The sequence below is a fragment of the Callospermophilus lateralis genome, chromosome 3 (genome assembly GCF_048772815.1).
Source record: "Callospermophilus lateralis isolate mCalLat2 chromosome 3, mCalLat2.hap1, whole genome shotgun sequence".
NCBI lineage: Eukaryota > Metazoa > Chordata > Mammalia > Rodentia > Sciuridae > Callospermophilus > Callospermophilus lateralis.
In genome coordinates, this window is record NC_135307.1 from 109,955,444 (window position 1) to 110,241,235 (window position 285,792).

Sequence of the window (285,792 nt, forward strand, 5' to 3'; positions counted from 1 at the left end):
CTCTGGCCTGTGGACTAAACACTCTGTTAGATTCTGATTTGTGCAATTTCATCTCAGATCTCACACCACTGTGTATTTTGACAGAGGTACGCTGAAGGGCCATGGCTTCATTTTTAATATTTAATTTTGAAGTACTGGAGATTGCTCCAGGGCCTTGTGCTTGCTGGACAAGTGTTACACCACTGAGCTACTTCCCCTCCTTTTTTTTTTTTTTTTTTTTAACCTGGGGCAGGGGAGTATTGGGGATTGAACTCAGGGGCACTCAACCGCAGAGCCATATCCCCAGCCCTATTTTGTGTTTTATTTGGAGACAAGGTCTCACTGAGTTGCTTAGCGCCTTGCCATTGCTGAGGCTGGATTTGAACTAGCAATCCCTCTGCCTCAGCCTCCTGAGCCTCTGGGATTACAGGCATGTGATGGACGGCACTTCCCCTGCTTTTAAATTTTTTTTTTTTTTATAATTTTAAGACAATGTCTGAGTTGCAGAGGCTGGCCTTGAACTTGTGATCCTTCTGCCTCAGCCTCCCTACTAACTGGGATTATATATAGGGTGACTCACTGTGGCCATGGTTATTTTTATGTATTCCCTTAGAATAAATGGAGAGATCCAATAGGGCACCCTCAATTCTGCTTACTTAAGCAGAATAGGAGGCTGTGATGTTTCCAGCCAGAAGGTTGAGCTGTCTTAGCTAGAGCTTGCTAAATATATACACTATAAATTCCTTAGATGCAGGAACTGTGCTTTATTCATCTCTGAATAGTAGGTTAAGAATCTGCTTTGGACTCATTATATTCTGGCTTGAATGCGGATTCTACCACTTAATAACTGAGCCTGCCTCAATTATAAATTGTGGATGTGAATGCCCACTGCTTTGATTTGTGGAAGTTAAACTGGTAATGTACAGCACCTGCTCCACCTCAAGTCTGTCAAGAAAGTTCTGCGGGGCGTGATGGTGCACGCCTGTAATCCCAGTGGTTCGGTAGGCTGAGGCAGGAGGATCGCGAGTTCCAAACCAGTCTCAGCAACTTAGTGAGGCCCTAAGCAACTCAGCGAGACTTTGTGTCATAATAAAATATAAGGGCTGGGGTTTTAGATCAGCGGCAGAGCACTCGCCTCACACATTCCAGGGGCTGGGTTCGATCCTCAGCACCACGTAAAAATTGTGCCCAACTACAACTAAAAAATATATATTAAAAAAATACACACACACGGAAAATGGGCTGGGATGTGGCTCAGTGGTTGAGCGCCCCTGAGTTCAATCCCCAGTACAAAACAAACAACAATAAAAAGGAGTTCTAGCCAGTCAAGGGTATGTGATCTCAGAAGACACAGTGAACCTTTTTGTTAGAAGCTACATTACAGTACCATTGTGATTGTCAATGGCAGTTTTAAAAATTCCTTTGCCAGAGAATGCCAGTGCTATAAAGTTGAGGTTGAACAGTTTTTACCCCAAGGGATGGGACTGGTTTTCATTTTATCTGAGAATGTTTACATGTATTAAAATTCAAAATAAGTACACTTTTTAAAATATTTATTTTTTAGTTGCAGTTGGACACAATAACTTTTATTTTCATGTGGTGCTGAGGATTGAACCCAGGCCCTCAAACGTGCTAGGCGAGAGCCTTACTGCTGAGCCACAGCCCCAGAAAGGAATAAAGACTGGGCTAGCCGGGCTGTTTAGTTTCTGAATTTTTTTTTCTTTTTTCTTTTTTTCTTTCTTTCTTTCTTTCTTTTTTTTTTTTTTTTTTTAGCGAGGACAGATAAATAACTGAAAACTCTAGTAATTGCCCAGTATTTATATGGCAGCCGGAGTCCCATATGGATCTAGATAGAAACAAAGTATTAGTAATCGTTTGTAGTTCAACCAAACCTTTTTTCAGAGTACTTTTAAACCAGCTTCCAGTGGCACACGCCTGGAATCCCAGAGGCTTGGTAGGCTCAGGCAAGAGGATCACGAGTTCAAATCCCGTTTTAAGCAACTCCGTGAGATCCTGTCTCTAAACAAAATTCAAAAAGGCCTGGGGATATGGTTCAGTGGTTAATAGTCCCTGAGTTCAATCACCCAAAACAAAACAAAAGCTGTCTTACATATAGTGTCCTAGTCACCCCTAAGTATTTGGGGTGCACTTTAATCACCTCTCTCCCATATATATTCCTTATATTTTATTACCACGCCCAGGCAATTGCCGGTTAGAAAGAAATTTAGGGGCAGGAGGGAAGGTTAGAGGCCGGGGCCGGGGCTGGAGAATCCGCCCCGCGGGCCGCGGGCCTCAAGCCCTCAACACGGCCGTCCGTTAGGGCGGTTCGATGCCCGCAGCGCTCACACCCCAGCCGGGTGGGCCGGGTGGGCCGGGCCGGCCGGGGACCGAAGGGCGGGCCCCAAGCCGCGGCCTCGCCTCCGGCGCTTCCCGGCAGCTCTGGGCGGCCTCCCGGGGCCCAGAGCTCCGCGGGGCCCAGCGCTGCCACCATGCTGCAGAAGCGGGAGAAGGTCCTGCTGCTGAGGACCTTCCAGGGCCGGACGCTGCGGATCGTGCGTGAGCACTACCTGCGGCCCTGCGTGCCGTGCAACAGCCCGCTCTGCCCGCAGCCCGCCGCCTGCCGCAACGGTGAGGGCCGCGCCGGGGCCTGGGGAAGCCTGCGGAGCCGGGGCCTGGCGGGAACCCGGGCGGCCGGGCGCGAGCGAGGGCTGCCGGGGCGGAGCGTCGGGGGGCGCAGCGCGAGGCGGCGAGGGCGCGGAGTCCGAGGCCCGCGGCCTCCGCCCGCCTCAGGATCACCTGCAGCCTGACTGGGGCTGGGAGCGGGCGGCCCGGGTCCGCGGCTGCAGGGACGCTCGCTGCGGGACGCTCCGGCGGCTTCTCCTGATCAAATGGAAGAGCCCAGAGGCCGGTGGTTCGGGTGTTCAGAGGGGCCCTGAGGCGCAGGCACCCGCCTCTTCAGGCTCGCAGCCTGGGGTCGGCTCCTGACCGCTCGGGCTCTGCGGTGAGAGGCTGCCGGCGCCGCTGCCGCCCACTTGACATGGCCTCCTCCGCTCCTGCGATTTTCAGGGCTGCCAACCCGAGGCCGTGAAGGTTTGTGCAGTGGAGAGCAGGACTTGTGAGTTATCTAGGCCTTCGTCGTGGGGAAGGTCTGTGGAAGCTGGATTGGAGGCTGCTGCGGACCCGACCTGCCCGCTTGGTTTCCAAGTTGCAGGAGTGGCCCATTTAACAATGAGGGCTACTGTTCCTTCCCCCTCGTGGGAGACGAGCACGGTGGCCCTTTTCAGGGAATGCTTGGAATTCTGTTTATGGCTGGGGTTCAGCTCGGTTACAGTTTCAGTTACAGCTTGGTGAAACAGCTCTCAGCTGGGTGGAAAGCCTACCACTTCCAGTTGTTTGCAGTAAGCATCTTTTCTAGTCAATTCCGTATTTCTAGGACTTGAGACTTCTGAGCATGTTTAGAAGCTTGAAATATGACCTACTAGAAATTGCTGGGTACATACAAGTGGTTAACATATACATACAGTGCTTCATTTGAATGTGATTGCATGTCAATGAGGAGGTAACAGAAATATCCAGCTTGTGCTGAAATGTCCTGGTTTGCTTTTAAAATATCAGTTGTCCTCTCCTGCACCACTAGCAACACCATAAACCACTTTGAGCATGAATTTATCACAGCTTCAAAAACAAAAAAAGAAGGCGCAGAGTTTCCCTGAACTTTGAGCTTCTACCAAAGTAGATTTGTCTTATCTTTTAAAGAACTTTATGTTGGAATTAAGATGGGAAGTTATTTTGCACACTGGGGCACCATGACATTGAGATAGTAATAAAACAGGTTTGAAAACCGTTATCTAATATCTTACATTTTGAATTATGTTTCAGAGGGGAAGCTCTTGTCTAGTGATGTGACTCATTATGTGATCCCAGACTGGAAAGTTGTTCAAGATTACCTTGAGATCCTTGAATTTCCAGAGTTGAAGGGAATTATTTTCATGCAAACGGCTTGTCAAGCTGTGCAGCATCAAAGAGGCCGGAGGTATCTGTTTTGCATTATTTATTTATTTATAGTGTGGATTTTTTCTCTCCCTTTAGAAAAGGTCTCTTGTTGGAGTGGGAGGGGAAGAATTCATTATTTTGTCAGAAAGGACTTTTGAAACTAATTTGGTATTCTCTTTGCTAGTGAAGAATGCAGTAACATTATTTTAAATTTCTGCTTCAACACCTGGCCCAAAACTGACTGTAGATCAATAAACTGCAGTGTCCCCAGTATATAGATATTTAAGATTCTAGTGTGAACTGAGTTTTGGTTTGCATTTTTATGGTAGCAGTGTTAGTGCATTTTTTTTTCTGTTAATGTATATTATTTAAGCTTCTTTTTTATAGATACATTGTTTCAGTAACCTACATTCTTTTCTTTAGAAAAGGACTACTTTTAAAGCCTCTAAATAAAATATTTAAAAAAGGACTGGGTAGTGCTGGGGTTGTGGCTCAGTGATAGAGCTCTCACCTTTATTGTGAATTGCAAATTGTACTTATAATGATTTATCCAATAAAACCATAAATAACTAGTTTTATTTTTAGATTACTAGTGTAAATATCAGACACAGTAATTGTATTTGCTGAACAAAAATTTCTAGTTAAACTAGTCTAAAATACTTGCCTTGTACTTAAATGAAGAATAATTGTCCACCTTTTAAACAAGTGCCCTAAAAATGGTTTTGCTTCATTGAATACTGAGAAAGATTTTATGATTTGAACTTCAGACTGTATGGAAATAGCATATTAGAATTATATATCCAAACGCTTAACATCCCAAGGTATTTAATAAGCAGAAACTACGTGTTTATTCTTTTTTTTCAATGTTGTAGTTTCTTCAGAACTTGATACTAAAAGATGAAGTTGTTTTTATTTGTATATGAAAATGATAAATTGTCCTTATGATACGCTCAGTTAAAAACGTACATTAACTAGACTGTGTATAGGCTTTTTTCAGATAGAATATTTTAAAATGACTTGAAGTTGATTTTATTCAGACACAAAGATGTAGATGTTTACACATATCCAGGTTTCAATGCTGCTTCAGGTGTCGTATTTCAATTTCTACTACTAAAATCAATGTGTTATTATCGTTCAAATTGCTAACACACTGCAAGCCTTTTCAACTTCTGTTTTCTGATATATTTTTAACATTAAGGATTGTTTTAAAAACCAATTCCTGAGACATTCAAAAGCAAAGAGTCAGAATTTAAATGTCTTTTCTCCTGAACATTTCAAAAGTAGTTAACTTGATGAAAAACTATTGGTTTTCCAGTACTTTACCGTGTCTCTCAATATACTAAATGCAAAAATAAAAGATAAGGTTTTATGAAATAGGTTTTTATGATAACATTCTGCTTTTTTTCATTGGATAAACCCTTTTCTTTTTTCCAGTACTGGGGATCAAACCCAGGGGCACTGTACCACTGAGCTACTCCCCCATACTTTTTTTTTTTTTTTAGACAAAGTCTTGCTAAATTGCTCAGGCTGGCCTGGAGGCCTGGAACTTTAGATCCTCCTGCCTCAGTCTCCTGAGTGGCTGAGATTATAGGCATGTTCCACCAGCCATGCCTCCCCCCCCCCCCCCCCCCCGCACCTTAATAAATACTTTTTGAGTTCCTAGTTCTAGGCCTTGAGGAATACAAAAAGAAGTCTTAGTTCCTCTCATAATAAACCTGTTGTTTCATTGGGGTCAACTGCAAGGAACAAGAAAGTAATTATGAAGGATCATAGCCACAGAAGGATAGTTAATGTGAACTACCCAAAGTACAAACGTATAAGTGGGTGTGAGGTTAGGTCAAACAACCTCCAGGAGAAATAGGTTTGAAACTGGTCTTAAAAAGTCTATTATGGGGGCTGGGGATGTGGCTCAAGCGGTAGCGCGCTCGCCTGGCATGCGTGCGGCCTGGGTTCGATCCTCAGCACCACATACAAAACAAAGATGTTGTGTCTGCCGATAACTAAAAAAATAAATAAATAAATATTAAAATTCTCTCTCTCTCTCCCTCTCTCTTTAAAAAAAAAAAAAAAAGTCTATTATGAGGGCTGGGGTTGTGGCTCAGGGGTAGAGCACTCGCCTAGTATGCATGAGGCACTGGGTTTGATCCTCAGCACCACATAAAAAAATAAAATAAATAAAGGTATTATGTCCATCTACAACTAAAAAATATTTTTAAAAAATATATTATGAGCTGGGTGCGGGGGCCCATGCCTGTAATCCTAGCACCTTTGGAGGTTGAGGCAAGAAGATCACAAGTTCAAAGCCAGCCTTAGCAACTTAGAGAGGCCCTAAGCAACTCAGTGAGACCCAGTCTTTCAATAAAATATTTTAAAAAAAGGGCTGGGGGTGCTGGAATTGTGGCTCAGTGGTAGAGTGCTTGCCTAGCATGTGTGAGGCCCTGGGTTCAATCCTCAGCACCACATAAAAATAAATGAATAAAATACAGGTATTGTGTCCAACTACAATTAAAAAATAAGTATATATATATATATATATATATATATATATATATATATATTTTTTTTTTTTTTTTTTTTTTTAAGGGCTGGAGGTGTGGCTCAATGGTTAATCACTCGTGGGTTCAACCCCTGTACCCCCCCCCAAAAAAAAAGACGTTTCTTATAAGCTGAGTGCAATGGTGCACACTTGTAATCTCAGCGACTCAGAAGGAGGCTGAGGCAAGACTACAAAGTTGAGGCCAGCCTGGGTAACTTAGCAAGACCCTGTCTCAAAAAGTAAAGTAAAAAGGATGGGGTTTAGCTTAGTGTTAGAATGCTTGGCTAGCATGAGGGAAACACTGGGTTTAACCTTCAGTACTGCCATTGAATATATAAGATCTAAGAGAATCTCTTTATTAATTTGACCTTCATTAATGTTAAGTGCAATATAAATACTATGTAAGTGCAAGTCATTTGATTTTTTTTAAAGTTCATCAATAAATGATGTAAACATGATGTTTAACATGTTTTGAAATATGTTTAGAAGGCTAAATCAAGCTGATTAATTTGTCCATTTCCTTATCTTTTTTTTTTTTTTTTTTTTTTTTTTGTGGTGAAAATCAACTTTCTACATTTAAACAAACTTGGCCTAGTAAGAGGCTCTCTGGTGTTTTGTTTCATTTACTGTCGGGCAATGTTTTGTTTTTCAATTCTTCCTTGGATATTTTTGAGATGTCAGTATATAATTCCTTCTATACAATATGCTTCTAGGAACCTGATTGCTTGGGAAAGCTTTGTTGGTTAATGATGCCTGGTGTGATCTGGTGTCCACTGTGAGGACGCCTTGCCTTCTCCTTTTGACTCCCTCCTGAATTCCTTCCATAGAGCTTCAGAGAGTATCAGCATTCTGAGCTATAACATCTTTAGTTTTTTCTCTGGCATGAAGGGAACCCATCAAAAATCCGGAAGAAGTACCAACTGTAACATGCAAATATTTTAATTTTCCAAATTCTGGCAAGTGTGTGATGTCCATCTGCCAAATATGGTTAGGTATCAGTCCTCTAGGATTGACTCCAAGATTAACTTGTGGTAAAAAGGTCACACAATTTTGACATTGTTTTATTATATGTCTGGCTTGTTCCTTAGTTATTTTAAAATGCTTTTGTAAAGTATTAGCATTAACATGGAACCTTTTATGAAAATTTGTAGCTTCTTCTAGTGTAGAGAAAATATGTATGTCATGTGTAGTTTTATCTGCTAAATCATTGCCCAAACTAAGGGCTTCAGGCAATCCTGTAGGTGCCCTGATATGTCCTATAAAGAATGGATCTTTTCTGTCCCAGATTAGACTTTGTATAGTGGAAAACAAAGAGAAAACAGTAGAAGAAGGGGAAATCCTACCAGCATCTTCAAGGGATACTATAGCATTAACTATATACTGACTAACAGAAAATAAATTAAATACAGAATCTTTAAACATCACAAAAGCTTATAATACTGCATTAAGCTCTACCTTTTGAGCTGATTGTTTGGGTACTAAAAATGTAAAAGTTTGATCAGGGGTAACTACTGCTGCTGTACCATTATTTGACCCATCAGTGAATATATTTGGAGCATTCATGATAGGGGTTTTTCTTGTCATTTTTGGAAAAACTACAGGATGCTTAGACCAAAAAGACAACAAAGGATTAGATGGTAAGTGATTATCAAATGAAACATTAGATTTACACATGATTATTGCCCAAGTATTTAACTCATTAGCTAACTCATCAATTTGATCTATAATATATGGAGTAATAATTTTATTGGGAGAAATTCCAAACACTCTCTTCGCTGCTTTTATTCCTTTGAGTATTAATTGTCCTACAGCCTCAGGATACCTAGTAAGAATAGTGTTAGGAGAATAAGATAAATGTATCCACAATAATGGACCTTCTTGCCAAAATACTCCTGTAGGAATATTTTTTGTTAGTACAATAAATAATAAAGGCAAACTTATATCAATTCTATCCAAATGCATATTTTTCATATATGTTTCAATAATTTTTAATGCCTTTCTTGCTTTAGGAGTTAATATGTGGGGTGAATTTGGATCTGATGGACCTTTTAGGATATCAAATAAAGGTCCCAACTCTCCTGTTGGTATGCCTTGATAAGGCCTTATCCAATTTATGTCTCCCAATAACTTTTGAAAGTCGTTAAGTGATTTGAGTTAATCTACTCGTATTTGAATTTTTGGTGGACGGACCATGGTTGAGGATAATAGAACTCCTAAATAATTAATTGGAAAATTTAATTGTACTTTATCTATTGCTATCTCTAGATTATAATTTTTAATAAGTTTGTAAGTGTGGCATAACATTCTAGCAATGTGTTTTTATCTTTATGTGCTAATAATACATCATTCATATAGTGAAATATTTGTAGTTCAGGATTTTGATTTCTAAGTGGCTGGATTGCTTTTTTAACATAAATTTAACACGTAGTTGGACTGTTAGCCATCCCTTGAGGGAGTACTTTCCATTCATATCTCTGATCAGGACCTTCGTGATTTAATGCAGGGATAGTAAATGCAAAACGTGGACTATCCTCGGGATGAATTGGAATTGAAAAAAAACAATCTTTAATATCTATAGCTAAAACATGTCAGGTTTTTGGCAAAGCAGACAATTGAGGAATCCCTGATTGAGCAGGTCCCATAATAACCATCTCATTATTAATGGCTCTTAAATCTTGCAATAATCTCCATTTACCAGATTTCTTTTTGATGACAAAAATGGGAGTATTATGGGGAGATATGGAAGGTTGTATATGTCCTTCCGCTAATTGTTGTTTGACCAGATCATGGGCTACTTGTATCTTTTCTTTAGTCAGGGGCCACTGAGGAACCCACACTGGTCTTTCTGATTTCCAAGTAATTTTGATTGTCTCAGTGGCCCTTTCTGAAAACCCAATCCATGTCTATTTATTCCTTGATCTATTTGAATTGGTGCTGCTATACCTTGTTCTTGTTCTCCTAATCTTTTTTCTTTCCTAAAACCTTGTCTAGCCCTAGTAGTGGGCGCATTAGGATTGATGTTATTTGTTAACGTCAAACCTAATTGATCTAGGACATCTCGTCCCCATAAATTTATAGGAAGATGATCCAATACATATGGCTGTATAGCTCCTTCACATCCTTCGGGATCCTTCCAATCTAATACCATTGCACTTCTATGGGGATTAGTCACCACACCTAGGCCTCGAAGCGTTTGAGTGGCTTGTTGTAATGGCCAATGTTTTGGCCATTCTTGACGAGATATGATGCTAAGGTCAGCACCTGTATCCAGTAGCCCATTAAATTCATGTCCTTGAATATTTAGTGTTTTGTTTTTTTTTTTAATGAGAGAGAATTTTAATATTTATTTTTTTAGTTTTCGGCGGACACAACATCTTTGTTTGTATGTGGTGCTGAGGATCGAACCCCAGCCGCACGCATGCCAGGCGAGCGCGCCACCACTTGAGCCACATCCCCAGCCCAGAATATTTAGTTTTAGCATTGGGCGAGAATCTAAATTTAAAGACAGGGGCTGGGGATGTGGCTCAAGCGGTAGCGCGCTTGCCTGGCATGCGTGCGGCCCGGGTTCGATCCTCAGCACCACATACAAAAAAAGATGTTGTGTCCGCCAATAACTAAAAAATAAATATAAAAAAGAAAAACTTCTCTCTCTCTCTCTCTCTCTCTCTCTCTCTCTCTCTCTGCCTCCCTCCCTCCCTCTCTCACTCTCTCTTTAAAAAAAAATAAAAATAAAAAAATAAAGACAGCATAGACCAATCTACACCTTTGGAGCCTAATCCCCTGGAACCTCTTTCTACACTATGACTAGAAAATTTATCATGTAGGCTGGGTATTATTAACAACTGTGCTATTCTATCTCTTGGTGAAATTACTGATATACCTCTTAGAGAACTAGCTATAATTTTTATTTCACCTACATAATCGGATGAATTACCCCAGGACTTATCATAAGTTCTTTTAGTGTAGAAGAACTGCGTCCCAATAATAAGCCTACTGTTCCTTGGGGAAGAGGTCCTTTTACTCCTGTGGGAATGATTTGAACTCCCATCTCTGGAGTTAGTACTGCTCTGGCAGAGGCGCAGATGTCCAACCCTGTGCTCTCTCTGGTTTGTCTGATGAGGGATTTAATGGACAATGTGTCCTTGGCACTACCATGATGGTGTTGCTGGGTTCCTCCACTGCCCCGTATATTTGTGGTTGTGGGCCCCGGAGCATTGGACCCCCCAGTCCGTTTTTTGGCAATGGAGCCTGATGCCTTTCTCCACGATACCGTGGGTAAATACCTGGTCCTTGTACGTTTTTTGATAAGGGAGTACCCTCTATGGTGGTTTGAGAACGGCATTCATTAGCCCAATGTCTCCCTCTACGGCATCGTGGGCAAATAGCCGGTATTCTATTCCTTTGATACCTAGTTTTGTTAAGCCCTTTTCCTATGGGGCAATTCCTTTTAAAATGTCCTGTTTGTTAACAATTGTAGCATGTTTTTGGCCTGGCATCTAAAGCCTGTTGTACTGCAGCTGCCAAGACTTGCCCTTGTTCATTAATGTCTCTATATAATTTAATATATGTGTTTAAATCTTCATGTTTCCATGGTCTAATAACCTCTCTGCAGCAACGATTTGCTTGGTCATAAGCCAGTTGTTTTATTAATGGCATTGCTTGTTCTGTATCCCCCAAAAATTCTGGCAGCTGTTTGAATAAGCCTATCTACAAATTCAGCGTAAGGTTCATTAGCTCTCTGTATTACCTTAGATAGCTGACCTTGTAAATCTCCATGTCCTTGTAAAGTCTTCCATGCCCTAACTGTGTCTGTAGCAATTTGTGCATATATAGCAGGATCATATTCAATTTGTTGCCGTTGACCCTCATAAGGTCCTTTTCCTAACAACATATCTAGATTTCTTTGAGGGTAACCGGCTGCTGCATTTCGCCTAGCAGTCTGCAAAATTCCTCATTGGCAACCTTCCATAACAGATATTGTTCTCCATTTAGCACAGATTTACACATGCTAGCCCAATCTGCTGGCGTCATGTCCAAGTTGGTAATGGATTCGACCATGCTTACCGTGAAGGGTGCTTGGAAACCATAGGTTGTTACAGCCTCCTTTAACTGCTTCACTGTTTTGAAATCTAAAGCATGGTGAATTCGTTGCCCTCCTGTCTGCTCCAGTACAGGCATGCTAATCTTTGCGGTCCTGTCTCCAGATCCCATTTATCAACTACGGGGGTTGAGGGCCACTCAGCTGTCTCCATAGGTGGAGCTGTTGGTTGAATTATGCTCTCTGGTGATAGAACGGAGTTAGTAGCAGCCTCCTGTTATAGCCTTTTTCCTAATAGCCCCTTTTCCTTTAAATTTTCTTCTTCTGTCTGACTAGCTCAAGAGACCTTCTCTTTTGCTTGATCTAAAATGTCTTTCTCCATGGTCTGAACCTCTAGAAATTTACTTAACACTCTTTCGGTTTGTTTTTTACTAATTTCTAATCTACTATAAAGATAACGCAACCCGATAAGATTGAAACAAAAATGGGAGTAAAAAATCGTTGTATAAATTTTCTCTTCCTCATGGCCGACAAACTTCAAACCTTGAGCCAACTATTTTTCCCAGTTTGCCTGAGAAATTTCTAGGGATAGGCAGCTTGAAACAAAAACAAAATAAATCAAAACAAGAACACATTGTTTTTTTTGAAATGGTCACCCATTCTCTTGCCTTCCCTCAGGGGCGAGCAATTTCACTTACCTATAAGCTTCAGGCGTCCCCCGCACGGGCCACCAACTGCTGCAGTCTGGCTGGGCACAAAATAACCGAGCCACCACACACCTTGTAGATTCTTGAACTGTCACCAGCACTCTACACACACGTTCTGGGGAAAATCCACACCTCCACCGGGCTCTGCATCCCAAATACTCTCTGAATCTCGCAAGAACTCAATGGGAACTCAAGGAGCGGGCGCCTGAGGCAGCAGGATATGCCCTATTCCCAGCAGGATCCACACCCTAAACCTGGAACCGCCCTAAACCCAGATCCGCCCTGGTCCTTGAGCGGGGTCACCTTTCTCAAACATTCATGCAATGTCACTGCAAATGACCTGGGTCCAAGGCAAGCCCATTTCCACAATGGAGAGTCCTCCCTCTAAGCAACATTGGGTAGGCTGACAAGGAAATTGCCATGCGTCATTCCTACTTGGCTATGGCTCTCAGCACCCAGGCTGGCCTTAAACTTGTGATCCTCCTGCCTCAGCCTCCCATGTCACTAGGATTATAGGTGTCAGCCCCTCTACCTGGCTGGATGCAGGTTTCTCTTAGGATGATGAAACTGGTCTGGAATTAGGTAACAGTAATAGTTGCATAACTCTATGACTCTATGAAAATTATTGTATTGTACATTTTACAAATATAAATGAATTATATCTCAAAATAGCAATTTTTTTTGACCTATAGAACTTAGTGATAGTTTTAGATATGTAAGATGGTGAGAAGGTGTTGTCAAAGATAATATTGAGGATTTTGGCTTATGTAACTGGACAAAGAGAGAACACTAGAGGAAGACCAAGTGTCTAGCTTCTGAGAGGCAGGGCCCTGATGGCAGTGCAAGTTGGAAGGTGTGTGTTGTCAGCTGTCTGAGATGATTAACTCATAAAGAGACAAGGTGGACTCTGGCTCACATTGTTGGAGATTCTAGTCCATGATGGATAGGTGTTTGATACATGATCATTGCTTTTGGTCCTGTGGCAAGGCAGCGTATCAGATATGTCAGGAGCAAGTGACAGAGCAAAGCCATTCACTTTGTAGGTAGGAAGCAAAAAAAAGGAAGAGGAAGGGGCAGGGGTCCCACTGTCCCCTTCAAAGGCCCTCTCCCAAAGACCTGAAGACCTCCCGCTAGGCCCCGCCTCTTAGAGCTTTCACCATCTCTAAATAGCAGCACCCTGGGAACCAGGTCTTTAACACAAGGGCCTTTGGGGACATACAAGAGCCAGACTATAACTGTAGTCACTCAGATGGCCCAATATGCAGTCCTCAAAAATGCACTGAGCGTATTGGCTACATACAAATAAAAACTTCTCTTGTAGAAAACCCAAGGATTTTGAAAGTGAGTCTAGAAGGGCCAGCCTATTGTAAACCTAGCTGGCAAACTTATTTAGTACAGATTTTACCTCTTGTAAGCCTTCCCTCTGATTGTGGGATGCCCACTTCTAACCGTTCGAGAGTGCGGTCATGGGGGGATTGTTGTTGCATCTGTAGGTAAGGTCGCCATCAAATAAAAACAGTGAAAAAACAGTTTAATCCGGTTTCAGTGGTGTGTGCCTGTAGTTCTGTTATAGTTAAAGCTTTGTCCCTGGGTTTCATAAACTGACTTCCAGACCACTCACATATAATTGAATCAAGCCTTTATTGAAGCACACTAGTGGCAACTGACCAGAACATAAAGCAGTTCCCCTGATCAGCCCCGAATAATTGCAAAGGCACTCCTTATAAGCCTGAAAACCGCAAAAGGGATGTTCGGGGGTCTAGCCAATGCAAGCAAGCCAGAAGCGGGAGAGTGCAGTCAGGCAGAGGGACGCCTAGCTAATCACAGTGAGCCCAGTCACCCCAGTTACAGAAACAGAGCCCCATTACCCTAGTTACAAAAACAATGCCCCATTAGGTAATTCTGTGTTCTTAAAGGTTTCTATAGCAAAAGGAAAAAAACATCTTGCCCTGGTCATGACTCTTCTACTTGGCATGGTTGTTTTACAAAATGGAGTTACTAAACAAAATGGGGTCTCTTTGACTTGACCATCACAGTTCCAGCACTCAGGAGGCTGCGGCAGGAGGATAACTTGAGTCCAGGAGTTTGACATCAGTCTGAACAATACAGCAAGACTCCATCTGGGAGGGGGCAGGGGGATCAACCTACAGAAGGAAGTTTAGCTGGCCCTAAGAAATTTTTGAAATATTTAGGTGATAGAGATCTAGAAAAAAGTCCAAGCCGGTCCAAGGGAGGTAGGGTTTTTCTGCAAGACTGTGAAGTTTTTAAAACTTAAGATATTTTTATTGCACTTGACTATCAAAACCACTGCTCTCCTGTCATTCTGGTCAAACTTGTTCAAGGCCCCTTGATGCTCTGTGCTGACTCCACACAGGACACTCATCTATCTAATTCTATCATAAGCACTACAAACTCTGACTAGCAGAAAATATGACTATATTGCATGTATGCACTATTAAATTATAACTATAAGCCAACATATCTACAAGGAAGCTGATTGTCATGCTCAGAGTAATCTGTAATTTGTTTCCTGCTTTTCCTATTAGTATTCCTGGGCTATTTGTTCATTTGTTTTATCTGGCTGATAGGTAGCTGACAAATGGAAGCGTGTAATAAAAGTCTAAGAAAAATATATGGGAGTGCAACCTAAGTTTTAGAAAAGTCTTGTAAGGTTAAATACTTTTCTAAATATTTGGAAGGGCCAGGTGCAGTGGTGTATGCCTGTAATCCCAGCAGCTCAGAGGGCTGAGGCAGGAGGATTGCAAGTTCAAAGCCAGCCTTAGCAACTTAGTGAGGCCCTAAGCAACTCAATAAGACCCTGTCTCTAAATAAAATATAAAAAATGGCTGGGGATGTGGTCAGTGGTTAAATGCCAAATAATTTATATATATATTCATATATATATAGGCATTATTCTGGTCTGGTGGTTATACTGGGTCTGGCTTGTGGCATGTCATTATTTGGCAAGGAATTCTGGTCCTAGAGTGAAGGGGATGTATATGAACCCTAGTAGGAGGATAACTGGGTTCTGAAAATATCAGAGTTTATTCAGAAACATTATTACCCTGGACTTGGATTGGGGGGAGACACACACACACAGAGCATTTGGAAGATACTGATTAAGCCTCGGCTGTGAGCCAAAGATGCTGGAGTGGTGTGTACTGTCTGCCGCCTTCTCCCCTTGGCCCTTCCTCCAGCCAGCTCCCATTCATCTTTCAGGCCTCAAGGGTCACCTATCCTAGGAAACCTCCCTCATCTCCTTTCAGTGCATTTTATTTCACTGAAATGAGTGGTTCTGTTTTGATTTTGCCAAGTAGGATTTCTGTTTTTTTAATCATGTTTTTGTGGTAAAATATACATAAAATTTAACATTTTAATCACTAGTAACCATTTTAACCATTTGTAAGTGTACCATTCAAGGGCATCAAGTACTTTGGCATTGTTATGCAGCCTTCACCACCAAGGGCCTCGCTAAATTGCAGAACTCATGATGTTCCTGCCTCAGCCTCCAGAGCCTCTGGGATTACAGGCATGTGCCACCTTGCGCCCATCCCCTCCTTTTCTTTTTGAGACAGGGTCTTGCCAGGTTGTAGAGACTGACCTCAAACTTGGCGATCCTCCTGTCTCAGCCTCCTGAATGGCCGGCTAGTTGCCTCTTAAAGCGACTCCTCCACAACCCTGCACTGGGAGTTAAGTGTGCATAATGGGAACTTTGGGGGCCATGTTCAAACCACAGCATAAGATAATACCAAAAATAGGCAGTATTTTTTCTGTTTTCTCTGAAATAATAAAGTACAGTTGTTTATATAATCACTTTCGAAATCTATTGCTTAACAAATAAGTGTTCATTTTTAAAAGTTCACATGTTAAAGAAAGGTGTAAAGCAGAAAATGAAAATCTAATATATCCTCCTGCAAAGCTGACCCCTGTTAACAGTGCAATGTAGAAATGATTGCTTTTTGTTTGTTTGTCTTTTGGTCCCAGGGATTAAACCCAGGGGCACTTAACCACCAAACCACATCCCCAGCCCCTTTTATTTTTTCTTCTGAGACAGGCTCTCACTGAGCTTCTCAGGGGCTCACTGACTTGCTGAGACTGATTTTGCACTTTGAATCCTCCTGCCTCAGCCTCTTGCGCTGCTGGGATTACAGGCGTGCACCATCACACCTGGCTCAATGTAGAAGTTTTAAAAAAGTATTTGTGAAGATGGGAAAATTACCAACTTCACATGTTCTACCAATCTTGTGGGAGGGGAGTGGCTTTTGTACAAATGGAATTATGTTAAGAAAAAACTACAATGCATTGGTAGAAAGGAAACTGAGTCCCTTTGTTCATTGTGACATTTTATAAGTTACTATTGATCGTTTTTGTTTGTTTCTTTTTTTTCTGGCCATGCTGGGGATATAACCCAGGGCCTCACACATGCCAAGTACATGTTCTACCATTGAGATTTCACCCCAAGCCTGATTGTTTTAAGGGGATTCCAAATAATGTCAGTGTCTCTTGTTTTCATGTGAATTATAAGATCACACAGATATCAGTAGTTGCCATGGCTTCAGTAGGGTAAATTGGGGAGTTCTGTCTTTGCCTTAATGAAAAGGCTGCAGGGAAGGATGGCAAACCCAGGGCCTCAAGCATTCTAGGCACATGCTCTGCCACTGAGCTATACTCCCAGCGCCCAAAATATATATATTTTTTTATATTGGGGATTGAATCCAGGGATGCTTTACCTCTGAGCCACATCCCTAGCCCCTTTTTATTTTCAGAGAGGGTCTCACTAAGTTGCTTTGGGCCTCACTTAGTTACTGGGGCTGGCCTCAAATTTTCGATCCTCCTGCCTCAGCCTCCTAAACTGCTGGGATTATAAGTATATGCCACCACATCTGGCCCAAAAGATTCATTTATTCTTTTGTTTTTTAAATTGTTGATAAACCTTTATTTTGTTTATCTATACATGGTGCTGAGAATCAAACCCAGTGCCTCACACATGCCAGGCAAGTGAGCTACTGCTAAGCCACAGCCCCAGCCCTCATTCATTCTTTTTTTAAATCCATGGTGGCAGGCTGGAGGTGGGAGTGGAAAAGAACGAATTTTATTAAACATATTAGCTGGGTGTAGTGGTCCACATCTATAATTTTAGCTACTTGGGAGATTGAGGCAGGGGGATTGCAAGTTCAAGACCCATCTGGGCAAATAGTGAGACCCTTTCCCAAAATAAAATTTCAAAAGAGCTGAGGATGTTGCTTAGTGATAGAGCATCCTTGGGTTCAATCCCCAGAACCACCACCACAAAAAAAAAAAAAAAAAAAAAAAAAACAACACCTCACATGTTAAATGATACTTTGGATAACATATGTTAACATTTGGTTTAATTTGGGGGGTTGGAGTACTGGGTTTGTAGAGAACTGAGGGACCTCCACCACTGAGCTGCATCGTCAGCACCCCCACACACACTTTTTTTTTTTTTTTTTAGATAGTGTCTCACTAAGTTTCCAAGGCTGGCCTTGATTGTGATCTTCTGCCTTAGCATCCCAAGTTGCTAGAACTACTTGCAATTTTTTTTTTTTTTTTTTTGGTGGTACTGGGGATTGAACCCAAGACTTTGTGCATGCTTGTCAAGCAATCTACCACTGAGCTATATAGCCCCAGCCCCCCAAGTTGCTAGAATTACAGATGTACATCGATACGCCCCACTGAATCAATTTTTAAATAGACAATAGACACTCAAATAATACACTCATATTTGGCATAAATACATGTTGGTGATCATTATTAGGTGGAACCACGTAAATTGATGTTTTGTAAGTAAAAAACAAGAGATTATTTCCTGTCTTAGTCAAACTATAATCATCATCATTACTATTACTATAAGAACTATAAACATTAGTTTGGTGGCTGGAAGTGTACCTTAGAGGTAGATGTGTGCAGATGTGTGAGATCCTAGCACAATGAAACAAAACCTCAGTTAACTCCCTTTAAAATAATTGAATGGCCTTTGTAATTTCATACTACTTAGACTTTTCAAAAGCACCTTCTTAGAAATTGACCAAAATCAGTCTACTTGATTTATTTTTTGTTTTTATTTTTTTGGTGCTGGGGATTAAACCCAGGGCCTTGTGCATGCAAGGCAGGTTCTCTACCAACTGAACTATATCCCCAGCCCCTAGACTTAATTTTTGAATTATGACTGTGGCTGGTGTTGTTAGAAAGGTGTCTTGATGGGGAAAGATTTACAACTTTCTATTAGGTGTCTGACAGGTGAGGTTAGCTCTCCTTCGTGTAAATCAGAATGACTGCTAAATAAAATTCACAAATAAGTCCCTAAACTTATTTACCTTGTATGTCCTTTCCTGGGCCTGCCAGCAAAAAGTACAATGTGTTAGTCCTTAATGCCATTTACAGAACAAAGTAAGGGACAAAAGTAAAGTGTCAGATTTTGCTTGCCTCTGAGTACTCAAGCTTTGAAGAGGGACAGGGCAATACAATTACATAGTAAAAAGACCAGAAGTCACAGAGGGGAAAGCAAAGAAAAAGAGTTTAATTAATCTGCAAACTAATTAACTAGGCCCTGCTGAAGTACATTCTAGCAGGCAAAATGGAGAAAATAGCAGCCCAATAACACTAAGGCCAATAAGTGCTTCTTGGGTTTTAAATAATCAATCTTTTGCTCTAAAATTTCTTTCTTTCTTTCTTCCTTTATTTCTTTCTTTCCCTATCATTTATTTATTTATTTATTTACTCACTTACTTACTGGATCTTAGCAGGAGATTGCAGGAGATGAGTACCTGCTGTGTTAGATTCATTTTTCTCCTTTGTGTTACAGACAATATAACAAACTGAGAAACCTCCTGAAGGATGCGCGTCACGATTGCATTCTCTTTGCTAATGAATTCCAGCAGCACTGCTATCTCCCTCGGGAAAGAGGAGAATCCATGGAAAAATGGCAGACCAGGTGTGGCAGTGAGTCATCTTTCATTTCCTCATCATTGACTATTTGCAAGTTGATCTAAATAGTATGCCAGAATAAACCAACAATTATCCAGCAGCCATGATTAATACTCAAATGCTTAATGCATCAGTATAACAGATAAGTCATTTGAATATGTAATTGTTAAATTTTTAAAATTGTTATTAGAGGAGCCAGTGTGGTGGTGTGCACCTGTGATCCTAGTGACTTTGCTGGCTGAGGCAGGTCACAAGATATCCAGGCCAGCCTGAGCAATTTAGAGAGCCCTGTCTCCAAATAAGAAAAAAAAGAAAGAAAGAAATGACTCCACCTGGGGGTGTAGTTCAGTGTCCAAGCACTTGCCTACGGTTTGCAAGATCCTGGATTTGATCCCCAGGACCTTGAAAAAAAAAAAATTGTAATTAAGGAGAATGTAGGTGGACTGGGGATATAGCTCAGTTGGTAGAGTGCTTGCCTTGCATTCACAAGGCACTGGGTTCAATCCCCAGCATCACCAAAAAAAAAAAAAAAAGGTCCCCGGGGTAAGTTTGCCTCTGACCCTAAGAGCTAGCAGGATCCTTCCGTGATCTAGAAGTTGTATCTTCACTGCCTGTGTGTCTGTGTGGGGGAAGGAGTATTGCTTTTAAGCTAATGAGGTCAAAGGCTCAATTTAATATCCTTGACCAGTCTTGTTAGACTGAAGCTGTTTTAGGAAATACAGTGTCTTAGTTAAGACCTACCTGAAAACAGCCTGAGGAAAGCAGTTGGGTGTGAGGTGTTTATGGGGGCGATTCCCAAAACAGGAGTGAGGAAGTGGGGGCAGAAAGAGGGATGAAGAATTGGGTTGGGGCTATAGCTCAGTTGGTAGAGTGTGTGCCTCACATGCCAAGGCCCTGGGTTCAATCCCCAGCACCACAACAACAACAAAAAAAGAGGGATGAAGGGATAGAATAAAGGATGTGACACTGTTGTGGGAAATGAAGGCTCGGTCAGTCTTGTTGGGGAACCTCTGAGAAGCCCTATAGAATGTACCTTTGAAGGCACCCCAAAGGGTAGGGCTAGGGATTTAGTTAGTACCCCCTCCTTTAATTGAGAGATTTTCCTTAGGGCTGTAAACTCCATTCAATGACTCCATGAGGAGGGACAGAACTGCTTCCCAGAGCTGCATCCAAATCAGAGATTGGGTCCATAGTACAGGTGGTAGGCACCAGTAGCCTCTGCGACACTTCTTTATATAGGACAAAGGGACTGTAAGCTTTAAAATGTCTTACCTATAGAAAACATTTAAGTTATCTTTTTCCTTGTGATTATTTATCTGATAGAGCCATTAAATATTTCAATTCTCCAAAGCAAAATAATCAACGATACATATAGAATTTGGGGGCAGGGGGAGGGGTACTGGGAATTGAACTCAGGGCACTCGACCACTAAGCCACATCCCCAGCCCTATTTTATATTTTATTTAGAGACAGGGTCTCACTGAATTACTTAGTGCCTAGCTTTTGCTGAGGCTGGCTTTGAACTCGAGATCCTCCTGCCTCAGCCTCCTGAGCAGCTGAGATTACAGGTGTGCACCACCGCGCCTGGCTTAGAATTTTTATTTATAGTCTTCAAGTTCCCACTGGGTTCAATATAAGAAAAAAGCAAATCTTTCTCCAGATTGAGTCACATAGAAGCACTCAAAATGATAACATTTGCTAAGTACACAGCCTTGCACATAGTAGGTATACAATAAATGTGGGCTAAATTAAACACACACATACACATACACATACACATACACACATAAAAAAAAAAAATGGACCTTTCTTTCAGAAAGGGAAATAAATGCCCACAAAAAGGGACCATACAGGTTTGTACACTTCCTTGGAAACATACTCTTCCAACTAAGGGCTATTAAAAGATGACAGAGCCTGATGGTTTCTAAGCCATAATCAAGAAATAAAAGTGGTTGCTATGGTTGTTGGATGTCTTCAGGGTGAAGAGATGTTAGATGCTTTTTCATTCATCTCTGTATCCCCCAGAGCACCAACTCCAGGGCTTATTTATAATGGATACTCAGGAAGTATTTGATAAGGGGATGAATGAATTAATGGATATCTATATGCACAAAAGGATGGCAGATTAAGAGCCAAATGTGAAACTCTGAACAACAGCTTGTGTCTGTCAGCCTTGGGAGAGTTCACGTGTTCTTTGCTTTTCCAGGAGCATATACAATGCAGCTGTTTGGTACTATCACCACTGCCAGGACAGGATGCCTATTGTTATGGTGACAGAAGATGAAGAGGCGATTCAACAGTATGGAAGTGAAACAGAAGGAGTATTCGTGATTTCTTTCAAGGTATTTGTGGTTGTGTGTGTGTGTGCATCCTAAGTTATACCCTCATAAGGCTCTAGATACCTTTGGCAGCACAGCCAGGCATGATAGTGCAGGCCTGTAATCCCAGCAATGTGGGAGGCTGGGGTAGGAGGATCGAAAATTTGAGGCCCACTTGGGCAATTTAGTGAGACCCTGTCAATAGAGAGTTGGATAGAACGAGCGAGCTTAGTGGTAGAGTGCCCCTGGATTCAGTCCCTATACAAAAAAAAAAAAAAAAAATGTCCATATCTTTATTATTCTCCAACTAGTTAACCTTGACTTTAGCAAATGTGGACAAACTACTGTGACTATAAGGCACACAGATCCTAGACCAGCCTAATAAGCCCTTGCTAATAGTAGACTAATTTTGTTTTGTTTTGTTTTGTGGGAGGAGGGTGTTTAGTGCTGGGGATTGAACCCAGGGCCTCATGCATGGCAAGCACACACTGTACCACTGAGCTATGCCCCAGTCTCTAATGTTTATACAATAATAGTGATTATGACAATAGGTTGAATAAGATTGCCACAATTCTCTTATTTTTGACCAACAAACTGGCAGTTTTATAGTCCCTCCTAATACTCAACATGCATCTATGCCAATCCTAAGTGTGTTATTTAAATGGAATGGGGGCTGGGGATGTGGCTCAAGTGGTAGCACGCTCGCCTGGCATGCGTGCGGCCCGGGTTCGATTCTCAGCACCACGTACAAACAAAGATGTTGTGTCCGCCGATAACTAAAAAATAAATATTAAAAAAATTCTCTCTCCTCTCTCACTCTCTCTTTAAAAAAAAATAAAAATAAAAAATAAATGGAATGATACACACCAATGTGTATTAGTTCATATAATTCTTGCCCAAATCTTCCGCAGTAGGTGTTATTATCCCATCTTATTGGTAAAGAAACTGAAGCACAAAAAGGCTAAGTGACTTGCCAGGGTCACAAGATAGAGAATGGTAGAGCCAGAAGGTATCCAGGAAGTCTGACTCCAGAGCTCCTAACCACCATTCAGACCTGACTCCCAGATTATTTTCCTGAATACACACACAAAACACAAAATATTCTAAGGCAGTTTTATTTTCCAACTATTCCTCACTCTTCCCACTTAGGAGTGTTCCTGGGAGTTTGTATGGACAAGTGAAGGGGGTTGAGATAGGATATAATTTATGAGAAGGCTGTCAGATCAGCGTGGTGGAGATCATAACAGGAGTGGCATTATCAGTGCCAGTTTTCTTCAGGCTGTCATGACAATACAGTTCTTTCTATCTCTTAAGCACCTTTTGAGAAAACAGGAGGACTGTTAATCTCTCAATAGATGACTGGTCTCCCCTCTCGGCCCAGTTGGTCAATCAACTTCTACTGGTTGATTTCATTTTATGATTTAGAAACTAGAATGAGGCTCTCCATTACCCCTGTCGGTTTACAGAAAGACTAGTTGGATTTTGAATTGTAGATTCTATAAGGATTCCCATGTGCATGTATTGCTAAAGATTTACCAATAGAATTTTTTTAGCCCTGCTATAAAAAAGTGTTTTGGCATGCCAGAGAATTCTAGGGGCACTAGATATTAATGGCAGTGTCACTTGTTTCTTCTGTTGTAATATATCATATCTTGTTCCTGCAGAGGACAGTTGACTAAAATTACATTTTTCTATTTTTTGTGAAAATTACTTTTCTTTGTGGTTCAGTAGGATAGGACAGTTTTATTTTGTATAGCATTTCTCAAGTATGCTGTGTGACCAAGGGCCTCATAGAGGTGAATGATGGTAGAAAAAGAGAGAGATTGTGAAGTTCAGATGAGAGGGAAGTCCAGAATTTTCTTTGGGGACTTGAAGTTAGATGGAAAGTACCAATATGATAAATACCACTTGAAGAAGTGGTTCACAATGACAAAAGTTTGGTGTTGTTAATGATAAGAGACTATGGAATTAGGATACTAATATTAGCATTAGCACAGTTTGTTTGAATAGGACCCTGAAGTTAATGAGCAAAATGCTAGAGTTGACAATCAGGATATTTTTTTCAATTTGAGAAAAGAGAATATGCTAGACTCTACCTTAGAATTAAAATTGAGTTAAAATCACAAATAAAAAGGTAAGAATACCCACACAGGAGACTTTCCTGTCCATACAGACTACTGTCTGTAGCAGTGCAATATATGGAAAGTCAGGCTACCTGTGTGTGTGTGTGTGTGTGTGTGTGTGTGTGTGTGTGTGTTTTAGGTGTGTGGGTGGCTAGGACATTGGACAGAGAAGTTTAAAAATACAGAAAACCTAAGTAAGAGGTAGAAATGCACCGTGGTAGAATTCTTGGCAAGGCTTCAGGAAATAGAAGAAAATAAGCCAGTAACTTGAGGCTCAGGAACAGCATTCCCTAGGCAAGATTTTTCAGTAGTACTATAATTAAAAATTATTATCTTATGACCATGTTTCTCTGTTCCTTTATTAAATGCAGAATTACCTGGACAACTTTTGGCCAGACTTAAAAGCTGCCCATGAGCTTTATGATTCTATCCTTCAGTCTCGACAGGAGAGAGAGAATGAGAGTCAGGAGAGCCATGGCAAAGAGTACCCAGAACATCTTCCCTTGGAAGTGTTAGAAGCTGGGATCAAATCTGGACGCTATATCCAGGTGAGGATGGTAAAAAAGAATCACTGTCAGAGTAGGGCATGGTGGCACACAGCTGTAATCCCAGGTCCTCTGGAGGCTGAGGCAGGAGGATTAACGTGGTAGGCCTTGGGTTCAGTCCCTAGTATTGCAAAAATAAAGAATGAATGTCAGGACCCATCATTTCTTTTCTTTGTCTCCTGTCGCAGGCCTCTAAGTTGAAAGGCTATACACACAGAATAAGCCTGGGCTGTTGAAATTTAAGCTGACTGGGGCGACATTCTACCTACAGCCCTAGGCTATCCAATTTGAAGCTGCTTTATTATGATGTTGTTAGTTGTGCTGCATGTAGAGCATCATACAAATGGAGTGTGGGAGTAGACTTGTAAATACCTCCTGTTACTAGGGAAGAAATATTTTTGAATCAAGGTGTGGAAGTTTAACAACATTATAAAATCTTTGAAATTTAGCTTCTTCGCTCCTGTGCATTTTCCCATTCCTTTCAAGGACCTCTTTGTGATCCCCTGGACCTAGAACCCAGGTGCTAAGAGGGTCTTGGGAAGGAATCAGACAAATTATTCAGGTTTCAACAACTATATACTTATATAGCTGTGTGCAGTCTTTTTTTTTTTTTAACTTTTTATTCATTTTTTTTTAGTTGTATGGACACAATACCTTTCATTTTATTTATTTATTTTTGTGTGGTACTGAGGATTGAACCCAGCATCTTGCACGTGCTAGGCAAGCGCTCTACCGCTGAGCTACAACCCCAGCCCCTGTGCAGTCTTTTTTTTTTTTTAAGAGTCATTCTTTTTTTTTTTTTTAAGAGAGAGAGGGATAGAATTTTAATATTTATTTTTTAGTTTTCAGCAGACACAACATCTTTGTTTGTATGTGGTGCTGAGGATCAAACCGAGCCACACGCATGCCAAGCGAGTGCACTACCGCTTGAGCCACACCCCCAGCCCCCCTGTGCAGTCTTATCACATGCATAGATCTGTGTGCATCCACCACCACAATCAAGTCACAGAACTATTCTATAATAGATTTTACATTTCTAACAAGCACCTCCGAAGATTTTTCAATTTTTTATTTGTTCTACTTAGTCGTACATGACAGCAGAATGCATTTCAATTCATTGTATACAAATGGAGTGCAACATTTCAATTCTCTGATTGTACATGTTGTAGAGATGCACCATTCATGCAATCCTACGTGTACCTAAGGTAATGATGTCCATCTCGTTCCACCATCTTTCCTACCCTCATAACCCCTCTCTACCCTCCACTTTGCTCAATCCAGAGTTCCTCCATTCTAACCATGCCCCCTCTCCATCATAGATCAGCATCCACTACTCAAGGAAAACATTCAGCCTCAGAAGATTTTTTAGCTGGCAAAGTTTGGGAATGCCACACTAAAGTTCCTGCTGACAGTATGAATATGAGTGTGTCTAGCACTTGGTATAGTCAGTATTTCAAAATGATTGTATTTGCTATCAAGAAAAGAAACCTTAGTGTAATTCCTAAAGAAAAGAATTATAAACCTATAGGAATATAATGAGGATATCTTTTGTAATTTTTTTAAACCTAGACCTTTTGGAAGAGAAAAGTAGAGGTAAGGGAACAGGGGGTGGGGGAAAAGAAGGGGAGGGTAAATACTGGGGATTGAAGTACAACAAATCATAGTCCATGCTTTTATAATTATGTCATAACTAAAAAGAACCAATACAAATATTGTTACAAAATACAAACAACAACAACAAAAACAAAAAACAAACAATCAAAAAAAAACCCTGGACCTTTTGGGAGATAAACCTGGGAGAAAAGAAAAATTTTCACACTGATTTTTTTTATTATGATTTTAGGGGATTCTGAATGTCAATAAACACAGAGCACAAATAGAAGCTTTTGTTCGACTTCAAGGAGCCAGCAGTAAAGATTCAGGTTTAGTATAAATCTATGTAAATTTCCATACTACTTTTTTATTCTGATATTACACAGTGAAGAAAGCAAAGTTGAAATTTCATTGTCATATCATACATCCTCCATGTACACTGGGTTTCTGGAATTTGGGCTTTCTTCTCCCTAGCTTTTTGTCTATTATTGCTGGTTTTATTTCATCTTATCTTGCTTTTTAAATATTAAGATATTTTCAATTAACACTTAGTAATTGCATGTATTTACAGAGTTCGGTGTGATATTTCTTTTTTTTTTTTTTTTTCAGTGTGATATTTCAATACATTGTATACAATGTGTAACAATCAAATAAGGGTAATTTTTATATCCATCACTTCAAACATTTACAATTTCTTTGTGTTTGGAACATTCAAAATTCTTCCAGTGTTTTAAAACATAGAATTTATGGTTATTAACCATAATTACCCTATCGCACTACAGAACATTAGAAGCTATTCCTCCTATCTTTGTACCCCTTATTTCTGGTTTTATTATAATAAACTAAAACAGAGAAGCAAAGTAACTTGCTCAGAGCTACATACCTGGTCATTGGTAGAGTTTAACTTAGAATGAAGGCAGTTTGTGACTCAGACATTTCTTGTACTGCCTCAATGTACTATATTGTCTCACTGAATCATTTCTAAAAAGTAATCAAAATGAAAAAGTGTGAAAATAAATTGTACCATATGGTTAATTTTGTGATCCCAGAGTGGAAAAACAAAACCAAACCCTGAGCTTCCAAGGAGTGGGGCTGGGTGGAAGCAGACTGAGAAGCAATGGCTTTCTGGGGGCTTCTCTTTGTCAGAGTGGCAGTTCTGCAATTATATGTAGTTCATCAACCCCCTGACTGTGGCCCCCTGGGTTGTGCAGATTCTGAAGGTATCACACATAATTCCAGTGTAGGCCCACATGCAAGGAACTAATACCTACCTTGAAAGGTAATAAGAATTTTTTAAAAGGTGATCAAGTAGTCTGTATGAAAGCACACTGTACAGTATGACTTGATGGCAGCATTTCTTCACTCCTAACCTGCAAAAAGAAGTTTAACTTCACCTTAGAAAGGAAGTTTTTATTTTCAGGAATGCTGATTAGACTTCAAATGTATTGAAATGATTTCCGGTGTTTGTGTGTGCTACCTAGGTTTAATCAGTGACATCCTAATCCACGGCATGAAGGCTCGGAACCGCTCCATTCATGGAGATGTAGTGGTTGTGGAACTGCTCCCTAAAAATGAATGGAAAGGAAGAATTGCTGCCCTATGTGAGAATGACAGCGATGACAAGGCCTTGGGCGAGTCCCCAAGTGAGCCCATGCCTACAGGTAAGCCTACTTGGAAAGTCACTCCAGCATCCATTTTTCTTGTGGAATTATTTTCTTTTGACTAGCATTCTAGAAATACTGTTTGCTCTCTATTTATATATATTAACAGGGCTGGGGATGTGGCTCAAGTGGTAGCGCACTCACCTTGCATGCATGCTGCCTGGGTTCAATCCTCAGCACCACATAGAAACAAAGATGTTGTGTCCGCCGAAAACTAAAAAATAAATATTAACAATTCTCTCTCTCTCTGTGTGTATCTCTCTCTCTCTCTCACCTCTCTCATATATATATATATATATATATATGTATATATATTAACAAATAAAAACTACACATAGTCATCATGTGTAACATCCTCTTTTTATACATGTATGCATTATGGAAGGGCTACATTGAGCTAGTTAACATGAATTATTTCACATACTTATAATTGTTTTTATAGTGGGGAGCCTTAAAATCTAGTGATTGATTTTCAAGAGTACAGTACATTGTTAACCATAGTCAGCATGTTGTATAATAACACTTGGAATATGAAACAGTCTCTTTGCTGCACATGTTGGCATATGCCAGAAATCCCAGTGATTTGCAAGGTTAAGACATGAAAATCACAAGTTGGAGGCCAGTCTAATTATCTTAGTGAGACCCTCAAGAACTTAGTCTCTGTCTCAAAATTTGGGGAAGCATGGTAATAAAGTACCCCTTGGTTTGGTGCTAGGGATTGAACCCAGGGCCTTGAGCATGCTAAGTGCATGGTCTACCACTGAGCTGAACCTGCATCCCCTCGTTCGTGTATTTTAATCTTATCTGTAGCCAGATATGCTATGTTACTCATTTTAAATCAAAAACCCTCTCTGGGTCCCACATCCCTTCCATCTGTCACCCCTTTTTCTGCATCAGTTTATGATGAAACTCAATAAAACTCAATAAAAACTCAAAAATAAAAAAACTCCCCTCCTCTAAAACTGCTCTTGTCCAGATCACCAGTGATCTTGAGTTGCTAAACACTGGTCAGTTCCCATTCCTCAGCCTGTCAGTAGTATTTGACTGATTGGTCATTGCTTCTCCCTTTGGAGTCTGGGAGCCCAGGCTCGCTCTGCTCTGGTTAGGAGACAGCCCATGGTGGTCCTTCTGTCTTTTGCTGGTTTTCCATGGTGTCATCCTCTTGGGCATACAGCTGCTCTGCTCTGGACCTATTATTCTCTGCACTCTTCCACAGAGACTTCATTCAGTGTTTGACTTTCTATCTGCAGTCCAGACCCTTCCTCACCCTCCAGCTTCATTTAATCAGTCATCTCTTCAGCATCATCTCTTGAAGACTTAACACACCCAATAACAGATGTCTGACCTCTACCCTGAGGCCTGCTCTTCCCCAAATGCTCCCCATCTCAGTAAAAGGCAAATTGACTATCAAGAGTCAGTCAACCCAAACACCTTGGGATTTTCCTTAAATTTTCTTCATATGTCAGTATATCTGGTCAACTTTAACATCTGACCTGAATCCAGCCATTTCCCACACTTCTTATCACACCTCTCTGTGCATGGTCCACAGGCGCCCTTCACACAATTATCGCATCAGACTCCTCATTGGCCTCCCTGCCCCTACTCTTACTCTCAGTGAATTGGGTCCTGCCATGTCTTTACTCAAAATGTTCCAAGAGCTACCGCCTATTTCTTTTCTTTTTCTTTTTTTTAAGAGAGAGAGAGAGAAATTTTTTAATATTTATTTTTCAGTTTTCGGTGGACACAACATCTTTATTTTTATATGGTGCTGAGGATCGAACCCAAAACCCTGCACATGCCAGGCGAGTGCGTTACAGCTTGAGCCACATCCCCAGCCCAATAACTCCTATTTCTTTAAGAGTAAAATTCAAAGTCCTTATCATGGCCTATATAGTCCCCCCAGCTTGGGCTGCTCTATTATTCTTTTCTTCTCCAGTCACATTGACATGACTTGATCTTCCTTGACTTGGATAAGCTTTCCCCAAATGATTTCATATCTGTTTTCCTCACTTTCTTTCAAATCTCTGCTCAAATGTCCCTTTATTTAAAATAGCTGCCAATTCTGACCCTTTGTCTTTATTGATCATCTTACCCCATTTAGTGCCTTTCTTAGTAATTATCACTACCCCATATGTATTTCTTTATTTCTATTTTTGTGGTACTGGGGATTGAACCTTGAACCCAGGAGCACTCTACAACCAAACTACACCTCCAACCCCTTTTTTTTTTTTTTTTTTGAAGAGAGAGAGAATTTTTAATATTTATTATTTAGTTTTCGGCGGACACACCTTTCTTTGTATGTGGTGCTGAGGATCGAACCTGGGCCGCATGCATGCCAGGCGAGCACGCTACCACTTGAGCCACATCCCCAGCCCACCTCCAACCCTTTTTACTGTATATTTTGAGACAGGGTCTTAAGTTGCTGAGACTGGCCTCGAAATTGCAATCCTCCTCCTTCAGCCTCCTGCATTGCCAGGATTACAAGTGTGTACCACCGTGCCAAACTGATATATTTTATTTTTGTCTGTTTCCCACTCAAACTGATTACATATAAACTCCATGAATACAGGGACTTTGTTTTGATTTTGCTATATTTTCTGTTTCTATAACAGGCCCTCATATTAGGAAGGGGCTCAATAATATTTATGAAAGAAAAGCACTTTTAACAATTACATCTGTCTTTTTCTTGCTTCAATAAGTGCTGATTAAAAGTGCTATGTATCAGACTTATGATTTGTATATTTTTTTGTGAATAATGGGCCAAGCAAGCCTCATTGGTGAAAGAATGAAAGATGACAGTGAAAACCCAAAGAAGAGGGCATGGTTTAAGAGTGAAAATCATTTGAGGGCTGGGGATGTGGCTCAAGCGGTAGTGCGCTCGCCTGGCATGCGTGCGGCCCGGGTTCAATCCTCAGCACCACATACAAACAAAGATGTTGTGTCCGCCGAAAACTAAAAAATAAATATTAAAAAAAAAAAAAAAAGGAGTGAGTGGTAACTAGCAGTCTCTGTCCCAGTCCCAATCTCCTATATCTCATCCTTAGCCTTTTTTTTTAAAAAAAAAAAAAAAAAAAAAAGAGTGAAAATCATTTGACTCTTATTAGGTTCAGTATTCCAGAACCTAAGATTGATAAAGAACTAGCAAAAGAGAAAATGGCACTAATGGATTCTAAATGTCCCATCAGGTCCGAAAGAAAAAAGGGGCATGATGATCACATATAAAAAATTATTTATCTTAAAAAATATCTTTAAAATGCTCAGAAGGCAAATCTTTAAACACCTCTTGTGTGGATGTGCTTGAAAAAAATGGGACTTTGCATTCTTGTTTGCTTCTTTCTGCTGAGCTCCTCACAGTCCAGGTAAAAGACATCTTACTAATTCATTGCTTTGTTCTGTTTTGTCCTCCCAAGGTCGAGTGGTGGGCATTCTTCAGAAGAACTGGCGGGATTATGTGGTGACATTTCCATCCAAAGAAGAGGTCCAGTCTCAGGGCAAAAATGCTCAGAAAATCCTAGTTACACCTTGGGATTACAGAATCCCCAAAATTCGAATTAGTACCCAGCAAGCAGAAGCCCTCCAGGTAGCCAACACTGTACCTCTACTGTTCTCCTTTTGTCTTTACCAGCTTCTGAGCAGTACCAGGAAGCGTTATTAATTCCTTTGCATAAGAGAAAATAAATTATTGATGGATCTGGCACTCTAAGATACTGTTTTTTAAAAGTCCTAAATATATAAGAACCATCTATTAAGTAGTCTGTGGTTAATAAATGAAGGCCAGAGAGAAATTGTCCTAGAAAGAGCTGTGTAGGACAACCTGAACGAACATACATTATCCAGCTGTCCAACCCAGAAACTTTCAATAGATACACTTTGCCAACACTAACAAGCTTTCTTCCAGCAAGAGATATAGAAATACGATCACTCTGCCCTGTAGGGATGATGTAGTGGTACTTCACAGAATCGATTATCCATAAAGGAAAATAGCACTGGAGAGAAGACATAAACAAGAAAGTTAAAAATTAAACTTTTCTTGTGGCAAAGAGTGTGGGCATTGCCCAATTTAATTCACCTGATGTTTTGCAGTTTATGAGACACTAAGGCAGAATGTCCCCAGTCTGTAACCTGGACATTGTATCTTTACATCTTACAGCTTTTTGCAGACTCTCAGAGGTCAGTTGCAACTACACACATTCCATTTCCATAGTTTTCTGGACTTGTTGGGTAGTGACATTCCAATTTACACTGATATCTTCTTTCCTACCTGAGATCATCTTAAGACTTCAAAGAAATTAGAAGCCAGATGCAGTGGCACATGCCTGTAATCCCAGAAGTTCAGGAGGCTGAGACAGGAGGGTTGCGAGTGCAAAGCCAGCCTTAACAATTTAGTGAGGCCCTAAGCAATTCAGTGAGACCTTGTCTAAAAATAAAATATAAAAAAGGGCTGGGGATGTGGCTCAGTGGTTAAGCGCCCCTGCGTTCAATTACTGCTACAAAAAAAAAAAAGAAGAAGAAGAAAAAAAAAAGAAAAAGAAATTAGAAAGTAATTCCCAAACACTTAAAATTGAGACTGCCATTTTAAAACTTAATTTAGACCATGCATAATTGGGTTTATCCCTGTGTTGCAAGTATTAACTAAAATGTATTACAACTGCTTTTCTTTAACAAACTAAAATTTCCAGCCCACTTATTTGATGTAGAGAGGTAATGCCTCCCTTCAAAGCAATGAGCCAAGCATTTGCAATGCCATCTGGCAATTCAGTAAAACAGGAAGAATAAAAATAAATAAAATAAACCACAACATACCAGTATTGCAAATGTGCCCCTTTCTTTGGAACTGAGTGCTGTTTATCTTGTTTGCTTAATGTTTCTAATTGAACCACTTAACTCCTAGGCTTGGCTCATGTTTTATTTTTTCCTCTGTGCAGGACTTCAGGGTGGTTGTGCGCATCGATTCCTGGGAGTCAACATCTGTATATCCAAATGGGCATTTTGTGCGTGTTTTAGGAAGAATCGGTGATCTGGAAGGGGAGATTGCAACCATCCTAGTGGAAAACAGTATTTCAGTTGTCCCTTTCTCAGAAGCTCAGGTCAGATTTCCCAGAGGCCTTTGATCTAGTAGCACACATTTTCCTTTTGCTTTTGTTGTTGTTTCATCATTAAGAAAGAAAAATCTTTATGCTATGTAACAACCCACTGTCTAAAGCCACAGAGTAATGAAAAAAATCTCACTCCACTTTATTTCATATTTGAACCAGACTGAAGTCTGCTTCAAGTGTAAAATTTGTTTCCTAGAGCCTCATAGTTCTAAAATTTTTACATTTTCCAACTGTGCTTAAAAATGACATGTCAATGTCCTGCAGTCAGTATACATCCATCCTCAACAACTGTAAATGTACTTGGTTATAGACCCATTGGACTCTACTCCCCTTCAGAGTTGTTCAACCAGAGGCAGAGGCTTCATAAAACTACGGGGAACAGATTCCTCTGATCCATACATCTCCAGCCCATGGGTCAAAAAAATCATGCTCATTATGAAAAAGTTTTTGTAACCTTTACAGAAAACAAAAATCCAATGAATGTAAAACATCAGCCATTTCCATCACTTTATGGTCTTTTAAAATCCCCATAAATCTTGTTTATTATTCTTGCATAGTCATATTCATTGAGTGCACTTATTTCTGTTCTGCTTCTTTCACTTAAAATTATGTCTATGTATTGACATAGCCTACTTATTTTTAGTAGTTATGACAAATTACTGCATATTGATGTACCCTAGTTTGCTTAAACATTCCTCAATTGTTGGGCATTTGGGCTGTTTAATTTTTCAGTAATATGAAAAATCCTACTTCAAACATTTTTATCAACATTGCCTTTTTTTCCCTTTTGATCATTCCCTTGGAATGTAATCTTTAAAGTGAGATTACCAAGTCAAAGGGCATAAAAAATTCAAATAGCTTTCATTATGTATTGGCAGATTGTTTTCCAGAAAAAATTAGACTAGTTTGCATTACCATCAAGAGTGTATGAATATTCTTATTTTCATTAGAGTACTTGACAGGACAGGAGTTATAATAAGAAAATATTTTAGAATATTTTACATTATTAAATTTTTATGTTTAACATTAGTTTCTGGAAATTATTTGTTGACTTGTTTGGCAGCAGAGAAAATGTTAGAATAAAATAAAGTGTGAATTAGACTTCACAAGACTAGAGTTCTCTCCCCTTTCAGCCTACTTAACTGCAAATTGATGGTTTAAACAGGTAATAAAGGAGAGAAAAATGTCCTAGATTTGTTCTGTTTAAATAATCTCTAAGGAATAAGCTTTGTATTATTTGGGACATGTTGATTTTTTTCCAGGCTTGACTTGAAAAGCTCAAGGACAGCCAGGCATTTTGGTGCATATCTGTAATCCTGGCAACACAGGAGGCTGAAGCAGGAGGATCCCAAGTTCAAGGACAGCCTCCACAACTTAGGGAGACCTTGTCTTAAAATATAAAATAAAAAGGGCTGGGATGTATTTCAATAAGTTTCAGTACTGGGTTCAACCCCTAGTACTGAAAAGAAAAAGGCTTAATCTTCATTTAAATAGATGAATCATTTGGAAATGGATTACATTATTTGTACTCATAAGCTGCTAATTCATTTTGTGCTAGCCCGCATAACTGATGAGGCTGGTGGAAATTGCGGGACATTTCCTGTCAGATTGCAAAGGTCCTCAAGGGGGTCTTTCTTTTTTGTTGACTCCTACTTTCCACACCCTCACCCAGGGCCTGACACATCTGGGGCATCCATTAAATGATTGATCAAAAGAAGCAAAATAGGTTGATGCAGAAGGCAATTGGAAATTAATAAATTTCTACATGGTTACATTGAAAATGTAAGACAGCTTTTTAATAGAAACTTGTGGTGTATAAATTGCTGAATATTTGGCCTCTCATGTAGATGTGTGAGATGCCAGTAAACACACCAGAAAATCCTTGGAAGGTGAGTCCTGAAGAGGAACAAGAACGTAAAGACTTGAGGAAAACCCATCTTGTGTTCAGCATTGACCCCAAAGGTTGTGAAGATGTGGATGATACACTCTCAGTCAGAACCTTAAATAATGGCAACCTGGAACTTGGAGTCCACATTGCAGATGTAACACACTTTGTGGCTCCCAATTCTTACATTGATGTGGAAGCTAGAACAAGGTAAGATCAGCACCATGGTGTGTGTATGTGACTATTATTTTTTTATCTGTGCTAATTTCAGATGTGCAAAGATTTTATGTTTGTACAATTCTGAAAATCCCTTCCAAAAAAAGTTGTGGTTATTCCCCCTTTAAATAGTAGTTTGGTCAATTTACCTTTCCTTTTTTAACCTTTTTACACCATGATTCCTACTAAATTGAAATGGGTTAAATTTTCATGTAGTAATATACTACTTTTATATAAACAATGGATCATTACACTCCAGTTTTTCTTATATGACCAAGATTTGTGTTGCTCTTTCTTTCTTACATCAGTGGAAGAATATTCAGCCCAAAGGAGAATCATTTAGAAAAGTAGGAACATGGGAATCATTTTATTATGCAGTCTGCTGCACTTTATGAAGAGCAGCAGCCTTGGGGAATCTGTACTGAGGTCTCAGCCATTTACCTCTCTGCAGCCTATGCTGTCAGCAGTTTTGTTTCTCCCAGCTGAAGGTCAGTCACTGCGTATGTGTCATTCACAGGGCCACCACTTATTATTTAGCAGATCGTCGCTATGACATGCTGCCCTCTATCCTCAGTGCTGATTTGTGTTCCCTGCTGGGAGGTGTTGATAGGTGAGTTTATTATTTTTATCTTAAAAGTTTGTCTTGGCCCTTTGAGGTACCTGATGCTCTCTGCTCAGGCCTCTTTCCTCTTCCAATATCTCTTACCACCCTCTCCCCTGTGGCCTGCTTTCCCTGTCTCCTCTAAACTCTGCTGTACACTTATTTTTGGGCAGCTTTATTTCTCCAGCCTTCCCTTACCCTCTTTCTGTTCTTTTCCCTGTTAGCTTTTAAATTCAGCTAGTCTGGGGACAAATGTGTATAGCTTTATACACATGCATTCCCTGGTTGAAGCTGTTCTACATCAGAATAATGAATTTAGGTAGTTGTTCATTTATTAAAGTTTGTTTATCTCTGAATAGGTAATAAAATCATATAATCTAAATTCACAGATTCCAAAAAATATTTAATGAAATGTTCTTTCCTATTGCTTTTTCTCAGTAACTTTTTAAAAAAATTTTGGTATGGGGACTGAATTCAGGGGCACTCAACCGCTGAGCCACATCCCCAGCCCTATTTTGTATTTTATTTAGAGACAGGGTCTCACTGAGTTGCTGAGTGCCTCAATTTTGCTGAGGCTGTCTTTGAACTTGTGATTTTCCTGCCTCAACCTCCCAAGCTGTTGGGATTACAGTCGTGCGCCACCATACCTGGTGATAATCAGATTTTTCCTAGATTTAATATGTACACAAATATGATTTTTTTAACACAAAAAAACCAGCCTTAGCAATTTAGTGAGGTGCTAAGCAATTCAGTGAGACCCTGTCTCTAACAATAAATACAAAATGGAGCTGGGGATGTGGCTCTATGGTCGAGTGCCCAAGTTCAATCCCTGGTATGAAAAAAAAAAAAAAAATGATCAAACTACTTTGAACACAAGTCACTTTGTGTTTTAAAAAATAGTGTATCTTAGGGCTGGGGTTGTGGCTCAGTGGTAGAGCGCTCACCTAGCATGTGCGAGGCCCTGGGTTCGATCTGCAGCACCACATAAAAATAAATAAAGATATTGTGTCCAACTAAAGAAATAAATATTTTAAAAAATAGTGTATCGGGCTGGGGATGTGGCTCACGTGGTAGCGCACTTGCCTGGCATGCATGCGGCCCGGGTTCGATCCTCAGCACCACATACAAAGCAAAGATGTGTCCACTGATAACTAAAAAATAAATATTGAAATTCTCTCCCTCTCTTTAAAAAAAAAAAAATCATTTAAAAAAAATAGTGTATCTTAAATTCTTAGAAATGGAATGTATCAAGGGTACATCATTTGTGTTTGGATCAATAAATTGACCTCAAGAATTTGCACCAATATATTCCTACCACTAAGGTATGCAAGTGTTTATTTCCCCACAGCCCTGCCAACACAGTGCATTGTATTTTTCTTTTAGGTAATTTGATATTTGAAAACAATTTTTTTTTCTTTTGTACCAGGAATCAAACTCAGATGTACTCCACCATTGAGCCACATCCCCCAACCCAATTTTGAATTTCATTTAGAGACAGAGTCTCACCAAATTGTTCAGCACCTTGCAGTTGCCAAAGCTGGCTTTGAATTTACTATTCTCCTGTCTCAGCCTCCCTAGCCGCTGGGATTACAGGCGTGTGCTACTGTGTCCGTCTTAAGAAATTTTTTGTAGTTGTAGAGGGACAGAAATGCCTTTGTTTTATTTTTATGTGGTGCTAAGGATCGAACCCAGTGTCTCACGCATACTTGGCAAGTGTTCTGCCACTGAGCTATAGTCCCAGCCTGAAGAATGGTATCTTACAGTAGTTTTATTTTATTTTTCTTTTAGAGAGAGAGAATTTTTAATATGTATTTATTTTTTAGTTTTCGGCAGACACAACATCTTTGTTTGTATGTGGTTTTGAAGATCAAACCCAGGCCGCACGCATGCCAGGCGAGCGCACTACCGCTTGAGCCACATCCCCAGCTCACAGTAGTTTTAATTTGTATTTTTCCTACTATGAGGAAAGTTAAACATTCTTATGTTTCACAATCATTTGTGTATCCTTTTCTGTGGGTTTCTTATTCCTTTCCCATTTTCAGTTTGGTTGTGTGATCCATTATTGACTTGAGAACTCTTTAGATATAGGTAAATTAGTCTTTTTTTTTTCCAAATACAAATTGTATATACATATATAAACACATTTTAGCAGTACTGGGGATCAAACCCAGGGCCTCACTATATGCTAGGCAAGTGTTCTAGCATTGAGCTACATCCCTAGTCCTTCTAAAATTTTGAGACAGAACTTGCTAAGTTGCCCAAGCTGGCCTTGAATTTATGATCCTCCTGCTTCTGCCACCCCAGATACTGGGATTATAGGTATGGGCTACCACACCAACTAGTTTTTAAATTAAGTGTTTTGGTACCAGGGATTGAATCTAGGGGTGTTTAACCATTGAGCCACACCCTAAACCTTTTTATTTATTGAGACAAGGTCTTACTAAGCTGCTGAGGCTGGTCTGAATTGTGATCCTCCTGCCTCAGCCTTCCTGGTCACTGGAATTATAGGCGTGCACCACCACACCCAGGAAACAGCGCGTTTTGATGGCAAAATGGTTCTTTGCTGAATGAACATTTGCTAAATTAAGCTGTCATCAAGACTGGTATCTTAGCTTACTGTCATCCTGTAGAATCTAAAAGGCTTTGCTGTATTATCCTGGGAAGCTAAATAGACTCTTCTATCAGTGCCATTATATTCTAGTCAAAATGGAGACCTGTAGATTATGTATTGTTACATATAAACTCATTTCAGATTTTTTCAGAATTTAGAACCTAGTCTAGCATCATTGATTAAAGTTAAAATACATTTTGATTTATTATTAGTGTGGTTGGATTGAGTAATTGGACCAGAAACCTATAGTGATGTAATTTCTTTCAAGTTACATTTAGGGTCAAATTTTGTTTGCTTCAAAAATAAGAGCTGAATAGTGATGTTGTTGATGTTACTGGTTTTGTAGGTATGCTGTAAGTGTCATGTGGGAATTGGATGAAACCTCTTATGAAATTAAGAAAGTGTGGTATGGCAGAACCATTATTCGATCAGCTTATAAACTCTTCTATGAAGCCGCCCAGGAACTACTGGATGGAAACTTCAGCATTGTTGATGATATTCCAGAACTTAAAGACTTGGATGAGAAGAGCAGACAAGCCAAACTGGAGGAATTAGTGTGGGCAATTGGAAAGTTGACTGATATAGCTCGCCATATCCGAGCTAAACGAGACCGTTGTGGTGCCCTGGAACTGGAAGGGGTGGAGGTTCGAGTGCAGCTCGATGAAAAAAAGAATATTCATGACCTCATCCCCAAGCAACCCCTGGAGGTCCATGAGACAGTGGCTGAATGCATGATCCTGGCCAACCACTGGGTAGCCAAGAAGATCTGGGAGAACTTCCCTCATCAAGCCTTGTTGCGTCAACATCCTTCTCCACACCAGGAGTTTTTTTCTGAGCTCCGGGAATGTGCTAAAGCAAAAGGCTTCTTCATTGATACACGGTATTCCTCCTTTGAGGCAGGCAGATGAATGGCAGGAAGTACTGTACATTGGCAGATCTTTATTTTTGCCATGTTGGGGATCAGACCCAGAGTCCTCCACATCTAGGCAAGCATTCTATCAAGCTATGTCCCCAGCCCTTTTTATTTTATTTTTTTCAAATAATGTTCACTAAGTTGCCAGGGCTGGCTTTCAAACTTGGAATCCTCCTTCCTCAGCTACTCAGACAGCTGGGATTGCAGGAAGACACCACAGTCCCTGGCTAGTTTAACTATTTATATACATCTGTATTTCCTGGTTTGTTTATTTAGTTTTATGTGGTGCTGGGGATCAAACCCAGGCCTCACACATGGCTAGGCAAGTGCTCTACCACTGAGTTACAACCCAGCCCTACTTGTTGGGTTTTAAAAAATTATTTTGAGCTGGCGTGGTGGTACATGTGTGTAATCCCAGTGGCTTAGGAGGCTAAGTCAGGAGAATTGTGAGTTCAAAGCCACCAAAACAACTTAGCAAGGTCCTAAGCAACTCTGTAAGACCCTGTCTCTAATTAAAATTAAAAGGGGTAGAGATGTAGCTCAGTGGTTGAGAGCATATTTAAAAAGAAAGGCTGCCAGGCATAGGTAACTCAGGAGGTTAAGCCAGGGGGACTTAAGTTTGGGGCTAGACTCAGCAAGATCCTGTCTCAAAATAAAAAAATGAAAAAAGGACTGGAAATGTTATCTCAATGTTACATTGCTTCTGGGCTCAATCTCCAGTACCCACACACACAAAAAAAAATTGACCTGTATTGGATTTTTGGATTTTTAAAATTAAGTATTTTAAGAATTTAACTTGGGAGGCTGGGATTGGGGCTCAGTGGTACAGCACTCACCTAGCACATGTGAGGCCCTGGGTTTGATCCTTAGCACCACATAAAAATAAATAAATAAAATAAAGGTATTGTGTCCAACTATAACTAAAATATAAATATTAAAAAAAAAAAATTCAACTTGGGCCAGATGCAGTAGCACATGCCTGTAATCCTAGTGGCTCTGGAGGCAAAGGCAGGAGGATCACGAGTTCAAAGCCTGGCCTCAGCAAAAGCGAGGCACTAGCAATTCAGTGAGACCTTGTCTCTAAATAAAATACAAAATAGGGCTGGGGAATGTGGCTCAGTGGTCAAGTGCCCCTGAGTTCAATTCCTGTACCCCCCACAAAAAAAGAATTCAACTTGGGGGTCTGGGGCTATAGCTTAGTGGTAAGCATTTGCCCAGCATGTGTGAGGCACTGGGTTTGATCCTCAGCACCCCATAAAAATAAATAAATAAAATAAAGGTCCATCTACAACTAAAAAAAATATTAAAAAAAAAAAAAAAAAAGAATTAACTTTGTAAGAATTTAACCACCTACTATTTACAAGAATTAACTCAACCTAGTATTATTCAGGACAATGCTTTACTAAAGAAATTTATTTAATCTGTGACATTCTTTTGTTTAAATCCTAAAAGCAAACTAGATTTCTGTAATTAAAAAGAGTTGCTTCTGAAATGTGTCCAAAAGAAATTTAACTGCTGACAGATAAAGGTAATCAGACCAAAAAGCAAAGGGTTCCCCATAAACCCTTATTTCTAACTTAACTTTGAGACTACATAAAGGTTTTTCTGTTCTTTATTAGGTCCAATAAAACACTGGCTGATTCTCTGGATAATGCTAATGACCCCAATGATCCTATTGTAAACAGACTGCTACGCTCTATGGCTACGCAGGCTATGTCTAATGCACTGTATTTCTCTACTGGATCATGTGCGGAGGAAGAGTTCCATCATTATGGTGAATGATAAAATTTTCTTCTGTGTGACTGTAACCTTCAGCAATTTGTTTAAAAAGCACAGACATTTTTTGTTAATTCTGATGTTTTGGTTTCTTTCTGAAGGTCTTGCGTTAGATAAATATACCCATTTTACTTCTCCAATAAGAAGATATTCAGATATTGTAGTACACAGACTGTTAATGGCAGCCATTTCAAAAGATAAGAAAATGGAAATGAAAGAAAACCTATTCAGCAACAAGGATCTTGAGGAATTGTGCAGACATATCAACAACAGAAACCGAGTAAGACATTTTACAATTCTTTTACCATCATCTCTTTTTTTGTTGTTGTTTTTTAAATTTATTTATATGTGGTACCGGGGATCAAACCCAGTGCCTCACACATTCTAGGCAAGCGTACTACTACTGAACTTTATTATAGACTGGAACACCATACACATTAACAAATTCTAGAATTATTCTAACAATACTCTTAATATATTTGCAAGTATTCTTAGATAACATGTGGATTTGGGAGTTTTTTTCTTTTTCTTTTTAAATGACAAAGTCTCACTATGTTGCCCAAGTTAGTCTCAAACTTTGGCTCAAATGATCCTCTGGCCTCAGCCTTCCTAGAAGCTAGGACTATATGAACACATCAGCATGGTTGTCTTGAATTTCCAAATTTGATAATAATTTAGATGTTCTTCCCAAAAGGCAGGAATATAAAGGTTCAAACAACACATAAAGATAGGAAGACAAAAAATTCACCTAACCCCTTGCTACTCAACTCTGTAGACAGCGCTAACATTTTCATTTATAAAATATACAATATCTGCTGTTTTAAATTTTTTCATTTATATAACCTATAATTGATAGCATATCATGTTGCTATAACTATATCATTATTTTAGAAGCTACTTTTTATTCTATTTCATATTATTATTAGTAGTTATAAGATTGTAAAGTATAGAACTAAACCATTGGGTGATGCAGAATATTACAAAGTAACTAAATGTTTAAGATAATATTCTGTATCCAATGTTTGTATTCTCTATTGTACAATACTGTAGCCACTGGCCACAATGATTATTTAAATTATTTAGAATTAAAAATTCAGTTCACTTGTGGTTAGCAGCCACCTATTAGTAACAGATACAGAACATTTCCATCATTACAGAAAGTTTTGTTTATAACCATCCTAGTGCATACATTGTTATGGATTTTTCAGATTATTGCCTGGGTAAATCCTAGAAAGGGAATTACTGAGTCAAAAGGTATACAGAAATAAAATGTTGATGCATATTACTAAATTGCTCAGTAATAGTAAGGCTAATTTACATTTCCACCAAAGAGACACTGGCAGCCCAGCCTTGAAAAAGACAGGACATATATAAAAAATACTTTTTCTGTGCTCTAAGGACATGTCCCAAATTTGCCAGCCTCTACTTCAATGAACTAAAAACAAGTTTATTTTTATAAAATAATCTATTTTCTATGACTTTTTTGATGGGATAATACTGGATATACTAAGTTCTCAAAAAATTGATTTGATTCATAATAGAAAACAGTTTTTATATTAATAATAGTTAGACATCTTCTAACCTTTTTAAAGACATATTTTCTGTAGAAATGTGAATTTCAGGGCTGGGGATGTGGCTCCAGCGATAGCACGCTTGCCTGGCATGCATGCGGCTCGGGTTCGATCCCCAGCACCACATACAAAGATGTTCTGTCTGCAGATAATTAAAAAATAAATATTAAAAATTCTCTCTCTCTAAAAAAAAAACAAAAACGGAAAATACTTAAAAAAAAAAAAAAAAAAAGAAATGTGGATTTCAGGTTTCTTCTGGGAATGTCAGGAAGGTCTGTTATAATGCTCAAGGTTGTGCTTCTTCCAGGCAGCACAGCATTCTCAGAAGCAGTCTACTGAGCTCTTCCAGTGCATGTACTTTAAAGACAAGGACCCTGAAACTGAGGAGCGATGCATATCTGATGGAGTTATTTACTCAATTAGAACAAATGGTGTGCTTCTATTTATACCGAGGTATGTCGCATCCAATGCAATAGGTAATAAGAGATCAATGTAGAACCAAAACAGTACATTAGATATAAATTTACTAAAATATTTATTTAGGGCTAGGGACATAGCTCAGTGGTAGAGTGCTTATGTAGCATGCATGATGCCCTAGGTTTGACCCCACAGACTGCAAAAAATAAAAATATTAAGCAACTATTTATAAAGTTACCATAGATACAAAATAGGGGCAACTGGCCATTTTAGTGTCACCTGGGACCCTGGGCCCCCTTCCTGGGACAGAAGGGCTTGGGCCGGGCCAGCATCCACCTACCTCTTTGGGGCATTCTCTCACCCATGGACTCTTTCCCGAGAGGTTGGTCCCTAGGATACTCCAGAGTACATATGTATGTCCATCTATATCTATTTTAGGATCTTACGTAGCTAAATATTTTGTGTTCTCATTTGCTATAGAAAAATAAATAAACAATGGGAAAAAGTGGTGTTTCTAATCTAGAAGAAAAACTAGCATCCTAGATAAACATACAATATCTATATACTAAGTACATTATCTCTGAATTTTTATTCTGGCCCTGATTCAGGTTTGGGATTAAAGGTGCTGCTTATCTAAAAAATAAAGATGGTTTAGTGATCTCATGTGGTCCAGATAGCCGTTCTGAATGGAAACCAGGATCTCTTCAACGATTTCAAAACAAAATAATCTCTACCACAACAGCAGGGCAATCTGTTACATTCCATTTGTTTGACCATGTGACAGTAAGTCTATATTTACATTAAGCATTATTTTCATTGTAAATAACAAAGAATTTGATTTAGTAATATGTATTTTTTTTCCTCCATGATAGGTAAGAATATCTGTACAAGCCTTGCGTTGCCATTCTGATACAATCAGGCTTGAAATAATAAGCAACAAACCATACATGATACCAAACACAGAACTTTTTCATCAGAGTTCTCTCTTGCTGAAAAGTGAATTAGTGAAAGAAGTGACCAGATCTATGGAAGAAGCTCAGCTTGCCCAAGAAGTCAAAGTAAACATCATTCAGGAAGAATATCAAGAATACTGCCAAACAAAGGGGCAAAGTCTATACACACTTCTAGAGGAAATAAGGGACCTAGCTCTCCTAGATGTTTCAAGCAATTACAGAACATAAAATATTCTTTGAACTTTATCTTATGTGTTTTAATATTCTTTCAAACTTCTAATTTGGGGTTACTCAGGACTACAGTTGCTCAAGATTGGAGAGGTATTTCATATATGTATAAAATGTTCTTTCATAATTCACTGAAGTTGTTAAAAAGTAAAACTAGATTACTAAGTAAACTGATTTTTCAGCTAGGACGGCAGTGCAAAGCAGGTTGCTAGCCTAATTTTCATAAACTTAGACTTAATTTTTAGTTATCTTGTCTCAAATCAATTCTTACCAAAAAAAAGGTCTTATTGAAAAAAATAATTGCCTCATTGGGACAAAAGTGCCAGTGACATAGTCCCTTCTAACATCTATCAAATAACTTTCAATCACTTTCAGGGAAGACCCAGTCCTGTCCACCTATCCACTTTAAAACTCCTCTACTTCAAACTTTCCCAGTTGTCCCAGCACCAGATAGGGATAGGGCATAGAGAGGGCAATGGGATACATAGCAAAGTCTTATCACAAATCTCCTTTCCCACACCACCCCCCATTTTGTTGTGTATTCCTCTGATAATGAGGTATGTTGGATTCCACTTATTGGAAACTTGCCAGTAAATCCATCACTGGAAAAACACCCCCCCTCTCCCAATCCCCTCCTCATCTAGATCATGATTATGGACAGAGGCCTGAACAGGGACTCCTGGGAAGCAGTTTCTCTAGGCATCAATGGCAACTCCATCATCTATCTGACTGCTTATTGGCAACAATAAACCATGATCCTCTTGATACACAAGCTTCCTGGCCCATCACTAATGGCAATTTGTATCAAGCACACAACCCATATGTTGTTCTTGTGCTTAACTTCCTGGATTTTCAATCAAACCATCTTTGTCACTTCCTCTCCCTATCTGAAGTCAGAAAGCCTGAAAAGCTCTGTGAAGATGCCCATCTATCCTGGTTTTATGGATGGAAGCAAATGTAGCACCATCATTCCACTCTTTCCCTAAGAGGTAAGAGCATTTCTTTATAAATACTTAAAACATTTATATTTTTATAAATATTTATAATCTTTCTCATAAGGGGGGAAAAAACTTCCTAAAAACTGGCTTAGTTCTTTCCCTCCTCTCCATAGGAATCTCCTACCAAGAACCAGACCTTCTTTAAACTTGTTGTCAACATGATCCTTTCCCATCTCTAATTAACCTCTCTATCAAGCTGATAAAGCAGGCAAGGAGAACTCTAATCAGGTACTTTCTCCATCTGGTCCCAACACTTATAGCTTCATAGTCAGTCCCAAATCTTCCTTATTTCCTAAATCTATCTCTGTGTTATTGTACAATGTTCTTTCCAATACTTGGACCCAACTGAAAGGTCAATCTGTTGAATTCACCTATGAATCATCCCTCAGTCTGTGTTACTCATAATATTGGGCAAATTTCCTCCCAACTATTCAAAAAGGTACCAAGGAGCATTCTTTGAACTTCCCCAGAATCTATGATGGTTAGATAATACGTTGGCCTTTCATTTGCCCTTTTAATTATTAAAGTGACTCCTTAAACTATAGACAACACTGTGAACATTTTATCAAAAATATAATTGCAGAACAGTGATCAAAAACTTTCACAAAGTTTCTGAAGACATTTTTATTTCTTTTTAAAAAACAGACATTAGGGGGCTAGGGTTGTGGCTTAGCAGTAAAGTGCTCCCCTAGCACATGTGGGGCTCTGGGTTTGATCCTCAGCACCACATAAAAATAAAATAAAGGTATAGTGTCCAACTAAAACACAATATTTAAAAAAAAAAAAAAAACAGACATTAGGGGGCTGAAGGTGTAACTCAGTGGCAGAGAATGCTTGCCTAGGATGTGCAAGGCCATAAAAAAAAATTAATTAAAAAGTGACATCAAGGGGCTGGGGATGTGGCTCAAGCGGTAGCACGCTCGCCTGGCATGCATGCGGCCCGGGTTCGATCCTCAACACCATATACAAACAAAGATGTTGTGTCCGCCGAAAACTAAAAATAAAATATTAAAATTCCTCTCTCCTCTCTCTCTCTCTCTTAAAAAAAAAAGTGACATCAAGGCTGGGCACAGTGGCGCATGCCTGTAATCTCAGTGGCTTGGGTGGCTGAAGCAGGAGAATTTCAAGTTCAAAGCCAGCCTCATCAAAAGCGAAGCACTAAGCAACTCAGTGAGACCCTGTCTCTAAATAAAATACAAAACAGGGCTGGGGATGTGTCTCAGTGATCGAGTGCTCCTGAGTTCAATCCCCAGTACCAAAAGAAAAAAAGTGACATTAAGCCCAGCACAGTGGCACACACCTGTAATCCCAGCAGCTCAGGAGGCTGAGGCAGGAGGATTGTGAATTCAAAGCTAGCCTCAGCAGCTTAGTGAAGCTCTAAGCAACTTAGCAAGATCCTGTCTCTAATCAAAATTTTAAAAGTGACGTCAAGTCAGGCTTGGTGACACATAATTGCAATCCCAGTGATCTGGGGAAAAGGTAGGTGGATCACAAGTTCAAGGACAACCTCAGCAATTTAGCAAGACCTGTCTTAGAAAGGGTTCAATGGTATAGCACTCCTAGGTTTAATTCCCAGTAGCCCCCCCCTAAAAAATTTTAAATACATATTTACATCTTAAAACATGCAATTTAGAGAAAATAAGGCATTTAATGCACACTAGTATTAGAAGCTGCTTAACTAATAATCACTTTATGAAGTCATATCTATATATAAAAAAGACTTTACTAATATTAGTGACAATTATAAATAAATATCAGAGTTTAAACAAGAATACACAAACATTTTTACTACATAAGGGTTTTCTTACAAAGCAGACAAAATACACAATAATCCCAAACTTGCAGAAGAGTTAATAGATACTTTTTCTAGGGGAGGAGTATCTAACTTTGAAAACACTTCCGGATGAAGCATAAAATTACCTTTGCACATTTTAAAAGGATTGGTCCAGTTGTGTTTCCTCTAATTTTAATTGCTCCTCTTCATTTACAGAAGCATCACTATGTGAACTGACTAAAATGTCTTTGTTTAATCCATTTGACTCCTCATTTTGGTCTTCATCAATACAAATCTCTTCAACCGTCTGTGCCTTGGGTGTATTCATTAACATGTCTAAAGGAAAAATTAAATTATTATTATTCGTAAGGACCTGATTCAATCTTATATCCAAAGTATAAATATCTTCAAAAGCTTGGGTTAGTAGAAATAAAACCTATGATCATTTAATTATGATTACTTTTTTTGTTGTTACCACGGATTGAACCCAGGGGGACTCAACCACTGAGCCACATCCCCAGCCCTTTTTTATAGTTTATTTAAAGACAGGATCTCACTGGGTTGCTTAGGGCCTCACTGAGTTGCTGAAGCTGGCTTTGAACTTGCCATCCTATTGCCTTAGCCTCCTGAGCTACTGGGATTACAGGAGCCACTATACCCAGCTTGATTACACCTAATCCTATATGAGATTTTTACACTTGTATAAAGTCCACTTAAAATGCAAAGGGTCTTGGGGCTAGGTGAATAGCTCAGTGGTACTATGTGTGCACTTAGCAAACCCCTGCTCTATACTAGGGATCAAACCTAGGATGTTTTACAATGAACTACATCCCAAGCCCATTTTATTTGATAAAGAGTCTTGAGCTGGGGTTATGGCTTAGTGGTAAAGCACTCACTTAGCATGTGGAAGGCCCTGGGTTCGATCCTCAGCACCACATAAAAATAAAGATATTGTGTCCAACTACATCTAAATATATATATATATATATTTTAAAAAGAGTCTTGCTAAATTGCTGGGACTGGCCTCAAGCCTGTGATCCTCCTGCCTCAGTTTCTCAAGTAGCTGGGATTATGGCATGGGCCACCACACCTGGTGCAAAGGGTCTTGAATGATACTAAACTCCAACTTTTAAAAAAATTTTTGGCATTAGGATACTTTACCACTGGGCTATATCTTCAGCCCTTTTTATTTTTTTTAGTTTGAGACAGAGTCTTGCTAAGTTGTTTAGGGCCTCACTAAATAGCAGAGGCTGCCTTTGAACTTGTGATATTCCTGCTTCAGTCTCCCAAGCTGCTGGGATTATAGGCATGCACCACTGCACCTGGCTTAAATTCAAACTGCTGACTCACAACCAAGTGTAACTTCTCATTCAAAATCAGAACTACTTGAAAGAAGTTCAAAAAATCAAATGCATAATAATTTTATGTCAAAGTGATCTAAAGTAAAGAAAATTTAGGAAAATTACTTTTATTTATTACCAGGTATATATTGAGTTGGCAAGAAAGCCACTACTGTTAATTTTATCTTCATGTAATTTATTTTTGTAGTTGTAGATGAACAGAATACCTTTGTTGTATTGCTAAGTATTGGACCCAGTGCCTCACACATGCTAGGTAAGTGCTCTGCCACTGAGCTATAGTCCCAGCCCAATATTCATGTAATTTGTCACATGGTACTAATAAAACATTGGTAAAGATAAAAACTAAGTTCATTTTAGCTGAAAAAATATCATGATTGGTAGTCACAATATTTAAGAATGTTGTAATATTAAGTGAAACTTGTTTTACAATATGGTCTTTACTTACCATATAATTATTTTTCTAGAAATTGAGAAAACTTGTGATTCTTTTTAAATATAGTTTTAATACTTATTTATATAGTATCTAACCCCATAATCATTTTTAAAAACAGCAAATTTAGAGCTGAGGATATATAACTCAACTGTAGAGCAGGTACATTATCATACACAAAGCTGTGGGTTCAATCCCTGGCTCCAAATAAATAAAGAGCAAATCTTAAGGCAGTTTGTAAAGTGGGAAGGGATAAGCAAATGAACAGTCACCAAAAGTGCACCTCATAACAGAACACAATACAATAAAAAGAATTTTAGTGGGGCTGGGGTTGTGGCTCAGCGGTAGGGCACCCGCCTAGCATGTGCAAGGCCCTGGGTTCGATTCTCAGCACCACATAAAAATAAATAAATAAAAGGTATTGTGTCTAAAAAATAAATATTAAAAAAAAAAGAATTTTAGTACCTATTTGTATTACAACAAATGGCTCTAAAATTCTCAATTGGTCCATGATTTAAAAAGTCAGGGAAGAATATATTTTTGAACAATTCAGAATCCTAGGAGATACTGAGCTATCCAGAAAACCATCTTAAACTCATTCTTTCAATATTTCCAAATAGCTCTCTTCCTCCCTCTCCCTCTCTCTCTCTCTCTCTCACACACACACACACACACACACACACAAACTTAATATCACACTTTTCCATTCCAGGAGGTAGTTTATTTAGGTAGATAGTAGAGAAGTTAAAATTTTCAACATGCCTATGATATATTAATGGCAGCTCATAAAACCAAGCATAAAATTTACCATTTCCTAGGGACTGAGTATTACTCAGTAGCTTTGCCTGCCTTCTTTCCAAGGCCAGTTGTTTATTTCTCTCAATTCTTTGTTGTTGCTCTTCTGTTAGGTTTCTACTTGACTCAGAAGCAAACTTCTCACTTTCAGACGAGTCTGTCAAAAAGGGATCTAATTCGGCAGCAGTTACATCACGGCCTTTGCTTCCCCCCACTTCATCTGTAGTAGAAAAGAAAAAATTAGTACAACTGAAGCCTTAGAAAAAAAGAGATTATGCAGATTTTAACTGAAAAGTGGCTTGAAGAGGCAATAGGTCAGGGCACAGTGATACATGCCTGTGATCCCAGTAACTCAGGAGGCTGAGACAAAAGGATCCCAAGTTTGAGGTCAGTTTGGACCCTATGCTAAAATAAAAGATAGAAAAGGGCTGGGGAGGGATGTAGCCCCTGGGTTCAACCCCTAGTATGAACAAAAGAAAACAAAACATAATAAAATGGTGGCAAGTGGCTGCATCTGAAGAAACAATTCATGAGGTATGAGAATATTGCAAATACATGTTTGATTCAAACAAGTAAAAGAAAAAAAATTTTTTTTATTGGGGAGTACTAGGAATTGAACCCAGGGGCACTTAGCCACTGAGAAACATCCCCAGCTCTTTTTATTTTGAAATTGGGTCTTGTAAAATTGCTTAGGGCCTCACTAAATTGATGAAGTTGACTTTGAATTTGTGACCTCCTGCCTCAGCCTCCCAAACTGCTTAAATTACAGATATGTGCCACCACACCTGACCAAGAAATTTTTATGAAACACCTTAAAGGTGCATGCTTAGTCAAATGAAAATATTATTAAGTGGTAGAGTACTTGCCTAGCATACGCAAGGTCTTGAGTTAAATCCCCAACACTGCAAATAATAATTAAGAAAAATTAAGCCAGGCGCAGTGGCACATGCCTGTAATCCCAGTGGCTCAGGAAGCTGAGGGAGGAAGATCATGAGTTCAAAGCCACACTCAGCAAAAGCACAGCACTAAGCAACTTAGTGAGACCCTATCTCTAAATAAAATACAAAATAGGGCTGGGATGTGGCCTCAGGGGTTAAATACCCCTAAGTTCAATTCCTAGTATCTGCCCCCCACAAAAAAAATTAAATTTTATTAACATATTTAAAATACGCCGAAAACTAAAAAATAAATATTAAAAAATCTTCTCTCTTTCTCTTTAAAAAAAATAAAATGAGGACTGGGAAGCTGGACACAGTGGCTTACACCTCTAATCCCAGTTATTCAGAAGACTGAGGCAAGAGGATTGCAAGTTTGAGGCCAACCTGGGCAACATAATGAAACCCCATCTCAAAAACTGAAAATAAAATGAGGGCCAAGGCTGAGGATGTGGCTCAGTGATAGGGTGCTTGTCCAGCATCCACAAGGACCTGGGTCCAATCCCCAGCATCAAAAGCCAAAAATGAAAGGACTTTAAGTGCTAAACTACCACTTGTCCATATGACAGAATTAGTCTGTTCTATGAACTGAACTGAAAATGCAAGAAACAAGCCCTCGTTCATTTTCAAAATTCAGCATAATGTGACATGGAGATGCTTCTGATTGCCCAGGCAAGTAAACTGACATTGTGTTTTTACCAAACACCAGCAAAATGCACAAGTGGTAGTTTAAAAAGATCTGAAAAAGAACAAAATGCCTTCAGGTAGAATAGAAACACAAGCAAAACATAACAAAATGGCAGAGATGAGAATTCACTTTCTCTCTGCGTCATCTACATTATGGGATTAAAAAACGATAACCCCAGGGACTGGGGTTATGGCTCAGCAGTAGAGCATCCGCCTCACACATGCAAGGCCCTGGGTTAGATCCTCAGCACCACATATAAATAAATAAAATAAAGTTATTGTATCCAACTACAAATAATAAATATTTAAAAAAGATATAACTCCAACAGATCTGACAAAGCCACTTGAAAATTTTAAATCACTATATCCCCACTTGAAATGTGAATTTATATCTCATCCCTGTCCTATAATATATATTATGACATGATATTAGGTAAAATAGTAGAAAATATCCCAAAACATGAAAATAAACCTCTACAATTACTTAGTGATATATACTTAATCCAGCCCTTTACACAAAACCCTCTTTGGAAACTCCTTCCTTTGTAGTTAAAAAGCCACTTTTCCTTCCTGGAATGGTAAAATATTTATGTGTCAAGAAACTAAAATGCATTCCTTTGTCAAAAAATACTAATAGAATACTAATACTGCTGGAGAAGAAACAGGCATTAGAACCAATTATGAGTGAGGTATTCTTTTTCTTTTAATATTTAGTTTTAGTTGTAGTTATTTTTTGTTTATATATTTTTATGTGGTGCTGAGGATGGAACCCAGGGCCTCACATGTGCTAGGTGAGCACTCTACTGCTGAGCCACAACCCTAGCCCCCACCAGTGAGGTTTTAATATGCTTTACCTTACAGAGCTTAGAAGATTCTAAATCAATAATAATGAAATACCCAAACAAGTATTTTTCATGAGCCACAAAAGAAAAACTACTTTAGTAGTAAATGATCTCTTTAATATAAACAATGTTGTATGGGGGAAAAAATATGAATGTAACCACTGATGAGGCAGTGTATTGTTTTAACTAGGATATAAAGGGGATAAAAACAAAACCAAAAAAAACAATTAGCAGGTCTGTAATCCCAGCAGCTCAGGAGGCCGAGACAGGAAGATCGTGAGTTCAAAGCCAGCCTCAGCAAAAGCAAGGCACTGAGCAACTCAGTGAGACCCTGTCTCTAAATAAAATATAAAATAGGGCTGGGGATGTGGCTCAAAAGTTGAATGCCCCTGAGTTCAATCCCCACTACCTGCCCTCCCCCCAAATTAAAACCCCAGATAACTTAAATCACATCCCTTCACTTTTTTTTAACAGGGTGGTGGGTACTGGGAATTGAACCCAGGGATACTTTACCACTAAGTTACATTCCCAGCCTTCCCCTCTACCTTTTTTTTTTTTTTAAATGGTCAGATAGCACTGATGTACATTCTCAGTCCTATTTTACTATTTTTTTTTAAATAATAATTCTTTTTTTAAAAAATATTTATTTTTTAGTTTTTGGCAGACACAACATCTTTGTTTGTATGTGGTGCTGAGGATCGAACCCAGGCCGCACACATACCAGGCGAGCACGCTACCGCTTGAGCCACATCCCCAGCCCTACCTTTTTTCTTTTTTTTTTTTTTAAGGCAGGATTTAAATTGCTTAGGGCCTCACTAAGCTTACCAGGCTAGCCTTGAACTTGCAATCCTCCTGCTCAGGTTTCCAAGTCACTGGGATTACAGGTGTACACCATCACACCAAACTCCTTCTCACTTTTTTTTTTTTTCCTGTGGTGCTGGGGATGGAACCCATGGCCTTGTGTATGTGAGGCAAGCACTATACCAACTGAGCTATATCCTCAGCCCCTCCATCTCACTTTTAAAAGCAACTTATAATTAACTTTGGGGGATTCAATATGGAACTTGTATTTCCCACATCTATTAAAAGTTACAAAACATGTATGGAGCCATCGCACAGAAAATCTGATAACTGTACAGATCCTGTCGGCAGGAACCATCTGTGTTAATGTCTGTGACTGTCTATGGTTGCACTGTACAACTAACAAATGCAATCAACATCAGGAACAGTCACATGAGTCTTACTAAAATCCTATATTCAGAATGTGCACTATAAGTGAAATGCAAACTTTCATCATCACTGTATTCTGCCTAATCCAGTGGCACTTAATTACTGAGCCACATCCCCAGTCCTTTTTAATTTTTTTAAATTTTGAGACAGGGCCTCACTAAGTTGCTTAGGGCCTCACTAAGTTGCTGAGCCTGGTTTTAAACTTTCGATCCTCCTGCCTCAGCCTCCTGAGCTGCTGGTATTACAGGCATGTGTCACCATGCCCGACCACTCTATCTTGATACATATTTTTATTAACAAACACTATAAAGGATTAATGGTCAGACAAATTCTCACAAGTTCACATTTTTTTTTTTTTTTTTTTAAAGAATTTCAACATTTATTTTTTAGTTTTCGGCGGACACAACATCTTCGTTTGTATGCGGTACTGAGGATCGAACCCGGGCCGCATGCATGCCAGGCGAGCGCGCTACCGCTTGAGCCACATCCCCAGCCCCACAAGTTCACATTTTTAAAAAAATTTATTTGTATGTGGTGCTGAAAATTGAACCCAGTGCCTCACACATGCTAGGCAAGCACTCTGCCACTGAGCCACAATTGCAGCCCTGCAACTATATCTTTAAGAAGCAAATTTCAGGGGCTGGGGCTGGGGCTGAGTAGTGGCGCACGTGTCTGGTATGTGTGAGGCACTGGGTTTGATTCTCAGCACCACGTATGAAAAAAAATAAAGATCTGTCAGCAACTAAAAAATATTAAAAAAAAAAAAAGAAAGAAAAGAAAAAGAAACAAATTTCAGCCAGGCGTGGTGGCACACGCCTGGAATCCCAGTGGCTTGAGAGGCTGAGGCAGGAGGATCATGAGTTTAAAGCCAGCCTTAGCAATGGCATGTGCTAAGCAACTCAGACCTGTCTCTAAATAAAATACAAAATAGGGCTGGGGATGTGGCTTAACAGTTCAGTGGCCCTGAGTTCAATCCCTAGTACCACTCCCCTAAAAAAGAAAAAAAAAAAATTTCATATGCATTCTAGATTTCCTAATGCATTTTTACTTGTTCCTATCAACTGATTATATACACAATACAAATTGGGAATACAGCCCTCTGTTACCTACCCCAACTGGATCCATTTCTAAAAGCAAAATTGTTATAAAGCAAATAAATCTATATACTTACCATCATTGCTAACAAAATCTTCATGTAAAATAGGGAGATCAAGTCGAATTCGTTTTAAACAGGTCTGACAATAAAGAAGATATTTTTACATTTTCATCTAAATGTTAGGAAGAGAAATGATCATTTATTCAATTCTTACGCTTCTAAAGAATTGTCCTTCAAATAAACACTATTAATTTTTCCTCTCTACCACAACAAATTTCAAAATGAAAACCCCAAAATAGCAATCTAACCTCAGCTACATTTACCTTTGTTCTATTTAGCATTGTGATCAACATTCATAATAATCACAATACTTACCTGCACTTCCTTTTTATTTCCCAGGTATTCAACTCTGTCAATAAAATCCTCAAATTGCAGTTTGGGGAATAGCCTATGTGCCCAGTGCTCCATGTTTCTGATTAGTGTCTTCAAGTCTTCAGCCTGGCACATAAAAATAAAAATGCTAAATAGAAGACTCATTCTCACATTGGCCTTGTCAGCAGATTTCAGAACTGAAAAGAAATGCCAAAGTCATTGGTGTCATATTTATAAGATTAGGAAACTTTTAGAAGAAATTTACAAAGAAAAATATTTACTAAGGGCTTGGAGGATTACAGTTCTAAAAGAGCACTGGATACATATTTTTAAAAATCAGAGGAGCTGAAGTTGGGCATAATGGTGCATGTTTACAATCCTAGATACTTCCAAGGCTGACATAGGAGGATCACAATTTCAGGGCCAACCTCAGAAACTTAGCGAGATCCTATCTCAAAAAATAAAAAGGGCAGAAGGTATAGTTCCATGGTAGAACACCTCTGGTCTCAATTCCTAGCCCCACAAAACATAAATAAATAAAATTAAAAACCAGATGAAAAAATACCAGTAAGAAAATTTTCAAGATAATAATGTGTGTCTTTTCAGAATTGTAAAGTAAAACCCCAAAATGAGCTTTAATACAATATGTCAAAATATCTCTCAGGAATCCTAACTGGAATAAGTTATAGTCCATATATGTATAAAAGGTCAAAATACACTCTACTATCAAGTGTATCTAAAAAAAATAATAATAAAAAAACTTTCAGGAATAACTAAACACTGACAGATCCCAAAATCATATACTTAGAAAAAATCATGGAGAATTCAGAACTGTAAGGAATATATTTAAAAACCCCAAGGACAGAGACTAGAAAGAACAGTTTAAACATTCTCAAACCATTAATACCTCTCCATATTTGAAATTCCAAGTAAGATTTTTTAAAAATGTAAATTAAAAATAAATTTTAATAAACTTGACTCATGAAAAGTAAAGTTATAAATTCCTGGTTTTGCTATAAAATATTCAATCTTCACTCTACAGTATTTTAAAATAGGAGAATGATTAAAGCACAGGTTCTACATCAGACTACATAAAATCAAATTCCAATTCCATCACTTAAAAGCCATTTACATCTCTGTACCTATTTCCTCATGTGAGACTAATATACATACCTCACAGGGTTATTGTAAGGATTAATAAAAACAATGTGCCACAGGCATGGTGGAGCATACCTGTAATCCCAGAGGTTCGGGAGGCTGAAGCACGAGGATCACAAATTCAAAGCCAGTCTCAGCAACTTAGCGAAGCCTTAGCAACTTAGAGAGACCCCGTCTCAAAATAAAATATAAAAGGGCTAGGTATGTGGCTCAGTGGTCAAGCACCCTTGGGTTCAATCCCTAGTACCAAAAATTAAAAAATAAAGAAATAAAATAAAAACCCTGATATGGCTCAGTGGTTAAGCACACTGGGGTTCAATCTCAGGTATCAAACAAGCAAACAGTGCACCTGACACTATGTAAATTCTGAAATGTTGCTATTTTTATTTGACCATGACTAGAAGCAAATGTCAAAACTACCAACTCTATCACTGACTAAATATGTAATACTAAGAACACAATCTCTTTTCATTCGCCCCTTCTGATAATAAAGGTATAAATTATTTTAAAGATTCAATTACCTAAAATCATTTTCCAGTTGGAAGTAGCTGATTAACAACCTCACAATGTCACAATAGACACAAAGGAACCAAGAAAAGAAAAAACTGTGGTAGAGCATTTGCTTAGTGCTCTCAAAGTCTTGGATTCAATCCCCAACATTGCAAAAAACATGTTAAAAAAAAAAAAAGAACTAAATACAGTTAAGTCCCAAGTTAATATAAGAAGAAAAAGTATGGAGTGTTCAAAATTGTGAGAAAATAGTAAAAATTTCTAAGGGCAAAATACAGAATAAAGTAAACTCAAAGCACATTCTGGCCCAATGAAAAAACACAAAATGCCTATTCTTCATAAAAACTTACTTATTTTAATAAAACATAATCAAGACTTCATAAATTCAAAGTACAATTCACCACTAATACCTGAAAATTTCATCTACCACTATCCTATCTCATCTAGTACTAGTACTACTACTACTATTACTACCTTATCCCTCAGGTAGTACAAGAGCCTGAGTTGTTGACGACCTCCAGTTTCTTTCTCCTTACAAATAATCCTGCATACCACACACCTAAATGTTACTGTCAATATTATTTTAGTTGGGCAATTAAACATGAATACTAGGCTCAGTTTTAATTATTGGCCATTGGTCACTCACTTAAAACTCTAAGTCTGTGACTAGATAATGGGACCAACACTCACTTCATAGATTGAAAACTAACAGAGAACATATTTGAAATACTTTAAACTGCAAAGCCCTATAAAAAGATTATCTACCAAAAACCTACCTAGTCTTTTATTATTCAAAGATAAGAGAATTTTAAAACATACATTTATACAATGTACATCTGTTATTAAATGTTTTCATTTTTTCAAAAGCTTTACTGATATCTATTAACCAGACACTGTCTCATATCTTGGGGACATATAAGTGATCAATACAGGCAGAGTCTTTGCCCTCATGAAGTTTAAAATCATTCTTTGAAGAACAAAGTAAATTCTATTCCTCCTATCTGTGTGTGTGTATTTGTGTTTGCTAATGGGTATTGAACCCAGAGATACTTTACCGTTAAGCTATACCTCATCTTTTTTTTTTTTTTTTTTTTTTTTTTAATTTGAGATAGATCTCACGAAGTTGCCCAAGCTGGCCTCACACCTGTGATCCTCTTGCTTTCACCTCTCAAGTCACTGGATTACAGCTTCCTACACACCTAGCTTCCTCTAAATTTATAACTTTAAACTCAGGCTTAGAGACTCAGAAATGATTTTACCTAAAGCTATGACTTTATATATATATGTATGTATATCTACATATGATGTGACAAAAAATGAGACTACACAGACATATTTTCTAATTCTTTAAATAGTACCTTTTCCACTACATCACAACTGCTTTTCAGGTGATATTATCATTAATGGAAATATTTAAAGATTCTCAAGACCATAATGAGCCCACAGTTTACTGCTATTTTAAAAAACAAGACTAGGGCTAGGGCTGTAGCTCAGTGGCAGAGTGCTTGCCTGGCATGCGTGAGGCACTGGGTTCGATCCTCAGCACCACATAAAAATAAACAAAATAAAGGCGTTCTGTCCCTCTACGACTATAAAAGATTAAAAAAAAAAAAAAAAAGACAAAAAGGAAAATAAGACCTTTCTTACCTCATGACCTTTCCCTTTGAATTTTGTCTTATCAAACACATGCCTTAAGGCAGGAAGTCCTCTCTCTGAAATTAATCTGTAAATAGAAAAACATTTTGAATTTCAAGTTTCCTAGAGTGAAGTCCAAACCAAGACCATAGAAAAAAAAATATTTTCTACTAAATGGAAACAGATGTTTATAGAACAATCTGATTTTCAATTCATCCCAACCCAAAGCTTATAACATTAGGAAAAAACAATAGCTATAAAGTATAAATGTGTATGGAAAACACGTACCTCTGAGCATCCAACTTGGGAATATTCCTTTTAACTGTTCTCTTTACAGGTACAGGAACAGGTGCTCTGGTCTCTGACCCTGATGAAATATATCAAGAAGCAGCATTAAATAATTTAAGCCTTACTTACAAATTTATTATTTATAAGCTGATGGATGGATAAGTGAACATGGACACTTTTGTGAAACTCTATACAGACCTTCATCAGGTTCAGCTCCTTCACCATCTCTCTGTGGAGATGCTGGAGGTGGGAAAGAAGGAAAAGTTTCATCTTCTACATGTTCATAATCTGGCAGGTCAACTAAGCCATTCTCTTGCGGTTCTAACATTTTTTTCTCTAGGGGAAAAAAAAAAGTAAAATTATTCTTATTTATCCAAAATAATATTCCTACTATACAGTTAAGTTCCAGATGAAGCAAGTTCATGGGTAAGCCACATTTTAGACTCACACATCATTAAAAGAAAAAAAAAAAAAAAAAAAGGAGAAGAAAACAATGAGGAAAATGACTAGGTTAGAAACTGGCACTTAGACTCTACCACTGAATATGATTTTGAACAAAATCATTTCACATCGACTACTTGATGAGTTAATAAGTACCTGAGACTTGTACTTGATGAGTTAATAAGCACCTGAGACTTCTTTTCAATGGCTTCTGACTGTTTTAAGAATAAAAACCCCAAGGTAATAAGTAAACTGGCCTCTTTATACCTCTTTGGCCCCACTTTACATAACTCTCTTTGCCCCTTCTTTCAGTTCCTTGAAAGAGCCATATCCCTCATGGCCTTGGATCTTTGCAATTGCTATTTCCTATCTTAAATGCTCTTCCCTGACTCCTAATCTCTTTCAGATTTCCATTACCACCTCCTCAGAAAATCTATCCCAATTTCCTCAATTTAAATCCTCTTTTAATAAGCACTGATAATACCAAGTCTCACAGTAATTATTATTTCAACATTAGGTTTTGTGTGCTTATTTAATGTTTGTTTACCATACTAGGCCAGGTAGGGCTCTTTGTGTTCCCCCACTGCATCCCTACTGCTGGTACACAACAGGTGCTCAATATATATTTTTTGTTAGTGAAGGAAGTAGAGAAAAGAATTACAAACCAGGCAAAGTGACAAGCACCTATAGTCCCAGCACGCTAAGACAGGAAGATCCCTGAGCCCAAGCATTCCAGGTCACCCTGGGGAACACACAGACTCAGTATTTAAAAATAAATAAAACAGGTATATTTACCTCTATCTCAATTAAGTCCTTTGGAAAGAAGTGGGGTTCAGAAATTCGAGGTTGACAGGGAGCTCTGAGTTTGGTGACAAGGCACAAACTAAATATTAAGTTCATCAAGGAAGTGTTCGGGCATGGGGCATAGGGCGAGAAGTGTCAGTAAACTGATGCTCCTTAGCTGCCGATCACATTTCCTACACTTCTTTCACGCCTTGATAATGGTGGCATAACTGCCTCTTTTTAAGACACTGATCAAACTCTTAACTTCTCCTCTGATCCCCAAACTTTCAGAGGACTGAAGATTAACACACGTAATATCCAAACCACAATTCGTTCCCAGACCCTTGCGTTTCCCGTGTCCAACTTTCCCATGTTCCCAAGTCGTCGGAAAAGAAGCCCTCGGTCTGACTTTAATTCCCCTGGGTCCCACGGCTGAAAACATCACCCCTCCCAGCCTCCTCTCCAACTCTCACCTCTCTCCCCCGGTTCAACCGGATTCATTCACTGCACATCCACAAGGCGCCCTCTGTGTTTATAGGGCCATCTACAGCGGCGGAGGGACCCGGAAACACGCTCGCTCCCGCCAGAAGGCTCGGCTTAGCGGCAGGGAGCCCTGAACAGCAACGCGGTAAACGTGCCCGCCCCCACCGGTCCAGGCCGGACCCGCTGCCCCCCCGCTCCAGGCACGCTCCGCCGAAATCCTGTTCTCCAGCTCCTCACCCGCTCCCTGAGACTCCCCAGCTCCTGTCAAGCTCCGAAAGAAGCCTCCTCACCAAGAACTTCACTCGCGCGGAACCCTCTTTCAGCTCACGCCGCCTGCAGCCTCTGTGCGGTGGGCGCCCCGCTGGACGCAGCGGGTGAACCGAACTTCTCGCGAGACGCCGACACACCCGCCGTGTAAGAGCTCTCCGAGTTTGGCGCCAACTACACGCAGGGCCTGGGTGGGGCCTTTACGAAGCCCCGCCCCGCCACGCGGCCAAGCCGTTCCCCACCTGTCCGAATCTTGAGTTTTCCGTGTTTCTGCGGTCCTTCTTCCGAGGGGTTCTTTCTCCTCCTTTGCTTAAAGTTCATAGTTGTTACTCCCTGGACACTTTATACTTTGGAAGTGTTGAAAACTGAGTTGTGGAGGAAGTTAAAAAAGGGTAGAGGGAAGCAGTATTGGTTGCGAAACTGCCGTTTTTTCAGAGTTGATGGCGGAATGCCTGGAGCGTGAGTGCGGCTTTTCCTGGGTGCCGGGGATTGAGCCCTGGGGCCTCCACTGGGCTACTTCGCCAGCCCTTTTTATTTCTTTACTTTGAAGTGGCCTAAGTTTCCCAGGCTGGCATGGAACTTGTCATTGTCACGAGTAGCACTTTGTAGATGCACTTTGTTAACGTAAGTTAACTTTTTTTTTTTTCCTTAACTAGCCGGGCGCCTCGGGACACGCCTGTAATGCCAGCGACTCGCCACGCTGACGCAGGAGGATCTCCAGTCACCTCAGTAATTTAGCGAAACCCTGTCTTAAAAATGGGCTGGGGGTATAGCGTGAAGCGCCTCAAGTTATTTCTCCCAAAAAAAAAAAAAAAAAGGAAGAAAGAAAAGAAAAACAAAAATGATATCTGCAGCAAATTATCTAACCATCCCGATTTGGCAAACCTAAAAGATAAAGTGTTAGCAAGAATATCCTAGGTACTTTTTTTTTTTTGGTACTGGCATGCCCCCGTTTTTTGAGCTACACTTTCAACCATCTCTAATTTTCTGTATGTTGAAATTAAAAATTTAAAGAATGGATCAAAATGTGAAGAGAATATGACAAAATTGCCAGTTCTCTGTGCCTGAAATTGTGTATGAAAATGTATATGCACATTTTTGCTTTATTTTTCCATAAAAATCTATGCAAATTAATATAAATTAACAAAATTAGCATCAGTTTGAAACAAATGTCTCAACTTCAGTTTAAATGGCTGAGGCAGCAATTTTCTTTGCTGTTGATGCTGGGGACCACTGAGCTGGGTCTCCAACCCTATTTTGTATTTTGGGGGGGGGGCGCTGGGAGATTGAAACCATGGCCTTGTGGTGCAAGGCAAGCATTCTAACAACTGAGCTATATCCCCAGCCCAAAACTTTCTCGTTTTGGAGGTGGGGGTTACCAGGGATTGAACTCAAGGGTATTTGACCACTGAGCCCCATTTCCAGCCCAATTTTGTATTTTATTTATTTTTATGGTGCTGGAGATTGAACCCAGGGCCTTGTGCATGCCACGTAAGCACTCTACCAAGTGAGCTATATCACCAGCTCCTATTTTGTATTTTATTTAGAGACAAGGTCTCACTGAGTTGCTTAGCACCTGGTTTTTTTTTGTTTTGTTTTGTTTTGTTTTGTTTTTTTTTTTTGTACTAGGAATTGAACTCAGGCACACAATCACTGAGCCACATTCCCAGCCCTATTTTGTATTTTATTTTGAGACAAGGTCTCACTCAGTTGCTAAGTGCCTTGCCCATTGCTGAGGCTGGCTTTGAAATCCTAATCCTCCTAATCCTGCCTCAGCCTCTCCTAGCCCCTGGGATTACAGGCGTGTGCCACCATGCCTGGCAAGAAATACACTCTTTATTATCAGATAACAATCTGTATTATACACTTTTTGTTTAATCAAGTAAATGTGAAAGCACTATGAGAAGTTAAAAAGTTATACACTCCCCCCAAAACAAAACAAGAACTGAAAGTATACTCAGAGTATGAACTCAGTTCTGTCATTTTCTGGTTGGTGACCTTTGTGCTTCAGTTTCCTCATTACAGTATTAATAAATAGTACCTGCTTCCAGTTGTGAGGCTTCAACAGTCAGTATCTATCATTAGCCACAACCAGGGCAAGTGCTCTACCACTGAGCCACAACTCCAGCCCCTTAATTTTTTTTTTTTTTAAAGAGAGAGTGAGAGAGAGAGAGAATTTTTTTTAATATTTATTTTTTAGTTTTCGGCGGACACAACATCTTTGTTTGTATGTGGTGCTGAGGATCGAACCCGGGCCGCACGCATGCCAGGTGAGCGCGCCACCGCTTGAGCCACATCCCCAGCCCCCCTCAAAAATTTTTAATGACTTGTACTATAGGAATATTTTTGGTGAAACTGATGAAGAAAAGATAGTTCTGTTTTTTGTTGTTTGCAGTGCTGGGGTTTGAACCCAGGGTCTCAAATGGGCCTGGGTCAGCACCCTACTACAAAGCTACATCCCCAGCCCCTAGTCTTCATATAAGGAAAAAAAGACAATCTGGATTTTGCAATACCAATTATTTACAGGTGTGATCATTTATTTACATGGGTCTATAATTACTTAACAAAATCTTGACATTTCCTAAGAGTAAAGCATTCTAAAAATGGTGTGGCTATGGGCTGGGGATGTGGCTCAAGCGGTAGCACACTCGCCTGGCATGCGTGCGGCCCGGGTTTGATCCTCACCACCACATACAAACAAAGATGTTGTCTCTGGTTGTGTTGTTTTGAGAAGGGATCTGGCTATGTTGCTCTGCTGGATCTCCCAGCTCAGGAGATCCTTCTGCCTCAGCCTCTGAATAGCTGGGATTACAGGCATGTACCACCATGCTTGGTTCATCCAACTATAATTTGATGGAAAAGAAGGATAATAAGAAAGCATTCCCGGGCTGGGGATGTGGCTCAAGCGGTAGCGCGCTCGCCTGGCATGCGTGCGGCCCGGGTTCGATCCTCAGCACCACATACAAACAATAGATGTTGTGTCCACCAATAACTAATCCCAGCAACTGGGGAGGTTGAGCAGGAGGATGGCAAGTTCAAGGCCAGACTCAGTAATTTAGTGAAGCCCTAAGCAACTTATTGAAACCCTGTCTCAAAATAAAAAGAACTGGAGATGAGACTCAGTGTTATATACCTTGGATTAAATCCCTAGTACCAAATAAAAAATAAAAATTAATTTTTTTTATAGATAAAAAGGGTTGGGGCTGTTGCTCAATGGTTAAGCACCCCTGGGTTCAATCCCTGGGATCAAAAACAAAACTGAATAGGGTTAAAAAAGAAAAATGAAAACTATCAAAGGATCAAACATTGAGTACTGAATGTGCAAGTTTTTCTGGCAAATAGGGAACCAAGTCTACCACAAATCTAGATAGGCTTTCAAGATGTGGTTTGGAAGAAAAGAAGTGAGGTAAATCTTTTAAAACCAAAAGACCATGAATTATATCCCACATTAAAAAAAAAAAAAAAAAGTCTTGCTAAGCACAGTGGCACACACCTGTAATCTCAGCTACTTGGGAAGCTGAGGCAGGAAGATCACAAGTTTGAGGACAGCTTAGGCAATTTAGCAAGATGCTGTTTCAAAATAAAATTTAGATAACTGGGGATGCAGCTCAGTAGTAAAAGTGCCCCCCTTGGGCTGGAGTTGTAGCCACAAGCTGCTGGTAGAGCACTTGTCTAGGATGTGTGACGCCCTAGGTTTGACTATCAACACTACATATAAATAAATGAATAAAATAAAGGTCCATCAACATCTAAAAAAATATTTTTAAAAAAATGCCCCTGGGTTCAATCACTAGGGGGGAAAAGTCTCAGACTGGGGATATAGCTCAGTGGTAGAGCGTTTGTTTAGCCCACAAATCCTGGGTTCAATCCCTAGTACTGTTGTAACAAACCCAGCCTCAGCAACTTATCAAGGCCCTGGCTCTAAAAGCTCCCTTTCACCTTCTGAATGTACCCCTTATTGCTTGCTCTAAGGCTTATTTATTTTTAATATTTCTTTTTAGTTGTAGATGGACACAATGCCTTCATTTGTTTTGTTTTTTAATGTGGTGCTGTGGATGGAATTCAGTGCCTCATGCATGCTAGGCAAGCGCTCTACCACTGAGCCACAACCTGACCCAAGTTTTTTTAAAAAGTTTTTTTTTTTTTTCTCTCCTCTCTGCTCTCCCCCATCCCTAACAAGATTAGGGAGAAAGTGTTATCTTTTCTTCTCCAAGTTAATTGCCCTTGAACCACCCACTACAAGAAGGAGATGCCTACAGAGGATCTGGGAAGTGAATATCTCCCAAATTAACAAGTGAATCCTAACATGCCTTTAGGGTACCCTGGGACACCCCTAGGATTCCCTACCATAGCACACCTGGAATGTAATCCTTGAAAGGTTCCTTTAAAACCCTCCAGTACTTCCTGATCAAGAGAGTCACAACCTTTGGGACTGGAGTCCTCTGTGTTTCTCCTTTGCTAACAAAGCAATAAACTTTTTTCCTTTTTTTCTCAAAACGGTGTCCTCATTATTAAATTGGCATTGATCGCATTGGGGACAGGGACCCATTTTTTTGTTACACTGTAATGGCAAAACCAGACCTGGTTGTGATGGTGGGCTGGGGCTGTAGCTCCGTGGTGGAGCTCTTGCCTAGCATGTGTGAAGCACTGGGTTCAAACCTCAACACCACATAAAGATAAATAAATAAAATAAAGGTATTGTGTCCGTCTACAACTAAAAATATATTTTTAAAAAATGAGTTAGGTCCAGTGGCACACGCCTGTTATCCCAGTGACTCCAGGGGCTGAGGCAGGAGGATCATGATTTCAAACCCAGCCTCAGCATGTTATCAAGGCCCTGGCTCTAATAAAATATATTAAAAGGGCTTGGATGTGGCTTAGAGGTTAAGCGCCACTGGATTCAATCCCTGGTTAAAAAAAAAAAAAAAAAAAAAGGTATGGTCATAAACCAATGCCTGGGGAAAGGGTCAGTTTTGTCCTCCCTACCCCCTAGCCTTTCTCTGGGAAGCATAATTAACCATGAGTCCCTACCTTTTGGGTTGTAAATAACTGCCTTAGGAGCCGGACTGCACTCTTGAAATGTAAAAGAAGCCTGTGAAAAGAGCCCTTTCTTCTTACCCTGTTTCTGTAAGCAAACTGTATGTTAGAGACCCTGCACCAGGCTGCCAGTTGCATAAATTAGGGCTTTTTTTTTCCTTTTTTTTTTTTTTAGGAGGAAAAAGCTCCAATGATAGGATGGGTCTAAAATGATGCCAAACAACCTATAAATGTAGACACTGTGAATCAGGGCTCAGAATTTGGAGTTTCGTTTTCCTCTGGGCCTGCTGGCATGATAGAACATTTAGATTCTCCTCTCTGAGTGCTGCTTGCTGCTTCCAGATCAGTCTGTTTCCTGCAACAGTACCTTGAAGGAAAAAAAAAAGCAAAATCTTCAGGTCTTGTTGATTGCTGTTTTTTGGGGGGGGGTTGTGGGGGTTTTGGGTGGGAGGTTGTTTTAGTATAAACATGTGGTTCTATTTTCAGAGACATAAATATTTCAGTTACAAATATAAATCATCATTGTCCACATATGGTATAACTTTGATTTTGATTAGAATCAATGAAACTAAAGTGGCAATTTTCAGTTTTATTAAAATAAAGTGATTTGAAATTGTTTATAATAGCTTCTTTAATGCTTGAGATTTTTACCAGTTTATAACTTTGTTACAAAGATAATCAGCATAACATATTGATAGATTTGTTTGTATTTAAGGAAGATCATTTGATTGGCTGCTTTTATCTGGACTCCTCACTTAGGTAAACACTGAGCTGGCTGGAGATAATGGTCTGCTGTGTACTTGAGGACTCTGTCTCAAAAATATGGCTACCCTTGCCCCCCTGACTTGTGTGTGACAAATCAAAATTGTGATGATATCACCTAGGCAGGTCTGCAGTGGCATTAGCAACCAAGGTGACGAGGCAGAGTTTACAAATTAGGATCAACTCAACTGCAAATTACAGGAAGCAAAAGGGAAAGAAAAAGAAAATAAGCTAAATAAACTAAAATTCTAATAAACAAGATCGAATTTTGTCTTTCCCATATAAGAAGTCTTAAAGTAGTAAATCCACAGTCAGCATTGGGCTCCATGTTTTTAGAATCCAGTCCCCTATCTCCTTACCATGCAATCATTCCTCTCTCAAGTTTGTGTCTCAAGCACTGTCCAAGAGCTCTCATTTGCCAAGTTCCAACTATATTCTGGTCAATAGGAAAGAGGAAAAAAGATTGAGATGGCCCCACATTTTCAGAACATTTCCCAGAAGCTGCATACAATTCTGGTTACTCCTATTATCCAGAATGGAATCAATCACATGGTCACACCTAGGTGTAAGGGATGATAGGAATGTAGTCTTTATTCTTGTTGGCCACATGCCCAGTAGGAACACAGGATTTCTACAACTGTGGAAGAGGGATGAAAAGATGTCAGGCACAACTAGCAAATGACCATAAATAACAAGATCGAAAAAAATGAATACATTAATTTTGCAAATTTACCATTTGCAAAAATATGAAGCATATGATACTTAGTATTTTCATAAGAATGTACACAAGTAATTCTCAGCATAAGACTTATTTTGTCACTGTAAACTGATACCTTTGGGAATCTAAGAACTTATCTTCAAACCACAATATTGGCTCTCTAATAACTAAAAGCCTGATGAATTCACTTTATTGTTTTGAGTCTGGTCTTTTGTAATACACAAGGTATAGACTAAATGACCCCAAAGGTATTATTTTAATGAAGAATACTAAAGCCTAAAGTAAAAATCAACAGGTATTGACTGAGCATTCTATTTTTGTAATAAAACAGTGTCTTTTCTGTTAATAAGCTTACAGTTAAATTGGTAAAGTAAGATAACCTTTGAACACATGGAAAATGTCTAGGGATGCCCATTATTTTATGAGTTCATTCCCGAGACAAAAGAGAAAAACTCACCTTCCCAGGGCTCCATGTGTCGGATGTATACTGTATACTCTGGTCTCTCAACTGCATGAGATTTCAAGTCAGAAGAGAGATGGAATGAAGATGCAGGCACTGCTTGGCATTTCATTGTGATACAATAACCAGCATCCAAAAATAGTAGGGCAAGAGGTGTTAGAGGTCATGTTCAGTGTCTAGTGTCAGCAGCGAGAGTGGGAGATCTACTTGCACCCCATGGTGGCATCAACAAGATCAACATTAGAATAGCAGAACAATATAATTTTGGTATTAGTCCTATATAGCTACTGAGCCTTTTTTTCTGCACACTCATAGATTCTAGGAGACATCTGGATCCTTTAATAAATATATTTTCTGTTTAAACTAGAAATGAGACTAGATTCTGTTATTTGCAACTGTGGATCCTAACTAAAACACACTGACTGATTATAATTAAGACAACACATAATTAAATGTTGATTAATTTGGAAATAATAGATTGATAAGTGCTACAACCCAGGCACAGTGGTGCACACCTATATCTTAGTGCCTTAGGAAGCTGAGGCAGCAGGATCATGAGTTCGAAGCCAGGCTCAGTAATTTAGCGAGGCCCTAAGTAGTGAACCCTTCTCAGGGTTCAATGAGACCCTGTTTCAAAATAAAACACAAAAAAAGAGCTGGAGATGTGGCTCAGTGGTTGAGCACTGTGAGTTCAATCCCCAGTACCAAATAAATAAATAAATAAGTGCTATGGATGTTCTGAAGAAAGAAAAATGAACAAGAGTTGTCAGGGAAGACTTCTGGAAAGATCTGGAACTTGAGCTGTATCTTGGAATTAAGTAGGATTTAAATAGATGGATAGATAGTTGTTTTAAGATAACAGAAGTATAAAGAAATAACCTTTGTGGGTGTGGTGGTGCATATCTGTAAGCCCAGCAACTCTGGAGGCTGAGGCAGGAGGATTCCAAGTCCCAGGCCAACCTGGACAATTTATCAAGATCCTGTCTCAAAAAAAAAAAACAACAGATTGGACATGGTGGTGCACACCTGTAATCCCAGTGACTTGGGAGGCTGAGACAGGAGGGTTGTAAATTCAAAGTCAGTATCAGCAACTTAGTGAGGCCCTAAGCAGCTTAGTGAGACCCTGGAGAGGGTGGGGAGGGGAGAGAGGGAGAGAGGGAGGAGGGGAGGGGATTGAAATAACTTGTGCTGGGAAAAATGGAAAATAAAATTGGGATATGACATAATTAACTGGTACTGAGAAAAATAAAATTGGGATAGCTATGTTTTTGGTGGGTACCCAGAAGCACTTTACTGTTGATCTATATCCCTAGCCCTTTTTGGTGGTGGTTGTTTTTGTTTTGAAACCGGGTCTTGCTAAATTGCTTAAGAGTCTAAGTTGCTAAAGCTGGCTTAGAACTTGCAACCCTCCTGCCTCAGCCTCTTGAGTTGCTGGGATTATAGGTGTGTACCACTGTGCCCATACAGGATAGCTATTTTTTTTAAATAATTATTTTATTATTTTATATATTTTTATGTAGTGCTAAGGATTGAACCCAGTCCCTCACACATGCTAGGCAAGCATTCTGCCATGGAGCTACAGCCCAACCCAGGGACAACTATTTTAAACAGAGAGATCACATCATGTATTCTTTCGTTAATACATCCTCATATTAAATATTATATTAAATATAATATTGGATACATATAAAACATGTTTTCACATGTCATAATAAAAACTGTGAATCTAATATCCATTCTAAGAATTGGTCTATATCTTCCATATATGAGTTTATTTCCCATTCTCCTGAATCCTCCCGTTTACTGAGATCACTCCTATTTTGAATTTTATATTTACCATTCTTTTAAAAAATAGTTTTAGAGCTGGGCACGGTGGTAAACACCTGTAATCCCAGCATCTTGGGAGGCTAAGACAGGAGGATTGTAACTTCAAAGCCAGCCTCAGCAATGGCAAGGCACTAAACAACTCTGTGAGACCCTGTCTCTAAATAAAATGCAAAATAGGACTGGGGCTATAGCTTAATAGTTGAGTGCCCCTGAGTTTAATCCCTGGTATCCCCACTCCCCGCAAAAATAGTTTTAGCATGTACACATGGGCCCAAAATATAAACAATTTTAATACTGTTTGGGGGCTTTATAAAAATTACATCAAACTATACGCAGTCTGTTGGGCTTGCTTGTCTTACTCTATATTTTGTTCTGTGATTCTTTCACATTGTTTCAGATAACTGTAGTTCAGAAAATTTTCACTGCTGTATACTATTCTATTTTTTTTTTTTAAAGACTGAGTGAGAGGGTGAGAGAGAGAGAGAGAGAATTTTTTTTTAATATTTTTTTTTTTTTTTTTTAGTTCTCGGCGGACACAACATCTTTGTTTGTATGTGGTACTGAGGATCGAACCCGGGCCGCACGCACGCCAGGCGAGCGCGCTACCGCTTGAGCCACATCCCCAGCCCCACTATTCTATTTTTTAATCACTACAGTTTATTTAAGCATTCTCTCATTGAAGAACATTTGGAATGTTTCCAGTTGTTTTGCAACCATGAACAGTGTTACTTTTGAGCATTCTTTTTTCCCTTGGTACTGGGGATTGAAATTAGGTGCTCTCTACCACTGAGCTAAATCCCCAGCCCTTTATAAAATTTTATTTTGGAACAGGATATCATAAAGTTTCCCAGGTTGGCCTGGAACTTGCCATCCTCCTACATCAGCTTCCCAAGTAGATGGGTGGGATAATGTGTGCCACCATGCCTGGTGTGTGTGTGTGTAGACACACACACATTCTTACACATGTAACATATATGTTAATTAAAGGAGCAAAGACTTGAGAAGATAGGAGATAATGATTTAAGTCACAGGCAAAAGGGATAGCCTTTGATTGGAGGGTGAATTACTTCATTCTTTTTAAAAATTTTTAATACTTTTATTTATTTGTTTATTTTTATGTATTTTGTGCTGAGAATCAAACCCAGTGTCTCACATGTGCTAGCCAAGCGCTTACCGCTGAGCCACAACCACAGCCCCTTCTTGTCTCTTAATATGAAGGACAGTAAGTTTAGATGCAGGTGTGATTGTTTCGTGATAGGAAGAGTCAAAGAAGATAAAACCAGGTCACTCCAGAGTTGAGGTTTTCTCAGGAAAGCACAATAAAAAGTAAAAGAGACATGGACTTGAAGTATTTGCAGAAAGCAACTTAACCACTGAACTGGATCTGAGCTGAATGGAGAAATGACTACAGAAGGAGATAGAGTTAAGGTGGAAACTTAATTAAATTTGAGCTCTGGATGGTGCTTGAGGTTTGATTCTAGGCAAACACTTGAGTAAGTAAGCCCAAAAAAATACAATTGCAGATTATATTTTTGTCTTGATGGCTCACACCTGCAATCCCAGCTCCTTGGGAGGCTGAGGTGGAAGGACAATTAGAGCATAGCAATTTGAATCAAGCTATGCAACATAATGAGACTTCATCTCTTAAAACAAATAAACAAACAAACAAAAAAAGGTAGAGTGTTTAATTTTTTTTTAGTTGTAGATGGACACAATATCTTTTTTTCTTAATTTTCTTTTATGTGGTGCTGAGGATAGAACCCAGGGTCTCACACGTGCGAGGCAAGTGCTCTACCACTGAGCCACAGAGGACTTTAATGCCATATATTAAAGCAGTAAATTGTTCTCATCTCCATCTAAAGGTTTAAATTTTGATACTGGAGACTGTACTATTTTAGAATCATGCAAATGCCCAGGATTTCAGCTACAGTCTCTCCATTTTTCATAGTTCAAATACAGTTGATTTAACACTGATCATTTTCACTTTCACTGCCTGTGGAAGTTGGGATCTCTCCCAAAATTTATTTATTTATTCGCTCCCCCCACCTCCTTCCCTTCTTTCTCTCTTACTTTCTGTGATCCTGGGGATTAAACCCATGTCCTCATACATGCTAGGCAACTGCTCTACCTCTGAGTTTTATCCCCAGCACCTTCCCAAGATTTCTGTAAGTTCACAGTGAGACGGGTTTTCATGATTATATGGGCCTCTGAGTTACTCAATCTCACATCTTATGTTCTAAAACATTCAACGTAGCCTGTAGTCCCTTTCTCCAATTTCAACAATAAAATTACTCCTTTAGTTTTCATGGGGAGAGAGTTACATGGTACTTGATCAAGACTTCTTCTTCTTCTTTTTTTTTTTTTTGTACCAGGGATTGAACCCAGGGCCACTTAACCACTGAACCATATCCCCAACTTTTTTTTATATTTTATTTTAAGACAGGGTTTCACTAGGTTGCCTACAGCCTAAGTTGCTGAGGCTTGCTTTGAACCTGCGATCCTCCTTTCCAGCCATTGGAATTATGGGTGTGTACCACTGTACCTGGCTAAAGCCTTCATCCTAATGTTACCTTCCCTATTTTTCTCCTTCCTTTCCATGTCTTCTGTTGTGTAGACCATGTTCCCCAGTTTTCTAAAGCTTGAAGCTGGCTAACACCCTCAGGTTGAACTAAGAAGCAATGTAAACAGGTGCTTACCAACTTAAGGGACTTATTAAAATACAGTATTCTTCCCAACTAGAACATTTCACTTCCACAGAGGACTTTAATGCCATATATTAAAGCAGTAAATGGTTCTCATCTCCATCCAAACTGAAATAGTTGTGTGTTTTTTTTTTTTTTTAATGAGGGAGGGAGGGAGGGAGGGAGGGAGGGAGGGAGGGAGAGAGAGAGAGAGAGAGAGAGAGAAAGAAAGAAAGAAAGAAAGAGAGAGAGAGAAGTTTAATACTTATTTTTTAGTTATTGACGGACACAACATCTTTGTATGTGGTGCTGAGGATCGAACCTGGGCTGCATGCATGCCAGGTGAGGGCGTTACCGCTTGAGCCACATCCCCAGCCCTGGTTGTGTTGTTTTGAGAAGGGATCTGGCTATGTTGCTCTGCTGGATCTCCCAGCTCAGGAGATCCTTCTGCCTCTGCCTCTGAATAGCTGGGATTACAGGCATGCACCACCATGCTTGGTTCATCCAACTATAATTTGATGGAAAAGAAGGGTAATAAGAAAGCATTCCCACTGGGCATAGTGGCACACACTTGTGATCCCAGGAGGTCAGGAGGCTGGGGCAGGAGGATCACAAGGTCAAAGCCAGCCTCAGAAACTTAGTGAGGCCCTAAGCAACTTAGCAAGATGCTGTCTCAAAATTAAAAGAAAAAAGAAAGCACTCAACTATGCAGCATAAGAAGACCAGCACCGTTTGATTTCATGTCTCACTTTTTAAATTACTTATACTAGGGCTGGGGATGTGGCTCAAGTGGTAGCGCACTTGTCTGGCATGCCTGCGGCCCAGGTTCAATCCTCAGCACCACATACAACCAAAGATGTTGTGTCTGCCGAAAACTAAAATAAATAAATAAATAAATAAATTACTTATACTATATCCTCAATAGTAATAGTAGGTTATTTTGCAATTCTGAAAAATATTTGAAAAAAAAAACTTTAGGTTTTTTTAAACTCTCATAATTTTGAAATGTCTTTTGTTCAAATGTTTGAAAAGAACATTCTTACCCGGTGAGGGAGCTGGGGAGCTATCCCTAAGCATTTTCACAAGGAAGGAGTATTACTAAAGATTTAAAGTTTAACTTTGCACAGAGGCAGTATTGTAGCCTATGAAATTTATCTGAGGTATGATTATTGCTAATTGAAAACTTTTCGCAATACTATGCTATGACAACTTGAAATATAGTCAGCATAGGCAATTTTTGACAGTCTCTATGGAGACTGATTAAAACAAAACAAAACAGGTGGAATGGTCGGTTCTTGCCTTGTAATCTCAACAACTGGGGAGGCTGAGGCAGGAGGATGACAAGTTTGAGGCCAGCCTCAGCAATTTAGTGAGGCCCTAAGCATCTTAGTGAGACCCTGTCTCAAAATAAAAAAGCAAAACCGACTGCGGATGCAGCTCAGTGGTAAAGTACCCCTGGGTTAAATCTCTAATATTAAAAAAAAATGTTCTTTAAAGAAAATGAAGAGGCAAACTAATAGGCAGGAAAAGAATCATTGCAAATATATGCCTGACAAAGGACTTGTATCTGGAGAATATAAGAATTCTTATAACACCATAATAGACAAAAAATTAAAAATGGCAAAAAATTCTAAACATTCACTTTGCCAAAGAAGATATCTGTATGTCAAACAAGCACAAAAATAGTCTGAATATCATTAGTCAGTAAGGACATATAAATTAAACTACAACGAGACACAACTACACAAAGTTTAAAGTTTAAAAAGACTGATCTTACCAAATATTGACAAGGATGTAGAACAAATGGAACTATCCTTGGGTACTGATAGGAATGTAACAGAGTTTAAACACTTAAAAAAAGTTAAACACATACCTACTATATGACCCAGGCTTTTACTCTTAAGTTACTTATATAAAAGAAATTATTTGTACACAGATAAAGACTTGTACCAGATGTCTATAGCACTTTTATTTGTAATATCCAAAAAAAGCAGGGGTTGGGGAACCCAAATGTCTATCAAAAGGTAACAAGGGCTGGGGTTCTAGTTCAGTGGTAGAGTGCTTGCCTAGCATGTGTGAAGCACTGGGTTCCATTCTCAGCACCACATAAAAATAAAATAAAATAAATAAAGGTATTGTGTCCATCTACAATTAAAAAAATTTTTTTAAAAAGAGTAATAAATTGTGATATATCCATAAAATGACATACTATTTGCAATCAGTGAGACAACTGATATATACAACAACATGGGTGAATCTTTTTTTTTTTTTAAAGTACCACAAAGGTACTTTTTTAAAAAATTATTTTTTAGTTGTAATTGGACAGAATACCTTTTATTTTATTTATTTTTATACGGTGCTGAGGATCGAACTCAGGGCCTTGAACATGCTAAGTGAGCACTCTACCACTGAGCCCCAACCCCAGCCCCAACATAGGTGAATCTTTAAAAGTGCAAGTGAAAAATCCAAAGGGGTGATATATTTAACAATTCCATTTACATAAATTCTACAAAATGCAAACTATAGTGGGAGAAGGGACAGATGAGAAAGAGTTTCAAGACCGGCATATAAGGACACTATTGGGGATAATTGATATGTTCATTATACTAATTGTCAGGATGGTTTATTTGCGTATGTCAAAACTATTCAAAATGTACACTTTAGGGCTGGGATGTAGCTCAATTATAGTTTGTGTTTAGTACCTGCAAGGCCATAGATTCAATCCCCAAGATAAAAAAATATATATATTTATTTGGGGTTGGGAGGTTGGGGTTCTAGCTCAGTGGTAGAGTATTTGTCAAGCACATGTGAGGCACTGGGTTCAATCCTCAGCACCACATAAAAATAAATAAAATAAAGGTATTATGTCCATCTACAACCAAAAAAAATTTATAAATACCCTGGCTTCTTGGTGTTTTGAATAAAGTAAAATAAAGTAACATATGTAACTAGACAGAAAAATAAAATACAAAAAAGGTATACAAAATGAAAAGAAAAAGATCCTCTTCCCACTTAGCAAGTCTTTCTTTCAAAGATAACCAATATCAACAAATTGTTATATTTCCCAAAAGAAAAAGATACATTGATTTGTGTTTACATTTTGTTTTTATGAAACAAATGCTGAAACAAACATCCCCATTGCACATCTGTGATTATTTTCCTAAATAAAGTCCTAAATTTGAACTATAAGCATGATGGATATTATATGAAATTACTTTCTAAAAAAAGAGTTTTACAGGGGCTGGAGAAGTAGCTCAATGGTAAAGGACGTGCTTAGCATGTACAAGGCCCTGCCTGGATTCAATCACTAGCACCACCAAGAGAGAGAAAGAGACAGAGGCGGGGGGAGATATTTTAGGAATTAAATTTGAATGATATTTAGGTTTGTCAATTTCTAAATTTGGCCTCAAATTTATAAAGCTTAAAAGAATTATTAAGTATGATAAATTCAAATCTATTGAATTTATACAAAATATGATATGATATCAGTTGAAATTGAAGGTATTAAAACTGGAGGAAAGGAAAAATAATCATTATTATTTATGATATTATAAGATATTTAGTGTCATTTTTTTCTCCCCTCAGTACTGGGGATCAAATCTAGGGCCTTGCACATACTAGGCAAGCACTCTACCACTGAGCTAAATCCAAAGTCTTTCTAATTTTTTATTTTGAGGTAGGGTCTTGCTAAGTTGCCCAGGAAGACCTTGAACTTTTGATCCTCCCGCTTCAGATTCCTTGGTAGCTGGAATTACAGGTCTGAACTATCACCAGCACCTGCTTTAGTGTCTTTATAATTGAAAATATCACCACCAAACAAATCCACTTTATGACTGTCTAACAAAATTAATTTTACCTATCTACTATTTGGCAACATAACAGACTTTATTCTCTTGCTAAGTTCCCAGGATGGTCTCTAACTCATAGGCTCAAGTGATCCTTCCACCTTGGTTTCCTGAGTGCTGGTCCTACGCATCCAGCTAAAAGATCACAGGGACTCAGAAGATGTCCCTGTTTTACCCCTCACTAGCTGTGTGACCTTGGAGGACACCATCGTACCCTGATAGGCTGTTTTCACAATTATAAGTGAGCTGATTGGGCACCAGGACCTCTATAATCCAGTTCTAAAATTCAAAAATGAACTCAGTCTCCCACTGTCCAAGTGCAAAAGCCTCGTATCAGATGTCAGTCTAGGATCTAGTTACAAAGGTCTACCTATTCAGAGAAAGCATAGACAGGAGCGAAGGTAAATAGCCTTATGGTTCAGCAGTAATCTAATGACAAAACATAATACTTTATATTTTATGAGGCTGTACAATTACAACAACCTGGCACATTGTGGAGAAGAGATTCCTTGCTCCCTGGGAGTATATAAAACTACAAAACACAAAGATGTACCGGTAATTATAGTTTATAATACCTTAAAATACATATAAACCCAGGACTATGTGTCATACATGTTTCATTATTGGAAACAAAATTCTTTTCAGGCAAATTCTCAGGTCTCTATAAGTTGATCTGCCTCTGAACAAGAACAAATTATAGAAAGATGTATAATCAGACTTTCTGATGACTCTGCCTGTGTAAGTCCCATATTATCTGATCACAGCTTCAGAACTAAAGCTCAAGTGGTCACTTATTTTAAATTTCTTGCCTGTAATCTTCACAATATACCTGACAGGAGAAGGATGCTGCAGGAATTTTCCACTGAGTAAAAGAAATCATTAAGAAGAAGAATATTTATTTATTTCGGGGGGAGGGCACTGGGGATTGAACTCAGAGGTGCTTTACCACTGAGCTATATTGAAAGCTCTTTTTATTTTTTTATTTTAATACAGAATCTCACTATATTGCTTAGGACATAGCTAAATTGCTGAGGCTTGCCTAGAATTATTGATATCTCCTGTCTCAGCTTCCAAGGTCGCTGGGATTACAGGCATGCACTACTGCACCTAGCAAGAGGAAAATTTAGAAAATATCAATGAGGACAAGCATTTAAATGAGTGCCTTAGGAAAGAAATTTGAGATTTATTTAATCTTACACCAGATTGAGAATAAGAATATCCGGGATCCTGGATCCTAGACTGACTCCAAAGGAAGTCCAGACTTCCTTCTCCATAGCTACTCTCTAGGAAGCTGGTGGGTCCCAAGTGTATCTTCTTTCACTGTGCTACCCAAGGGTAAAAATCAAAATAACTCAGTACTACATCTGTTAAGCCAGGGTGAAGTACCTACCCCCACCCTCCAAAAGCATAGGTGTTGGATCTCACATCCTGTCTGGTTTAAGCCACATCCTTAGATAGCACCTAAAATTGCAACATCCTCCACCTTGTGGAGGCATCTTTTTCTTTAAATGAACAGCAAGTCACCATTAAAAGTGGTTCCCAAAATAACCCAGTGGTTTCATTGCCATCGGAATATCTGACATCAAGACTGAGGAAGCGGATGCATCTCCTCCGAGGGGGAGGGACCGTGGTGTTAACCTTCACACTTGACTCTACTCAGTTACTCAACAGGAACAGCTGCCAAACCCAGGAACTTAAAAATCCAGACAATGGGTTACATTCCTCACCTCCTAATTATTAAAAAAATTTAATAGCTTCACATGAACAGAATGAGTTTTAGGCAAAGGGAACTAAAGATAGTAAAAACATTTGATCATCTGATAGAGGCTGGGGACATAGCTCAGTTGGTAGGGTGCTTGCCTTGCATGCACAAGGCCCTGGGTTCAATCTCAAACACCAAAAAAAAAAAAAAAAAAAAAATATTGATAAAGAGCCAGAACCAGAACTCTCTCATTAGAGTGTAGGAAAATGTGGTAGTAAAGATTAAAAACCAAAAAAAAAAAAAGGGCGGGGGGAAGGTAGAACTTTTTCATATGGAATAACTTCTGTTTGCAATACTCAGAAGTGTTTTAGTTTTGAATTTCCCCACTGAACCTTTTCATAGCATGAGAATAAAAGAATCTTAATTTGTAAGGGGACAAATATGGACTTGCCTCTAAAATAAAACTCATAAACTGATTATATAAAAAAAACTGATTCTATAATACCAACTGCATTTAATATAGTTGCAGATGAACACAGGAGTCCATCATATAACCAGATTATCATTGAGTAGTATATCATGAATGGTTTTTATTACCTTTTTTTTTTTTGGTCCTGAGGATTGAACTTGGGGGCACTTAACCACTGAACCACATCCCTACCGCCCCACCGCCCCCCTTTTTTGTATTTTATTTAGAGACAGGATCTTGCTGAGTTGTTTAGGGCCACACTAAGTTGCTGAGGCCAGCTTTGAACTTTCAATCCTCTGGCCTCTGCCTTCTGAGCCCCTAGGATTGTAGGTGTGTACCACCGTGACTAGCAGTTTTTATTACCTTTTAAGTTCTTTTTTTTTTTTTTAAGAGAGAGAGAGAGAGAGAGAGAGAGAGAGAGAGAGAATTTTTTAATATTTATTTATTTATTTATTTTTTCGGCGGACACAACATCTTTGTTTGTATGTGGTACTGAGGATCGAACCCAGGCCACATGCATGCCAGGCGAGCGCGCTACCGCTTGAACCACATCCCCAGCCCCCTTTTAAGTTCTTTTCTGGCTCTCCCCTCCCACATAAGCTGATACTAATATTTTAAAAACATAACATTTGAAATGAAAATTATAAAACACTTAGAAGACACAAAGGGCCTTTGAGAAAGGCCTATATTATTCTTTCAATGTAAAAAACAAAACAGAATAAAACTATATTTGGGTCAATTCGCCTACTTTTTAGGATTAAAAAAAAAAATGCACAGTGGCACATGTCCATGATTCTAGCAATTTGAGAGGCTCAGGCTATAAGATGTTAAGTTCCAGGTCAGTCTGGGCAACTTAGCAAGACTCTGTCTCAAAATAAAAACTAAAAAGGGCTGGAGATGTATGTAGCTCAGTAATACCAAAAAGTAATACCCAGTAACACCAAAAAGTAAATACAAATGTTTTTTAGTTTGATCCTGAGTATCACACACACAAATTTTTTTTCCAAAGAATTTCCCTTTTTCTAGAAATTGTTTTACTAAAGGATACCATAAAGACAGAAAAGTGCATGGATTGTAATGGGACCAGTGCCCTTGAAAGTCAGTTCATTTCACCTTCCTATTGCACCCACCTAGAAAATAAGTACTACACCAACTTCTATCACCAGAGATGAGTTTTGCCAGTTTTGAACTTTACATAAAATAGTAGTATTACTAGGGCGCAGTGGTGTCTGCCTGTAATCCCAGTGGCTCAGGAGGCTGAGGCAGGAGGATGGCAAGTTCAAAGCCAGCCTCAGCAACTTATAGAGGCCTTAAGCAACTCAGTGAGACCCTGTCTCTAAATAGAATATTAAAAAGGGCTGGGGACGTGGATTAGTGGTTAAGCCCTCCTGGGTTCAATTCCCAGTCCCCCCCCCCCCAAAAAAAAAGTATCACTTTCTTGTGGCAAAAACTAAAAGTTACACTGATATCTCCAATTCAAATATAACAGTTTTCTGACTTGTATTTGGTTGGGGGTGGTTATAGAGGATTTAACCCAGAGGTGCTTAACCATGTGTCACATCCCCAAACCTTTTTATACTTTGAATTTTGAAACAGGGTCTTGTTAAGTTGGTTAGGGCCCTGTTAAGTTGCTAAGGGTGGCACTGAACCTGTGATTCTCCTGTCTTAGCCTCAGGAGTTTCTGGGATTACAGTCTTGCACCATGGCATCTGGCTGTATTTAATTCTCCCACAGTGAGAAAACTGGCTCCATCATACTTGATATTTATCTAGTTATTTGATCAATCATAATGATGTAACAAATCTCCCATCTAAAGCTGCCAGGCCTCCCCAGCTTGATTGCCTTGCTCTTCCCATTTGGGCTCTAGGGCTAGAATACCCATGCAAGCCCTCTTCACCTTCTCAGATTTCTATAGCCTCCTTACCTACCAGGTGGCTGACACCTGGCTTTGGACCTCCACTCGTACATCCTTACTTTGTTGTATTTTTTTTCTTTTGTTTTGTTTTTTGTTTTTGATACCAGGGATTGAACCCAGGGGACTTAACCATTGAGCCACATCCCAAATAACAACACCCCCCCACCCCGTGTTTTTTGGTACCGGGGATTGAATTCAGGGACACTCGACCACTAAGCCACATCCTCAGCCCTATTTTGTATTTTATTTAGTGACAGGGTCTCACTGAGTTGCTTAGTGCCTCACTTTTGCTGAGGCTGGCTTTGAACTCGCCATCCTCCTGCCTCAGTCTCCCGAGCAGTTGGGATTACAGGCGTGTTCCACCGCATCAAGCCCCAGTCTTTTTAAAATATTATATTTTTTTTTAAGAGAGAGAGAGAGAGAGAGAGAGAGAGAGAGAGAGAGAGAGAGAATTTTATTATTTATTTTTTAGTTATCGGCGGACACAACATCTTTGTATGTGGTGCTGAGGATCGAACCCGGGCCGCACGCATGCCAGGCGGGCGCGCTACCGCTTGAGCCACATCCCCAGCCCCAAAATATTATATTTAGAGACAGAGTTTTGCTGAGTTGCTAAGTGCCTTGCTAAATTGCTGAGGCTGGCTTTGAACTCGCGATCCAGCTGACTCCCGAGTGCTGGGATTACAAGCGGGCATCATCGCACCGGCCTTATTTTGTTCTGCACCTAATGTCCCTCCCGCACCCCACCCTTCCATACTGGGGATTGAACCCAGGATTGCACTACCAGTGAGCTCCATCTCCAGCATCACCCCCTGCCTTTTTTTGAGATAAGGTCTAAGTTTACCAGGCTGGCCTCAAACTTGCCATCTTCCTGCAGTAGCTTCACGAGTTGTTGCGATTACAGGCGTGCACCATCATGTCAGGATTTTAAAATTATTTATTTATTTATTTATGAGACAGGGGTTTGCTAAGTTGTTGAGGCTAGCCTGGAACTTTCAATCCTCCTACCTCAGCCTCCCAAGTCCCGGCCTGATAGTTTTTTCAGGTTTTAAAAATTATCAATTTGCTCTCAAAAAAGGTTGCATTGATTTACTATCATCAGCAATGCGTACCCACCTTTCTATACTAGGTAGTATTAACAGGAAAATCTCTCTCTCTCTCCCCTAGTTTGGCGCAAGGAGTGTCTCCCTTAGTTTTATTTTTTCCTACGTCGCCCCTCTTGATAAGAGAATAGGTTCTTTTCCTTATCTTGTAATTTCGTCTCCATTAGAATAACTTTTCCCGAGGGAGGAGAGGATCCCCAGGCTCTCAGAGGAGGAGGCGCGCAGTACCTGGCCCTGAGGATCTCACGCACAGCTGGAACCAGGAGCCTGGACACTAAACCTCTCTTTTCCAGTGGGTCTATCTGGGTGCCTCCAGGCAGCAGAGGGCGCCGTGGAGCCTGAGCCGTCCCGGCTCCCAGGCGGGCGCACCGCGCCCCCGTGACGTATTTCCGCGTCATCTGCCGTCGTTATTTGCTTCCATTGGTTGTCGGCGAGGCAATGGGGCGGAGCCATTTGGGGGTGAAGACAGCGCCGCGGCCAGGGTAGGGGCGAGGCTTCCCCCTTCCCCGCCCCTCCCCCGCCCTCCAGTCCCTCCCAGGGACGGCTGCGCGGAGCTCCTAGGAGCGCGGTGGCGCCTGCACTTTCCCCGGCCGGGGCTGGAGCAAGGTTCTGCTGCCCGCGCGGCGGGGCTGCCCTAGCCGGAGGGACCCGCTGACTGAAGGAGAGAGGGAGGGAATCCCAGCTTGCCGAGCGCACGCAGCCCGCTCCGCGCCGGCGGGGCAGCCCTTCAGCTTCTTGCGCGCGGATTCCGGGAGGGTGGGGTGGGGGTCCCCAGAGACCGCCGCTGGCCCCTAGGCATTGACGGGACCGCGCAGGAAGCGCCCTCCAAGTCAGTCCTCGGGCCCGCGGCTCCGACTTGCTCCCGCGCAGCGGGCGCCGGCTAGAGCAGAGGGAGGAAGCGAGAGGGGCCACCCTCCCCTCGGAGTTGGAAGCTCCTTCTCGGTACAAAATGCCTAAAAAGAAGCCGACGCCCATCCAGCTGAACCCGGCCCCCGACGGCTCGGCGGTTAACGGGACCAGCTCCGCGGAGTAAGTCCGGGGTGGGCGGCGAGCGCGGGGGCCGGGCTGGGGAGGCCCGGCCGGGGCGCTCGAGCGCCAGTCGAGCGTGCACTGCGCGCCGGGCTCCGCTCGGGTTGGTCACGTAGGGCTCGGACTGGAAGGGGGCGAGGAACTCCCCGCCGCCGAGGTATCGGTGACTAAGCACTGATTGCGCGCCTGACTCAGACCAGTGAGTGGACTCAGCGAGTCTCTACTTTCCCCCTTTTCAGTCGTCTTGGCCACTGACCAGTCTTCTCCCAAGAAAATGAAAGCTAGCACATCGCCCCTAGCCTCCCGCTGCTGTTTTCTAAATAGATCCTCTGGGATTCTGGCCTGTAACGGGACGAGGAGGCAAATGTCTTGGAAAAAATTAAGGGCACATCTGTGCCTTTGAGACCGGCTTAGGGTAAGGGTATTGAGTTGGGATCAGCTTCCGTATCTTTACCTTCGTGCCTGACACCTGTGGGTCCTTGTAGCCGGTGGGCCGCATGGCCAGCGGGGGCGTGTGTATACAGACTTCTATGTGACTTTTCCCTTGCTGACTCTGGGGACTCCCAGTCCCTGGCCTTCTTCCTGGCAGCTCTCTTGCTAAAAGGAAGCGGTTTTCTTCTTTATCTGACCATTCATTAAATAAACATCCCCTAACCAGTGACTCCCCAGACTTTCCTACTTGACCATGGGGTCTGAACTCCTGACGTGAATACTATGACCATGGAAACCACATGCAAGGTGCTCAGTCGCTGTTTCCAGTGTGGCTCACTTATTTCATGGGGATTTCTCAGTTCTCTCAATTCTTTTTTTTTTTTTTTTATAATTGTAGATGGACAGAATGCCTTTATTTTATTGCTTATTTTTATGTGGTGCCCAGGATCGAACCCAGTGCCTCATGCATGCTAGGCAAGCATTCTGCCACTGAGCTACAGCCCCAGCCCCGCTCTCAACTCTTTTTGGGTCCTGAGTAAAGAACGTGACCATGTGAGGGAGAGATGCCTATCTAGCTGGAGACATAACCAGAAAAGATAAGGGTCCTAACCTTTTACCTTTATCCTTGCTGATGAAATGAATAGAGTAGGTATGGACCTTCTGCCCTTTGATGATTTCTGTAGCCTCCCTTCCTCTCCCTAGAGGGTCTCTGTTGGCTTGATGACTCTGTCCTTACCTGTAATGGTCACAAGGGCAATAGGTGGTAGATTTGTGTGAATTCTGCTAGGTTTTTCAGACTTGCTCCCAGTAGACCCCCCCCCCCCCCTTAAGGCTCTTTTAGTACTGGAGTTGCTGTTTTACTTGATATTGACTTGTACATATGGATGGATTGCATTGGAAACTATCCTTCAGTTTTAGTGTACAGTATTTTGTGCCCTTAAAACAGACAGAAAGCCCCCAGGGCAGGGGGGTCCTCAGTAATCCTCACTGTTTTCTGGACAAGTTTTATTTATTAGTAGAGGATTGAATCCAGAGGTACTCTACCACTGAGCTACATCTGCAGCCCTTTTTACTTTTTTTTTTTTTAACCTTTGTTTTTGTTCATTTTTTTTTATATGGTACTAAGGATTGAACCCAGTGCTTCAACCATGCTAGGTGAGTGATTAACCCCAGTCCCCACTTTTTGCTTTTTATTTCAAGGTAGGTTTTCACTAAGTTTCCAGGCTGACCTCAAATTTAACAATCCCCTAGCCTCAGCTCCTGAGTTGCTGGATTTCATGCATTGCCACCACACCCAGCTCAGGACAAGTTTTGACTCAGTGGGTTCTGGGGAACTGATCATCCTTTTCCTCTTTGATTTAGAGGTGGATATTGAGTGGAAGTACCTGTTATTATTTTGTTGATTCCACAGCTGTATTCTTGCAAGGGGAAGAAATTACATGAAAAGGATACAAAGAGGATAAGAAAAAAACTACCTTGAAGTTGGGAGGAGAAAAATTTGGGTGGGACTGGGAGGTTTTAAATAGTGCTTAGAAGGTTAGGCTCTGGAGTCAGACTAGATTTGAAGCCTGACTCTGGTTACTTGTGGTGGTTTTATGACCTGAGACAAGTGTCTTAGTAGTCTCTCTGAGGCTTAGGTTTATTTTTTTTTCATCCATATTAATGGGGCTAATGATAGAACCTACTTAGGATAGTTGTGAGGATTAAATGAGCTTGTATGTAGTAAACCTTCCCAAAATGATGCCTTTGTTATTGGTAAGTGTTGAGAAGACTGAAAGACATTGGAAGGTAATTTCCATTCACGGTGGTAGATCTGTAAGTTAGGGTGCTTCTGTACAAACAACCATCCTTAGGTTAGTTTCCATGGTATCTGCATGTACCTCCAAGACTCATTGTTGTTACAATAGGAGGCATCTTTGTGTAGGCTGCTGATACAAACAGGGACTGTTCCCCCTTTTTCCTGCACTAAAGAGAAGGAAAGCTGTGTACTTCTTCACCTTTTCCCTCTGATAGTATTTCTCAGGCAAAGCTTCCCCTATCTTGGGTTGCCAGTAGAAAGAACTCTGTTGTGGTCATCGTTTCTGTGATTAGGTTCTGGCACAACTTTAAAATGATCAGATAATGTGAATTAATGAAGGAAAAAAAATCCATTGCTAATGAATAACTCTTGGTAACAAATTGTCAAAATTGCTTTACCCCATTCAGAGATGAAGCTGGTTATATGGATCCTAAATTTTATGCAAGTTTTGGGGATCCTCAAAAAGAATGCAAACATATCCTTCTTTTGCAAATTCTACAAAAATATGTGAGCATATTTCTAGGATCTGAAGTGTTAAATGCAATAAGTTAGAAATAAGATCATATTATTCCCTCTTTGTAAAAAATGTTTTTCTGGTTCCATCATAAAATAAAATTTATACTCCTTATTTTGGGCTATAGGACCCTGAGTGAGCTGCCTGCCTCAAATCTCTTTTTTTTTTTTTTTTTTTTTTAGAGAGAGAGAGAGAGAGAGAGAGAGAGAGAGAGAATTTTTAATATTATTTTTTAGTTTTCAGCGGACACAACATCTTTGTTTGTATGTGGTACTGAGGATCGAACCCGGGCCACACGCATGCCAGGCAAGCGCACTCCGCTTGAGCCACATCCCCAGCCCCCTCAAATCTCATTAACCACGTTTCTTGCCCTTCCTTTCTTTCTCTACATTGGTCCTCTTTCACTTCCTTCATGGGAAGGTCTGTGCTCCCTCTTGGCTTTTGCACATGCTCTTCCCTTTTTTTTTTTTTTTTTTTTGAATATTTATTTTTTAGTTGTAGGTGGACACAATACCTTTATTTTATTTTTATGTGGTACTGAGGATTGAACCCAGGGCCTCATGCATGTCAGGCAAGTGCTCTACCACTAAGCTACAACCCCAGCCCTGTTCTTCCCTTTTCCTAGAATGAATAATCTCTCCCTCTTTCCTAACTGGAGAGGAAGCAGTTATCACCTCTCAGCTTAAATATCTAAATGTCATTTCCTCAGAGATGCTCACAGCCTACCTCATCTAAAGTATATTCTTCTTTGTTGTCACCCGATTTTTTTTTTAAAGAGAGAGAGAGAGAGAGAATGAGAGAGAGAGAGAATTTTTTAATATTTATTTTTTAGTTATTGGCGGACACAACATCTTTGTTTGTACGTGGTGCTGAGAATCGAACCCAGGCCGCACGCATGCCAGGCGAGCGCGCTACCACTTGAGCCACATCCCCAGCCCGTCACCTGATTTTTTTGAGGCTTAATTATTGTCTATTTTTTTTAAACTGGGGATTGTTAATATCCACCTTTCTTGTACACCATAAACTTTAAGCATAGAACTTCCCAGTTTTGATTCACTACTCTGTAAGTAGCCCTGAAATAGTACCTGGAGTGTGATAGATGTGCATGTATGTTGGACGAATCAAATCAACAAAATTTTGGACATTTATGTAATACATCTTTTCATCCCCTTTAATTTTTCCTTTTATTTTCCCCTTTTCTCTCATCCTCCTTCCCATTTCCTTTTTTCTCCCACATACTCTCTTACCTACTCTAGGGTATTTAATCTGTGGCTTTATAATTCTACTTATGTGCTTGGTTGTATTTTTATCTATTAAATTATGGCTTTATATCTCCTCCTCCCCCCTTGTTTTGTTGTCCTTGGGAAGTAGAGGGTATTATTTTCTGTGTTTCTGTACTTGGGGTACTAAATACTATTTTCCTGTAAATCGACATCAGACAATATAGACTACATTATGTTGAGGTAATAACCAACAACAAAACCTTAGAAGGTGAACACACTTTCAGGTTAGTGAAAGGCTCTGTCTATGGGACCCAGGGTGATGGAGGCACTATCTCTGAAATGTGCTTACATGGGAAGGAAATTTTGTGAGCCCCATTCAGGTTTTTAAAGTTTTTGTCCAGTAGTGGCACATATCACTTTTGCTCCATTTTGTTGACCAAAGCAAATCACTTGGCCATGCTGACCTTCAAAGTGGGCAGGGATCTTCTTCAAAGGAGACAGGGAATATTTGAACCTGATTCAATGACCAATAACCATTCCCAAAGTTTTATATCTTTTTTTTTTTTTTTTTTTTTAGCAAATACCTTGTGTGTTTGTTTTGTGTTTATGCAGTACTAGGGATTGAACCCAATTGTGCTCTACCAGTCCTTTTCATTTTTTAGTTTGAGTCAGAATCTCACTAAGTTGCTAATGTTGACTTGGAACTTGAGAATCTCCTGAGTTGCTGGGATTACAGGCATGTGCCACTAGGCTTGGCTCAAATACCATGTTTTTGAGCTCTATTCATGATACTATGTGTGTATCTAGGTCTTTATTTCTCTTGGTTGCAGAGCAGGCAATTATGTGCATGTACCACATTTTACTTGTTCTCCTAGAGTGAGACTGAGGCATTGTTGTTTCCAACCACTGCTGCCTTAAACAGTGCTTCCATGACCTTCCTTAAACACAGATCCTTTTTGATCCTTGTGAGAGTTCACTGTGGAATGTTCTCAAAAGTGGGATCACTGGGTCTTAGGGTAGTTTATCTCTCCTTCCAAGATGAGGCATGGTTTGTTTTTGGTGCTGGGGATTGAATCCAGCGCCTTGTGCATGCTAAGGAGGGCTTTCCTGCTGAGCTGCATCCTCAGCTTAAGGCACATTCTTAGCTCTTTAAAACTACACTTTTGGGGGCTGGGATTGCAACCCAGGGATAGAATGCTTGCACAGCATGCTCAAGGTCCTGGGTTTGATCCCCAGCACTGCAAAACAAACAAAACCTAACACTTTTAATCTCCCTGAGGAGAAGCCTGAACCCTGAACAGACATTTCAGTAGTGGGGCAGGGAACCTCCCAAGACCTGACCTTTTTTTCCAAATGCAAGTCCTTTGTACTTCCTGATTCTTAGTTTCCTTATCTATGAAATGGGGATGATAAGAATGTACCATGTTGATCTACAGGTCCTACCTGTCAGGTTCTTTGTTTTCTTCCATTGTCCCTTTTCTCTATATTCCAGCACTGATGTTGCACAGCATATAAGTGTTTATCCACCCCAACCCCCCACTATGAGGGCTTCATAAGGTTGAGGCTTTGCTTCATTCCTTGCTCAGTATGTAGAACAGTATCTGGCACATAGTTTTTTTGTTTTTTTGTTTTTTAAATGGTGCAGGGGTTTGAACTCAGGGCCTTGTACATGCAAGGCAAGCACTTTACCAACTGAGCTATATCCCCAGCCCATAGTTGGTACTTGATAAATACCTGATTAAGTTGGACAGGTTCTTCCTGGAAGGAGTACTGTGCAGAGAAAGATAGTGTATGAAAATGTGCTTCGAAGGCCTCAAGATGCTGAATAAACTTAGGAGGGCTCATTGCTTAGCTTTGGTGGCATCTGTGATTTTGGATTTTGAACTATTTGTATGTAACCTTGAAATACTCAAACTTAATTATTGCATTCAGAGCATAGTTCACAGCATCAGCAATTCTGCCTCATTTATAAGGAACGCACATCTGTTAGAGTGTGAAGGCCCTTGAGGAAGGGGACAGAAAAGTTGAGACAAGTGGATGTGCTTTTGATGGGGGTGCTTCTTGCCTTTTCTGAGATGTGCGCCAGGATAACTAGGAGCTTTTAAAGTGGATTTACACTGATTTCGTAGTTTTGAATGTGGATGCTTCTATTGGCTCTTTGAGGTAATAATTACTTCAGGTGAAAAGTAATGTCAGATTCTGTCGACTCTGTGTCCTTGGGAAGAATGTTTCTGCTGTCATAGAAGATACAGAAGTAGAAAAGACATTCATAAAGATGACTTAGCCCGTGGCAAGGAGATGTGTGGGGCTCTTGTTTGAACATAAACACAAAATTCCACTCCTGCTTATCAATGCTCCTTTGAAAGAAAAGGAGATGACATTAGAGTAGAGTGACTGTTTACCCTGCCATACTATCCAGTTTGATTTTCCTCTTTCCCAGCTCACCTACTGTGATCCACACCAAGTGACACAAAGTGATCCCTTTACTGCCCTGGCCTGCCCCCCAGCACACTCTAGCACCCTGCTTTTTACCTTCTCTGGTCTTTCTCACACTTCCTTTGTCTGAAACACCCTGCTTCATGTTACTAAATTACTGAATGATTTTTTTTTTTTTTGTAGTGCTAGTGATTGAATCCAGGACCTCATGAATGCTAGGCAAGCATTCTACCACTGAATTGTATCTCCAGCCCAATATATATATATATATATATTTTTTTTTTTTTTTTTTGTGGTGCTGGGGATCAAACCCAGGGACTCGCACATGCTAAGAATGTGCTCTCGGGGGCTGGGGATGTGGCTCAAGCGGTAGCACGCTCGCCTGGCATGCGTGCGGCCCGGGTTCGATCCTCAGCTCAGCACCACATACAAACAGAGATGTTGTGTCCGCTGAGAACTAAAATAAATAAATATTAAAAAATTCTCTCTCTCTAAAAAAAAAAAAAAAAAAGAATGTGCTCTACCACTGAGCTTATCCCCATCCACTACTCTTTTGCATGATTTTATTTTTGCTTTATATTTGCCATCAGACTTAAGCAGCACTGCTGCTGCTTCTTCATTGTTGTCATCTTTTTACTGGGGATTGAACACAGGTGCTTTACCACTGAGCTGCATCCCCAGCCCTTTTTATTTATTTATTTTAATTTTGAGATGTGGTCTCACTAAGTTGCTTAGGGTCTTGCTAAATTGCTGAGGCTGACCTCCTACTTTGGCCTCCCAAGTTGCTGGGATTATAGGCATCTGCTACTGTGCCTGACAATTTTAGCTTTTTTGAGGGCAGGGACCAAGACACTGCATTGCTGTTTCCCTAGCCTCTAGCATGGTGCCTGGTATAAATACTACCCATCTTTCAAGATCTAGCATGAATAAATGCTAGCCATATCTCAACATCTAGTATAAAGTATATCTCCTATATAGGTACCTAGAGGTACTCTACTACTGAGTTATACCCCCCCACCCCCCCTTTTTTTTAAGATAGGCTCTCAATTTGAGGCTGGCCTTGAACTCATGATCCTCCTGTTTCAGCTTCCAGAGTTGCTGGGGGATTACATATGTATGTCACTGTACCCAGCTTCTTTTTTGGTACTGGGAATTGAACCCAGGGCCTCTTCATCACCAGGCTACATTCCCAGTCCATTTGATTTTTCATTTTGATACAGGGTCTCACTAAATTGTTGAGGCTGGCCTGGTTCTGTTCCTCTTGTGATCCCAAGGGACTGGGATTATAGGTGAACTCCACTGTGCACAGGCCAAAAATATCAGGCATTTTAGTGAATCACACATTTTAGTACTTATTACATTACCACATACAATTTCTTACTTATTAAGTGTACCTTATGTATATCTTCCCCCCTTAATTATTAGGGAGGATACCTGTTTGAACCCCTGGATCTATTGCATTGCTGATACAGCACGTCATTATTGGTAGAGTTGAGAAAATCAAGCCTGGCATGGTGGTGAGCACTTGTAGTCCCAGCTGCTCAGGAGGCTGAGGCACACTTGCATCATGAGTTTGAGACCAGCCTGGCAACATAGTGAGGACTACCCCCAACCCCCTCATCTAAAAACAAACAAATCAAACAGTGTTTAAATACAACAACAAAACTTCCTGACTACCTTTCCGCTTTATATGTGATAATTATTTCCTCCATATCCACATGAAGTACAGGTCAAGAAGTGGTGAATCTTTTTGACATGTTGAGAAAATAAGTCCAGAGAACCCACAGGCTGAGAAGAGGAAGAGGGGGGCCTGAGAAGAAAGCTTAGGGTCCCAGTTTTGTTTCTGTTGTTCTTTTCCCAAAACTGCCAATTTTGTAGTGGTTTCTTACTGCTACTTGATTTGTATTTTTCCTTCATGTCCAGTGCCCTGGTTTTGTTGTCCAAAATTCCAGAAGACCTATTTAGAGGCTCACATACCTGTTTGCTAATTTAACTCGTCCCAGGATGAATGGCATTTTGTTTTAAAACAGGTGTTCTTTGAATCCTAGTGTAGAACCAACTGCTGAAAATGCTGATTCTGCCTTAAGATTGCTCTGTGTAGTTCCCATGGGCATCTGCTTTGATGTCAGAGAGGGAGTCAGGTTAATAAGAGGTTATAGCATGCTGATGAAAAAGTAGAAAAGGGTAGAGTGACCTCTGCCCTCCCCACTTCTTTGAATAAATTACAACTCTAGAAATTTTGGATGTATAAACACCTTTTAAAGAAATTATATTCTCTAGTTTAATTTTTGATTATTCTACTATATGCATTTTTATTTAGATAGTTAAGATCACTTAACACCTCCCTCCTTTTTTTTTTTTAACTTGGGCCTAATCTTCATATTTGTCCTTTTGGTTGGCTAAGCAAATGGCATTTTATTGGTGTTTTATGTGATTCCCAGATTTTTATTATTTGACGATATTTTTATGTTTTTGAACCAATTTGTTTTATTTTGCTTTCAGATGAATTCACTTACCAAATCAGAGCTAGTGCACTGTGCTACCACTGTTGTCACATATTAATAGAATATGTTCTGAAAAATAGATTAAAACTTTTTCCTGTGTGTGTGGTTCTGAGGATTGAACCCATGGGTGCTCTATCACTGAGCTACACTGAGCCCTTTTTGAAACAGGGTCTTGCTAAATTGCCTAGTCTGGCCCCAAATGTGAGATCCTCTTGCTTCAGGCTCCCTGAGTGACTGGGATTACAGGTGTGCGCCACCAAGCCTGGCTGAACCAATTCATAATATATATTTCAACTATTTCCTCAAGCCTCAGGACTTTCTACTTTTTTTTTTTTTTTTTTTTTGGTGGTGCTGGGGATTGAACCCAGGGCCTTGTGCATGCAAGGCAAGCACTCTACCAACTGAGCTATATCCCTAACCAGGACTTTTTTTTTAAGGCTAGTATTTTGGCTAATTTAATAGCTGCTATAAGGCCTCCTTTAAAACCAGTATCCTTTCCTTTAATTGTTAGTTGTATTTTTGAAATGGCATTATCTTCAGTGTTTCATCATTTCAGTTTAAACTAATATTTATTGAATGCTTACTGAACGTAAGTCACTATGCTGGGAGCTGCCAGTAGGTGACTCAGAGATGAGTAAGAGTATCTTTGCTTCCAAAGATCTCTTTTTTTTTTTAATATTTATTTTTTTAAGTTTTAGATGGACACAATATCTTTATTTTACATTTATGTGGTGCTGAGGATTGAACCCAGTGCCTTGTGCATGCTAGGTGAGCACTTTACCACTGAGCCACAACCTCAGCCCCCAAAGATCTTAAAATCTAATATGGGAGGGGAGGAGGCTATCACAGGGGCAACAGAAAAGGGAACAAATGGCTGCAGAGGAAGAAAAGTGCCCCAAAAGAGGAGGTACAAAGAATGCACTGTTGAAACTCATTCAGAGGAGGGAGAACACCATCCAGCAGGGAGCTTAGGAGAGCTCCCTTCACGGTGGAGATGACATTTGAACTGGGTCTTGGAGGATGACTAGGATTTCCATGGGAATGGGGAAGGGGGCGTGGCAGGAAGAGACTGCAGGGTGAGCAGCTTCACATAAGTGGGAATGCTTGGGATGTGTGCAGGAGTAATTCAGTGTGAGGGGTGCATCAGTGCAAGTTGCAAAAGATGAAGCTGGAGAGGTAGGTTGGAACCGTTCTGTGCTACAAGGCTGAACATTTTGAAAAGTCGCATGCAAACTTCTGGCCATTTTTAATGTGCTTTGTAGTCTAAAGTTTTATAATTTTGTGTGGTTACTGCATTGTCCTATTGTATTTAATGTTATATTAAGAAGAAATTTTTTTTTAATCTCCAAAAGCATGTCTTTTGTGTGGACTAGCCTACATTTCATTAGCATTTAGACATCTGTCATCTCTTTGCAACTAGCTGGAGTATATGGCTTCCTTTTATTTTAGTTTCTTCCAAAAAATTCTTGTGTGTACTGAGTTAGTATTTCAAGTATTTAACATTTATTTATTTACTTTTGGTACTGGGGATTGAACCCTGGGGCACTCTACCACTGAGCTACACCTCAGTCTTTTTTTTTTTTTTTTTTTTAAGACAGAGTATTGCTAAATTGCTGAGGCTGACCTTGAACTTGTGATCTCCTTCCTTTGCCTCCAAAGTCATTGGGATTACAGGCATGTGCCACCATGCCTGACTTTAAGCACTTAACACTTCGATTCTGTTGTGATTGAACATTTTTAAATTTGTGTTTTTCATCATGATTAAACTGAATTTTATGACTTCTTTGTATCCTATAGTTTAAGTTCACTTATATGATCATTTTTTTTTTGCTTAAAAGTATGTGCATTCCTCAATTTACTATTGTTATCTGTAAAACATAACTTTTTCTTTTCAACAGTCTCATCTTGTCTTGCTCTCAGGGGCAGTTCTTGTGTCTCGGGAACACTCAAGTATAATGAGGTTTCACAAGAACCTTCTGGGCCAGGGATCTTTATATTCTTTCCAAGGAGCCATGAAAATAGGAAGCAGCTGTCCAGCTTTGTAGAAGCAGACCCTGTTAGGGCCGAATGGGACATTAGCCCTTTGCCTTCATTTGAGAGATGAGGAAACTAGAGCCAGGGAGGGGAAGGAACTTGTTAAAGAGTTCTGATTGCCGGAGTGGTGGTTGAACTTTTATCCAGCTCATTTTCATATGATGTATATATTACATGTTTTCATCTGGGACACTTAATGGTTTGAAAATTTCCCAAGTTTCCCCAGTAATGAATTTTGGTTACTTCAGCCAGTATTTTTTTTTTTTAATTGTTTTTTGTTTTGTTTTCAAGCAATAATCGAACTCTGGAAAAGTTACCCCTCTGTATCCCTACTCTCCTAGGTAGTTGAGGGAAAAAAGAATAAGGAAATGGGGGAAGGAAAGGGTATTTTAGTCCTTGATCCTTAGTAGGAGGGCCTATTTTTAAGCTTCATAATGTCAGTTTTAAAAGCAGTGGTTTTCAAAATAACCATAGACGAAAATCCCCTTGAAATGAATGCCTTTCTGGAATTGACCTATTTTGAATTTAACTGCTAGCAAGAAGGGTTCAGAATCTCAAATGTTCTTAAATGCATTTGCTTTTCATAGAAAGTGGAACAACTGAGTGATTAATCCACCTGGGTTTCAGATAAAGGTCAAATCTTTTTTTTTTTTTTTGGTACTGGGGATTGAACCCAGGGGTGCTTTACTGCTGAGCCACATCCCCAACAGGGTCTTGCTAAGTTGCTAAGGGCCTTGCTAAGTTACTGAGGTGGCATTGAACATGTGATCCTCTTGCCTCAGCCTCCCGAGTCACTGGAATTATAAGTATGCACCAGCAAGTCAGGTTAAGTCTTGAAATCTGGGGAATTGTAGGGAAAAGACATGGCTATTTAGCCAATCATTGTTGTCTTCATAGATTTGTCTGGATTCAGCTTAACTATTTTTTTTTTAATTGAATTGTAACTGATATATTAGGTTAGTTTTAAAAAATTAGATTACTCAAGGCCTTGGGTTTGATCTCCAGCCCAAAATATGCGTGTGTACACATGCAGAGACACCCAGCAGATCCTCGCCTTATTTAGAGTGTAGAGTCAAAATTATTTGCTGTTGCATTATCCTTTGTTAAACAGTCCTTCAAAAAAGTCCTTGTTGGGGGAGGCCTCAGAAGTTAACAAGAATTTCAAGCTAACTGTAAAACTTTTGTGTAATGGTTTACTTAAATCCAGATTGAAATCCTACCAAATTGCCAGCCTGTCTTTCAGCTTTTCTCTTCCTCTAAGGGTTTGTGGTATGGTGGAGAAACAGGAAGAAGAGAGCCACTTAACATTCCAGTAATTATTAGTATAATAGAAATTTTATCCTGCTTATCTTAGGCACTCATTTGAATCCACTGAGAAAACTTGGTCATTGGAGCCTAGGAAAGATTCCATTCACTAAAGGAAAGACCAGCATACTTTGGGCCAGACTCTTAATCATATCATATTAACATTACATTACACTTATATATATTAGATACATCTAATATTAATTTAGTTGGAGATTGTAACACTTTTATTATTTTATTGAAGCATTCCTTCTAATACTTTCTTGTTTTGTTTTATTTTGGTAACTAAATTAATGCTGGCTTAGCCAAAAATGTAACTGATTGCATTTCTATTTTTGAGTATTCTAAATCACTGAACAATTAAAAAAAAAAAACAACACTAAAGTATTTCCAAATAGAAAAGAAGACATACCATTTTGGATTATGGGCAGTCGAGGACAGAGTTTGTGAGGAAAATTCCAGAAACCACTAACAGTTTTTTTTTGGTTGCAATAAACAAAGTTTCAGCTTGATATGCAGTCACTTGGATGAGTTTGTAAATTCCTGCATGACTATTTGAGGTGGAAGGGACACAGGGTAAGCGGAAATTACTGGTTCCGGGAGCTCAGAGGACGTGGGTAATTAGAGGCTTGCCCACAGCTGAGGACCTGGAACAATTCCTGATCAAGTTGCCTTCTTGATAGACAAGGCTGCATGTGTAGGACTTATAGCTTTTATTCTGTGAGGTAATAAAAATGGATCTGAATGCAGGAAGGAACAGTGGGATGAAGTTGGTAGGTGGGACACTTTTATTCCTAAAGAACACAACTGGAAAAATAAGTTACCATTTATTGAAGGCCTATCTGGTGTCTTTACATTCATGGTCTCAAGTTTGCATTAAAATTCTATAAAAAGATCATAGCATGCTATTGTACAAATAAGGGAAATGAAGCTCAGGGAAGTTAAGTAATTCCTCAAGATTGCACAATTAGTAAGTGGTGGAGTGAAGTTTAGAGCTCTGGTCTGTCCAGTGCTTTTTCCCTGTGGCCCTTCCTATACTATATAAAATGCCACAAGTTTTTATGGAGCTGTACTTGCCAAAACTGCAACCACTAGCCACATGTGGCTATTTGTACTTAAATTAATTCAAATCAAATAAAGTTTAAAAATCGGTTTCTAAACTGCTCTAGCCACATTTTAAGTATTCAGTGGCCCTATATGGCTGGTGGCTACAGTATTGAACAACACAGATTTGACCATTTCCATCTTTGCAGAAAGTTCTATTAGTGCTGGTCTAGAGGTCAGTTAATCTTGCCCTTTAAATTAATTAGTTAATTAAATTTGCCTCTATTTTGTAAAGGAGAAAATGAGGGACAAAGAAAGGAAGTAACCTGTTCAGCCTCATACATTTCATTAATCTAGGTCTTTGGACTGGTTGCCTGGTGAATTTTCCCATGCTCCACCCTCTCCCTTAGAAACAAAAATAATAGAATGGAGATATTTAAAAAGAGAGACTTCCCTGCTCTCTAAGCTTTGCTCAGCCTTTAAACTAGATTCTTTCTCCTAAAATTTGGCCCTGTGTTTTCCCAAGTTCAAAGGGCATGTCCGGATTAGTTTCCCCCAAGGAAATGAAAGATGTTTGTTGGAAAGGAATTCCATGCTTAATATATGAAGTGGCACTTGGATTCCCTCTGGTTCCTCTTTGCCTTCCTACCACTTTGTAATTGAACTTGCAGCTGCTAACCATTTGTCTTCCAAACAAGACCAACTTCAAAACAGTTCAGATAACAGAGGTATGTATACTTTGAATATGAGCAGCTGCCCATTATTTGCTGTTGATTCAAATGGTATTTGTGTTAGGGTCAAATACATTTAGATTATGACCAAAATTACAGTAGATTTCTAATTTATATGTTAGATTAAAAGATGTGTTAACATTCATCGAACTGATACTTACTACATACGTAGTACATACCTGGCACTGGGTTGCAGGTGGACTAAAAGGACTTTGTTGAAAATGGGGGTAAAAAAAAATGCAGATGTTATGGAGAAGCCTAATGCATTTAAAATTCTTGTCTGAATTATATTGTTGGTGTTTGCCATCTGTGTACTACCTATTTAGTCTTGGAATTCAGTAAAAGCTTCAGTTTAGGTCATAACTCTGAAGCAAATTGAAGAATTGTGCAAATGTCCTTGTAGTAGATGCTATTAAAGACATTTAAATTATACCCTCCAGTGTCTAAATGACAGTTTAAAGTACATGTGTGCACGCTTGGGGGATGGGCACGTGGGAGCAAAAAGGAGGCATTGTACTGGGGTAATATTTTTAGGAAGCCTAAATGTGATGTTTGATTGCAGTATAACTAACACACTCAGGATTTAGAAAGTTATCGTTCAGAAACTGAGAAATTAAAGTTTTGGGTTTCTTAAATGTTAAAATCATATGTTTGAGTATGCTTAGATTAAAAATGGAGAAATTGGAATGACGACAGGGTATCCAGAAAAGTGCCTGTCTTCCTTGAGAACACAAAGACAGCCACAGAAAGGACTTTAAAGATGGTGGGAACAGCTGGAAGGAATCCCTAGGAGCTTTGACATCTGGTCTTTCTAATTGCCTGATCATATGGTGGGGGATTGAGCATCCGGAGGACTCTCTGTTGTTCTGTAGAGTTGGATCTAATTTCTAGAAGGTTGGGAATAAGCTTTTGAGAGTTTGGAGGCAGTAGGCCCAACTGCAGGATGGTCTTGAGAAAGGTTCACCACTCAGAGGGTTCTTGTTAGATGAGTACTAGCAGTCATGAAAGGCTTAGCTTCCCAGTTGGATTGTGAATGATAGTTCCTCCTCCCCAAGTGGTTCATTTGAATCCAGAGACTAACTCCTTTTTCAGGGGAGTCTGAAAGTCTTCAAGCTTTAGAATTTTCAGGGCACAGTACTTTGGAATGACAGTAAGTGTAGAGTAAAAGTGTGAGATCTGAGCGTCTTTCCTGGTGCAAACTGAATACTTGCCATTTGACCATTTTGTGCCTTGGTTTCTTCTTTGCAGATTGGGGGTACTGGGAGTGGCGTTTTATCTCCCAGGTGTGTATGAGTTGCACAGAATTATATTGGTCACCACTCACCACACTTTTAAACTCTAAGTAGATAGTAGGTAGATTAAATTTTATAGTTTAAAGGAGTCTTAGAAATGTTCTGTTGAAATTCTGTTTGCAGAGAAAGAATCTGGGACTACAAACAAGGATTACAGGAAGTTGGTTGTGTCATATAGCAGTGCTATTTCAAATTTGTGACTTTTGAGTAACACAGCTTGAGGGCCATGTAGTACAGCTGAAAGACTTTGGGTCCCCGAGCCCAAAAAGATTGAGTGAAGCTGCCTCTTAAAATCTTTATGACCTTGTGAAAGTTTTCATATCCTTAATGGGCATAATAATACTTACCCAGCAGAAAGGATCATAGATACTCCATGTATGTAAACTGTTTTTCATGATGAACAGAGCTAATGGAAAGGGCAGGATTATATCCCCAGCCCAGGGTGCTTTTATCAGGTGAGAAGGAGAGAAAATTCTTACCTCTCAAAGCACTTCCAATGATAGACCTTTGTAGCTTTCTTTACCCACAAACAATTAGCATAGAAACAACCGGGCATACTTGCAATTTTTTAGGATGTGCGGGAAGCAAAAGAATTATTTTCAGTGAAACAGGAGTCTTCAAAAGGTGCCTCGGAAACAACTGTTGCATAGTGCATCCTAATATAGACTCCTCCCAGCTTCTCTGGGTCAGCCATCTGCCTAATGAGCACCACCAGGAAGCCCTTCTTTCTTCAAGAGTTTAACAAGGATTTCCTGGGCTTTGTGTGCATGCACGTGCCTGGAGGAGAGGGCAGAGCGAGGAAAGAAGAGTCACTGACCTTTGGTGGAGTAACTGGAAGGTAACACTCCTTCCTGTGGTTGACACCAGTGGGGGAATCAGCTCATGGTTCATCTAGACATCTCCTCCCTGGGTCCAGGCCTCTGCTTTGTGTCTTCTGGGGATTCCCTTCTCCACTCTCAGTGTATGTAAAATTATGATTTAGGGCCCGAGTTTAACTGGTAGGTCACCTCTTCTGTAAATCTGTCCCAGACCTCTCTTCTGCCCCACTCTGGGCAGAGATTGTCTGCTCCACTCTCCAAATTGTTCTCTACATCTCCCATCACACTTTAGTTTGTGTAACTCTGTACAGTTGGACTGAACTTGGAGAAGCCCAGCCTTATTCTTCCTTAACTCTGGTGCATAGCTGTTCCCTGATATGTTAGCTTTATAGCACTAAAACAAATACCTGAGATGATCAACGTGTAAAGAGAAATATTTATCCTGGCTCAGAATTGAGGAGGTTTCAGTCTATGATGGATTGCTCTCTTGTTTTAGTCCTGTGCCAAGGCAGCACAGTATGATGGCAGCCCATTTGGAACAAAACAGCTCACTTCATGGCCAGAAAGCTGAAGAGAGGGGAGGGGACCGGGGTTCGTTCCCCCTCAGTGACCTGAAGACCTCTCTACCTCTTAGAGGTTCTCCCACTTCCCAGTAGCTTTGAGCTGGGGACCACGCTTCTAATACTTGGGCCTTTGGGGAACATTTCAGGTATAGCCTGTAGGACCTGGAATCTGATTTGGAACAGTTTTATTGGCAACTAAACAAGCCTTGAGATGATGGGAAGACATCCATCTGAGGACATCCTTCTCCAAAAGGCAAGGCTCTATTAGTCCCAGTGAACTCTGACTTTGACATCATTGGTAGTCAGCTATTTTCATAGTATTAGTCACAGGAGGGTCACATTGTTGCATTTGATAACTCTGGGGGCTCTTTATTATCTCCCCCTTGGGTGCTAAGAATTTAACTCAGGACCTCACACGGGCTGGGCAAGTGCTCTACCACAGAACTACATCTCCAGCCTTTCTTCATGTTTTTTACATCCATTCATTGCCTCACTCAATCCCCCTTAGGCATGGGGGATGTGTTATCTCTGCTTGACAAATGAGGAAACAGGATTTCTTTTTTTTTTTTTTTTAATATTTATTTTTTTTTTCGGTGGACACAACATCTTTGTTTGTATGTGGTGCTGAGGCTCGAACCCGGGCCACACTCATGCCAGGCGAGCACGCTACCGCTTGAGCCACATCTCCAGCCCCGAAACAGGATTTCTTGTTGAAGGTCTTGTACATGTCAAACAGGCAGCCAAGGATCTGCTTCTTCAGCCCAGAGGAGAAACGGGTGGGAAGCATATATTGGTGGTGACATTAATTTTGTGCCTGGCTTGGAGGAAGGCTCGGGGAATGTTTGGAAGGCTTGAAAGTGTCTGTGAGCCTCTTTTGCAGGTTAAGCTGCTTGCTTATTCCCAGCAAATGTTGTGCCCTTGATGGATAAATGACAGTGGTGGCTGAATTTACATGGCACCTGTTGGCTTTTCACACTCCCCTTCACGCCTCTCTGGGGACTGAGATAGGACAGATGGCCACAGACACAGGATTCTGAGCTCTGCCTCATCTCTGCAAAATCACATTTGGGGAAAAGTTAAGTTTGTGCAATAACACAATTTTGGTAACATGGTTTTGTACTGCTGGTAAGTTGTTTAACATTCTGGATAAATCACACTTCAGCAGAACTCATTTGGGAACAGAGCTTAATTTTGCTGTAGGTGGCTGTGATTCCCACCCACCAGTCCTCCCACCCCCTAATAAATCAAGGCTGATAAGGTGAATGCTGTGCTAAGCAAGGCTATTTCTGGGTCTAGGATAGAATTATATTAATCATCCTTTTCCCTTTTAATTTCTTCTCCCATGAATATAGCCACCTGTCCTTAAAATGCTAGAGTGGAATTGATCATAGTAGTTCAACCTCTTTCTTTTGTGTACCTAGGAAGGGATTGAGGCCAGTGAGATTGGGTGGTGAACCCAGGGTATTGGCAGTGAAGACCTGAATGAGGTCAGGGCTCCTGATTTCTGCCCTGCTCCATCAATTGCCCTTTGCTTCTGTTAGGACTAGAGGAGAGTTAATGCTGTGTTCAATTTAAATCAATAAATGTTGCTCATTCTTAAGGGCCCAAGCACAGGATGAATTAATTTCCTTTTAGCCATAACGTTTTCTCTTGACATCTTTGATAAGGATAGTTAAAGACTTGTCAGATTTTTGTACAGTAAAGTGTAGTCAAAGGGTTAACTGTGAGTAGGTTTGACTGATAGGATTTAACCTTTGGGCCGGGAAAAATCAGGCAAGCAATGGATAAGTATATTTGGAGGGAGAGAAAATTTTGTTTTAACAGTTAATCTAGAATAACACTAATATACCATTTGGCTCTAAAAATCCTCAGCTTTTAATGTCTCAAATACAATAGACAGATGTATAACCCAAAAGCAGGTGTCCAGGCTGCTGAAGATGTTAAAAATGTAACCATAGGTCCATTTCTGGAACTTGAGAATCTATTTCTTATTTGTTGTAGAAGCTTCAGTGTTCTACTTTCTCCTGCTACTGAACTTGGGAGCTTTGGGAACTCAGCTGCTGATGTGTCCTTTCCTATCTGAGGGTGTGTGTTTTGTGTCCAAGTGGGAACTTTGAGGAGGGATACACATGCCTGGCCAGCCAGCTAGACCTAATCAACCTGTACCATGTTCTGTGTAGCAGGTAGCCTAGTTTTAACTCAGTTGAAGATGATGATTTTCACCTGCACACAGTATATTTTTTTCTTGGCAGTACTGAGCATGGAACCCAGGAGATCTACTACCACTAAGCTACACCCCCAACGCCCCCTTTAAATTTTTTTTTTTTTAGTGGTAGATGGTCACAATACCTTAATTTTATGTATTTATTTTTATGTGTGCTGAGGATCGAACCTAGTGCCTCATGTGTGCTAGGCAAGTGCCCTACCACTGAGCCAGAACAGCAGCACCTCCTTTTATTTTTTGATATAGGTGTCTTGCTAAGTTGCTGAGGCTATCCTCGAACTTGCAATCCTCTTACTTCAGCCTTCTGAGTTACTGGGCCCACAGGTGTGTGCCACCATGCCCAGCGGCACACAGTGTCTCTTATAGTAAATGGTCATTGTTTACAGATTTATTGATTTTAGAAAAATCTTAAAAAGTCTCAAGTCTTTTCTAATTGAGGGGAAAAAGAGATGCTAATTATGTCCTATTCTGCTTCTAATACCATGATAGTTGTGTGTATGTAACCCTCCCCCACACACACCCCTAGACTCTTCTGTCTTGGGTCTTAGGAGTGATCCCTGGAGGCAGACAGCTGAGGTCGGGATCTTGGCACTACCTTAAACAGTTGTGTTGGTTGAATTGATTGCTTAACCTCTCTGATTCCCGGTTTTCTCACTAATAAATATGGGGGTTCAAAAGTAACTTCACACAGTTGTTTAGAGGGTTAGTAGAAGTCCTCAGCATGACACCTAAATCATAGAAAGTGCTCAAAATAATTTTACCCATTACTGTTGACATTTCATTTGGGGTTTCTCCTTCATTATTGCCAGTGTTTGGGAGCCTACCTCTCTTTGAAGGTTGAAGTCAGGTCAGATATTACCATGACTATGGTCTCTATCAGAAAAGCTCCAGCAGGATTGTACATGAACTACTCAGGAGAAGAGTCGCTTGTGGGGAGGTGAGTGGTGATCTTTATACATACCTGTTCTGTTTTACCACCTACTCTGTGAGCTTCTAGAGATGAAGAGTTAAGTCTTGATGCCTCCTCTCTAGCCCAGGCCTGGCATATGTAGGCATCAGTAAACATGGAAAGCCGGTGTTGGTGTACAGAACTTATGTGGACTGAAGCTTTATATGATTGAGTTTTGCTGATGTCAAATACAATATTTATGAACATTGAATTTCTTGATCCTTTTTTTTTTTTTTTTTTGGTGATAGAGATTGATCCCAGGGCCTCACATATGCTAAATGTGTGCTCTGTCATCAAAACTACACTGATAACTTTTCGTTTGTGTGGTACTGGAATTGAACCTTAGGCCTTGAACCTGTGGGCAAGAGAGCTAACACTGAGGTACACCTCCAGTCACTGATAAATATTGAATTTTTTTTTCCTTTTTGACTGATTAAGCAAGGCTGGACTTGTTGGAGCCCTTAGATGGGAACAAGGGATGTGACTCTTTTTCCTGGGTTATTATGTAAGTGCTTACATAATGCCTGACACAAAGGAAGTTGGAAGTGTTATCTAGTCATGTAGTCTAGTTATTAGATTGTAAGTGAATATGCTAGGTATAGATATTATAAATATATTTGTGATCTGAGGGCCTGAAAGAGTTAAAGCTCCTCTCAGAATAGCCTAGGCAGCTCCCAGGAAGTAGCTCAGAGGCAGGATGTGGCAAACCAGTGGGTAAATGAGAGCCCTTCTCCTTTGGAAGAAAAGGAAGTAGGTGGGGAGAAGTAAAGAGGAAGAGCTCAGTGGACAGATCTTTTTATCTCTGCTGTAAGAATACGCTTTTTGTTTGAATGCCAAGCCGACCCTGTAGAATTTTGACCCCAAATGACCAAGGTCCTAAGGATGCTAGTAATGCTGGTTTTGGAGTTGTTTTATTCTGCTCCACACTAGTAACTCAAGTTTAATATGCAGTGGAGTATTGTCTAAGTAGATTTTTTTTTTCTTTTGAGGTATTGGGAATTGAATCCAGGGGCACTTTAACACCAAGCTGCACCTCCAGCCCTTTTTATTTTTTCTTTTGAGACAGGGTCTCACTAAGTTGCTTAGATCCTCACTTCAGTTACCAATGCTGGCTTTGAACTTGCGATCCTCCTGCCTTGGCTTTCCAAGTTGCTGGGATTACAGGCATGCACCACCATGCTTGACTAGATTTTTTTCTAATTTTGATTATTGGTATATTGTCTCCCCACTCCACCTCTTGATATATCCTTTAATGCCCTTTGAAGATTTAAAGTGAACAGGAGGTGTCATCTAAAAATCACACTTTTTCTAACCAAGAATAAATTAGAAGAGAGATATTTTTTAGAAAAGTATCCCTCTAATGTATTTACCTGCTTATTACTGCACTGGATATGCTGGTGCATGCTTATAATCCCAATCCAATTTAGCAAGACTCAAAAATATGTCTCAAAAATAAAATAAATAAAAGGGCCAAGGACATTGTTCAGTGATAGAGTGCCACTGCATTCAATCCCCACTACTTTAATTTTTTTTTTTTTTTCTAGCTACTTATCCATTTCAGAACACATTTCTGCTTGTTCTCTGAGCAGGTTCTGATGATAGTTCCCTGTTATACAGGACAAGAGAGTGCTTTCATTTATTTCAGACAGATTTTGTTCTACATCAGATGACCAGCTGTCAACAGAGTTGATGGAGGGCTCCAGACCTCCTGACTTAAAGTCCAGGGTTGTTTCCACAATATTAGTACTTTTATTTTTTTCTCTAGTGCTGGGGATCAAACCTAGGCCTTAAACATGCTAAGCAAGTGACCTACCACTGAGCTACAGCCCTGGCCCTTTGGTACCTTTATACATTAGAAGAAAATTATCAATGAAGGGTACAGTTTTTTTTTTATATTTGTTTTTTAGTTGTAGTTGGACACAATACCTTTATTTCACTTATTTTTTTAATGTGGTGCTGAGAATCCAACTGAGGGTCTCGCACGTGGGAGGTGAGCGCTCTACCTCTGAGCCACAACTCCAGCCCTTGAAGGGTACAGTTTTACAAATAAAAAATGCATAAATGAAATAAGTGAACTGAATTTGGTAAGGCTTTATTATCTCTGAAAAAAGTAACACTTTAAAATCTGCATTGGGTTTAGGAATTGGGACTTTAGGCTCCAGATCTATGGTTTGTTACACGGAAACATCTCTGCCTTTACTATGTGCTGGTATACACAATGGGCTGGATTTGACTGTCTTGTCAAAGGCTTCTTTGAGCTGGTCCTTTGACCAGGTAATGAAAGGGTTCATCACCTAAAAGACAAATCCCCAGTGGGCTTCCAAGAATCTGGAATGGAGCTCAGCAGTTTCTAGACTTTTCTATATAGTTCCTCACCTCAAGGAAGCCAGTGTGTACAGGTCTTGACTCTATTTCTTTGAAGGTTTGAAACTATAATTTGGTGGGGGGGTGGTTATTGGGGATTGAATCCAGGGGTATATTACTACTGAGCTATTACCCCTGCCCTTTTTATTTTGAGATAGGATCTCATTAAGTTCCTTAAGGCCTCACTAAGTTGCCAAACCTGGCCTTGAACTTGTGATTCTCTTGCCTCAGCCTCCTGAGTCACTGGGATTACAGATGTGCATTACTGCATCCAACCTAAACTATAATTTTTATACTTGCCTAGATGTGTACCTGAGTACAGGATGTGTACATGAGTGGAAGATGGGTAATTTTGCCCCAAAGCTACATGCTTAAATTGCACCCTGGTCAAAATGAAATCTCTTGCATAACTTTAAATATTTAAATATTAACATTTTTGACATTTTTTATTTTTATTCTCTCTGAGTTGCTAAGCATGTTGCCATTACTGAGGCTGGCTTTGAACTTGTGATCCTCTTGCCTCAGCCTCCAGAGCCGCCGGGATTTAGGGATTTATAGATCAAGGTCCAGGAGGATCCTAAATGTGAAACTTCTGGCACCTCCTCCTGTGGAGTCAGCACATCACTCTCAGGGCACATGGATATGTTAACAATATGCAAAGTATTGTTAACTAGGGGAGCTTCCCTGAGTTTCGATGATTAGAGTTTTTCTTTTTAAAATATCTTTATTTTATTTATTTATTTTTATGTGGAGCTGAGAATTGAACCCAGGGCCTCTGCATGCCAGGCAAGCACTCTACCGCTGAGCCACAACCCCTTCACCCACAGCCTTTTAGAGTGTTTCTTGAAGCTCCATTACTTAGGCATGATTGGTTTAATCATTGGCTATGATTGAACTTGGTTTCAAGCCCCCTCAGTTCCCTGCAAGTTGAGCTGTTATCACATGTCTCAGAGCCCCAGCTCACTAATCAGGTATTTGGCCTTTCTGATACTGCCAGTGTCCCATCTAGTCTTCTCTTTGGCACAGACTAAGGGCACATCATGAGTCATATTGTTAGCAAAAATTGCCATTCCCACTATGAATAACAAAGACACTCCTATTACTCAGGAAATTGCCAGTATTTATAGGCTACCTTTCAGAAACATACAAAGGCCAGCCCCCCCCCCCCCTTTGTAGTACTGGGGATGCTCTCTGCCACTGAGCTACATGCTGGGCCTTTTTTTTTTTTGTGCCTCACACATGCTAGGCAAGCACTTTACCACTGAGCCACAACCCCAGCCCTACCTTTTTTTATTTTTTACTTTGAGACAGGGGCTCACCAAATTACTGAGGCTGTCCTCAAACTTGAAATCCTTCTGCTTCAGCTTCCGGGGTTTCTGGGATTACAGATGTGTGTCAACATGCTTGGCAAGTCAAATTATTATATAACATCTTCATACCCCCAAAGCTGTCTAATCCTCATCTTTGTGATGTGGTAAATCATGCCTTGGCTGCTCACGCCAGAAATCTGGAGTTCTCAACTCCCCCTTCTCTCTGCGTGTGTCCAGATGGTCACCCAGATGTGGCAACACTAAATTCAGTCTCTGTCGCATCTACTCTCTTCACTGTCCCCTGGCTACTGTGATGTGATGCTCTTGTCTCCTCTTGCTTTTCTGACTGCCTTCAAACTGATTTTCCTCCCTTGTTTTCCCCCATCTCCAACCTGCCTATTGCTGCCAGACATTTGGTTCCAAAATATAAAAATGATCTTACCACTTTCTTACTGTAGAATTTGAACAATGTATATATTATAAATTCATTTGCGTAAAACACAAATAAAACATACTAAGTAAAAATGTACTTAGAAGGGTGTGCTACGGATATAGCTCATTTGGTAGAGTGCTTGCCTTGCATGCACAAGGCCTTCGGTTCAATCCCTAGTACCACACACACACACACACACACACACACACACACAAAGTACTTGGAATCTAGAAGAGTACATATTCAACAATGTGAACAGTAATTATTTGAGGGAAGGTGGCACATGTGCATTTCTGAACTGGTTGGATTGTTTGAAATGAGCACCTATTATTCTTTTTTTAATGTCTGGTAAAATTATAGACATCTACCCTGCTCAGCTTCTTACTGGGGTGCTGTGCTCTTCACCATACAGTCTGGCCTCAGCTGACCCCCAGCCTCATCTTGGCTTTCTCCTAGATTCACCTACTCTCTGGCCACTTGGAACCGCTTGTACATGCTGATGCGCAAGCTTGGACTGCTTTCCCTTCCTGTCCTCTGTGAAAATTGATAACCTTCAGGACGAAACTTGGGCATTACATTTTCTGACCTTCTCTTTATTTTCATCATCTTAGAGGGCATTTAGGGTCTTTTCTCTTTGTTCTGATAGCCTTCTATGCCCAGCTTGCTTTCAGCATTTTGTCCTACAAGTAGAATTGTTACTGCCTTTATTAGTATCCTTTCCTGTGTTTAGCTTGCATCATGATGCCTCTCTATCTACCTGTTTAACCACCTACCTGCTTAATGTCTGTCTGTCCTTTCTCCCCGTCACTTACATATCCACAATATACACAAAGAGATTGCCTTTTGAGGGCAAGGAGTGTGTTCCCCTGTTATTTCTTACCTCAAGTACACACAGTGCCTGTCACTCAGGGGACACTCTAGAATAAATCTGCTTTGCATTTATGTATCTGTAGTATTGGTGGATGTTACCCAGTTGTCCACTCAAGTTCCCTATTCCATGCCCTTCTCTGGACTGAAGCAGTCCTGGAAGTTTACATTCTCATGGTCATTTCTGTAATGGGACTTACTTTTCCCTTTCTGTGGTTTTTCTTTTCTTTTTATTGTATGTTGAACTAGTTTGGAATTTGGCCGCCTTTCTCTGGTTTTCACCAAACAACAGTAAGAACAAAATATATACAGAGCTATTTGTGTGCAGCAGATTGGGTGGAAGGTCTGGGGTAGAAAGGGTGTGTTGTTATTACAGCAATAAAGACAACTTAAAATCTCGTGGTATTGGGTATCAGGTTTTAAAGACCTTTGCACTCTGCTGTGGTACATCCTTTCCTTCCTTTCTTACTACTTCTTAGTCACTCCCCAAATGTTTACCATTTTATTTTGCAAAATAATTCAGTTCTCCAGCTCCACCTCTACATGCTATTCAGCCTCTCTTCTGCCTATTCCATGGCTTAGGCGCGGACTCTCCTAAACTATGGGCATGCTTTCTGGTCCTCTAGTGTCTCTGCTTGAGTGGTGGGTTGTTAGCATAGAGACTTATTTCCTCACCCTCTGTCTCTCCAATTCCCTGACCCTGAAGATAGAAGTGAGCATTATCAGTATTTAAGTTTTTTTGATTTTGTGTTTTGGTGCTGGAGATTGAACCCAAGGCCTAACACATGCCAAGTACGCACTGAACTACTGAACTATATACCCCAGCTCAGTTTTGGTTTTAATTAATTCTTTTCATACATATTACTAATTCTTGGTAGGTTTTGACTGTACTAGGGCAAATGTTGTTACTTTAGGGACCTGACTAGTAATTTTTCACCCCTGTAACCCGCCCCCCCCAATAAAGGTGTGCATCTAAGCCAGCACATATGTGGTGGTTTGTCCTGATCCTGAGATCAGGATTCTCTGAGTGTTAATAGAGAATGATGTAGGAGTGGAATTTTTCCAAGAGGTGATGTATACTCAGGTGAGTCTGGCTGACCTGTGTACTTTGGGACAGGAGAAGGATCCACTGGTAATAAAAATGTACTTCTTGTACATTTAAATCTGGAGAAAAAGGATTTCTCAGTGTGATCCAAAATTGGAAACACATTTTGAATTCTGTGTTTCTTTCACTGCATCTTCTTGTCCTTAGCTCTGCTTCTGAACATGGGCTATTGACCTTGGTAACTCGATTGTCCTCATGGTTCTGCATTGTTAGGTCTAAGATCCTGGTCACCTGGGGTCCTATACCTTCTCCCACATTGAAGAGTTGGTACCCCTGATTCACAGACTAGTCTAGACCATTATTACTCAGGGAGTTTCTCAGAGGGCTTTCTTCTCTATGTTAGGTCTTCAAGAACAGGCAGTTGGTAATGACGAGTAGATCATCTTTCCCAGGCTGCAGTCAGCCAGCTTGTCCTTTTGTAAATGGCCAGTCACACCGTTCTCTAGTGCCTCCACCAGTCCCAGGTCTCCTTTCATTTGTTTTTATAAGGTCTGCATGACCCCTATGGTTTACTTTTTCCACCGATGGGGGAATCCCAGCTCTTTGCTGGCCACCACGATTTTTACTTCTTACTGCTTCTACCAGAGTGCTTTACCAAGCACAGTGTTATAACTCTTCCCTTCCCACTCCAATCAAAATGTATCAGTCTTGGGTGTTCCTCTGAGGGGAGTTCCTCTTCAGGTAGATTTAATTTATTGTCCTTCTAGGAACTTTCACAATTTAGCAGAGCACACTTTTTAACCTAAAGGAGTAACGAGTAATGGAGAAAGATCTGAGGGATGAGCAGGTAGGGTATTTTGTAAGAATGACTTGAAAATCTTCAGCATGGTGTGGAGGAAAGAGCAAAATTTGGAGTTCTGCTCTTAGCCTTGGTAATTTACTTAACTGTTCCTTCTTTATTTCCATATCTGTGATGTGCAAACAGTATAATAATTATTTTTTTTTCAGGTTGTGAGGACTAATGGGTGATCAATGCCTAGTATTTAGGAAGTTCATCCCTTCAGCTGAATCTAAATTTCATTTTTTTTTTGGTACTGGGGATTGAACCCAGGGGTGCTTAGCCACTGAGCTAGTTACTGGGTTTTGCCAAGTTGCCCAGGACCTCGCTGATTACTGAGGCTGGCTTTGAACTTGTGATCCTCCTGCTTCAGCCTCCCAAGCTGCTGGGATTACAGCAGCTCCTTGCCCAGGTACATTTCATTCCTTATCATACTGTTATGTACCTTTTTTTATCCCCATCAAGTAAAGGTTATATTCCTTTTTTGTCTTCTATCTTTTGATCTTTGAACCCTCCAAACATTATCACTTATTCTTTCTGTAAGTTTAGAGAAAACTGATGTTTTAGGAATTAATCTGTGCTGACATGAAACAAATTTTGTCCACTGGGGCAGAAGTTACTCTAGGCTTTCAGTTCTTTCAAGCAACAACCTAATACGCCCTCTTTGATTCAAATATTTGTTCAATATTTGAGATGAGTCTCAGGGAGTGGGTGGTCCCATCATTCCAAAGTGTGTGTGTGTGTGTGTGTGTGTGTGTGTGTTTGTGACTATCTGCAGAAACATGCTGTGGGAAGGTAATGTATATGATTTCGAAAGCCTGTTTTGTTCCAAGGGATAAGTTTTTTTCTTTCCTTCTTTTTTTGGTGGTGGTGGGGTTGTTTTAAAAATTGATAGGAGCACATGGTTTTTATTCATTTCTTTTTTCTTTTTTAGAAAGTTTTTTTTTTTTTCTTCTTGTAGTTGTAGACACATCTTTATTTATTTACTTATTTTGGGATACTAGGGCTTGAACTCAGGGGCACTTGACCACTGAGCCATGTCCTCAGCCCTTTTTATTTTGTTTTATTTTTGGGGAGTACTGGGAATTGAACTCAGGGGCATTCAACCACTGAGCCAAATCTCCAGCCCTATTTTGTATTTTATTTAGAGACAAGGTCTCACCAAGTTGCTTAGCACCTTGCTTTTGCTGAGGCTGGTTTTGAACCTGTGATCCTCCTGCCTCAGCCTCCTGAGCTGCTGGGATTACAGGCATGCGCCACCGCACCTGTCTAAAAATTTTTTTTATAGCTGTAGATGGACACAGTACCTTTATTTACTTATTTTTACGTAGTGTTGAGGATCAAACCCAGGGCCTCACACGTGTGAGGCAAGTGCTTTGCCGCTGAGCCACCATCCCAGCCCTTATTCATTTTTTTTAAATCAAACTGTTGTTAACTTTAAATTTTCGTTTAGAAGCTTAAAATCAACCTGATTTAAAGTAAAATTCAAGATAAACACCTGTCCTAATTCATTTTCTAATTTTTCTCTCCCAGCCTTTAGTTTTTGTTTACAATATTTTTTTTTAAATATATTTTTTAGTTGTGTATGGACTCAGTGCCTTTATTTGTTTTTATGTGGTGCTAGGATTGAACCCAAATCAAACCCAGTGCCTCACACTTACAAGGCAAGTACTCTGCCACTGAGCCACAACCCCAGCCCCTTGTTTACAATATTTTTTTTTTTTTTTAGTGAGAGAATTTTAATATTTATTTTTTAGTTATCGGCGGGCACAACAACATCTTTGTTTTGTATGTGGTGCTGAGGATCGAACCCGGGCCGCACGCATTCCAGGCGAGCGTGCTACCGCTTGAGCCACATCCCCAGCTCCATACAATATTTTTAATTCCAATTCTGCACCGTTGTCCACAGATTAACCTCTGCTAGAATGCTCTTTCTCTTTTTTTGCTTTTCAAATTTTATCCTCATATCTCCTATTCCTGCAAAACTGGTTCTCATTCTTCTAGCATGTCTTAAACTATGGAGTTGTTTGTATCCTAGGCCCCTTATGAGAGTTAGGGATGCTGTGGGATGACCCTGGCCTCACAGTCTCCGGTGGTAGTAGTGAAACAGTGAAAAGCAATAGAGGTAGTGTTTAAAGACATTGTGTATTTTCCCCACACTATTTATTGCATGAACAACATGAAAATGCAGGAGTTTTGAAAACTACCTCCTATCCCATTACACCTGATTTCATTAATCTGCATTTCCTTCCAGTGCTTGTTCATATGCAGTTTTTTCCCCCCTCATACATAATAGAATTTTACATTCTTTTTTCTCTTTGGTACTGGGGATTGAACCCAGGTGCAATTAACCACTGAGACAATCCCCAGCCCTTTTTTTTATATATTTTATTTTGAGACAGGATCTTGTTAAGTTGCTGAGGCTGGATTTGAACTTGTGATCCTCCTGCCTCAGCCTCCCAAATTGCTGGGATTACAGGGGTGCACCACCACTACCAGCTAGGTGTCAACATTTCTGATGTCCATGAGTCTATACAACTATGGGCAAGTCACTTCTTTCTGAGACCCAGTTTCTCCTTGTCTAAAATCAGGGGTTTAGACTAATTGACCTATAAGAAAATATCTATAATGAAAGTGTCTAACACTGGTGGAGTATTTCACATTCAGGCATGTGTGCATTGTTTATGTGTGTACCTTCAATGCACATACTTCAGATTCCTCCAGTATTGGCTTTTTTTCTTGTGCATAGAGTGGAGCCTGAGTTGCACAGGTTTTTTCTCAGTGTTCCTACTGCTTTCTCAGCTCTGAACTGCCACTCAGTGCCTAGACACGGGGGTATCTTTCTGCACACTCTTTTCCTTGGCTTAGGGATAGATGGTAATTACATTATTTATTTTTATTTTTTAAGAGACAGGGTCTCACTATTCTGCCCAGGCTGGCCTCCAGCTTCTGGGTGGAAGTGATCCTTGTGCCTCAGCTTCCCAAATGACTGGGACTACAGGTACTCATCACTGTGCTGGCTTACATTTGCTTTTTTGTTGGTGCTAGGCTTGAGATAGAGGTAGGGAAAGTTTTATGTTGTTCCTGTCCCACTTCAGCATTAATAGGCCCTGTGAATTTGGTTCCCAAGTGTGGGTTTTTCCCAATGCTTTCTCCCCTTTTCTGCATGGATGCCAAACTCTACTTGGCTTTTTTTTTTTTTTTCATCCAGTACTGGGAAAGGAACCCACACGTGCTTCACCACTGAGCTACATCCCCAGTCCTTTTTATTTTATTCATATTGAGATAGGATCTAACTCAGTTGCTGAGGTTGGCCTTGCAATCCTCCTACCTTGGCCTCCTGAGTTGCTAGAATTATAGGTGTGTACCCTGCTCCCAGCCAAACTCTACTGTGTATCTGTGGTGTGTCTTGGGCAGAACAAGTTTCTTATAACTCCTCTTGCAATAATAACCTTTGCTTTGTGTTGGTGTTGAGCATGGCTTTGGGCTTAATTTCTTTTTCTTTTTTTGGCAAGTAAGCAGGAATTTTATTAAAAGAAGGTGAGAGCAGGATTCAGAACTTCTTAGCACATGGGCAAGGGTACCCCCGCCCCCCCCCCCTTTTTTTTGAGGTAGAGTCTTACAATGTTTCCTAGGCTAGCCTTGAACTCCTGGGCTCAAGCAATCCTCCCACCTCAGTACCTGGGACTCCAGGTGCATGTCACCATGCCCAACTGGGCTTAGATTCTTCATCAGTTATGGGAAGCCATGCACCAGTACAGTCATTCTCTTGCATGGTTCATCATGTGCTTCACTGAACACAGCAGAGATTTTTTTTTTAACCTTTTCCTTGACATTGACTACACATGCAAATCACATCTTGGCTGCCTACTCTTCTCTGCTTGCTGACAGATGTGTAGGTGAGAAAAGTCTCAGTCATTGTTCCTGAAAGGAGCCCCCAGACCCATTTCTAGGGCCAGTGACATATGCTGGAAATCAGCTGCTTCTGGGCCAGCACAGAGCTGGTCTTTCACATTGGAATATAAAATTATTCAAAAGAAGAGAAGCATTCATATGGCTGTCAGATACTGTATTTGGGAAAGAGGTATGAAGGCATCGGAGGTCAAAAGACCTGGGTTTAACGTGGGGTCACATGCCCTGTGAATTTATGTACATCACTTTTCCTCATAGTGGAGTATAACTAGGTGGTCTTTAAGTCCTGTCCAGTGCTAATATTCTCTAATCTAATATCATATATATATTCAAAGTATAAAATTCACAGGTAAGTATCAGGGCTATGCTTCTCTGCACACACAGTGGTTGGCTTCCCGGGTTCCTGGGGCCTTGGTAATTTTTGCTTACATGTAACCTCCATTGACAAGATAAAGGCATCATTTTGTTTACTCTGGTCTTCTCTGAGAACACATGCTTTTCAGCACTAAAAGGCCTTTAGTGAAACAGCTAAAGAAACAGACAGTTAAGGGCAGTTGAGTCAAGATGTGATGGTAGACAAAAGGAGGTGGTAGAGAGCAAGGTAAGAGTTAAATGTAAAAAACAAAGCAAAACTGGAATGATCTGAATGCCAGACCAGTAGTTAATATATGCTATTGTTGGACAGAATAACATTCAGCTTGATAGTACTTATTAGGCACTTACTGTGAGCCAGGTATTCTACTCTGATGAGCTGCTTTAATCTCATCAACGTCCTACGTGTGATTATCACAGCCCCACTTTACTGATAAAACTGAGGCTTAATACTTTTAAATAACTTGTTGAAGATGACATTGCTACTTAAGGGGCCAAATAGGGATTAAACCCAGACAGCTTGACTCCCAGGTATATATTTGTGTATCCTAAATGCACAGTTTGATGAATTTTCAGAAACTAGACACACCGTGTAACCAGCTCTCAAATCAAGAACAGGGCATTACAAGCACTTAGCAATTTCCTTTTGCTCTGTATTAGGGTTCCTCAGAGGAACAGAACCAACAGGGTGTGTGTGTAGTATGTCTGTGTGTCTGTGTTGAGAGAGAAAGGGAGCAGATGTGCACATGAGACATCAAGAAATGTTGATGTTAATTTTAGGAACTTGATTCTCATGGTAGGAAGACTGGTAAGTGTTAAGTCTGTAGGGTAGGCCTGTGGGCTGAAGACCGAGCAGGAGTTCAAGTCAGGTGGCAGTCTACTGGCCGAATCTCTTCTTCTTTAGGGAGATCAATCTTGTTTTCTTTGCTCTTCAACTGATTGGATGAGGCCTGCCCACATGGAGGGTGATTTGCTTTACTAGAGTCCAACAAGTGAAATGTTAATCTCAGAAAAAAACAAAACTTTCACAGAAAGTGAAAGGACCAAACAATGTTTGACCAAATATCTGGGCACTGTGACCTAGCCAAGTTGACACATAAAATTAACCACCACACACTTCCCTCATGTTGCTACTCTTGGAAAGGTGACCTTTCTTCATTTATAACTGCATAGATTAGAATTTCATATAGATGGAATGACAGTATATATTCGTCTTTTGTGCCTGGCTTCTTTCACAGAGCCCATGTACATAATCCTAGGATCTTATTGCCTAGTTACTTGACTAGCCATTCCTGGAGTGGCCTGCAGGATGGAGGTGGGGGAGAACATAGACCCTCTCCCCCACCATTTTGCCTGCACCAGCCCTAGTCAGTGCTTCTGCACTCCCTAACCCAGATGGGCTGGCAGAAGAACGGAAGTTGATAAGCAGTGCCTTTGGCATTCCCTGCCTTCCTCCTCAGGCCCCTTCTTCTTTCCTCCCTTCGTAGCCTTAGTCCCCCACCCCATTCTTACATCCCCATGCAGCCATTGAAGTTTATCAGCCCCTCAACTTGAACACACACTCTACCTTATTCCGTACCTCCTCCACTTTCAGTCACATTGACAGACTTGGCCCTCAGATATTTAGACAGCTCTCCCTTGCTCTTTTCCTCCTCCTATGTACTTTTTTTTGTTTGTTTGTTTGTCTTTTAAATGGGTTTGGGAACTGAGGACCAGAAAGAAGGTAACTTGCCCACAGTCTCAATGATGGGGCATGGTAGTGCTAGAGGATCCAGGGGTTACAGCCTCAGCCTCCCAAGTGCTGGTCTCTCTTAGCTTGGTGCCTGCTATAGTAGCCTTCCTTATTGCCAAATGCCAGGCAAGGGAGCATGATCTCTCCCTGTGTTCTGATGAGGCTCACTGCTGTGGCACCTGGTTCTCCTCCCAGCCTGGTGATTGCTTGTCATCCTCTGCCTGCCCTTCAGTCTGCCCTCCTGGCTGAGGCAGGGCCTGCCACCCACTGTGGTGGCAGCTTCCATGTTCAGCCACCATCAGGGTTGGGAGTGGCAGCGGGGTCTTGAAAGAAGTTCTGTTCTAGGAGATCTGCCACCCTGAATAATGTGGCCTTGTCCTCTCTGGACCCATTTCTTTACTTGTAAAATGAGGGTTAGAGCAGGTAGTCTTTAAGTTCCCTCTCTGTGTTGCATTTTATACTGCTTCTAACTTTTAAACTGCTGAGCCATAAATGAGAAACTCCAGCGTGGCAGTGTAATTAGGTTCAGCAGATGGGTGAGTGAGAAGGAAGGAGATGTTCTTACCCATAAGATCAGCCTTTCCTTCATTGTGCCTCCCTGGTGTTTTCAGAACACAAGTGACAACCCTTGTTTTTATCTGTGTTCCCATTTCAAACCTATAATCTTCTTGTATCTCGATGAACTTGTGTTTACTGTTAGACAGCCATGCTGCAGAATGCATTACAGTGAGCTGTCTTCTCCAACATGGCGAATGTGATGACAGTTGGAGCTGATCACAGCTGGTCCCTGGAACGACAGCTCTGTGTGTGTGAGAGGGGGGGGGGGAGGGGGAGGGAGGGAGGAAGGGAGGGAGAGGGGGGAGGGAGATTGTGATGGAGCTCCAGTTTTTGTTTTCAGATCTCTAGTCTCATTTTTGCTGATTTTAGTTAAAACTAAGGGTTGTAAAAGGGCAGTTTTTGGTTGTAAAAGACTCAGTTTTACTGAGTCTTGAGGAACTCTTTATTTCCATTGCTTTAAGCATTTCACACTGGGAGGGCAGAAATGAGCTTTATGGAACATCATTGATCCCTCGTGCTAGAGGAAGCAGTATGGAACACTGTTACATTTTTGACTGATCTCTTTGTCATGAGCACTGAAAGCCAGGAATTTCGTTTCACCTTTGGATTCAATATTTTGTCTTTCATTGTCTGAAAAAAATTTTAAAAAACTTTTAAAATGCTGGGCATGGTGGTGCATTCTTGTAATCTCAGCAACTTGGTAGGCTGAGGCAGGAAGACTGCAAGTTCAAAGCCAGCCTCAGTAACTTAGCAAGGCACTAAGCAACTTAGCAAGAACCTGTTTCAAAATAAAAAGGGCTGGGGATGAGGCTCAGCGGTTGAGCATCTCTGGTATCCATCTTCAGTCCCCAGTATGAAAACCAAAACAAAAAATATCACCACCACCAATAACAAAAAAAAAGTTTTAAAGTGTTTTGCAAATTAATAAGTCAGTGATTTCTGGATTCTACAGTTGCTGCCTTGGCTCCTCCCCATCCCTATTCTCCCATCCCCAACATTAGTGCAGAAATGTGCCAAAAATATCGGAGTTTCTTCCCATTAGTTTTCTGTTTTGACCCCTGGTGGAGTAAGTATGGAGTTGTTACTTCCATTTACAGAAGAGAAATCTGGGATGTGGCAAAGCTGAGTGACTTGTTGGTCACGCAGTTAGTTGCTGATCAATTCAGGATAAGAATCTAGGGCTTCTGAACACTAGTGACTTGTTAATTTGCAATACTAATCCACCCCCAGTGCTTGCCTTTAACCTACCTGCCCTTGGGAAGGTCTTGCCATGAAGACTCAGGGACTTTGTTGTCTCTCTCTGTGGCTCCACCTCCAAAAGCACAAATGAGCAGCCAGTTACCTAGCTGGTGAGGTGAGCTGTAGAGGGAGGTGGTGTAGAGGTGGAGGAGGAAGGAAGGTGGTGCAAGGTGCAGACTTATGTTTTCTTCCTAAATAATTGCTGCCCCCCCCCCCCCAAAAGGCAGGAAAGTGAGTGGAATCAACATTCCTTTTTCCTTGCCAAAAGGAGTGAATTGTCTGGGAGTCTTTGGCGGATGGTATTAGTTGCAGTGCAGAGTTAACCTGTCTCTAGATCCTCAGCAGATTGTGCAGCAGACAGGGTTGTATCTGAGATGAACGGCCCCTCACCGGCCCCTCACCGAGGTAGACCATCATGTGTGATTGAGCCCTAGTGTGTTAAACACCACATGCTGGGATTCTTTCCTCTGTTTGTAAGTTGCCTCCTTTGAAAGTATTGAGCCTTTTGAAGAGGCATCATGGTTAAGGTTAGGGATTCTTTGTGGGTTTGATCCCTGGCTGTGCCACTTACTAGCTGTGTGACTTGAGCAGTTTATTTCTGTTTGTTCATCTGTTCTAATTGTAGGGTGTGGATTAAGTGAGGTAATAAATATAAAGCATTTAGAAGGGTACGGTATTGTGAGCAGAGTGAGTCTCCTTTCTGTAGCCTTTCTGCTCTCCTTCATGCACCCTGTGTGTGTGTGTGTGTGTGTGTGTGTGCGCACACACACATGTGCATGCATGACAGTAGTTTTTGGATTCTGCATTTCCAGCTGGCCTGCTGAGCCCTCCAGGCAGCTGTAACATCATCCAAGTTTTAGCTATGGGGTCTGTCTGCATTGGATATGTTTTTAAATGACATCATCAGTGAGCTGCTTTGTGGAGAGAAAGGAAACCGAGCGAAACCGAGCGTGTGCAAGCTGTGTACTCACAGCCCCATGTGCACCGGGTCCCTCCACCTGAGGGGCTGGAGCACTGTGAGACTTAGTCAAACCTAAAATTTTATTTTATTTTTTGGTACAGAGATTGAACCCAGGGTGCTTAAGCATTGAGCCACATTCTCAGCCCTTTTTATATTTTATTTAGAAACAGGGTATTAATAAGTTGCTTGGTGCCTGGCTAAGGTGCTGAGGCTGGCTTTGAACTTGCCATCCTCCTGCCTCACCCTCCTAAACCATTAGGATTACAGGCACGCTTCACCATGCCTGGCTAAAACCTAAAAATTGTTTTATAAAATATTTATTTTTTAGTTTTAGGTGGACACAATATATTTATTTTGTTTTTATGTGGTGCTGAAGATTGAACCCAGTGCCTCATGTGTGCTAGGCGAGCACTCCACCACTGAGTTACATACAACCCTAGCCCTAAAACCTAAAATTTTAGTGGGGTGAGAATACTGACCAGCAGTCTCAGTCTGCTTGTCTGCAGTAACACAACAGCACTGGTGACTTAAAGGGACATTTATTTTCTCTCAGTTCTGGAGGTTGGCAGTCTGAGGTCAGGATGTCGGCACAGTTGGGCTTCCTGGTTTGCAGAGAGCTGTGTGCTTTTGTCCATGTATGTGTCAGGAGGAAGACGGAATAGATTTCTCTTCTTGTCAGGCCACCAATTCTGTCTGATTAGGATCCCACCCTTAGAACCTATTTAACCTTAATCACCTCTGAAAATCCTGTCTCCGATCAGTTGGAGTTTAGTGTTCTACATAGGAATTTTGGGGAGGGGTGCCCAATTCAGCCCATAGCACCAGCCTTCCTCCCTCCAGAGATATCAGTGAGGAAAGTCGGTGACATTACCCTGTGTCTTCTTTGGCCCCACACACTGTTATTTGTGAAGTGGTATTGGACCTCCCTATATGTGGGGAGGCCCCTGTCTCCTAGCCTTGAGGTTTGGGATGGTGGGTGTGATGGAAGAGGAGAAGGTTATGCTGACTTCTGCCTCCAAGCTCAGAACTGGTGGGGGGCACCAGCATTCAGATGTGTCATAGGCCTGTCTTGTCACCTTTGTCACTTGTGTCATCTGTTTAGACTGGGGAGTGAAATCAAATGAAACAGTGGAAGCTGTCTTTACCAACTCACAGGAGTAATGAACACTCTTCAATTCTCTGTATAAAACATACAGAGCAATGCCCACAGCCTACTGTGTGTGACTAGCAGGCTGCTCTCTGCCGAGCCCACTTGATCAGCACCCACTGGCTGAAGTATGTGCTTACCAAGAGCTAGCTTGTTCCCAAGCCATTTGCACAGTTCTAGCTGGCATTGAAGCTAAGTAATGTAGTTAAGTACCAGATAACTGATGAAATATGACTGCAAATGATTTTCTTTCCTTTCTTTAAACACTAGTTAAAAGCCATGGAAAGATTCAGTAAGGCCACGTCCCTGAGATATGTTATTGTCAAATTAGATGAGCAGTAAGTTTGGGGAAAAATCAAAAGATCCTAAAATTTTATGTTGTGATTATTCTGTGAATGTCTTCATTTTTACTTCATTTTATAGAATCAGGATTTGGACATCATAAATAGTATATTACATTCTGGTTCATGTAAGAAAGATGATGTGGAGTTCTTAGCAGTGGACCCTTATTCAAAGGGCCTTGGACTGTGTTAAAGGCTGAATGATGAATATGGATTTACATCCATTATACTAAAATAAAATTTTTAGGTCTATCATTTTTGTGGATATCTTGCTGTAACTTTTCTGATTTGTCTGGTTCTGGGACCTGATCTCAGTGGATCTGAAGGTTCTTACTGTTGTGATTCAGTTTACAGTGGGTTTGTTTTCATTTGAGAAGATTTAAGGAATTTTATTTTGTATATGGTGTAAACTTAATAAAACCAACATTATTGGGGCTTTTTTTTTTTTTTTTTTTTTTTGATACCAGGGATTTAACCCAGGGACACTTACCTACTAAAGCACATCCTCAGCCCTTTTTATTTTTTCTTTTGCAACAGGGCCTCACTAAGTTGCTAAGGCTGGCCTCAAACTTGTGATCCTCCTGCCTCAGTCTCCTGAATTGCTGGGATTATAGGCTTGTGCCAATACACCCAGCTTAGTGGGGCTTTTTAAACTGGGACTTTAAAGAAATTTAATGTGGCTCATTCTCAATTTTATTCTTTGGTTCCTCTTGTATACTTAAAGCACACTAAGAGAGACCCAATTCTCTCATTTTACAAAGGAGGAAGCTGAAGCCCTGAGAGGTAAAGCATGCTGGTGGTGAAGTAGTTGTGGTGGCTAGAGTAGAGGTGGCAGATCCACAGCAGGATGAACCCTGCTCTCCAGTCCCCTCCTCCAGTTCACTGTCCCTGGCCCCAGATCTAGATCTGTCCACAATGGGAGTCTTCCTCTGGGTGACTACTCTCATGACAGTGTTGACCTGTGGATCCCCTTTGGACAGGACCAATCTGGAGGCCTTGCAGAAGAAGCTGGAAGAGCTGGAGCTTGATGAGCAGCAGCGGAAGCGCCTTGAAGCCTTTCTGACCCAGAAGCAGAAAGTGGGAGAACTGAAAGATGATGACTTTGAGAAGATCAGCGAGCTGGGTGCAGGCAATGGCGGTGTGGTATTCAAGGTCTCCCACAAGCCGTCTGGCCTGGTCATGGCCAGAAAGGTGAGTTTACCAGGATAGATAGGTAATTGAATTATCTCAGGGAAGATCTGGAGGCCTGGGGACAAGTATGGAAGGAAGATGGATTTTTTTTTTTTAAATACTTTATTTATTTATTTTTATGTGGTACTGAGGATCAAACCTAGGGCCCTGCACATGCTAGGCAAGCGCTCTACTGCTGAGTCCCAGCCCCAGCCCCGGAAGATGAAATTTTTAACTTGTATTTTTTATGTTGTTTGAATCTTGAACTCATCATCTATCAAGTGGTGGGTAAATGTGCTAGTGACTGTTAATGTATTAATCCCCATCCTCAGTCTGGGAAATAATAGTAAGTGACCCTACCTTAGCTCTCTGTGTGCTGTGGAAGGGGTACCAGGTGCCAGTTTATCATTTATCAAGTGTAGGAGCAGCTGCTTTTGTCACCTGGGCCCAGAAATTCTCAGGCCAGACGCTGAGATCACGTTGTTTCCTGTGTTCCTACCCTGCCAGGGGCTGCCTTCGTCTCCCTGCAGTCAGCCTCAGAACCCTCCACGGTTGCATTCTTTGAGATGGACTTCCCATCCCTGTCTCCCCTTGGTCATTTTTCTGAACACAGCCCCCGTGTAGAGAGCTGGCCTCTTCCATGGTTTTCAGCTCATCGTGTTCATTCCTGCCCCCATGTTTGTGCTTGTGCTGTTCCTTTTTTGGGGTACTAGGGATTGAACCTGGGTGCTTAACCACTGAGCCACATCCCCACCCCACCCCACCCCTTTTTTTAAAAAAAAAATTTACTTTTTAGTTTTAGGTGGACGCAATATCTTTATTTTACATCTGTGTTGTGCTGAGGATCAAACCCAGTGCCTCATGCATGGTAGGCGAGTGCTCTACCACTGAGCCACAACCCCAGCACCCCCCGCAGCCCTTTTTTTATATTTAATTTAAAGACAGGGTCTTGCTGAGTTGCTTTTAGGGCCTTGCTAAGTTGCTGAGACTGGCTTTGGACTTGTGATCCTCCTTCCTCAGCCCCCGAGCTGCTGGGATTGCAGGTGTGCTGTTCCTTTCATTTTTTTCCAACAGTGCCTGTCCTCAGGAACCTCCAGCTGCTCCAACCCACAGTTATCGATAACCAACACTTCCATGTCCTTTGACCATTGCTTATGGCATTTTTTAGATACTCAACCTTACCAGTATTTTTTGTGGTGCTGGGGATTGAACCCGTGACTTCATACAGGCTAGGCAAGTGTGATACCGCTGAGCTACATCCCCAGCCCTGGGTGACCATTGATTTGTCTGTTACTTGTCTTCCCAGTTAGAATAAGGGCCAGTGTTAAGGGGACATAGAATAGTACCTGAGATTTTGGCTAACTCTCAACCACATGAGGCACCCGAGGTCAGGGAGGAACCTCTTGGGCATCTTGGGTCGGTATACCAAGTTCCTCATGCCCTTTTATCTTTCAACCTGAGTATGACCAAGTCCTTGAGGCCAGTTTCCCCTCAGATCTCGGCCCTACAGGTTCTTTTGCATAAACTCTCCATTTAGATTTGTTCCCAAGCTTGGCTGGAAGCAGAAGCACAGCTGGCTTTCTGGTTACAATTCTTTGGTGCCAGCACCCACCGTATACATAGACACTTAGTGGTTTGGTAGAACAGAAATTTGTGCTTCTATTGACCTTATATTTAAACATTTAAGAAGAAAGATCCCTCCCTCTCATAAAAACCTCTCTTTCCTCGACCTTTCTTTCCCCAGCTAATTCACCTGGAGATCAAACCTGCAATCCGGAACCAGATCATCAGGGAGCTGCAGGTTCTGCATGAATGCAACTCCCCGTACATCGTGGGCTTTTATGGCGCATTCTATAGTGACGGGGAGATCAGCATCTGCATGGAGCACATGGTATGTAGTGACCTGCTGGTCCCTGGAGCAGCAGCCTGAAAATTGGCGATTCTGACCTAATCTTTGGTCAGGGAAGTGATCAGCTGCTTTCCTATGATACCCTGTATCACACCACCATCTTGAGCACCTGGGTAGCTTGATTGTAGAACTTGGCAAATTCATAGGATGACAAGCTTCCTTTCCTTGCCTTGCTTCAGAGAGATGATAGTAACCAGGATTCCCTGGTGGTGTGTCTGAAGCATATCTCCCAGTTTTCTCCTAGCCAGATGACCCTAAGATTTTGATGTGGATAAGATGTGGTTAATATAGTTTAAATAATTTATTGCGAATAATATTGTGTGCTGGGTACAAAGTTCTGGGATTATGAAGATGAGTGAAACAGTCTCTGCCTTCTGAGAAGTTATAATCTACTTTAAGGGGTTTGGACAAGGAGAGAAGTAATCCCACCCTATGCCCATTAGTGGAAGTCCAAGTAAGGGACAGGCTTATGGGCTCACACGTATGAGTGTCAAGTCTTTTTAGCTGCCTGGGGTCCCTTCAGTTTCTAGTGAGTAACAATAGTAATGTTAATGCTAATAATGATAAATTAATTTTTATATGGTACATATTATATCAAGCATTATTATTATTATTTTTTGGTACCAGCAATTGAACCCAGGGGGTGCTCAATATCCCTAAGTTCAGTGAGCCACTTCCCCATCCTTGAGCCACATCCCCAACCCTTTTTTATATTTTGTTTAGAGACAGGGTCTTACTGAGTTGCTTAGTGCCTTGCTAAGTTGCTGTGGCTGGCTTTGAACTTGCGATCCTCCTGCTTCAGCCTCCTGAGCCACTGGGATCACAGGTGTGCACCACTGCGACCAGCCTCAAGCTTATCTTAAATTTTAAAAAAAGTGTTTTTGGGTACTGGGGATTGAACCCAGGGGTGCTCTGCCACTGAGCTACATCCCCAGCCCTTTTTATTTTTTATTTTGAGACAGAGTCTCACTAAGTTGCTGAGGCTGGCCTCCAACTTTTCATCCTCCTGCCTTAGCTTCCCAACTTGGCAAGTCAATATTTTATTGCATTTTCACAGCAACCTTTGTGAGTGGGCATATTATCCCACCCAGTAAGGAGACCAGGGTACAGAGAAATTGATGAATCACTCTAGATCATACAGCTAGTAAGTGGTGTTGGCAGAATTTAAGCCAAGGCAGTCTGACCCCAACCTGTACTTTATTGGATAGTGATGAGGGGATCAGGGCTATTTCCATCCTGGAAGCCTAGAATTTCCTAGAGATGCTGATGTCATCTTTTTTGCAGCGTATGATAGGGGACTTTGGAATCTGACATATGTTTATCCACATCTCTTTTCTCCATGGAAATCCAAGTGGGGACTTTGTCATGTTTGCCACTGTCTTCAAAAGCCTAGAATATTCCTGGCACATAGCAGGTGCTCAATATTTATTTGTTGAATGATTGTCACCTCTTTGTTATGATCTTCGACAGATTTCTTTATCTTGTTGATTTTCAGCTTTCTCATCTGTAAAAGGGCATTATTATAGCTGCTTTATTTTGGTGAGGATTAATTAAAATAACAGATATAAGTCTTCCAGCACACTGACTCAGAGTATATATTCTGCAAATGTTAGCTTTGCTTTATTTCCATGGACTGACAATTTAGAGATGAAGGCTGACAGGAGTCTACATAGTTGGTGGCTGCTGTGTTTTCAGTCCAGCCTGGTGTCCTTCTCCATTTCCTTCCTGACCCTCTAGAGCTGCCCTGACCTTTAGAACCAGATCCCTGGTGCCTGGTCTTAATTAACTCAAGGAGAATCCTTCCAGGCAGTTCTTATCTTGCTCGTGCCCCCATTATTTTGAATGTCTCTTCATTCCGATCAAAAGAAGGGCTTCATACACTGTTGTAGGCATCTGCCGACATTTGTGGGTACCATGTGGAACATAGATCCTGAAAAATCTGTGCTTCTAAAGGTTATCAAGAATTCTCCCGTTCCTTTTTTGTTGTAAGTAGAGTAAGTCTCTGCGGGAGACATTCCTGGCTTGGTCCTTGAACCTGGCCCAGGATGCTGATTATTTTTCCCTTGGGTTCTTGTTTCATATCCCTTGGGTTTCTTTGCTCTTTGTGGTGATGCTGAGTTTTCATCTCTAGCCTAAGAGCTTTGGATGATGATATATAAATGGCAGTGGAGGTCCTGGAAATCTAGAAGGAAAGGCCAGGGTGGCTTCTTTCCCTTAGGTCCTGCTAATGTTGTAGAAGGTGGGTGGTGGCATGACTAGGTATAACAGTAGCTAGCTCTGAATCTTTCACCACTTTCTAAGTCCTTTTCATATTATGTAAGTTATTAATCACATCAGCCCCATCTCAGGGGATAGATTATTGATCTCCCAGCTGCTAGTCAGAGAGTAAGCCTCAAACAGGTTTTGTAATGAGCTTATTCTCACAGTCAATAAGCATCAGAGACTCTGAGGAAGTCTGTTTTCTTTAAATTTCATATTCTCCCTGTTACTCTGTGTAAGTGTATACTCAGGATTTTGCATCTCTGTAGAGAACTGATTGGATGGGATCTTTTCTAGGGCACCTCCCTGTGCTCACATCCTGTGTTTCTATGGTTTTTAGCACTTGTAACCAGTCAGGGTTTATATAAGTAAATCAACTTGGGTTCACAAACTCTTTTTGGTGTTTATTATGTGTGTGATGCCACATGACCTGATCTGAGGACAGAGACATGAGAGAAGCATCTCTCGTCCTCCAGAGCTGTTCACAGGCTGTATGGCTGTGTTCTAGCACCTTCTCAAGTAGGAGATGTCAGTGCAGATGTAAAAGCTCCTGAACACCATGTATGTCATTTCATGCCTGCTCAGTTCTTTCCTGGGTCATCTCCAAGTTCCATACCACCCAGATTTATTCCTTTATAGAGGAAAAAGGACACCATTTGGAGGGTGAGCATGATTGAGTTCCAGGATGCTTGCTTCAGAAATACGGTTAGGCTTAACCCCGAACATGGAGAGTGGCCTCTTCCTTTATTTAGATTTGTCAGTACCTCTTGTATGTCCTCCTGCCAGGAGGACCTGTTTTGAAATGATTACTCTGGATTCAAAGTGTCAGAATAGCTTTCTGCTCCAGCTGTGAACCTCTCATCTTTTCCTCAGTCTCCAAGCAGGCCCTTGCAGCAGAGCCCCTGTACCAGCTGCCCCGACCAGAAAACTCTGCTCTGGCTGCCACTTCTCTTGGGATTTATGCTCGGCATTTATGCTTCAGCATTTTAGAAGTGGTGTCGTGGACTGGATGTGGTGACACATAACTGTAATCTCAGCAACTTACTAGGCTGAGACAGAAGGACTGCAAGTTTGAGGCCAACCTCAGGAAATTAGGGAAACCTAGTCTCAAAATAAAAAGGGTTGGGGATGTAGCTCAATGATAAAGCATCCCTGGGTTCAACCCCCAGTATTAAAAAAAAAAAAAATGGTGTCACATAGAGAGCTCTGCTCAAGTCACATCCGTTTATTATGAAAAATTTCAAGCATAACGAAAGTTAAAGGAATTGTACACTGTATTCCCACAAACCCACCACTTTGAGCCTACAACTAACATTTTGCTATATTTTTTTCACCACATATTGTCTGTTTACTGCTCAAATCAATTTTTTTCTGGATGCATTTAAAAATTAATTTGTATCATCAGCATTCATTGAGCCCTATCTTCTGAAATGCTCAGCCAGGAGCTTACCTTTCCTGGAAATGAACTGTATTTGCACTGCCCAGTCTAAATTTTGAGACCCAAGGGGGCTGTGATGTTCTTGATCAGAACAGAAATGCTCTTGTCTTCAGGGAAGTAAATTCCTGCTCAAGTGGTAGCTGAGCAACCAGGGAACTGGGGACTCAGAATTGATGGTTCTCATGCAGGAGTAAAAGCTTTTGAGCTATTATTTTCATAAAGCGTTTGTCTCCTCTATAGAAAACCTTCACAAAAGTACCATTGACTTAGTTAATAATTGGCTTCTAAAAATAAGCACAGTTTCAGCTTCTCTAGTCAGTGAAGGCAAGTTCTTGGCAGTGAGGTAGAATTAGAAGGCTATAGGGTTAGTCGTAGGCAACTCTGGGTGCTCCTGATAGCTTATGCCTCTTACATCTTGCTAATACCATTGTTCTTCCTGTTACTCTAGCTCCTGCTCATAGCTCAGGAGGTTAAAGGGAAGAGAGCCCATGTTTCTTCCTTTTTAATCAGTATTTTTTGGGTGGGAAATACTGGGAAGCTCATGTGCTACCGCTGAGGTATACTCCATCCCCAGCTTGATTAATAGAAATATTTACCTTACCAGTTCCCAGGGAAAGTCATATATTTTCAGTTAGCTAGGGCTACTCTCTGTTCAGTTAAGAGATAGTACTGTTCATTGCTAAATGGAGGAAGGAACCTGAAAACCACAGGGTTAACTTTTCCACCTCATTTGAATCCAGTTTTGGCAGTGGCTGTGTTATCTTGTGTTATTTATTTATTTATTTGGGAACCAGGGATTAAACTCTGGGGAACTCGACCACTGGCCATATCCCCAGCCCTGTTTTGTATTTTATTTAGAGACAGGGTCTCACTGCATTGCTTATTGCCTTGCTTTTGCTGAGGCTGGCTTTGAACTGTAGATCCTCCTGCCTCAGCCTCCCGAGCTGCTGAGATTATAGGCGTGTGCCACTGAGCCCAGCTTGATAATCTTGTTTTAAATATATATTTCTTATGATTAGGCAAAGCCATTCATACAAAAGAATTAAAACCATATTAATTGGAGGCAAAATAGAATTAGCTTGGGAACTTTTTGCACTGGAGTTCCTTGTCCCACTGGTAAAGGAAATTGAGAAGTACTGTGGGGTTCCTAGGGGCCTGGTAAATTGGGGTGGTAACTTGGACTATGGTGTTGTCCTGATTGGACCAAAAGGAGGCTCTGCAGCATGGTGAAGGCAGCCAAGGTCATAGAATTGATTTGATTGCTAGAGTTCAGCAAAGGTTATAGCCCCCAAAGGCTTTTTGAAAATAAGTGTGTTTTAAGGGGAGTTCTTTTTGGTTTTAGATTTATGATCCCACTTTCCTGTTTTGTGGTGGTTATCCATAGCACCTTTGAGTTGAGTTTCGGAATCCTCTACTGTTCTCCTTGGTCAGCTTACCCTCCACTAGGTGGTTGTACTGGTCAAAAGTCACTCATGTGTACATAGGGATGTATATATGTTATGTGAGACTGTCCTGCATTTGAGAATCCACACACATATCATTTTACCTTCCCATCAGCATCAGTGATCCAGAGTAGATAGTAATAGAAATTAATTGGTCTGAACTATATTTATTTATTTGTTTGCTTGCTTGCTTGTTTATCATTCATTCATTCATACATACATATTGGGGATTGAACCCAGAGGCAGTTTACCACTGAGGTACACCCTCAGCCCTTCTCATTTTTATTTTTGAGACAGGACTTTGCTGTGTTGCTAAGGCTGGCTTAAACTTGTGATTCTCCTGTCTCAGCCTCCTTAGTAGCTGGGGTTACAAGTATGCACCACCACATCCAGCTTGAGCTATCCTTTATATAAGCATAGAATTTTTAAGTTGATAATCTGGTTTTAGCCTTAGATTCAGGTAGTATTACTTGGGAGATCTATATCCTTGAATGAGTTTTGCTTCCTCTACAAAGAAAGCAGTTCTGTATTTATATAACAGTGCCTTTGCACAAAATGGGTGCTCAGTATCCATTAATTTATTTATAGGTTTAATTCTCTATTTTGCCAAATTAGTTATTTAAAAGGTAAAACATTTATTCATTGTAGAAAATGTATAAACAATAGAAAAACACAAAGAAGAAACCATCATGTAGCAGAAATCCCTGATAATCTTAACTGCCTAGACTGAAGGTAACTCATGCTAACATTTTTGACTTTGTTTTGTGTGAATATATGTGCACTTTTTTATTTTGATAGAAGTGGAGTTGTGCTGTTCTTTGTTTATCACGTTGTGTATTATTCCCTGTCCTCACATTCAGTGGCTGCTTCTTAGAGGCTTAGTGATTTGGGAGGCAGGCTGTCTGTAGGAGCATCTCTGCTTGTCCAGGTTTTGCCACCTCCAAGGCTCAGCTTCTGCTGCTCCTGTTCTGAGCCTTCCCTTAGCAGCTTCAGCATAGCAGCATTTATTCCCTGCTTTGTTTCAGAGGAAGATTCATGGTGCCTTCCTTCTTATGAATGTGTTCTGTCTCCTCAAGCAGAGGGTGCATTCTCTTTCTTTCTCAGCTACTGTGGCTCTCATCTTTTTTTTTTTTTTTTTTTTTTTTAAGAGAGGAGAGGGGGAGAGAGAGAGAATTTATTTAGTTAGTTTTTTAGTTTTTCGGCGGACACAACATCTTTGTTTTGTATGTGGTGCTGAGGATCGAACCCAGGCCGCACGCATGCCAGGCGAGCATGCTACCGCTTGAGCCACATCCCCAGCCCCTGTGCCTCTCATCTTAAAACTCTAGGGCTGGATTCTTTCACTGTTTTCTAAAAAGTGCAGTCTGGGTTTCCAGTGGGAGGCCTTGGCCACAGCTGGTCATTTCCAGCCTGATCTCTGTCACTATGGGTTCAGGAAGAGATGCAGAAATGAACCATATGTTATCCCAGGAGTACTAGGCAATTTAATGCTTCTTTGCTTTTGATCTTATTGAAATACCCCATTCTTTCCTTGCCTTGTCCCTCCCCTTTCCAGGTATAGAAACCGGTGCTTCTTGAGTAAGAGTTCAGATCAAATGTTATCTTCTGAGTTTAGTCAGAACAGCTTCTCCCTTCTGCATGTGTGTAGCTCATTTATACATTTCTGGTTTGTTATATTAGGTAATACATTTATTGAGGGGAGAAATTAGCTTTTTATATCTTTGTCCCCTATAACACCTAAGATAGTCTGTAGCATTTTGTAGGATTTGTGGCATGAATGATTGCTTTCTGTGACATTTTTGTTTGGATTTTGTCAATTCTGATTTGTTAGGATAATATCAAATGCAAGTTGTGACTTAAACAGTGGCTAACATTCATTGAGTACTTATTATGTGCTGTATGTTGTTCCAAGTTCTTTAGGTATAGTAGCTTGCTTAATCCTTATAATAGCCCTGTGATTATTATAACAGCCTTTTAATTATCATCATCCTCATTTTACTGGTTGAGTAGCTTATTCAAGGTCTCCTAGATAGTAAGCAACAGAATTGGGCGTTAAATTTGGACAAGTTGCCTGTATTCCTGACCACTGCCCCATGCTGTGAGCTCCGGGCCAGCCAAGACTTTGACCACTATTAATTTGCTTATGGAAGTTCATGGGATTGGAGTTACTTGAATTTTGTGCCTCCCCCAATGTGTTGCATTCATGTCATATTTGATGTCTAGAGCAAACCACAGGGTGCTCACCCTTAACCTCTTAGGAAGATTTGCCAAGTAAGAGTTACTTTCTTCCTTAAGTTTAACACTTGAAATGATCATTAGAAACATTGTAATTAAAATGTCTGCTATTCTTGTTCTTAGGATGGGGGTTCTTTGGATCAAGTCCTGAAGAAAGCCGGAAGAATTCCTGAACAAATTTTAGGAAAAGTTAGCATTGCAGTGAGTATGTTCAGTTGTTCTTCCAAGTTCTTTCATTTATAAATTGAGTTGGTAGGGAATAGATGAGGTGGGGAGGAAGCCAATGAAGGGAAAGTTTATTTTAAAACTGGGATTTTTCTCACTATCTTTTCCCTATCTAGAGTCTAGATACAATATCTCTTTCTTTCTTTCTCTCTCATTAGAATGAGAAAAGTTACTTTTTATATGTTAAAATCTGTGTCTGGAAAAACAAGACAAGGTATTTGAGAAAATCCCCATTCATGGTATTAGAAAAGCTCTGCTTTTCTAAATTGCAGATTTAGAAAAACTTGCATTCACACGTAGTGTTTTTTAAAGTTGTTTAATTTTGAGATAATTAGGTTTACTTAAAAATAACACTTTATATACCACGTAAAAAGATGATTGCTTGATAGGACAGGTTAACACAGTAAAACAAAAGAATAAAAAGGGCTGGGATGTAGTTCTGTGCTCACCCAGCATGTGTGAAGCCCTGAATTTGAGCCCTAACATCGCCAAAAAGGAAAAAGGATAAGGAAGGATGGCAAATTTACTAAAGATGTTTGGTGAAATATTTTCTAGGTCATTTTAAATTATTTTTCTGAACATAACTATTTCCATTTCCCATCCTTTTACATTCCCTTTCCTCTAGGTAATAAAAGGCCTGACATATCTGAGGGAGAAGCACAAGATTATGCACAGAGGTAAGAAATTACTTGCTAGTTATTATGTTCTGAATTTCAACTGAAATCAAGGTTCTTGTACCATCTTTTTGTGTGTTTCATTTGTTTTGGGGTAAAAGCCTTTGAATTATGCTTTTAGTCTTCATGACATGTTTTTGTGTAGTGTGGTGACTGAGGTAGCGCATTTCACCTGTCTGGTCCTGGTACTGCCTGTCCCTCCTGCCGTGTGTACTAGCCCTCTGGTTTTCCACGAGGAGCTCTGCTATCATTTCCATTAAAGGGTGGGAGATTTCAGATCAACCTGGAATAACCAGTTTTCTTTTCCCTTCTGCCTAGTTCAGCTCCCACCTTCTCAAATCTTTCTTTTTGGCTTCCCCAGTTATCTTGTGTATACCCAAGGAGCTGCTTGGTAAGCCACATGGGTCTGTGCAGATGTCTTTGGTGGAGAGTTCACCACTTGCCCAGCCAAGAAGGGGAAGTTGTTAGAAGGACTCTTGCCCCATTGAGCACTGCTGTTATGGCTCAGCCTGGCCAGCTTTTCAGATTCCTTTTTCAGATTCCTGCTCTCTTGGGTCTTTTCCAGAATCCCTGGAGGAATTAACAAGAAGGCATATCTTGATTCCTGAGCAAAAAGACAGTGGATGATTTGTGGAAACCTGAGTTAGGGTTAGAATGAGAGAGCACAAGTCTCCCTAGTGTCTCTGTCTTCAGGCTTCCTCACTGCTAGTAAGTTCTATCTCTGGTCTAACTGTTGTGTTTCCTGATGAAACTTAAACTCCATTTCTTCTTATTCTGTTCTTGAGAAAAAAATAGGGAAGAGTAAAAGGCTTCTTCTCTGCTTTGAATTTTCATTTGTTCTTATTTGTTATTTGTTTGCTGGAGAGAGCTTAGTGATTATTTCAAGTCTTTTTTTTTTTTTTTTTGGTTATCAGGGTTTGAAATCAGTGGTGCTTAACCCTGAGCTACATCCTCCACCCTTTTTATTATTATTATTATTATTTTTAATTTTGAGACAGGGTTCTGTTAAATTGTTTAGAACCTCATTAAGTTTCTGAGGCTGGCTTGGAACCTGGTGTTCCTCCTGCCTCAGCCTCCTAAGTCACTGAGATTACAGGTGTATGCCACTGCCTGGCCCTCAATTACCTTTTACTATATAACAAACTTAGTAGTTTAAAACTGCAGCAGTTTGTTACTTTCCAACATTCTGTGGGCTGACAGATTCACTATCCTCTGATAGTCTAAAGCCCTGGCTTCTTTCAGTGCTATCTTTGGGTTTTCAGCAGCAAGAGCTGGTACATCACAATATTCAGGCACCTTTTAAACCTCTGTTTATGTCAGGTTAGTTGATGTCCTGTTGGTCAAAGTAGGTTGCCTGGTCGAGTCAAGATTTAAAAGCAGTGTGAAGACCCGGTTTCTTGTTAGAAGGAATGGCCAGTTTATTTTCACTCTTTTCACAGTAATTAAAATCCAGATTCAAAACTTATATATGCTACTTACTGTCTAACCCTGATTGAATTAGTTAACTTCCCCCCAAACTCAGGAAAACAGAGGCTACCAAAAATGTTGTAAAGATTAAGACAATACAAAGCACTTGAAATAATGTTTGACACATAGTTGGCACTTAATAAATGTTAACTGCTGCTTAGTAGATGGATTAGTAGGTTTTTTTGGGTGGGTACTAGGGATTGAACCTGGGGGCACTTAACCACATCACCAGCTGTGCACCCCCCACCCCCCCTTTTTAATGCAGTGTCTTGTTAAGTTGCTTAGAGCCTTTCTTAGTTGCTGAGGCTGGCTCTGAACTTGTGATCCTTCTGCATCAGTGTCCTGAGCCGCTGATTACAGGTGTGCACCACTGTGCCCTGCATGGATTAGTAGAGATTTTTAAATGATCACCAGTGCTGGGTACAGTGGCACATGCCAGTAATCTCAGCAACTTGGGAGGATGTGGGAGAAAGATCACAAATTCAAGGCCAGCCTCAGCAACTTAGCAAGGCCCTAAGCAACTTAGTGAAACCCTGTTTCAAAATTTAAAGGACTAGAGATATGACTCAGTGGGAGAGCCCCCCTGGGTCTAATCCCCAGTACCACCAAGTAAATAAATAAACAAATAAATAAATAAATAACAAATTACCAGCAACAGAAACCATCCTGACTTGGTTTAATTTTCTTAAAACTTATGCATTAGAAGGATTCTGAGGAAGCTAGAGAAGCCCTTTTTTTTTTTGGGGGGGGTACTAGGGTTTGAACTCAGGGGCACTCAAACCCTATTTTGTATTTTATTTAGAGACGGGGTCTCATTAAGTTGCTTAGCACCTCGGTGTTGCTGAGAATGGCTTTGAACTTGTGATCCTCCTGCTTCAGCCTCCTGAGCTGCTGGGATTACTGATTTGCGCCACTGCATCCCATTTAAAGAATCCATTGAGGGCTGGGGTTGTGGCTCAGCAGTAGAGCAATTGCCTAGCATGTGCAAGGCCTTGGGTTCGATCCTCAGCACCACATAAAAATAAATAAAATAAAGGTCCAACTACAACTAAATAAATAAATATATATAAATATAAATAAATATATATATATATATAAAAAAAAATAAAAAGAATTCATTGAGAAACTGAACCTATAGACTAATTTGGCAGGAAGCCAGGCTTTGCTGGTTGGGGAGCTGATTCACTAGAGCAGAAAAGCAACCACCCTAGTTCACAATTATCATAGTGCTGCTGCTGCTGCCTCTGGGCCTGTTGGTTCTTTTCACTCTTACTGTGGGGTGGGGTGGGCTGTGGGTTCACCAACTCCTGAACCTAGAGGGGTCCAGGATCAGTGCCTCTGAAGCATCTGCTCCCACAATAATTATGAAGGTGGGCTGGGGATCTAGCTCAGTTAGTAGAGCACTTGCCTCACATGCACAAGGCACTGGGTTCAATCCCCAGCACCACAAAAACAAAACAAAACAAATAATTATGAAGGTATCAGGGGACACCATTCTTTCCTGCTGAGTGTTGTGGGCAGGTTGACACCTCATTTTCAAGACTAGCTTAGGAACTTCGGGTTTTAAATTATTAGGTTGGAAGTGATTTCTAGATGCGCTCTGCTGTAAGTAAAACTAATGTACAAGAACAAAAAAATAAGTAAAAATAATGAAAAATTGTTTTACAAAAAGAATTCAGTGTTCACTTTAGGATCCTTCAAATATCAGTTCTCATAGAAACTTCCAAATTATGTCAACTCGATTAGAATATTTCTCTTTAGGGATATGCCATTAACCTAAAGCTAGGCATACCTGCATTTGAAATTAATAATAATAATAGTAATAATAATTATTATTATTTTGTGGTGCTGAGGATTGAACCCAGGGCCTTGTGCATGCAAGGCAAGCACTCTACCCACTGAGCTATATCCCCAGCCCGACAATAAAGTACAATAATGGTATTTAAAGGAAGACCAAATGATTTGGGGTAGCATTTGGATATGGTTTTTCCAGCTAGGGTGGTACATACCTTTCTTCAACTGGGTGAATATGTCCTGGTCCTAGTGTAGTATCTTGCATTGTTGTAAACATGGACAGCTTTCTTACATATGTAGCATGTCTACAACAAATGGGAATCTAGAGATAAGCAGGTTCTCATCATTCTTTTTTTTAATTGGCGGGTGGGTAATTGGAATTAATCCCAGGGGCACTTAACCACTGAGCCACATTCCTAGCCACCACTCCTCACCCATTTTTTAAAATTTAGAAACTGTGTTGCTGAGTTGCTTAGGACCTTGCTAAGTTGCATAGGTTGGTTTTGAACTCACAATCCTCCTGCTTCAGCCTCCCTAGTTGCTGGCATTATAGGCATGTGTACCACTGTGCCTGGCTCATCCTCATTCTAGAGTGACTCATTGACAGGGTTTCTTGAGCAGATAGGTACCGCCAGCTATTCTGGATTTCATCCATGGTGAACTGGTCCCCTGTAATGTCTTCTGGTATTGTCAGGTCATGGTATTCTCTTTCCCCTGGGTATTCAAAGAGAGAAACAATCCTGTGGCTCACTGTGGTACATGTGTTTTATGGCCTGCTGATCAGGGCATGGGTGTGAGGTCTATGACCGCTCTGGAAGTATGAGTTTCTTTTTTTAAATTTTTTAAAACGTTATATTTATTTTTTAGTTATAGGTGTACACAGTATCTTTTTATTTTATTTTTATGTGGTGCTGAGGATCAAACCCAGTGCCTCACGCATGCTAGGCAAGCGCTCTACCTCTGACCCACAACCCCAGCCCCTGGAAGTATGAGTTTCGTCTGAAGTCGCTGTATGACTTTCTGGTGAATGGCCATAAATAGGTAACTCTATATGCTCCTCACCCCTCTCCTCATAGTCTCTTCCCCATCTGAGACAAGTAATTCATATTTGTAAAATATTTATAGAATACCTGCCAAGTGTAAGACACTGGATGAATCATTATGGAGGCCATAAAGATGGCTCATAAATTGAATTGTGTCTTCCAGAGGAAAGATGTATCTACAGATGACACTAGTATATGGTGGAACATAACCATTGTCATTTTTATGCATGAATCATTACTTTATCAACTTTCAAATAGAATATGATGTGACATAATTTATTAGTCAGAATTCTTTGGTTGTGTCAGAACTCAAGGATGTGTTCGCTTAAGTCACCACGAAGTCTGAAGACAGGGATGAAGATGGGGTTGAAATGACAGACTCAGAATTCTTGTCACCTCTTGGCCTTGCTCATTCTAGTGTGGGTTTGTTTCCCTTTTAGGCAGGTTCTCTTTACTGAGGACTGGATGGACCTCACTAATCGCAGACATATTTAGACCTTAGTGCTCCCTATCCCAGAGAAAGAATTTCACTTGATCTCCCCAGCATCCAGATTCCTACTGGACCCACTGGTTTACTCTGATTGGCTGTGGTGGGAGTGTCTTCCCATGTTGGGCCCATTGCTGTGCCCAGGGCCCTAGAGGGTAAGCCACTGTGAGTTACATGCTCAGCACCTTGGTGGGATTAATGATTGACACCCTAGCAGAAAGTCTTGGTGTTTGAGTAGGAATATATCCCAAATAAAAAATGGGGAGGTTCTTTTTGTTTTGTTTTGTTTTGTTTTACTAGAAGATAGGAGGAGGGGATGGATACTGAAAGCAAGCAAATTTTAAAGAGAAGGAAAAAAAGTAGGCAAAGAATGTAACTCAGTGGTAGAGTGCAGGCCCAGCAAGTGTGAAGTCTGGGGTTCCAGCCCCAAGAAAAAAAGAAAAGAAACGTTTTTCCATGAGAAATACTTTTAAACATTGGGTCAAAAATACAAAAAAACTATCAACATAGAGTCAAAACAGTAATCAAGCAGTTGCAGCAAGAGTGGGCAACAGGCCCACTGGCCATGCCTGGGCTGCTGTCTTGATTTCATATGAATTGTAAACTAAAAATGGCTTTCAAAATTTTGGAACATGCGACAAATGTCCATTCAGATTTTTGTGTCCATTTTATGGACATTTTATGAAGTTTGTTGGAACACAGCCATGCTTATTTGCTTAAGTGTTATCCATGGCTGCTTTTGTGCCATCATGGCAAATTGAACAGCTGCCTTTGAAAGAGATGACTGTGTGGCTCACAAATTGAAATAATAATTTACTCTCTAGTCCTTTACAGAAAAAGCTTCCTGAAAACTGAGGTAAGAGAAAGAATTCCTTGAGAGAAAACTTTAGAATTTAAGCACAAAACTCAGCTTTGATTCACCAGCTTTAAGTTCTTGAGGAAAACCTGATATATGACATAGGTTGGAAAGAGTATTTTTTTTTCTGACCCTGGACCTCTGAAAAGAATTAGTCATGATCCCCAGCTCTGAGGTTGTGGGTGGGGGAGAAGAAGGAAAAAAGAGAAAGAAAGGAAAAGGGTTAGGGGAGAGAGAGGGAAAGAGAGAGACTGTTAGTGTCAGTTACAAAAATTTCTCTGTGGTATTTCTTTTTACTATGGTAGATCAAAGGTCCATTTCAGCTCTGAGTTAGAGTTCGAGGTAGAGAGGGTGCTAGGCTGCAGCCCTGTCTTATGCTATTTAAAGCAGTGATTTATATCACCACCATGCCATTCCTTTTAGACTACTTTAATTATCAAGGCCTCATTTTGATCAAGACCCTGAAGAAGCATTACATGAATTAGGTCAACAAGGATTCCATACAACTTAGCCTGTGAATTATTTGTGCCTTGGAGTTGCCGGCTGATAAATATCAATACACGCTAAGAACAGTTTAAAATTATGCCTTGTTTTTCTTTTCCGTTCACAGACTCTGTGTAACCTGCCTGATCTTTATGCCCAGTATTGAATTAGTAGCCTGGGCCTATAGCATACTGAGAAAGCCAGCCTGGATTTTTAAGGAGATACAACCAATAATCTGAGCAAGCTGTGGATGGATTATACCAGAATGGCATAGACCTTGGGGCCATCCTGCTTGGAATGCACTCCAAAAGAGTTCCTGATGCCTAGGATAGAGAGTTATATAAAACTGGGGATTTCAGGTCAGAATGAGATTTAAGGCTTTTGCAGACTGTTATGAGAGTGTTCTCAGTTCCTAGCTCCTGCGAGAGCTGAGTCTCCAAAGTACCTCAGGTGGCCCAGCAACAGCCTCTGCCTTTGGGGTCCTTAGCAAATTTTTCACCACTTCATTCAGGTATGCTGGTGCTAAAAGGCAAGATCTGAAGTGGATCAAGTTTGTTGTCTTGTCGTTTTATGGCTGTTTGCAGCAGACTGGCATGTGATGGTTTTTTGAGCTGCAGAAGCTGCAGTTCTTACTAGACACTGTCCTGTCTGTCTTGGCTTTTGTGGCCTCTTGCACGGTTTCCCTGAGCGGAAAGTCAGGGTGGCCCTGTCTCCCCCAGCCATCTGGCCTGAGGCTATACCCAAGGTTCCTTCTCAAGTAGTCTGTGTGTGTTCCAAGGCATATCATCTGCTCCCTTAACTGGGAGGTTGCCCATCACATGCATGCAGTAGCCCTTCCTTTGCCTACACATCTCATCTCATAGCTATGTGGAAGATAGCTTCAAGAGGACAGTGAATTGACATGCTGTCTAGACTCCCCTGCCTTCCGCACAGAGAGAAACAGTTAACCATTCTCTTGGTTAGAAATGTCTCATTCTCTCTAGAATAATCTCAACTGCTAGACTCACAGGGATGGATTATAGTTGCAGATGAGTTTGTCTCAAAGTTCCTCAGGAGAGACTGACAGGATGGGAGGAGGAGTGCTTAGAGGAGAAAGAGTTCTTCCTCATATCCCTTTTGGGAAGCATCAGAGAGGAGGTGGTATTTGAGCTGGACTTGAAAACATAGGTAAAAGTGGCGCGTGTGGCAATGTTGGGGGAAGGAAGTCCAGGTAGAGGGAAACACAAAGGCAGGAAAACAGACTTATCCAACAGGAAATTGCAGTCATTTGAATTGTCTAGAACACAGGGTCCCTGATGGCTTGGGGCAGAACAAAATAAGGATAGTTGAAATACCAGGAAGGGTCTTCGCAGCCATGTTCAGGGACTGGGTTTTAGCATGGTAACAGGAAGCAGTGGAATCTTCCTGCACAGGGAAGAGAGGTTAGCTATCCTTTGAGGAAGAGGACTCTGGCTGCTATGGCCAAGGTGATCTGGAGTGGAGAGAGATCACTTAGGAAGCTGCCGCCATGGCACAATGAAGAGACACAAGGGGACACAAGGGGGTGAAGTAGTCAGGGTTTATTCTAGAAGTCTCTGGAGAGCAGAGATCAGGTACTGGGGTGGGAAGGTGGAGAAGTGGCAAGCAGACTTGACTGTGGCCCTTGTCGGAAGTTGTGGTAAGAGGGAGCTGAGGCTGTACCTGGTGACCCCTGGAGAGCTGTGTCCTATTCCCTCCTGCACCATAGAGCCTCATTCTAAGGGAAACCTGGCTGGAACTGCCATTATCTTTAGTTATAGATTTCTGTAACTTCCTGGAGGGACCTGCACCCTGAGAGCTGGTTTGATTTAGAATCTGGTCACCTGATGAACTAGGGGTAGATTTTATTAACCACTACCCAAAGCAAGGGGGGAACCCGGCTCATGATGCCCAATGCTATAGAGAAACAACAGGAGAATCTGTGGTGCATCTCAGCTTGAGGGTGGGGGCCAGCTTAAGGCTTGATGATACCAAATTAGAGCCAAATGTGGTGAATGTTTCTATTTGGAAGTACACATTTCTAGGTTTATTGTGGGAGTGAAGTTCTTACTGCCCCACTAAGCTGTGAACATTGCTGTTAGGTGGTGGTGGCTGCCTCTGAATATCTGGGGAGCTGATGCCCAGCAAATGGCCTCAGATCCACTGTGTCTTCTCACTTTAGCACCCTGGCTGCTGATGGAACCTTGTGGAAGGCTTCTAGCTCCCACCCTACAAAGAAAAAAATGGTGGTTATAAATGAAATAAGATGGGAAATGAAAGGGTATTGTTGAGGCCGGGTGATTGAGTACATGGTTACTATCTCTACTTTTGTATTTGGATCTTTTCAGACAAAATATTTAACTAAAAGAAGGTGGCGTACATTCTGGCCTAATAAGTGACTTACAGGTTAATAACCCCCAGGATTCCAAAGAGACTGAATCTTGTGGACCAACAGTTACTAGGTAAATAAATAAATAAAGAATTAAAAAAAAAAAAAACACATAAAGAACAACAACAACAACAAAAAACAGTTACTAGGGGTGGTTCCCGTCTGGGAGTTGGGCTTTGTCCTAGGGAGGACTGTTGGCTACAAGACAGAAACCAACATGAGCCAGTATTAACAGAAGAGAGGATTCCTTATAAGAATCTAGAGAGTCCTGAGGGAGCCCAAGGGCTAGACATAGTCTGTGCCCAGGAAGGGACCAGGACAGGGACCTTAAGGCCACTAGAATCCCAGGCAACCTCTGCTCTCTTTGCTTCTCTGTCCACGGGTGGAAGGAAGGCAGCAGCCCTCAGCATTTAGCCTGCATTGAGTTTCTTCCAGACTCAGCCCAAGCCACTTGCCAGGTCCTTGAACTACACAGCAAAAACTTACAGCCATTGGGGCTCCTCCCTAGAGGTTCAGGAGGTCATTCCAGGGATGCATTTGAGCCAGGCAGCCCTTCCCTTGCTCCCTGTAACCAGAAGATTAGGAGGATGTTGGACATATGCAAATAGGGAAGACTGGCTTTGAGACTAATGAGCAAATGATTCAGACATGCAGAGGGTACCAGGGAGCCACGTAGATCCTCCATGTATTGATGGGGATCTTGCAGGCAAGAGCCAGGCTGAGAAGGAGCCTCATTCTTTATGTCACTTGGGTTTTTTCTCAAATAAATGATAGCTTTTTCCCCCCCTCCTAGCTGAAGAAGCCACTGAACTTTTAAGTCTGTGCTTTCCACGTATAACTTCTGCATTTATTGAGTACTTAGGATTTGCCAGACACAGATAGGAATTACTTTTCCCACCTAACACTCAAGGAAAGGTTCAGAGAGGTTCTGTAACGTGGCTGTGGTCAGCTAGTGAATGGTGGAGTTCAGATTCAAACATCAGATCTCACTACTCCAAAGTTAGTGGTGCTGTCTCCACACCACAGAAACGTCCTATTTACTAATGTAATTTATGGAAAGGATCAGTGGGCATTAGGGTTCTTGAGGGTTTTTTTTTTTGTGGGAAGATGTTGGAGGTTTAGCTAACCAAATCTCAGGAAGGATAGAGATGCAGTTGGTTGACTTGAGAGATAATTTTGTAGAGGAACTAAAATGCCATTAACTCTTATGCTTCCATTAGAAGGTACTTATAAAAGACATGGGTAGGTACTTATAAAAGACCGGGGATATGGCTCAGTGAGTGCTTGCCTAGCATGCCTGAGGCCCTGGGTTCAATCCCCAGCACATGCTTGCGTGCATGCACGCGCGTACACACACACACACACACACACACACACACACACACACACACTCACACACTGTTGTTAGCTGTTTTTCTCATTTGTTTCTCTTTCTATGTTGGCTCTATTCTCTCAGGCCAGCTGCCTCTCTAGACTGTAACCCTTGCTTCTGGCTTCATAGTCTCTTACCATAAAGGGATGAGCTCTTCCTGGCTTCATCTTGGTAATTCTGAGGGAGGACTCTGATTAACGTGGATGGGTCAAGTGCCCACACCTGCTGGCAACCTTTAGTGGGGATGGGAGGTACAAGTGGCCCAGCCTGGCTGGGGGCTGCCCTGTGTTCAGGGAACAGGGTTCTCTGATCCTCATTCTCCACAGTGGGTGTGAGGAAAGAGAATCTTCCCCAACGGTGTGCATGGAGGAGAAACGGGGCTCCTCAGTAGACTAACCGGGGACTGCCTCTTATGTGTCACTGGACACTTCGTTCTAAGAGTTCTGAGTTTGTTCCTTAGGGACCTGCCCAGAGCTAACTAGGAGTGACTGGTGAGTAGCCTCCTCACCGTTTTTTCTGGACTTCTTGATGAAATATGCTGAGCTGTGACCCAGGCACAAATCCTGGGTCACCTTAAACATACTGGCCTTACTACAAATTCTCTTAAATTCTCCATTTAAAAATTAACAGATTTCCATGTGACTTGTCCCCTTTTACCAAGGTCTTTTCTTTCATTCTGTTGAGCACAATTAGCTTTCATTAAGTCAAAACAAGTTTTGAGATAATTTCTGCTCTTGAATAGCATATGAAAAGTATCCAAGTTAGTAAACATGGTGTTCCTGTCAGTAGGTGGTTGATTGGCTTTTTTTTCCTCCCAGGTAACCCAAATAGTCTAGAGAGGGAAATGTGCTGCTAGAATGTAGGTTGGTTGGTTAGCTTGTTTCTTCTAATTCTTATCTTTCCTTCTTGCTTTTTTTTTTTTTTTTTTTTTTTTTGTACTGGGGATTAAACCCAGGGTCCTCTGCCACTGAGCCATATCCCCAGCCTTTTTTATTTTGAGACAGGGTCTCCCTAAGTTGTGGAGCCTGGCCTCAAATTTGCAGTCCTCCTTCCTCAGCCTCTCAACTTGCTGGGACAGGTGTGTGCCACTGCACTCAGCTGAATGCAGGTTTCTTTTAATGGAAAGGATACTTTTTGATCTTTGGTGAGAGACTTCATTATGGATTTCCCTACCCTAACTTGGGATTGCTCTGCCAGGTGTTACTACGGGGATATTAGAAATGTGTCAGGAAATCTAGGGCCCATAGCTTTTTCCTTTACTGCCCCGCTTTCTTTTCCTTTCTTTTATTACACCCACCTCTCCTTACCCCGTCCATCTGAGTGTAACCGCTTTGAATGACATGTGCTAACAAAACCAAGCCGTGAACTCTTGCATCATCATCTCATGTTTAAGTGTCAGATTTTGTTCCTTTTGGTCCAGGGATGAGCAGTGAATTGTCAGGGAGGGGTGCATGAGGTTAGAGAACAAAAACATGTCAAAACTAATGAATCTTGGAGGGGAAGGAGGGAAAACTTTTCAAATGCAATTGCTGGGCTTGGTTGTAAGAATCTTGAAAATGGAGGAGATAAAATTAGTGGCTTGTTAGGACCTGACAGGCATGCTCCTCCTCCCAGAGCTCCCTGCTGGAACAAGGTTGTTCATCAGAAGGAGGTGGGAAATGAGCTCTAGTTCCTGTTGCTAGCAGGGCTCTGCAGTTAGATGTGTTGGAAGGGAATGGGCTGTGCTAAGGAAGAGCCATCATGCTCACTTGCTAAACCAGGGTGCAGTGTTTTCTCTCACAACCGGATTTGCAGGATTTCAGCATACCCCAAGTCAGATGTGGTTCCCAGAAATAGAGCTTATTGCCTCTGTAATGAGAGTGACTTCTTCCCCAAGCCACAGCTTCCTAATAATGGCTTCCCTGAACTTTTGGGGCACAGCTCCTGGTGGTTTGCCATGAGCTCTGCTGCCTGGGCCCCAACTATCTGGGTTCTGGCAAGAGCACTCTCTCAGGAGTCTAGAACCCTCTCCCTACTGTACAGCCTTGCTGGGACGACTCCATGCTGAGCCTTATTTCTCCTCATCTTTGGGCAGGGGCTCATGATGCCTCCCTCACGCCATTATGATGAGGATTAAAGAAGAGAATGTGTTAAAAAGACCTGGCCTCATAGGTGCCCCAGAACCAGAGCTGGGTGGGTTTCTCCCTGGGTCTGCTGGGCTCTGTTGAACCCCATCCCTCAGTCTTCCAGCTGCATCCATTTTCACTCACTGAGAAGGGGAGGGAGGGGAGAGCCCAAGCCTTTTATCAGCACTCTTGGGGAAGGAAGTTTGGGTGGGAAAAGGGGGTTACAGGCTAACTAACTGAAGGGTTTGGGATTTTCTCTGAGTTTGAATTATCTTTGCTACATAGTTAACTTCCTGAGGCCATGGGTAGCTGCATCCAAGGCAGCTCCCTTTTTTCTTCTGCTTTCCATCTTTAGAGAAAGGTTCTTAAGACTCCACCAAAGATGCTAGGAAGAAGTCCTTTGAAACCATTTAAAAAGTCACCATTTAAAAAGAAAATCTCCCTTGCAGCTGGAGGTGTATACCCAGTAGTAGAACACTTGCCTCATGTGCCCAAGTCCCTGGATTTGATCCTCAGCACAGTAAAGTTTTTTTTTTTTTTTTAATCTCATTTGCTTTTTTCTTTCTTTTTTAAAAACTTCAACTCTCACTTATCTAAGATCATCTTGCTTTTGGATCCAGCCTTTGTCACAGATGGGCTAGTTGAGCTTCCATGTGTCACTCTGCTTGTTTCTCAGTGGGCCCTTGCTCCTTGCCTTGCACTTTTCTGATTTTCTTGTGCTTCCCGCTGCCGCAGCTCTCTTCTGCCCTTCTGCTCCTCCATGCTCCTCCATCTTGTCTTAGAGAATGCAGCTTCCTTCATTATTACCCAAATAAACAAGATGACATTGAGGAGCCAGGCATGGTGGCACATACCTGTATTTAGAGCGACCTGGAAGGATGAGGCAGGATATCATAAGTTCAAGGCCAGCCTCAACAACTGAATGAGACCCTGTCTCAAAATAATAAAGAGTGCTGGGGATATAGCTCAGTGGTAGAGTGCTTTTCCTAGTACGCACTTGTTCCCCAGCACCACAAATAAATAAGAAGAAAGAAAATGACCTAGATGGAATCTGCTAGAGGTCTGCCATGCACCTTGGTTTGTCTGGCTGCTGTGCCTTCTCGGCTGGCTTCAGAAGGGCTCTGATTCCAGCTGCTTGGTAGAATTTAGACCATATCTCTGTCTGGCTGTCACCAGCATACCTGTGTGCACATACATGTTCTTGTTATTATTGGATTCCATCACCCTGCCCCTTGAAGACAGTGCCCTTTTTATGTATTGCTCCATGCAGGCATGTTATAAAAGTATTTGTAGAATAAATGGCCCTCAAATTATTTATCCAAACCCTTGTTTTAGAGTGGCAAAAAAAAAAAATGCTCAGAATATATGCTCTAAGGGAAAATTCAGGGGGCTTTGAACAGTGGTCATATCTGGGGTAGAAGATTTCAGAAGAAAATACTTTATTCCCTTTATTTTTTCATACAATCTCCTTGTTCTTATATGTGTACTTTGTTTTTTGGTGTGGGGGAGTGAACCAGTGCCTTACACAAGCTGGGGAAGCGCTCTGCCAACCCTCATCTGCTCATTTTTGGGGAAGGAGGGTTTGCCCATTGTTGCAGAGAAGGAGCAGCATTGGGTATCCCAACTCAGCATATTGTGGGATTCCTGGGAAAACCTACCAACCTGGGAGTCTAGTGGGTGGTGGATGCTTCTTCCAGAATGTAGTCTGGCCTGCTTTTTGCTGAGGCTCCTCACATCACTTCTTCATATTGAAGGATCAGAAAGAGAAACTGAGAATCAGGCATGGTAGCACACACCTGTAATCCCAGTGGCTCAGGAGGCTGAGGCAGAAAGGTCAAATCTGAGGCCAGCCTCAGCAACTGAGTGAGATTCTGTGTCAAAAATTAATAGGGCTGGGCATGTAACACCCCTGTATTCAATCCCTAGTGGAAGAAAGAGAGACAGACAGAGAGAGACACACACACTGAGGTCTGGAAGAGGCCTGAGGGACTGGGCCTATCATTTGAACCACCTTGAGAGATCTGTTAGGACAGTATGAGAGGAAGCCCAGATAAATCCCCCTGGACTCCAGGAATGAGGCAGTATCTCATGTTGGGAAGAGGACTCAAAAGAAGCAAGCAATGGAGGTAACAGAGGGGATGGAAAGGAGGATTTTCAGATGTAGGGACCAGCAGAAAGAAGGTGAGGAGGCGACACACCCTTGTACAGTGGCAGTCTGAGAGGCAGACCAGCCTGGACTGGGAGTAGGTGGCTAAGGAGACATCTTGAGGGTGAAGAATTGGTGGAAGGCTGAGAAAGCCAGGAAAAGGGTCTTGGACTGTGCTCTCAGGCAGAGGGTGAGCCATAGCAACAGGGACTCTGTGGTTGGAGTTCTGGTTGCCACAGACAGGGTGGAAGAGAATGGTTGGGAGGGGCTGGCTCCAGTGTGAAGCTGTTCCAGGTGCTGATAGAGATCAGGAAGTGAACTCTGGACCTTATCTGACATCATATACTTCTTTTCTGCTTCCAGAGGAGTGCAGCTTGGCTGGGGCTTCCTGAGGGTGGGGTGGGGAAGGAGAGCATGTTCTGGCTTGGCTGCTCCAGCAGCATACTGGAGTTGAGTGAGTTGGTGTGTCCAGGTCACCAGGAGGGGCCTTGTGCAGTGCATCTGGCTCCCAAATCCTGTGTTCCAGCAGGGAAAACCCTCCAGGGGATCCCTCTCCTTCCCTCCACTGCCATTGATCTCTGCAGCCTCCCAGGCAGTGTTGTTGCTGGGGTGGGTGCAGGGAGCTGGAGATGACAGTCTGGGTGGTGGTGGGGGAGCAGTGTTATGTAAGTTTGAACAGGAGGCTTGCTTGCCATGTGAGTAGAAATCAGATGCAAGGACAGCTAGAGGCAGTGCAGCCACTCCCGTGAGCGCAGCTGCACCAGAGAAGGGCTGCGCCAGCAGAGGAGGGCTGGGGCCAGGAGGAGGAGAGGGGACACCTGGTTCCGTGAACTGCTGGCCTTGGAGGGCAGCCTGTGAAATCATCAGTCTGTATTCCTCTGGTTCAGTGTGTTGTTTATATGCTGTTCTTGATCACTTTGATCCTGGTCTTCATTTTGTGATGTTTCAAGAGCTGCAGTTGTCACCACTTTACTGATGGCACATTACAACCCAGAGAAGTGAAATCTAGCTCAAGGCTGCACGTAGAGCAGGTGACAGGACCAGGATTTGAATACAGGCCTCCTGCCCCTTTACCCAGTGCTCCTTTCTAGCTCCCAAACAAGGTCTCACAGACCACACCTCACAGGCCATGGGAGCTTTGGGGATGGGTAAGGGAGTGTGGCTGGTGTGCTCAGCACCCAGAAGAAAGGCTGTGGCATGTGGTGGGGCGTATGAAAGAGGGGACTCATGTGGGACTCATGTTGGACTGCCTGTCTATCCCTACATTCCAGCAGGCATGTCACACACCTCTCTCTTCCCAGTTTGGTCCTATTTTGTAGTGTCCTATTCCATATGCCGAGCAAGTGGTTTCCAGGAATTTGTCCTCTAAAAGTGGCACTGAGGGATTTTTTCATATGTTCTATTATAGGATCCTTATTACTTTCAGTAAAGCTGCTGGGCTTGCTCCTTGGCTGAAAGTGTTTGTTGGGACCTGTCCTACACTAGGCTGGGGGAAGGAACAGTTAGTTCCTCATCTCCCAAAACTTTTTCGTATAATTCTCCAGAAGGCCACGTGCTCCCTCCCTCTCTGTCCCAGTCATTACCAAGTGTTCTACAGAGGTCTACCTTCACCAGCCATCACAGCTGCACCCTTCACTCTCTGGTTTCATGTATTTTTATTTTCTTCATGGCCCATGAAACTCCCTGAAATTACACATTTGTTCATTGATTTATTCATTGTCTCCTCACACTAAAATTTAAGCTTCGTGACAGTGGGGACTTGATCAGTTTGTTCACCTCTGTGTGCCTGGAAGCTTGCAGAGTACCTGCATGTGGTTGGTTCTCTGTAACTATTAGTGGCAGAAGAATATGGCAGCAAGGCTGGTGGGAGGCAGATAGGTTCAGATGTCAGAAGGTCTGGATTCTGCTTCTAGCTTTACTCGGATTTTGCTCTGTGACCTTGAATAAGCCTCTGGACCCTTTGGGCTTAGACTTTTTGTCTCTACCATGAAGGGCAGAACTGGATGCCCTTTAAGGCCCCTCCTGGTGTCTGTGCCTTGACACCTGTGGTAGGTTGGGGTTGTCCAGAGGTTTGTCCATCTCCTGTGCTCCTTGCGAAAGCCTGGCCTGGATCTGAATGCTGTGTGTGGGGACAAGATGAGGGCTGGGACTTAGAAAGAGCACGCCATGGCTGTGTGGGTATACCTGTGTATATGCTAGCTTGCGTGTGCCCATGGTGAGTTTGGATCTGTGCATTGGACAAGAGTTTCTGGAGCATCTACCATGTGCCCAGCATTGTCCTGGCTCACCTTAGAGTGGTGAGGAGGGCAGACAGCCAGTGCCCTGCTGGAGCTGTTGGCGGTGGAGAGAGGCAGGAGATGAGTTGTGTGGGAGAGGGGTTTGCTGGGAGATTAAAGGTAATTTTTTTTTTTTCAATTTGCTCTTGGAAGGATACTCAAATAGACCTGTTAGGATCTGTTGATTCATGTGGAAGAGTATTGAAGGGAAAATAATGAAATGTTAATAATTGCTCTGGCAGGTTGGAATTATTTGTGGCTTGGGTTTTTTCCTCTGATTTTTTTTCAGATGTTCTATTATAGTGTCCATATTACTTTCAGTAAAGATTCCCTGTTATGCTGGGGTTGTAGCTCAGTGGTAGGGCACCCATATGCCTGGCATATAGGTGGCCCTGAATTCAATCCATAGCATCACACACACAAAAAGATTACCTGTCATGGTTTAGGATTGTTCTCCTGACGTTGCCTGCCCTTGAGTGACTCTCTCACTGTTTTTTGATGTCTGCTCACAAAACCCTGGCCTGGGGACTCCAAGTCCCAGCCTGGGTTTGCCCACCTGTAAATCAAGACAATGACCCTGGTCTGTCCATTTCATAGTTGTCTGATCAAAGGAGATGGTGGGAGAAAAGACATGTGAAAGGTTATTGCTCTCTGCAGACAAAGGGCCAGTGGCCTGTTTTTGGTGGCAGCAGAAGGTGTGGAATGTGGGGTGGTATTGCGAACCTAGGGACTTGAGTAGACCTTATGCTGGCATATTGCCTTGACTCTGAGGAGCATCTTTCAGGCCTCTGAGTTCTCTGGCCTTGAGTAGCTAGGGGCTCACCTTGACTAACAGAGCAGGTATAGGTGAGTTGACTTTTAGGTAAGTGACTTCAGTGAAAGAAAATCACAAGTCAGCACCCACTCCATGCTTTGTGCTTGGTACAGAGGTCAACAATAGAAATTCCTGCCCTTATTAAGTCTTTGATTGCAGCCTCAGCGAGCATATAGTTCTTGTTATTTATGTTTTCTGCTTCTCATACCTTCCACCCATAGATCTGTGTCCTACCAGCAAGGATACTTGAATGTTTTAGTTAGCTTTTTCAGTACTGGGACTAAAAGACCTGACCAGAACAATTTTAAAGGAAGAAAAGTTTATTTAAGGGCTTACAGTTTCAGAGGTCTTAGTCCAAAGGATGGCCAGCTCCATTCCTCTGGGCTTGAGGTGAGGCTGAACATCATGGTGAAAGTGTGTGGCAGAAGGAAGCAGCTCACATGGTGATTAGGAAGCAAAGAGAGAGACTCCACTTTCCAGATAACAAAATGTATACCCCATAGCCATGCCCCTAATAAACCACTTCCTCCAGCCACACCCCACCTGCCTCCGGTTACCACTCAATTAATCCATCAGGGATTAATTCATTGATTAGGTTAAGGCTACACCCCAATCATTTCTCCTCCAAACCTTCTTGCATTGTCTCACACATGAGCTTTTGTGGGGCACCTCACATCCAAACCATTAACATTGAAGCAATAGACTTTCAAATCTTGACTATTCATGAGGACTAACTCCTTTCCATGGGTCGTTTGGCCAAGCCTGAATCCTTAAAGGGTAGAAAGAAATCTACTGGCTTTTTTTCCCAGCAGCTAATCATTTCATTCCCTGACAGTCCTTCCTTGGACCCTGAAAAAGGGGGAAATAAGGAACTCTGGTGTCCAGTATTTGCAAGCCAAGGGCTGCCTCTGATGGGAGACTGGGGTGTTGTCCTGGACTCACTGTCTACGCTGGCCTTTTTAGGGAACATTGACTGTTCTCCCCAACCCAGGCTCCTTATGTCAGTTCCTTACTTTTCTATTTTTTCTTTCCTACAGATGTCAAGCCATCCAACATCCTAGTCAACTCCCGTGGGGAGATCAAGCTCTGTGACTTTGGGGTCAGCGGGCAGCTCATTGACTCCATGGCCAACTCCTTCGTGGGCACAAGGTCCTACATGTCGGTACGAATAGCAGGTCACCTTTCTTGAGTTTCTCAGCTGGTCAGAGATAGGAGCCAAATGGTTACCTTCCCTGTGGAGCCAGGGAGTTGTGATGGGTGATGATGGGTGGGGGACAAGAAATGAGGGATGAGGCACAATGGTCCTCCCTGAGGAGTTGAAGTCTAACAGGAAGATACTTGGCCTTTCATGGATCTAGGTACATAATTGGAGTCTTTTAACTCATTAGGAGACATTGTACTATCCCAGATTCAGAGCTTGGCTTCTATTCCAAAGAGACAGTTCTAGCTAGATGTCTTTACCTGATTGTTTACAGACCCTCACACCCAACAAGTTCAGACATGACTGCACTCCAAACTGTCCTACCTTTTCCTTTCCTATTAGCGGTAAATAGCATTATTGTGTCCAAGGCAGAAGTTGACTTAACCTCCCTTTCTAGCTCCCCGTTCTTTTAACATCTAGTACCCCCAACTCCTGAGTTTGTTTAGAGTTGTTTCCTCCATCTTGCCTCTTTCCCTCCTCACTACACGTCGACTTCTACCTCTGCCTCTCACTGTAGCCCACCCGGTCTCCTGGCTGGAGGCTCTGCTCTAGTTCAGCCATCTTGGGGATCTTCCCTCCTTCAACACTCCATCTTGGGGGTATTTCTTCCTGCTCACAACTCTGCTGGCTCCCAGTGCCACCAGAGTGCTGTGGCTGTCCCACACCCATGGCTACATCAACACAGGATCATTTTCTTTCCCCTTAGAAGGCTGTAAGTGACTCTCTTGTCCTTGGCATCGGCATGGGATCTGACATGTGCAGGTGTTGAGGGAAGGCTGGGTGAGAGGGGGAATGTCAGCTGACTGAAGGGAAAGGTGGGAACATGAGTCTGGGTGAGTGCTGACCCAATTCTGCTGGGTCAGAGTGGGTGGTCTTTACAGAAGCTGAAGTAAGTGCAGCCAGTGATTGTGAAGATGAGCTCAGAGGCCCAGGAGACCTTAACATGCACAGTATTTTATGTGCTCTTTGTCAAAGCACTTTTACATCCTTAAATGGTCTCATTTGATCCATGCAGTTGTTCCATCGAGGATAGAGCATAGTTCCCATTTCAGAAGTGAGGAACTCTAGATTAGAAGAGTTAAGAGAACAACTACATAACTTGCCAAGCCAGGATTGAAAGCCAACTCCTGCACTTATCCTCATTCCCACTTGCTGGCCCCTCCCCTGCTGTCAACACCACTCAACACTGCTTGACACATGTCCCCATCCCTCTGTACTCCAATGACCCATGGTGAGCTCTCTTATGCTCTCTTTGCTTGTCGTCTCCTCATCACTTCTTCCCTAAGTGGATCATAACTAAATAGCTGGCACCCTGGGCCCTTCAATTGCCAGCTTTCAAGTTCAAAATCAATTAATTGGCCCTGGGACTTATTGATCCAGGGTTTACTGGTTGGGTTTTTGTGGTTACATGGTCAGTTCCAAAATAGTTCAGCGTTAGAGTTAGTGAAAAATCCTATGGGAGAAGTTAATTCAGTCTAAATAAATGAACTATGGTCAGAATAAAGATTTTATGGTAGGATTTTTGAAATTGTGTACTACTTGAAATAATGCTTAGTAAAAATAATGGTTTTTGTAGCACTATATACTTTTTTTCTCCTTGAGTCTTCCCACCAAATATATTTATATTTCCCAATATCAAACTGTTTATATAGAATTTTGCAGTATCTGACATGTTTTCATTTGATTTGACCTCAATAACACTAGTAAAAAGGGTGGGTATTTTGTTATGTTGTTGTTACTGTTTTTACCATCAGCAGCCCTCCCCCATTTTATAGATGAAGAAACTGAGGTTCACATCTCATAGCTTGTAAGTCCCGGGGTTGGGACCTGACCTCAGATCCTTTGTTTCTTGTACCCACGGCATTACTTCATTCATACCCATGTTTCACAAGCTTCCTATTTTAGACTCAGGTGACAAGATGAGCTTCTCATGGTGGGCTTGGGAGAGGCTGCCCTGTACATGCAAGTCAGTGGCCAGAATGAACAAAGCTGGAACCACAGGCTGAAGTGGTAGTTGGGGCCCAGCGGGTTGGATGCTGTCAGCTTAGTGTGTGTTATAAGGGATACAGTGAGGAGGGGTCAGAACCATGAAACCAGCTAGGATTTGCTAAGTATGACATTTGGAGGCAAATGGGAGGTGAGATTCAAGATGTTTGTGGGACTCTTCAAACAGGATGTGAGCATGTGAGCTGCCCAGAGGAAGGGACAGAAGAAGATAAAACATTAGCGAACCAAAGGTCGTGCTTAGTTCAGCTGATGATAACTGTTTCTGTCTCTTCTGCAGCCAGAAAGACTCCAGGGGACTCATTACTCAGTGCAGTCGGACATCTGGAGCATGGGGCTCTCTCTGGTGGAAATGGCAGTGGGGAGGTACCCCATCCCTCCTCCAGATGCCAAGGAGCTGGAGCTGATGTTTGGGTGCCAGGTGGAGGGAGATGCAGCTGAGACACCCCCCAGGCCCAGGACACCTGGGAGGCCCCTTAGCTGTGAGTGGCCTGCTGTGTCTCCAGTTTGAACTGTGGGGTCCCTTGTTGTAAGGGGTTTCTGGAGGGCAGACTCTCTGTACATTCTGCCAGCACTGCTTCTCTTTCTCGATGCCAGGCTGGGGCCAGGGGGAAGCAGCAGGGGTTTTCAGGTAAGAGCAGAAAATTATCATAACCATGAACAGTTTCCCACCATTTGTTGAGTACCTCTATGTTCTAGGTGCTGTGCTTATTAGCAGTTTATATACATTAATTTTCTTTTTAGTCAAGACAGTTTTGGTAGATTTGTTTTTACTGAGATAAAATTCACATAACACAACATTGACATTTTAAAATACATGTGGCCCCTGAGGCTGGCCTGTACCTCTGGGATGTGAAAAGAAGAAACTCAGGTTCAGGAAGAATTAAAGCTAAGTCAAGTATAGCTCAGTGATAGAACACTTGGCTAGCATACGAAAGGCCTGGGTTCAGTCCCCAGCATTATAGGAGAGAGGTGATCAACAACACCACACACAACTAAATCCTTTAGTTGTTTAGTCATTATATTATTTCACATAATATAAAGGAGGAGAAATGGGCAGATGTATTTATTACCTATGTCTGCTTTACAAAACTTTGTACTTAATATGGCACAGTGGCACATGCCTGCAATCCCAGCAACTTGGGTAGCTAAGATAGAAGGATTGCAAGTTTACGGTCAGCTTCAGCAACTTAGACCCTGTCTCAAACTAAAAAATAAAAAGGGCTGGGGAGGTAGCTTATTTCAGTTCCCATTACTGGATAAAGAAAGGTAACTCAAGGCTGGGGTTGTGGCTCAGTGATAGAGCACTTGCCTAGCATGTGCAAGGCCCTGGGTTCGATCCTTGGCACCACATAAAAATAAATAAATAAAGATATTGTGTCCAAATACAACCAAAAAAAATTAAAAAAAAAAAGATAACTCAATACTTTATCTCAGAGGTCACCTGATTTGCCCAAAGTCACAAATGTAGGATATAGCAGAGACCAGACTCATATTCTGACCAGGTGACTCTGAAAGGAAAGTGAGAAAGGGAGAGCTGTGCGGGCGAGAAATGTAGGACAGAGACCAGAGTTCCACACAAAGGTTTATTTGTCAAGCTGACAAATAAAGGCCATCCCTCTGTAGAGTGGAGAGAGGCCCTGAGATGTTTGGGTGTTCAGCTTTTGTGGGGTAAGGGTTTGGAGTTGTAGTTGTGGTGCTAGGGGATGGGCTTGGGAGTGCTTGCCTCAGAGCTAGGCGGGTGGGGAATACCATGGGGTTGGCTTAGGTTGATGGCACCATGGTGCTTTCCAGAGTCAAGGGGTCCTGGGCTTCTGGAATTGGCTTAGGGTTATGGTACCCTGGGGTAGGTCACTAATGGAAGGAGTTTGGGTAGGAGGAAGTACAGGAAAGTAAAACCAATAAAATGGTGATTAACATTTAAGATGGCTGCTTGAATGTTAAATCAGTACTCTATACTGTGGCCTTTGCTAGTTCCTTCTTATCTGTGAGTGATCTGTTTATTGTCATAACCCTGTTCTGGGTCCATGCCCAGCCCCTTGCCCCATTGATAAGTGATCATCTGTGTGTTTCTGAGAACTGTTTTCTTTTTCCCTTTTGTAAAATTGTAGCATATGGAATGGACAGTCGACCTCCCATGGCAATTTTTGAGTTGTTGGATTACATAGTCAATGAGGTAAGTAAGTATAGCCTGGTGTCCTTGACCTTGGAATTTATTCACTCCCCTTAAGAAAATACCCATTGTCCTGGGTGGTAGCGCATACCTGTGTCTCAGCTATTTGGGAGACAAGGCAGGAGGATTGCCTGTTCAAGGCCAGTCTGGGCAACTTAGCGAAACCTTGTCTCCAAATAAAAAATAAAGCGTGGGGAAGTAACTCAGTGGTTGAGTGCCCCTTGGTTCAATCCCCACTCCTGCCCATCCCCAATCCCCACTCCTGCCCATCCCCAATCCCCACTCCTACCCCTGCCCCAATAGCCATGACTGAGTTGCCTGGGAGACCTGGAAGTTGTTCCCACAGTATGGCCTCCAGGATGTTTGTGTTCTGGTTTATGCCTCCTGCTGCTGAAAACATTGACTGGTTTAGAAACTACAGGAGTGTTCCCAGTCCCCCACTTCCATCCCCTCCCCACATCTTCCTGTAGCTCTGAGTCCTTCCTTTCCAAGATTCAGGAGGCTTCAGCTTGCTCCTTTACATACTCTTGTGCCTTCATTCACCAACTTCTCTAGTGTACTTACTATATACCAAGCACTGTGACGGGGATAGTAGGCCAGGGATACAAAGATGGAAAATAAAATCTATAGTCTTGAAAACTAATTGGGAGGGAGAAGCAAGGCAAATGTATGTATAATTGCATTGTAGGGTTTTTGCTTATAAGAGCTGTTTAAAAGCTAGGAAAAATGGGGCACAGTGGTGCAGGCCTGTAATCTCAGTGGCTTGGGAAGCTGAGGCAGGAGGATGCCAAGTTCAAAGCCAGCCTCAGCAATTTAGTGAGACCCTAAGCAATTCAGGGAGACCCTGTCTCTAAATAAAATACAAAAATGGCTGGGGATGTGGCTCAGTGGGTAAGTGTACCTGAGTTCAATCCCCCGTACAAAAAAAAGCTAGGAAAATTAAATTAAAATGAGTGTGGAAATAGATATAGAACATATTCATAAATTGTGTGAAAGCAGCAAATAACAAAATAGTATGTATGCTATTATCAGTTAATGAACTATATGTGTATATATGTGCCTATAAAGTCTGGGAAGGAATAAAATAGATTGGTTTTCTCTAAGTGAAATTAAAGATAATATTTTCTTATTGCTTTTGGCCAACTTTAACCACAAAGAACTCACATACTTGTGAAATATATGCCAGTAAGTTTAAATGACAAAAGGATCAAGGAAGGAACATATGGAGAATCATTCATCAAACTTGGGTTTGGGGTGTTGGGAAGCTGGTGAGGAGCCCCAAGGTTCTCACAGGAGGTGGGGGCGTGGCTGGTGGGCAGGACAGGATTTTAGGGGAGACAGTAGGGCCAGCATTCCTGGATTCAGGAACAGCCTTGGTAGTCGAAGGGGCAAGTCCTGGCATGTTTGGGAAGTAGCTGTGGTGTCAGATATAGTATGACTTCATTCTTACCTTTTTTTTTTTTTTTTTTAGAGAGAGAGAGAGAGAGTTTTTAAATATTTATTTTTTTAGTTTTTTGGCAGACACAACATCTTTGTTTGTATGTGGTGCTGAGGATCGAACCTGGGCTGCACGCATGCCAGGCAAGAGCTACCGCTTGAGCCACATCCCCAGCCCCTCATTCTTATCTTGTCTTCCTCAGTAAACCAGCAGAATGCCTTCTTAATACTTTCTTTCTTACCATTCTCTGAAACCAGACCCTAGAGGTCTCAAAAATGTCACCTGGTCTATTACAAACTCATCAGGGAAAATCATGGTTTGCCCTGGAGGCTAATAAATCATTCTCACTGGTTCAGGGCACTAGGGTATTTACCTCTTTTTGCATTCTACAAAGCTTTAGACTAAAGCAATGTGGGATGAAGAAAAGAAGTTTGGGTTCTGATCCTTGCGGCTTAAGGTTTTAAGGAAGCCAGAGCATGTTGTGTTTCTGGACTCAGGAAAAAGCCATCCATCCCCTACTGCTGGGGATGCTGCTCTGCATGGTTCTGGGTTCCTGGGAGTCCTATTGAGAGGGGACTTGCACTGGTGCTGCTTTCTTCCATGTTTTCCTACTCAGTTCTTCCAAGCACTGTTGAGATGGGCCATATTGGTTTTATCTTCTTCATACAGGTGAAGAAACTGAGGCTCCAAGGAAAAAAGTAGCTCAGGTCTCCCCCGTTAGTGCCCTAGTGCTCTTTTTTACCACCTACTCCCAATACCCACCTCCTGCCCAACCCCCATGCCTCCACCCCCTACCTCCCAGGAGCCTTTGCTGGCACACGTTCCTATCCTGCCTGGCCCCTCCCACAGAGAAGGAATGGAAGCTGGCCTGTGTACCTCTATTCCCCCATTCCCCCTCAGCAGCAGGGACAGCCTGCAGGGTAGTGCTTGCTCTGAGTCACTGTTCCCAAGAGCTGGGCTGCAGTTAGCCTTAGGTCAGACTGACAGAACCTTCAGGGGAGAGGGCTAGGCTGGACTTTTTGGTAGGTGGTGTCAGTGTTTTTATCATTTTCGGTTTGAGATGGGGTCTAAGTTGCCCAGGCTTGTCCTGAATTCCTGGATTCAAATGACCTCCCTCAGTCACTAGAGTAGCTAAGGCTAGAGCTGTTTCATTTTTAATTTTGAATCACCTGTTGATTTTAGGCCACAGAGCAATGACATCCTAGGCACTGGGGTCAGCTTATTCCAAGGAAGCTACACACAAGTTCCCAGCACAGGTCACATAAATGCACTTAGATTTCTTGGACTGCCTGGAGCATCATGAACCTGTGCAGCCCTGAACAATTGCCATGGGAACATAAGATCTGTGGCCAGTGTCAGAGGCCTGAAAAACGGCCTCATTTCTGGAGTATACAGGCAACATTCTTCCAGATTGACCAACCCTCTGCTAGTTAATGTTTTATTAACCTTTCTCTGCCTCCCCAGGGTTCAGAGAAGGGATTTTTTTTTTTCCCCTCCTTTTTAAAGCTTGCTCCTGCAGGCCTGATCCATGTCTGGTGGTTTGCACACCCCCTAGCTGTTGTTGTTAGAATTACTGGTGATGTTTCCATGCCACATGTCAGAGTTCAAAGGGTTCCAGAGATCAGTAGGCACAACTTCCTCATTTTAAAATTAAGAAAAGACTGAGGCCACAGAGGTTCACTGATTTTTTTTCTTTCATCAGATGAATGAATAGTAAAGTATAATGTGGTCCCAATTTTAACTGTGCTGTGTGAGACCATTGGGTCCAACAGGGTGACCCAGCAGGCTTTGTTTTTGACTGGGGCACAGCACTGCCCAGAGGTAGGGCTGGGATGGGAAGAGATGGCTGGAGCAGGGTCTAACATTTCTCATGTCTTGACATGTGTTTGCAGCCGCCTCCAAAACTGCCCAGTGGAGTATTCAGTCTGGAATTTCAAGATTTTGTGAATAAATGGTGAGTTTGCTCATTGTTTTTTGAAAGGGTACCTGGATTTGTCAGACTTCCCACCCCATTTCTGAGCCCTTCAGCTTTGCCCTTTCCCCTCTTGAGTACCCCCTGGCTGCTGCCATAGCCTTTCTCATGGAGGGCCAGGGCTTAGTGGTATGACTGCTTCCAGCACTTGCTCTACATGGATTGGCATGTTGCTTTTTTTTTTTTTTTTTTTTTTTTTTGTAGATGGACACAGTACCTTTATTTAGTTATTTTTGTGTGGTGCTGAGGATCAAACCCAGTGCTCTACCACTGAGCCACAACCCCAGCCCCTCCCCCACATGTTGCTTTTTGACCTTCATTTAATTCAGCAAGAAGTCATTAACGTATTGTGGGCATGATATTGTACCAAGAACAGGAAGATGAATAAGGCTCTGGCACTCCTCCTCAGAGCCTATAGTGCGTAGGGGGAAAGGCATGCAAACAGAAGCAATCTGAATCAGAACCAGCGCCAGGCAGAAGCTTTCACATTACTTTTTTCCTTTCAGCTTAATAAAAAACCCTGCAGAGAGAGCAGATTTGAAGCAACTCATGGTAAGTCCATTTATTTCAGATTCTTACAGCACCTGTTTATTAATTTGGTCTCCTGTCATCTTTCCGGCACTTATTTACTTTCCATTCCCTGCTTCTGCCCTGACCACTGTGGCACAGCTGAGAGCCTGAGGCTGCAGGACTCAAACACCAGTCTCCTCTGTCCTCCCATCAGTTTAAAGAAAAGGCTGAAATCACCTCACAGCTGGGATATTGGAAGAAAGGCTTGAGGCAGTCGAGGGAAAGAAGGGGCCAGTCTGCATCCTTCGTGGGGCTGGGCCCTTTTCTCTTGCTGACTTATGTTAACCTCTACACCTGCCTCCTCTTGCTTGGCAGCAGGGCAAGTGAAACACCTTGACCTCATAGCTTTTGTGGCTTGCAGTGTCACATGCTCTCACCTCCACCAGTGCCTTTGTCTTTCCCAACAAGTCTGTGAGGTCTTGAAGGGAAGGTCACTATTCCCGTTTCATTCTGCAAGAGCAGCTAGGGAGGTGACTTTCCCAGGGCCTCTTGATTGGTATAATTGGCAGAGGCAGGTGGAGCAGATCTTTGGGCGCAGCTGGCCCTACTGCTGCTCAAGGGCAGGCCAGGAGCTCCCACCAAGTGTGGCACAAGTGCTAGACGTGACTCTTGGATTTTCCTTCCATTGGTGGTTTTTAAAAACACCTCTCCCTGTTTCCTTGCTTGCAGGTTCATGCTTTTATCAAGAGATCTGATGCTGAGGAAGTGGATTTTGCAGGTTGGCTCTGCTCCACCATAGGCCTTAACCAGCCCAGCACACCAACCCATGCAGCTGGCGTCTAATCCTTTGGGAAGCAGCAAAGAGCGAGTCCTCTGCCCAGTGGTGTGCCATGTTGCTTTTGGGCCTCTCCCATGCTTGTCTTTGTTCAGACGTGCATTTGACTTATGACAAAGGATGAAGAACACAGCATGTGCCAAAACTGTACTCGTCGTCATTTTTAATATTACTGTCTTTATTATTACTACTGTTATTTCCCTAAGTGGATTGGCTTTGTGCTTGGGGCTGTCTGTGTGTATGTTGATCAAAACACATGCCAAGCTGAAATACAGTGACACTTTGGTGACCGTGGGTAGTCATTCTTACTGACATTTGCACTGCTGTTCCTGCTCCGCGACTGGCTGGCCACCTGTATCTCCAGGATTCTTGACACTTGGTGGTCCTTCATTTCTGCCAAGTGGACCTTCTCTCAGTGTGAGTGCGAGGGAGTCCCATAAGTCCCTTCACAGGCAGTGCATGTGAAGCATGCTTTGCTGCTGTGAAAATGAGTACTAGAAAGTGTACATCATGTTATTTTATTACCATCTTTTGCTTTTGACGTAGAATTCAGCAGTTTCCATCAAAATCTAGCCAGAGCCATTCACTGCCATGATAGCTGGGGCTTCACCAGTCTGATTTGTAGACTTCTGGTTGTATTTCTATATTTATTTTCAAATATACTGTGTGGGGTAGTAAATGGTATATGTATCTTTAAGTTTAGATTAGTGTTTCTAAAATGGTGGAGTTACTCTGAATGTCACAAATGAATCAAGGCATTAAAATATGTCAGATTTCTATCTTCCCCCAATCTAAGTACCAATGCTATTGTAAACAACGTGTATAGTGCCTAAAAAAAGTATGAAAATCCTTTTAATCATTTTAATCCAGATGTTTAACAAATCTAGTCTCTTATTCTAATAAATATACTATCAAGTTAAAGGATGAAAGGTATTTCTACTTTTGTGGTAGGCTTTGCAATTTCTCTAATGTATAAGAAATCAAATGATTTAGTCAAGCATTGTTGTGGCGGGTGGGGAAAGTAGAAAGGAGGCTGATAGGCAGAAATATCACACCAACAACAAATTCAGGACATTGGACTAATGGGTCTTCCTGTGATTTCAATCTTTGTACTAATTCTTCTGCTACATCACCTTACCTGTGACTTTCAACCACTTGCCTTTAGACCTATGGACGGATCCCTTCTTTTCCTCTTCTCTCTACATAGGAAAAAGCAGCAGGTAGGGTTTGGGAACAAGTCTGAGAAAAATCACAAGCCATTTCTCAGTGAACATTCCCCATTTTCCATTAACAAAGAGCTGAGCTGGGGGTATACCTGCTCACCCAAGGGTCCTGCAGGCTTTGGAGCCTCTAGCCAGGCAGAGCCAGTCAGTCTGCTTTGTTACAATGAGCAATGGATTTTCTTCGTGCACCACTTACACTTAACTCCACCTTCCTTGAAGGGAGAAATGTGCCTGATGCCAGCTTTGTCATGTCTGTGAGGTGGCAGTGAAATCACAGTAATTAGATGTGGTAACAGCCACACAAAGTAGTCTAAGGTGGGCAGAGTAATTAAAAGCCATGAGCCAGGTGTGGTGGTGCACACCTGTAATCCCAACAGCTCAGGAGTCTACAAGTTCGAGGCCAGTTTCAGCAACTAAGAGAGGCCCTAAACAACTTTAGTGAGACCCTGTCTCAAAAAATAAAAAGGGCCGGGGATGTAACTCAGTGGTTAAGCACCCCTGAGTTTAATCCCTGATACCAAAAATTTAAAAACACAGAAAAAAGCCATGTCTCCCCTTTGGTCATTGGTGCCCTCTCCTTAATTATGTGGAACTTTTAACGCATGAAGCTTCCTGATCAGTACGTCAAATCTTGTATTCTTTGAAAGGGCAGATTATAGAAAACCAAATCCAATGTATATGTTTAAAAATAAAAAGGCTATTTCATTTTTAGATTAAAAAGAGAACTTGGTAAGTAATACCCAAAGTAGATAGTTCCACTCTGGAGCTACCAGAGCTTGGGTTATAGCCACGATTTTAAAAAATGGTCAGTGTTGTGTACACTGCTGCCTATGATAGTCAAAAAAAAAATTTTTTTTCACGAGGCCAACAGCTGTTCTGAGAACAGTCTAACTTACATGTTTTCAACATATAAACACTTGAGTTTTAAAACCTACTCCCTGTGTTTTGCCAACAAGGAGAGGATGCCTGGTTATTGAGAATGTCTCATTAAAATGAATGAACTACATCCTTTGTGAGAAAAGAATAGCCTAAGCTGGTATCTAAAACCTGGATTTAGGTGCAGTGACATATACCTGTAACCCCAGCTACTTTGGAGGCTGAAGCAGGAGACCCAAAAGTTCAAGGCCAGTCTGGACAACTTGGAAAAACCTTGTTTCAGAACTTAAAAAAGGGCTGGGGTTGTAGCTCAGTGGTAGTCCCCCTGGGCTCCATCCTCAGTATCAAAAAAATAAAACCTAGATGTAAATGCTTTCATGAGTGGTTTCTTTTGAGGGGTGTCTTAATTCTCTATCCCCAGTTAAATGTATTTCATTTTTAGTGTCAAAAGATTTTTTTCCAGTAATTTTTTTTTTTTTTTTTTTTTTTACCAAGAATGATCTTGTTTTCAAGAATGATGTTCCCAGCATCAGTGCTTTGAGTTCTTAGTCAGATTCTTGCCTCGAACTTCCTTTTACTGAGACACCAGTAACAGTTGGGTTTTTAGATGATACCTCATTGGCATCTTAACAACCTGTGAAACTGCTAGAGCAGATGTGAATATCCTCATGTTACAGATGTAAAAGTAGAGTTTCGAAGAGGTGTGAAAACAAGCAACCAGTTACCAGTCAGCAGTAGAGCTAGAATACACAGCGAACTTTTCCAGCTCTTGAAAAACCCTGTTCATGTTTTAAATCAGACCCCAAAAATGTATACCTTGATAAATTTTGTTCCAAAACTGTCTTCACTGTGTTTTAAGGAACATATCACTTAAACTTCCTGTTCTTTCCTATAAGAGTAGCTTAAAATAACTTCAATGAAACATTAACAAAAAAAGTATATTCCTCTTCTTTTCTGGAACAGCTACTTAAGTTCTGTGTGAAGATATTCTTAGTTTGCATTGGCTGTTAGCTGGAGAGGAAATTATAGAATTAAGTGACTATTCAGTAGAAAAGGGACAATATGCAGAATTAAATCTCAATTTCTTTTTTTTTTTTCAAACAAACTTTGTATTTTGTGTATTATATACAAAAAGATATGTTCATGTAAGTTTTCCAAATTATGACTTGCATTGATTGAGCTTATGGGGCTAAGCATTTGCTTGGCCAGCTCTTCCTGGATCCCCAATTTAATCTCAATTTCAAATACAAAGTTCAACAACTCTTATTCTGTAGTTGTCATCTCTTTTATTATAAAAGTCCAATCTCCCAAGCATAGTGATATCTTCTGTAATGACATATTTCTTCTTTAAGGGCCAGAAATGGATCTTATTTTACGCCATCTTGCCATTTTCCTCAGAGGAGGAAACGCTGCTTTCTCCCTCTGTATCTGGAAACCAGCAAGCTCTATGATGGTTATTTATATTTATTCTGAAGCATCTTTTATCAGCGATGTTTCGAGCTAGATGTGGTAACAGCCACACAAAGCAGTCTAGGGTGGGCAGTGTTACCATGTCTCTGAAACGTGGCAGCAGCTTGTGCTCTCAAGTGCCCCTGTCCTTCATCTTGTTATCTTTCTCTCCTAGACTGTGACCTAACTGTTCACAAGGGTTCAGTCGCACACAAACAGCTCTTAACTGGGTTTCCTGAAAGACTTGTTGACTGGAAAGCCTAGCTTGTATTTAAACTCTGCCTTTTGCAAATTCCAGACTTTCTCAGTAGGATTTCAGAGGAAATTTTGTTTTGAACATAATTACTAAATCTAATCCTGTCACAGACACTGCACCATCCAAACTGCTCAACTTTAAGACATTATCTTTGATTTTTTTACTATGTTTTACTTTTCCTAAAACATTCTGGAACTTGAGTTATTACTGATGAAGCCACTTGTACAATGACATATTCCTCCTATGATTCTTGCTTTCCTTTCAAGTAGGCCATAGGACTTCTCTGAAGAAGTGTCTGAGGCTTAAAAATATAATTTTTAGAACAAATCCTGGGTCTCATCCTCCTTTAGGAATCTGATTCTTCTTCTTCCTCTTCCTCTTCTTCCATCACATGGCTCTTTGTGCTTAATTCTAGTGCAGTTTGATTGATGGACGCTTCATTATCTACATGCATCAACATCTGTTAGCCAAGGACATCAAAGATTAGTAGAAAGGATACTGGCAGCAAAACAGCAAATTCTTAAAATGTTTCAAAATCAAATCTCAATTGTAATATTCACCCCTAGCATTTATGACTAAGAGGTAAGCTACTTTGCTATATTCTGTTCTTCTAAGTTCTACCTCACTTCTGTTACCAAAATGGGGTACGAGTAAAATGTCCCAGTTTTACTAGAATGTTACCTCATTTACAAACATGGTTCTCAGAGAAAGTTCTAACTTAAGAATTGTGCAGACTAAATGACATAACTACAACATCCAGAATTGCTCACATTTGATGTATTTAGAAAGAGTATGATTTTATTGACTTCCTTGAAGGCATGTGGTAAGAGGAGGGTAGGATGAGGATTGAAATTCATTTTTCAGTATTACACTTTGTAGTTGAAGCCACATTCTGTTTTTGACACATCCTTACAGAGATCTACATACTTCCCCAGGGTTCATCCGAGTAACTAGAGAGAACAAACAGATGACCAGGTGGGAGTAGGCTCCCTAAACTGGTCAAAAGTGTAGCCAACTAATGTAGAATAGCCAGCTTCTTAAACTAGAAACTGATTCAAGGCTGGAGATACAGCTTAGTGGTAGAGTGCTTGCCTAGCATGTACAAGGCCCTCGGTTTGATCTCCAGAACCACCACCAGCACCAAATAAAAACAAAACAACAACAAAAAAAAAAACCAGCAGCACTTCAAATCCTTTGGGATTGACAACATGCTTTATAATTTTTGGCCACCCAAGCAGCAGGGGAGCATAGTGAACTCTGCACTCTCTCTCTGCCTGTACTTAATTTTTTTTTTTTTTTTTTTTTTTTTTGAGGTGGGAGAGGTACCGGGGATTGAAGTCAGGGCACTTGACCACTGAGCCACATCCCCAGTCCTATTTTGAATTTTATTTAGAGACAGGGTCTCACTGAGTTGTTTAATACCTTGCTTTTCCTGAGGCTGGCTTTGGACTTGCCATTCTCCTGCCTCAGCCTACCGAGCTGTTGCGATTACAGATGTGGGTGCATGTACTTAATTTTACTTACATCATGTGACTGTTCTGGTATATCAGGCTGAGAAGACAGCATCTCATCCCCTTTTCTAGAACTGATTATTGACTGGAGGGCCAATTCTTCAACCTAGAAAAGAAGAGTTGAGGATATTTCATTACCATTTTTTTCTTTAATTTTTTTTTAGTTGTAGATGGACACAATATCTTTATTTTTATGTGGTGCTGAGGATTCAAAACCCAGTGCCTCACACATGTAAGGCAAATGATCTACTACTGATCAACCCCAGTCCCCTTCATTACCATTTCATTGAGCTACTTGTATGGGTAAATTCCTTGGTATAACTTAAAAGGTTGGCATCATGAAAGGGAGTGAAGACAACACTGTGCTACTCTGGGATCTTAAGCTTTTCATGCCTTTTATTTTTGCTTTTTGGCAGTACTGAGGATTGATCCCAGAGCACTGAGCAAGGTAGGCACTCTATTATTCACCCACATCCTCAACACTTTAAATACGGAGACAGGTTCTTACCCATTTGCTCAAGCTGGCCTTTAACTTGTGATCCTGCCTCAGCATCATGAACAGCTGTTTTCCCTGCCTTTTAAAGAGAGGAATAAATTCCACCTTCTTCCCTTTGGACTGTACAGGTGGGGGTATGTGTCCATGTGTGTGTGTGTGTATTTTACTGGGGATTGAACCCAGAGCTTCCCACATTCTAGCCAAGCACTCTACCACTGAGCTACATCCCCAGCCTCCATTCCTCCTCACCACCACCACCACCCCACTTTTTTGAGACAGGATATCAAAGTTGTCCAGCCTTGAGCTTTTGATCCTCCTGTCTTCCAAGTTACTGGTGTTATTGGCAGCACAGCCAAGGAACCTACCTGGATTCTGACTGGTCATATCTAGCCTCCCACCTGCATTAAAAAATAGGCAAAAGAAAAAATGAACTTTATACAATTTGATTAAACCTTAGCCACTGTTTACCTTTTTCTTATGTGCACAGGCAGCTGAATCCAACTAGCTGGGATCCAGACAGGTTCCCTGGCCTGGTTGCCAATAACAATGGGATTACAGGCAGACACTGCAGTGGCCAGTACAGGTGTTCTGGCTCAATTATGGTTTTCATTCACCAAGAACTAGCAGTTATGGAAGAAAAAACAAGTGTATCATTGAATCAGATGTGGCAGTCAGCCTGTGCAATTTATCAAGACCCTGTCTCAAAAAAAAAAAAAAAAAAAAAAAAAAGGGCTGAGAGTGTAGTTCAGTGGTAGTGTTCAATCTCCAGTACCCCCCGACCACACACACACACACACAAAAGACCAGGCAACACCCAACTCCACAGAAGGCGGAGTCTTCAGACCTGAGCTTGTCTACTCAGTAATGAGAGAGCAAAGACAGGGGGAAAAGAAAATCGAAGTGTTTCTTTCTTTCTTTTTTTTTTTTTTAATATTTATTTTTTAGTTATCGGCGGATACAACATCTTTGTTTGTATGTGGTGCTGAGGATCGAACCCGGGCCGCACGCACGCCAGGCGATTGCGCTACCGCTTGAGCCACATCCCCAGTCCCTCGAAGTGTTTCTTGAACCATGAGGGAATCTGGGTTTTGGGGACCATCATCCATACTATCACTAGGTACTTGTAGGGGTACTGTTGCAGTATAGACATAACTGTGGGTCATTATAATTATCCTGGAGGAAAATGCTTATTGTTTTGCTAAGTCAAAATTGTAAAACGCTTTTCAGTTTATAAAGTGCTTTTTAATCCTCATGTCATTTGGACTTCAAGATCCTAAATAAGACAGTTGAATAGGGATTAGCATGATCATCTCACAAGGGCCGAATTATCCACAGGTCTGGAAAGTGACGTAAACAGGCCTGAATCACCAACCTTCAAACTCATGGAGTCATTAACAGGTCCAAGAACTACTGGGAATTCTAAGCTTTGGGACCAGTCCCTCTCCCAGGGCTTAATATCTTTCACACCATGGGATATCTCAAAGGTCTATTCTTGGTTTGCAATACTAAAGCCATTTCAAGAATCAGTACAAACTTGTAAACGGGCTCAGGAAGAGATGGATGGGTAGGAAGACTAAGTGAGCTTTGGAGAAGAGGACACGTCCTCAGCGTGTGACGTGTGGGCGAGGACAGAGATGGAGTTGGGGGGCTAGATTTGCCAAACGGATTCTTGAGTCTCAGTCGAGACCAGCAGGGTCAAGATTTAGAGATGTGGGGCCTAATATTCGAAAGCTCGCTTGCCAGGTGTTTCAGCTACAGGAGTTTATAACCTGCTAGGTCCGCGTCACGACGGACGGATGAGGACCAGGACAAACGAAGGCAGAGGCAGGCTCCTCAAAGGGCTGAGCTCGGGGAGATGTCACGCAGGCGAAATGGTGGGGCGGTGGGGTCACCTTGAGGCGGTTCAGCTGGTCGTGCAGGGCCGCCTTCAGTCGCAGCAACGTCTCCTCCTCTTTGCGCAGCTCCTGAAGCCGGCTCAGCATCTCCGCTCGTCACGTCGCCAAGTTCCACGCTCTGTCAGCCTGGCGCTCGGTGATGACGCCATCGCCAATTCCCGGAAACGTAGGGGGCGGGGCTTGAAGACAAATCGGAAGCGCATAGCAGGTCTCCTCCTTCCGGCGCGTGCAGTCGCCCGGTTACTCAATGGGTGGTGAGCCCTGTGAAGGGTTTGGCTTTCTAGGAGACATTTGGACGCATGAATAATGATCAAGATTTCTAAAGCACAGGATGAAAGAACCTGAAAATATCTTGAGTTTGGACTGGTTTTTCAACCCCAGTAGTGCATTTCCTTACACTAAGTGGCCAAACTGTAATAATTTCAGGAGAGCAGTACTGGCTGCAGCACACTGCCAAAGCGGTGCTTCAACCCCCACCCTCGTGCTGTCTTGGGTAGAGCACAGGGATTCGTGCAGGGTAGGTGACTACAACCCCTGGCCCAAGCAGCTGTTTTGACTCCACAAGCTTCCAGTTGCGTACCAATGAAGGGATCAAAACCACCCGTTTCTAGTACAAGCTGTGGTACATGAACCATATTCCTAGTGGACTCTAAAGGGGACAGACTGCTACTTAAGGAGCTAAAGAGCACGAAGATGAAGCTGTGAGGGCAATATGCAATGAGAAACACCATTTGTCTACCAAGAACCAACAGTTGGCCCAGGAACCAGATCATCCTGGCTGTGAACCTTCACCAACCACCGAGATACAAAAAGACCTTGTCTGTTTGGTTAACACATCTATGCACTAATACATGCACATGGTTCCAAAAAACAAAAACAAAAAAAACCCTTCTAGAATCTTTTTAAAATTATGGGTGACAAGTGCCAACAGACTTCCATCATTGTAAGCTAACAGAAGCACTTTCCCAGAGGTAACCATATTCACTGGTTACTTCCAACATTGTATTAAACTGTGCCCTCTTGTGGTTGCTCAAAATGTAAAATTTCTATGGAAATTCCCTTTTTGGGAAGCAAATACTTTTCTTGGGGGGTACAAGGGACTTAACTAAGGAGTGCTTACCCACCAAGCCACATCCCCAGCCCCCCACTTTTTTTAAACTTTAGATGGTCTAAGTTGCACAGGCTGTTCCTTCTGCCTCAGCCTCCTGAGCTGCTGGGATTACAGGCAACCATGACCTCATATGGTTGTGTGTGAGGTACATTTCTAACATCTGCTTTTCTAGTGATTTATAAAATGGAATGCCACATCAAGCTCTTAGAAATTCCTATTCCACTCAAATGCACGGTCTAAATGTAAATCCAAACCTCCATTATACCAGACTATAATAGGGGCCAAGTTAAAGACTGGAATTAGAGATAACAAAGTGCTACTTTTCAAAGACCACTCAGTGAAGGCTGGGGTTGTGACTCAGTTGTACAGGCATAAAGCACTGGGTTCCATTCTCAGCACCACGTAAGAATGAAATCAGATACTGTGTCCACCTACAACTTAAAATTTTTTTTAAGACTAGTGAAGTTTTACTAAAAACACCCAACAAAACATGTTTGTCACTGCATCTTTGATCAGCTCTTTATTCAAAATAAACTGTCCAAAATTATTTAAACTTATGGAATAAAACAGATTTTAGAGTTTATGCTGCAGACTTTTTCTCTTCTGCAGGTTTCTTCTCTGCTGGTTTCTTTTCAGCTGTTGGTTTCTTGGAAGGTGCAGCCTTCTTCCCCACAGGCTTCTTCTGCTTAACACCAACAGCCTTCTTTCCCTGCTTCTTCACCACAGGCTTCTTGCCTGCAGCCCCCTTCTGATCTTTCTTATCTGATTTAGCTGCGGCAGCAGCTGCTGCTGCTTTATCCACCCGGAGTTTGTGCTGCAATAAATTAAGTAAAAAATTTAAGTTTTTTAAAAAACTCCACATTATTAGTAAAAACAAATGGATCACTTACATTCTTGGCCTGGCGAAGAATGGTATTCCGGCGCATAGTCTTTGCATATGGGTTTAGCTTCAACATGATTCTCAGGTTTTTCAATGGATTCTTCTTCAGGACTCTGCGATGAATCTTCTTACTATGAAAAGGTAGACACTTATTAATTTACTTACATTACTCATATTTTTGAAATAATAGAAAGAATGATACTATAAATATCAGAACTTTACCGTGGTGCCCTGAGAGCTCTTTGAATTTCTGGGCTCTTCAAGATTCTGCTCAAGTCTGTATTGATCATCTTGTGCATAGGGAGGCTGAAGGAAAATGATTAACAATGGATACCTAAATTCTCAAGTAACCGAGTGATGATGATAAACTTCAACACCTTTATTTTTTTAAATGGCAATTCTTTTATTTAAAAAAAATAGTTTTTTAGTCCTCCATAGACCTTTACTTTTATTTATTTATATGTGGTGCACAGACTCAAACCCAGGGCCTCCTCACACATGCTAGGCCAAGTGTTCCACCACTGAGCTACAACCCCAGCCCAACAACATCTCTATTTTTAACCATTTCTCTCTCCAGAACTCAGTAAAAATTTCCAATAAACTATCTTCAGAAGCACTGGCCAAAGGAAGTATTTACCATTTCAGCATACTGTTGGCACATAAAGGGAAATGGCAGCCAAATAAAACCCATTATTTATATATAAAAGTATGCAGCTAGGTGTGGTGACACATGCCTTTAATTCCAGGCTGCAGCAGTTTGAAACCAGCCTGTGCAGCTTAGATCCTGTCTCACAATGAAAAAAAGGGGTGGGGATTTAACTTAGTGATGAGTGCTCTGGGGTTCAAACACTAATACTACCAAAACAAAACCAAAAAAATCCCATGAGGGGCTGGGGTTGTGGCTCAGCAGTAGAGCGCTTGCCTAGCACATGTGAGGCCCTGGGTTCAATCCTCAGTACCACATAAAAATAAATAAATATATTGTGTCCAACTAAAAAATATTTTTAAAAAAAATCCCATGAAAACTATGCTAACCAATTCTGAATACTAATGTGCAGAGATAAATGGTTAAAAATAAAGGTGTTGAAGTTCACTATCTTCAGTTTAAATCTATGTTCAGTATTTAAATATAAAAAAGCACTCACTTATAGTTACTCTTGAGGGAAGCAGCCTTACGCCAAGTGCCATATAGTTCATCTAACTTCCGAAAAGCACTTTCAGTCCAAATGCAGAAACGCCCCACATGCCCACCAGGAGCAAGTTTCAAAATGTTCAGTTTGCTTACATTAAGTAGAGTAATTCCTTTTAAAGGGAAAGGAGAATTAGAAAGGCATTTTCAACATAATATAAAGAATCTTTATGGCTTCACCAGGAACTCCAGAACTATCTTCTCAATTTTACAAAGTTTCAACCATTGATAGTACAATTCATTCAGCTAAGAATCAGAATTTCCACATAATCATTTATTTCAGAAACACGGACCATAAAGTGGAATCTCATCATAATCAAAGCTGAACAAGGATGCAAAGTGTGGGTAATCAAAACAAAAACACTGTAAGGATTACCAGGAATGTTTCTGAAGGCCTTGATGATACCATTGTCTTCATTATAGATGATACAGGGGCCCCTTCGCTGGATACGACGACGGTTTCTCATTTTGCCTTTGCCAGCTCTCATTCGTTGAGAGGCATAGACCTACAAAATGAGCAATTTCAGTATTAAGGTAAATGAAGTACTAATTATTAAGGTATAGATCTGTCCTGGATCTTCATAATTAAGTACTTGCTTTCTCAGACACCATTCTGACAAAGTATTGCATCTATACTATGTATACGTCTTTCCTAGTAATTATTCCCTAGATAATATAATGCAGAACTATTTACGTAGCATCTACATTAGGTAAAAATAATTTTTTATGATGATGTGTATAGGTTATATGGAAATACTATAGTACCTCACTTTGTGAGGCTTGGGCATTAATGGATCTTATTATGGAGACAAGGATGGTCCTGCAATCAATGCCCAATGGATACTAAGGGTTGACTGTCCCATCTTTCAGTTTTCCTCTTGTAAATCAAGAATCTGGGGCTGGGGTTGGGGCTCAGCTGTAGAGTGCTGGCCTAGCATGTGCAAGGCCCTGGGTTTGATCCTCAGCACCACATAAAAATAAACAAAATAAAGGTATTGTGTACAACCAAGAAATAAATATTTTAAAAAATGCTTAAAAGAAAAAAAAAAAAGAAAATCAAGATCTGACAAATTTCTATACATCAGGAACCACCAAATTGGGACTTATGGTTCAAGCTCAGTAGTAGAGTACATGCCCTGCATGTGGTGAGGCACTGGGTTCGATCCTCAGAACCACATAAAAATAAATAAGATGAAGGTATTGTGTCCATGTACAACTTATAAACAAAACCCACCGAACTGTAAATATGCACATTAAGCCTACCTTTTTTTTTTTGGTACTGGGGATTGAACCCATGGGCACTTAACACCTGAGCCACACCCCCAGTCCTTTTTAAATGTATATTTTTTTTAGAGATGGGGCCTTGATAAATCCCTGAGGCTGGCCCTTTGAACTTGTGATTCTCCTTGTCTCAGCCTCCCTAGCTGCTGGGGTTAGAGGCAGGTGCCATGGCACCCAGCTAAGCCTACCTTTTTGATATCATTCCAGGCTTTAAGCTTCTTAAGAAGCAAAACAGCCTCCTTGGTTTTCTTGTAACCTTCAACTTTATCTTCCACCACCAAAGGGAGTTCAGGAACTTCCTCAATTCGATGACCTGACAAAACCAATTCAATACTTATCTGGTTACCTGAATTCTTTGAAAAAAATTTTATATCACTTACAAAAGCAAAACGGTACACAATTTGCCAAATCAGAATTTCCACAAATATCATTTGTTTCAGAAACACGGACCAATTAAGTGGAATCTCATCATTTTGACAAGTAAAAATGTGCACGAGGGAGATGATGTGATATGAAAAGCTTTCTAATTATATAATTACTATCTGAAGAATTTCCAGTTACATAGCTATTGTTAGATTACCAACTTGTTATTTAGAAGTGATCAAAACCTATTCTTAATAAAGTGAAGTTTAGATACTCTAGGATGAACACAGGCAAATTATAACAATATTACAAACCTTTAGACATGACCAGTGCTGGTAAGGCTGAGGCAGCCAAGGCAGAGCAGATGGCATATCGCTTTTGGGTTGTGTTCACTCTCCGGTGCCAACGACGCCATGTTTTGGTTGGTGCGAACATGCGGCCTCCTCTACACATCTATTTCCTTAGTTAAGAATAACACTTCTTGGGGCTGGGTTGTGGCTCAGTGGTAGAGCACTCGCCTAGGATGTGTGAGGCTCTGGGTTTGATCCTCAGCACCACATAAATAAAATAAAGATATTGTGTCCAACTACAACTAAAAAATAAATATTAAAAAAAGAATAACACTTCCTAAAATTACGCATCAGGAAATGGTTATGTCTTGCTCAGTAACAATTTTCGTCAACCTTCTGTAACAGCTTACTGACAGCAGGCAACTGTCGCTGAGAACAGAGTAAGACGCAAATTACGACATCATTGCAAGAGAAACCTCCCTGCGCGAAGCCTTTTCTCTTTAAGAATAAATACATTTAATGTGTATAAACCGGGCAGTCTGCTAGATTCCACAAACTGACCAGTGTAGGTAGTAAAAGGATACATTTCCAAAGGCACCCTGGCCAGAACGGTGAGTCCCACCACCTCGAACTCTGGGGATTCGAGCCACAGCTCTACCAGTACCCCAAGACTCAGCACTGGTTTGATGACCTAAATGGGAAGAAATTTAACTTTAGCTACATAGACATAACCAATCTATTTGACTTGTGCATGGCAACAAACCGCATCAGAATATCCAAGAAAATCATGTGGTTCAGAAACACGGACCAATGAAGTGGAATTTCATCACTACCGTAAAGCAACCTTAAAATACCAACCCAGAGAAAACATGAATCCATACCTGCCAATTCACTGACAGCATAGGGCTGTCTGTTGTTTTTACGCAAGTTGGTATGAACAAAGTTCACAATATCTGGTCGAATTGGGGCCTTGAACACAGCAGGCAAAGTGACATTTTTGCCAGATGACTCCCCCTTTTCAGAGTACACAGATATCAGGGGTCGAGCACACGCCTTGGGGGAAAAAATTGACAAGCAACATTAGAGGTGAACTCTTCTCATATACCAATAGCAAACTATCAGTTATATAAGAGCTCAGTTTTGTGAGGCAGACATTGCTTAAGGCTTAAACACCTGTATAAAGCCTCAAACAATATCAAATTAATAACACTTCAATAAGTTCTTAGGCCTGTCCCAAGCTCCACAATTTTCAAGGGTTGAAAATGCAGTTTAATTTCACCACCTAAACTTTCTGAACTCACTCATCCAATCTTTCTTTTCTGCTGCTCCCCCTGACCTCTTCCAAAGCTTGCTAGTAAAAACTTGTCAGGTTACTTTTCCTTCATCTTTCCTAAAAACTTTTCACTGGAAGCAGTAGCGTCTTAAGGATGGCTTATACAATCTCCTCTCTCCCAGATATCGGCCCACCTTTTGTTCTTTCCAGTTTTGGGGTTCAGCACTGGGCCTTGCACAAGTGCTGGACCACTAAGTTATGAGGTCACCTTCTCCAATCACTGTTTTAAGTTGATAATTACATCCTCTCCAATTTCCTATGTCAAAGGCACTTACAATTGAATATTACTATGTTTTCAGTCCAAGTCAACTGCAATCCATGCATAGTGTTGTCTGTCTTGTTCACAAACTCCAGTACATTACATAGCACACAAGCATGGTATTTAAAACATAGTGGACACCCAACGTTAGTCATACCGTGACTTTGCTAAAAGTTTAAACATTAGACGTTGTCAAATACAGCAACGAATCTTAACGGAGTCTCAAAGCTTTTTACAGAAATCATCTCAATACTGGGCATTCAGGAAAAAGGTTCTAATACAAGTTTTCCCCTCTTTAACAAAGTTCCTTAAAAGATGGAAATATACCTAGCTAGAGAGCACATTTAGGCACAAACCTATCCTTACCACCCACCTTCTCAGGCCCCCAGAGCTCCCATTCTCAACAGAACTCTAATTTTCCAGAATACAAAAGCAGCTACTATCCAAAAGTTCGTTTGAGAACGACCGAGGAGCTTCCAGGCGCGCCCAAGTGCCCGGCCGCCCACGTTGCCTAAGATGGCTGCCGGGTTGCCATACAACCCAGTTCTCCCCCAAAACAGACGCCTTTGGAACTCTCGTCCTCGATACCTCCCCTGCATATTTTGTTTTCTGAACCCTCGTCACTCCCTTCTCGCTCCAGGCAGGCGAAAGTCCAGGTAAGATGATTTCCACTCACCATTGCCGGGAGAGGAGAGGGCCACGCTCCTCTCGCCCCAGCTGCTCCCACAGGAAAAGGAAGTACTTAGAACTCCTTACTCTATATGTAACCTTCAGCTTGTTCACACACTGCCCCGCCACAGAACAAACGCAGGCACAAAATATATCTCTACTATACTAAGTAATTAAAAAAAACAGCGTATTTTTTTTATATGTATCAAAGCATGGGATCTATGTGTCCAAATCTTAGAAAACTTGCTTAGAAAGGAGGGACTCCTTTTAGCGGAATAATTCTTAAGAGGGCGTTACCAATCTCGCGAGAGGAGGAGTCTTTCTCTGCAACCACTACATTTATTAAAAAAAAAAAAATTCTGACGGGAATAGAAAACTATTGAAATAAGAAATTTCACTGGGTGCTCTATAAACAAAGTTTAATTATACGGACAAAAGGAATTGGTTTCCAACTAGTAAAAGTAGTCCCGGCGGGGCGGGGTTACGGCCTCTGACGTCGGCGTCCGGGCGCGCAGTTCAGTTTGGCGGTTCCGGAGTCGGGAGTAAGACCCGGGCAGAATGTGGGCGCAAGTGAGCCGAGGAGCTGAGAAGTTTTACGCTCGCCTTCTTCAGTGAGTCGTAGTTTATACCGATAGCTGGATATAGGAACAGCATTTCTAGATACTCTCTAGGTATCTAGATCCCGCCCCAAGCTTTTTGCTGCACCTTGAGAATGAGCGCTTGGCCTGCTTTGCTGGGGAAGAGACCGGCCTCCTGCTCCAGTGTGGGGGCCCTGCCTGTGGTCCTAGGAGAAAATATCTGCACGTTATCAAAATAGGCGGAAGGTGACACATATTTAGGAGGCAACTTATTTATTCTGTTTTTGCGCACGCTTGTGATATGGAAAACTGGATGTCGCCATCCTTCACCCGTTCAAAGCCTTGCTAAAAGTGAAACGGATTGTTATAGTCTGTTCAAAGTGGTTACCATATGATCTACACTTTTAATGATAACGGCATGAGGTGTTGATTTTAAATGCACCTTTTTTTTTTTCACTGCTCCACGACTTCATTTTGTTCTTATAGTTAAGTATTACAACCAAAGGGATTCTATTAAGTTCTTCACTATATATTAAAGTCTAATTCAGTGGGTATCAGAATCACCTGGAGGATTCTCAAAACACAGATTGCTAGGTTCCACCTCCAGGGTTTCTCGCTTATTAGGGCCACAGAATTTGCCTTTCTTACAAATTCATTATTCTTTAAATGCTATAATTTTTCATGGTCTTTACTGCTTTTCCCCTCTGCAGTAATGCTTTACATTATGACGAACACTAGCATTTTAAAAGAAACTAACAATGTCTCGGATATCTTTCAGTGTGAGAATGTATGTATCTATCTGATCGTTTACTTGCTCCCACATTCTGCCCTGGTCTTACTCCAATGTCTGGAAGTATACAGTACTTCATTCTGTGGTTGTTCTATGATAAAACTTAAGCCCTTTATACTTCCAAAATATTTAATGAGTGTTATTAGTTTTTTTTTTTTTTTTCACTTGTAAGCACCAAAAGTTTTTGTCTCTTCTCTTGTTCCTCTATAGCCAGCTGCCTAATGGAAATTTTTATGTGGAGTCTCAAAGTCAATACTTGAAGACTGAATTAATCTTTCCACTTAACCTGGTGTTTTTCTTCTGATTGATTGATTGATGTTTGTAGAATATACTGGGGATTGAACCCAGGGGCACTGTACACTGAGCGGCATTCTCAGCCCTTTTAGTTATTGTTTTAAGACAGGGTCTCATTAAATTACTGAGACTGGCCCAGAACTTTAGATCCTCCTGTCTCAGCCTCTTGAGTTGCTGGCATTACAGAGGTATGCCACTGAACCTAGCTCCACTCTTGAATTCAGTCTCTGAATTAAAAGAGTTCTAAATCCAAGATCCCAACTTCCTTCTCTTTTCACTGTCCTCTACTCCCACCTCATCTAGGCTGTCCTTTTATCTTTGCTTCACTCCTGTTGAGGCCACTATGACTTCTCTGAAGTGCTGTAAGTTATTCACAGCTATTTTCCTGGACTCCAAGTTATATTTCTCATTTAAATCTTTCAGTAAATTCCCCTGGGCTTTCAGATAAAGTTCAAGCCCTAGCTAAATCTCCACCACAGCTTCCTGTACAGTACTTGCCTCTGACAGAGCACTCATGACCCTGTAGCTAGTTCTTGATTTACTCTTTGGACTCCAGTCAAGACTGCGTTCTCTCTGCCTCCACCCCATGCTGGGGATTGAACCCAATAGTGCTCTACCACCAAGCTATATACTCAATCCTTTTAGTATTATTTTTGATTCAAGGTCTTACTAAATTGCAGAGGCTGGCCTTGAACTTGACATCCTCCTGCCTCCTGTGTTTCTGGGATTATAGGTGTTTACCACCTTACCTGGCTAAGACTGTATTTAACATCCCTAGCATCTAGCAAGAGTGCCTGGCTTAAAATATGTATGTTTGTTGACAATTGTTGAGTGACTGACTAAGTAATATCCCTGAGTCATACTTAAAAGGTAAACGTCTTTAAGAATAAGTCATAATCTAACACAATATGGCAAAAGCAAATTAGTCACAGGCCTGCTCTCCTGTTTCTATTTCAGTAGGTCATATATTAGATCAAATAGATGTAAATAGTATCCTAAAACAATGCTATTGGGGCCCTTCAAAGACTCTTTCAGAGCGTAGATCAGGCTGATGTGATTTTGGTATTGCATTTTAGTATGTTAATTTATAGTTCATATGTAAAATTTATTGAATTGATAGTTATTAAATGATATCCTAGAGGTTTTTGCTTATATTTTGAAAAGGAAATATTTAAATTATTTTTTTAATAACTGTCAAATTTACTGTTTTTTTGTTCGTTTTAAGTAAAAGCTCACAAAATGGAGAAGAGATGGTTCTATTTAGCCGAAATCTGAGACTTTTAAGTACCTTCTCAGAAGTTAACCACTGATTCAGTGTCAGATCAGAATTTACTCACTTTTAATCTTCCAAAATTTATGTGGTTATGTATTTGAAAAAGCATAAGTGAAGAGACCGACGACATAAATTTCTGCTGCCTCTAAGAAACAAATATGTCTGCTGGGTGTGGTGGTGCACATATGTAATCTTAGCAATTTGGGCATCTGAGGCTGAAAGAATGCAAATTCAAGGCTAATCTTGTCAACTTAATGTGACCCTGTCTCAAAATAAAAAGATAAAACAGGCTGGGATGTGGCTCTGTGGTAAAGGGCCCCTGGGTTAAATCCCTAGTACCAAAATTTAAAAAAGAAGAAGAAACGTGTACAATTGTGGGTAGCAGTTCATTAATCTATCCCTCCAATTCTTTTTTTTTTTTTTTTCCTTCTTAATCTAAGCACTTCTTTTTTCTCCTCTTTCCAACTATGCCCTAGGGCTGCCATAGGTATTTTTATTTTTCCCCTCACTAATATTATGCAGAGGTAAAGTTACCTGAGTTAAACTTAGCTAACTTCTGAGTTTAATTAAGCTATAGCTCTATTTTTCACATGTGGTTCTTCATTTCAGAGAATTTAATGAAGAAAAGAAAGGAATCTGTAAAGACCCATTTATCTATGAGGTATGAAATGTTTATTTGGTTTTTAAACACAACTCTACCCTAAAATTGTAGGGGTTTAAGTCAGATTTATTGAAATTAATTTACATTCAGCAAATTTCACTGTTTTGGGATACAGTTCTGTGAGTTTTGACAACTACCTTTAGTCATATCACTTCTATAATTGAGATACAGAACATTTTTAAAAAATATTTTTTAGTCATTGATGGACCTTTATTTAATTTATTTATTTGTATGTGGTGCTGAGAATTGAACCCAAGGCCTCACACGTGCTAGGTAAGCACTCTACCTCTGAGCCACCACCCAAGCCCCGACGTTTCTTTATCTCTGAAAATTTTCTCTTATTAGCTGAGTGTGGTAGCACACAGCTTTAAGGCTGAGGCAGGAGAATTGCAAGTTTGAGTCCAGTCTGGGCAATTTAGATAAATAAAAAGGGCTGGAGATGTAGCTCAGCATATAGAGTGCTTACATAGCATGTGTGAGTCCCTGGGTTTAATTCCTAGTACCACACAAAATTATTTTTTTTTCCTCATGTTCTTGTGAGGGTAACCTTTTTCCCTGCCCTTAGTTCCTAGCAACTACTAATTTGTTTTTTGTCACTATAGTTTTGCCTTTTTCAATATATATATAAATAAAATCATCTAGCCTTCTGGCTTTTTTTTTTTCAATCAATATAATGCATTTGAGATTCATCTATATTGTTTATGTATCAATAATTCATTTTTATAGGTGTACTACAATTGTGTTATCCAATCCTGATTGAGGGATATTTGAGTTATTTCCAGTTTTTTGGGTTTTTTTGTTTGTTTGTTTTTGGCACCAGGGATAGAGCTAGGAGCACTTAACCACTGAGCCACATCCTTAGTCCTTTTTATTTTTTATTTTGAGACATGGTCTCACTAAGTTGCTTAGATCCTCATTAAGTTGCTGAAGCTGGCTTTGAACTTGTGATCCTCCTGCCTCAGCCTCCCAAGCTGCTGGGATTATAGGAGTGTGCCACCAAGCCCAACTTGTTTCCAGTTTTTGAGGCTTATGAGTAAAGCTGCTTTAAATATTCATGTATTTGTTAAGAATCTGATATGTGCCAAGTATTCCATAGGAGATAATTAGAGAATTAAATAGTATATATTAAAAGACAAGCTGTGGAGAAATAATTGTGGATAAGTGTTAATATCTATATCCATCTGTATAAATAAAATATAGAAGAATAGTTTTTTAAGGCTGCTCTTACAAAGTACCACAAATAAGACTGCTTAAAACATGAAATTTATTCTCAAACAGTGTTGAAATCTAGGTGTTGCTAGGACCATGCTTCCATGATCAAGGCCAGCCTAGGCAATTTAGTGAGTCCCTCCCTGTCTCAAAAGATCTGGGCATGTAGCTCAGTGATAGAGCACTCCTGGGTTCAATCCCCAGTACTGCTAAACAAACAAACAAACAAATTATTTGGGTATGATGTATTTGACAATATTAATGTGATTTTAGTTGTTCATCTTAACATTTTTGATAGATATTTACTTTCCATTATATATTGTAGCAAATAACTGGAAACTACCAAAATGTTGCACAAAATAGAATTAATATGTGATGGTAGAATGATAGAACCATACTACTAGGAAGAAAAAGAATAATGACATGGAAAAAGGTTCATGAAAATTATTGGAATATTCTATCTTTACTAAGCAAAATTCTGTCCAGATATCTAAATAGACACTTTCTTTCTTTTCTTTTTTTTTTAATGATGCTGGGGATTGAACCCTGGGCCTTGTGCATGCAAGGCAAGCATCATACAAACTGAGCTATATTCCCAGCCCCACGTTTCTTTTTACATAAGTGACAATTTTTTGTATGCCTTGTAAAAGATCTGACAGAATATAAGCCAACCAGACTGAAAACAGTAGTAATTATACTGGGTAATAGAATTATGGGTGATTTTTTAAAAACTTATATTTAAAAAAAGCATTTTTTACAATAGTTGTGTATTGCATTTGGAATGAAAAAATATATAAAGTTTCTGCAAACTGATAGTGGTAAAGTTTTAAAATTTTATAGTACAATCAAAAGAAAGGATAATATTTAATAAATTGGTAATTTTATGCTACAAAACAGTAAATACAGAGTGTGATTTGGGGAAAAATATGTCAGTGTGGTTCAAAGCAAAGATGACTTTACAAGGCAGTTGTACCTCAGGTAGACCTTGAAGCATGAAGAGGTGTTAGGTTTAAGAGCTAAGTTTTCTAAACATCATGAGAAATAACATGGACAAAAAAATTAATAAAATCTTTTAAAACATATGACTTGTTAAAATCTCTTCAGGTCACTTATATAGAAACAGTCTTAGTGTGTTTATATATTTGTACAAAAGTATGTGTGTGTGTGTGTGTGTGTGTATATATATATATATATATACGTATATAAAAACATTGCTTGACGTATGTTTTTAACAGGCTGATATCCAAGTGCAATTGATCAACAAAGGTCAACCAAACCCTCTGAAAAATATTCTAAATGAAAATGACTTAGTATTCATTGTGGAAAAAGTGGTAAGCAGTGCTTGGCTTTATGGTTATATGATTCTTTTTTTTTTTTTAATATTTATTTTTTAGTTGTAGTTGGACACTGTATGCTTATTTTATTTATTTTATATGGTGCTGAGGATTGAACCCAGGGCCTCATACGTACTAGGTGAGTGCTCTACTGCTAAGCCCCAGCCCCAGTCCTGTATGATTCTTAATAAGTAGATTTGCTTCCTTGGGAATAATCACACACACACATTTTTCTATTAGCATTAGAGAGAGTGTATATAATTCTTTTAGGAATAAGCATAGTGCTGTCTAGTAGAAATAAACTGTCAACCATATATGTAGTTTTAAATGCTTTAGTAGCTTTTTTTTTTTTTTTTTTTTTAAAGAGTCTGGTAAACTTTTAAAAGGCTTTTTAAAACTTTTTTTTTTTTTTTAAAGAAAGAGTGAGAGAGAGTGAGAGAGAGGGAGAGAGAATTTTAATATTTATTTTTTAGTTATTGGCGGACACAACATCTTTGTTTGTATGTGGTGCTGAGGATCGAACCCGGGCCGCACTCATGCCAGGCAAGCACGCTACCGCTTGAGCCACATCCCCAGCCCAACTTTAGTAGCTTTATTAAGAAAAAGAAAGAAGTGAAATTATCATTGAGACAATAAAGTTGACTTTTTTCTTCTTTTGTTCAGTCCTATGAATTTTGACATACATAACGATTCTTATAATCACTACTCTAGTTGGAATATAAAACACTTCCATCTTACCAAAAATCTCTCTCATGCTAGTCCTTTGTAATCATATCCTCTCCTATCCCCTAACCATTGGCAGCCATTGGTTTCTTTTCTATTACTGTAGTTTTGTCTTTTCAAGAATGTCATGAATGGAATCACAATGTGAAAGCTTTTTTTTTTTTTTTTTTTTTTTAGTGTGAGAATTTTTTAATATTTATTTTTTAGTTATTGGCGGACACAACATCTTTGTTTGTATATGGTGCTGAGGATCGAACCCGGGCCACACACATGCCAGGCGAGTGCGCTACCGCTTGAGCCACATTCCCCAGCCCAATATGAAAGCTTTTGAGTGTGACTTCTTTTACTTAGTATAATACCTTTAAGGTTCATTCAGTTTGAATCAATAGTTCATTTACTCTTATTGCTGAATAGTATTCCATGATATGGAGTATCACAGTTTATTTACCCATTCACCCTTTGAAGGACATTTGGTAGTATAATGAATAGAGCTATTGTAAGCATTCTTATGTAGGTTTCCATGTGAGCACACTTAGGCTCAAATATTGGCTTTTAGGCAAGTTATTTAGCCTTTTGCTACCTCGGTTTTCCCAGAGATGATTATAACATCTAGCTCAGGATTTTTGTGAAGAATAAAAGATAACTTAGAACAGTATTTAGTACTCAGGAATTGTTAACTCTTAAAATTACTGTTGTTACTACCTAAGCTAAGCTATTTAGCTATTTTGTAAATACATAGATACTGGAATCCTATACCAATGACAACTGCTGATAGCCCTAAGAGGAATAGGTACAAGGAGCAATACTGTGGAGCTAAGATCATATCCCAGAAAGATCTCCCAGTTTGGGAAATGAAAAATCCAACAAAATCTGGGAGGTTCTCTTGGTATTTCCCTTGGTATTTTATCTTTAGCTTGATTTAACTTGATATTGATTTTATCACTTTGTGCATATTGGAGCACTTTTCTAATGGCATCAGATGTTTCCTTTACCAGGAGCAACTAAATTGATACCTTTTTTATGGGATAGTGGAAATGCTTATAATGGTGTGATTTGTTGGTACCAAACTAGTCTGTGACTACAACCCCATTGTTTGTGCTTATGGGTATAGAAATGAGTATGTTAGGTTCTGTCTGTAGTTATCTCTTACATAGTAAGGCATTGATTATGAAGTGCTATTTTATCTGATTAAATAATTAAAACCATTTTGAAAGCCATTAGAAAAGGAAGAAACAAGTCATGTTGAAGAACCACAGACTGAAGAAACTGCTATTTCTGATTTCTCTACTGGTGAAAATGTTGGACCACTTGCTTTACCAGTTGGGAAAGCAAGGTAAGTTTTTCCTCAGCATAGGGTCAGAGGTGGACCCTATTTTCCATTTTCCCCTAAGATATACAAGCCCAGCTCTCTAAAGATAGCTCCATTAGGATATCCCATCTGCATCATGAATATGTAGGAAGACCACAGTTATCTTCCCTTTCTCCACTCTTTTCCAATTTGTTGTTGCTTCTTGTTTTCCTTGTGTTTAAACTGGCACCTCTTCTACATTTTTTTTCCCTCACTACTGTCACAGTGATTTTTTTGTTTTTGGTGCTGAGAATCAGTCAAACCCAGGGCCTTAGGTAAGTGCTCTATCACTGAGCCCAGTCCCATACTGATCTTTATAAAATGAAAACCTGATCATATTGCTTAAAAATCCTTCAGTTGTTCTTCCTTCCCTTCATGATAAAATCCGGATTCCACATGAGTAACATATAGGAGCTTCATTTACTTGTCCTGGAGATCCTCCACATGGAATGGTACCATACCCCATGGGCATTGGAAGTATTCAGGGGTATTTTTAGTCATAACCATCAAGGGAAATGACTGGCATTTACTGGGATTGGGCTATGGATGGTAAATGTCCTGCAATGCGTGGAGTTTTCCTGCACAACTGGGAATTACTCTACCCAAGATGGCACTGTGCCCCTTTTGGAAACCCTAATGCCTCTATTTGCCTCTCCAGCTTCACTTTCTGTCTTCCTGCTGTGTAGCCATATGTAGTTCCCTTTGCCCAACCTTTCCGTACTTACAAAACAAAAAAAATTCCTTGCCTTCAAGGAGTCTGGAGGATAGAGTCATAAAAATAATATCATTAGAGAGTGATAGTTACCATAACACTGTTTGCAAAGTGACTTTCCTTCATGCAGGTTTGTTTTGTTTTTGTTGCTTTGTGAAAGTTTTTTTTAAATTGTATGTAGCTAAATTATTCAGTCTTTTCTTTCACGGCTTCTTGAGTTTAAGTCCTAATATAGGCTGTTTTTCTCCCAGACAGCTTGAACATTGTTGATATTGTTTTCATCAGGCAGTGTTTTTTGGATTGATTCATATGCTGTCATTTCTTTGCTTTCTATTTCTTCTTGCATTTTATTTTTTTTAAACGTTTTTATTATTTTTTTAGTTGTTGATGAATTTTTATTTTATTCATTAATACGTGGTGCTGAGAATCGAACCCAGTGCCTCACACATGCTAGGCATCTTCTTGCATTTTAAACCATCCTTCTGGAATTATTTTACTTCCTTTTTGAAATAAAATTGTTTAGAAATTTATTTCTTGGACATCTGTTCATAGTAAATTCAGGTTTTATCTCTTTGAAAAAACAAAAATTTAAGGACATTTTGTGAGTAACCTTTAGTTTTGATATATTTACAAAGTTTTAGAAAGTTATAAAATAGTGCAGGAACTTCTGTGTACCCTTAACCCAAATTCACTAATTATTTTTATTTTGCTAAGTCTGCTGTCAATCTCTCTCCCTCTCCATGTAGATCTATACATAAAGCAATGTACATACAGTACATATGTGTATACAGTATAACTATATTGTTAATTATATATTGTTATTTTTATATACAACGCATGTAACTATTGAAATATATATATAGTGTGTACATATTTATGTTGTAAGTATGCACTTATATAGCTACATATAAAATACACATACCATACACACATATATATTTTTTAAATGACATATAGGTTTAGATATATGTAATAGGTATAGATAGTATATTGGAGAAGCTTTATCCTTTTTTTTTTTTTTTTTTTTTTTTGAATTTTTAGTTGTCGATGGACCTTTATTTATTTATTATTTATTTATATGCAGTGCTGAGGATCAAACCCAGTTCCTCACACATGCAAGGCAAGCACTCCAACACTAAGCCAACAACCCCAGCCCAGAAGCTTTATTCTTTTATCCCCAAATATTTCACTGTGTAATTTCTAAAAACAAATATATTCTCTCTTTTTTTAATGTGTATGCTTTTATCTTGTTACTCTTTGTGTGTGTGTGTGTGGGGGGGGTGCTGGGGATGGAACCCAGGGACCTGTACATACATGCAAGGTAAGCACACTCTACCAACTGAGCTATATACCCATCCCACAAATATATTCTCTTATGTAACCACAGAACAATGATCAAAATCTGAAAATTTAACATTATAATTAGTATCTAATTCAGAGGCCACATTTAAATTTCCTTAAGTATCCCAGTGATTCATGACTTTAAGCATCTTATGATATGCTTATTGGCTCCTACCTATTATTTCTTTAAATTACTCTCTCACCCAACTTCCTTTCTCACCCCATCTCCATTGATCTCCTTTTTAGTAGCTGCTCCCATTAGTCAGACTCTTAACTTTATGGTCTGTGTTTCTTGATCAACTAGTGTGCTTTATTCTCACATCTCTGTGTGAAATATACATACATATATACTTACGCATTTTGCTACTTTATTTCCAAACTGATGTTTTTGAGACTCTTCTTGGTATAGTGTTACTTTTTATTTTTTACTTTTCATTTATTTTTAAAAAAATTTAAGTTCTGTGTTTATTTATTTTTGCAGTTCTAGGTATTAAACCCAGGCCTCACACTTTTGTTTTGGTGGTAGTTCTGGGGATCAGATGCAAGGGCCTCTCCCTTGTTAAGCATGTGTTCTACCACTGAGCTACACACTCAGCCCAAAAAGAAAATTCTTGATTATGATCTTTACCTAAATTTGTTCTTCTTACTCTTATTTTCAAGGCAATTAATTGGACTTTACACCATGGCTCACAATCCTAATATGACCCATTTGAAGATTAATCAGCCAGTTACTGCCCTTCCTCCCCTTTGGATAAGATGTGACAGTTCAGATCCTGAAAGTACCTGTTGGCTAGGAGCTGAGCTCATCACAAAAAATGACAGTATTACAGGAATTGTCTTGTATGTGGTTAGTTGTAAAGGTGAGTGCTCATTCTTTGTATTTATTTGTATAATTTTCGTTTTGTGGTTTTTACTGAATATTTATATTAAAAGGGAAGTGTACACAGTGGGACTTTAGTTGATTACATGAAGTTACTCCACTGTATAAGTTGGAGGAAGGATTCTGGAAAAACCAGAAAGTCTGGACAGGAGGTTATGCCTGTTTTGTTTGGGTTTCATTTGATTCGCATGTGTATGTTTTTGCAAATTTTCCTTAGAGTGTAAATAACCGAATATAATAACAATATTAATCCAGACTCATAGTAAACATTTAATGATTTTTTTAATTTATTTTATTTTTGAAACATGGTCTTACTAAGTTGCTTAGGGTCTCAACCTCCTGAGTTGCTGGGATTCCAGTCCTGTACCACCACACCTAGTTTTAATTACATTTTTGATGGTGATATGACCTTTATTTCACTTTTATTTTGAAATAAACATTTCACTCACAGTGATTTAAAATTTAATATCAACAATTATTAGTATTATGGCATCCTCACAATTTAAGAAATTATGATTTTCTAACTCTCTAACAATATAATTTTGAGTGGTACCTTTAATTTTTTCTTTCATATCCTGTAGCTGATAAAAATTATTCTGTAAGTCTGGAAAACCTAAAAAATTCACACAAGAAAAGACATCACTTGTCTACTGTAAGTATTTCTTTTTTTTTTTTTCAAAATGTTATTGACCTGCCCTCCTAGTTTTAAACATTTTTTTTCAAGATGTGAATGTAGATCAGTGGTAGAATGCTTGCCTTCCGTGTGCAAGGCCAGTACCTCCTCTCCCCAAAAGAATTTTTTTTTCTTTCTTTCTTTTTTTTTTAAACAGAGAGAGATAGAGAATTTTTTAATATTTATTTTTTAGTTTTCGGTGGATGCAACATCTTTATTTGTATGTGGTGCTGAGGATTGAACCCGGGCCGCACGCATGCCAGGCGAGTGCACTACCGCTTGAGCCACATCCCCAGCCCTGAGTTTTTTTTTTTCATTTCTGATCCCCAGTACCTCCTCTCCCCAAAAGAGATTTTTTTCACTTCTGAAATTTATCAAGTTTATTTTCATATTATCAGCAGCTAAGATACAGTCATCCATTGGTATCAATGGGGATAGGTTCTAAGACCTTCCTCAGATACCAAAATCTCAGTTGCTCAAGTTCCTTATATAAAATGGTGTAGTATTTCCATATAACTGATGCATATCCTCCTTTGTGCATAAAATCATATCTAGATTACTTTTAATAGCAAATACAATGTAAATGCTTTGTAAACAGTTGCTATATTTTATTTTCAGAGAATAATGACAAGAAAAAGTCTGTACATATTCAATACAGATGTAGTTTTTAAAATGATATGTTTTTGCTCCATGGTTGGTGCAGAACCCGTGGATACAGAGGGCTGACTATATGTGACTTCTTGCCTTTAAGCTAATGTTTGTCACTTAAAAAGAACTCTTATTTTTCCATTTGGAATGAAAGTCAGAGTAAGGTGCTTTTTTTTTCTTTTGGGACAAGAATCAAAGTAGTTTTGCAAAAAATGGGCTTTTGGGCCATTTGAAAACATAGTGCTAAGGGTCTGCTGGATGCACTCTTTTCAGGTAACAGCCAGAGGCTTTGCCCAGTATGAGCTCTTTAAGTCCACTGTTTTGGATGATATAGTCACCCCATCACAAACTACAATCACTTTGGATATTTCCTGGAGTCCTGTCGATGAGATTCTTCAAATTCCCCCACTCTCTTCAACTGCAGTTCTGGTAGGAATGGACCTTTTTTTCTGCTTGGGTTTATAAGACCCCTAAATGGTTGTTTACTTGCTCATTGCTGGGGCTGCATGCTTTCAGTTCTAGCAGTCACTGGGTATAAGGCTGGACAACTCTGAAAGTCTTGCCTTGCTCCTGGAGTCTCACCAGGGCATCCAGGGGAGGTTTTGCCAAGTGAGCTGAGCCATCAGTTGCTCACAATTCCACAATTAGAAATTTAAGAATTTTCTAGTGCTAGGTTTTTGGCTCGGTGGTAGAGTACTTGCCTCAATTGTGTGTGAGGCACTGGGATCAATTCTCAGCATCACATATAAATAAATGAATAAAATAAAAGTCGCATCAACAACTAAAAAAATTAAAATTAAATTAAAACAGAATTTTCTAGTGATTAATGAAGTCTGTTATGTGGAGACTTAAAATGATTTATGGTTTCCTGTGTTCTTAAGAATGCAGATATCGCTGGGTGCCGTGGTGCAGCAGCTCAGGAGGCTGAGACAGGAGAATCTTGAGTTCAAAGCCAGCCTCAACAAAAGCAAGGTGCTAAGCAACTCAGTGAGAGTTGCTAAATAAAATACAAAATAGGGCTGGGGATATGGCTTAGAGGTTGAATACCCCTGAGTTCAATCTCTGATACCAAAAAAAAAAAAAAAAAAAAAAAAAATCATGTAGTTCTTTCTAAAATATTTAGTTCTTTCTAAAATATTAAAAACAAAACCTGAATGTTCAATAGGGAAGTAGTTAAAATAGATATCCATGGTGACATATTATCCAGGCTTTAAAAAGTCATGTTTCAAAATGTCTTAATAGAAAATGCTTTTTAAGAACAAAGGAAATATACAAAATAATATATACAGTATGATCTCAACTATGTTTAAAAAAATGCATGCACAGAAACCTGGATAGTGTTAACAGTGGTTCCTTCAGCGTGGTAGGATTTTGGATAATTACATTCTTTGTGCTTTTCCTGTAATAGGGATTTACATATATTGGCCTTTTTAAAAAAATTATAAGGTCTTAAATTTGTAAAACTTTAACCTCTGACTAGGACAGTGCTCTGTTGGCTTAGTTAGAAAGAGTCTATAAAACTATTGGATTTTTATTTTTGGTGTGTGATAATGCTAAGTTACCATTGAGTCTTTAGATACATTGACTGAAATTTCTCTACCTTGTCCTCTTGATGCTAAATATTAATAAGTGTGTGTTTGAAGCAGTGCATGTGAAAAGGGCAATTGTTCCATGCAAGTACAGTTGTTTATGGTATGTAGAGAGGGTATACAATTCCCTGAGCTGAGGTTACTGTATCAAGATGGCAGAGTCTGGGTAAAATGTTTAAATGAAGTGTTGATCTAATTTTTCAATTCATTGATGCTTTATAAAATATATTTTTAAATGTGTGGTTGGTTTGAAATGCAAGTTACTGTCTTATGCAGCTATTGCCCATTAAAACTGACAGATTTGGGGTTCTTTTTAGAATATTAAAGTGGAATCAGGAGAGCCCAGAGGTTGTTTGAATCATCTTCACAGAGAACTGAAATTTGTCCTTGTGAGTATCCTTCTGAAATTCTTAACTTTCATTAAATTGCAGGTTTTCATAAAAAAAAGTTTGCTAATATCACTTACATGGTGATTATCCTTACAGTTTTAAAGGGGAGCATCAGTAACTACAAATCTTTCCATTTTCTACTGGAGTGTTTCCTTTTTATTTATATGAGGGTCCCCCCTTTCCAGGTGGGTCAGTTGCCAGTTTATTCCAAATGGCATGCTATTCATAACTGGAATTTTGATTGATGCTAAAGATTAATGTATGTTTGAAGAATTTTATATTTCAGTAATTTTAGCTCTACTCTACAAATTGAATCTTAGGAGCATGTCTCATTTTAATACAGTAGAAATTCCATATAGCCTGGCTCTCATTTTAATACAGTAGAAATTCCATATAGCCTGGCATACAAAACCAGGTATGATCCAGCTGCTGTCCTGCTCATTTCTTTTCATTTATTTTTGAAAATAGTTTTATTGAAATATAAATTATATTCCATAAAATTCGCTCATTTTCACTGTGCATTTCAGTGGTTTTTAGTATATTTACCCAAGTTGTACACATCAACAATTAATTTTAAAACATTTTCATCACCCCTTCCCTGAAATCTGGTGCCCACTATACCCATTAGCATTCACTTCCCACCTCCACCAGCCGGTGGCAATCACCATCTACTTTCTATTTGGTCCTTTATAGTGCTAAGTAGCATTCCATTGTATAGATACACCACATCTTGTTTATCCAATCATCAGCTGATGATCATTGTAGTTGTTTCTACTTTTTGCCTATCATGAATAGTGCTGCTGTGAACATTCATATGCAAATTTTTGTGTAGACGTGTTTACATATTTCATAGATGGACTTGTTAGGTCTATGGTAACTGTTTTGAACCTCTGAAGGGACTGTCACACTGTTACTTTTTTCCAAAGTGGTTGCAGCATTTTACATTCTTACCAGCATTGTAGGAAGGTTCCAGTTTCTTTGTATCCTTGCCAACACTTGATATTGTCAAATTTAAAAAATGATAGCCATTCTAGTGGGAACAAACTAGTATCTTGTAATTTTGATTTGCATTTCTAATGACTTTGAACATATTTTCATGTGGTATTGGCTTTTCTTTACTAATTGGAATTACATAATTCAGTGACTATGAGCAAGTTATTTAACCTTGCTTAGCTTAGCCTCAATGAAATGAGAGTAATAGTAATATCTACCTCATTTTAAAAAAATATTTAGTTATTGATGAACCTTTATTTATTTATTTGTTTATGTGTGGTGCTGAGAATCGAACCCAGTGCCTCACACATGGTAGGCAAGCAGTCTACCATATACTTTCACAGTGCATTTGAGTTTAAACACTCAAGAAATGTCACTGTAATTAATAGTACTAAATACATCCTTATTTATTAAGCTATATTTTCTACTAACAAGCTTCTGGGCTTTTTAAAATCTCCCATAGGTTTTGGCTGATGGTTTGAAGACTGGTGTGACTGAATGGCTCGAGCCCCTGGAAGCAAAATCTGCTATTGAACTTGTGCAGGAATTTCTGAATGGTGTTTGTTTTCCTAATTCATTCTTATTGCAGGGACTGGGGTATTGAGGATTGAATCCAGGGTGCTCTACCACTGAGCTATACCCTTGGCCCTTTTCATTTTTTATTTTTTGAGACATCTTGCTAAATTGCCCCTATGAAACTCCTAATTCACTCTTGTTTTTCTTAAATAGAAATTTACACTTGGTATATTTAAATGTAAATTCTCTCTTTAATCTTGATATGCTTTTTGGTTGGAATTTATTAGAGCCAGGAGGTCTGACATGGTTGGTGGGACAAGTTTTATTCCGAAGTGCTAATGTTAAAGACCTAAGTAATTCTAAAACAAAACAAAACAAAACAAAAAAACTAATAAGATTTAGTTTGAAATTTATATAACACAAACATATTTGAGATCATAGAAAAAGAAGGATGAAATAATAACCCTCGAGTACCTACCATGTGTCCAGCATTGTGTGTCAGGGGCTTTCATGTTACCTCAGTTCATTCTCACACCCCTACCTGATGGGTATTTATTGTTACTGCCACTGCAGAGTTAGGTAATTTGTTAAATTTCATACTTTTATGTTCCCATTTGCTACTTGAGAATAGGATTAGGATGAAAATAATTTTGGAAAACTTGAAAACAAAAATTAAATAGCTTTTGCCACTTTCTAGACTTAAATAAGCTGGATGGATTTGGTGATCCTACAAAAAAAGATGCAGAGGTAAGTGATTATTATTAGTTAGAAAGGTACACAGGAAATGCTTTGAAAATTTGCTTATGCTATTACCTATTGAGATGATTATTGTATCATCTCAAGTGGATCTGGTACAATCTCATTATTATTAAGCTACTCAATTACAGAGAAATGAATGTCAGTACACTCTGATGATATTGCTATAGTATACTAATACACTTTAAAATGATGTTATTTTGACATAATGTGGTATTAGTAATTAAAACTAGATATGCTCTCATTTTAATGAAAAGAAAAATGGAGACTAAGGTAATTTAATAAATATTATGTGGAAAGAAAACTGAATGCTCATTTCTAGGCATTAGAGTTTTAAAATAACTTTAAGTCTAGTTTTTAAAATAACTTTAAGTCTAGTTTTTCAAATCTATTGTATGTCTCATCAGTGAATGAAAAGGTGTAGAAAATGTATTCATATTATTCTTTGTGTTGATAAATCTGCAATGCAGCCTTTAAAAACTTAAGCTATTTCACTTTGAAAATAAATAAACTGACATTCTCTCAAACTTATATCTTTTTCAGACAGTGAATCATGACACTGCTGCAGTTGATAGGTCCGTACTTATCACAGTGCGGGGTGATCTTGATTTTGCTGAACAACTTTGGTGCAAAATGAGCAGCAGTAGGTATCCATTGTGATTAAAAATTTTTTTGTTATTTAAATCTTTTGGAAATAATGCAGTATGTACTACTAGTCTATGTTTATATTATCAAATTCATTTCTAATAATAGATTGGCATATTCTGCTCAAGAATTATACTAAGATAAAGCAATTTTATAAGTCTATTCTTTTCTCCTGCTTTTTTTTGTATATTTATTTTTTAGTTGTAGTTGGACACAATACCTTTATTTTATTTATTTTTTTATGTAAGTTCTCTCTTTAACCTTGATATGCTTTTTGGTTGGAATTTATTAGCGCCAGGAGGTCTGACATGGTTGAAGGGACAAGTTTTATTCTGAAGTGCTGAGGATCGAGAACCCAGGGTCTTGCAGGTCCTAGGCAAGCACTCTACTACTGAGCTACAATCTCAGCTCTGCTCCTGCTTTTTAAAGTATTAGATTTTGCTTTATGTTTCTTTTATTTATTTATGTATTTATGGTGCTGGGGATTGAACCCAGATGCACTTAACCACTGAGCCACATCCCAGTCCTTTTTATTTTTTATTTTGAGATAGGGTCTTGCTAAGTTACTTAAGGCCTTGCTAAGTTGCTGAGGCTGGCTTTGAACTCAAGATTCTCCTGCCTCATCTTCCCCAGTTGCTGGAATTACTGGCATGCAACACCCCAGGATTTTGTTATATTTATATGAACACAAATATATACCTAATAAATTTATAATTATTAGAAAAATCAAAAGTATTTCTTAATATTTTGCTTACTATATTATTTTCTGGAAATCTCAGTTCAATGTTTTACCTTAGAAATGTATTAAGTTGGGGCTGGGGTTGTGGCTTAGCAATAGAGCACTTACCTAGCTTTGTGCGAGGCCCCAGGTTTGATCCTCATCACCATATAAAAATAAATAAATAAAATAAAGGTATTGTGTCCAACTACAACTAAAAAAATAAGTATTTTTTAAAAAATGCATTGTCTTTTTTCTGTAAATTTTTTTCCTTTTCCCCATCTATAAAGTAGATTCTTCTAATTCATTTGTGTATTCTTAAGTTTAATGACATTTTTGATTTATAGAAATATGAAAATAATGTTAGTCTGACTTGGTTTTGAAGGTGTGGTTTCATATCAAGACTTGGTGAAGTGTTTCACATTGATCATCCAGAGTCTACAACGTGGTGATATACAGCCATGGGTAGGTTGAATAGTGCTAGAATGTGTTCTCAGTGGCATAGTATGATGGGTAAGGACACAGGCACTGCAGCTACTAATATTGTCATTGTTAACTATTCTGTGTCTTGAGTATTTCCATATACCAATGATGAAAATAAAAACTGGGATACTCTTTTTTTTTAATATATTTTTATTTGTGGATGGACACAATGTCTTTATTTTACTTATTTATTTTTATGTGGTGCTGAGGATCGAACCCAGTGTCTCATGCATGCAAGGCAAGAGTTCTACCACTGAGCTACAACCCCAGCTCCTGGGATACTCTTTTTTTAAAAGTAATTTTGAAGATGTATTGATATCCTCAAAATGTAGCATGACCTTTGAACTATTAATTCTATGGACAGAATCCACTCTAAACTCATAAACAAAAATATGTGTCAAGATTGCATATATCAGAATAGTCATTATAGTTTCATTTATAGTAGCAAAAGATTATAAACAACTAAATTCCCCTTGTTAAAGGAATGGCAAGTACATAATGATATAGCCACATAATAGCATGTATCAGAGTTGCTAAAAAGTGTTGCTGACAAATGATGTGAAAAGATGCTTATAATGTTCAGTAAAAAAAAAAAAGGAGTATACACAGTTGTATAAAAATGTGAATTTTGGGGGCTGGGGTTGTAGCTCAGCAGTAGAGTGCTCGCCTAGCATGTGCAAGGCCCTGGGTTCTATCCTTAGCACCACATAGAATAAATAAATTAAATAAAGGCATTGTGTCCTAAAAAATAAATTTTTTAAATTAGTTGTTCAAAAAAATAAATATTTTTAAAAATGTAAATTTTGGAGAGAAAAATCTAAAAACAAGTATGCTAAAATATTAATAACAGTCAACTTTGGTGAAAAGGTTACAAGTGACTTTTTCCAACTACATTATATGTTTCTGTACTTCACAAATTTTCCATACTAAAATTGCACTATTTTTACAATGAAGGAAAAGCTAAAAGCTGGAAACAAACAAAAATTCCTTCTTTAATAGGAATCTTAAATAACTTGGCTCTCAATTCACAACTATGAAAGTTTAAAAACTTTCATAGATGTGTGAAGCCCTGGGTTAATCCCTAGCACACCCTGCCACGACCACCAAAAAGAAAAAAGGTTTTCTTAGTTCTGAACAGAGGTACACTTCAGAGCAAAGGCTCTGCTTAATTGGGCATTAGTGATTGTAGGCATTTTACTTTTGACTATAATTTTCTGTTAAGAATTTCTGTGTTTTTAAGATGTTTGCAAGGGGCTGGGGATGTGGCTCAAGTGGTAGCATGCTCGCCTGGCATGCGTGTGGCCTGGGTTCGATTCTCAGCACCACATACAAAACAAAGATGTGTGTCCGCCGATAACTAAAAAATAAATATTTAAAAAAAAAAAAAAAGATGTTTACAAGTAAAATTCTTTTGTATACAGTAAGTGCAAAACATGAAACTGGTTTAAAAAAAGAAAATGCAAAAAGATTGTGATAAAAGTTAAAATAGAGATAAATAGAAACTAGTGGGAAAATGACAAATATTTTATATATGTTTAAAATGAATTTTATAGCACTTGGAACACATTAAATCTTTAAGTTCACAGTTCTTTTTAATTGGTAATTATCAAGTTATATTGGATATCATAGCCATAAAGGAATTCCTTATGATATATGCACAGGCCATTGAGGGATAGAGTTTTCCCACAGCTTAAGCTTATCACTTAGGGGTGGTAAGTTTAAACTCTTCTGAGTTGCTTTGAACTTTTCAACGATTAAGGTAGAAAAGACAGTTTAGAAACTGACTTATTCAAACAATTTGTAGTGACAGTTTAGAAACTGACATAGTCAAACAATTTGTAGTGTCAGGAGATGAAGAATGAAAGCTTATAATTTTTAACTTATGCAGTTTACTTCTCTTTTGCATATTGGATGGTTTTATAAAAATTTCTTGATTTCTAGCTCCATAGTGGGAGTAACAGTCTACTAAGTAAGCTCATTCATCAGTCTTATCATGGAACCATGGACACAGTTTCTCTCAGTGGGACTATTCCACTTCAAATGCTTTTGGAAATTGGCTTGGACAAACTAAAAAAAGATTATATCAGTTTTTTTGTAGGTAAGTTCCTTTCCCAGCTCAAAATATTAAAAAGCATGTCCAGTTGTCATCCATTGATATTTTCACATTTTATGTTTTTACTTGCCTCTAGTCATTTGTAGTCCTGGTCTCCCCCCCGTTCACTGTGAAACAAGCATTTCTCTCCTGTGAACCATTCAAAAAGATATTAAATTAAATATATAGTTTTATTTGTTTGCTTATAGTTCAAACATTTGAGATTCTGCAAGTTTAGTAAATTAAAAAGCCTTTTATGAGATGCTATTTTAATACCCAATACTTGGTGATTTTTTATTAGAGCAAGCTGTGATCAGTTTTAGAATAGTATTAGTATGTATTTATGGTGTAAAATGTCAGAAAAATTGGTCTTTTATGAGGAACTATTTAGCTTGATGATCTCTTTCATGTATGAACTATGGAAAGTTTTGCTTGGGTTCCTTAACATGTAATAGACAATTCCTAAAAGTGATTTGCATATATGTGATTTTTCTTCATAGGTCAGGAACTTGCATCTTTGAATCACTTGGTGAGTTTTTTTAATTCTAAAATTGGTTTTTCTTTTGTTTAGTCATTCTATCTGTAAGTTTCTGTAATGTGCTCTAGGAAACATGAAAAAGACAGTCAATACCTTAACTATTACTGTCTAGTAAGACAAATGAAAAACTAGTCTACTCAATGTCATTTCTCATACTTTACAAATTGATGATACTGATATATGTTTTCATCCTGCTCTAGCAAATGTGCTGCTATAAGGGCTGGGGTTGTGGTTCAGTGGTAGAGCATTTGCCTAGCATGTGGGAGGCCCTGGATTTGATCCTCAGCACCACATAAAAATAAATAAAATAAAGATGATATTGTGTCCAACTAAAAAATAAAATATATTTTTTAAAAATGTGCTGCTATAACTTTTATCTAGAATTATTAGGGAATGTCTTCAGCCCTGTAAAGAAGGTTTATTTTATATTTGTCAACCCATTTATGTTAAAGAATCATTTTGCAAAGAATTCACACATACACACACACACACACACACAAACATATTCCTCCCCTTCCCCACCGTACCACTTAAGCACTTTTTTTTAATTTTTTATTTTTTTGAGAAAGGCTTTCACTAAGTTGTTAGGCCTTACTAGTTGTTGAGGCTGGCTTTGAACTTGTAATCCTCCTGCCTCAGCTGCCTGACCACAAGGATTATAAGCATGTGCCACCATGCCCACCTATGATGTTCTTTTTTTTCTTGTTGTTGTTGTTCTAATTAGTTCTACATGACAATGGAATGTATTTTGGCACATCAGACATAGATGGAGTATAATTTCTCATTCTTCTGGTTGTACATGATGTAGAGTCACACCAGTCATGTTGTCATATATGTACATAGGGAATAATGTCCAATTCATTCTACTATCCTTCCTACCCTTATGCCCCTTCACTCCCCTCTACCTAATCCAATTCTTCCCTAGCCCTCCACCCCTTATTTTGAATTAGTATCTGCATATCAAAAGAGAACATCAGGCCTTTGGTTTCCTGAGATTGGCTTATTTCACTTATCACAATAGTCTCCAGTTTCATCCATTCACCAGCAAATGCCATAATTTCATTCTTTAAGGCTGAGTAATATTCCATTGTGTATATATACCATATTTTCTTTATCCATTCATCTGTTGAAGAATATCTAGTTGGTTCCATTGTTTAGCTATTGCGAGTTTCATGTATTAGTTCAATTTTTGGCTCAGGTCCTAGAGGTTATTCTCAGCTTTTGCCACATGGCCCTCTCCACAGCGTGGCAGCTCCTTCAGAGTGAGCAAAACATCTCTAAGACTTTACTGTCTTCTGAAGGGCTTCCCTAATCTGGTTGTTATAATGACCAAGAGATAATCTCCTTTTTGATTAACTCATAGTCGGTTAGTGACCTAATTAAAATTCCATGGTATTTACAGGTTCTTACCTCACTCAAGGGAAAAGGAATTATACAAGGTGTGTGCTCCTGGAGGCTTGAATCTTGGGGGCCATTGTCAAATCTTGCCTATTATATTTACCATGGACTATTTCCTTTGGATATCTTCTCAGAAATGGGATTAGAAGATCTAAGCATTTTATGATGCTGGCATTTCTTTTGGAAAAGAAAATTGTACCAGTTTATCAATAACAAGTGAAAGTGGGAGCTTATTAAACACTTGCTTAGCTTGACATGATGGTGCACACCTATAATCTCAGTGATTTGGGAGGCTGAGGCAGGAGGATCACAATTTGAGGCCAGCCTTAACAACTTAACAAGACCCTAAACAAGGTCTAAACAGGGATCTTAGTAAGATCCTTCCTCAAAATAAAAAAATAAAAGTCTGAGGATGTAGGTTGGTGGTTAAATGCCTTTGAGTTAAATCCCTGGGGGTACCAAAAAAGAAAAAAAGAAAAAAGAAAAGAAAACACATGCTTAATTATTTAATACTTCAGGTTTACTATTTTTAGAGGTGGATACTTACATCAATTTAGCAAGTATGGATTTGCCATTCATTCCATCTGGGAAGCTTGGTGGGTGGTATTGGCTACCCACTTGGACCCCTTGGTGAAGCAGTTCTGTGATTTGCCTTCACTAGAGAATATGTGTAACCATTTGCTTAGAGTAGTCCTGGTGAAGACTTTATTTATAGTTGCATTAGGAATAGACAGCATATTTCCAAATATTCTACTTATTCTTTTTTGAGGGGAGGGGTACTGGGAGTGAAACCCAGGGGCACTTAACCACTGAGTCATATCCCCAGCCCCTTTTACTTTTTATTTTGAAGAGTCTCACTAAGTTGCTTAGGGCCTTGCTAAGTTGCTGAGGCTGGCTTTAAATTTGCGATACTCCTACTCAGCCTCCCAAGTTGCTAGGATTATAGGCATGCACCACCACACGTAACAGATTCTGCTTATTTTTTTTTTTAATATTTATTTTTTAGTTGTAGTTAGACACAGTACCTTTATTTATTTATTTTTATGTGGTGTGAGGATCGAACCCAGGGCTTGACACACGCTAGGCAAGCACTCTACCGCTGAGCCACAACCCCAGCCCTAGATTCTGCTTATTCTTTAACTCTCTATTTTGCTTATACTTTTTTCTTTTTTGTTTTTATTTTATTTTTTTCACTTTAAAAAAAAATTTGCTCTAATTAGTTATACATGACAACAGAGTGCACTTCGATTCATAGTATACAAATGGAACACAATTTATCACTTCTCTGGTTATACATGGAATCACACCATTTGTGCAATCAGACATATACCTAGGGTAATGATGTCTATCTCATTCCACCATCTTTCCTACCCCCGTGGCCCCCACCCTCCCTCCCCTTTGCCCAATCAAAATTCCTCCATTCATCCCATGCTCCCCCCATATGGATCAGTATCCAGTTATCAGAGAAAACATTAAGCCTTCTTTTTTCTTTTTATTAGTGTATTATACGTAATACTGGTGTTCATTTTTGTTGTAATTATACATGCATGGAATATAATTTGCTCCACTTCTGTATCCCCACTCCATTTGCTCTTTCCCTCCCCTCCTCCCTCCCCCATTCCCTTTCCCCTACTTAATTGGTCTTCCTTGTACTTATTTATAGTTTTGTTTTTAACTGGTGCTTTATAGATATACATAAAGGTGGGACCTGGGCATGGTAGTACACACCTGTAATAACAATGACTCGAGAGGCTGAAGCAGGCGGATCGTTTGTTTAAGAACACTCTCAGCAAATTAGTGAGACCTGCTCTCAAAAAGGGGTGGGGCTGTGGCTGTGGCTCAGCGGTAGATACATACTTGCTTTGCACATGTGGGGCACTGAATTCGATCCTCAGCACCACATAAAAACAAATAAATAAAGATATTGTGTTCATCTACAACTAAAAAAAATACTAAATATTCTTAAAATAAGAATGAAAGACTAGTACTATTAATAAAATAATAACTGGAATCCAGATGATGCTAAGTATTTACTAATTTGGTTTATTTAATCCTAACCATAAAAAAAAATACTAAATAAAATAAAATGGATGGAGATATAGCTTAAAGTACAGATAAAGGTGAAATTCACCATGATATCATATATGTATATAGTGTAATTTGGTCAGTTTCAGTCCTTTTTATATTTTTTTCATTCCAGGAATACTTCATTTCTTCATCAGTGGAGATACAAGAACAGGTTAATCGTGTTCAAAAACTTCACCATATTCTAGAAATAATAGTTAGTTGCATGTTTTTCATTCAACTTCAACATGAGCTCCTCTTTTCTTTAACACAGTAAGTATTTATTGTTTACTTCATAGATACCTCTTCTCTTCTGAATCCCAGCTATTTGGGAGGCTGAGGCAGGAGAATTGAAAGCCTGGCCAACTTTTTCACTAAATAAAATTTCAATAAAATCTAAAGGGCTGGGGTGTAGCTTAGTGGTAGAGCAGTAGCCTAGCATGCACAAGGCCCTGAGTTTGATCCCCAGTCTGGAAAAGAAAGGAAGGAAGGAAGGTGGGTGTTCTCTTCTGAAAAACTGCAGCCAAAATATGTAGTTTTCATTGCCAGTCGGGATAGAACTTGTTCACCCTGTCTTCAGATTAGCATGGTTCTAGGTCACTATCATAGGAAGGAAAGGGTTTTAAATCCAGAATACTCAGACTTAACATTGGTTTTATCACTTTTTATCTTCCTTAGGAAGTTTCCTCTCACTTAATCTTGTTTCCTCCTCTATGAAAAGCATCATTAGATCCATCAGAGATTATTAAACTTCCTATGTAAAGCCAGGCATGGTGGCACACACCTGTAATCCCAGCAGTTTAGGAGGCTGAGGCAGGAGGATTGCAAGTTCAAAGCCAGCCTCAGCAATTTAGAGAGGCACTTTGCAAATCAACAAGAACCTGTCTCTAAATAAAATATAAAAAAAGGCTGGGGATGTGACTCAGTGGTTAAGCGCTCCTGAGTTCAATCCTCAGTGTCAATAAATAAATAAATAATCCTCCTATGTGTGCTGTAAGGATTAAATTATATAATGTGTATAAGATCACTGACACATAATAAGTGCTTAATAAATATTGTTTCTTCTCTTCTTTACATCCCTATAAATCTGAGTCAGACCAATCATTACCAGCCATCTCTATGGACGACTGGATGAAATCAGATAGTATTACCAGACCTCTGTAGTTGGATTGTTGTAGTTAGAGATTCTGAACAGTTAGAACTAAAAACAATTTGGAATAATCCTTATACATGTATTGCTGGTGTTTTACATGTACTAGAGCCCTCAAATGAGGAGTAAATAAACCATTGGGCCTTTTCCAAATTTAGAATTTGCCTCAATTTTAAAGAGAAAGGTTTGAAATTGTTACTTTTTACAGAACCTAAAAGAATTGTTTTCATTAAAAATCAGTAGTATAATCAAGTTAACTCATATACCCCAGACTCTGAAAACCATGGAGGCCATGTCTTTGTCTCTCTTCTACCTCTTAGTTTTTATGTTTCTGATAACTCTTTGTCCTGATTTGAGCCTTTACTTGGGCTCAACGTAAACATATTAAGCATATTTTTATATTTATGAGAAATATGTCTATTATTAATTTATTTTTAAAGTGATTGACCTAGCACCCCTGGGTCCAATACCCAGTACAGAGAGAGAAAGAAAGAGAAAGAGAAAGAAAGAAGGAAGTAGGGGATGTTGAGATTTCCTTTTAATTAAAAAAAAAAAAAAAAGACCTTAGTTGGGCAGGTGCTGTTCATTTTGTACTTTTGTGGTAGATGGTACTCAATAAAATATTTCTGATAGTCTAAGGAAAGTTTTTATCTCCAAATGAGTCTTCCAAAAGGAGTTTTTGGTTTTTGTTTTGTTTTTTTAGATCCTGCATAAAATATTATAAACAAAATCCTCTTGATGAGCAACACATTTTTCAGCTGCCAGTTAGACCAGCTGCTGTAAAAAACTTATACCAAAGGTAAGCAGTTTAATAATTAAATTCTACTTTAAGTCCACCCATGATTCTTGGCAATTTTGGCGTCTATACCATAGGAACCTCATAATCTAGAACTTTTTCTCCTCTGAAACCTGCATCAGTGCCCCACTCTCTGACCACAGTCCAGTACTCCTCCCCTTTCTTTCTCCCAGACCTTATATCAGCTCTTTTTAGATTGTCAAGTCTTTAATTCTTCATTTTGTTCTCAATTTGAAATTGTTCACAAAAGAAAGTTGAAAGTAGAGCCAGAAAGGAAATGACAGATTGGGGTGGGGGGTGGGCGGAGGGCGGAATGATCAGGAGAGTGGCAAGGCCAAGGATATGGCTGTGGGAGTGAAAGGAGAATGTGGGATTGGGGAGGCTATGGTGATGGGTTAGTTATCTACTTGGGCACTGAGTTTGCTACCAGTGATGGTCTCCCCTGATTCTTCCCTCCACATAGAAAATACTTGAAGTTTCTTTCATACTACAGCCACTATTAATTTCCCCCCTCTATTTAGTTCTTAGACAAACCCCCATCTCTCCCCCGAAACTGCTCAGGTGAAAGTCCCCAAGAGCCACTCATTGCCAAAATCAGTGGATGATTTTCAGTAAAAGAATGTTCTTTTGCTCCTTGTGAGCCATCAGTTTTCTCCTTCAGTAAGCACCCATAGGCTATTTGTTGTTTATCACTATACTTTTCTTAAACCTATCTTCTTAGTTTCTGTGACATGCATTCTGTGTTAACTTTAATTTCACTTCTCTGGCCCACTCCCAAGACTGAGAATAGTTCTTTTTTTAAGTTATTGGTCAGCTTGCTTCCTAGATGTGAGTTTTCACCAGAACAGTTTCTCTGGGATAATGATAATTCATAATCTATGTCTTCAGCTTCTTCTGAGCTTCAGACCTAAATTTCTATATGCCTATTAGATGTGAATCCCCAGCTTCAGGGTCATGTAGTTAGTCTAGAATCTAATTCTGAACCAGTGCTAAGAGCTGTTGTACAACCTGGCACCTATGTATTAGGTGAAAAATGCTAGAATAAATTTTACATGTACATGTTAATCAGCTTGATTCAGCCATTCTACAATGTGTATATATAGAAAACATGTTGTATATGATAAATACGTACATTTTTGGTTAAAAATTAGTAAAATGTTAAAACAACAATGAGCCCCTAGTCCCCTTTGTCATCCTTCTGCATTTCATCTTTTAAGTGACCATCATTAGTATCCATCTAATACCTAAAATAGAAACCTGAGACTTACTCTCCACTAATTGTTGTCCTGCACTCCCTCCTTTAAATGATTACCAAGTCACCAGTTAAAGAAATTGAAATAATAAAATAAAATAAATGGTTATAAAGTCCTGATCATATTTGTACCTCTTGAATTCAGCCCTTTCTTCCCATCGTCATTACTTTCTTTACGTCTGTCTTTCATACTGGACTTTGGTAAAATCCTCTTTCCTAACCGTTCTCTCTATCAACATAATATTCTGTTTCAATGTTGCTGCCAAAGTTATCTTCTAAAATTCACACTCTTTTGTGATATCTTTCTGTTTAAATGACTCCCTGTTACCTTTAGGACAGTGCTCCTGTGCCTAAGTGTGGTCTTCAAGGCCTCCTGTGTCTGGCCCCTGAACCTTTCTGGCCCAGGTGATGCCACATCCTCCCTCCTCCCTTTTGAATCAAGGATGCTATCATTGACTTTCTTCAGATGTCTCACCCTCACCCCTCAGTGCCTATGCCTGTGTCATTTCTTCCTCCTAGATTTTGTCATTTCATACTCAGCTCTGTAACCTCTGAGGGTTCTTCCTCAACTCTGCAGTCCCCATTCAGAGTTCGGGCTTCTCTTGTCCTCTTACCCAGTTTTTCTCTATTATTATTATTTATATTCTTATTTCTTTTCCTCTCCTGATTGCATTCAAAATGGGAGTTATGACCTATTTTTCTTCAGTGTTTATCCCATAAGGACTTCACTAAATGACTGTAAAAGAAAGGAAATAGCTGTTCATTGTTTTGTCTTTTAATGTTTTTATTTTTTTTTTCCCCTCTTGGTCTTAGAGAAAAGCCACAGAAATGGAGAGTGGAAATAAATAGCGGTCAGAAAAAGGTTAAAACAATTTGGCAATTGAGTGACAGTTCACCTGTAGATCATCTGAATTTTCAGAAACCTGGTAAAGATGATTTGTAATCTATTTAGATAAATTATTCCAAGTGAAAATAAACTAAATTTTTCTGGAAGGGATCATTATTACAGCTCTTGTGCTTAGTTTTAAATAATTTTCCTGAATTGAGTGTAAACAGACTTTTTTTTTTTTTGCATTGCTGAAGATTGAACCCAGAGGCACTCTGCTACTGAACTATGTCCCCATCCCATTTTATTTTTTATTTTCAGAGAGGGTTTCACTGAATTACCCAGGCTAAGCCAAAACAAACTTATTCTTAGAAATAAAGGGGTTGGGAGGGGGGAGACAGACAAATATTTGTGCCAGTGTAATGCTTAGAAAAATTCAGAGTTTGATAATCATGAAAGAGTGCTTTTTCTTTTTTGTACTAGGAACTGAACCCAGGAGTACTTTATATTTTTTATTTTGAGACAGAGTCTTGCTATTTTTTAGGGCCTTGCTAAGTTGCTAAGGTTGGCCTCAAACTTGTGATCCTTCTGCCTTAGCCTCTTGGGTTGCTGGGATTATAGGTGCCACCATGCCCAGCATATGAAAGAGTGCTTTTCTTCGTTATTCTGGGTAGAGGAACTTTAATCGCATGAGGTCAAACAGTAGGAACATGGGTGTAAAAAATAGGTTATAAGATGGAAATGCTAGTTCATAATCCACACGGTGCACTCTTTGAAATTGTGTTATTTCTGTCCTGGTGTCTTCTCTGTGACTAGAGTAAGGGTTAAAGTTTCTTATACTGTCTCAGTGATTACCCATGTTAGTTGTATAATTAGCTGGCCTACTAAGTCCTCCTCCTTTAGCATCTATAAACTTGTATTTTCAGACATACAGATTGTGATACAGTTGTCTCTTATGCACATAGGTCTTCAATTGCTACATTCAGATATTGCCAGGATTGTTTGAAAACAAATCTGATAGTTTTTTAACAAAGTCTAAGACTTCAAAGACCTTAATTAGCTACTCCTGGGAATACAAATCGTTCTATTTTATTCATTAATATCTTTCAAAATTATTTCCAGACAATGTTTATTCTTCTCCCCAAAATATATTTTAATTCAGACATAATAGAAACCTGTCAATTGAAGACTCTGTGCAGATAGCTACACTGTGAAAATCCTAAAAAAAAAAAAAAAAAAAAAACTGAAAGAATTTTTTCCATGAGCCATCATGCCTTATCTTTTCTGAGTGTGATATAAAACCTGGGCACTATAAAAGATTGAAAGTCAGTTTTAGAAATAGAAAAATTTCTGCATGGCAAAACATGCCAGAGGCAAAACAAAAGACAAATGACAAACTAGGAGGAGAAATTTATAGCCCGTGTTCAGAAAAGGGATATATTCCCTGTAAAACAACAACAACAACAAAAACACTTTTAAATCAGTTTTAAAAAATTAATAATTTAATAGAAAAATGGGCAAATAATTTGAACAGTTTACTAAATGGAAATTTGAATGTTCTTAAAAGGTGCTTGGGCTGGGGATATAGGTCTAAGAGTGGTAGAATTCAATGCCTACTACAGTAAATAAATAAATAAATAAAATGTGTTTAACCCTACCCATATTAAAAAAAAAAAAAAGAAATGCAAATTTATATTACGTAGGGACTGGGGCTGTAGCTCAGTGGCAGAGTACTTGCCTAGCACGTGTGAGGCACTGGGTTTGAGCCTTAGCACTACTTAAGAATAAACAAATAAAATAAAGGCATGCTGTCTATCTACAACTACCAAAATTTTTTTTTTTTAATTATGCAGATACCATTTTTATCTAGTCAGAGTAGCAAAAGATCAAAAACTTTAGTGTCACTGTGCTGGTATGGGTATGAGGTAATAGGCAATCAACCACACACCTTGCCAGTGTGAGTGTAAAGTTGTACAGCCTCTGGAGGGTGATATCCACTAGAATTGTAAAAGAGCACATGCTTTAGCCTAGCCATTCCATTAGTCACAATATCCACACATATAATCAGACACCAGACATATGCAAACAGACCTATGAACAACACTATTAATTGTAGTGTTATTTACTATAGGAAAACACAGGCTGGGACATATAAAGAGGTCTAGAACCAAATGTTAGCCCTGAAGTATGGACTGGTGAGGGCAGAGGTGGTCCTTAACAATCATCTGGGGAGCTATTAAAGTGTTGTTGATCCAACCAAGTAAATCTGAATTTTTGGTGGGAGAGCCTGAATGTCAATAATTTTTTTTTTTTTTTTTTTTTTTTTTAAGGAGAGAGAAAATTTTTAAATATTTATTCTTTAGTTTTTGGCGGACACAACATCTTTATTTGTATGTGGTGCTGAGGATCGAACCCAGCGCCGCGTGCATGCCAGGCAAGCACGCTACCGCTTGAGCCATATCCCCAGCCCTGGACATCAATAATTTGTAAAGTTCTCCAGGTACAGCTAAAGTTGAAATCCATTGATTTAAACATTTTAACTACACCTGTTTTCATTTTTTAAGAAGAAAACATATATGGCTTTTATGATTCAGAAGAAAGTTTTGAAGACATAAATATGTGATACAATTATGAAAAATGCCATTTTAAAACTTAGGAGAAAAATCATGCAAAGTGAAACAAAATTTTTTCAATGATACTGAAAAAGCAAAGTATACCGAACATATCTTTTAGTCTTTTTGACACAGTCACTTCAAAAAAAGTGAAAGTTATTTTGAATATTAAAACAATTTGCTAATGCATAGGTCCAGTGCCTCCTTTTATCAGAATAAAGAATTCTTATGAAATTGTATATTTTGTGTGTTGAAAATGCACTCAATTTTGGCTTGAACTTTATAATCTCTTCTCACTATTCTATATTCTTAATATTAGTTTAGAAATTATTCAGTGATTTTGGGCCCAAAACAAGATGCATTCTTGATGAAAGACCTCATTTGTAAAAGTTGTGAACTATCCAAACAAAGCCTTAATTGTAAACATTAAAGCTCAATAATGATTTATTTTTTGTTAAAGATATGCATTTAAGAAATTAGATTTTTTTTATTTCATTGCACTTAGATCAAAAACTAGTTTTTCAAGATACTTAATGGGTTTTATGGTCTTAAGTAAAACAGCTGACATGAAAAGTAGGATACTTAAGAGAAAAGAATACACCTTTAGCTGCCATTAGAATAGAGAATAATGATTTGGAGTTAGTGGTGTGGAAAAGTGGTATCTAGTTGAGTGCTGCTCACCCAGAGGTGAAAGTGTGGAAGCTAAAATACTGCTCTGCAAGGAAGCAGACCTAATCCTATGTAAATGTTAGACTTTTTAACATTTTTTTTTTAAATACAACAATCAGTCTGAGGAGGAAAAAAAATGGATATATGTCTAGCTTGAAGACTACAAATCCTAAGTAGAATTTCTTTCTTTTCTGAAATATATGTTTAGATGGAGAAAAGACAGTTTAACCTCAGTTGATTTGGCTCAAGAAATAAAGCCATATATTCCCAGATGAAAAATAGAAAATTTTTTTTTCAAAATCTGCCTTAAATTTTAGGTTGTTAATCACATTTTAAATGCATCAAAAGGGTTAATATTTAAATGAATTGTCCTGGATGACAATGTCTAACTGAGTTTTGGCCAAATTTTGTCTAACAAATTCTCTTAAAGTAGAAGATAAATGCCATTTAGTCAACCTCTTGATTATTGTGCTAATACAAAAGTCAGTGTAGAAAAGCCAGCAGGGTGTTAAAGAGTTCTGATCTTACTGTCTTTCTGGTTATAGATTTTTCTGAATTAACACTAAATGTTAGCCTGGAAGAAAGGATACCCTTTACTAACATGGTTACCTGCAGCCTGGTGCATTTTAAGTGAAGTGACTGAGGCGGTCCTCTAAGGTATGTAAATTCACTTTTTGTTCTCTTTATTAAGTACTTTATGTTTTAGTTATTTCTACATTGTAAATGTTGATTTAATACATTAGGAATATGGATAATTTATCAGTAATCACATATAAGGCTTACCAGATGTTACTTCCTTCCTACCTTCTATTTAGTCAACTTACTAGGTCAGTTCAATTCTAAAACCACCAAAATGAAATTTTTTTTCTTTTGGAGTGATAATGTTTTTGCATTTTAAATCTGAATAGTAGAGGGGGCTGCTGTTGCAGCTCAGTGGTAGAGCGCTTGCCTAGCATGTGTGAGGCACTGGGTTCGATCCTCAGCACCACATAAAAAAAATACAAATAAATAAAATAAAGGTATTATGTCCATCTACAACTAAAAAAAGAAAAAAATTAAGAACAAATCTGTATAGTAGAGTTGAATTTCAAAACCACCTATGGGGGGCTGATGTTGTGGCTCAGGGGTAGAGCGCTCACCTAGGATGTGCAAGGCCCTAGGTTCGATCCTCATAAAATAAATAAATAAATAAATAAACACCACATAAAAATAAATAAAAGCAAAGGTATAGTGTCTAACTACAACTAAAAAAAAAAAAAAAACCTATGGGGGAGAAAAATTCTAAATAAACATACCATTTATAATGAAACCAAAGTTTTATTAAAAAATAATATCATCTCAGCCCAGTTATAGGACTAAGTCTCAGACATGAACACCCTTTAAAAATCTTTTGATTTCAGATAGTGTTAACCAAAAAAAAATTTTTTTTAAATTAATGGAATAATATTTTTTGCTATCTTTATGTTTCAGAAACAAAATTAAGAAGAATCAAATAATGAATAAAATGTTCCTAAATAAATGAAGATTAATTTTCGCAAACTTAAGAATACAGTGGACCGGGGCTGGGGATGTGGCTCAAGCGGTAACGTGCTCGCCTTGCATGCACGGGGCGCTGGGTTTGATTCTCAGCACCACATAAAAAAAAATAAAGATGTTGTGTCCACCGAAACTGAAAAATAAATATGAAAAAATTCTCTCTCTCTCTCTTTTAAAAAAAAAAAAAAAGAAGAATACAATGGACCTTAATGTTTTTAAAATATACCTTGTTACTTAACAGTTAAATAAATGTTTCTTTTAAATATACTTTTTATATTCTGAAACATTTCTTTGAAGTATCTTATTGACTAAAATAAATCTAGTATGAGAAATTTACCTCTGTAAAATTTGTGTGCTCATTTATTGGTGCCCACCTAATGCCTTTTCCTGGTTGGCTAATAGATCTATAATCTAAAAGGATTATTGTATGTAGAGTGATGCTATCCATTACATAGGACGGTGCTGAGATGGCAGTCATTTGTACAGTTAAGTAGTATTTCTATTTTATATGTTTTACATAAAATGAAAAAAATCAAGTCACAAAACTATGCTGTGATCTCTTTTGTAAAGTGAGAGTGTGTGCATAATATAAGCAGAATATTAATGCTGACTTTGGGGGGGTGAGGTTACAGGTAATTTTTTATTTTATGCTTATTTTTATTTTCTATTTCTTAAATTCCAGCATACACCAAAAAGAGTGGGGGGAAAAGGTAATTATAACAAATCCAGAAAACAGACATGAACAAACTTTCAAAGCAGAAATAGGAGGACCATCCTGAAGATTTCTCTATGAAAGACGAAGCTCCAAAATTGGTGATCTTGTCTCAACTCTGGCTCCTGAGGAGCAGCATTAACAGCAGGGCAGCAATGAGTGTGCAGAGGGTGCAGACTGTGGGGACCACAATCTCCGAGACCATGTGCATGTGACTGAGCAAAGGCTCTGAAATGGGACAGAGAACAATCACCAGGTGAGCTGCGTCCCAGAAGCTTTAAGTATATTGGAAAAACTTGAGAAATGACATCAAGTTTTCCAATTCTCATTTTGTAGAAAAGGGAACCTAGTAAACTAAATGTTTTTTAAAAATTAGGGGTTTGGGGATGTGGCTCAGTGGTAGTGTACTTGAGTAACATGCATAAGCCCTAGGTTTAATCCCCAGCACCACACGCACACACACACACAACTTATGTGAGAGTTTATAAAATATTTCAGAGAATATGGGATTGCCTAAATTTGGATTTTTCTACAGGTAGTATAATAAAGGCTAAGTGTGTCGTTACTTAATGCTTACCATGTATCTCTCTCAAGATTATTAACAACCATGTTTTACAGTTCCCATAATTTTTCATTGGAGAGACTTATGAAAGAAAAATCGAGGGAAACATTTCCAAACTTTCAAGCTTGTTATTATGTATCTTATGGGAATTCCCATATTAAAATATCATATGGTGATTCTTGCATAGTTTGATCTTTAAGAATTAAATGATGAGCTTGTTTCTTGTACATTGATATAATAGTGGCTATTTCTGTAATACCCTTTTTTAATTTTTCTGCTGGGCATTCTGATTACTGAGATAAATAAAGCACAGACTCTGTTCTTATAGAGTTCATAGGCTTTTAAGAAAATTCTGTGTTACGAATACATTGTTTATTTCAGTTTAATGGAATATACATCCTTAGTATTGTCTCTGTTATTTAGATATGGGAAGGTTTGTGATATACTGGCTCTTAAAAATGTTGGCTTCGAAGAGTTTGCTTTAGTACTTTCTACTTTGAACACCACATTAAAGATAAGTTTATTGCTGGGCACAGTGGCACATGCCTGTAATCCAGCAATGTGGGAGACTGAGGCAGGAGTATCACAAGTTCAAGGCCAACCTGGACAACTTAGTAAGACCCTGTCTTAAAATAAAAAGGGCTGGGGATGTAGCTCAGTGGTAAAGCATTGCTAGATTCAATCCCCAGTATGGGGAGGAAAAATGAGTCTAGTAAAACAGTATATTTCTCTGAGTGTCCCTATGGAGAGAAAAAAAATTCAAAGAGGTGAAATGTGTTGCCATTTTTTGATACACATTTGCATCTTGGTTATTCTATAGCTTGGATCCTTTTAGATCCCATTTCATAAAAAATGATGCCTTCTGTGAGGGTAGGGACCTAGTTTTATTCATTGCTGTATCCCCAGGGCTTGAAATAACTCATAATTAATAGTGAATGATTAATAATTATTTGCTGAATGAATGAGTACAAGAGCTAAAGTATTCTTGACCTTTTCTTCATTCCCGTAGGTATAATGGTTAACTTTTCCCTTCCTTCTATAAGCCCACTTTAACAAAAATGGTAGGTATATAAATTTACAGTGTGGTTCAGAAAGAATAAAATTTCAGTAGTTGAAACATTACTCTTTAATGGTAGTTTTTTTAATATTTATAATGCTTCTGAGATAGAAATTTGACATTGCTTCAAAGTAAGGAAAAAATTAATTATCAAAGAAAAGAATTAAAATATACTCACCTACAGCAAGTAACTGGTTGTTTATAGAGCAAGTTTCCAAGGCTTCGAGGTGCCAACTTTCCACCTGATAAAAACCCACTTGGTAAGTAATGTCTTTGACTAACTTTTTGCTGTATGAAATTATTTTTGGAGTAAATGTAGGGTATAAATAAAAATTTTAAAAATCCACTTGTAGTTTAAATTAGTTAATATTTATTATACATCTATATGCATCATAGAGAGGGAATCAAAGAATAGATTATTTTTAAGGAGTGTGCAATCTTGTGCTTTTTTTTCCCTTCCTCCCCTTCCTTCCCCTCCTGCCCCTCTTGCCCCTCCTGCCCTCCCTCCCTCCCTCCCTTCCTTCCTTCCCTTCCTCCCTTCCTTCCTTCCTTCCTCCCTTCCTTCCCTCCCTCCTTTCCTTCCTTCCCTCCCTTCCCTCCCTCCTTCCTTTCTTTCCTTCCTCCTTCCTTCCTTCCTTTTTTTTAAATTTGGTACTGGGGATTGAACCCAGAAACACTCTGTCACTGAGCTATATCAGTTCTTTTTAATTTTTAGTTCAAGGCAGGATCTCACTAAGTTACCAGGGCTGGCCTTGAAACTCAAAATCCTCCTGTCTCAGTCTCCCAAGTAGCTAGGATTACAGACATGCACCACCACCACCAGAGTATTTTTCTAATAATATAAAAGTAGCAAATGCCTTATAACTGTTAGTCACCACTTTCATTTTTAGTCCCTCTAGGCTCACCTTCAAAGAATTTTTAATTATCATTTATATTCCCTGCCAATAGGTACATCAACATGTAATAGAGAGCTAAAACTATAGATTATTGTAGATTATTAAATTTGTAGATTATTGATATGTTTGGTAGGTTTTAAAAGATTATAAAGTTTGATTGCTTTTTATTCTCACTTTGGAGCCAGTATGTTTATAAGGCTTTCATATTTGATGGGAAAAGAAATGAAAATAACGTCATTCTACATTTGATTTACTTCACTGATTTTACATATTTTGAAGATTACATAGTATTTATTAGCATTAAGACAACATTTAACCAGAAGTCTTCATTGACTTTACCTGTTATAACCTAGAGCAAATGGAACTCATGCATACCTCTAGTCATGTCCTTAATGCTTTGTTGTGAGTTAAATTTTGAGGAGTGCTTCCTCTAAGCAAAGGAGCAAAGAGGTGGTGAGGGGAAGGAAAGACAGAGCCATGCTGCATACCTCTGTCCTCTTTGGAAAAAAGAGAGGAAGTGCTTGCCAAACTGCACCCCAGTGCTTAACTTGTCTAAATCCAGAAGAAATAGTTAGTCTTACCTCTCTTGGATTGGGAAACCCATTGGCAGTGATAATCTTCTTGTAATATTGAACTGAAGCCTTAGGATAGCGAGGCTTATTTCTGACATTAAACTCAACATAGTAGAATCCATATCTATCTGTGTATCCTTTTTCCCATTCAAACTTATCCAACAGAGACCAGGAAGAATACCCTTTTATATTAGCACCATCTTTTATAGCTGAAAAGACATTTTAATCCACTTTTAAACATATTTCATTTACTTAAAAAATAATATTGTGAAGATAATATTAAAATGTTTTTATTTATGAGATTTAGAGACAAGTCATAGTTGATCATGTGTTATCAAATTTTGTTTAAGGTGCACAGAAAAATATGTGAAGACATTGTTGGTTTGTATCTCACCTTTTAGCATTTCATTTATGTATCCTTTAAGGTACTGAATTCTCCACTCATCACATAATTGTGTACAGTGTTCTTTTTGAGATGCTCCATTTTCTGTCACATATATGGGAGGATCGCCATATTGAGTCTGTAAGTGAGTCAGAGTAACATATCTTAAAAATTCTGACTAACAGGTAGATTTCTGGATCAGATACTCTTATAACAACATGTATTCAAGGCTACCAGATTCTAATCAAGTACATCTTAGCATGTACTAAGTGTCAGTTAACATGTTTATTTAGAGATGAGTGTAGGCAAGAGGCGCATTAATGTGAAAGAATATATTTCTCAATAAATTGGCATTGTTGGAGGGAAAATGCACTTTGAGTTTGGTTCTTTCCTACATATTCCATTTCAGGTGAGAAGGACAACAAAACACCTAAATGTGGGATAAGAATTTTTAGCTAAAATTATATATGTTGAAGGAATTATTCAAAAAAGGTATTGGTCTGCAAGGCCTATTCTCACAATCTGAAGTATAGGTAATTGGATTTATTTTATTACCTTTCACATGTAGTCACCTGAGTTTAAGCTGTGAGAATATGTATTCAGGTCTAAAAGTTCTTTACAGAGCTTAATACAATAAGTACCTGAGCAAAGTTAAGGAGCCTCCTAAATCCCCATGGCACTGAATAGAGCCAGTTAGATCCAAGATCTGGCCAGTTTGGGTCAATAAGTTCTATTAAGTCACGGTCATTCTGGTAACTGGGCCCCTGGCGGGAGGGGTAGTTCCTTTCAGTGATGTATCTTGTAGTAAAATGACCTAATCCCAGGAAATCAGATGTGCCTTTAATGTAGCTCTTCTCCTGGAGGGAGAACTCTGGTAATCTGGACATATCCAGGCCTTGCTCTTCACTCTTTCTTCCTATTGAGAGAAAACAAGAAGATTTAACCAAGTCTTATATTCTCACAATCATTTTATTTTTATGTACCACTATGATACTGGCATGTGGACATAAAAGCTGGACTTCAGGATTTGTCTGCATGGAAAAATAGGACCTTTGCCTTCCAAACTGGGATTTTAGCATCTGAATACTATCCAAAGGAATTTAAAGTTTTTTTGCTTAAAAGTAACAATTTCAGGGCCAGGATTGTGGTTCAGTGGTAGAGCACTTGCCTAGCATGCGTGAGGCACTGGGTTTGATCCCTGGCATCACATAAAAATAAAAACAAATAAAGGTATTGTGTCCATCTACAACTAAAAAAAATTTTTTTTAAAGTAACAATTTCATGCTGGGGTTGTAGCTCAGTGGTGGAGCGCTTGCCTTGCACATATGAGGCCATGGATTTGATCCTCAGCACGACATAAAAATAAATAAAAATATTGTGCCCATCTAAAACTAAAAAAAAATATTTAAAATAACATTTTCATGGATTAGTTAAGTGGTATGTGGACAACTGGGTAGCTATCTGGAAAAAAGTAGAGTTGGACTCCTGTATTATTCCTTACATCAAAAATTGGTAATTTTGACCTCTGGAAGGCCAGTGGTGGTATAAGACCAACATGGACATGTTCACACATTGTAGTTGGTAGTGTGAAGTGTGACAATCTCTGCTTTGGGCAATTTTGTTCTTTCACAATTGTAAACTTTTATGTCCTTTCACTAGCCAGTCCCCAAACTATTTATTCTATATTTTACTCACACATGTAAAAGGATGTATGTGCAAGAATCTTCATTATAGATTGAGCAGCAAAAGATTGGAAATAACTGGGGATGAGATTTAGTGGTGGAGTGTTTGCCTGGCATGCACGAGATGCTGGATTCTATCCCTGGCACCACAAAAAAGAGGGGAAGGAGAGAGGAGAAAAAAATTTTTAATGAAATATTCGCCAGTACAACATGCAGCCATTAGAATGGAAGAGGCAGCACTTTATATATTAACATGAAAAGAATACCAACAGATATGCATAAGTGAAAAAAAGATGCACGCTCAGTGTAGCATGTACTAATAAGTACATACTTTGGACAAACAGCAATGATTTGGCTCCCATAGTCCCAGTCTATCATTGACACTGTACTTCCCTCTGGGAGGATAGAAGAAGATGGAGGGAGGCTTGATTTTCACTTTGTATTTTTTTGTGCTTGAAAAAAAAATGTGTCCTTCTGTATAACCTTTGCAAATTTTTTAAAAATTATAAAGAAAAACAACATTTTTGTTAGTTGATCTACAATATGACCATAAAAGCATTTCCAAAGAGGCTATTGGTTTAGATTAAGTGAATGAAAAGTTTGTATTATTAAATACCTTTAAAATATTAGCATGTTATTACCTTCAGTTATATTTAGTAACATGAAAAACTATAAGATATTGTTTCTGTACTAATACAGTAGCTACTTGTTACATGTGTCTATTAAAATATGAATAGATTCAGTCACACTGAAGAATGATTTTTATTTTATTTTACTCTTAAGCTTAAATAGGCATCTATGGCCACAAGCATGTCCTTTGTAGTAGACAGCACAGATGGAAAGCATATCCATCATCACAAAGTTATGTCAGACTGCACTGGCCTAGAGTTACTTTTTTACTTTTGTTCATGTTTATTAAGGTGATTTTTTTTTTTTTTTTTTTTTTTGGTAGTGCTAAGAATTTTACCCAGGGCCTCATGCATGCCAGGCAAGACACTTAACCACTGAGCCATATCCCCAGCCCAATAAAAGGTGATTCTCAAAAACCTGAAAGTAATTTGTAAACAAGATTTCCGGTATAGTGCTTTCATTACTAAAAATAAATAAATAAATAAATAAATAAAATTGTCTATAGGGTCCTCCTCTCCACACTGTACAAAGCCCTGTTCCCACTTGAATCATTACCAAATTGAAATTGATGGGGTCTGGAATTATTGACCTTAAGACCAAACACTTCTCTGTAATGAATAATCTATTTGGCTTTTTAGTGCAGTCCTCCTGTAGTACCTGCAATGGCTTCTCAGGGTCCTGAGAAAGCAAATGTACTGTGTGAATGATAGGGTGTTCTGCAGGGATACTGGCCCTGGCCATGAGGGCTTTTTCCTTGAAATAATTATTAAGAGTTTGACTGTCTGAATATAAAGTATTACAGAACTAGTTATTGCCAGAAGATTGTGAGGTTACTTTGTCTAATCTGTTCATTTTCCAGAGTGAGAAACTAGATTCCCTATTTTTCGAGCCATTTTACCTGGAATTTCCTGTTATGTGGGCAGTTAATAGCTTCCAAACTGAGGGCTGGGGATGTAGCTCAGTAGTAGAGCTCTTGCTTACCAGGCACAAGGCCGTGGGTTCAATCCCCAGCACCACAAGAAAAAAAAAAAAAAAAAAGAAGAAGGAAAAAAAAAGAAAAGAAAAAGCTCTATAAGCTTTACTTGTCTTCATTTGATTCCCTGACACTTTGGAAACCAGAGCTTTGAAAGTATTTCTCAAGCAGCACAAAGAACCAACAATGGAACCTATATCTGCTAACTGGATCTAGGCTGTCATCTACTTCACTGAAGATACAAGGGAGTAGAGCAGGCAGAGGAGACAGGACAGCATAACAGCAGAGGGCAGTCCAAAGACCTAGCATGGTTTTTCCTTTGTTCTGAATTCTCAATTCCAATTCTAGGGATTTGTTTGATGTTCCTCCATCCCACCCTGCTACCTTCCAGCTCTCAAATAACTAGTTAATACTTTGGGACTGGGTTATCCCTTGAGTGCCTTGCCAAGCCCAGTTCCTCTTCTGTTCCCTGCTTTCTGCTCATTTCACTTGGACTCAGTAACTGTTGTTCCTGAGGTGACTTGGTGGCAACAAGTGGTGGAGATCCTTAAGTAAAATAAACCAGGCTCAGAAAGGTGAGTACTGCATTATCTCACTCAAATGTGGAGTATAAAAACTTGAACTCACAGAAGTTGACAGTAAACAGTGGTAACCAGAGGCTGGTGGAGGATGGGATGGGGTAGGGTAGGGAGAAGTTGATCAAGGGGTACTGTTGCAGTTCCATAGGAGTAAGAAGTTTTGGGTTTCTCTTGCACAGTTCAATAATGTACTCCCCTTCCCCCAAGTACTGGGAATTGAAACCAGGGAATCTATACACTAGTTACATCCCCGGTCCTTTTTATTTCATTTTTTATTTTGAGACAGGACTGATCTTAAACTTGTGATCCTCCTGCCTTAGTCTCCCAAATCACTATAACAGGTGTGCACCACTACCCCAGGATGTTCTATACTTTTCAAAAAGCTAGAAGAAAGGAGTTTAGGGGCTGGGGCTGTGGCTCAAGCGGTAGCGCGCTCGCCTGGCATGTGTGCGGCCCGGGTTCGATCCTCAGCACCACATACAAAGATGTTGTGTCCGCCGAAAACTGAAAAATAAAGATTAAAAATTCTTAAAAAAAAAAAAAAGGAGTTTATATGTTTTCACCATAAAGAAATGATTTTTTTTTTTTTTTTTTAATGCCAGGGATCTAAGCCAGGGCCTTGTGCATGCTAGGAAAGTGCTCTACTATTGGGCTTCATCCCCAGTCCTAGAAATGATAGTGTTCAAGGCAATAGATTTAACATGATTTAAACATTACAAAATATATACATGTATTTGAACATCACATGCTACCTGATAGATATGTATAATATTTGTTTTTATCAGTTAAAAATAAATTTAATTAAAAATATGAAAATATGACTTAGCTCACCAATATGGTCTTTCATGACTTCGGGATAGTCACCAGCATAAATGGGGTTGGCAAACCAGCCCAGGCAGAACTGTAGGTATCTCTCAGCAGCCTCTACATCCCTGGGGTTATTGATGTCCACAGGTTCCCCCCAGTCACAGTTCAATGAAATCCCCACCAGACCTTAAAAGAAAAGGTGGGTAGGAAGTATGCATGACATGGCTCCTCTTGGCACCTGTGTTTCAGCTCCTTTGTGGGGTTCCAGCTCACCTTGCTGTTTGTTGCGCCACTTCTTCCTGTAAGAATGCCAGGCTTGGGCATGGGCCTGAAAGGAGCAGGAATTCACCATGGGTGCCTGACTCATCTGTTTCTTTTTCCCCCTTTCAATCTGGGATGGTCTTTCCTAACTCCAAAAAGTTTAAGACCTAACATTTTTCTAAATCTAGCCCTGATTGTCCCAATCCACAGTCTCCCTCTGACTTCCAGAGGCACTTAAATTTCTATTTACTGTCTGGCATAAACCACTTCATGTTGTCATTTATTATTTCTAAGATTGTTGCACAAATTCTTTGTTCCCGTTTGTCTATTGCAACCAGGCTGTACTTTCCTACAGGTGCTCTGCAAGTTGGGACAACGCCACATGGAACAATCAGGAAATGAAATGGGAAATGTACATCCAATTTTTTCTCCATATTCTCTACCAGGACCCTCTGGTCTGCTGTAAAGTCTATTTCAAAGACTAGGTCAGCATCTAAGAGAGATGAAAGGTTATCTGGAACAGTGGTTCTTAAAGTATGGACCAAGAGCATCATCATCGCCTGGAAATTTGATAAAAATGCAAATTCATGGTCCTTACCCAGACCTCCTGAATCAGAAGATCTGGGAGTGGGGCCCAGCAACCTTTTAATAAGGCTTTCAGGTGATTCCCACACTTGCTGAAGTTTGAGGAGCAGACTTAACATCTAAAGGCTACAAGGTTGGGGATATTGCCTGCTACTCCCAGAGAACCCTTATTTATCAGTCTTCTCTCCCTATTTTGCCAGCCAGCAATAACCAACTAGAAAACAATGAACTATAGAATTGTCTGATAATGTGGAACATCTCAAAAACAATATTAAATCACTTCTATTCAGCTTACTATCTTTTATAGATAAGAAGGCCTGAAGAATGATCTCCATGTTATTAAAGATGTCTTCAGAGCTCTGTCCTTTAAATATTCAGTTTAAGAAATCGTAAGTCAGATTTACGATTGGGATTGTGGCTCAGTGGTAGAGCGCTTGCTTAGCATGTGTGAGACACTGGGTTGGATCCTCAGCACCACATAAAAATAAATAAAGGTATTGTGTCTATCTACAACTAAAAAAAAATTCTTTTTAAATCATAAATCAAGCGTAGAAAGAATGATGTTTGCCTCACCTCCAGCCCAGAACAGTGAAGTTGGCTGACTTCTGAAACCACGAACCCAACTAATTTTCTTCTCTAAGTTGTTCTTGTCAAGTATTTTTGTTACAGTGTTGAAAAGCTAACACATCTACCTTCTTCAAAATGTCCATTGGACCTATCATCACCCCTTGAATCCCTTTTCTGCGGGCATCATCACTTGTATTTGAAGCTGTATCCTATGTATGATGTGACCTGATTTTCTCCCATTCTTCTCACAGCTTTCCTGTGCTTGTAACTCATGGCTAGTCATCTTTTCTGAATGTCTCCTCCACTTTCTTGCCTAGAACACCACCTGGCTGCCCTAAAGATCATAAGGCATTTTTTTCCTTACACCCCACATGCCTTTGGGTCTAGAAGAGGGCTGGTGTTTGCCTTGCTCTTTTCCAATGCTTCCAAACTATTTCCTTCCTCCTCCAAAAACATGCTATTAAACAACTGATAACTAACCTTTATTAACTGCTGTCCTTCACAATTTCCAGTTCTCATTCACTGAACATTTTAGCCCTTAGCTCAGTATCATACACCCTTTTCCTCCCATCACCTATAGGTGACAAGTTTCCACATGTACGTGCTTCATCCAGTTGGCTAGATCTTAAGCAGCAACTTTTATAGCACCTCAGGTCATAGCAGAGTGCTAAATGACAGGACACACTTTCCACAAAGTCCTCACAGAATGGGAGGTGCTGTGGAATACGCTGAGGTGGAAGCCTAGCAGCAAAGGATCAAGTTCAGCCCCAGACCCCTGGGCAGGCTGGCCTGGCACTGGGAGTCATCTCTCCACCTGGAACCCAGTCTGCACCCCAGAAAGACCCACCTCACCTTAATGATGTGGTGTGCTGCCTTGTACATGCCGGTGCCGTGCAGCTTCAGGCCTGGTGCATGGCGGCCCGTCTCATAGCCTTTTTCCACCATTGCCTGTGGGGACAGCAAGTAGGGACCACAGGACCTATGAGAAGTGGCAGGCAGCACTCTAGTTTTCCCACCTGGAGAAGGGCCCTTCTTACCCGAGGATCATTGAAAGTGATCCAGTGCTTCACCCGGTCCCCAAAAGCCTCAAAGCACAAATCAGCATAGTCACTGAAGTAGCTGGTCATGCTCGCATTCTGCCACCCGCCATATTTGACCTGGAGCAGCTGCCAATGGAGAGAGAAGTCAGTGCCCTGAGATTTACTTCTGGAGCCAATTGGCCAAATGGGTAAGAGGAACAGGGGTGAATACAGCACAGAAAATGTTTAGAGAGCCTTGTTCAGGGAGAGGTGAGCAAAGGTGCAGGGTGGTGGGCCCAGAGCTCTGACTACAATAGCAGTAAGGAGCCACCTAACAATTTAAATATAGAGGGGAAGGGCTCGGAATGCAGCTTGGTGGTATAGCACCTGCTCAGTGTGTGTGTTGGGTTCAATCCTCAGCACCTTTTTTAAAAAATGTGTGGGTAATAATTTAAGCCATCTAGCATACAAACAAGAGGGAGGGAGCAGGGAAAGTGAGACTTTGAAGAACCTGACAGATTGGATATTTAAGAAAATTTGCCTAGGGAGAGGCCTGATACTGAAAAAAGCATTTGGAATATAAATTGTGAGGAAATGAGATATGGCTCCAGACATGCAGGCTCAGATGAGGATTTGAGGGCTGCATAGAATCAGAGACCTCCAAGAGTCTCTAGAGTTCAGGTGGGTCTGCTTTCTTCCAGCTGAAGGCCTCTGCTCCTGCAGTAGGGTTTCCACAGATCAGTCCTGTTGTGATTACCTAGAGTTCTCTGGGAATAAGCCCGATTCCCAATCACCTTCGCTCCTATAATTGAAGTCTTCCAGGTCTGGCCCAAGCCACTCCTCCAACCTCTGACCTTTCTCCCCACTTTACCTGCTCCTCCAGCCCAGTCACCTGCCTGGTGCCCCACCCTCACACGGAGCTGCCTCTGGAGAGCCAGAATTCCCTTTCCTCTCACCTCCTGCTCAAAACCTTCTCCCCAGCACATATATAAACTTGTTAAATACATCATGCTACCAAACCTGAATCAAAAGAAATTTCTTGGACCAGAGGCATAGTTAGGTGGTAGAGCACTGGTCTAGCACATGTGAGGTCTTAGATTCAATCCTCGGCATCACAAAGAAAAAGAAAGTTTCTTAATATTTTTTTATTTTTATTTTTTCATGCCAAATGTTTTGGGAAACACTGGGATTCACACTCTTCACTTACTATAAACTTCAACTAAAGCAGTGGATCCTCCCAGCCATGTGAGAAGGTGCTATGGTTGAGTGTTTTTGGTTCCCTAGAATTCATACTGAAACTTAGTTCCCAGGGCAACAGGAAGGTGACTGAATCATAAGGCTCCCTCCTCATGAGTGAGATTGGGGGCCCTCATAAAATAACTTGAAGGTCATCCCCTTTGCCTTTCCACCTTCTGCCATGTGAGGACAATTTTTTCCCTGCAAAGGATGTACCATTCGAGTGCCATCTTGGAAGCAGAGCACAGACCCTTACCTCACTAAACCTTTGGGCACCTTGATCTTGGACTCCAGAACTCTGAGAAATAATTGTGCTTTATAAATTACCTAGTCTGTGGTATTCTATTACAATGGCACAAATGAACTAAGACCAAAAGAGATTTCTTCACTCAATCCTTTTTAGTCCTGAGCCAGAGTCCAGACCCCAGACTTTGTCCCACCTTGGCTACCCTAGATCTTCCAAGCACACTCCTCCCCGCTGAACCTGCACCAGCCCTCACCTGTGGCAGATCCCAGTGGTACAAGGTCACAATGGGGGTGATGTTGCTCTTCAGAAGGGCATCAATTAAATCACTGTAGAATCTGATTCCCTTTTTGTTCACCTGCTCAGCTGTAGGTGAAATAAAAGAGATAAAAGAGGACTCTACAACAAAGGCCCTGGGGCTTGCCTCCTATGGTGGACCTTGTTGGACCCTATGGCTTTCCCAGACCTGAAGGCACCTGAGCCTCAGAGTGCTTTAGGAATGCCTGGGAGCCAGTGACCCACACACCTGTCAGACTGCTGCAGCCACAGCCAGGCTCCTGGGCTGGTTGCCCTTCCCAGGACTTTGTGGTATCTCTGCACTTGGGCTGGGAAGGGGACTGTGCTCTAGCTCACCTCGGATGCCTGTGGGCAGGAGCCGGGGCCAAGACAGGGAGAATCGGTAGTGGCTGACGTTCATCTCCCTCAGCAGAGCGATGTCCTCCTGAGCAGATGGAGTGTGAATGGGTACAGGGCTGGGTCACCTGGGGACCAGGTGGGGATCAAGGGGGAGGTAGGGGTCATGGAGCCCCTGGGCCAAGGCCCATTCCTGTCTGTAGCTCTCTATAGCTCCTTGTATAGTAGGGGTGAGGTCACCTGTTCCCTCTCCGTGCCGGGGTGGCTGAGAGTCAGGTGAAATGCAGGGTCTAAGGACACTCTGAGAAGTCCACCAGATGACACTGATAAACTCGGGTGATGAATCCCTCAAGAAGCCAATGCAAGAAGAAAGTGGGTGCCAACAATGAGCTGGCCTATCTCCTTCACTGGAAGCAAGTTCATAGGCAAGGATCAGGTTCAGGCAGCTGCAGGCTGGAGGCCCTGGACCAGGGCATCAGCCCTTAAGCCCCCCTCACCTGAACAGAGGGTCTGGTTGAGTGAGGTCACGTGCACCCCCCTCACTCACCTGGACCTTGTAGTAACCATCACAGGCTGTGTCTGCGGTCTCATCCCCAAGCACCTTCCCTTTCCCGTTGTGTGTGAAGGCGTCCCAGATGCTGGGCCCTTTCCCGTCCTGGTCCCAGGCCCCCTCAGTCTGGTAGGCAGAACTGCCCACACCCCAGGAGAAACCTGTAGGTGGAGACCCCTGCTGGGCCCTGGGCCACCCAGTGCTTCACCTGAAGCCAGGACATCCTGCCTCTGGCCTCAGGGCAGGACCCCTCCATGGCCTATCTCCCTGAGAGCAAGAGTGTATGGAGCAGTGGGAAGAAGATATAATAATTAAAAACTTTTTTTTTGCACAATTTTAGCTCTGATTAGCATTTGTTGCCTTATTTTGGTAATTTTTTAAACAAATCTTTTAGGAACTTTTATTTTAGAATAATCATGGAGGTGTGTTTCTCATCCTCCCTATCAGGAGTAAAAGCACCAGTCTCCTCAGCAAGTCACCTGAGGTGGGTAGGCCAACAGACAGACGGACAGTCAGAGGACAGACCAGCAGAGGAGTGGAGGGGACGTACCAGGTGGGAAGGTTCCGTAGTAGAAGGAGGCCTCTTCTGGGAAGCCATCCCTGGCCCCCAGCCTGGACACCAACAGTAGCACCCAACAGAGAGTGACAGCCTGCACTTGCTTCATGGCACCCGGCCCTCCTCCATACCTGGAAAAGGCACCTGTGGGGCCCATTCAGCCAGGCTGGGATAAGGCGGGGGGGGGGGGGGGGGATAGGAAGAGGTGGGGCACTTTGTCCGGACCCACCTGCAGGGGCTGAGCTAGGCACTGGGCGCCACTCCTGAGTTCAACACTGAGCGGAAGACAGTGTTGGGCTTGGGGAGCTCTGGGTGGGCAAAGCCCAAATCAGCCCCTCCCTCAATGCTGGCTCCCTGTCTGATGGGGGAGACCCAGCCATTACTCCTTGAGTGGCCCCTAGCTGATGGGGAACCATCTCTGCTGAGGGGAAGCTCCAGGCTGGGGAGATGAGATAACCCCAGTCCCTGCAGCCCTCCCACCAGCATACTCCCCTTCCTGGCAGGGGGATTGTCCCTCCAGGACCCTCAGTCCCATCAGGAGAACTCCTTTCCACTCTGATGCCAGCCCAGCCGACTTACTTAGGATTGTCCTTGGTCCCTGACACCCCAGAGCAGCCGCTGATGGCCAGAGCTCCCTCGGACTAACCCCTGAGCCTGCACTGCCCCTGAGAGCAGAGCCCACAGTGCAGAAGGCTCTGGCTGGGGGTGTGGTCTGTGGCCTGACCCCCTACAAAGAACTTCAATAGCCCCAGGGGGAGGGGACAACAGGAGTGCTGAGCTGGCCTGAGTCAGCAGTGGCCTTGGCCCTGGGCCCTGGGATCCAGCTGGCCCCTTCCAGGGTAGAGGGGCAACAAGGTTGGGATGGTCCCCAGTCCTCCTGGCCCATCCAGGACCACCTTCCAGTGCCACCTTCAGCACATCTTAGTCCTGCACGTCCCGGGGTGGGGGATGGGGTGGGACCAGCACCTTGGTGCCTGTCTCAGTCTCCCTGCTGCCACAGAAAGTCCCTATAGAAGGTAAAGGTGGACCTGCCATCCATTCCTTCCCTCACTCATCCAACCAGCTGCTGCTGGAACATGGAGGGCAGGGGGCCAGGGCCACCACCAGGGCTTCCTTCCCCCAGTACCTTCTCAGTCAAGTCCTCCTCCTCTTGCAGCTCCCTTGCTCCACTTCCAGCCACCCTGCCTCGCTGAGACCCCCGTGTGACTCTCTCTTGTGGGCAGGTCTCACCCCTGTGTGGGATCATTTCTTTCTTCTCCTCCTATTATGGATGGGCAGCACCTCCTCCAGGAAGCCCTCCTGGACCTGCTTCCTGAGGCCAGATTGGGCATTCCTGTTTCCATCCCTGCAGCCCTGCCCTTCCCTGGCAGTGGGCTAAGTGCTGGTCTGTCCCTGCTGCCTCCTTGTAGGTTCCTGGGAGGCAGGGGTGTGCCAGCCTGGTCCACCTAGGGTCCCCAGTGCCCCTCACACTGGTGCTCCGTAGTGTGAGATGAATCTGAATAATATAAGAATTATTCTAAAAACAGCTGATTCTCCCCCAAAAGTCAGGCAGGCAATTAGAAGCAGCTTCACCTTGTGGGTTAGGGTCTCTCCTGGACCTGACCACCAGCCAGCCTCAGGTGGGCCCACTCTGAGGTTGTTCCAGCTCTGTGCCCATTTTGAGGTGGAAGAAACTAGAAAGCTAGCTCCTCCACCACTGCCTGCCTGAGCTCCTCAGGGACTGGCCAGAGGTGTGCCAAGGAGGTGGGTGTCTGGACACCAGGGGAGGGGACCAACTGGGGGCTGGTGCTGGCTCCTCTGGGCTTCCACTGGCAAAGCCTGTAGTGAGGGGACTGAGGTCTTGCCCCAAGTTTGGAGGTTCTACATCCAGCTTCATGGGGGCAGGAATGCTTTTTGGAGTGGTGCTGGGCTGGGCCCTTGAACAAAATTTCCTGCCCATTGCCACCCCCACCCCAACAAGCACATCCTTCCCTCCACAGACATTTCCAGCAGCTTCGGGCCTACTGGGGAATGGATGGGGGGGTGGCTGTTGTAAACACTGCACAGGGGGATGGGGCAGAAATGGAAATGCAGCACCCTGGGAAGCTGGGGGTGGGGCTGGCATCATAAGGGACTGGAGGAGTTGGAGGTGGTTACCATGGTGACCGACACTGAGCAGAAGCAGCTGCCCCAGGTGTGTTTGGAGACCTGGGGGGTTGGTAGCTTCCCTCCTCTTGCTCCTGTTGTGCCGTGCCATGTCCGCAGGGTCAAGTGGGCTGCAGGCCACCTCTTACTGGTGCCTGGCCCACACATGCCATCTGCAGTACCAGCAGGCCCTGGGCACTCTGTGCTCTGGACTGAGGGCTGCAAGAAATACAAAACTTGAAGGATTGATGTCATCTCTGAAAAATGCCTCTTCCCAGGAGCCCAGGCCCCAGGTTTGTGTGGGAGGAGGCTGGTCAGCCCAGCTTGGCAGGGTGACTCAGGGTTTGGGTAGAACCCAGCTTCCACAGTTCTGATGCCCTGTTCTCTCCCAGGGGCTCCAAATCTGGCTCTGGCTAGAAGGAAGGTGAGCCTCTCACCTCCTTCCCTTCCATGCACACACTCCAGCGGCTGCCCTGGCTCTGCTTGAGGCCAGGATCTCCCAGTACCTGGGCCAGGGCAGGATCCTTCCCTGGGTGGGGGCCTGAAGTCCCTGGCATCAGGTCCTGGATGACAAACAAGGTGTGTTAGGGGACAGATAAGTGGCACTTAGTCTCTGCAGCTTCGTCTTCTTCCCCCTCATGCCTGCAAGGGCCATGGAGTTGGGGACCCCTCATAATAGATGCTGTACGTCCAAGATGTAGCCTGAGTTCTGTAACTCTGAGGATGGACTTAGTAAAAGCAAAGGGTGTGGTCTTCAGTCCTGGGTGGCACCGTGGGTCCCCAGGCATTGGGGCAAGGTGGGATGGGTGCTGGAAGAGGCACAGCTGAAATCTGACAACTTGGCTGGGATCTTTGATAACTGATCTTGGGGCTCTGTATGAGTGGAGATGGGGACAGAAAAATGCAAGAAATCACCAGCAGAGGAGCTCAGTGTGGGAAGCTCTGGCTGGTTCCAGAGCTTCCCCCCTCCCCCCTCCCCTCCCTTCCCCTCCCCCTCCTCCCTCCTACTTCTCCTTCATTGTCATCATCATAGCAGGTGCCATCCACAACCACTACTCAAACCACCATCCTGGCTGGGAGAGGTTGTGGGCTTCTGAGTCTCAGAGCTCAGCTTATCCCGCCCCCTCCCGTTTCCTAGGAGAGGATGCAGGGGCTGGAGATCCAGGAGCTTTGCTATGTTTGGATGAGTGTCCCTCAAAGGCCCAGTGTTAAACTTGGTCCCCAGGGTGGCACTGTCAGGAGGTGCTGTGAACCTCTAGGAGGCAGGGTCTAGCAGGAGGTCCTTAGGCACTGGGGGTCATGTTCCTGAGGGGGACCAAGGGATCCTGGCCAGTCCTCTCTTCCTTTTTGCTTCCTGGCTCCTGAGGAAAGTCTCTGTTTTGCCATGTGCTCCAGCCATAAGGTGCTGCTCTCACCGGAGGCCCAAAGCGTAGGGCCATGGATCACGGACTGGAACCTCCAGAACCAGAAGCCCAAATAAACCTTTTATTTATTCATTATCTCGGGTATTTTGTTCTAGTGTCAGAAATTGCTAATACAGGCTTATTCAGGGCCATACGGTGATTTATGGGAGGGCAGGCACAAGACAACCCAAGTCCTTTGCCTCCCAGCTTGGAGTTCCTCTCATCCACACAGGCTCCCAGCTTGTCTGTTTTGCCTGAACCAAACATATGGACAGAGCCTGAGGCCTCTCCTTCAATTCCTGAAGACTCAGAAAATCCCTTACATCTAGCCCCCAATCCTTCCTCCCTTTGCTGACCCAGTCATCCAACAAACTACCCACTGAGACCAGTAAACCACACCATCTGCTTTACCACTTGTTCCTCCTGCATCTCCAGACAGGCTGGCCCCTCAGCTCCAGCCTCCTTCTCTCCCCAGGCCCCCCTCTTAGGCCATGAACCTCAGCCCAGGCTGTTTCCATCTCCCTGTCTCTGTGGCCAAGAAAACAGGAAGCATCTGAGTCACCGGTTGTCTCCCTGGGCTTTGGCTGTGTGGAGTCAGGGGAGGACAAGGAGGGAAGAGGTTGGCTCCATAGTGGCTGAGACTCTTGTGAAGCTCTGTCTTCCAGCTTGGGCGACCCCCAACAGCCAGCAGTCCAGGAGTCTCCCTGTAATTTTTCTTGATATAAGAGAAAGAGAATGCCTTAAGATTTGGAATTCTGAAGTGAGGCGTGGTGCTACACACCTGTAATCCCAGTGACTGGGGAGGCTGAGGTGGGAGGATCACAAGTTCAAGGCCAGCCTCAGTAACTTAGCAAAATCCTCAGCAACCTAGCAAGACCCTGCTTCAAAATAAAAATATAAAGGGGTAGGGATGTGGCTGAGTGGCAAAGTTGATAGAGTTCAATTCTGGGTTCAATTCTGAGTACTGGGGAAAAAAAAGATTTGGATTTGGACTTGGCTCTGCTTCCTACTGGCTGTGGGTCTGGGCTCGTCTGGTAGTTCTCAACCTTGATAGAGTCACCAGGGAGTTTTTTTTATTTTTTTTTTAATATTTATTTTTTAAGTGTAGATGGACACAACACAATGCCTTTATTTTTATGGGTGCTGATGATCGAACCCGGGTCCTGCCCGTGCTAGGCGGGTGCTCTACCACTGAGCCACAATCCCAGCCCCAGAGTTTTGATACCACTGGCACCTAGGCTCTACCCCCAGCAGTCAGGTTTAATTTTTAAAAAGTTTCTCAGGTGATTCCAAAGTGCAGCCAGGCTTGAGAACCCCTGGGCCCATCTCCTTAAGCCTCAGTCTCTCACCTGTCAAGTGGGGCCCATGTGGCCTGCTCTGTGGGTGCTCAAAACAATGGAGATCTGAGGTGCAAGTAGTGGTTCTGTCCACTACTGGGAGGGCTTGGGCAGAAGTGGGGTATCCCCAGGGGCACCTTGGTCTTCAGAAACCCATTGAGGTCACAGTGGTAGGATATTGATGAACAGGCTGAGAAGCCTGAGCAAGCCCACCTCCTTTTCTGAGGGCATCTTCCAAAGTACCCTGCATGGAACAGAGGAAATTGGAGGTGAGAACAGCAGGCGTCACTCCAGGATCAGCCCCCAAACAACTCTTGGTCCAGTGAAGAGAAAGGCCAAAATACAAAATGGAGAAAAAAGCTCTAAGAGAGGAAGTTAGAAGAGGAGACAGGGCTCTGACTGAAGGGAGTCTGGAAGTTTCTGGAGGATGGTACAGTAAGCAGCCATCCGGGGGCTTGGGAGTCCCAGGCTGAGGAAGCTGCCAGAACTGCAGGCCTAGAGGGAAGAGCAGAGAAGACTCCTCAGGGTCTCTGGGGTGTGAGCTGTGAGCGGGGGACGAAGCACCCTCTTCCAGCCCTTGCCCTTGAGTAGATGCAAGATTCCATTCACGAAAACCAGCAAGCATGTTTGTCTTTCAGTGTGAACTTACATTTTTGTTCCTGGAGTTGTCCTAGGCCTGGTTTTGATATCTATTGTTTCAGGTGGTCCTTGGTTATATTGTCTCGACACCTTGTGTGCCTGGTTATTTTTGACTGTAGGGCTGATACTTGTCCGATACCTTGCCTTTACGAATTATTTGAGGCCCAAAATGATGTCGTTGTCCTTGGCAAGGACTTTGCTTCGCTTCTGCGGTATGTGGGGGCACTGGCAACCCAAGAGCACCTTGATTGAACAAGAGTTTCTGACCTACTCAGATCATTCAATGCCAGAGTTGGGTACTTGCTAGGACTGGTTTGCTCCTGGTTCATTGTTACTCTTGGAATGCAGCCTGGAGTTCTCTGGTTCCAGGTGGGGGGTGATTTCCCAGTTCTCCCCTTCTTTTCTGTCCCTTGGCTTCTCAAGGCTCTCAGAGGCTCTGCCCATCTTCTTAGCCTTCGCCCTCTGGCTGGCAAATCCAGCCATGGCAGAAGAGGCTTCTGATACTGGGCTGACTGGCCAGGCAATTTCTTCATATCTTATTAGTTCTTTGATGCTTTCTTTTTGTTTTGTTTTGTTTTTTTAGTTTTGCTTTTGGTACAGGAATTGAACCACTGAGCGCTTAACCACTGAGCCACATCCCCAGTCTTTTTCATATTTTACTTAGAGACAGGGTCTTGCTGAACTGCTTAGGGCCTCGACAAGTTGCTCAGGCTGGCTTTGAACTCATGATCCTCCTGCCTCAGCCTCCAGAGTCGCTGGGATTACAGGCATGTGCCATGGCACCGGCTCTGCTGATTTATAATACCTGATACAATGTAAATGTTATGTAAATAATTGTTAAACTGTATTATTTAATGACAAGAAATGCTGAGTACAGGTGCGATTTTTTCCCCTGAATATTTTTTTTTTAATTTTTTTTAATATTTATTTTTTAGTTATCGGCGGACACATCATCTTTGTTTGTATGTGGTGCTGAGGATCGAACCCGGGCTGCACGCATGCTAGGTGAGCGTACTACCTCTTGAGCCACATCCCCAGCCCAATCCCCTGAATATTTTTGACCCACGGTTGGATGAATCATGGATACAGACCCCACAGACGTGCAGGGTCAACTGAACTGAATACACAGATCCCAGGGCTATCTACCAAGTTGGGTTGCCCAGCAGGCTCCACTAACAGCACGCAGCCACTTTCCCCCAGCACCTCGTCCTGGGAGCAATTAGGGACGTGTGATGGTTTGGGTTCCCCTTGGATCACGTTCACAGCCGATAGCTGTTCATAGTTTCAGGTTCTTTGAAAGTGGCATCTGCAGCTATTGGTTTCCTTGATATTTGGGCACTGAGGGACAGTTGAAGCTGGTTCTGTCGGTCATTTGATGAGACAGGTTCCTTCATTTGTTCTTCAAATGCTTCTACAATACTGTGCAGGGGGCCACAGGGGTGAGCTGCTGGGTGTCCACCTTGCACAGCTCCATGGAGCACGAGTGACAGATAATCATGGTGACATGGTGCAGGGGTAGCCATGGGTGTAGGTCCTTCCAGCGTGGATAGGATGTGTGAAGGGAGGCTTGGAACATGTGGGCTAACAAATCCCAGGACATCTGTAGGGACAGACAACATACTGTTTGAAACTTGGCCTGCCCAGTCTAGAAACACAGACCGAATGGTTGCCATGCTTGAGGGTTCTTGGTGGGGACAGGTGGAGACTAGGCTAGGCTGGCAGGGGTCACACTAGAGTCTGGGCTTTCCATCCACTTAGACACGCAGGCAGGCTCAGTTAGGTCCCATCTATGTCTCGTGACCTCAGTTTCCTCATCTGAACAATGTTATTCCTACTAACTAGAACCTTCCTCTACACAGGGAGGCAGGGGTGGACAGGGAGGACAGTCTAAGTCCAGAAGACTGACCACTGGCTTCAGACCATGTTCTGAAAGGTCAGCATATTCAGAAAGGCCCCTGTGCTGTGAATGCTTGCTGTATGAGGAGAGTTTGAGGCTACTGCTGACCTCCAGGATTCCATGAGCCTCGCCCAGAGTAGTGGCCAGAGTGATGCAGAGATTGTGACAGATTCTGGGGGTGGAAGGTGCACACGGGCATGCCCGGGCATAGCCGTAGGGTGAAGGGAAAGACAGAGGTGACCCAGAGCCCAGCCCCGGCCCAGAGCCAACCGGTGGGATGGCAGCCTCTAAGCAGATGTGTATGGCTTGGGGCCTCCAGGTCTTTCTGCAATCAGGGAAGGAGGTGGCCATGCCTAGATGCAAGGGAGGCTGGGACATGCAGTCCTTCCCTAGGCAGCACTTCCAGAACAGCGCCACGCTGAGGAAGGAGCAGGCAAGCTTGGTAGACAGGGAGCCATCTTTACTATGGCTGAGGAATGGGCCTAGCAGCAGGGAACACCCTCCGTCCCCAGCAGGCTTCAGGGGACAGGTGGAAACCAGGAAGGGTTGAGGGCACCTCAAATCAACTCAAACAGACAGCGGGTGCAGTTGGGGAGTTTGAGCCACGTGTGCCCCGAGTGTGACATGGCACTTGTGTGCTGAGTATGTGCTTTGTATTTGTATACTTGTTTTCTTACCACATAACAAATCACCCCAGAGAGAGCACTGAAGCAATGTCCACTGATTAGCACGCAGTTAAGTAGGTCAGAAGTCCAGCTGGGGACAATTGAGTGCTCTGCTTAGGGTCCCTCAGTGTCCCAGTCAAGGTGCGGTTGGTCTGGACTCCCATCTGGAGGCTGTGGGGAAGAATCCACTCCCAGGCTCACTCGGGCTGTAGCCAGAGCTCAGTTCCTTGTGTTTACAGGACTGCGGGTCCTGGGTCCTGGCTGACTGTCAGCCAAAGGTTGCTCTCAGCTCCCAGAGGCCCCGTTCTGTGGGCCACTCCATCTCAAAACCAGCCCTGAGTGCTTTTGAGCTCTCTGATTTCCCTTCTGTAACCAGCTGGAGAAAACTTGGCTTTTAGAGGGCTCCCAATAGGATTGGGCCCACCCAGATCACCCAGTTCAGACCACACTCCAGGGGGAGGGGCGGGGGAATTATACAAGGTCAAGTCTCTGTGGAATTCTGACCACCCCAAGGGCTGGGTCTGGATGCCTGTGGGCATGACCCTCTGGGTGACCCAGCTGGCCTGTGCCTTCCTTGTGGCACTTTTTGCCCCATCTTATCTCCAAGCCTGCTTCCTGGTTGGAAGGATTTCTAGGAAAAGTTGCCTGAGGAGGCAGCTAAGGCCCTGCAGATTCCAGCTTGGTCCCTTGCAACTTCATAGACTTGAGAAAATAGAGGCCAAGACAGAGCCTTTTGCTTCAGAGTTGCCACTGGAAGGCCCTAAGCTCTTCCCTTTTTCTTCCTGCTGCTTCAATTCAAATGACTATCCACACTGCGCGCCGTGCTCCCCATCTTCATGTTCCTCTTATTCCACTGACTCCTCTCACCACAACTTGCAGATCTTTCCATCACTGTCCCCCACACCCACCGGCCCCTGGGTGACTGATGATGGAGGGACACAGTGGGAAGAGACGGGCTTGGCTGCAGCTTTTGCCCCGGCAGCTTGTGTGACTGTGGGGGAGACCTTTAGTCACTCAGCTCAAGTTTCCTCAAAGGTAGAATAGGAATGGCTATGTTTCCTTACCATGGGGTCCTCGTGTCCACCCTGTGACCTGGCCATGCTGAAGAGCAGAGAGCTCTGGGGAAAGACAGTCAAGCTATTCCCCAAAGGGTCAGAGAGGGCTCTGGAGGGGAGTCCCTCCTGGGAATAGGGCCCAGGACAAAGCTGGGCTCTCAGAGGGGAGGGTTCTCCTGGGCACAATGGTGGCAGGGGCCAGGGAGATTGAGATGTCACAGGAAGAGGGAACTTGATTCCAGCCAAGGGGGACAGGAAAGAATATTTTTTATTTACTAGTTTTTTGTGGGGTTTTTTTTTTTTTTGGTACTGGGGATGGAACTCAGGGCCACTCACCACTGAGTCACATCCCCAGCCCTATTTTGTATTTTATTTAGACACAGGGTCTCACTGAGCTGTTTAGTGCCTCACTTTTGCTGAGGCTGGCTTTGAACTCACTATCCTCAGCCTCTTGAGCTGCTGGAATTACGGGTGTGAGCTACCATGCTGGGCAATACTGGTTTTTTTTTTTTTGTTTTTTTTGTTTTTTGTTTTAAAGAGAGAGTGAGAGAGGAGAGAGAGAGAGAGAATTTTTTGATATTTATTTTTTAGTTCTTGGTGGACACAACATCTTTGTTTGTACGTGGTGCTGAGGATCGAACCCAGGCCGCACGCATGCCAGGCGAGCGCGCTACCACTTGAGCCACATCCCCAGCCCGCAATACTGTTTTTGTTTGTTGTTTGTTTTCCTTTTCTTTTTTGTGGCACTGGGGATTGAACCCAGGAACTTGTGCATACTAGGCAAAGAACTTTTAATTTATTTTTTTTTAAGGGGAGAAAGACTGTGTTTAAAAACAAACAAACAAACAAATAAACATTGACTTGTGTTTATTAACTGTTCCTGCTAGTTCATAAGAAATACCCTTTGGGACCCACAGGCATACTTGGGGGAACACGGTAGGGGATTGTTCAGGAGGCCTCCACAGGAGAGGACTAGCCTGTGCTGGACCCTATGCAGATCTGAGCTCCGAATGACACTGCTGTCACCAATACCACCATTGCTAGCCTCCTTCTCTCTCCTCCTTGTCTGTGGATCCTATAAAGTCCCACTGAGCACGTGCCCCTTAAAGGACCCTCCTGGCTATGGGTTAAAGGGGATCCGTGCACATGCGCACTACAGAAATATCCCTGAACCGTCTCTGGGACGGCTCCTTCATCCTAGTTAGTAGAGAGCTGCAGAGACCTCTGAGGACACTTAGGCAGGGTGACTGCCTGTGACTGCCCCCTGGGAGCAGAGGGAAGGCTGCTGACGTCAGGGCAGAGGAATGCGGGCTGTTTGAAGCTGGTTGATGCGACCTGGAAAGGCTGCATTCTTTCTTAGCAGAGTTGTGGAGCCCAGCGCCAGGCAGCAGGCGCGTGAGCTGCAGGATCCCAGGAGAGGGACACTTCAGTGGCTGAGCTCTATGTCAGCTCTCAAGAAAATTTAAATAGAAAGACACTTTTGGTCTTGCTTCCTGCCATCTTCCAGTGCTCTTGACAACAACTCGCTGGCTGGCTGCCAGGCTGGCTGGACTGTAGGTAGGAGGCAGGAAGGCAAAGCCTATGGGGCTCGCAGCCAGGGCTCCCGCTTGGACCGTCCCTGCCACACGCCCTCTCTGTTGTCCAGAGGCCTCCCGAGGCTCCTTCATTTTATGGCTCTGCCAACTTCAGCGCCCAGCCTCCATCCTGAGGTCTGAGGTGGGAGTTCATCAGTCTCAGTCCATGGGAAGGGAAGCTTAGGGAGTGGAGCGGGTGGTGTGAGTGTTCCCTTCAAGGACACACCTCCCAAATTGCTTTTCCTCCAGTGTTCATACTCATGAAGTCAGAACTTAGTCATATCACAATGTGCCACCGGGTTGAGAAAAACCATCTTTACCTGGTGGCCACGGAACCAGCCAAAATATAGGGGCCCGTTATTAAGGGAAGGAGAGAATGGATACTGGAGAACAGTCACGAGATTTTTTTTTTTTTTTTTTTTTAAAGAAAGAGTGAGAGAGAGTGAGAAAGAGGGAGAGAGAGAATTTTTAATATTTATTTTTCAGTATTTGGCAGACACAACATATTTGTCTGTATGTGGTGCTGAGGATCGAACCCGGGCCGCATGCATGCCAGGAGAGCGAGCCACCGCTTGAGCCACATCTCCAGCCCCCAGTCACGAGATTTGTCCACAAAGCAAGGGAGAGTGAATGTGGATTGACTGGGAGGGGTAGAGTGGAGGCAGGGAGGCCAGGTAGAGGCCACTACAGTATTCTGGATGAGAAGTTATAGTGTCCTGGTCTAGGAGGTGGCAGTTGGGAGGAGCCACAGGATTTGCTACTAGTTAAATAGTGAAGACGAAAGAGAAAGGAATCAGGGACAACTTCTGGCATGAAAATTTGGCACAAGCATGTATTGAGTGGATCCCACAGGGCAAGGACTGCTGATCCTGCTGGAGCCCTGTGGTGCCATCTCTGTCCTCACAGGGACGTGGGAGGGGAAAGAGTCATCCCAGGAAATGAGGAAAGAGTAGTTGAAAACTCAGAAACCAGGTGAACTGACCAGGAGAACTGGAGTTCAGAGAAACAAAGTTCACCTTCAGGCGTGGGGGCTGGGCCAGGCTGAGCACCCCTAGAGGAGGAGGCAGACACCCAGGTAGGTAAGCAGGAAGACCCAGGATGAGAAAAAATGTCTTAGTGATGGCAGTGCTGGTCAGAAGGGGGCAGAAGGAGCCTTAGCTTTGGAAGCAGGTGATGAATTCAAACTGGTTGTGTTCTCCTGCATTGCAGGTATTGTTATAGATTGGATCAACCTCTTCCGTAGACCGGCACTATCGATGAAAAGCACAAACACACATGCTCACTGGCTCAGAAATTCCACTTTACCCCAAAGGTATACTCACTCATGTGTGGAGCATCACATATGCATAGCTACTCGTTGAAGCATTATTTTTTTAATTGCAAAAAAATAGGAAACAACTAAATGTTCCTCAGTATAACTGGGTGGAGAAATTAGGATATATTTATGCAATGAACTAGTATGTGAAAAAGAATGAAGTTATTCTCTATGAACTGATTTGGAAAGATTTCCAAGATGTATTAAAAGTGGAAAAAAACAAGTACAGATCCATGTGTATAATTTATTCCATTTGGGGAAAGGGAAATAGCAGGGAGGGAACATCTATTCATATTCATGTGTCTTTTAAAAGTACATATATATATATTTTTTTCCATATTTGTTTATGCTATAAATTGGATGTGGTCTGTCTCCCAAGGATTCACATGCTGGAGGATTGGTCCCAAATGTGATAGTATTAAGAGGTGGTGGAGCCTTTAAGAGGTGGAGCCTAGCATGAGATGGTTAGGTCATTGGGGCTTTGCCCTCAGTTTCCATGAGATTGCGTTGTTATAAAAAGAGCAAGCCTGGTCCCTCTCTGGTTTCTGACTTCCTGTCTTGGTATGTGATCTCCCCCCAACCCTCAACAAAGCACTCCCCCCAAGCAGTCACATATCTTGTTGTAAAGCAGCTAAGGAGCTTGTACCTGAAGCTGAATAGATAGGGCTCTTGATCTTGGACTTTCAGCCTCTGAAACTGTGAGCTCAAGGAGTTCTTTTTCCTTATAAATATCCAGCATCAGGTATTTTGTTATAGCAACAGTAAATGGATGAAGACAGCTTGTATATATAGAATATCTTTGGAAGGACACAGAGGATAGGTTGCCTCCAGAATGGAGATCTAGGTGACTGGACATCAGGGCTAGAAGGAAGACTTTTCATTACACATTGGGAATTTCAATGTGATGTATTCTTTATATCCCTGTACTGCCATTTGTAGCTGTGTAACTTTGAGCAAGTCACTGACTTCTTTGAGCCTTGGTTTCCTCCTCTATAAAATGATGATAACACCACCATCCTGAAAAGGATCATCCGGGTTACCTGGCAAAAAAGCAATGCCACGTCCCTCCCATCCCTTCTTTCCTTTGTTGTTCTGGCTGCTAAGCCCTGCCTCAGGCACCCACTTGCATATGTGAGCCGCCTCTCCCAATCTTGCTGGTGTTTGGAGTTAGGGTGATGGGTACCTAACGACTGTCCCCACCATTCCAACATCACCAGCCAAGATGGGGGCTCAGGAGAAGGAGCAGGTTTGGGGATGCAGAGTGTGAGGCCAGTTCTGGTTAGGCCAAGTGGGGCACAACTGATGGAGGTCAATGTGTGGGCTGGATAGTTCTCTTTCTAACCCTTCTTTTTTCCTCTAGTGTCCCCCTCCCCACCACAGGGATTGAGCCCAGGCGTGCTTTACCACTGAACCCCATCCCAAGCTCTTCTTCTTTTATTTTGAGACAAGGTCTCCCTAAATTGCTTAGGGCCTCTCCAAGTTGCTGGGACTGGCTTTGAACTTGAGATCCTTCTGCCTTGGCCTCCTGAGCTGCATGCTGCTTGGATTACAGACGTGCACCACCATGCTCAGCCTCCTACTCTCTTGACCTTTGTGCTTCCTTTCTCTCTGGTCCCCACCCACATGCCTGCTCTGGCTCCTCTGGGCCCTTCTCATGGCTCCCTCCACCAGGGATTCCTGCCTTCCTTTTCCCACCCAAAAAATACTCTCTGATGCCAGAGCATCCTCTGCCCTCGAGGGTGGATCTGGGAGCAGCCCTTCCAGGGTGAGGAGGGAAGGGACTGCGCCTCGTAAGAACCATTTCTCAGGCCTGGCGCAGAGGTGCATGCCTGCAATCCAGAGGCTGGGGCAGGAGGATTGCTAACTCAAAGTCCGTCTCAGTAACTTAGTGAGGTCCTAAGCAATTGATTGAGACTAGGGATGTGACTCAGTGGCTAAGGACCCCTGCGTTCAACTCCCCCACGCACACCCAAAAAAGAGAGAACCACTTCTCGGATGCAGTGGCTCCCTGTGGCCCAGAGGACCAGTGGACCAACTACGGTCCCTGAGGCCTGGCATTCCAATTCTTTCGTGGTCTGTCTCTGGCCTGGTTCCTACCCCAAATGCACCTTGCTGCCCTCAGGGAGCTGGCAGGGCTGATAGAAATATAATTTGAACCACACTGTAGTTCAGATAGTTTCAGTAACACATTAAAAAAAATAACATGTACAATTAGTTTTAATAATAGACTTTGTATCACCCATTATATCCAAAATACCATTTTAACTTGTACCCAGCACACTTAACACTAATGAGATATTTTACAATTTTTCCCCCTAAGTCTTTGCATCTGGCATGTGATCTACATTGACAACCATTTCAATCCATACTGGCTGCGTTTCTGGTTCTCAGTAGCCACGGGTGGCAGGTGACCCCTGAATTGGCCACTCAGGTCTGAGCTAACTCGAACTCCTAACATGAAGTCCTAAAAAATATGGCATAAGTAACTACATGGTGGAAGGAATAGGAGGGTTAACTTGTGGGTGTTCTTTCCTTTTTTGCTTTGTTTTCTCAGGGAAGAGGTGAGGGCTCTGTGAAGGTGGCCTCCACCTATTAGAAGGTTCGTGTGTTTGTCTTGGAGTCCTGCAGCACACAGGAGACCTCCCGTCTTGCCAGGAAGTGGGAAACAGGCCACCCCTTTGTGTATTAAGGTCAAAAAGGAGAAGATTTGACATGGGCCCCCAGAAGAGGACCAGGTGTCTTCATGCTCATTACCCAGGCGCACAGGGAAGCGGCTGCTGTCACTCTTTGAACAGGTAAGCCACGGCTCTGGAGCCTACGGAGTCCTGGTTGGAGCCGCTTCTTCCTGGAGGAGGGCAAGATTTCCAGAAGTCAGCCCCTGACCTGGGTCTCCTTTCTTCTTTTAGTATCCCTTTCTACCCTTCTCTCTCACACCCCTTCCTCTCCCTGTCCTAAAACTACTGAGGCGCAGTCCCCAAGTGAAGGGGCCTGCGTCCATCTACCTGTTTTCTCCTTGGAATGCTTATGTGTGGCTCTGGGAAAGAGGCCCAGGAAGAGGAACTGCAGACACTGGATTCCATCCACCAGGAGGCCTGGCCTCACCTGCGGGCGCCCGGCCCGCCTGTCTGTGGCTTTAAACACTAGCTCCTTCCACTCACAGTCATTCATAAAAAGTGTGTGGGTGGGTGAAGGGGACTGTCAGACTGAGGGTGGCTCAGGGGGCTGTCTGGGGCATAGGGCCGATGGCTGGGCTCTCCAGCCCAGGCCAGGTATAAAGGTTCATTCATTCCTGACAGGTGTGTGATGACCTGTCCAAGGCCAGCCAAGAGCTTTCAGCGGGATTTAATCAGGGCTCAGGTGGGCCCCTCTCCCACTTGAAAACTAGACCTGTGATCTTGGCAGAAGCCATTGGTTCATGTTGGGACCCTATGCTGGTAACAGGAAGCCAGCCTGGCCATACAGCCCTCTTCTGCTACAGATGGGTAAACTGAGGCTGCTGAGGGAAGCAGGAGATGACGCTCTCCAGGGTCAGTGAGCTTGGGATGGTCTGCATGGACTCTCTGCTCTCTGGGGTGTGGCTTGTTATCCCCATTTTACAGATGGGAAAATCAAGGCTGAGAAACTTTATGAGCTTGGCCAGGCCGTGGCTGGTGAGTGGTAGAGCTGGTATTCCCACCCTGACCATAATGCACCGTGGCGACAGGTGGGACTCACCTTGCCCTCAGCTTCCCCCTTCCATCAGTACAGGGAGGCAGGATCTGGGGGAGGGAGCCAGGCAGGGTGGGAGGAGTAAGTCTCAGCCCAGTGGCTCAGGTGAGTGAGAAAGGGAACTTCACTTTTCTGTCATTCTACTTACTGTGGGGTTCAAAGCCTCCTGGAGGAGGCGGGCAGAGGGGAAGGGGTGTGAACATGGATGGCAGTCCAAGTTCTTCCCCTTTGCTCTGAGGGGGACCCCTATTAGATTGGGCAGCTCTCTTCTGACGTTAGTCCAGGGCTCAAAAATCAGCCTGCTGCGCCTGGGCCTTACAGGGGCCCAGAACTTGTGTGAGGTGCTCACAGCCCTGTCTAGCCCTACTCTGCCCGGCCCCCTGCAGAGCTTCCCAGGACACATCATATTTCACATGGAGGCTTCTACGTCTTCCCCTGCAGCCTGGGGAGTAGGAGGGACTGTCCTCTGGACTCCTGGAGACAGACCACCAGCACCACCCTCCTCCTTAGCTGCTCTGCAGATGGGGATGGGGGAAGGTTCTAAGGGTCCCTGGGGGTCAAAGTGGCCTTCCACTCTTTCTTGGGGACAAGTCACCACTGCTCTGACATCACTGGTCAACCGCTTGTGCATCTGTGACCCAGTCAGGCTCTGGAAGCCTCATGCCCTCCGGGTCACTGATGGACCCAGGGAGGAGGGCGGGGCAGTCCTGATTTGAGCAGGACTGGGGCAGGGTGGCTCCTGGGACCACAGATGTTCAGTTCTAAAGCGGGGGCTTGCCTGGGTAAGGTGAGGTGAACTGGACCCCCAGCTTTCTCCCTGCCTCCTTCCCCTGGCCTGCTGTGACTATCCTGGGAAGGGGAGGACGGGGTGAAGGGCCTTCATCTCTGTGTCCTATGTTTGGGAAAAAATGCTAGGCAGGCCAAGCCTTGGAATTTGATTTGGGGGAACAAGACTCCTTGGTGAGACCTGTCCATCCCTCCACGCTCTTCCCATCTGCAGGTTTCATCCAAAAATGTGGGGCAGAGTCTGCATTGTGATACCCGTATGTGACTGTTTACATTTAAGAATGGTGTTTTAAATGACCACTTTTCTTGTTCAAATGTTGGCACGAGGCTAAACTGCTGGTGAGGTGGGGTTGGTATAGTTTCTGGGGACACTTTGATGAGCCACCCCCAGGGGGCACTCACACCCCGTCTGGGCAACGCTTCTGGCCTAAGATCCCTCTCTGGGCAGAGTGTGGAGGCTGCCTCTTCAGTGGTTCTGGGGAGGGGCAGGAAAGACAGCACTCCCGTGGGGCTGGTGTGCCCGACCTCCACTCCACAGTGTGACCCCTCTCCCAGCTCCATCAGAGCAGCGGAAGAATGGATTTTAGGGAATTTGTGTGCAGAATGGTGTGGGGGACAGATAGCCTGTCTAGGGAGAGGGCCCATGGTTTTCTTAAGTGTCACAAGACTGGGATGCCTCATGGTTAGGAAGCCTACTCTGGGGACCAGAGTGGTGGGTCAGAGCAATTACTCCTGGACAAGGGCTGACCAGTCACCGGCCTTCTGCAGGCAGGGTGGGCAACTCAGTATTTTCTGAGCACCCTGAGAAAAGCTGACAGAGAACCCCACCATCCTCTCTTCTCAGAAGATGCATCCCATGCCCCTTGCTGCACCCACCCACCCTGCCTGGCCAGTGTCCAGGTCCCTGGTGCAGGGCCAGAGAGAGCCTGCTCCTGCTCCAGTGCCTGCACCCTCTGGGCCTCCTGTTTTGTCCCATGTGGTGCGGATTGAGTGCCTGTGGTGTAGGGTGATTCTGAGGTTCAAGGAGGGGATCCTCAAGGGTGGGCCTGTTACCCCTGAGAGAAGCCGTGGCCACCTTTCCTAGCTGATGCTCTTTCTCCTTCACAGGGCACAGATGAGGGCAGTGTGCTCTTGCTGACCAGCCTTCCCTGCTGCATCAGGACCGTGATTCTCTCTTTCCGGAACTCACCAGGAAGACAGGAGAATTAAGCTAAACGTAAGCTCTGCGGGGGTAGGAGTGGGGTCTGTGCTGCTCACTGCTGTATCCTTCGGGCATGGAAAAGAGCTCAGCACATAGTAGGTACTCAAAAATATGCGTTGAATAACAAATAGGGCAATAGGATCCAGACATGTTCAGAAAAGCATGGGGAATGGTCTTGGAGGGGCCGTGACACTTTTTTCACCCAGGGGCCTGGTTTTGATTCTATCATCACCTTTCTGAGTGACCCTGGGCAAGTTCCTCTCCTCTCTGGTCCAGTTTTCCCAACTGTAACATGAAGGCCCTGGCCCAGGAGCTCTTCAGGCTCCACCCAGCTCTGGTGCTCTGTGCATCCCTGGGAAGCATGACTCAGTGGGTCTGAGAGCAGAAGTAGACAGCGGAGGAGGGCTGGGCACAAGAAACTCCAAAAGGGACCAGAGCAGTGGCCATGGCGCGGGAGCACCGTAGGCACTCTAGGATCAGACCAGATCCAGGTCCTGGCGGCTGGGGACTGCAACAATTTTCTGTTGCCACCCACAGGAGCAATTGTTTCTTCTTCTGTCCCCAGTCTCCCTCCTGCAGGGCCTTCAGCCACTCAGCAGAAGGAGATGTAGGCAAGCTTCTCCTGGGTTTGCAGCCGAGCGAGTACTGACTTTCGGTGAAGGCCCCTGGACTGGGACCAGGCAGAGCTGCTGCTTAAAGTTCTGGGGGACCAAGGTTCCATCTCCAGCAGAGGCCCCACCTTGCTCCTTTGGGCCTGGGCTGAAATTGTCCTTCCCACTCCCTGGGCCTGGGGAGAGAGGAGGTTGACAAGGTGGAGTTTCCTGTAACCTGTGATTTCATGAGCCCTAGGATAGACCTACCAACTATCGCCTACCTCTGCCCTCTCCCAGCATTTCTTCTGGGAGTGAACTTTTTCTCTACAGCCTGATAGAGAATCATCTGGGAATATAATTAGACAGGTAATTTTATTTAAATGATGGTTCCATCTACACTATAGTGTGTATTTTGTTGCACTGGTGACTGTTAAATTGGGATTTCTCTATGTCCTCTGAGAAAGTTCTACATGTTGCCCCCACCCTCACAAAAAAACCCTCCTGTTTTCATCAACCATTTGAAATAGCACAACCTACAACCCAACTGGATTAAAAATTACTTATAACAAAAGTAATATGTGCTTTGTGTGAACTTCGCAGAATTATATGAAGATTTTTTAAAATTAGTGCATTATAGTTAATAGTAGGGTTTATTTTGACATATTCATAAATACATATAACACAGTTTTCTCTATTTAACCCCTCTACCACCCCTTTCCTCCCCCTCCTCCCTCCCTCCGCTCTATTGGTGTTCTTTCTATTTAGTTATTTATTTTTAAATTGATGCATTATATATATAATTGGAAGGCATTGTGATGTATTTATTCACACACCTTGTATAATTTGGTCAACTTCATTCCCCTGTTCTTCCCCCTCCCTCCCCTCCTCCTTCCTCCTTGGTTCCCCACTTCTTCTTTTTATTTATTTTTTTATTTGTTCTTTTTACACATACATGACAGCTTAATGTATTTTGACATATCATACACACATAAGTATAACTTAGTCTAATTGGGATCCCATTCTTGTGGTTCTACATGATGTGGAGTTACGCTGGTCATGTATTCATATATGAACACAGAAGAGTTATGTCTGACTCATTCTACTGTCTTTGCTGTTCCCATTCGTCCTCCCTTCCCTTCACTCCCCTTTGTCTAATCCAAAGGACTTCATCATTCTTCTCTCCCCCTCCCCCACTTATTATGTGTTAGCATCTTCATATCAGAGAGAGCATTCATTCAGCCTTTGTTTTGGGGATGTTTTGTCCTCTATTTCTACTCTACTGATCTCCCTTCTATTTTCATGAGATCTCCTTTTTTATTTCTTTTTTTTCCTCTTCCACATATAAAAGAAAACATTTGGTTGCAGTTCCAATTCTCCAGTTCTCCAGTTCCATCCACTGACTAGCAAATGATATGATTTCATTATTCTTTATGACTGAGTAGAACTCCATTGTGTATACACATCTGATTTTTAAAACAAAAGTCCATTCATCTATTGATGGTTGGTTCCATAACTTGGCTATTGTGGATTGTGCTGCTATAAACATTGTTATATATGTATCACTATTGTATGCTGATTTTAATTCTTTTGGATAAATATTCCACCAAGATGTGGGACAGCTGGTGGTGATGGTGTTTTGTTTAATGTTATTTTTTTAAGTGAAAATTCTCCTTTCCTCTCATTGACTAATATTAATAGTTTGACATATCATTCCACACCTTTCTACCTATATATATATATGACATTTTCTACCTAATCTTTGTGCTCTTGTATGAGTTTATTGCAAAACGACTTTGTAGAAGGGGAATTCCTATGTCAAAGAATGTATATATTTAAAACGTTCCGAGACATCACCAAACCTCAAATTTTTGTATATTAGCTATTCACAAACGATGTATGCAATTGCTTATTTCCCCACTGCATGTGTTATACTTTGGATATTAGGTGTCCCCAAAAAACTCACATATGAGATAATACAAGAAGGTTTGGAGGAGAAATGATTGGGTTAGGAGAGTCTTAACCAATCAGTGAATTAATCCCCTGATGGGGATTAACTGACTGAAAACTGAAGGCTGGTGGTTTGTGGTTGGAGGAGGATGGTCACTGGGGTGTGCCTTTGGGGTGTATATTGTATCTGTGCAAGTGGAGTCTCTCTCTGCTTTCTGATCATCATTTGAGCTGCTTCCCTCCACCACCCTCTTCTGCCATGTTGTTCTGCCTCGTCTTAACCCCTGAGGAATGGAGCCTGCTGTCTATGGACTGAGACCTCTGAAACTGTGATCCCTCAAATAGACTTTTTCTCCTCTATCATTGTTCTGATTGAGTCTTTTAGTCACAGCAGCAAAAAAGCTGACTCAAACAGCATGACCAAGTCTTGTATCATATTTTTATTTTCTTTTTTAATATTTATTTATTTATTTTTAGTTTTTGGTAGACACAAATCTTTGTTTGTATGTGGTGCTGAGGATCAAACCCGGGCCGCACGCATGCCAGGTGAGCGCGCTACCGCTTGAGCCACATCCCCAGCCCGATATTTTTATTTTCTTTCTGGTACTAGGAATTGAAACAGAGGCATTTCAGCACTTAGCTACATCCCTAGCCATGTTAACTTTAAAATTTTGAGACAAGATCTCTCAAAGTTGCTCAGGCTGGCCTTGAACCTGGGATCCTCATGCCTCAGCTTCCTGAGTAGCTGGGATTATAGGCGTGTGCCACCAAGCCTGGCTTCCTGCCATCTTTTTAATCTTTATCAGTTAGGTAAGGAATGTAGCCTATCATTTTAATTTGCATTTCTTTGAATGTAAGCAACTGAATTTCTCTTTGTTTATGGCCCTTTGAGAGTTTTCTAATACTCATTGCTTACTATTGTCTGTTTCTTATAGATTATAAAAATGCTTTACACACAAGGACATCATCAAATTAATCTTTCACTTGTCATAATTAACTGGTAAATATTTTTTACCTGTTTATATTTCGTTTATTTTTTCATTTCTAAAATCTCTGTGGCAAATGGTTATTAATATTCCCTTTATGGAGTCTGGTTTCTTACCTAGGCTTGTGTGTGTGTGTGTGTGTGTGTGTGTGTGTGTGTTGGAACCCAGGGTTTCAAGCATGCTAGGTGAGTGCCTAGTTGCATTTTTTGATACTATAAATCTAGTGACCATGAAGGTCCATAATCCATATATTGAGGTTTGGGAGAGAGAAGATTTTTGCCATTTACAGTTTACAGCTTCAAAACAAGAGGTTCAGGGACAAAGTGGCTCAGAGATCTGGAAGTCTAGAGTCCAATGCCTGAGGGGAAGGTGTAGACAAGAGGTGGCCCGAGAAATCTGGTATCTTGGTGACCCTGACAACTGCCCTCCCTCCTGTGACCTCAGTTTCTCTGAATGAAAAATGAGGTTAAAGTAAATGAACTAACTCCAAGGTCATATTCGGTTTTAACACTGCACAGTGTGACCTTGGACTGGTTGCTGCCTCTCTCTTTCTTTTTAAAAATATTTTTTTTAGATGTCAATGGACCTTTATTTTATTCATTTATTTATATGCAGTGCTGAGAATTGAACCTAGTGCCTCACACATGCTAGGCAAGCACTCTTACCACTGAGTCACAACCCCAGCCCTGGTTGCTGCCACTCTTCTGAGCCTCATCCCTTCCATAAAAGGAGGAGGTAGCCAGGCCTGGTGGTGACACCTGTAATCCCAGACAAAGGCTTGGGAGGCTGAGGCAGGAGAATCACAAGTTTAAAGCTAGCCTCAGCAATTTAGCAAGGCCCTAAGCAACTTAGTGAGACCCTGTCTCAAAATAAAAAATAAAAAGGGCCTCTAGGTTCAATCCTTGATACCCTCTCCTCCCCCCCAAAAAAAGATATATAATAGATCAGAAGAAGATATATAATAGATCAACAAATATATGAAAAAATGTTCAACGTCTCTAGCAATTAAAGAAACGCAAATCAAAACTACTGTAAGATTTCATCTCCCTCCAGTCAGAATGGCAGCTACTTTGAAGATAAACAACAATAAGTGTTGGTGAGGATGTGGGGGAAAAGGCACACTCATATATTGCTGGGGGGACTGCAAATTGGTGCAGCCAATCTGGAAAGCAGTATGGAGATTCCTTAGAAACCAGGTGAAATGATCCATCTCTGCTACTATACAGTGCTTGGGGCTGTGGATATTTAAAGCAGCTCTTGGGTAAGCCTCACTTTCTTTATCTAGGTAATGGGACCAGCAATGCCTCCTTCTCCAGCTTGTTCAGTACATAGTTGGTGTCCAAAGTAATCTAACCCAGCCCTTGCTGGAGGCTTGCCATGAAACAGGTCAGGATAATATATGGTGTTTAGTGGGATCAGATGGACCCTGTCTGGCCCTCACTGGTGCCAGAACTTCGATGAGTCATTTGGTCTCCCTGAACCTCAGTTTCCTTGTCTGTTCAGTCAGATGGCTGAGCCCCTTTGGCAGGGTTGTCATAAGGATTATATGAGGTCGGGAGTGAGGCAGGCAGACAGTGCCAGCACCAGAGTCAAGGCCTCGGTTGGCCTGAGCTCAGGCTTTGGGTAGCCAGCTCCCTCTGGTCTTGAGGGACCTCTGGCTTCAGGGAACAGAGTCCCCTTTGACTCCGCTGGCCACAGTGGTCATTACTCCAAAATCACTGAGCATTGGAGAGCGACTGTCCCCTGCAAGCCCCGTTTGTTCCTTGGCTGCAGTCCTATGGCCATTTAGGTTTAAACTGGTGAGCAGGGCGGGTGGCTCTGGTGGAGTCCTGCAGTGGTGCTAAAACTGGGTGACAGGGGCTGGAGAGGGGGCTCCCAGCCTGTCTCTGTGGCCCGGGCAAGCTCCTGCTCTGAACTCCCAGAGCCTGGTAGGGCAGTTTGGGTCCAGTGGTTCCTCACACCATCCCCTGACATAGCTAGGACCATTATTCCCATTTTATGGCTGGGTAAACTGATGTCCCCAGGTCTGGAGACCATAGGGCACACGGGATGACTGAAGTCCCACCTGATCTGATCCTGCTGAAGGCTCAACCCATTTCCTGAGAAAGGCTTCATCTCCAGAAGACTCCCATTTAAGTAGGGGCATCAAGCCTCAGAAGGGCTACTACGTGCCCACACAGGTTTCCTGGGCATCCTCATGCCTGGCCCTGTGCCTGTGCCAAAGGAGCAGAGAAGACAAGTCATAGTCCTGCATCGACATGGGTTCAAATCCCAGCTGTGCTGCCGGTCAGCTATGGAGCAAGTCATACAGCCACTCAGGCCTTGGTTTCTTTATCAGTAAGATAAAACCAAAGGAAATTAGATACAATGTTGTGTGTAAAAGTGGTTTTAAAACTGTAGAGATGTATGCCAGTGAGCCAAAGCCAAGAACACTGTCCATGAAACAGAAGAAGCACAGCAGGGTGACGGACCCTGGGGAGTTGCCTGAGTGGGAAAAACGAGCTGGATTGTACATGGGGGAGAAGGACTTGTACTCAGAAGGCCAGGAGGGGTAGCCACTTGTCTGGCCCTTTCTCCTCATTTCTCAGAGCTGGAGAAGGAAGCCTAGAGAAGGGTTTTGCCCAAAGACAATTGCAAAAGCCGCACCTAGTGCCTCACACAATGTGGACAGCTCTCAGCAGGAGTTGAGACTTTTGTGAAATCCCGGGGAATGGCTTAGCCATTTCGCCCTCTGTCAGTCTCACAGGGGCTGCTGGGAGTGCTCTGCTTCTGGAGCGTGTGTGCATCATTTGCCCTGTGTGGCCCCCGTGTCTCATGGGGTAACCCAGGGCCCGTCAGGTGGTCTGGCAGCTCTTGAAGTGCCAGAGTGTGGTCCTCTGTGGAAGCATGCTTCTCCTTCCCTGTAAGTTGGTCTGACCGCAGGACCAGGCTCAGGTCAAACCAGACTAACGGGTAAGAGGTCCAGGAGGGGCGTCCTCCCGGTGCCAGGGAACTCTAAAAGAGGAGGTGGGCTTTGGAGAAGATGGCAGCTTTGTCTCCCCAACTCTGCTGTGGACGAAGTGGTCCTGGGTCCCTCGAAGCTGAGAATCCCTGGGCTGACCCACAGGCATTCCAATCCTGGGTGTGACCTGAGGCAAGAGAGAGATGCCAGGCCTGGGGCCTCAGGGGAGGAGGAGGAGGAAGGGGAGGGGGGGCACCTCTGCCAGCCAGGAAACGTCTGCCGACTGGCATCAGACATTGAGCTAGTGAGCTTCCTGCGGGCGGTACACACAGCCCAGTGACCTCACCCTTCAGGCATCCTGGGACAGCCCCCCATTCCAAATGGGCCATCCCATTGTCCCCTGGAATGGCAAATGGTGGCAGCATTGACCTTTCAGCATCCAAACAACATTCATTCATTCAACAATATTTACAGAGCACCCACTTTGTGCGGGCACCCTGCCAGGCACAGCACACAGCAGGAAGCCTGGCAGCTCAGGGGCTAATGGGTCTGCATGTCCCTGCAGGGCCCCTGAGGGCTTGTGCACATCTCCTTTCCTGTTGTCCTGCCTGGGACACTGAGGTCCTCACTGATGAGGGGGAATCCGCAGAGTGGGTAACCCTGGCAGTAGGTATGGGATAACCCCCACGCACAGATTGGGCCCCACTCACGTCAAGCACTGCAGTGAGGCCCCACATCTGTTGGTCGCTTTGGTTAAGTTTCCCAACAACCAATAAGTGTCATTGTCCTCTTTACCGAGATGAACACTGAATCTCAGGTGAATGAGCTGGCTGCAGGTCACACAGTTCATGAGAGTCTTGGCCCAGATTCAGACCCCAGTCTTTCCTGGGTACCAGGGCCTCGGATACTAAAACCAGTACAACTGCGCCCCTGACTTCATTTTGGATCCTTGGCTTGAAACCTCTTATTGGCCTAGTAGATTTGGGCAAGTCATCTTACCCCTCTGAGGTGGGTTTTTCCATCTTAATTTAAGACTTCCCGGTGTCCAATTCAAAAGATTGCTATGCAGGGTAAGTGGGAAATGGGCGTGAAGACCCCTCCCACTGGCTGAGGCAAGAGGCCTCAAGAGACCTCATGCAGGGGGCTCATCTCCATAATTCTCTGGCCAGACAAGACCTGGAGATGTCACTGAATCTATTTCCCAGTCTCCAGGCCGAATCACTTTGGTCACCAGCAAGAATTGATAGAGTGCCTGCCATTTTGCTATGCAGAATGAGCAGGGACAGATGAGGAATACGACATAGCATCCCTTTCTTCCTCTCCTCTTTAGTCACTTTATGGTCATTGAGAGCTTAGTTTATTTAGGAAGTTACTAGACCAGCACAGGCTGCCGCGATGATCATCCATTTCTTTGTAAGAATATCTCATGACTTCACTCATTTTATCCAGATGCTTGAAAGTTTCCACAGCCACATAGGTTAGGGCCAGAACCTTCCAGTCCCATGGGTTCTGCTCATTGTGGCATGGGAAGTAAATAAGTTTGTTTTTCAAATCCAGGGAGTGATTCTCCTCTGCAAAGTGGAATCCGTCCGTCCATCACCTAGGGGTTTCTCCAGACCATCCACTGAAGGTGGACAGGGTGGGGTGTGGAAACTGTAACCAGCAGGGCAGATGTGGTGCAGGGGTCTCCTGTGGAGGACAGCACAGGAGAGAGGCAAACATTTCAGGGGTTCTTCTTCTAGTGGCTTCCATTTCACCTGCCTCAAGGCTTTTGCAGGAGTTCTATACATCTGTGAAAAGCAAAGCCTTCTCCTTTTCTCTGATGGGAAGCCTCCCTCAGAGGAGCTGGGGAGCGAAGGCTTAAATCCTCACCATTCACTGACTTGGCAGCCTTAGGTGAATGTGTCCAAGGGTCTGGTCATCTGCAATGATATCAGCAATGCACAGAGCTGTTTGGGGGATAAAATGGGCCCGTTTAATGCAACGAAACTTTTATGAGCTACCATGTGCAGGTACCATGCTAGGAATCAAGCAGATCGTGAATCAGACCTTAATTCTACCTTAAGAAACTCACAATTGAATGTAGTTACATGAAAGGAATTAATGATAATGTGAATAAGAGCCCCCGTGACCCCCTGCCTCATGAGTACCTTGCACACACCAGGTGCTCAATACATGCTGATTGAATGCAACTAAAGTACAAACTGGCAGGCCCAGAGCAGTGGATGGTCTCCCAGGAGAGGACTCACTTTACTGGGCTCCAGTGACCCTTCCATTTGTCTACTGATCCTGCATCAAGGCGGAGGAAGACGGCGCAGGACAAGGCCCCAGCTTCTCCTTCCCTCCTGTCCGCCCAGCCCTCGTTCCAACTCTGAGGAGTCTCCGGATGTGAAGAGGAAGCGGCGGGCTGCGGAAGGCAGGCTCATTTCCAGTGCGGGCCGGGTCCTGTTTACACAGCCAGGCCGACAGGCCGGCAGGACCTGGCGCTTCTGCCTGAGAACAGAAGGGGCTGGCAGAGCCCGCTCGGCCAGGCGTGGGGAGGCCTGTGCCAAGGGGAAAGTCGAGTCTAAAGAGTGCTTCCTCCGGCCGGCGGCCCCAGGCTTTGTCTCCAGTCTGAGCAGTTCCTCCAGGGATTCACAATCAGCGGGAATTTATAAATAAACCCACCTCAGCCTCACACCGCAGCCTGGCCGACCTGGGCAGGGTGGGGCGGGGACTGGGAGGCTGAGGAGAGGCCCTGGGTGACACTGGCTGCAGGGCAGAGGCCCTCCTGACTTTTTGGGAGGGGATGGCAGGGGTGTTGCCAGCAGGACCCTGGAGCTGGGCCACCAGTCTAATACAAAGAACTTGAGAGACCTGAATTTTTGTCTGCTCCCAGGAGGATGGTGGAGGGGACTAGGTAGAATTTTGAAACAACTGAGGCTTTCAAACACTTTTTTTTTTTTTTTTTGTACTATGGATTGAACTCAGGGGTGCTTAACCACTGAGCCACATCCCCATCCCTTTTTGTGCATTATATTTAGAGACAGGTTTTCACTGAGTTGCTTAGGATCCCGCTAAACTGGTGAGGCTGACTCTTTGAACTCGTGATCCTCTTGCCTCAGCCTCCTCAGCTGCTGGGATTACAGGTGTATGCCATAGCTCCCAGCTCAGTTTCATTGATAAAATTTAAAACTTGGGGTGGGGACACAGCTCAGTTGGTAGAGAGCTTGCCTCTCATTCACTAAGGCCCTGTACAAGGCCCTGGATTCAAACCTCAGCACCACAAAAAAAAAAAAAAAAAAGAAAAGAAACTCAAAAAAAATTTGCAATAATAGAACAGAGAATTTGCATATATCCTGTAATCAGAGTCCTCAGGTGCCTGCATTTATCCCATTGCCCTTCATTGTTCTCTCTCATTTTTTTTTTTTTTTTCCTGAAAGTGGGCTATATCAAAATCCTGACTGACCACTTAGTGTATTCCAGGGCAAGGTGTTCCAGTTCTCTAAGTCTGGTGCATGTCCTCTTTTCTGAAATGGTGCTAAAAGGGCCCTTCACCACGTGAAGATGAGAAGAGGTGACAATGGGGAACATCTGGTGTAACAGACATGATCAACACAGCTCATCTGCAGAGCAATTTGTACACAGTATGTCATCTGATCTTTGTAACACTTCTTCTTTTTTTTTTTTTTTAAGAGAGAGAGAGAGAGAGAGAGAGAGAGAGAGAGAGAGAGAATTTTCATATTTATTTTTTAGTTATCGGCAGACACAACACCTTTGTTTGTATGTGGTGCTGAGGATCGAACCTGGGCCGCACGCATGCCAGGCGAGCGTGCTACCGCTTGAGCCACATCCCCAGCCCCACACTTCTTTCTTTTTTTGTAATATAGTGTAGATCCTACCCAGGGCCTTGCACATGTTAGGCAAGTGATCTACCACTGAGCTATACCCTCAGACCTAATTTTCTTTTTCTTTTCTTTTTTTTTTTTTAATATTTATTCTTAAGTTTTAGGTGGACACAATATCTTTAATTTACATTTATGTGGTGCTAAGGATCGAACCCAGTGCCTCATGCATGCTAGGCGAGCACTCTATCACTGAGCCACAACCCCAGCCCCCTAATTTTCTTTTTCTAATGAAGAAACTGAGGCTCAGACATGGTGTACCATTGGTAGATCACACAGCAGGTAAACTAAAACACTAGGCTTTGCTATACAGCACTGAATTAATTCTGGGCCGGTCATCTTCCCAACTTGCTGTGTGATCTCAATCGAAGGATAGCATTCCCAAGGCCTCAGATCCCCATTGTGATATAGGGCAGGGATCCCTAGGTAGGACAGGAGAAGCTTACATGACAGCCGCCCTTCAGATCCCTGGAGACAGGTAGTTGAGCGCTTTCTATGTCAGGACCACAGTGGAAGCTGTTCCAGTAGAGCTTCCTTTAAATTCTTTCAGCCACTTTAGGATCCCAGCTCAAAACTCTCTTGCAGGTTGTTTTTGGAAGCTCTGGGAAATCTGACCAGAAGGCCCTGGCCTCACAGCCTCTGGAGCTCATGCAGTGATGGGACTCAGCCACCAGGTGGCGCTTTACAGGTTGCTGTGCTCTCATGGAAGCCTGCCTAATTCTGCTGATTCTGTGTCAGAGCAGCTGCAGTCCCCTGATCATGCCCTCCTGGCTGTCCAGTTAGACTAGGGTCACACCCAAGGAAACTGAGCCTGCAAGGACTAGTGGCCTTCCCAGAAGTTGTTATCCAGGTGACATTTGCTTGGCCTTTGTGGGGGACAGTGACAGAGTTGCTGGGCTTCCTGGCCTCAGTTTCCACACTTGCAGGAAGGTGTGAGTCATTCCTGCCTAGCTTTCTGCATATGTCTGGGTACAACAGTTTCTATAACTGTTGAACTAATGTAAAGGCGTGAGCCTATGAGGACACGGCCCATGTCCCAGCACTGTGTGAGATGTGACACCTGTGGTCCAGTACTGGGTTTACATTCTGCTCCCAGCACAGTCTCTGGACGGCAGCACAGGCCCTTGGAACAGGAAGCCCTAGGGCTCCTCTCACCAGCCCCTGTCATTCCTCACAGGGAGGAACATGAGGTCCAGCTGGCTAGGGATTTGCCTAAGATCTCACAGCTGCACCTGACTCACCAGAACCCAGCCCTATCACCCTGGGGATGGCTGTCAGGGACTCTTTTCTCACCTCTGCTGCTCAGAGGTCCAGCAAAGAAGCCCTTGTGGGAAAGGTCTGGTGCAACTTGGGCTGGAATGGGCGCTGGTGACAGCTGTGAGCTGGACCACCATGCTGCAAAACAGCTCCAGCTCAAGGAACCCCTCTCCCTGAGGGACAGTCAGGGCCCCCCCCCCCCACCACCAAAGGTGTCCCATGGAAAAGCCCCTCAGGGCTCACCTGCCAAGCCCCCAGGAACATTTTTAAAAGTTGAGACATTCTCTAGGGAACAAACTGCATTTCTATTCATACAGACATTTATACTTTTATTTATGAAATAAAAAGACTTCTGTTCTCTGTTAATTAGTGGGCTCATATAAACCCTCTTCCCAGCTCAGGATGTGGGGGCAGGGGAGAAACCAATAAAAATATAAAAATATGGAATTCCAGATATACTGGGCAGGACCAGCCTTCCAGCCTGGGGAGGAGGGACTCATTACCCCAAGTTAGTAACTGTCCAGAATCCCAGGCTGCTAGCACACATATTTTGGGAAGAGCATGCTGGTAACTTGAACTTATGCATATTCATATCCAGATCCAACTGTGACTGGCTTTTCCTCTGGTTTCAGCAGGGAGATGGGGAACAGGGCCCTGTGGGTGTTGGGGGCAGGAGCAGGGAAGGAACAGGGCAGGGGGATGGGGGATGTACACAAAGACTGAGGAAATTGTTTGTTCATCAGAAGGAAATAGAAGACTCACTGTTGCTTTCAAGATAGGCCTGGGTGATGGGGGACATCGAAAATTCAATTTCCATGAGCCATGCTTGTAACCTGGGGTAGAAGGGGCATACCTGCCCCTCAGAATTCCCAGAAGCAGGGCTGGCTTATGGGCCCAGCGTTGTTCCTCTCCTGCAGAGCCCCAAGCTGTCCTGGGAAGGAGCCACTGTCCTCATCCCCATTTCTCTCCTAGAAGACTGAGGCTCGGAGAGAGGGAAGGGCTCACCAATAAGCAGTGACTATGCTGATGCCTAAATGCCCAAACAAACCACATTCTGCCTGAACCTAGACCTACGCCTACCTGGTACAGCTACTGACCCTTTCTGAGCTCAATTTTCCTCATCTGTAAAATGGGGACAATAGTGCCTTATCCTGGGGTTGTTGATAGTATTTGAAACTGTACATAAGGCCTGGCACACAGTAGGTATGCAATAAATGGTAGTTGTATTACAGAGAAGCCAAATCTTGCTTGGGCACTGTGTTTTTTTTTTTTTTTTTTTTTTTAATTATTCATTAATTGTGTGTGTGTGTGTGTGTGTGTGTGTGAGAGAGAGAGAGAGAGAGAGAGAGAGAGAGAGAGAGAGAAGCATGAAAGGAAACTTTAATTGCTATGGCCATATTGGGAAGACACAATGAGATCTAGCATCTCAGTCCTTTTTTTGGCACCAGGGATTGAGCCCAAGGGCACTTAACCACTGAGCCACATCCCCAGCCCTTTCCATTCTTTGAGACAGGGCCTCAGCTAAGTTGCTGAGGCTGGCCTTGAGTGTGTAATCCTCCTGCCTCAGTCCCCCCAAGTAGCTGTGATTGCCAACATTGGATGCATTTCTTAAGGCAGCTTAATTAAGACAAAAAAAAAAAAAAAAAGTCCTTGGAAAGTCCTTTAGGAAGGAGTACAAAAGCCTTGCAAGGGTATGAGGGGAAGGGAAGCCATCCATGGGAGAGAGACTAAAGCTTTAGGACTGCCTGGAAACCAAGGGAGGCAGGCCAACTCCGCACAGAGCCTGAGGGCGCTGGGGAGGCCTGGCAGGTACAGGAGGGGTCAGGGCCAGGCCAGGCAGGGCCTGGAATGCCAGGTGGAGAAGTCAGGCCGGGCTCGCTGTTGGAGACGGCTGACTTTGGGAGTGGGGCGATTCAAGGGAGGTTCCCTCCATGTGTGTCCGTTTCCACCCATCCCCAGGGTTCTTTCTCTGCGGAGAGCTGGGGCCAGTTCGCTGCCCCTGCGAGGCCTCTCCCAGCCGGGCCTTCCTCTCCCCCAGGCCTCCTGCCTTGCTGTTTGGCTGCCAACTGAATTTTATGTGGGGAATTTGAAGAATTTGAAAAGGCAGAATGCAAATGCCACTCTGAGATTTCCTTGTCAGACTCTAACCCGGAAAAGCCCCTCTTTGTGGGGTGATGGAAAGAGCATCGGATTCGGGTCTCCATCAGATGCTCAGTGGCCAGGTGGCCAGACCGAGTCCCTTAATCTCCCTGGGCTTAACCCGCCATCCGAGGAAAGGAGCCACCCCACCAACACGCCGCTCTAGAACTGAGAGTCCAGCGCGGTGACAGAGAGCGGCGCGAGTGCCCTGTCCCAGCGGGGTGCGCAGAGGTTGCTAACCATACTTGGGTGCCCTTTCACAGCCGAGGGCACTGAAGGCCCGGGAAGGGCGGTGGTCTGGGGTCCCCCGGCTGCCTGGCCCTGGCCCAGGCGCGCGCACTGAGGTAGGCGCAGCCCCGCCGCGCGCCCCTGCGCCCTCGACGCCCTGGGCGCGCCCCCGCCCGCCGTCCCCGGGCTGCCGGCTGCGCGCCCCGAGCCGCCGGGCCAGCGCGCCTCTATCTCCCGCGGCCCCGGCGTCTCCCAGTCTCGGCAGCCCCAGCGCCGGGCGTTATCTTCGCTTGCCGGGCCGAGCCCCTTCCCGCCTTCCCGCCGGGCCGGGGCCGCCGTGGCGACGGGCCGCTCCCGCCTTATCGGCCGCCCCCGCCCGCCAGCAAGGGGCCCCTCGGGCGCCGGGGAGGGGGCAGAGCCGCGCCCGCGCCCTCACCCCGGCCCGACCCTCCCGAAATGCCAGTTCCCAGGGATACCCCCTCCCCGAGATGCCCCCTGCTTCTCCTCCTCCTCCTCCTCCTCCTCCTCCTCGGCTGTCCCCTTCCCGAGATGTCCCCCCACCTCCGCTGCCCCCCAGATGCCCCCTCCTCCTCCCAGGGTTGAGCCCTCCTCAAGATACTCCCTCCCAGGGCGCCCTCCTCCCTGGCCAAGCTGCGGAGAATGCTTTCCCCAAGGAGCTGCGCATCAGAAAAGGGTCGCTCCCCCCACCCCGCCCCAGATTTGTCCTTTCCTTAAAAGACAAGCCTAACTCTGCTTAATCCCACTTAGTCACGTTTTAAACGATTTCACAAGAGAGGAACAATTCTGCAAAACAAAATAAAAACAAAAGCATCCAGTCGGTAAACCCGCTGTCTTGGGGATGTGGGGGAAACAGGAATGCTTGTTCACCAGATCTCTGCAAAACGCTTGTGCGGGGTGGAGGGTGGGGGGTGGGGGACTGGCTGCATTGCCCAGGTGGCAGCTCTTGGAACTTCAGTTTCTCTGCTGTTTATTTGAATCTGTAGGACATGAAGCTCTCCGTAGTGCTGGTGGCAGAGAACATGGGTGCAGTCCTTGGTATTAACGTTTTGGCAGTGTAGATGGAAAGCCATAAATGTACTCATACCCTTTGACTCAGTGATCCCACTCTGGGAATGAATCCCAGGGAAATAGCTTAGCAGCAGCAAAAGAAAAAAAATTCTGGGTTCATCCATGTGTTACTTGTAAAGCTAGTGAACATATCTTTCTAAGTGAAAAGTTAGAATACATGAGTCACGTGGAACTGGGTTTGAACCCACCACAGCCACTTCTAAGCCCTGGATGAATTGCTTAACTGCACTGGGTTTGTTTCCCTGTTTGCAAAGTGGATAGCCCTGGCACTCAGAAGGCTTCTGTAAAAATTCAGGAGGCTTCTGGTGGTAGCATCTAGTACAGGGTCTGGGGTAGGAGAGGAGCTGAAGACATGTTTATTTGCTTCTGTCTCATCCTTCAGAAGTGCAAGTATGGATATTTCAAGTCACATTTGTAAATACAGTTAGCCTTCCATATCCATGCGTCCACATCCAAGAATTCACCCAACCTCAGATTGAAAGTATTAAAAAAAAGTGCTTGTGCTAAACATGTACAGACATCCCCCATCATTATTCCTTAAACAATGCAGAATGAAAAACTATTTACATAGCGTTTCTATTGTATTGGATATCATAAATAATCTAGAGATGACTTAAAGTATGTAGGAGAATGGCCATTTGTTATAGGAAATACTGTGCTTATATAAGGGACTCGAGCATCCTTGGATTTTAGTATCCACGGGGGTCCTGAAGCCCATTCCTCAAGAATGCTGAGGAACGACTGTGCAAGAGAAAGCATATGTGGTGGTTAAGAGTGGAATTTTTGAGTCCTTCCACTTTGGATTGGTTCAGAATCTTAACCATACTACTTGTTTCCTAGCTTGACAAGATGAATTTCCTTACTAATAAAGTGATAGAACCAACTGCACTGTCTGTCAAGCCAGTGTCATGAGAGGTAAGTGAGCCACTATGCTCAACCCATTTAGGTCTGTGCCTGGCAGGTAAGAAACATTCAATAATCTCTAGCAGGGCTGGGGTTGTGGCTCAGTGGTGGAGCACTCACCTAGTATGTGCGAGGCCCTCGGTTTGATCCTCAGCACCACATAAAAATAAACAAACAAACAAACAAGCAAGCAAACAAATAAATAAATAAAGGTATTTTGTCCAGCTACAACTAAAAAATAATAAAAATCTGTAGTTGTTATTGTTACTAAATAATATTTACAACTGGACAAACTTTAATATCCAAAAATGCTCCAAGTTAAATAGGGTAGTATATCTTTCAGTGGAATATGATGCAGCATTTTGGATGCTGTAAAAGAAAGAGACTTGATATAAGCTAAAATGAGGAGAACGTATGCTGTAAGTGAAAAAAGCAAGTTGCATCCATCTGGATAGAGGATCTAAGTTTGAAAAAATAGAAGGTAAAAGTACAGGTGAATAATTAGGAAAGTTCTTGTCTCATTATGTGGTCTGGGAGTAGGAATTCTCTCCTTCAACAAATCAGGAACCCAGTACCATGGAGGAAAAGATGGACTGATTAGACTGTAAAATAAGTTTGAATATGTGTTCAGAGGCTCCATAAACAAGTCCACAGACAACATCAGATGGGCAGAAATACTTGTTATGTATATGATAAAGTGTTCAGAGCCCTCATATACAGATTCCCTTCAAATTAATTAGAAAAAGGAAAATTAATTAAAGCTAGGAACATAGGTAAAACAAGGCTGGGGTGTGGCTCAGTGGCACAGCGCTTGCCTAGCACGTTCAAGGCACTGGGTTCAATCAGGCACCTTGTAGAAATAAATAAATAAACTAAAGGTATTAAAAATGGGTAGAACAATCACAGAGGCATACACCATAAACCCAGTGACTCAGGAGACTGAGGCAGGAGGGTCCCATGTTGGAAGATAGCCTGGGCATTTTAATAAGACCTTCAGCAACCTAATGAGAGCCAGTTTCAAAATAAACAATAAAATAAAATAAAAAGGAAGGGCTGGGGATGTAGCTCAGTGGTAGAGTGCTCAGCAGTTTAGTTCCCAGTGTGGGTAGGGAGGGCAAAACCACTTCACAGAAGAGGAAATGCATAGGCATGTAAACTTTGGAAAAGCCTCCAACTTCCCTGGTTGCTGGGGAAATGCAAATCAAAGTAGGAACAAAAATGTCATTTTTCTAACAAGCATTAGCTATTAAAATAGAAATGGTTGTGCCCTTGACCCAGTTGCAGAACTCTAACCTGGAAATGTATCCATAAGATGTTTTTCCCGCTGTGTTGTTCATAGTGACAATCTCAGTGTCCTCCTTTAAGAATTATGGGTGGATAACTGGTTACCTCCATGCTGGGGAATATGACGGATTATTAAACTTGTGAAATCTCCATGCAGTGACTTGTGACATGTCTGTAATATTTTATTAGGTTAAAAAAAGTCAACTTTAGCGTCATGTGTAAAGTATGATCCCACTTCAAAAAGAGTGTGTGTGTGTGTGTGTGTGTGTGTGTGTGTGTGTGTGTAAGATCCGGTAAGGCTTCAAGCCTTCACCATGATACATAAGTTGGCTGTTTGCATGAGCCTCAAGTAAGGTGGGTGCCCATATTGAAAGAAAGCAAGAGACTTTGCACACTCTTTAATTGTTTGACTTTTTTCCATTTAATTTGTAAGAACTTGCATATGAAGGCTATAAATCCTTCCTTTCCTGCTTGAGGAAAGATTCCTGCCAGCCTGTTCTGAGTTGTTCCAGGATCTCCCAGTAGTGGGAGGAGAGAGGAGTGGCTTTTTCTCAGTCCCCCTCTCTCTGTGACACTTGGCTTGATGCAGCAGTGCACGCTGATGTTATAGTTTGGGGCACAAGTGTAATTAAGTAAATTTGGTCCCACACAACAAAAGAAGAAAAGTTGCAATGAGATCCCTAACCTGTGTTTCAGTTTTTGTGTAGAAGGACTAGGAGAGGCCAGGCCAGCCTCAGGTGTAGTGGAAGGGATTTTAAGGTTTAATGTCTCTATCACATTTACATTTTTTATAATGAAGATCAAAACAATATTTCCCCTTGAAGTCTCATGGGGTGTTTGTGTCTGGTGATTGCAGGGAATGCAGGCGAGAATCAGAGATTGGTCTGGCTGGTGGGACCCCACCCCAGCATTTTAGTGCAGTAGGTTTCCATGGAGTGAATTGTTTGTGGGGCCGGTTGGGCAGACCCAGGGAGACAGATGGGATTCCTGCGATGGGAAGCTCCTGTTGGCACAAACTGAGTGAATGACACCGTGAGCCCACCAGAGCCACATACCAGTCTCCAGTTCTGCTCAGCTGCAGAAGCCACACAGTGACTTTTGACAGGATGAGTAACATTCTTTCTCTTCCTTCATCTCCTTCCTTTCTTTTCGTCTCCTTCCTTCTTTCTTCCCTCCTTTCTTTCTTTTTTCTTTCACTCCCTCCTTCTCTTCCTCCTGCCTGCTTTCCTTTCCCTCTCTTTTGTTCCTTATTTCCAGCCCAACTGAATTGGGTGACTTGCCTAAAACAACTCAGGAAGGTGGCCCTGTCCTGTGTCCTTAGGAGAGGCAGGGAGTAAGCAACATGTCCACGGCACCTGCCATTGCCCAGGCAGGGCGCTAGTGGAGAGGAGTGGACAGCAAACCTGTCAGTCATGCCTGAGCCTGTGCTCCTCATCACCCCTTAGAGCCACTATGCAGCCACTTCTCAGAGGTTACTCAGGCAGGTCACCATCCTTCTATTGTAAATGGTAGACAAGGCTGTGACTTCTAAGGTACAGGGTGCCCCCTGGTCTCAGCTGAACCCAGAGGAGTGTGCAGTCCCATGAGTCTGAGTAACAGGAAAATCTTTGGGGTGTTGGATTTCATAGTGTTGTCAGGAAGGGCAACCTAGAAAGAGGGATCAGCCCAAGGACCAAGATTACATCAGCCAACACTTGATGGTTCTCAGCACTTGGTATACATGTTAATTCATTCAATCCACCAAGAAGTCTTGGTCCGCAGGGTATTATAGTGGGTACTATTAGGATTCTGACTTTACAGGTGAGGAGAGTTTAGATAGCCTATCCAAGGACACACAGCTAGAAGGAGGAGGGCTGAGTCAGTTCCAGTGCCCCTGGACTACATGCTACAGAGGAGGCTGGGTGTGCAGTAGGGTTTGGTTTTGCTTTGTTTCGGGGCAGTCCCTGGTGAATGGACAGCCAGCAGCACTCTAGGCCCTTAGGAGCCAGATCATTAATCCTCTCTAAGCTTGCCTGTAAGATGAGGTCAGTGATCATTGCCCCCCTAATTTCCCTTTCCCAGCCTGCTCACTCTGCCCAAAGCAAAGAAAATTCTCAGCTTTGTAGCAGAATGCTGGGGCATTAGGAGTAGGGGTACTGTCCTCGGGGACCCCCTTCTAGCTGATCAAGGTTAAAGCCAGGTGTCTTCTCCAGCTCTGGCCAGCATGAATGCTTCTCTGCAGGAGCTGGCCCAGGGCAACATGGGTGACCTGGGGAGGATTTCTCCCAGACTGTCCTGGGTAAAGACCTTGGGGCAGTGTCCTAATCTCTTGGAGCCTTTGCTTCACTGGGTTGTTATGAGAATGAAATGGGTTTCTACATGTAGAACGCTCAGCTGGGCGGGCAACACAGAATAATGGCTATAGAAGGGAGCTAGGTGCTAAGGGAGATTGGCATGGATCAGGCAGATCCGTTCCCTGACCTCTGGGACCTCAGCGTCTAGTAGGGTGATCAACTGTCCTTGTTCACCTGTGTGTGGGCTTCTTGGTGTCCAAACTGGTAAGGTCCACAGCAAACTGAGACGAGTTGGTTGCCCTACTATGCAGCAGGAGCACAAACAACTAAATAAGCCGCCCAAGACGGCTTGGTGAAGAAGCTCAGGGTGTCATGGAAGCCCGAGGCCAGGGAGGACTAACTTGAGTATCAGGGAGGAAAGACATTTGAGCTGAAAGAAAGAGCTGAGAAAAGAAGGAAAGGAGGGCTGGGGGTGTGGCTCAAGCGGTAGCGCACTCGCCTGGCATACGTGCGGCCCGGGTTTGATCCTCAGCACCACGTACAAACAAAGATGTTGTGCCTGCCGAAAACTGAAAAATAAATATTAAAAAAAAAAATAATAAGGAAAGGAGGAGAGTGTAGCAGGCAGAGGGATACAGAGCTGGTGGTCAGTGGGGGACCAAGACATGCCCAGACACTTGTACCAAGGACCCCCTCCCTCACCAAGTGCCAGGGGAGGACAAACAGGAGCAGTGTGGCAAGGGTATACGCGCACATGTACGTATTTGCTTGTTCATGCCCTAGTTACCTCTTGTGACACTGGTTGCCTCTAGAGGCATATCCCAGGAGGAGGAGGTGCTGGGGACAAGTGACAGAGATCGTGGAGTTTTTAAATCCAGCGAGTGTAATACCTCTCCATAAGATAAAATAATGTAAGGCCACAGCGTTGCCTGTGCTCCCCCACACCCAGCTCATTCCAGTGAGTGGCTGCAGGACCCGCCGGCATGGGGCTGTCCCAGCCCCAGGGGCACCAAGCTGGCCTAGGAAAGGGAAGAGGCCACAGCCACACTGTCTGCCGCCTGGGCTGAGCTCCGGTCTTCCCCAGGCCCGTGGCAGACAGAACTAAACAGGCTGGCTTATCAGCTGTCGCCACTGCGTCCCACCCGGCTGAGCTGGGCTCCAGGCTGCTGGGAAAGTGACCCCCTGCCTTTTGCCAGGGAGAGCCCTGGCCCAGGGTGGGGGCCTGTGAGGTGTTTTCCCAGGGTCAGTCTGGGGAGGGGGTATCTGGTGGGGGGGCACCATGGGGCCCGGGCGTTGTTCCGCTGCAGACTTTCACTGTGGGGTTCTGCAGAATTCATTCTTAGTATTATTTTTATAATGACACAGTGGCCTAAGAATCTATTCTCTTTATCAAATACCCAGGCAATGCTTCTGTGTAAGAATGACAAGCCCCCTCCCCTGGAGTCCGATGTGCTGTTGGGGCCAGGGTTTTCCTGTGTGTGTTCTCATTCAGTCCTTGTGGTCCCTGGGAGGGAGCACTGTCCCTCATGGTCATTTTAGAGATGAACAAACCAAGGGGCCGCTGGGTAGAATTTGCCTTAGGCTCCAGGGATGGGGAGCAGCAGAGCCGGTACCCTGACACCTTCCCTTCCTCTTCCTTGAGAAGCGGGGAGACTGGTTCCTCTGCAGGGTCACCGTGAGGGGGTGCTGGGAACTCTGAGAGTCTGTGTGCAGGGGGAGGGGGTTCCTCTTATGTTTTTCTTTTTCCCCTGGATCCCAAGGGTCCCAGCTGGGGGGTGAGGGGTTGCCCTCTAACTACTGGCTATGTCACAAAAGGCCTTTGAAACTCTCCCAGGGGGTTGGCCTCCCTCAGAGGGTACCTGGCTTCCTGCCCAGGGACATCAGGCTGTACCTGGCTGGGTCACACCCACAGTGCTGGAAGTGGAGGTGGCACAGGAAGTGGGGGGAAGGGAAGGGGGAGAGTGAAAGCCCTGATAGTTATGGGGGAGTTTGGCAGAGACTTAGAGAGAGCGGGGTGGGAGGTTAGGGGAAGGAGGATTCATAGAGTCAGGGCAGAGGGGAACTGGGGCTGTACCCCACCGCTCTAAGGCTCCCACAAACAACTGCTCCTATAGGGAACTCTCCACAGACCTGCTGCAGCCTGAGCACCTGCGTCTAAGCCCAGGTAGGAATCTGGGTGTCCTAGCCCCTCCCTATCAAGGACAGTCATCAAACTTAGAGATTCTAGTCTTCCCAGTATCATCTCAGCTGGAAGCAGCCCTCCATTCCTGAGGGACTGAGACTCTCTTCCTCTTTTTTTTTTTTTTTTTAAGAGAGTGAGAGAGAGAGAGAGAGAGAGAGAGAGAGAGAGAGAGAGAGAGAGAGAGAGAGAGAGAATTTTAATATTTATTTTTTAGTTCTCGGCGGACACAACATCTTTGTCTGTATGTGGTGCTGAGGATCGAACCCTGGCCGCACGCATGCCAGGCGAGCGCGCTACCACTTGAGCCACATCCCCAGCCCTCTCTTCCTCTTTTCAAGACCCTGACTCTTGGTCCCCAACAGTCTTCCCCGTCTCTGGCCTCGTCCACCACCAACACACACACACACACACATACACTCCCTGTGGCCCTCCTAGATTTTAGCTCTCAAATACAAATCTATTTCCTTCACATCCTTGTTAAAACCCTGTCATGGGCCATGTGTGGAGTGCAGCTCTGTAACCCCAGTGACTCTGGAGGCTGAGGCAGGAAGGTCCCAAGTTTGAAGCTAATCTGAGCAAGTTAGTGAGATCCTGTTTCAAAATAAAGTTTTTAAAGGGCTGAGGAGATAGCTCAATGATATAGCATTTGCCTGGCACGTGCTGGGGCTTGGGTTCAATCCCCAGTACAGAAAGAAAGAAAGAAAGAAAGAAAGAAAGAAAGAAAGAAGGAAATGTATTTATATTTTTATAAAATGGCTCTGCACTGTGTAAGGGACAGTCTCCAGGGTCCCTAGAGTGACCTCTGAAGCCACCTGCCCTCCCCCACCTCCCATCTACTAGAGGAGTTCTGCTCCCACCCCACCCTGCTTCAGCCCTGGGATGCGGCTCCCTGGGGCTCTCTAAGTGCAGGGTGCTCCCAGGCCCCCAGGCTTTGCCCTTGATGTGTCCTCCCTAGGAGTTTCTCCTTTGCGGGCACCAGTCACCCTGGCGCTCCCTCAGCTCAGGGTGTACACATGGGAGCACAAACTGTGAGACAGAAGCTGAAGGGCTCTAATTTATGTACCTTTCTGTCTCCTTGGGACCGGGTAGTCCCTGAGGGCAGGGCTGGGTGTTCCCTGTCCTTGGGAAATGGCCAGGAGCCCTACAAGTGGCTGGTAAGAGTGGGACAGAGCCTGGTGCTGTGGGTGGGGGTGGGGGTCTGTTTCCTCAGCTCTCCGTGTGGTCTGTGTGGGGGCATTCCATTCAGGTGCAGGAGACTTGGTTCTTGGGTGGCCCTGGCAGACCTCAGCCTAGAGCATATCTTAGGGCAGGTCCCCAGCAGGACTCTTTCTAAAGGGGAGGACACCCCTGGCCCCACTTGCCCTTTCCTGTGGCATCATCCTCTTCCTGAAGATGTTCCCAAATATCTCCAGTCTCCTTCCCTGGCTCGCCTCACCTCCACCCCTGCTGCAGCTCTGCCTGAAGCAGGAAGTCCAGCTCCATGGACGCCCCCACACCTCCCCAACTTTTCCTCTGGGCCTCTGCTTTCCCCACTCCTGCCGCACAGCCGGGACTTCACCCACCCCAGCACTGACAATGGCGAACAATGGCTGTTTCCTGTGTGGCCCACTTGTCCTCACCTCTAAGCTATTGTTAGTTCTATAAATTCTCTCAAAGCTTCTCGCCATTCTCCTCCTGGTCCAAAGCTTCCCCCTCCCTCCAGGGCCATCAGAAATGTGGCTTCCTCAGAGTCACTTCCAAGATCCCCTAGCTGACCCCCTTGCTTAGCTTCTTCTGCCTTGTATTGAAGTCTTTTTTGGGGGGGCTTATGTCCCTATGAACCTGGAATGGAACTTCCTGAGCCTCAGTCTTGTCACTTGAGGGATTTTTCCTGTAGATAGGGATGACAGCCCTGCTCTGCACAAGTTTTAACCCATCACCACCTGAAGCATCCATTACAGGGTTAGAAAGAAAAGGGGCAACTAGGTGCGGTGGCACATGCCTATAATCCCATTGGATGGGGGGGGGCTGAGACAGCAGGATTATAAATTCAAAGCCAACCTCAGCAATCTAGGGAGGCTGTAAGCAACTCAGTGAGACCCTGCCTCTAGATAAAAGGGCTGGGGATATGGTTCAGTGGTTCAGTACCCCTGGGTTCAATCCCTGGTACCAAAATAAATAAACGTGATTTATTTATTTATTCCTGACCTGAGGCAGGAATCAAACCTGATTCTTCTGTTGATTTTTATAACTTTGGAAAAAAGTATGTATATTTACTACACAGCAATATACAGTCGGCTCATTGTCAAAATGTTAGCTTATAGAGAAAGACTCTCCCTCTGCCCCCCAAAAAAGAGCCATCAATCCTCCACTTTCCAGGACAAAGCCTTTTCTCCCTCCCATAGCTCACTGATAATGATGACAAACAGACAGAGCCTTTTCTATGTGCTAAGCATAACCCTCAACCCTATTTTCCCCATTATATAGATACAAAGCCCAAGGCTTTAAGACCCAAAGTAAAGGTTGCCAAGCATTGGTCAGGGCAGACCAAGCCCAGGCCTCTGGCTTTAGAACCCCTGTCCTTGGCCATTTTTGACTCTCCTTTTTCCTAGATGGGTAAATCTCGACCTTGAGGTCCTTCTAGGCAGATGGGTCCCAGCAGGAAAAGCACTGAGAGGCCAGTGGCTTCCAGTTCCGTCTCTACAGCCTACACTTCTTGTTCACTCAAATGGGTTGGCCCTGTCTGCCCTGCATACTTCCTAGGCCTGTTTGAGAACCAGGAGAAAGGGTAGGGCCAGATGAGTGGAAGCTTGCTCCCCCATCGCAAGACTCCCCCAACTCCCTCCAGCTCCCAGCACACAGCTTTGCACAGAAAATGGGCCCACTTTAGGCAGCCAGTTCTGTTAGCAGAGGAGCCTGTTGGAGGGTGGGTGTGGGGAGAGCCTGTCCTGGGAGGAACCCTGAAAAGTGCATTGCCGGGATTATCTGGGTCCTGGCTGCTCCCATGTGCCCTGTTTTTGGTCCTGTGCCCAGCTTGGGGCTGCTGGGTCCTGCCTCCCTCCCATGGGTCCATGGAGGTCTTGGAGGCTTGTCCTGAACTCTTGGGCACAGGCCCTGCTCCCTGGAGGGGATTTTTTGTGTGGTTTGGGAAGGACAAAGAATGCCTTCTGCCAATAGGGCAGAAATTACACGGTGGGCATTCCTGGCAGGCCAGGCCAGCGTCATGCTAGCTTTCAGTCTGGCACGGGCACCCCTGCCACGGAAATGTGCTTCTAATTACAGAGGCCAGACCAAGCGCTTTAGAGGATCCCAGTGCAGGGGACGTTAACCAGTTCCTCTCACAGGGGCTGGGGAGTGGACTTGCAGAGGCTGAGGGTTTTGAGGGAGGGCTGGATGGGTGCAAGGCCTTCTCCTCCTATGGCAAGGTAGAAGCGCAGCGTGAGAACCCGGGGCAGTGAGAAGAGTATCAGGGAGAGACAACCCTGAGCCGGGGGGCGGGCAGCCCTGAGTGGGAATCCAGGTGGGGACTTCTGGCTCCCAAACTTGGGTGAGTCGCTTAGCCTCCTGACCTCAGAGGCTTAACTTCCCTGACCCCAAAATGGAGACAGTCCCTTTCTTGGGAGGATATTATGAACGCGCTAGATGATGCAAGGCCTAGAGCCTTTCCAAACAGAAATAAAAAAGAAGAACTTTATGCCTGGGGGTAAGAATCAAAGTATGGATTTCTGCCAATTTTATAATTTTGAAATTTTTTCTTACTATAAAGCAATATATGGTCACTGTTAAAATTTTAGTATCTAGGGTTGGGGGTGTGACTCTGTGGATGTGAGCCCTGGGTTGCATCCCTGGCACTGAACAAAAACAAAAATTTAATATAGAAAGATTTTTGTAATAAAGTCACTTGATTCATGATTATTATTATTATTATTATTATTATTATTATTTTAAGTGATAGGGTGGAATTTAAGGCATTGGAAATGGGCTGATGGCTTCACTGTTCTCAATCCTTCTGTTGAGCCTGATCCTCATTTTGCCAGGGTAAAAGCTGCCACCTCCTCCAAATTACAGGAGTGTGGGGGGCGTGGGTGTGTGTGGGGATGCAGACCTTTGACTTGGAGACATCAGGAGCTTGTTCTGCCTCCAAGAACGCCCAGCCTCACCTGGAGGAGTGGCTTGCCTGGCCACATCCCAGGGCCTCCTCTGCCTCAGTGAGGCACAAATGAGAAGGATAAAGAACTCAGGGTCTGAGCCCATGGACACAGGCTCCAGCCTGGCTGTGACCCTAAAATGCTTTCTAAAACAACTTCACTACTTTGATAGAAATGGATGCAAGTGATTAAGAAAAAGCATAAAGAGGAAGCTACCACTCCTCCCACCCAGAGGGCATGAAGGTGAACTCCCTGGGGCGCAGCAGATGGGAGTGTGCATAAGTCTGGGCGCTGGTAGAATCCAGCCTGGTGGCTGGACAGGGAAAAGGAGAACCAGCATCACCACATCCTGGGGCTGCGGTGGGGTGAACAAGGGGATGGGGGTTCTCTACTCCTAAGCTGGGTCCCGACTGCCATGTATGCCCAGAGGGACAAAGAACAACAGGAAGGCTTGTCGTGGAGTCAGCGATGAGCATCCCTCATGGGTCCTGGACCATTCCTCAGAAAGCCCACGGCACAATGCTCCAATGCAGTGGACACAGGAGGCAGACTGGCTGAGTTCCAGTCCCAGCTCAGCCACTGACCTGTTCCTGCCAGAACTGGGGCATGTTAGCTGATTTCCCTTGTGTTGATTTTCCTCACTTGCAAATCAGGGGCACTGGTAGCCCTCTCTAGTAGGGCTACCCAAGCTTAAATGAGTTAATTCAAATAAAGCTCTTCCATCCCAGGCACAAGGTAAGTGATTCATAAGTGCTGGCTGTTATTAATGTTGCCATTGTTATTCTGTGGCCACATTGCTCAGGCCCTGGAACGGGCAGGGTGGTGGAGGGCCCTCCTCTGCCCTCTCTGAGACTCTCCCTCTCTGCAACTTGCTCACCAGCAGAATCCACCTTTTAGCCAGGTTTGAGGTGCGTTGGCTATTAGGAGACCCAGGGCCAGATCTGGAGGGACCTGGCTCTCTCAGGCCCGCTGTTTTTCTTGGCTCCCTCTGCTTTCCATCCCCCAGGCCAGAGGCAGAGCCTGAGAAACTGTTGTTCTTGTGGTGGTTGTTTTGTAAAAACTGGCCTTTCAGGGACCTCCTCATGGGACCTCCCATTTTACATAGAGGAAACCCGAGGCTCAGGGAAGTGAAGCATGGTCACCCGCAGTTAAGTGGCCGAGCTGAGCTGAGCGGCCACATGCAAACCAAGAGCTCTTTTCCTGGACTGGCGGTGATCTGCTGGGAGGTGTCTTTGTGGACACGCTGCAGGCTCCAAGAGCAGGGAGCTTGAATCCAAGCTGCTCACATTGAATTTTCCTGCCCAGCTCTGTGCCCACTCAATGCTTGCTCAAAAGGACTGTAGAAACATCCTTCACCCTCTTTCAGAGGAGGAAACTGAGGCCCAGAGAGGATTGGATGCTTGGGTGCATGGTGAGCCAGAATGGGGGCTAGAGCCCAGGGGACCTGGTGCTAGGCCTGGGCCGTGTCCACTGCCCTCCCGTTGTTCCATCCAGACAGTGCACTTGCTGAGAGCCACCAGGAAGGAGCCAGTGCCTCTGGGGAGTGTGCTGTGGGCACCAAGAGGATTAGGGAGAGAAGATGGGAAGCTGGCTTTGGGGTCCCGGTGAGGCCAGGACAGAACAGGATGTGGGCTTGGCCCCAAACCACGTTTCCTATCTATCTCAGTTTCATTCTTTCATGGGAGATAGGAAGGAGAAGGCTAGGCTTGTTCTTCTATCCTGCAGTTGGAGAGCTTTTTTTTTTTTTTAAGACAGGGCCTCACTAAGTTGCTGAGGCTGGCTTTGATTCTTGTGGTCCTCCTGCTTCAGCCTCCTGGGTAGCTGAGATTACAGGTGTACGCCACCGTTCCCCGAAAGGCTGAGAGCTTGAGACCAAGACAGTGATTTATTTGCCAGAAAAGCCCACGCTAATGCCTTCTGCACTCAGCCCCCTGATTTCCAAAGCTCTGGCCATGATACCCATCCCCCTCAGGGTACCCCCAGCATGGAGGGATCTAGAGGCCGGGGTGCAGCACACTCTGCCTTGCACTGGCTGGATGCCTTTGAGACAAGTCACAGATCTTCTCTGGGCCTCAGTTTCCCCATCTCCACTGTGTGCTGATGGTAACCCCGGGACTCACTCCATGAGGATGGATATAATGGACATGATTGCTTTGAAATTATAAAGTGATGGGCGTGTGTGGGATTGGTGAAGAGAGCTCAGAAAAGTCAGTGTGGTGGGCAGACAGTCATACAAGGAGAGATCTTGTCATGGGAGCTGTTGAAACTGTGTGTTCTTAACACTGCCTTATTTCCCATATTTTCTTACATAATTCGTCTTTTTCTTGTTTCTCCAAATAGACTTTATTACAGGTGCAGGGCAATAATACAGAAAAGGAGGGCTCCCAGGAAAACCACTTGTGAATGTTTTGGGGAGAGCCTTCCAGACTTTTTGCTAGGCATGTGCATCAAAATAGCTATATATACTTGCATATTGAAGATTATAGAATATTTCATATATTATTTTGTGAAATTTCCTCTTTTTTTTTTTCACTTAACTGATATTGAATAACATGTCACCTGTTAACAGAGCTTTGTCTCCACCATTCTTTTTCCCAGCTGAGGAGCACCCCAGGGATGGGGACGCTGTGGTGTGTTGGGCCAGCCACCATAGCTCCAGCTGTTTAAGGGACATGATGGATGACACTAATAATACCCAAAGATCCCTGCCTCCAGCCTCAGCCCAGGAGTGAGTTGGGAGTGGAGTGGGATGCCGGGAGCCTTCTGGAGCCGAGGTCCCTCCCTGACAGCTTAGGGAGGGCGGGAGGGGATATTACAGGGGGGCTGGCTGGGGAGGGAGAAGGGCCCACTCCCATGGGGTAGGCACAGATTCACCTGCCCCCAAGCTCTCTCTCCTTGGCCTCTCCAAGAAGGCCCCCAGGGTGGGCCTGGCTCTTTTCTTTGTGGCAGTGGGGATCCTGGTCCCCTGCACCCCGGGAAAAGCAAGAGCCAGGAAGGGCCCAGGTCTGGGGCAGGGGCACCCCCCCAGCTTTCCCCAGCTCCTTTTCGGTTGTTTCTCTGCTCGCCAGGCCCTGTTATCTTCCTCTGAGCCTGACGCCTAGTTCTTCCTGTTTAAAATTTAGACTCTGGACTTTTCCTCTGGGGGCGGTTATGTGTTTGTTTTGTGTTTGCATTCTCCCCCAGTTCCTATCTCTGCCACTTTAGGTCACCCAGGCTCAGTACCAACCCAGTTTTCAGTGCCCTGTCTAGTACGCACATGAGCAAAATGTCCCCTCTGCTCAATGCCATGGCTGGGGTGCTCAGGTGACAAGGGTCTCTTGGTTTCCCTGGCTGTAACACCCAGGGGTTGCGAGCTCTGCCCTGGGTCCCCTTATCAACCATGGCTCCTCCTCTAGGGCCCACCCAACCTGAGGGTCCCCGTTCCCTGCAGTGCTCTGCTTTGAGCTACCTCAGGAAGGAGTTTCAGTCACAGAAGAAGGAAATAGGCTTGGAATGCGAGTGTCCCTCGTAGGCCGCATGCTTGGTAGGGAGGCAGGCTCAGGACCCAGCACGTGCTACCTGTGGGACGGAGCAGGGTGCTGGAGTCTGGAGCCCTGGCCGCCCACCCCAGCCATGTCTCCCTCTGGATCTTGGTTTTGTCATAGGAGGGTGGTTGAAGAGTTGGATCAACCAGTCCCTGGGGCCTTGCAGGTTGATGATCTGGGATTTTTTTTGGTCTTCATGTGATGCTCTTGGGGATTCCAGGTGGGGTGATTGTGGGGAGACACAGCGGATAGAGAACAGGCATGGGGTGGGGTGTGCTTGGCCTTCACCATACAGATCCGCCCCACCTCCTCTGGCAGCTTCTCTGGGGCTGCTCCCGGGGCCACTCCAGCATTCCCACCCCACTGGGGACCCTGGAAGGCCTTGGGCTTGGGGTGGGATTTGGGCAGGTCAGCCTCCTCCTCAGCCAGTGCAGGTGGTAGTGCCTATCTGCAAAGCTGATGGGAAGACAAGAGGCCGGGTGCCTAACACAGAGGACATGCGTCCTGAATGGTGGGTCTGGAGGCCACTGTCTCCCACAGGAGAATGTTTGTTATGGTTCTTCATGGCTGTCAGCTCCTAGAGAGAAGCACCAGGTCTGACCCATTCTTGGGAACCCTTGGCCAGGAACTGTTGATGAAGAAGAAGCTACATCAGTGGAACACGGGGCCAGGACCTTCGGGAGCCCGCCTCACCTCCACCCGCTGGGCCTCTCTACTCCGGCTCTCGTAAGGCCTGTCTTAGTGCTCGCTCTCTGCCCCAGGAGATAGGACCCAGTGGCCCAGGGAGGGGGACTTCTCAGGAAGGCCCTTAGGTAACGTTTGTTGCTCCCCTGTTTCAGGCCCCATCCTTCACTTCTGATGTTGGGGACATCTCAGAGACACCAGAGCCCTTGAAGAAGACCCCCTGGGCTAGGGTCCTTGTGTGGGCAGCAGCTGGCATGTCTGAAAACCTCAGGCTGGACCCAGTGGGGCTGGCTGGAGCCTTGTGCTGGAGGACAGCCCTGGGGAAGGCCTTTGCCCAGATCCTCTGGGCTCCCCTTGGCAGCCCAGTGAGGAGGGGACGCACGTCCTGTCCTATGAATGCAGCAATGGACGTAAGTGACAGAGCTGGGCGTGGAAATCCCACCTGCAGATTCGCAGGCCGCCCAAGCCTCCTTCGTACTGCTGGGTCCCCAAGGAAGGCCCAGAGCTGAGCCCCACTTCGGCCTTTTCCTCCTTCCTGCTGCAGGTTTATCTTTCCTGATTACCAGTTGCAGGGAAAGTTCTCACCACTCTCCTTTGAACCCTCAGATAGGACCCATAGCTCAGGGACCAGGACTGAGAGGCTTTCTACCCCTATCTCTGGGCCCTGTTCTCCCCATTGGGGGGAAAGCTGGCTGCCCTAGAGGGCCCCACAAAGGTCCAGCTGTCAGAGCAGGGGCTGATTCCAATCCCAGTTCCAAGCCATAAAATGGGCATAGTAACATGGCTGACCTCAGAGTGCCCTAGCGAAGACTGACAGAAAACCCAGAAAAGGCCCCGGACCTCTGACTGAGTCCAATTTACTTCTGTGTTCTGAGTTGACCCCCTGCCTCCTCAGATAGCAGCATCTGGTTCTTGCAGACTTAGGTGAGGAGTGCAGTGGAAGAAAGTCTGCAGTTTGGAGCCAGAGAACCAGGCCCCTGTCTGGTCTGGCCACCGAATGACTGTGGGACTTTGGCTTCCCTTAAAGTCCCCCAGATGCCCTCTGTACTTCGGGTACTTGGTGGGGAGACTCACAAGATAGTCTGGTCCTGTGCTGGGGCCTCTCCCACTGCCCTGACCCCAGCCCCACCCCAGCCCCATCAGGCCGAGCCATCGCCAGGCGGCAGGGCTCTCAGCATCCTGCCACCAGCTCCCCACGCTGCCCATCTGCACACCCTGCCCAGCCGGCCTGGCCCGCCAGGGTGGCTGAGGGCCTGGAGCCATGGAATCAGCCTGCCCTTCCCTCCTTTGTCTGCGGGTGCTTCCTTCCCTTTGCAGCGGGCTTGCTTTTTTCTGGTTTATCAGGCCCTGGGGAAAGCAGGGGCCAGCCAGGCTCCCAGCCGAGCACCCCTGGGAGGCCGCCAGCCAGAGCAGACATTCCCTCTCAGTCTCCAGGCTGCGGAGCTCGCCAGGCCCTCCCTCCGCCTCTCCCCGCTGCTCCAGCCTGGGGCCAGGGCGCAGGAACCCAGGGCCTCTCCCAGCATGGGGGTGGGGGACAGGATCCCCCGACCTCCTTTTCATAAGTCGGAAGCCTGAGAGGTCCTTGGGATGCATTGATGTTCCCTGCCTCACTTTGGAGGGGCCGGGGACCGAGGCCTAGAGAGAAGCGCCCCGGAGAGCCCACTAGCAGCTCAGGGCTCCCTCCCCATCAGCTTGCAGCTGGCGCCCCAGTCTCCCTCTCAGGACCAGAGGCAGGGCAAGGGTCTGTGGTCTGAAAGTCCTGCTGTGCATCCCAGCTGTCACTCACTAGTGGGACAAGTTAGCTACCATTGTTCCTCCATGCACAAATCTGTACAATGAGGGGAACGGGGCCTACCTCACAGGCTGTTCTGAAGGCCAGAGGAGATAATCCAGATGACAACCTGTCCCAGAGCAGGCGTCCTCAGTGGCAGTGAATGGCCTCTGAAGGGGCAAATGGGTTGGTAAAGGGGTCTGAAAAAAAATTTAAATTATGGTTCTATCCACAGTAAATAAACAGTGTATCTTTGGCATTAGAATTTTGCAGTGGGGAACAATTAGGAAAAATTGTCTATCCAGGTTGCTTGGGCAACAGGAATAATCATAAAAAAAAAAGGTGGAGAGTGCTGGTTGGTGGTCAGGGCTCTGTGAGCCCACCCCCTCCCACCCTCTCCTCTCTTATCCAGAAGCCTGACCTGCGTGGGCTGTGTCAGGTCAGGAGTCAGCCTGTGCTCATCTTCTCAAAAACTTGTGAGAACGGTGGTGGGATCGCAAGTTTTGATAATAGGAAAGTTGGCTTGTTTGTTCTCTCGTTCATGGACATCCGCCTGGGGTCTCAAAGCCACCCCTGAGAGCAGGTGCAAAGGAGGTAATGATGACCCTGGTCCCAGCTCTCAACGCAGCCAGGACAGATGGCCAGATGGCCTGGAGATGTGATCAGCTTGTACTGCAGGAGGACCAGGCCTGTGGGCAGGCAAGTTCAACAGAGAAAAGGGGCCATACGAGGCCGACTTGATGAACAGGTAAGAGTTCTCAGGTGGAAGGAGCAGCAGGACGTGCCGCGCGGAGGAAAGGTACAAAAGCATGCCCAAGAGCTGTGAGCAGGATGGGACAGAGAAAGGATGTGGAGGACCACAACACCTGGGGTATAGCTCTAGGGTTATCACCAGGGCGGTCTTGTTCGTAACTCTTCATAGAAAATTTGGGAATCCTCAAGAATCAAACAGAAGCTAAGCACTGTGACCACATGCCTATGATCCCAGGGAGGCTGAGATAGGAGGTCACGAGTTCAAAGCCAACCTCAGCAACTTAGTGAGGCCCTAAACAATTCAGCAAGACCCTGTCTCTAAAATGTGAAAAAGGGCTGGGGATGTGGCTCAGTGGAGAGGGGCACTGGGTTCAATCCCTTGTACCCTGTCCCCCCAAAAAAATCAAATGGAAGTTCCCATCTTTCATTCTGGGGGGCATTTTTGCAGGCTTTCCTGTCTTGTTTTGTGTCCTGCTATCCATCTCTGAGGGACCTGCCCACCCATATCACTGCCTCTCGGGGCCCAGCACTGTGCCCCCTGCTTTGCCTGAGTCATTCAATTCCTGCCACACACACACAAAAAAAAATGATGGGAAGAAGATCTTTCCCCCAGAGTGGCCACAGGGCTGAAGGTCACAGAGCCAGTGAGTGGTGGGGCCTGCATAGGGCTCATATCCATGACTCAGGCTTCTGAGCCTCCTTCTACCACAGCTGACCTGCCACCGTTGTGCATGATGCTGTCATACGTAGTCTGGGGAAGCTCATGGGGGCCATGGGGAGGTGGAACAGGGAGGAAATGGTCAGGAGATTCTGGCTTCCTGGGTTACCAGCCGCCTGGGCCAATCTCCTGGCCGTCTGAAATATCCCAGGTACCAGGGCACACAGATGGTCCACCCAATGCTGCAGCAACTACACCAGGACTGGATTACAGACAGGGAAACCAAGGCCTGCACAGAAGAAGGCCCCTGCCTGAGAACCTGCCATATGTGTTGGAATCACGGGAGTTGAGTGGAGTGGGGGTGAAAAGGTCTAATTCTATGAATTTATCTTGAAAAATGAGAGTGCCTGCAGGGTCAGGAAGGCCACACATCAAGTGAGTATCACCATAATTGTCTTTTGTCTCCCATTATTGAGTGTCAGACCTGAGGCTGTCCCTTCTATAAATGAGGAGATGTCAGAATGGCAATCATGGAGAATATAAGCAACAATAAATGTTGGCGAGGATGTGGGGAAAAGGTACACTCACACATTGCTGGTGGGACTGCAAATTGCTGCAACCACTCTGGAAAGCAGTATGGAGATTTCTCAGAAAACCTGGAATGGAACCGCCATTTGACCCAGTTATCCCATTCCTTGGTTTATATCCAAAGGACTTAAGTCAGCATACTGCAGTGACACAGCCACATCAATGTTTACAGCAGCTCAACTCACAACAGCTGAGCTGTGGAACCAACCTAGCAGCTCTTTAACAAATGAATGAATAAAGACAACGTGGTACATATAAACAATGGAATATTACTCAGCCATAAAAAGCAAGGACTTTATGACTTTTGCCAGTAAATGGATGGAGCTGGAGACTATGATGCTAAGTGAAATAAGCCAATCCCAGGAATCCAAGGCCAAATGTTCTCTCTGCTATGCGGATGCTGACATACAATAAGGGGGAGATGGAAGAATAGAAGTTCATTGGATTAGACAAAGAGGAATGAAGAAAAGGGAGGGGGATGGGAATAGGAAACATAGTAGAATGAAACAGACATAACTTTCCTGTGTTGACATATGAATACACGACCTGTGTAACTCCACATCATGTATAACCTCAAGAACGAAATCCTAATTTGATTGTTATGCTCCATGCATGTATAATATGTCCAAATACACTCTGCTGTCATGTATATCTAAAAAGAACAAATAAAAACAAGAAAGAGAGAGAGAGAGAGAGAGAGAGAGAGAAAACTGTAGCTCAGAGAAGTTAAGCCTCTTGTTGATGGTCACACAGCCACTTACACAGACCAATCAGAACTAAATTCAGTTCCAAGTTGATGCCCATATTCCTGACCACTTGGAATACTTGTATAATAAAATCAGCTAAATGAAAACAGCAGTTAAGTATGGATTTGTGTGTGTTTTAGCGACTTTAAACCAATAACTGTGAATTTATGCAGTGCTAAGTGTCCTCATGCCCTAATCCAAACCAGCTGTCTCAATTCTGTAAGCAGCAGCCCAGAGACATCATCACAGAGACACCCCTCAGCCCTCCTCCCCACACTGACTGTGGAGTCCGTGGACCCCACTCCTGGGACGTCTCCACGTCCTGGGCTGAGGCCCCAGAGAAAGTACAGACCTGGGATCTGGGATCCCGAGGTCTGGCCTACTGCCTGCTCTGCAGCCCTGAACAAGCCACTGTCCCTCTCTGGACCTCACGAGGGGCTTACCAGATGAGTACTGAAAACCCTTCCTTTCCCTCTGGGTACTGTGTGCAGAGTGTTCTGTGAACCTCAGGGCCAAGACAAGGAGGAGGATGCCTTGGATCGTCCCATGTCACCATGATGTACAGAATTTCAAATAACTGTCCCACCCAGCAACTGGCGAGCAAGGCAGGCCACCCATTGCTCCAGCAGAGTGTTGGTGAGCAGAGCCCAGCAGGTGTTGCTTTGTGCAGACTGAGTGCAATGTGGTCACCCTCCCACACCACAGCCACATCCCTGGATGCCTGCAGGGCGTCAGGTGTCACCGCTCCGTCCTCAGGGTGGATCTCTAAGGGGCTCTAGTCAGAAGTCACTGTTGGAAACGTACATTCTTTTTTGGACTAAGAATTGAAACCAGGGGCATTTAATCACTGAGCCACGTCCCCAGCCCTTTTTTGTATTTTATTTAGAGACACGGTCTCACTGAGTTGTTTAATGCCTCACTAAATTGCTGAGGCTGGTTTTGAACTAGCGATCCTCCGGCCTCAGCCTCCCGAGCTGCTGGGATGACAGGCGTGTGCCACGGAGCCCAGTGGAGATGCACATTCTTTTAGTAGTGTCTGCAGTTTATCAGGGAAGATGGGAGGATGATCCTTGTCAGAAAGGAGTGGCCAGCCGAGGGGCTTCTAGGATAGGAGATGTGCAAAGGGATGTTTCCCTGAGGCCCCTCCAGCACCCCATGTACCAATTTTGTGGGCATGAGGTCACCTGGGCAACGGGGATATCCCCCCTTTAAACAAGCTTCCCCAGCATCCCCTGCTTTTCCACCCTGCGGCTGTCTCGGATGTCCCTTGCTTCTGTGGCCATGACTCCCTCGGCCAGATCTGTTAGGCCAGATCTCTCCCCCAGGGCAGCCGGGCCCATATAGGGAGAGCGAAATCCTGGCTCACCATCCGCCCCCCCGACACCACACTGGAGAAATGCAGGGAGACATGCAGCCAAGAATCAAGGGGGGCTTCCTGGAGGAAGGGGTGTCCAGGCCATTTGTGGATGACCAGGTGGAAGAAACAGGAAATCAGGACTTGGTTCTAAGGCTGATGGGGAACCAAAGAACCCACACACGGGCGCAGAGGAATTGCTGTGTCTAGAAGGGCAAAGCCGCGGGGAACGCCCCAGCCTGCACACAGCTTGAGGGGCACAGGGGGCCGGGGCCGGGCTCAGGAGGGATCCGGGGGACCCATGTTCCTGCCTTGGAAGAGGCTGGGGAATCTCAATGTGTCCACTTGGGAAGTCGTTCTCAGAGAGGCTAAGCTGATGTCCGAGTGCAACCGACTAAGGCAGGTGGTACTGGAGGCCCTTGTGTCTGGGTGGTGGCTGAATCTGTGAGTCAGTGGGGTTGGGGACACGGAGAGTGGGAAGAGGGAGTGGGAAGCCGGGTATCCCCACATTAGGGGCAGAGTGGAGGACAGATCCCTCTTTAGGGGACACTGGGATGGGGTGTTCCAAGACCCCAGTGCAAGGGCGGTTCAAGGAGGGAACAGCCAGCAAGGCCCCACAGCATGAAGGATCATGTGCACTGGGCCCCACGGAGGTCACCGAGGAATCTGTCAAAGCAGCTGGACACAGAGATGACACAGAGGCAAGCCAGACGGGCCCACCAGGGCCAAGGCCCTCGCACCCCTCCCATAGACACCTGCCAGAGCCTTCCCCTGATCTCCCTGCTTCTGCCTCAGCCCTTTAGTGCATCTCAGGCAGGGCCAGAGGGCTCTGGCAGACACAGCCAGGCCCCCTGCTCCTGGCCTCCAGCTCTCTCAGGCCTCCCCAGCAACAGCCTTAACACGGCCCAAGGCCAATGTGCTTCTGCTCCCCCCTTTTATGTCTTGGGTCCCTGCTCTGAATGAGAGCCCTGCTTCTACTTCTCCACCTGCGCGTGGCCTCCTGTTTCAGCACCTCTGCACAGGAGACCCATAGCCCTCAGCCTTGCTTCCTGGGATGGAGCCCGCCCTCTAGCCGTGCCTCCCAAAGGAAGCTTTCTGGAACACCCCTCCCAGCCCCAGTCATATCAGGTTCTCTTCCTTTTTTCAGGGATTGAACCTAGGGGTGCTTAACCACGGAGGCACTTCCCCTTTTGATGCTTTATTAAGAGACTTGGGGTCCTCCTTTCTCTGCCTCCCCAGTCGGCCAGGTTCTCTTCTTTGATACCTGTAGCCTCACAGTCCTAAATGCTCCTCACAGCCCTAAATGAGTGTTTAATGGGCTCCTGATCTGTCCTCATTAGAATGTGAGGTGCCATGATGGGCAGCAGTTCTGCTGTGTCCCCCATAAACTGCAGCCAGGCCTGCTCAGAGTGGGCACCTAGGAAATTTGAATGAAGGAGAGCTACTGAGTGAGAAACATGGAGACAAATGGACTGAAGGAAGTCTTTCTTTCTTTCTCCTTCTCCTTCTCCTTCTTCTCCTTCAACAGGGATTGAACCCAGAGTGCTTAACCACTGAGCCACATCCCCAGCTTTTTAAGATGTGTCTTTAAAATAAAGACAGGGTTTCACTGAGTTGCTAAGTGCCTCGCTAACCTGCTGAGGTGGGCTTTGAACTCACGATCCTCAGACCTCAGCTTCCAAGTTGCTGGGATTGCAGGCATGAGCCACGGTGCCCGGCTGGACTAAAGGAAGTCTCTAGAGCAAATATAGTCCGTCCACTGAGGTGCAGGTCGAGATGGGAGAGGGGTGTGACAGTGGGAGGGCAGGGGGCACAGCCACGGGGCCAGTTTCTGAGTCTTTCTGTCTATAATAACAGGATCCGGCAGTGATCGCCGGGCACACAGGACGCGGTCAGTAAATCCTAGTACCCCATCTCCCACGTCTGAAAGCGCAGCTCTGTCGGGCGCAGGCTAGGTGTGGTCCACCAGGGCAGGGGGAGCCTCCTCGACCCCACCTGGACGCGCCCAGCGGGGTCTCCCAGGACCCCCTCTTCACGCTGGAGCACCCAGGGGCGAGCATCCCTTTAGGAGTCAGCGTTGCGACGCCCTGGCGCCCCGGAGGCGGGGCAGGGTTCTAACCCGAGCGCGCAGCAGGGTCGCCGCAGCCGGTGCCGCCCGCCGCCCGCCGCCCGCCGGATGTCTGAGTTTGGTTTTGGTGATGGAGCCGCCGAGTGCCGCCTTATCGGGCTGTCTCTGCGCTGGCTCCCGCCGCCCGGCCTCCCAGCCTGGCCGCCTCGGCCACCCGGCTCCGCTCTGGCGGGCTGCTCCCTGGGACTCCCCAGGGCAAAGCTGGGGGCTGAGGGGTCCATTAGAGCAGGGCTGGCCGCCCCGCCCGCGCCGCCGGGGCCTGGGGAGGGTGGAAGGTGGGGATGTTGGCTGGGAAGGTCTCCGACTCTCCCCGAGAGGCAGGGGGTCCTTATTTAAGCCCCTTTGGCAAGGATCAGGAAGGTACTGACTGGCCCGCCTTTTGGAGGGACTGGTCCCCTGGTGCGAGTGGCAGAGAAGCTGGCCAGAATGTGCCACCCCCCAGCGAGGCCTGTGGGGACCCTGCTCTTACTCTGCAAAAATGACAGGTTGTCTCAGCGGCTGGGGCAGAGGCAGCCGAATGAGTCCCTGTGGGTATCAGGGCCTTTCTGTTCCCAGCCACACGGGTCCCCTTGGGCTCTGGCTGGCACTCCAGGTACAAGGTCCTCTCTGCCTCCAGGAACGCCTTCTCAGGATTGCACCCTCTACACCTTTGGGTCTGGTGAGGGCGGGCTAGAACCTCACTGGCCAAAAAGAAGGAGCACAACCCTAGTCAAGGAGGGTGCTGGAGCTAGTGCTGCCTCCTTGGGGTGGGCAGCGTGGTGGCCAGGACAGCTTTCTGCCCCAGGTGTGGCAGGCAGGCATCTGAAGCCCCCCGGAGGCTGAATATGAAGACACTTGGGATGGGGAGGAGGATGTCAGCCCTGCAGGGTCCCTTACCTCACGGGGAGTCTGAGCCCAGATTTCCTGTAGTCACTCAGCAAACTCCAACTGAGCTTGGGGGATGTGGAGCTGGGAGGCATTGTGGAGCCCTGGAGGTGGAGAGAAGCCCCAGACTCCCAGGCGTGGATCATGAGCTAGTCTGGGGGCCAGAGGAGGAAGATAGAGAGGAGGAAGGCCAGGAGCCCAGCACAGGCACAAGCCTGGAGGCCCTTGTGAGGAGTCTGGGTTTTTTGCACTACAGTGGGTGGGGGAGTGGAGATGCAGGGGTAAGTTGGGGTCTCCTTGAGAAGACCAAGGAGACCCCAACTTACCCAAGGCAAGGACCGAGCAGTGTGTTTCAGACTGTAAGAATGTTACTTTACCGCGTTTACAAACTGATAAATCATGATGAGAGATGTCATGCCCATTTTACAGTCAAGCAAGCTGCATCAGAAGCTAGGAAAACCGGATTTTGAGGACATCATCCTGGTGCAGAAGCCCAGGCTGCTGTCTCCCTGCCTCAGCCTCCAGGAAGTGGAGTTATGGAGGGGCCTTCGGGTTCACTTGCTCTGATCTCTTTCCTCCCTGTTTTGATGAAAGAAGACACTGAGGTTCCCAGAGGGGCCAGGCTTGGTCCCACCATCCTCCTTCTTCATGTGACCTCCCTGACATCCTCCCAGTGTTCCCAGACAGGAGTTGGTTAATGACACAATGCTCTTCCCCACCCCCATCTGCCCCACCTCCTGCCCTCCCGCTTAGTGGGACTGGGCAGGGCCTGGGGATCTGTATTTTTGGCAAGCATCTTGGTGGTTCTGGCTCTGCCATTTGCCCTTAGGCATTTGGGGCTCATAAAGTTTCCCCTGCAGCTTCTCACGGAGCCCCTTCTCCACTGGCTTCCTCCCTCCCCCCTCAGCTCACCCCCCAAGGACACCCCCCCCACTCCCTCCACTTCTGTGCACCCCAGGCCCTTCCTCTTCAGGCTCCCCCTCTAGAAGAAAAGTGAAAACACATGGTTTCCTGGGCAACCGCATCCCTCCTCCCGGCCTGCCCTGAGACCTCCCAGCGTCTCTCTAGTGTTCAGAAGAATATTTCAAATACCAGCCTCACCAGGCCCCAGCCGACAAAGGCTGATTCCCCTTCAAACCTTTCTCTCTGAGGGGCAAGAGCTCTGTTCCCCTCAAACTTGGAGGCCTGAGATCTCAGTGAAAGTTCCAGGCCATCACCTTGGTTACCACTAGGTTTACTTTGCTCACTGGCTAGAAGAGAAGCTCATTGCTATTTGACCTTAGGGATCTATTTAGATGGGGAAGCTAGAGCTCAGAGAGGGAAGGGACTTACCCCAGGTCACACAGCAAAGCTGTGGTCTGACTAAAGGGTTGAAGAGTAGTACCATGTCGATCACCTACGTCTTCTAGACATGGTACGGGAATCTCTGGAAACATTAACTGATCAGTCCTTCCCACAATTCTAAAGGGTCAGTTTTTATTCTCATTTTAGAGTCCAGAAAACCAAGGCTCAGAAAACCTCAGTAATTGTTTGATCGTATGTGCAGTTGTGAGCAATTAGGAGAGTGTGTGTGGGGTGATTACAAGTGACTCTGTATAGTGAGGCGTGTGTGATTATATGTGGGGGACAAGTGATGCATGGACATGATTCGTGTGTGAGGGGTGTTATGGTTGAGGGTGCGTGTGATTGTGATTTTATTTGGGTATGGGGAAGAGTGATTTGGATGTTCGTATATGTGTGTTGGTGTGTGTGTGTGTGTCTTTGGGTGTGTATGTGAATGTCCACGTGTGGAGATGACTGTGCTCCATGAGCTGGGCTGCCTGGGACTGTGCTATTGTGCATATTTAGATGTGTCGGGCCTGTGGACCTGAGCGTGAGTGTGTGTGTGTGATTCTGTGTGGGTGGTTCGGGTGACTGTGTGTGTCACTCTTCTCTGCCTTCAGGGCTTGGGGTGAGCATGACCCCTCCTCTTTGGACTCCCCGTGGCAGTGGGCGGGGACCCTGTAGGATGCTGGAGCATGTTCCTTGGGCACTGGGCTCTAGGACTGCTGTGGTCCCCTGCCCCCTCTCTCGCTAGGAGGGTGCTGGAAATGGGTTCCAGCCACAGCCAGGTCTCTTTGGAGAAGGGGAGGGAAGAACTCTCAAAAGGCAGATCTTTATTGAAACATTCCATGACACGCACACCATCTAATTGATCTCCTTATTAGTAGCAGATTTTTCTCTCGGCCTCTTCTCCTTCCTGAACTTACGAAATGAGAGGGGCAGGATCCAGCTGCGTGCAGACCCTGGCCAGCTCCTGCCTGTCCTTCTATGGGTGCACGGCTGCCTTTCCAGCTCTGAGTGTAGGTAGAGGGGCTGTGGTCCCCTGTGGGATCAGGTTTCCAAAGCCCAGAGAAAGGCCCTGGCCATCCTCCAGTTCCTCCTCCTCATCGCTGGCCACTGGCTGAATCCCATCGTCCATGAGTCCTTCTGGTTACTTTGGGCCTTCCTTTAGGTCACAGTGAAGTGTGTGTGGGCAGGACCCCAGGGACTCCTGAGTCATTTGCTCATGGTTCATCCTGCGGGACTCTTGGAGCCTCCTCCTTCCCATCTATAAGAGGAGATTTCAGATGATCAGTGCTGCAGGTGCCATGGGGATGGATTCCCATTAGGTGTGCAACACCCAAAACCCACTGTAAATGTGGTGGTCCCCATTATGACTCTGATGAATGGCACACGCAGAAGGCACAGTTGAAAGCCTAGGAGTTCCCAAGAGGGAGTCGGCTTTGCATTAGCAGAGCAGGGAGGGGCGGGGCAGCAGTCGGACACAGGTGAGGTCACTATGCTCACTATGCTTTCTGCCCCCCTGTAGAAAGCCAACGACACCATCTGGGTGGGCCTGTGCTAGGTGACAGTTCAAGCTTCACCTAAGGAGCTGTGAAAGAAGACTTTTTATTCAAAAGGTTCCCGCTGATGCTTTAGGCAGCCATTGTTGTCCCCATTTGTCAGAGAAGGAAACTGAGGTCCAAGGAGGTCTGCAGATACACCGAGAGTGCCTAGCTCAGGAAGGGAGGTGGGCTTGGACCTGTTTTGAGCCCTCTAGTCATTCAACAAACACGATGGTAAAACAGCTCAGTCCCTCTGCCAGGAAGATCTTAAGGGACAGAGGAGTGAATAGGCATGGGGACACTAATGTGACAAGTGCTGTGACGGGGCAAGGCCAGCCACTGACTGGTGGGACCAGGGAGGGTGGCCCCTGAGTAGGTGGAAGGGGCTGGACCGGCAGGGCTGACCTGCTGGCATTCATGGGCAAGGCCACACGGGCGTAAAAACATGGGTGCACTTATTATGCACCTACTGTTAATATCTGCTGCCATTGCTCCCCTGGCCCCTCCCCTCATCCAGAAACCATCTGGCACAACAGGGGCACTGCTGTGGCAGTGGGTGAGCTTTGTGCCTGGGCTGGGGTCCTTTGCTCTGTCTTGTTTTTGCTCGATCGTGGGGGAGGGGGTGGGGGCTGGAAGCTGCAGTCGGGGCTGAGCCAACGGGCCTGCTGCTCGACACGTCTGCTTCCATTCCACATGGACTTCCTGGGAATGACCAGGGCCTCTGTGCAGTTCCTGTTCCCAGCGGCTCGCAGTCGCCAGGCCCAGGGAGACAAACCGTCCCTGAATGTGGTGGGGCAGGGAACAATATGGGGCGGGCGGAGGAGGGCCACAGGAAGCGTGGCAGGGACAGCCGGGGAGCTGGCCTCGGGGCTGGGGGTGACTCAGGGACTTGTGACTTGATAAAGTAAGATGACTCCTAAGGAAAACAACCAGAGTCCGGGGAGGCGCCGAAATGGCGAACGAGACGGATTTCCAGCTCCCAGTCAGACATGAGATCCGGAGTCCCCACGTGTCTCTCTGCCACAAAGGACTTTAAACACCAGCAAACCAAGCACGTAGTCATGACTGTCAGGTAGGCATCATGACCCTGACTTCACAGAAGAAGAACTGAGGCTTGGAGAGGGGAGATGGAGAGCTGGGGAAGACGCTGTGTGGCCAGGATCTGCCCCAGGCCAGTCTGACTCCAGAGCTTGTGTGTCTGCTGCCCCAATAACCAGGCCACCAGTGGCTCAGCCAGGGCCCTGATATCCTTGCTGCCCAATCCAGGGCCCCCATTACTTTTCCCAGAAGACCCCCTGACAAAGAGAACCATTTTGCCACTAGAGCTTAAGAACGTGTTTGAAACTGGGAGGGGGAACACAGCTCAGAAATGCAGCAAGAAATCTACAAATAAAATGAACAATCAGGGTACAAATCCGAGTCCCTGTAGATCCGTGGGTTTAATAAAATATGGAGCAGGGTAGGTACAAGATGGCCCCCGTGGTGGAGAGGCCTCCCACAGGCAACGATGGCCCTCTGGCCCGTGTCTGCACGTGAGCACCGGCCACGGGCACCGTGACTGGGAGGTCCCTGGGTTCCTGTCCCTGGGACCGTGGATCCATCCGTTTACTTTCCGAGCCTCAGTTTCTTTATGGGAAAAGAAATGGGACCATGATGGCAGGCTCACACTGGCTGGTGGCAGGGTTAACTCCAATAACGTGCGTGGGGGCCCGCGTTGGAGCTCAGCTATTGTTCCTGCCTCTGCAGGCTGCCCTGCCCAGTTTCAGGAAGTCCTTTTTGGCTGCAAACTTCTTAAGATGAAAGAATGTTGGAGAAGGCCATTCAAGATAAGGCAGAGCCAGCCTCTCCTGTGGGAGGGTGATTTTGGGAATCCAGGAGGCTTTCTACCTTTAGATCCATCCCTACCCAGCCTTGGGCTTGTGTAGGTTACAGTGCCCAGCCCCCTTCCCCTCCCCATGAGGGAGAGGGCGCTGGAAGCAGAGTCCAGGTCAGATTTATTTCTCTCTTTTACTATTTATTTGGACACAATACTTTTATTTTATTTACTTATATGTGGTGCTCAGGATTGAACCCAGGGCCTCGCATGTGCTAGTTGAACGCTCTACCACTGAGCCACAACCGCAGCCCCAGATTTATCTCTTTTTTAAAAAAGCTCTATGGAGGTGTGGCTGATGTATAGTAAAAAATATGTACTTAAAACAGTGTGATGAGTTTTCACATATGCTGACACTTGTGAAAATAGCACCAGAATCGAAAAAACTGGACATGCTCATCACTGCCAGAAGTTTCCTCATGCCATTTTGTTTTCCTTTTGGCTCTCTCTGTAAACTCACCCTACCCCACCCCAGTCCCTAAGCTATCACTGATCTGCTTTATGCCATCATACAGTTACATTTTTCAAGAATTTTATGTACTTTTGCATTAAGGCTTCTTTCACTTAGCATTAGTATCTTAACATGGGTTCATATCATGCATGTATCAATCGTTCACTCCTTGTTGTGGCTGAGTAGCATTCTATTGTGTGAATATCCTTCAATATTTTTATTCATTCTTCTGTTACAGGCATTTGGAATATTTCCAGTTTTTTTTTGGGGGGGGATAGGGATAATGAGAATTGAACTTAGGGGCACTTGACCCCAGCCCTATTTTGTATTTTATTTAGAGACAGGGTCTCACTGAGTTGCTTAGTGCCTGGCTATTGCTGAGGCTGTCTTTGAACTCACAATCCTTCTGCCTCAGCCTCCCGAGCTGCTGGGATTACAGGCGTTCGCCACTGTGCCTGGCTTGGAATATTTCCAGTTTTTTACCATTATAAAGAAAGCTTCTATGAGCAGTCCCATGCAGATCTTTATATAAACATGTATTTCATTTCTCTTGGATAAATACCTAGAAGAGGGAGCATGGATGGTGTAGGAAATGTAGTTTAATTTTTTAAAGAAAGCTCTAAATTGTTTTCCAATGTGATTGTACTATTTTCATTCCAACAGAAGTGTAATAGAATCTCAGTTGTTCCTCCTCCTCACTAATGCTTTGTGTGATCAGTCTTTTTTGTTTTGGACATTCAAAGAGGTGTGCAATAAGATCTTATTGTGGTTTAATTGACATTTCCCTTACGACTAATACTGAGCATCTCTGCGTTTGCTGATTTGCCACCTGTATATTTTCTTTGGTCAAGTATCTGTTCAAGTCTTTAGTCATTCATTAATTGGGTTGTTTATTTTCTCATTATTGAGTTGTGAGAGCTCTTTATGTTTGATTTCAAGCCCTTAATGAAATATCTGGTTTGCAAGTATTTTCTCCCAATTTGTGGCTTTTTTTTTTTTTCTTCTTCATTCTCTTCACTGTGTCTTTCAAAGAACAGGAGTTCCTAAAATGATGAAATACAACTTATCTTCTTTTTTGTTTTTCCTGTATTGATTGTGTTTTGGTATGTATATAAGAAATCTTAGTCTAATCTGATATCACAAAGACTTTCTTCAAAATTTTATTAGTATTAGATTTTACATTTAAACCTATGATTTTTTTCATTCTTTTTTCCCCCACTACTGAGGATTAAACCTGGGGAGTCTCTAACATTGAGCCACATCCCTAGCTCTTTGTTTTTTGAGACAGCATCTTGCTAGGTTGCCCAGGTTAGCCTTAAATTTGTGATCCTCTTCCCTGAGTCTTCCAAGTTGCTGGGATTACAGGTGTGTGCCACCTGGACTGGCTAATTAATTATTTTTTCTCCTCCTCCTCCTCCTCCTTCTCCTTTATTGATCTGTTTGTCTCTCTTAAGAGCAATGTCACACTATTTTAATTTCTGTAGCTTTATAATCAATCAAAATTGTTTTGTCTATTTTAGGTCCTTTGCCTCTTTCCACATGGGTTTTAGAATCAGTTTGTCATCTTCAACAAAAATACCTTCTGGGATTTTGATTGGGATTGCATTGAATCTATGTGTCCATATGGACAGAATTGACATTTTAGCAATACTTAAGTCTTCTGGTACATGAAGATGGTGTACCTCTATTTATTTATGATTTGTTTCTAGAAGCTTTAACTTCCTCTTGGCAGAATTCTGTAGTTGTAGTTGTCACTGTATAGTCTTGCATGTTTTTCATTGAATTATCTATATTTACTATTTTAATGCTACTATAAATAGTATTTTTTTTTAAATTTAAAGTTTTGATTATTGATACTTTCAGATAACAGGAACAGGACCCACCACCTGAAACAACTAAAAAGCCACACCTGGGCTGGGGTTGTGGCTCAGCAGTAGAGCACTCCCCTAGCACAGGCGGGACCTGGGTTCGATCTTTACTCAGCACCACATAAAAATAAAGGCATTGTGTTGTGTCCATCTACACCTATATATATATATATATATATATATATATATATATATATATATATATATTTTTTTTTTTAAAAAAAGAAAATAAAGATATTGTGATTACCTATAACTAAAAAAATAAACAAATTTTTTAAAAAGCCACACCTAACAAAAAAAAATAACTCCAACAGTATGAATAGCAATGAAGGACAGTGGTCTCTGAATGACAGTAAGCAGATAAGATGAGCTATGATTGCCCCAGTTTACTGACTGAAGAGCATTTCCAAGCCACAGCAAAGGACAGTGGAACCAAGGCAGAGCCCAGCAGTGGCCTTGAGTTGAGGAGATGAAGGTGGACACCCAAGAAAGTCAAAGTAGCTAGAATTTGCAGAATTTGAAGGGTGCTGGAGAGGAGAGAGCTACATAGAGAAAATAGGAATCCCTTCTCCTATTTGAGTAATGATCAGCACACACATGTGATAAAGCCACCTGAGGCCTGGAAGGAGCTCCAAGAGATTAAAGAGAGCATCCCCCAGAGCTCTCATGGGTGATGCTCTCATGAGACACAGAACAGTGCCTATTCCCAACAACCAAATGCAAAACATCACACAGAGCTCATGGGACTTTGTTAGAAGTCCCACCTCAGTAGCTGGGGAACAACCCTAGATTAAATGCTACTTAAAAATATATATATTTTTAATTTTAGATGGGCACAATACCTTTATTTTGTTTATTCGTTTTTATTGTTTCTAAGGATTAAACCCAGTGCCTCACAATCGTGAAGCAAGCATTCCACCACTGTACAGCCCCAGCCCCAGCCCCAATGTCACTCTTATTCTGCCTAATAAAGCTTAAAATCAAGGCCTAAAAGGATCAAACTCCTTTCAAATGACTTAACCTCATCATAGAATTAATCTCAAGAATAATTTTAGAACCACAAAAGGAGTTTACCCAACAAGATAAAATTCACAATGCCTAGCATCTAATCAAAATTACCAGGCATTCAAAGAAGAAGGAAAATACAACACAGAATGAAAAGCAGGTCATCAATGCACAATGAAAAGAAGGCATTAAGACTGCTGTTATGGGCTGGGGATATAGCTCAGTTGGCCTTGCATGAACAAGACTCTGGATTCAATCCCTAGCACAACAACAACAACAACAACAACAACAAAAGACTGCTGTTATAATTATTTTCTGTTCGTTCAAGTAGCCCAATGAAAGCCTGGACATGTGAAGTGGAGATATATAAACCATAAAAAAGGTCTAAACAAGCTTCTGAAGACAAAATTCACAATATCTGGGATGAAAATCTGCTTGAAAGAAGACAGATTTGACACTACAGAATAGTAAACTAGAACACATAGTAAAAGAAACTACCCAAAAGAAAACATAGTAAGAAAAAAAATAAGAAAAATGAACACGTATCAATTTATGAGGCTGAACATATGTGTAATTGGAATCCTTGAAGGAAAGGAGAGAAAGGGTGGTATCAATAAAAGATTTAAAGAAACAATGACTGAAATTTTTCCAAATTTGATGAAAGCTATAAATCCAATTCCAGCAAAAGCAACATAGAACTATGCCAAAACACAGCATAATCAAATTGCTTAAAACCAGTGATTAAGAGAAAAATTTAGGAGGAGCCATAAAGGGAAACATATATACCATACAGAGAAACAAAACTAAAGATAAGCAGATTCCTCATTCTAAATAATGCAATGTAGAAAACAGTTTAATACATTTTTGAAAAAAAAAAAAGCAAAACAACTAGAAGTCTATATCCAGGGAAAATATATTTCAAAATTACAAGTGAAATAAGGACTTTTTCTGACATGTGAAAGTGGAAAAAATTTGTCACCAGCATATCTGCCCTTCAATTTTTTTTTTTTTTTT

General features: G+C 42.6%; 7 protein-coding genes and 7 non-coding genes across 28 annotated transcripts; 4 read left to right on the top strand and 10 right to left on the bottom strand.

Annotated features, from left to right (window-relative positions):
• The first annotated feature begins 2,372 nt into the window (after positions 1-2,372).
• Dis3l (DIS3 like exosome 3'-5' exoribonuclease) lies at positions 2,373-43,723 on the top strand. Of its 5 annotated transcripts, none has more exons than XM_076850971.1 (17): positions 2,373-2,607; positions 3,859-4,012; positions 19,077-19,205; positions 21,405-21,540; positions 24,011-24,187; positions 26,028-26,106; positions 27,259-27,438; positions 30,849-31,018; positions 32,364-32,525; positions 34,382-34,629; positions 35,153-35,245; positions 38,194-38,727; positions 40,380-40,534; positions 40,638-40,816; positions 42,415-42,560; positions 43,133-43,307; positions 43,397-43,723. In XM_076850971.1, the coding sequence occupies exons 1-17, from the start codon at positions 2,469-2,471 to the stop codon at positions 43,703-43,705; spliced, it is 3,165 nt and encodes a 1,054-aa protein (XP_076707086.1). In that variant the 5' UTR covers positions 2,373-2,468; the 3' UTR covers positions 43,706-43,723. The 5 variants fall into 5 exon arrangements, with proteins under 5 accessions (XP_076707086.1, XP_076707087.1, XP_076707089.1 ...); XM_076850972.1 differs by having other exon boundaries at positions 24,077-24,187; XM_076850974.1 differs by lacking the exon at positions 2,373-2,607 and adding an exon at positions 2,998-3,069.
• Tipin (TIMELESS interacting protein) lies at positions 24,105-59,898 on the bottom strand. 8 transcript variants are annotated; one of them, XR_013090773.1, is made up of 10 exons: positions 59,814-59,898; positions 58,015-58,152; positions 57,817-57,895; positions 57,541-57,616; positions 54,229-54,351; positions 53,929-53,992; positions 49,077-49,283; positions 46,624-46,813; positions 27,049-27,652; positions 25,315-26,758 (listed from the first exon to the last, which is right to left on the bottom strand). XR_013090773.1 is itself a non-coding variant. In XM_076850979.1 (9 exons), the coding sequence occupies exons 2-8, from the start codon at positions 58,142-58,144 to the stop codon at positions 46,635-46,637; spliced, it is 858 nt and encodes a 285-aa protein (XP_076707094.1). In that variant the 5' UTR covers positions 58,145-58,152; positions 59,814-59,898; the 3' UTR covers positions 24,105-24,305; positions 46,624-46,634. The 8 variants fall into 8 exon arrangements, 7 of the variants coding, with proteins under 7 accessions (XP_076707094.1, XP_076707092.1, XP_076707093.1 ...); XM_076850979.1 differs by lacking the exons at positions 25,315-26,758; positions 27,049-27,652 and adding an exon at positions 24,105-24,305; XM_076850977.1 differs by having other exon boundaries at positions 25,315-27,652.
• On the bottom strand, positions 52,625-52,760 carry LOC143396166 (small Cajal body-specific RNA 14). The gene has a single exon (XR_013091039.1).
• Positions 59,899-72,390: 12,492 nt separating the features above from the next.
• LOC143396230 (U4 spliceosomal RNA) lies at positions 72,391-72,531 on the top strand. The gene has a single exon (XR_013091086.1). It is a non-coding gene; the product is annotated as a U4 spliceosomal RNA (small nuclear RNA).
• An 8,285-nt stretch (positions 72,532-80,816) lies between these two features.
• Map2k1 (mitogen-activated protein kinase kinase 1) lies at positions 80,817-160,403 on the top strand. The gene is made up of 11 exons (XM_076850985.2): positions 80,817-81,338; positions 119,305-119,515; positions 121,239-121,385; positions 128,901-128,978; positions 129,628-129,679; positions 147,943-148,067; positions 150,391-150,592; positions 152,222-152,286; positions 155,614-155,675; positions 156,200-156,245; positions 156,933-160,403. The coding sequence occupies exons 1-11, from the start codon at positions 81,259-81,261 to the stop codon at positions 157,044-157,046; spliced, it is 1,182 nt and encodes a 393-aa protein (XP_076707100.1). The 5' UTR covers positions 80,817-81,258; the 3' UTR covers positions 157,047-160,403.
• Positions 90,589-90,660, bottom strand: Trnaa-ugc (transfer RNA alanine (anticodon UGC)). The gene has a single exon. It is a non-coding gene; the product is annotated as a tRNA-Ala (tRNA).
• Positions 156,246-164,886, bottom strand: Snapc5 (small nuclear RNA activating complex polypeptide 5). The gene is made up of 3 exons (XM_076850986.2): positions 164,742-164,886; positions 162,367-162,459; positions 156,246-161,302 (listed from the first exon to the last, which is right to left on the bottom strand). The coding sequence occupies exons 1-3, from the start codon at positions 164,829-164,831 to the stop codon at positions 161,189-161,191; spliced, it is 297 nt and encodes a 98-aa protein (XP_076707101.1). The 5' UTR covers positions 164,832-164,886; the 3' UTR covers positions 156,246-161,188.
• A 1,462-nt stretch (positions 164,887-166,348) lies between these two features.
• On the bottom strand, positions 166,349-172,230 carry Rpl4 (ribosomal protein L4). Its single transcript, XM_076850987.1, has 10 exons — positions 172,127-172,230; positions 170,740-170,911; positions 170,443-170,549; positions 169,883-170,021; positions 169,394-169,518; positions 168,301-168,430; positions 167,881-168,037; positions 166,958-167,041; positions 166,746-166,866; positions 166,349-166,669 (listed from the first exon to the last, which is right to left on the bottom strand). Exons 1-10 carry the CDS (start codon positions 172,127-172,129, stop codon positions 166,436-166,438), a joined length of 1,272 nt encoding a protein of 423 aa, XP_076707102.1. The 5' UTR covers positions 172,130-172,230; the 3' UTR covers positions 166,349-166,435.
• Positions 168,174-168,243, bottom strand: LOC143396059 (small nucleolar RNA SNORD18). Its single transcript, XR_013090949.1, has one exon. It is a non-coding gene; the product is annotated as a small nucleolar RNA SNORD18 (small nucleolar RNA).
• Positions 169,611-169,682, bottom strand: LOC143396058 (small nucleolar RNA SNORD18). The gene has a single exon (XR_013090948.1). It is a non-coding gene; the product is annotated as a small nucleolar RNA SNORD18 (small nucleolar RNA).
• LOC143396115 (small nucleolar RNA SNORD16) lies at positions 170,228-170,326 on the bottom strand. Its single transcript, XR_013090992.1, has one exon. It is a non-coding gene; the product is annotated as a small nucleolar RNA SNORD16 (small nucleolar RNA).
• On the bottom strand, positions 170,622-170,693 carry LOC143396060 (small nucleolar RNA SNORD18). Its single transcript, XR_013090950.1, has one exon. It is a non-coding gene; the product is annotated as a small nucleolar RNA SNORD18 (small nucleolar RNA).
• Positions 172,231-172,645: 415 nt separating the features above from the next.
• Positions 172,646-206,305, top strand: Zwilch (zwilch kinetochore protein). 2 transcript variants are annotated; one of them, XM_077109033.1, is made up of 19 exons: positions 172,646-172,730; positions 175,664-175,715; positions 178,160-178,255; positions 180,196-180,314; positions 183,043-183,242; positions 183,844-183,914; positions 184,857-185,012; positions 186,490-186,561; positions 188,018-188,111; positions 188,768-188,817; positions 189,370-189,469; positions 190,575-190,654; positions 192,614-192,770; positions 193,265-193,293; positions 196,901-197,037; positions 198,618-198,713; positions 200,776-200,888; positions 204,615-204,726; positions 206,288-206,305. In XM_077109033.1, the coding sequence occupies exons 1-18, from the start codon at positions 172,678-172,680 to the stop codon at positions 204,701-204,703; spliced, it is 1,764 nt and encodes a 587-aa protein (XP_076965148.1). In that variant the 5' UTR covers positions 172,646-172,677; the 3' UTR covers positions 204,704-204,726; positions 206,288-206,305. The 2 variants fall into 2 exon arrangements, with proteins under 2 accessions (XP_076965148.1, XP_076704763.1); XM_076848648.2 differs by lacking the exon at positions 206,288-206,305 and adding an exon at positions 205,540-205,716.
• A 124-nt stretch (positions 206,306-206,429) lies between these two features.
• On the bottom strand, positions 206,430-220,216 carry Lctl (lactase like). Of its 3 annotated transcripts, XM_076848649.2 has the most exons (13): positions 220,102-220,216; positions 219,549-219,712; positions 219,002-219,089; positions 218,625-218,734; positions 216,907-217,035; positions 216,722-216,817; positions 214,730-214,784; positions 214,481-214,642; positions 210,428-210,702; positions 209,799-209,925; positions 209,414-209,613; positions 208,115-208,178; positions 206,430-206,545 (listed from the first exon to the last, which is right to left on the bottom strand). In XM_076848649.2, exons 1-13 carry the CDS (start codon positions 220,214-220,216, stop codon positions 206,430-206,432), a joined length of 1,701 nt encoding a protein of 566 aa, XP_076704764.2. The 3 variants fall into 3 exon arrangements, with proteins under 3 accessions (XP_076704764.2, XP_076704765.2, XP_076704766.2); XM_076848650.2 differs by lacking the exons at positions 208,115-208,178; positions 209,414-209,613; positions 218,625-218,734; ... (1 more) ...; positions 219,549-219,712; positions 220,102-220,216 and having other exon boundaries at positions 216,907-216,996; XM_076848651.2 differs by lacking the exons at positions 208,115-208,178; positions 209,414-209,613; positions 216,722-216,817; ... (2 more) ...; positions 219,549-219,712; positions 220,102-220,216 and having other exon boundaries at positions 216,907-216,996.
• Positions 220,217-285,792: the final 65,576 nt, after the last annotated feature.

What these genes read in the sequence shown, in the direction of transcription:
- Dis3l (XM_076850971.1), top strand. Translation starts at nt 2,469, where the DNA reads ATGCTGCAGAAGCGGGAGAAGGTCCTGCTGCTGAGGACCTTCCAGGGC. An exon ending in AATCTGGACGCTATATCCAG is followed by an intron (nt 24,188 to 26,027) that starts GTGAGGATGGTA and finishes TTATGATTTTAG; the next exon opens with GGGATTCTGAATGTCAATAA. An exon ending in GGAAGAGTTCCATCATTATG is followed by an intron (nt 40,535 to 40,637) that starts GTGAATGATAAA and finishes TTCTTTCTGAAG; the next exon opens with GTCTTGCGTTAGATAAATAT.
- Tipin (XM_076850979.1), bottom strand. Translation starts at nt 58,144, where the DNA reads ATGTTAGAACCGCAAGAGAATGGCTTAGTTGACCTGCCAGATTATGAA. An exon ending in CCCAAGTTGGATGCTCAGAG is followed by an intron (nt 57,617 to 57,816) that starts GTACGTGTTTTC and finishes TTCTATTTACAG; the next exon opens with ATTAATTTCAGAGAGAGGAC. An exon ending in TACTCAGTCCCTAGGAAATG is followed by an intron (nt 46,814 to 49,076) that starts GTAAATTTTATG and finishes TTTTTCCTTTAG; the next exon opens with ACATGTTAATGAATACACCC.
- Map2k1 (XM_076850985.2), top strand. Translation starts at nt 81,259, where the DNA reads ATGCCTAAAAAGAAGCCGACGCCCATCCAGCTGAACCCGGCCCCCGAC. An exon ending in GCATCTGCATGGAGCACATG is followed by an intron (nt 121,386 to 128,900) that starts GTATGTAGTGAC and finishes TCTTGTTCTTAG; the next exon opens with GATGGGGGTTCTTTGGATCA. An exon ending in CAAGATTTTGTGAATAAATG is followed by an intron (nt 155,676 to 156,199) that starts GTGAGTTTGCTC and finishes TTTTCCTTTCAG; the next exon opens with CTTAATAAAAAACCCTGCAG.
- Snapc5 (XM_076850986.2), bottom strand. Translation starts at nt 164,831, where the DNA reads ATGCTGAGCCGGCTTCAGGAGCTGCGCAAAGAGGAGGAGACGTTGCTG. An exon ending in ACCAGCTGAACCGCCTCAAG is followed by an intron (nt 162,460 to 164,741) that starts GTGACCCCACCG and finishes CTTCTTTTCTAG; the next exon opens with GTTGAAGAATTGGCCCTCCA. An exon ending in TACCAGAACAGTCACATGAT is followed by an intron (nt 161,303 to 162,366) that starts GTAAGTAAAATT and finishes CTTGGCTAACAG; the next exon opens with ATGTTGATGCATGTAGATAA.
- Rpl4 (XM_076850987.1), bottom strand. An exon ending in CCTGGAATGATATCAAAAAG is followed by an intron (nt 168,431 to 169,393) that starts GTAGGCTTAGCT and finishes CTCATTTTGTAG; the next exon opens with GTCTATGCCTCTCAACGAAT. An exon ending in AGAGCTCTCAGGGCACCACG is followed by an intron (nt 166,867 to 166,957) that starts GTAAAGTTCTGA and finishes ACCTTTTCATAG; the next exon opens with TAAGAAGATTCATCGCAGAG.
- Zwilch (XM_077109033.1), top strand. Translation starts at nt 172,678, where the DNA reads ATGTGGGCGCAAGTGAGCCGAGGAGCTGAGAAGTTTTACGCTCGCCTT. An exon ending in TTACCAGTTGGGAAAGCAAG is followed by an intron (nt 180,315 to 183,042) that starts GTAAGTTTTTCC and finishes CTTATTTTCAAG; the next exon opens with GCAATTAATTGGACTTTACA. An exon ending in TCTGAATTTTCAGAAACCTG is followed by an intron (nt 200,889 to 204,614) that starts GTAAAGATGATT and finishes TTCTGGTTATAG; the next exon opens with ATTTTTCTGAATTAACACTA.
- Lctl (XM_076848649.2), bottom strand. Translation starts at nt 220,216, where the DNA reads ATGAAGCAAGTGCAGGCTGTCACTCTCTGTTGGGTGCTACTGTTGGTG. An exon ending in CCTGCCCACAGGCATCCGAG is followed by an intron (nt 218,735 to 219,001) that starts GTGAGCTAGAGC and finishes TTTCACCTACAG; the next exon opens with CTGAGCAGGTGAACAAAAAG. An exon ending in TCACTTTCAATGATCCTCGG is followed by an intron (nt 216,818 to 216,906) that starts GTAAGAAGGGCC and finishes CTGTCCCCACAG; the next exon opens with GCAATGGTGGAAAAAGGCTA.